At 38.6% G+C, this 288,358-nt stretch overlaps 1 protein-coding gene across 2 annotated transcripts; it reads right to left on the bottom strand.

Annotated features, from left to right (window-relative positions):
- Positions 1 to 54,361: 54,361 nt before the first annotated feature.
- MAN2A1 (mannosidase alpha class 2A member 1) lies at positions 54,362 to 224,674 on the bottom strand. 2 transcript variants are annotated; one of them, XM_008521233.2, is made up of 22 exons: positions 223,486 to 224,674; positions 195,997 to 196,251; positions 193,550 to 193,694; positions 174,550 to 174,721; positions 155,545 to 155,672; positions 148,361 to 148,534; positions 145,411 to 145,597; positions 141,380 to 141,557; positions 135,397 to 135,596; positions 132,142 to 132,324; positions 127,960 to 128,068; positions 126,603 to 126,670; positions 97,988 to 98,153; positions 96,445 to 96,663; positions 95,579 to 95,701; positions 92,074 to 92,188; positions 77,689 to 77,822; positions 74,756 to 74,897; positions 73,043 to 73,176; positions 67,669 to 67,863; positions 58,727 to 58,837; positions 54,362 to 57,099 (listed from the first exon to the last, which is right to left on the bottom strand). In XM_008521233.2, exons 1-22 carry the CDS (start codon positions 223,618 to 223,620, stop codon positions 56,947 to 56,949), a joined length of 3,426 nt encoding a protein of 1,141 aa, XP_008519455.2. In that variant the 5' UTR covers positions 223,621 to 224,674; the 3' UTR covers positions 54,362 to 56,946. The 2 variants fall into 2 exon arrangements, 1 of the variants encoding a protein (XP_008519455.2); XR_011525210.1 differs by lacking the exon at positions 73,043 to 73,176 and having other exon boundaries at positions 223,486 to 224,639.
- Between the last annotated feature and the right edge of the window lie 63,684 nt (positions 224,675 to 288,358).

Here is a 288,358-nt window from a genome sequence, read left to right on the forward strand (position 1 = left end):
ACAGGGAACTCCCAGCCTGACCTCTTCTTCCAATTAATGCTGCTCATTAGCATTTTCATGAGGTGATGCATTTGTCTTCTGAATATGGTAATAATCGCAGAGTTCTTCCTTGTCTTGGGAGAATTTATTCACCAAAAGTGTCTGCTCCAGGAACCAATTAGGAGAGTGCTGTCTTAAAGAATTTTACTGTGGTTTGAACATCAGGATTAACTTCAGTGTAGGTCATGTTTATGTGCTGCATAAACAAAGAAGTTATTGATATTCTAGAACTAGATGATTACAGTAACAACTCATGTTTAGATTCATGAAACTAGAGGAGACCTTTTAGAGATCACTGAATCCTGCTTCCTTATTTTGCAGCTGAGATGAAGTCACTTTCCCCAGACCACCCTACCCTGTCCTTGTTAGACTTAAGAGCAGAGGCACAAAAGTAAATTTTGGGTCAGAAAAGATTAATGGAACACAGCACATGATTTTCTTCTTTTTTCAGTTTTATCAGTGTGTGAGCATCTTTCACAGCTCTAAGCTGTTGTCTCGGGGACTGGGTGTGCCAGGATGCTCACTACAGCTGCTCTGTAGTGGGCCATTCGGGACCCTCTGTTGATTCCTTTCCGGCTGTCCAGCTGCCATCTGTCAGTGCGGCCATTGTTATTTCTCATGAGAATCAGCTATAATTTGAGAAGAGTTGCCACTTGTCAGGGAGAAACCATATCACCAAGATTATTACATTGGAAAGCATAATTTTGTTCAAAATTTACTCAGTAAACTCTAGCTGGAGGGCCAGAAGGCAATTGCATATTTATATGCACGAGCTTTATGCCACCTATTGTTCTTACTTCTCAGAAACATGGTGGCAAAAGGAGCGGCCTCTGTAAATAGACTGCTTTGATTATCAGCTATATGGTCTTAGGTCAACATCTCCAAGCCTTGGTTTCCTCAAAGGTGAAATGGAGACTCTAAAAATAGTACCTACAACATAGGATTATTACAAAATGCAAACGAGATCAACCAAGTAAAGCACTAGTACATGTAGGCATTAAATAAAGCAAAAGAAGAACCTCAAGGCTGGGGAATAGACAGACACTCATGTAGGATAAAAGGTCATCAAGGGAGATGCCATGCTCTCAGGAGATTAACCTTCATAAGGAAAGACAGCCGATTATGTGTTCTAGATATTCCACTCTGAGGACAGACCTCTGAGGGATTTCTGCTCCCTCTCCTGCTCCTCTCCTATTCACCCTCATGACATCACGCACTCACAGCTACCCCTTTTTGCCCACACAATCCATTCAGCAAAAACCTGGATAGAGCAGAAAATGACTGATCTCCCATGTTTGAGGCTGGACACAGGAAATGGCAGAAACATGAGGGATGAGGAGCAGAGGGGGTAAAAGCACTGAGAAACTGTAGGGAGTGGCATAAGGAAGAAGGAAGGAAGGATATCCAGGCACATGACATCCCCAAGAATCTAGAGTGCAACTTGTGGGCAAATTGAATAGATTAAGGAATCCATTTTTGCTTCCCTGGCCAAGTGGGGGGCAAGGAGGGAAAACATGTTGTTTTTCCCCATCCTACCTCCACTCTCTAGCAAATACTTGGATTTCTCCATTTGAAAGGAGGGAGGTAGAGTGAAACAAGTACAGTATTTGGCAACCTTAATAATAGTAACAGCTGACAAAGACAAGAATTATCAAAGGATGATAAAAGAATTAGGTGAAAGTTTGATGGGCAACCGGATATTTATACAGTTTCCAAATGCTAATTACAAAGAAAAAAGTGGTAACTTTACAGCAGATACCCCATAACCACACAATCCAAGCTGACATCACCAATAATGAGACAAACTGACATTGCATGCCTCTTCATATGATGCATTAAGATGGACACAATATTACTTATGTAGTATTCCTGCCAAAAATGCGTAACCTGAAAGTAATCATGAGGAAAGAGTAAAACACAAATCGAGGGGCATATTACAAAATAACTGGCCAGGTACTCTCTCAAAATGTCCATGTCATGAAAGACAACTACAGGCTGAGGAACCACTCCAGATTAAAAGAAACCGAAGAGCACAATGAGTGAGCCTGGATTTGATCCTGGATCAAGAAAAGTGATATAAGAGATATTATTTGAGATAAGATCTAAATATGAACTATATAATACAGAATATTATTATATCAATGTTGAGTTTCCTGAATCTGATCACTATACTCTGAGTATGTAAAAGAATATTCTTGGTTTTAAGAGATACGTATAAAAGTACTTAAGTATAAAAGTCAAGCATCTCAAATCATTTAGCAAGTTTAATAAGAAGGAAGAGGAGGAGAAGGAGAAGATGCATGTGTATGGTGGGGAGGGGTGTGTAGAAAGAGAAAAAGCAGTGATTGGAAAATGTTAACACTGGAAAATCTAGTAGAGCTTATGTGGAAGTTCATTACATTATACTTGCATCTTTCCGTAAGCTTGAAATTTTTTCAAAATAAAACATTATCTAAAAACAGAGAGCAAGAGCTATGCATAAGACAAACCACAAGCAGATTGCAAGATGGATTTGCCATTGAAGGCACTATCCCCTTCCATGAGGAGCACACTGGCCTGGGTCGCATTTCCTCTGGGGGTGCTTGGCTAGGCTCCCATATTGTTGCATTCTCCAAGGGTGTGACCACTAATCATTGTGATTTCATTGCAAAGATAGATGGCTCATTTGGTGTGACCTTAATTCTTTTCCAATTTACTGAGTTTTTTTTAGTAGAACTCCTCTTATGCTACCTACCAATCAGGAAAAATAGTTGACTGGTTAATTGTAAAAAGCTTATGAAAGGAGCAAGCCATTTTCAAATATTAGACTTACATGGCTGAAATATTTCTTTTCCCTTGAAACTTTGTGTACCTTCTTTGAGTAGGCGTTTGCCAATTGGAGTTACACATTGTCTTTCTTGCATCAAGCACACTCAGACAAGCCATACATCACCAATTATTTCCAGATTTAGTTTCTTTAAAGGTGAAAGCACATTTCTTCTACATGTTTACTTCTTTTCAATCATTTACAGGTGTTTCGCCTACTATTTAACATAGACTTTTTAAGCACTTGACTTTATTGAGTTCCTCTGGAGGTTTCAACTTATTTTTCATAGAAAAAAAACCTCTTTCCTTACATGTATCATCAGTTTATGTAATATTTAATTAAATTCTATAATTACAATGTTAAGGACAACTAGATGAAAGAGATTTGGAAGCAAACACAATTGGCTCTTGGTAAGCATATAGGCATACCCCTAACCAAGGGAGCAGAGGAAGGGCATAATGCTGACGGGCTGACCAGCTATATGTGTTCAGGGTGCCATTAGCTTCATTCACCACGTGTTAGGGAAGAAATGGAAGAGCATCGGTTAATTCCACAGGCAGTTGGGTGTTGGTTAAGTAGAGGTCATTATGAGATCTATATTTACTTATATTTCAGCCAACAAAAAAAATTTCACTACCCTCCCAGGGTAAAAATATCCCTTCTGATGATGAATATCAATTCTCTGTGAAATGTACCACCTACCAGAGAAACTAAAATTAGGAGTGGTGATTTGGTTAACATACAGCAACTCAGCACCTCCTATGCACCAGACATTGATCCGGGCGCTGGGGTACAGACGGATTCCTCTGTGGAGTTTCCATCCTAGCGGGTCTAGCTCTGGGCCAGGCCCTGCTTCTCTGCCCCAGCAGAATCTGCAGAAAATGTCTGCTTGACTAATAAGCAAGGAATTAATTCAAGGCTGTCCTTTTTCTCTTCTGAGAGACGGGAAGAATGAAAAAGAGGGAGTTTTTTCACACTTTGTCGAGTTAAATGATGTTATCATTTGCCACATGTACAAGTTGTTTATGGTACAGTCAATTGATCATGACGCCAGAAACCAAGTGATAGATGGGACATGGCTGTAGCAGCAGCAGAAAAACAAGGAGAAATAGACATAATGAACATGCAGAGGCACATTGATGCAATTTTGTGTCTTCTTTTATTTAAGCAATTGTCTAAAGTCGAGATGATTTCTTTAATTAATCAGAGAGCCAAGCCCTTTTAGTTTTCAGTGTTTATCTCTGCCTTCAAATTACTTTTAAAAAGACCGCTGCTGCTTTTAGTAGAACGGACTTCTCCTTTAAAGTGAGGAAGCGCTGGGAAGATTCCTGAAATACTTGGGTTAAAGAGAAGAGCTGTAGGTTCAAGTGTTGAACTCTGCATTGCCTACCCCACTAAATGGTTCTGCCCATCTCCTTGCCTCTAATCTGTATCTAGTCCCTTCCTTCCTTGGCTCTCATCCCCACCAGGCAGGCCATCCCCTCTGCATACACACCCATCTCTAGACCCAACTCGTACAAGTCAACCTGCCAAGAATGGCCTCCTCCTTGCACTCCATGAATTAAATCCTATACTTTGCTAAATACTCAAATCAAGGCTCCCTTCCTCTAAGCGATTTCCTGTCCGTAGTCCTGTTTCATGGATACATGAAAGTACATTTCATGAATACTCTTTAGCAATGACCAAGTTTAAACTCCTTTGTTTTATCAGTGAGAAAACTGAACGTGGGAGAGAGTGAGCTGCACAGCCACTGTCATGGTAGAACTTGAGCAAAACCCAAGGTTTCTTCTTCCCCAGCTAAGGGCTCTTTCCACTACATCACACTCTCCTATTTTTATTACTGCAGCACTTATTCATACAGCCTCTGCAGAACTGCCCTGCACTTGCTTTCCATCAGAGTCGGTCTGATTCAGGTATGTAGAGCTTCCCCACCCAATTAGCATGCAGGTTGCTTGAGGGCAGGACTGTGCCTTTCATGTCCTCAGCATCCACAGAGTGAGAAGACACTGACAAAAGGACCAGTGAATTTAATTAGCTAAATCTCAGATGAGACAGCATCAGATCCTTCCTCACAGCAACCTCCCAGTCCCCCAATAATCTCAGCCAGCACATGTCTTCTGATTGCATTTCCAGGCACCCCCTGCGCTTTTGATTAACTTCTGTATTTTTCAGCTGTTGCATTGCCAAAGCATCCATTTTGTTTCCCCAGGTGGGATATAGAACTGTAGGTAACAGGCAGTTAATAAGCTTAACAGGTAGGGACAGAGGCTCATTAATGGTTGCTCTGTGATTTGTAGCATGCTCCCCCAGCACCTAAATCTTGAAATAAATATATTCAGAAACTCCGTTATCCCGGAAGAGGACATGGATCATTTTTCTTTCATTAACAATGGAGCCGCTACAGCAACATTTTTATTTATATGCACATTCCCAACCTAAAAGCTTGTCCCTTTAAACCTGCTTGCACTAAATTTTGATCAGCGTTTGACGAAACTTATGGATTGGAGACAACCTGGTAACCATCTGTGCCCAATGCATATTAAAGAAAACGTAAATTCACAAAAGGCTCCCCGGCATATATCAGTTTATCCACCCTGGGAAGACAGAGGATGATTAGATAATCTGGGACCAGATCTCTGGATTCAGGAGGGCCATGTTAATGAGGAACTTTGCTTAAGTACACAATAGGGAGACGCCTTCAAAAAAGGAAATTTCTAGATAAAGGGTGAATCCAGCTTTCTTCTCTCTACCTGGTTATTTTTTTGATGTGGGAGACGCTTTTGGAGGTCTCTACCAAGCCATAAGACCACATACACACACACACACACACACACACACACACACACACACACACACAATCTCTGAGCCCTAAAGAATTTGAGTCCAGGCAGCCGTGTTAATATTCTCCGACCTTCTCTCCACTACCACTCCTTCATTCTCCCTCCTCCCCTGCTGCCCTATGACCACAGCCTTGGAGCTGCTCTAGCCCCAGTCTGCTAGGCATACGCTATGATCAGAACTGAGGCAATCACCACATCTCTCCCTCTGAACCTTTCTGACTGCTCTGACTTAGTCTTAACTAATGAGATTCCTTTCTGGACTTGGGAATTGGCCCTGAGAAGACCAGCTCTACTGTTTACCTGAACTGAGGGCTTTGTAAAATTGGAAGCTAAGAGGTGGCCATCTTTTGCCATCTGCTTGAAGAAATAGCAAAAGTTGGTGCAGTGAGAGAGAAGTAAAGCAGATACACAGTGACAAATGGAGAGCCAGATCCTGGCAGTTCCCAGAGAAAGACAGAGAGAGAAAGAAATTGTGCTGCTTTCTGAACATTTTCCAGGTGCTGGGCCCAGCCAGCCCTGGGCCCAATCCTAGCCACATACTCTTCCCTCGGGTTTCAGGCAATAGCTCCATTTTCTTAGCATCAGTCCTCCCTTCTGCTTGGTTTGTGTGCAGTCAAAAAGAGCTTTGAGGAAGACCCCTAGCCAAGTGAGGGCAGGACCCAGTCCAGGCTTTAGGGCCAGGCCTCAGCAAAGCCATGCTGGGCTAGGAGCCTGCCCACTGCTTGGCCTGACCAATGCCTGGCCTATTTCAGAACCAGATCCTCTTGCTGGCTCTGAAGGAATCTTTTCAACAGCTCTGTCCTTGCCAGAAGCACATGGAGCTAGAAAACAAAGCACCAGGGATGAAGGAGGGAGCCTCTGACTGAAGCAAGAGCAGAACCAGGGATAGCTTTTGACAACTGCATCACTCCCTGGCTGATCTCAAACTGTCACCTACTGGGGCTCTACTGAAGTGTCCCTGAGTTCTGCCCTGGGGCCGGGGACAAAGAAGGAAGCTCCCCACAACGACTAGTTGGTCACACCCAAAAGCTGCAAATTTGAGTGCCTGCGGGGGGAACATAATGCTCCTGCCACAAAGCCACAAGGAAAGACAGATGGGTAGCTCCCTTCCTCTCCACCACACTGAAGGCCTGTTCTTTCTTCCAAAGATATTTTGTACACTTTTCCAATTTTATTAAAACTCAATACCCAACCTGGTCAAAGTTCTGTCTTAGCTCTAACACATGTCCCAGGTAACTGATCACTGGACTGAAATCACAGAATTTCACCTCCCCCAGACAAAGCAGAAGCGTGTCCACCCACAGCTCCCTCAGAGGCACCCCCATTCCCCACCTGCCCCAACTTTCCTCCACCATCCTTCCCTGATAAGCCTCTCCATTCATTCTGTAGACTGCCTGAGCCAGAGGGAGTAATTTAGTACCACACAGGACACCTTACCCTTGGAGTGCTAAATACAAGTTAAGACTTGTGATTCTTTTCAGCTCTAATCATGGACTAATTTCTCTGATAAAGCTACTCCAGATTTCTATTCAGCTCAGACCCTTGGCATCAGGCCTTGGAGTTGTTCCGGGCTGTGTGGCATATCCTGTGATCTGAGCTCAGGCAGTCACCACATCCCTCCACCACTGAACCTTTTAACCTGCTTTGTTTTGATTATTTTAAAATCCTGCCAAACCCATTAGGGCTAATGCTCAGCTGAAAGCAGCCGCGACCTCCTGTCAGCGCTTGGCACTGCGGAGCCATCGGTGACAAGGAGGAAGCTCACCATAGTCTCTGAAAGAGGCTGGCACCCTCTGCTTCCAAAGGGAGGAGGAGGGCCACAGTGAAAAAAGCAGCTCCCACCTAAACCTCTGAAGTCAAACGTCCCCTCCCCCCACAGCTCAGGCCTCAGCTCTTTGAAGGATATGAGCAGCTGCAGAAGCAACAGCAGCCTCATGATTCAAAAAGTCCCACCAGCAGCTCTCCGAGTTTGTAATCAAAACAAAAGCGCACCTGTGTTTTGGCAAGCTTCAAAGGGGTTATGATTGGGAGCGACTGCAAAGTGGTTATGAGAGAAGGCTCAGAGCCTCTGACTGCACACATCCACCACAGCGTTCTGGCACCACGGCTGCTCGGCGACCTTGAGAGGTCACCTAGTGGATCCTGGACATGTGAGAGAGTCAGAGTTGACTTACTCTGAACAAGGGCGCTCTCAGGCACGCAGTCCACAGTTCAAGATCCTCACAGCCTGTCCTTTCGTGGCTTAGATTTGTACCACTTTTCTTTAACATTGAATAAAAACTTTCTGTAGCATCCCCTTTGCTCTTGGCTCCTAGAATGTCCCTCCATCCCCCCTACTCAAATCTGGCACATTCTCTATGACCCAGTTTTAGTTGCTTTTTCCCGAAGGCTTTCTTAGCTACCTACCACAGCCCTCAAGGCTCTTCCTACAACACTTTCAGATGGTTGCACATAATTCTGCTGTTATTTCAGACTCCTTTCTGCTGTTCTCAAATATTATGCCTGTGTTAATATTCTGTTCCTCAATATCATAAGCTCCTGGAGCTCAGATCACTTTAGCATACACTCGGATTGCCTGATTGATTGGAAGGAAAAAATTAATAAAACAGTGACAATGCACATCCCAGGGCGAGGTTTCCCAGCCACCCTTCCTTAGCATTCGTACTCTGAGTCAAGAGAACACAGCACTTGGTAATTTCCAAAGGTCAGAAAAAGGTGATCATGTTCAGCCAACAAAGATCTGGTGAGCCATGTGCATCTGGATGTCTCTGCTGTCTATTTCTGTGTCATCCTCTCCTCAGCGAGGGAGTCAGCGATGCAAATGGTGGTGGATTCCAATCCATAATTGTAGCCTCTTCCCTTTAATCCCAAGTGTGGAGCAGTTCTGCGTCCCTGCCTTGGCAGCTAAAGGGCTTATTCAGCCCCCAGCAACTGCAAGAGGTGTTCATAGGACCATGAGCTTCCTATAACTGCACGGAAGGACCACAAATGGCCAGTAACCACCAGGAATGACCACAAGGACTCTTCCTGTTTGCTTCACCTTGAGTGTCCTTGGAGGGCCAGGCCTGGTTGAGACAGGAGTTGTAGAAATTGGAAATGAGACTTTACAATGAAACTCTAAGGAAAGCTAGCTCTGTGTACCCTCACTGGTAAAAGCTCTAAACAGAAAGACAGCAATCCCCATCCCCACCACACTCTCCAGGACCCTCATAGGCAGGCCCATGGCTATGGCCTGCCAATAGTTCTACCTTCCGTATGCCCCAGGAAGTAAGGGGCAGGCGCCCTCATGGGCCTTGGAGACCCTGATCACTCTCAGTGGTGGAGGAGGAAGAGAAAGGAAGAAAATCCATGCAAAGTCAGGTTCTAGCAGAGTCCAAATAGAAGAATTTAAATTTTTTAAAAAGTCAATTTAGAAAGATCTAGGAATTGGTCATTGGGTAATTTCTCTACATCCAATCTGTCATGGACAATAAATGTTTTGGTTCAAGTGTTTCTAGATTGAAGTATGAGGTGAAGGAAATATTATATCTTTTCTTTTGTCCTGAGGAAGAGAAACCAATTCCCAGGGGCAGCATTGTTGAGGAAGAAGAACTTAAGCATTAAAAAAAAAAAAAATAGGTAGAAAAAATAGAAATGAATACATTCAGAAATGCCTCTGAGACTTCAGATAACATCCTTGTGTGTACCTGCGACAGAGCTACACCTGGTCTAAGAGGCCAAGCCTGGCCTTAGCCTCGTTTTTCTTGGACGTATCGTGTCTTCTACTCACCACTTCCCCCACATACCACAGTCCAGGACTTTTGCTGACCGCTCAGCTCCTCACCACTCACACACCAGCCCAGCAGCTCCGTGGCTGTCAGGAGAATTGCCTGTTATCGGGCTTATGTGAGATTAAATTTAGTCATTATCTTGGAAGAGAGTTATCTCATGTTGACAAAATCCCTCAGAGTTCACTGTAGAGAACTTTAATTTCCACATTCAAATGAGATTTGAATTTGATCAGGCATCAATTAAACGCTGCGCATTCCACAGCGATCTAACTTCTGAAGAAGAGGTGCTGCCTGCTCTGGGCTTGCTCAGCTCTATGGTTTTGTTTCCTCTTAAAATCATCATCTGAGGTTATAGGTCAGACTCGGAAATAATGGGCAATACATTTACAATAATACATGTGGGTTTGATTACTGCTTTTAAAAAGAGCCATAACAGTCTAAATTACAGGCTCACTTTCCTGGGTCAGCTCAGTCTCAAGGAGGACAACACCATATGGCAGCTAAGAGCAACGAGACAGGCTTGAGTCCAAATCTTACTCCACCACTGTAGCTGTGTCAAATCAGGCAAGTTAACTAACCTCTCCCAGCTCAGTTTCCTCATCTATAACATGGGAAATAACAATGAGACAATAAATATAAAAAGTATCACACATGGGGCCAGCCTGGTGGCACAACGGTTAAGTGTGCACGTTCCGCTTCAGCAGCCCAGGTTTCGCTGGTTCAGATCCCAGGTGTGGACGTGGCACAGCTTGTCAAGCCATGCTGTGGTAGGCATCCCACATGTAAAGTAGAGGAAGATGGGCATGGATGTTAGCTCAGGGCCGGTCTTTCTCAGCAAAAAGAGGAGGATTGGTAGTGGATGTTAGCTCAGGGCTAATCTTCCTAAAAAAACAAAAAATCATCGCACAAGGCCTGATATAGAATAACACTCAAAAAATGACAGCTGCTATTTATCAGTACCTCTCTTAGGGTATTAACCATTTTCTGAATTTAATTATTTGTTTATTTATTCAATCATCAAATATTTTATGAGCACCTACCAAGCCATGGGGGAAGACGCTGGGGATAGAGAAATAAAAATATGTGGCCTCTGCTCTCAAAGAGCTTATAGCTTTGGGGTGAGACATATTTCTTAGCAAGCTTATGAGACTGTGTATACAAAGTGTTATGAGAACATTGGAGAAAGAGTATCCAAATTTGACTGAAGAAATCAAGGAAGGCTTTATAGTGGAGGCAGCTCTTGAGATCAGATTTGAAGGATAAGCATCTGTTGGGGACACAGATGCAGAGAGGCTACTCCCTTCAGAGGAAATAGCTTGTGCTGAGTCTCAGAGGCTTGGGAGACACTCCAAGCTGATCCATCATGCCTGGCGAGGAGAGGTAAAAGAAAAGGTGAAGGAGAAAGCAAAGAGCTGGATGATGAAAGACTGTTGTAGGCTCTCTGTAAGGAAGAAATGATTGTAACAGTTTTCCCCATTGAAGATAAGGCCCAGCTCTTGTTCATTTGTACCCAGCACAGAGACCTGCCATGATGGTTAATTTTATGTGCCAACTTGACTGGGCCACAAGATGCCCAGATATCTGGTTAAATGTTATTTTAATGTGTCTATGAAGGTAGTTCTAGAATAGATTAGCATTTTAATTGGTGGAGTGAGTAAAACAGATTGCTCTCCCTAATGTAGGTAGGCATCAACCAACACATTGAGGGGCCAAACAGAACAAAAAGGGAGAGGAAAGTTGAATTCACTCTCTCCCTGACTGCTTGAGCTAAGACATCAGTCTTCTCAGAGCAGGACTTACACCATAAGGCACTCCTGGTTCTCAGACCTTTGGATTCAGACTGAAATTTGCACCACTGGCTTTCCTGGGTCTCCAGTTTGCAGATAGTAGATCGTGGGATTTCTCAGCCTTCATAATCATGTGAACCAATTCCTTATAACAAATCCCAAATATATCCTCCATTAGCTCTGGTCCTCTGAAGAACCGTATCTGCACATAGCAGATGCTCAATAAATGTTACTTGAAAGACAAATTAATGAATGGAATATTTTAGGATTACCAACTCACTTTCAGGAATCAGATGAAATCTTGAGAGAGAAGGGATTAAAAAGGAAGAAATGGAAGTTCCCACATAAATCTGGCCCAAAGACTCTGTATTTTCCATAGGAAAAACCCCAAGACCCCTTTAATCATCTTGCACATGTTAAATCATAGGACATACCTGAACACACTTTTCCAGCTCTGTGATTGTTGTATGATCAGTTTATACTCAGGTGACATTGGCTGTCTCTAAACATCCTTGTTTCCACCCCCAAAGCAGGCAGCACTTAATGTAGGGTTTGGGTATCAGTCAATATCTCTGGTAGAACAATCCAAGAGCCTTTCAAAACAAAGGATTTAAACATACGGTTCCTCGAGTCTGCAAGCACATCTCGGGGGAGCCATGAAGGGCTGGGCAGATAGGGTGGGGAATGGAGGAGATCCACCTTCTGCCAGCTTCCTCTAGGGAAAGGAGAATAGCATGGACCCGGGTGCTGGCCCACATCCTCTGAGCACTGCACGTCTTTATGAATCATTTTGCTCTACATTCACCATGCACGTTCCTATGGGCAGAAATGTTATCTAAATGTGTGCTCTGTACTTTGCTTATTGTTGGCACTCAAATAAATATTGAATAATGATAAAAACTGTGCATTCATAAGCACCATTTGGTTGGATGATAAAGGGGTAAATATACATGCCACACAGAAGGGGCCTTGAGAAACACCAGTTTTCAGGATTCATCCACATACTCCCTGGCTTTTCAAGATTACACAGTGAATACAGTAAACCAGAGACGTGAACAACACGGTTTCCATATTCATTGTTTTCAGTAAGCACTGAAACTTAGCTTTAGGATCTAGGTGAAGGGGCAGGTGAGGTGGGTGGTTCTGAGAGTTCAGGGGAGCATGACCCTGTTAATTACGAGGGAGAAGGGCCAGACTGCTTTGCTCAGTGGAATGTCCCGTGAAGAGTTTGTCAAGCTCTCTTGCCAGAAAAAGAGCAATTTGGATGCTGTTTCCATTGATTTTATATTGCGTTCTCTCTAAGTTCTTCTGTGAAGAGGATTCTGAACAGAAATCAACCTCCAAGGGAAAAGTAGCAGCATTGGTAATAAATGGTGTTTCTTCTTCTTTTTTTTAAACTTCATTTATACTCCGTCCTTTCTCTGACCTTTCGGCCTGAGTGAGAAGGAGAGAGCTACAGACAGAAGAAACGCATTTTGAAACTGGGAATCCTTTTTTGTTCACATGAAAGAGTTAAGTCTGCTTCTCTCAGGCTGAACCGATCTCCCTGCCTGTGCTCGGCTAAGACAACCAGTCTGCTTCTCTCTGTGAAACGACCATTTTCGCCACTCAGTGACACTCCTTTTTCCTCTGAAATGTCTCCCTGGCAATGTTAGCATGCATGTGAACCCTTATTCTCACATGTTGGTCAAGAACACGCTTGTTAATTAGATTCCATGGTGGCTTGGGTGAGTGGTCAAAATCACTTCACATTCGTCTCATTAACAACTTCACACTTGGAGTCAGGTTTCCTGCAAGTCACAGCTGCCAGGGGAGGGTGACCCGGGAAGAACCAGAAAGGGTCCACTACCCTATCCAAGGATATCTGCACTATCCAGGAGCTACAGGGCCAGAAATGTTGCCATTTTCAATTTGTTCCTTGCCATTAGCCTAACTCTTTCAGGAAGTTCTGTATTCAGCAAACATATATTAAGCATCCTTCACGCACAGGCATTGTCGGAGACACAGCGATACAATAGCCTGCTATATAGAGGCTACATGGAAGACGGATATGTATTGATAACCATAATCTAGGATAAAAAGTATAAATATCTTAAGAGAGTTTCAGATAAAATGCTGTGTAAATTCAAAAGAGGAAGTTACTGATCACTTCTGACTCAGAGGATCATTTGGCATTTGAGCTGTGCCTTAAAGGGCAGGTATGATTTGGACCTATCTGGAAGGCATTCTAGAGGCAATGAAATTTGCAAGCTTTTTTCCTAATTTTTGAATAGTAAATATTCTAAAATAAATACCTGATTTTGTTTTTCAGATAAATTTTCTCTGTGGCAAGAGAGATCTGGGACCAGCCAGTGTTTCATCAAGTACCACACCAAGCACTTCAGAAAAAAGGGCAGCAAAGCAGTGGGAGAGCACAAGCCAGACCAGTGAACTTTCCGGATTCACGTTTTTCTTGCACCAGACAAAACTTTGATGTAAGTGATAGGAGCTGATGTTTCTCAGTAACTCCTTTGGGAGATATACAGTTGTCCTCCCATGTCCACAGTTTTGCTTTCTGTGATTTCAGTTATTCATGGTCAACCACAGCCTGAAAATATTAAATGGAAAATTCCAGAAATAAATGATTCATAAGTTTTAAATTGTGTGCCATTCTGAGTAGTGGGATGACTCTTGGGTGTCCTGCTCTCTCCTAACCAGGGCGCAAATCATTCCTTTGTCCGGCAGATCCACACTGGTATACACTACCCATCCGTTAGCCACTTGGTAGCCACCTCAGTTATCAGATCACTGTCGTGGTATTTCAGTACTTGTGTTCAAGTAACCCTTATTTTAGTTAATAATGGTCCCAAAGCACAAGAGTAGTGACGCTGGCAATTCAGATATGCCAAAGAGAAGCCATAAAGTGCTTTCTTTAATTGAAAAGGTGAAAGTTCTTTGCTTAATAGGGAAAAAAAATTCATTTGCCAAGGTTGCTAAGATCTACTTTTATTACAGTGTATTGTTATAATTGCTCTATTTTATTATTAATTATTATTGCTAATCTCTTACTCTGCCTAATTTACAAATTAAACTTTATCGTAGGTATGTATGTATAGGAAAAAACATAGTATATACAGGGTTCAGTACTGTTTGTGGTTTCAAGCATCCACTGGGGTCTTGGAATGTATCTCCCAAGGATAAGAAGGGGGTACTGGATGACCAATGGAGATATGGGCCCCAGAAGAGCAGGGGGTCCAAAGCCCTGCCTATGGCTGGGTGTGGGGGCTTGGGGAGGGACTGCCTTCAGGCTGGAGGGATGTATGGGAAAGGTGGGCCGGCTGTGGCGAACAGTCCAGCTTTCTAGAGTTGTCAATACAAAGACAGCAGGGGTGATGTCACAGAGAGCCTGGGGCACAAGGTCGAATCTAGCAGTTCCTTGAGATACTGAGACTGATTACAGCACCTTTTTTAAAATTTTTTTTATTTCTAGTTGTGATCAAATATACATAAAATTTACCATCTTAACCATTTTTAAGTATACAGTTCAATAGTGTTAAGCTCATTCAGAGTTTTTTACAGCCAATCTCCAGAATCTATTCATTTTGTAAAACTGAAACTTTATACCTATTAAACAACAACTCCCCATTTCCCCCACCCCTAGCCCCTGGAAACCACCATCCTACTTTCTGTCTCTTAAATTTGACTACTCTAAGTACCTCAAATAAGAGGAATCATACACGTTTTGTCCTTTTTGTGACTGGCTTATTTCACTTAGCATAACGTCAAGTTTCATCCATGCTGTAGCATGTGTCAGAATTTCCTTTCTTTTTAAGGCTGAGTAACATTCCATTGTATGTGTATACCACACTTTGTTTAACCATTCACTCATGAATGGACTCTTGGGTTGCTCTACTTTTTGGCTACTGTGAATAATGCTGCAATGAATGTGGGTATACAGACATCTCTCCAAGACCCTGCCTTCAATTATTTTAGGTACCTATCCAGAAGTGGAACTAGTGGATCATATGCTAATTCTATTTTTAATTTTTTGAGGAACAACCATACTGTTTTCCACAGCAACTGCACCATTTGACATTGCCACCAACAGTGCACAAGGGTTCCAATTTCTCTATTGTTATTTTGTTATTTTCTGGTTTTTTGAAAGTAGCCATCCTAATGAGTATGAGGTGGCACAGAGGCTTATAATATTGTGTTCAATGGACAAGCCTGCCCGTACAAGGAGGGAGCTATCAGACATCAGAGTTGGTACAGTTTCAGTCACCTAAAATAACAGTGCCCCTCAGCAAGGCTGCAAAATAAGGTAGAGGGAGACTCCACAGAGAAGGGTTGCCTGCCTGGGTCAGGCCCACTGGGCTCATTCTGAAGTTCCTGAGATGTGCATGTGCCACCCACAGCCTGAAGCTACTGTCCTGCAACTCAATGGACCAGTTTCAGCAGGTAAGGCCTGTGTTTGGCCCCATGGTGGAAGGGGAACATATTGCTCAAAGAAGCAGTTGTTAGGTGGTGAAGCGGAAATGCTTAACCCCTCCTCTGAGGTCTGATATCCAAGCAGCAGGCAGTGTCACAGGCATTGCTGAAGGAATCCCAACCAACGTGTGGCCAGACGAGAGACTGAAGGAGCAGCTGGTTCTATCCTGAGCCTAAAACAGTACATAGGTCATAGAACCAGAACTTTCTTAGTGACATTGGATAATGCAATTAGCCCATCATATTGTACCACAAACTCTTGTAGGGAGGAGGGTACTGAATATTTTTTTACAACAATGCCGTGCGTGTTTTTGAAGGGGACAAACTGGTGTTGAACTGCTTTTCTGGCCCATTTAGAGAAATCCCCAGGATTCTGGTAAAAGCTTCAACAGAAGCATGACTCCTTTGGATTTAGCTGGGCCCCTTTTTTGCTGGCATCTCTAACCCTGACATCACACCGAAATTTCCCGAAAGGCCACTGTTCTTTTAAATAGGCCACCATATCTCAGCCCACGTGACCTCTGTCTACCAGCGGTCAGTGACCAGATGCTAGGTTCCATCAGTGTAATCTGAAAACATATGCATCCAAGCAATTCTTCCCCTGGTTCAAAATGATATTTTGGGACACAATCTGCTATTTAAAACAGCTGTTGTTGATTTACTTGGGGCACATGCTGATTTCACGTCAAACAGAATGTCATGCAAACTTCTCCAAGGAGTCCTAGGGAATAAAAGAAGAGCACAGACCATAAGAAGAGCATTTATAAATGTTTGCCTATATTTGATATCCCCTGTATAAAATTTTTCAGACGCTCTGAGAAACAATGTGCCTACCTGACTTCGGGTTTCCTGTTTCATCATCCATGGGCCTATGCTGATGTGACCCAAAGAGAAAAAGGAAAAAAAATTTCCTATTGACGGTGAAGCACTAGCTACACTGATGAAGACTTTGATAAATACTGAAACAATAATGGGGAAAAAAATAGGACAGTTCTCTATTTTCAAGGAGGCATGTTACCTCCTCAAGAATTCATTTTCTGTTCCACTTTCCTTTTGTCCCCTAATCGCAATAAATTTTCGCCATCTTTATCTTTCCTGAAATTAAACCAAGTTTATTTGGCTTAACAGAGGTTTCCTGTGCACGTAGGTTTGTTGAGGACAAGGAGCACATCAGACTGCGAGCACTTTGAGGACGCAGAAGGGATCTTTAGCTTCCTATCAGAAAGCCTGGCAGATATGGGCACTTAATAAATCCCTAAATAATTGATTAAGTTGAATGCAGAGTGTGGTGAGTGCCCCAGAAAGAATTATCTGAGGAACTCCCCAAGTGGAAGTTTGCCTCTCCTTTACCACTATGCCCTCCCTCTTACAGAAGGCTATCTACTCCTGTGGCTCAGCGCCATGATCATCTCCCTCGCCTTGCCATTGACCGTTAGTAGCCTCCCACCTTCCAGCCACAGGGCCTCTCTGCTCTGCCTTCAGGTATCATATTGGTCTGTGCCCCAGGCTCTCAGTTCTTCTTTCTTCAAAGTGCTGGGACCAACCCATGACCTGGCTTAATCTTTTGCCAACCCACTCTCCTCCATTCTCAAGTCTAATTGCTTCAACCCACAGATACCATACTGACACATGTGTGTTTCAGGAAGGTGACCAAAAAAGAAGAACCCAGTTTTTTTATAGTTTCACCAAAAAGCCAATTCCAAAGCACATCCAGGTGGTCAATTTCCCTTGTGATCTGTGATACACTGACACTTCTAGGACTCCTTAGGGAGGAAAAAAACACAGGAGTTAGAAAGATTCAGCCACTAAATAAACACTGCTATTCAACATCACTACGACAATAAAGAATAGCACAGTGGAGTTAGCCAATATGGCAGGCATCTTCTGACACCATAAGGGAGACCTGGTCTCCTTATGCATCAAAAGTTAAACATACCAAGGCAATTTTGAAAGAAATTGAAAAGGTGTGGTGAATTAATAAGACGCCCCTCAAAAATCCACTATGGAGCATGTCTTAGTGTTTGGGCTTTTCTAACAAAATACTGGGTAGCTTATAAACAACAGAAATTTATTTCTCACAATTCTGGAGGCTGGGAAGTCTAAGATCCAGGCTCTGGCATGGTCACATTCTGGTGAAAGCCCTCTCCCTGGTTCATAGCCAGCACCATCTCGTTACATCCTCACGTGGTGGAAGGGGTGAGGGAGTCTGGGGAGTCTCTTTTATAAGAGCGCTAACCCCATTCACGAAGCCTCCATCCTCACGACCTAATCACCTCCCGAAGGTCCAACTCCTAATACCCTCACTTTTGGGGGTTAGGATTTCAACATCCAAATTTGTGGGGTACACAAACACTGAGGCCCTAGAAGAGCACCTGCTACACGCTAGGTTTATTCTCGGTGGTGAAGATCCAAGAGTAAATTTAAAAGTCCTTGCCTTTCAGGAGCTTACATTTATTTGGGAAGAGAGAGAAAAGCAAATAAAAATAGAATGTAAAAGATATAACTTCAGATACTACTAAATGCTCTGAAGAAAATATACTCTGGTTGAGAGACAGTGGTGAGACAGTGGGGCCTAAGGACTCTTTTAGATATGATGGATGGTCGGGGAAAGATCCTTCATGCAAACTCTTTCAAAGATCTGGAAGAGACACTTCAGACAGAGGGAAGAGTAATTGCAAAGATCCTGAGAAGGAAATAAGCCTGGCAAGTTCATGGAACCTAGGAAAGCCCACACGACCAGAACAGAATATGTAATGGGGACCAAAATAGGAAATTAGATTAGAGAGGCAGCTGGAAGCCATATTATGTGGGATTTGTTGCCCATGGTAAAGAATTTGGGTTTTATCATAGGTATGACAGGAACATATTGGAAGATTTTGAGTGAGAAGTGACAGGATCTGACTTAGGTTTTAAAAAGATCACTGAGGCTGCAGTGCAGAGATTGGATCTGGGGAAGTCGCAAGCAGAAGAAAAAGATCTATAAGGATGCTTTTGCACTAGTCCAAATGAGAGACGATGGTGATACAATAGGATGGTAGTCTTGAAATTGAGGAGTAGTTAGGTTTAAGGTGTAATTTGAAAAACAGGCAGGATTTGCTGATGGATAGGATCTAGGCTATGAAGAAAGCAAAAGATTAAAAGGTGTCTCCTGTAGTTTTGACCTGAATAACTGAGTAGATTTACTGGACATGCTAAGTTTGAGAAATTTGTTCGACATTGGAGGTGCCTACAAGGCACCTTGATGTGAGTTTGGAGTTCAGAAGAGGGTTGAGGCTGGAGACATAGGATACTCGTAATGTTTAAAGACATGAAACTAGATGGAATCATGTAAGGATATAGACAAGGCAGATCTGAGACGTGAGCCCCAGAGCACCCCAAAATAGTGGTCAGAAAGAAAAGGAGGAACCAGCAGAGAAGCGTGAGAAGTAGTTGAGGATATAGAATGAATATCGGGCAATTGTGATGGCCTAGAAGCCAAGTGAAGAGTGTTTGGAAAACAAGAAGAGAAAATTTATATCAAATGATGTTAAGAGAGTTCACAAAAGATGAGGGCTGTAAGGTGATCACACAATTTGGCAACATGGAGCTGACTGATGAACTTAACAGAATGGTTTCAAAGGAGTGTAAGGATAACACCTACGGGAATGAATTAAAAAGAGATTCAAAGATGAGCAAGTACAAGCAGAGAATAGACAACTCTATTGGCTGGTTTTTCATCAAGCTTAGCAGTGAAAGTAGGTAATAGGTGGAGGAAGACATGAGACTTGGGGGTCAAGGAAGATTTGTCTTCAGGGTTTGTTTTAAGATGGCAAACATTAAGCATGTTTGTACATCTATGGGAATAATCCACTGTAGAGGAGAAAACTGATGAAAGATGCTATGGACAGAATTTTTGTGTCCCCCCAAAATTTGCATGTTGTCTAATTCCTAATCCCCAGTGGGATGGCAACTGGGAGAAGGGCCTTTAGGAGGTGATTAAAGCATGAGGGTGGAGCCCTCATGAATGGGATTAGTGCTCTTACAAGAAAACGCAGAACAGACATGATTTCTCTCCACCATGTGAGGATATAGCAAGAAGGCCGCCATCTGTGAACCAGGAAGACAGCTCTCAGCAGGAATTAAATTTCAGAAAATAAATGTCTATTGTTTAAGCCACTCAGTCTGCAGTATTCTTGTTATAGCAACCTGAACTGGCTAAGACAGTGAAGAATTGCCAGAGTTTATAAGTAAAAGAGGATAAGCTCCAGTGCCTAAATGGACAGAGGAGTTGGCTTTGATAGTACAAATTTTGGTAATCTAAGTGCTTTTCTTCCAGGATAAATATACTAACTGCTCTCATTTGTCTCTCCTTTAATAAAGACAATCCTGTGGGTTCTATATAAAAGATAGGTATTATTTCTTTCGCTTTCCACATACCAGGAAACTGAGAAAATACAGTTAAGCAACTTGCCTGAAGTCAAATAGGTAATATCAGTATCAGAGCAGGACTCACACTCTGGGCTTCTGATGTCCCATCCATGGTTCTTTCTGCTTTTCCACACAGCACGTGTGTCAGTGATAGGCAGTGGAAATCCCATTCTCAGGGGGCCAGTTCAAAGTCACTGGTTTAGTATCTTGTGGAAATTAAGTAAGGCAAACTTTTGACAAATTCATTCAAAATGAGTGTTTTCAACTTTGATCTGCAGCTGTCTTTTCCCCACCAGCCTAGCCCAGAGATTCAAAGCTGACAGATGGTTGTTACGACTTATCAAGGGAGCATTCCTATCCCTTCTCTTCTGCCAGTCCTTCCAGATGCATTTCTTCTCACATGGCAGTCTTATCAAGGGTATAGTTCATTCTGCTAGCAAATAGCCAAGGGAGGGACTAGAAACATATTAGACAGCAGAGGGAAGATGGTCTTGAATTATAATTTGCTGAGCCTAATGCTCAAATTAACAGTTAACAATTGTTCTGGGTTGGGCACAGTCCTGTAATGGTCAGATCAAGGCACAGTCTACAGTATTTAAATCTGGGCATTTGCAATTCTTCTCCCCTTCATATAAATTAGGAAGTTGGAGCCTTTCTCTCTTAAACAGATTTTTCTTTTTCCTTTTTTTTCTTTTTCCATCTCTACCACCACCTAACTTGCCCTTTAAAAATATGCTCAGGTTCTTCCCAGGATAAAACCAGAGTGAGCGACAAAGAGGATATGAATCTGAAAGGTGGTCTTTGCTGTTTTGCCACATCTGCTTGAAATTCCACAGCTGGCACTGAGTCCTAGAGATTACCGGAATGACTAATGAGTCACACAGCTCCCAGTCTTAAATGTGCTTGTGAAAATGTTCAGGGATTTGACCACGACTTTTCAACATCAAGAATGAGAAGTGTGAGAGCTCCCACATATCAGCTAGCTCATCTCTTGCCCGGTCTGGATTTTTCCCTTCTGGATAAGATTCTAGCAGATGCTTTAGCTAGTCTTGTTTTAAATATCTTAAATGATGGCACTCCCTCCCCTTTCCACTGAAAGGGTATTTCACAGTCCAGTGGATCTTATCACCAGACTGTGTTTTCCAGAAAGTTGCCTGAAATTCATCTTTTGTTAATTTCTTAACATAACTCACATTCATTCACTCTGGCAACTCACCTGTAAGCAGCCTCTCTCCCTCATTAGCAATTAAGCAAGTAAATCTACAAATGAGAGATCATCAGCCAATCGCTTCCCTCTATTCCTTTTCCTGCTGGATAAATCCAGCATGCTGAGATGCCCTGGGCACTGAATACCCAGTGGTTTTCTGTGCTTTTTACTCTGTCTCTTCAATTATCACCTCACCACTCTCAGCAATGCATGGACTGTTCCCATCTACCAGGCTTGGCAGGGGACTCAGTCAGGGACTCAGATATCAACACAGTGCAGTTATTGGCACCGATTCCCTCCCTGGCCTTGACCCCACAAGGATTCTTAACAAATTTCACAGTCACGGATTGCAGAGTGGGGACAGTCAGCAGAAGGTACACACTGCAAAGATGGTCAGGGTAGAAGACTCCTTCCATCTCCCTCAAGGGCTTCCACATTTCCCACTGCCAGAGGTCTTGTCCTTTCTCGGGCCAGCTCCTCTCTACTCGGACTCGCTGGTGCTCTTCTTTCAGCTCATCCTCCTCAGTCTAGTCACTACATTTGGCCCCTTTGCTCTTTACTTTCACATTTTCACTGAACCTACATTTCCCCCCTGCACATCACCCCCAACCCCCAAATATAGTAATCACTTTCATCTTTTTCTCCTTTGATAGAGTCAATCCTGTGGGCTATATAAGACAGATAATATTTCTTTCACCTTTTCACGTACTGGGAAACTGAGACAACGCGGTCAAATGTCTTGTCTGAAGTCAAGCAGCTGCGACCAGCATCAGAGCAGGACTCACCCTGAGCCTCTGCTGCCCCATCCATGTTCTTCCTACTTTTTCACACAACACGTGTCACTGACACTCAGTGGAAATAGGCTTTGCTATGGACTCCTCTGTTTTTCTAGGAAGCTGTTTCTAACCTAAATATACTTATTTTACGTGCCATAAAGAATCAACCTTTTAACTTGTCTTTTTATAAGAATTGTATGTGTTGGATGCTATTTTAAATGATTAAAAACAAAGGAACAGTTTCTCGCCAAGTTAAATTTTTTCCCTTTGTGTTTAGGCCAAAAGTGTTTCACTGTCTAAAAATGCTTAAGTACATTCTATGATGATTGAAAAGTAGCTTAATAGAATTTACATTTTGAATCCAAGAAAATTCTGTTAGACTGAGGACTTATAAAGACAACTTTTAATTTGCTCAGTTCTTGCTTGAATGAAACACCCACCCAGACACAATCAAACGAAAATCTTCTTTTGTCTTCGTGAACTGAAGTCACTTGAGTTGTTCTGGGTTAGAATCCACAGGACTAGAATGAAAGAAAAAAAGCAGGAACTGGAAAGGGAACACGATCAGGAGGATCTGACTAACATACCTGCGTACTGCTTACTTGCTTACTAAATCGCTTTGAATTTCCACACAGTATGGTCACACTGTATTTTAAGACTTTTCGCTTCACTACTCTGGTTTAATTTCTAAAAAAAACACAGGGTTTCACAGTTATGGCCAACTGCTTATCCCAGGCAAATTAAATTAAGCCCCTGGCATGCAACTAAAAGTTTGTTTCGCCTAATTGAGCAGCTAATGGGTATGGATGAATTTGAGGTACAGATAAAAATATTGTTTTCAAAGAGCCATTCTGATTAGCATGCTCTGAAGTGGGCAAACAAAAATATTTATGCAGCCATTTTTATAAGCATGTTCAAATCTATTCGTTAAGCTCCAGGGAAAATTTCACAGGGCACTGTCCTGTCTTTACATGATGTGATCTGCTCCTTGCTAAAAGAGGGCTCCTTGTTAAAACCCTTCACCACAGACCTTCTGACATTCTGCTATACCAATACGCAGCCATCTTTAGGAATGCCACTTTCTCATTTCCAGCTTACGTCTTCGTTCAAAGATTGAGTGAGTCTCCACTCCAATGCAATTCCATTGTTTCATCTAATAAATGGCCTCATCTAATAATTGGCCCTAGTGCCACTAAAGCAACTGTTAGTGGGTTGGAGGAATGAAGAAATCAATTGTTGAGGAGAATTCTCTGAAATATTAACGTTCTGGAACTCGTTGCATCAATTCTCTAGCATTTTGCTGTGTTTGCTTTTATGGTATTGAATGTCAGGGCAGATGGCCATTTCTCCCCATGAATCTCCTACTTCAATATTGGGTCCTTTTAAAATAAGCTTTCATTAACAGCAAAGCAAAATACATGTTTTATTTCCCAAATGTTACAATCATACAAGAAATGAAAAAAAATGCAATGCTGATCCAGTTCACATGCCATTTTAAAGTCAGTTAAACAAAACTTTAAAGATGGCTGTTTTAAATGACAGCTATCATTTAAATGACAGCTATCAGATTTACTCAAACTCCATCTATTATTCCTGTGCATATACAAGCTCCTGAGGCTTTTATGTTTGTTTGTTTCTTTTAATTTTGGTTGTCTTTTTAGATCTACTGTCCATTTATAGTGAAAGAATGGAGGAAATACTATGGGTAGAGACTAGGATCCTCAAGGCACCCAGATTATGTCCCAAAAGCTACATTCCTTCCCTGAAAACTGAAGTCAGCTTGTTATGGGGACACTTCTACAAATCCTTGCCTCTGTGGTCTTCTATTCACTTGCTTTGTTTGGTCCACAGGTGAACTTCTCACATTACATTGATAAGGGGAAGTAAACCTTACTGTTTCTGTTACTTCCTGAACCTTCAGAGAGCTCCTACTAGAAGTATTCTGTATTCAAGTAATCGGGTTTTCATACCTGTATACACAACTGATTGTCAGAGACACAAAAATGACCATCTTAATATAATTTGGCTCAACTTTTGCTGAGCTAGGAGCATAACATCTAGCAGAGACTTTCAAGTTTCAGATCTGTAATGAAATTTGGTTGAATTGTATCTCCCACAACCATCCCAAATTCATATGTTGAGGTCCTAATCCATAGTACCTCAGAAGGTGACCGTATTTGGAGAGAGGTCTTATAGAGATAAGAAAATTAAAATGAGGACATTAGTGTGGGCCCTAATCAGATATGACTGGTGTCCTTATAAAAAGTGGAAACTTGGAGACAGATACATATATAGAGAGAGAGAGGGAGGACAGTCTGAAGACACAGGGAGAAGACAGCCATCAATAAGCCAAGAAGGGCCTGGGACAGATCGTTCCTTCACAGCCCTCAGAAGGAACCAAACCTGTTGACATCTTGGTTTTAGACCCCTAGCCTCCAGAACCGTGAGACAATCAATTTCTGTTGCTGAATAATGCAGACTGACCTGAAAAGGCTTCCACATCTACCAGTGGAAATCCCTCACTCTCGGCTATTAATCAATCTTTAACAAAGAAATTCTATTTCTATACTAGTCATCCACCTGCCTCACAGTAAATTCATTCTTATTCCTGGCTCGAGTAAGGAAATTCCACTTTTGTTTGCCCCTTTAAAGCTGTAGAATGTTTTCTCCTACAAAGTGACATTAGCCCAGCAAGTCATCTCTCTCCACATTGAGATGCAGATTCCAATTACATTCTCTTCTGGGTGCAAAAGTAACAAATGCTAATTGCACATCATTTTATTGTTCACTTACTACATCAAAATGCATAGCAAATATAAGTTTACCTTTTTGTAACACATGTACACCGTTGAGTCTTATGCACATACCTGTATACACACATGTATCAATCTACTTTCCCCCTTTCCACAAATTCTAGCTATGTACCCTGAAGCGGTCCACCCTGGAGGTCACAGATAGAGCTCTCACCTAGAATGGGAAGGAAGAGAGGTAGGAACTTAACTGGTATTTACCATCTACTATATGTATGTAAAGTTGACATATATTATCTTAATTAGTACAACAACCCTCTGAGGTATGAATTATTATTTGTACAGATAGAAAGAAAATAAACTCAGAGTGGTAATGGTCACTCACATTTGAGTGTCTTGGCCAGGACAGACACCTTCCTTTTTCCCCAAGTCTTCATTGCAATCCCACCCATGCACATATATCCAGGCTTCCTCCTCCAACAGTGGAAACTTCTGAAAGGTCCAGAAAAGGAAGCACTGTTCAGGTCTCATGACCACAGCAGAATTTCCTCCTTGAAAGTTTCCATGATAGGGCCATTGACTGGGGCCAGGAGCACCTGGAGGCGGGAGAGCTCTTCTCCCTACCTGTCAGGACTTGGCTTACACGCCATCCATCTCACAGGCCCAGAGAGTGTTTAATGAAGCCGATTTGGATCAGTGGCGATCAGGGCTTAGGCCATTCTCCAAGACCTCTAAAATGGCTGGGAAACATGCTCATTTTTGGCAAGGAGTCTAGTGCTTTTTGTGGCTTTATTTTTAAATAAACCTCGCTAACATTGTTTTAGTTGCCTGTACTATTGAAAGCTCTTTCAATTATTCACATCAATTCCATCAGAACTTATCAAGCACCTATTCTGTGCCAGGCACAGCAGAAGTATGAAGAGATCAGTAAGACACTGCTCTAGGAACTTGAGGAACTAGGAGCATGCAAAAAACCCACAAATAATGCTAAGAGGCAAAGACGAGAGCTAAAAAGGAGGACAGGTAAAAGAGCTACAGGAATTCAGACAAAGGAGATATCACTTCTGGGTGGGAAAAATCAGAAAAGACATCATGGATAAGGAGCTAGCATTTGATACAGACGTTTAGGAATTGATTCATTCAGCCAGTCAGTCAACAAATATTTTATGAACATCTACCATGTGTCAGGCATATGCTAAGAATTGGAGATACAAGAGGGACATAATCCCTGCCCTCAAGGCGTCTGCATTCTAGTGATGACTTAGACAATGAGCAAGTAAACAAATTCAGTAATTATAGCTTTTTATGGATACTAAGAATTGAATGAGCAGAATGCACTGGTAGTATTAACCAGGGCCGGTGGTGCCGGTGGTGGGGCAGGGTATCTACTTTGGCAAAGTGTTCAGGGAATTTCTTGCTAAGGAAGTAATTTTTAGTAGAGATCTGAGGAATGAGGAAGAACTAGCCATTTGTAAAGCAGGGGTGGAATGTTCAAGATACTGTGAGCAATAAGCGAAAAGTTCCTAAAAAGGAAAAGAATTTGAGATTATCAAGAAAGACTCAAAAGGTCACTGTGGCTGGAGAATGGGAACAATGGGCAGGCCAGTTTGAGAATAGGCTGGAGAAGTCAGTGGAGTTCAGGTCTTGCAAGGTATTTGATGCTGGGAAGGTGTCTGAATTTTCTCCTATTGCAGCAGGATCTTTGAAGGATTTAAAGCTGGGCAGTGGCACGAGGTCAATTTGTATTTTGAAAAGAAAAGTCAAGTCAGAATGCCATGTGGAGAAAGGGCTAGAGCTGGCAGGTGAATTAGGAGACTACAGCATTGGTCCATTTGCAACAAAGTGTTTTACACAAGAGTGAAGCTGGGAGATACAAAGGTAGATATATCTGAGATCTATTTAGGGAGAAGAAATAAGAATTGACCAGATTGAGGTGGAGCAGAGCATTTAAGTAGACAAAACAACACAAGCAAATATTCAGAGAAGAAAAATGGTGGCTCTGTGTGGGCTTCAATGAGACTAGAATAGCATAATTCTTCCTTGCAACAGAATGCTAAGGCATGGAATAGCACTATGCCCACTCCTTAATTCCAGCTTTATTTCCCACCCCCCCAACCTCCGCTCTCCACACATGACTCGTTATAATAAAAAAAGTAAAGGTTGCTGGAGTTCATAGACACCTAAAGCAAACACTGAGGTCAACATTCCCCAAAATGTATTGTGTCTAATACTTGCTACAGGAGATGCTGCTTGAAAAACAGGAGGCTTTGTAGTCAAATACATTTAGAAAACGACTATCACATCCTCTTCCTAGAGAATTACAAGCACACTGACATACCAAAGACTTTAAGATGTCCTTCAACACAGAAACCTATTTAGCTTTGTTGTTAACTCATTTTTTTCCAAACTAATAGGACTTAGGGTCCCTATTCCACAGAACAGCCCTAAGGATCCTGTGGAATCACTGACCTAGCCCACAGGACCATTTGCATAATTTGCAGGGCCCAGTGCAAAATGAAAATGCTCGGCCCCTTATTCAAAAACTGTTAGAATTTCAAGAGAGTGACAGGATAGCACTAACCCAATTATGGGGCCATTCTAAGCATGGAGTTCTGAGGGACCACACAGAGCTAGCACAACCACAGACCCAGCCTTGAAGGCCCATTATCTTCAAGTTACAGAAGAAGAAACAAACCCAGAAACATGAAGTGGACTCCCCATGATCTCACATTAGGTCAGTTGTGCACCAGATCTGTCCCCTGGACCTTGTGATCAATTACAATATTCCAGATTGGCTTTTACAAGGTGAACCAGACATTTTGGGAGATGGTTCTTACTGCTACATTTGTTAATTGATGTCACTCCCCAGGGTCCAACTCTGGCACAGGTTACCTCTAACTTGCTGCTGAAGCTAATTCCACTGTTCTCTCTACTCATCACTCTGGTTTATTGCAACCAGTCACAGAACCTATTTACCACTCTATCAGCAGTGCAGGGGACAAGATATGGCTTTAAAAATATTGTGAAATGGACTGGCCCAGTGGCATAGCAGTATGTTTGTGCACTTTGCTTTGGCAGCCCAGGGTTCATGAGTTCCAAACCCCGGGCGTGGACTTACACCCCACTTGTCAAGCCATGCCATGGTGGCTTCCCACATACAAAACAGAGGAAGATTGGCACAGATGTTAGCTCAGGGACAATCTTCCTCACACACAAAAAAATCATGACTGATTAGAGGCAAGTAAGAAAGTAAGGTTAGGAGAGGGGAGGAGAAGACCATGATTATCTGACTCTTGCCCTGTTCCTGGGAAGGAACCAGGTATTTCCTATCTATATTCCATAAAACATTTAACAGAGCATTTTGTACGTAATAGGTGCACAAAAAAGAAAATGCCCTTTCTCCCTTAAAGTTAGGGAAGCTAAAGAAGTCAATGTGGAAACAGAATGAGCAAATTGTGAGGAAAGTCCAGTGCCCTGTGAAACTAAAGTGGGTGATGCCTAGTTCTCCAAGAATAAAATAAGGGAGGACTTTAAAGGAGAGGATAAGAATGAGCTCTGGAATAGGCTCCCCACATGTTTCAGAGACAGGAAGGAGAGAATGCGAGTAGATAGAACATAGGCCTTCAAAGGAATAGAGGCTTAGAGAGGAAATGGAGAGTGCAGAGGGTTTCTACTGTTTTGTCTGCTGTATTAGCGTTCTCCACAGAAACAGAACCAATAGGATATATATACATATATAAACGTAAAGAAATTTATTATAAGGAATTGGCTCACATCGTTAAGAAGGTTGACAAGTCCCATGATTTGCCAGAAGAGTTGACAAGCTGGAGATCCAGGTGAGTTGATGGTGTAGTTCTGAGTCTAAAGGCCTGAGAACCAGGAGACACAATGGTGCAAGTTGCAATCTGAAGACAAGCAGGCTGAAGACCCAGGAAGAGCTGGTGTTTCAGTTCAAGTCTGAAGACAGGGAAAACCCACGTCCCAGTTCAAAGGCATCTAGGCAAAGAGAAGTCTCTCTTACTAGGAGGAAAGTCAACCTTTTTGTTCTATTCAGGCCTTCAACAGATTGGATTATGCTCCCCTACATTATGCTTTACTCAGTCTACCAATTTAAATGGTAATCTCATCCAAAAACACCCTCACAGAAACACCCAGAAAAATGTTTGACCAAATATCTGGATACTCTGTGACCCAGTCAGGTTGACACAGAAAATTAATCATTACACCTGCCCAACAGCCATTCCTTCCTATTTTAACTTTATGACTCAACTTTTCTTTAGGGAATTACCCATTGTCCACACTCAATCTGTATAGTTGGGCCAGGGCTGACCTGAACTCTGAAGTTCTAGAAATGGGCGATGAGAGCATTCCAACCCCCTGGATAGAGTGACTGATTCTGAGACAGACCAAGGAATCTCAGATCCCAAACCTGGGCTATAAACTGTTAGTAAAGAGAAAAATAAAATGAAAAGAGAAGATTTCTGCTTGGGTTAATATGCTGGTGGTATATAGGGCAGGAACTGCTGGGGACCATTATGTAGAAAGGATCTACCTAAGAATGATGCCAACATGGAAGAACAGAGTTGAGACATGAGGAGAGAGAAAAGAGAGAGAAAGAGAAACTGAGTTCTGGTGACATGGTTTGGTTTGAGCCGCTGACTTAACTTTACCTGGACTTTTTAGTTGTATGATTTACATGAGGTAGTTACTTGAGTTTCATTTTGTGCTTCAGTTGATTTAAGGTAAGTCCTTTTCTTTTGAAAGCAATGAGTCCTGACAGATGCTGTGAGCACATTATGCTCAGAGAATAAGCCAAGGGAATGGGCCTCCCTTATCTAAGGAGCAGTGACCAAGCAGCTGGCAGCGCTGCTTTCCAAATGGTCCTTTTGAACTAAGTTACAGTATCGCTGGCAGATGAGTGAGCTGGACTTAGCTCCTGAGGCTGAAGCTAAGTCTATCAACTACTAATGTCACTCTATTAACTGGAAATGGTTCTGTTCCTGAAATTGCATCGCTTTGACAATAAAAATCATCTGGTGTCATTTAATATTAGCATATATAGTGTACTGTCAGGCTGGGATTAGGGAGAGTGAGCATAGCGCTTAAAATCCCATTCCTATTACTCTGAGCCATGGGAACAGAATTTGGAACCCTGGACGGTTCCAGGGATAAGTTAGAAGTACAAGCTGGGGCTCTCTTGACATTAGCAAGATGGTGGAACAGGAAGCCCTGAACTCTCCTCCCTTCCACAGACACAATGATTCAACAGCAACACATGGATGAATACCCTTTCTGAGAAATCCAGAGACTAGTTGAGAGATTCCTGCACCTAGGGCAAGTGCAAATCCAGTCACATCAAAACCAGTGGGAAAAACAGAGAACCTCCTCTCGCCATAATCTCCACCCGTGGAATAGGACCATATGATCAGGAGGGAGGATCCAGCTCCAAGTTCCTCCCTCGGGAGCAAAGGAGTTGGAACTGGTGTCCCAACTTTTCTAAGTGCTACCCAAGGGATTGGCTTTTATCATGCCTATGTCAGAGAGTTGACAGGACCCAGCATTTGCTAGTCCCCTGGGATTACAGAGAACAAAGCAATAGTTTGAACTGGTGTGCGACACTCACCATAGCTCCTCCCTTCAGCTCAGCACAGAGTGAAAGGGCAACAACCCCCAGCTCCCAGCTTCTCCCTGAGGAGGGAAAGAGTTGAATCCCACATCTAATGTTCCAACTTTCCCTAGTGCTGCCTAAGGAACTGGCTTCAGTCTCGCCTATCTCAGAGTGCTGATGGGACCTGACACACATTTTACCCCTGTGGGCTACAGAGAAGTGACAGTTTGATCTAGCACACAACTAGTCACCACAGCCCCTCCTCCCAACTCAACACAGAGCAGAGGCAAAAATCCCTGATCCCAGCTTCTCTCTGAGGATGGAAAGAGTTGCACAGAGCATTCAACAATCCAACTTTTGGGTTGGCTACCCTAGGAAGTGGCTTCAGTCTCACTTGTTTTGGAGTACTGATAGGACCTGGCATACACTAGAAGACTGTGAGCTGCTAAGATCAAAGAAAATAGGTTAAATTAGCACACAAAAGTTGAGAGGCCTCCAGAATCTCTGGCTGGACATATTGGTGAGAGTATTCTCCAGTACAAGGTCAGTCCATGAAGATGGAGACAAGTGATTGTTTTATGTAATGCATAGACACCAACACACAGAGTCAAAGAAAGTAAAGAAACAAGGAAACATGTTCCAAAGAAAGGAACAAGATAAATCTCAAGAAACTAACCATAATGAAATGGAGATATATGATTTACCTGATAGAGAATTCAAAATAACCAGGATAATGATGCTTACTGAGATCAGGAGAACAATGCATGAAAAAAGTGAGAATTTCAACGAAGAAATAGAAAATATTTTAAAAGTACTAAATAGAAATCAGGTTGCTGAAGAACCCGCTACTTAAACTAAAAAATATACAAGCCAGACAAAGACACCACAAGAAGAGAAAACTAAAGGCCAATATCCTTGATGAACATAGATGCAAAAATGTTCAATAAAATGCTAGCAAACCAAATTCAACAGCACATTAAAGGAATCAAAGACCATGATCAAGTGATATTTATCCCAGGGATGCAAGGATGGTTCAACATAAAAAATCAATTAATGTGATATACCACATTAAGAGAATGAAGGACAAAAATCACATAATCATCTCAACAGATGCAGAAAAAATGTTGGGTAAAATTCAACTCCCTTTCATGATAAAAATGCTCAACAAACTGGGTACAGAAGGAATGTACCTCAACATAATAAAAGCCATATATGAAAAGCCCACAGCTAATACCATACTTAATGGTGAAAAACTAAAAGCCTTTCTACTAATATTAAGAATTATGCAAGGATGCCCATTCTTGCCACTTCTATTCAACATAGCACTGGAAGTCCTAGACAGAGCAATTAGGCAAGAAAATGAAATAAAAGGCATACAAATCAGAAAGAAATAAGTAAGTGCCCCTGTTTGCAAACGGCATGATATTATCTATAAAAAACCCTAAAGATTCCACAAAGAATTATTAAAACTAATAAGCAAACACAGTGAAGTTTCAGGATACAAAAATCAACATATAAAAATCAGTTACCTTTCTATACACTAATAATAAACTGCTTGAAAAGGAGATTAGGAAAACAATCTCATTTACTATAGCATCAAAAGAATAAAATACTTATGAATAAACTTAACTAAAGAAATGAAAGACTTGTACATTGAAAACTACATAGCATTGATGAAAGAAGTTAAAGAAGACAGAAACAAGTGGAAAGACATCCTATGTTCATGGACTGGAAAACTTAATATTGTTAAAATGCCCATACTATTCAAAGCAGTCTACAGATTCAATGCAATCCCTATCAGAATCCCAATGACATTTTTTTACATAAATAGAAAAAACAATTCTAAAATTCATATGGAACCACAAAGGACTAAATAGCCAAAACAATCTTGATGAAGGAGAACAAAGCTGGAGGTATCATACTTCCTGATTTCAAAATACATTACAAAGCTACAATAATTAAAAGAGTATGGTACTGGCATAAAGGCAAGCATACAGCCCAATAGAAAAAAATAGAGCCCAGAAATAAATCTATGCATATATGGTCAACTAATCTTTGCCAAAGGTGCCAACAGTGCATAATGGGGAAAGGATCGTCTCTTCAACAAATGGTGCTGGGAAAACTGGAATAGTCACATGCAAAAGAATAAAATTGGACCCTAATCTTACACCATACATAGAGATCAACTCAAAATGCATTAAAGACTTAAACATAAGAACTGAAAGTGTAAAACTCCTAGAAGTCTACACAGGGGAAACGCTTCATGACATTGGTCTTGCCAATGAGTTCATGGATCTGAAACCAAAAGCACAGGCAACAAAAGTGAAACTAGACAAGTGGGACTACATCAAACTAAACAGGTTCTGCAGCTGGAGTAAATCAACAGAGTAAAAAGGCAACCTATGGAATGAGAGAAAAGATATCTGATAAGGGGTTAATTACCAAAATATATAGGGAACCCATAGAACTCAATAGCAAAAAACAAAAACAAAAACTGAAAACTTGATTAAAAAATGGGCAAATGACTTGAATAGATCTGAGTCCAAAGAAGACATACAGACGGGCAACAGGTACACAAAAAGATGCTCAACATCACTAATCATCAGGGAAAGGTAAATCAAAACCACAATGAGATATTACCTCACACTCATTAGGATGGTTCTTATCAAAAAGACAAAAGCATGTTTTGGTGAGGATGTGGAGAAACTGAACCCTTGTAAAGTGTCAGTGGGAATGCAAAATGGTGCAGACAACATGTAAAACAATATGGAGTTTCCTCGAAAAATTAAAATTGGAACTACCATATGATCCAGCAATCCCACTTCTGGGTATTTATCCAAAAGAATTGAGATCAGGATATCAGGAAGAGATAGCACTTCCGTGTTCACTGTTGCAGTATTCATATGAGCCAAAATGTGGAAACAATCTAAATAGCCAAGTATGGATAAATGAATTTTAAAGTGTGATATATATATACAAGGGAATATTATTCAGCCTTAAAAAAAACTTGGATGTGACATATGTGACAACTTGGATGAGCCTTAAGGACATTATGCTAAGTGAAATAAGCCAGTCACAGAAAGACAAATCTTGTATGATTCCACTTATACATCTAAAATAGTCAAATTTATAGAAGCAAAGCATAGAGTGGTGGCTCCTGTGGCTGAGGGGAGGAGGAAATGGAGAGTTGTTAATCAATGGGTATAAAATTTCACTTATGCAAGATGAATAAGTTCTGGAGATCTGCTGTACAACATTGTGCCTATGGTTAACAAGGCTGTGTTGCACACTTTAAAATATGTTAAGAGAGTAAATCTCATGTTAAGTGCTCTTACTACAAAAAGAATAAGATAAAATAGAAATTTAAACTCAAAACCAGCATAGGATGGGAAGCTGGAGGCATTTGCACATCAGTGCTAACTTCAGACAAATCCATGTTGAGTATTAGATTGTTTCCTTCTCTCCCTCTCTCCTTTGCCTCCCTTTTTCCTTCTTTTTTTCACAATTTTTGAGCCCTCTACTGTTCCAAGCACTATGCCAGTCACAAAGATTACAAAAACAAGCACTAAAGAAGTTGACAGGCTGAGACTGGGAAGGTCATGGTAGTGGGGAGAAGGCAAAGCGTGCATCACTGTTATACCACAGTACAAAGAGCGTTGTAACACTGACACAAAAATACCTTGGAAACACAAGAAGAGAGTGACTCATTCACCATTCGTAGGGATGTAGTCAAGGTATTTATCCAAAGAACACGAAATCAATAATTCAAAAAGATACGTGCACCCTTATGTTCATCTCAGTGCTATTCACAATAGCAAAGACGTGGAAGCAGCCTAGGTGCCCATCAACAGAAGAATGGATAACGACCATGTATATAAAGACATATAATGAAATAATGGGTAGTAGGAATGTAAGTAATTTTTAAAGCAGCTTTCTTTTTTTTTCTCGGTTGTCTACAATAAGTATATGTTAACTTTACAGGCAACACTAACAGTTTTTAAATGGACAGGAATTAAAAAAAGAAAAAAGAAATTTCATTTCCTTTGTATACTTCACTGATCTTCAGCGAGAAAGAGGAAAAGGGGAAAAATACATTGAAGAGGTATGTATTTAAGCATCCTATTCCTAAAGCAACCACAGAAAAGATGGTCCCTCCAACTTGCATCTCTATTCAGGCGGGCAGCCATGGAACGGGGCCTTACACAGCCTGCATACAGCCATGTCTCCTGTGGCTGCCTCACGGAGAGGGTAGAGTCCCCAAAAACATTGTCTTTGCAGAGGCTCAATTCCCTTGTCTTCTTGCAGCCATTTCCAGCCTGGCCAACCTCACAGAATGAAGGCGGGTCAGAAGTTATATCTAACCTTGGATTGACATCAGACTAGATACTGAGGAGCTGGATGAATGTGAGCCTGGCTAACAGAGACGCTGCATTGATCCGCACAGGGAAAAAAGCCTGTGCTTTGGCATCTTATGAGTCAGGTTCCGCCTCCTCCCTGTCTCCTAGTTGAGTGGCCATAGCAAAACTCCTTAACCTCCTTGAGTCTCAGTTTCTTCCACTATAAAACAGAGATTAAAATCTCATCCTCATAGCGCTGTGAGCAGGGCCTCTATCCAGGCAGCACACACTGGTACAGCTGTATGGATTGTTAAATACTGAAATTCTGCTGTACAAGCTGGTAAATAACCACCACCCAACCCGCTCAGTGTTCCTCACGGTCCCTACTCATGCTTCTCCATATTCTTCCAACTAAAGACATGGAGGGGCCACCAGGTCCCTGCTCCAGCACTATTCCAGGGTGCCACTTGAATCATCCATGCAGGTGCCTTATTAGTTGTTAAATATTTACCTCTAAAAAGATAAGGACTTGAGGAGAGGTTGAAAGAGCAGTGAACAGTGTGACCCAAAAGCAACTCTCTTGGTGTTTAGGCACTGCTCACCCTGAGCCCAGAGGAGTGGACAAGTTCATCGGGCCTCGTTATGTAGTCACCAGAAGTGACCTTCCTTAACCTCATTACTTGCATATGAAGAATAGAACTAGCTTTTAACAATAAAATTAGTTTTTCTGAAGAGGCAATACTTGGCCTTAGATTTTAATAGATCATCTGAGAGTTTTTGACACTGATAAAGTTTAAGAGTTGAACTTCTGGCCTATCTTGCCTCAGGGCTGGGCTGCCAACTCTTCAGAAAACAGAAGCTCTAAGAAAAAAACCATGAATTTATGATTCTGGTCTTTTCTTGAGGGCATTTTGTCTAATCCTTAGAAAAGACGGCCTAACATGGTCTGCTTACAGATATTTCATGGGAGTGATCACTAATTCTGGTAGACACCCCTCATAAGGGACAATCAACACTCTTACCTTTCCCCAAAACATTTTTTTTGTTCTTTTATGAGATAATTTTGAGAAACCTCTGGATGCAGATAATCTAACATAAATTTGTTAAGAAAAAATAGTCTAGATTTTCTAGAAATATGCACATTAATGATGCTGAAATGAATACAATTTACACAAGAATTACTTCATTCTTGTTCTTGATTAATGTCCTACAAAAAATAACATGTAATACTAAACTGGGCAGCTTCCAGGGGCATTGTTATTTGGTTGGAGTGAGAATTATTCTAATCTGAGCACATTTAAATCGGATAGAATTTAGATACTTTTTCCACGTGCTAGGTTTCCTATTTAAAATGCAACTGTCTTAACACTCTTATGTTCTATTCATTCTCACATTCTCAGTCCTTGCGAAGTCCTGGGGAAAAGAGAACAATCCAAATTCTTGTGCCCATGTCTTTTTTTGGACACAATTTGCACACCTGCTATACCAATTTGGAATACTGATACCCAAAAGGCTTCAGCCCCTAAAGACAATCTCATGAACTATTATTGAGTGTTTTTTCTCCAGGATCAGAAAACCTTCCGAACCTCATAACCAGGCTTTGGATGAGGGCAACTTGCACTTTTCACAGGTGTTCTTGTCTATGACAAAGGACAAATTAATTCTCCAAAAAGACTCATCTGCCAGCTTTTTTCTGACGACTTCTATTTCAAGGTCTTCTCTCTCCAATTATCCTCCCCAAATGGACTGTTTAATGCATAACTAATCTCAAACTTGCTCTTTTCTCTGACTGAAGAGAAAATTGCACTTCATTTTGTTGAGCTATGGTGCTTATGTTGCACATTGATCAATGAGTGATATTTTAGAATTCTACATGGCAGCTGTTCAGAGTCTCCTCATTGACAATATTAGATTGGGAATTGCTAATGGTGACTATATAAACCCTCATTAATATGCAGTTTAATAAAAATTGCTCTAAATATTTAGCTTCTTAAATTCAAGTTATTTCCAAAGTATTATATTAGTCTAACATGAACAAGAAACATTATTTTTTAGAATGTAGTGGAAAGTTGAAAGCATTTATAACATTTATCATGTGGTCAAATAAATTATTGATAACAATGCAATGCAATGTGTTGATTTTAACATCATCTTAGCTGTGCATCTACATCATTTTAATCTATTTCTATTATTTTCTTTTCAGTGGTAAATAAAATACTTAAGAAAAAATTTTAGTCTGAAAAAAAATGGCCATGCTTGCTTTGTGCTGTTTTACCAGAGTCATTTTTTAAAATTTGCTTTTGTTTATTTTTCTACTGCAAGTAAAAAAGTGGAACAAAGTACATATGTATAAGTTGAAATACAACTGCCAAACAGAGTTCACAAAATGATTTCTTTCAATGCTTGATACCACCCTAAACAACAGCATCTCTTCTGTCCCTACAAGCAGGCAGAGTTCTCTCGAAGAGAGCAGGAACCTGTGGAGGGACTGGATGACAATACTGAGGGGAGCAAGAGCCCAGGGTACTGGAAAACCCTCCCTAACTTCCCTTACCAAGAAGCCCTTACCTATTTATAGGAGCTTGAATTGTATTGACAGTAGGAACAAAAGCTAAAAATCCTTAGGTTTGGGGACGGGGAGGAATTATCAAATTGGGAAGAATCACAAAACCAAAGAATGAATAATGGTATGAAATAGGTGCTGTGGGTTGACTTTGCAGAAGGAGGAGGCACTTAGCTGGAAGAGGAGAAGACAAAGTCGCAGATCAAAGAAAACTCAGAGGTGGATGAGCAATCAGAGGCTATGTACACACCATCCCACCGCCCCATCGTACAGATCTGTCTCCAGCTGAACACAACAGGAAGGTAAAATTGGACTTGGTCTCGGTTCAGGCTGAGGCTCTAAGACAATAGGTGGAAACTGCTCCCAGATTCCAAAATGATGCACAAGACTACCTCTGCAAGACTTGTAATGGACATGGTCCAAATCCAGTTGTGTCTTTCTCAAAAGAAGGGTATTAAATGGTTGAAATTAAATACCTGGAAAATAGCAATTAGAGAAAAAAAAATTTCTTTAGAGAGATTTGTCACAGTGCTAAGTCTTATCCCTTCCTGCACCCCATACCCTCCCCGAGCCTGATTGGGAGAAATATCGATGTTACTTTCTCCTGCCTTCAAGTCTAATGAGAGGGCTTAAAGTAAGACAAGTAGAAGCTGCAGTGTGATCGCTGATAACAGACTAGTATGTGACTTGTGCCTGAGAAATCTAAAAGTTAACTGTATGCTTGAGGCTGCATGCCTACCAGTGGCTAAAGGAAAAATGGGCTGTGTTTTGGTAAGATATCGCATTCAAAGATGGAGATGCACTACAAGATACCCAAGGGGCTGCAAGAGGAAGCCAAAGCGAATAGCAAGAGCATATGCCCACATCAAGGGAAGGGTTGGTGAGAGATTCCCAGCAATGGGTATTCCCAAAGAACCCTGGAAAGTGCCCCAGGACAAAGTCAACTTTAAGTGTCTAAATGTCTATGTTTATTTATTTATTTTCCTAAAGATTGGCACCTGAGCTAACATCTATTGCCAATATGTTTTTCTTCTTCTTTCCCCCAAAGCCCTCCAGTACATAGCTGTATATTCTAGTTGTAGGTCCTTCTGGTTGTGCTATGTGGGACGCTGCCTCAGCATGGCCTGATGAGAGGTGCCATGTCTGCGTCCAGGATCCGAACTGATGAAAGCCTGGGCCACTGAAGCGGAGCACACAAAATTAACCACTTGGCCACGGGGCTGGTTTCTAAATGACTATGTTTAAATGGTGTAGATTTATGTCAGTCAACAAAGACCTTCTCCAGCTTTTTGCCTCTTCTCCCTCCCTCTCATCTTGTCAGGGATTGCGGAGGAAGGTAGAAAAGAGCTGGCAGAGTAATGAAGCCAATCACACCCCACTCACCTTCTCATTTTGGGCCCTTACAGGCTGAAGCTGGAGGAGAGAAGAGAGTTAATTTTGAATAACGTTTAGAGTTTTGACTGGACATCTAGTTGACTGAATTGAGACTCCTCTGGAGATTAAAGGATATTTTATTTTCTAAGGAAAACCAATGGTACCTACTCCCAATTTCATCTGGGGACAGAAAAGAACCAGCCCTTGGAATGAATTTTCTGTCACAGTTGTAAAAGAAAAAAAATAAGCTACTTTATGATTGTTCCTTAAAAGCCCTGTTTGTTCAACACAATGGTAACATAAAATGCACTTAAACATATAAACAGGTAGGTGAAAGTAGGCTGTAGAACAACTCTAGAAACGAGAAAGCATTCCATGGAAGAAAAGTAAAATTAGGAAAACTGAAAATCTGCTAGAGATTCAAAGACAAAAATCTGCATTGCATTTAAGAAAATAGAGGAATGGAACTAAAGTGGCCTCTGATAACAGCAACTGGTTCACAGCAGCTGTGTCTTTTAAAAGAAATTGTCTCTGCACTGAAAGCCTAACTTCTCTTCTCAGGCAAAATGAAATAAGAGCAATCTACTGGTGGAATAAGCATTCCTCAGTGAACCCTTCAAATAAGAAGGGGTGACATTTGTGGATGGATGACTGGTCTTGGTTCTGGGGCCACATGTACCTCCCACATAATGCAGGAAATCGATTTCCCAATACAAAGCAGTCATGGCTGAGTTTGGGTAATAAGGCAGTTCTTCCAGAACCTCACCACTGGAATGTTTTGACCATCAAAATTCTTGTGTCACTGGACTGAGAATGCAATTCCCAGCTAAAAGAGTTTACTGACCCAGTCACATCCATATGAACAATAGCTTAAAGAGAGCCATGGTGTGGAGTGTAGGAAAGAAATGAGCATTATGAGACTACAAGCCAAGATCAATCAGCCTGGTATATCTCATACAATCACTCCTACCATCTTTCCATCCTCTTTCTCCATACTGTGTATAGAAACTGACTCCTTCCATTAATGAACTACCGACAAGCATTATTAGACAACAACCTGGCTCGTCTACTAACCATTGGAGTGATCAAGCCCAAGTCAATCACTCTTCCCCTGTTTTCTCATCTGCTAAATGAGGAGCTGAACTACATCCGTGGTGTAGGGGTCATAAAGCAAATCTGTTATTTAAAATGCAGATCCTGAGCCCATCACTAGAAATTTATGATTCAGGAGATAAAGGGTAGAATCTGCATTTGAGCACATTTAAGATGATTCTGATGTAGATGATCCAGAGAAACATTAAAATACATGACTTCTAAGGTCTCTTGCAATTTAACCCTCTCCTGCTCTACTCTATCACAAATATTTATCGAGCATTTACAGAATGCATTTATAGGAACTAGCATGCTCAATTAATGTATTTGTATTTGAAATCCATATTCACTGAGTACTACGATTGGGTAACAAAGCTTCCAGTCGTCTAGCACATCACAGCATTCTTCTGGCTGCACATGGTAGGCTCATTTTTTCGCTGGTATTGGCTTAACTAGATGGTTTGACTAAAAGATCACCATTAACCACGAGATGCTATGATTCTTATTCTATTTCTTCCATATCATTAGGTATACTATCAGGAGTTGCTAATTTTTCTCTGTTATTTGGCTAAACACACATTCATGCTCCCAGAAGGTCTCCAAGAAGTTCTCCATGTGGTTAAGAATACCGTTGTAGAGAGTTCAAAAGTTACACACTCTGAGTAAAAATAAACTTTCTTGATTCTCTATTTGCTATCTAAATATGCCGCAGTCTTAGATTGTTCAGAATTTGATCTCCTCATCCTGCTCAAGATGGCATCTGGACATAAAAGTAGCTTGTGTGTGACACATCCAGTAAATGAAATGTCCTTAGGGTCATGTACAGCCCTCTGGATTCTTGGTGGTCTCTGATACATTGTAGCTTGTTTGTTCTGGGGCGCAGGTAGCAGTGGCGGCATCCACTGAAGTGTGCTTTTCCTTACGTTGTTCCTTCAAAGGCCATGCTGGCATCCTCTGCTGAAGTCATAGCTCTAGTTGAAGGTCATACTTGTGAAATCTTCTTTCTAATCCTAGGCCTCTTCTGGTCCTCTGCTTCTTTCATTTCCCATCCCAGCCAGGGATATAGCATACAGTAGGATATAAAGAAATGGAGTAATATCTAAAGCTTAGCCCTCTAGACACCTCCCTCAGCCATTTCTAAAATCCTGTCTGGCACCATGTTAGATGTAGTATCATGCCAACTGTGGGGATGCTCTCAAATATATGCTAGGATAAGCCCACTCTTCTGGAACGTATTTCTACTGCAAACTCCAACGAAGTTCAACCCAAAGGGGTCCAGACAGCTGAGATATTGCTGTGTGGTAACTTATATTTCTTCTTTCTCTGCCCAGCCACCTCCTCTCAGACATAGGAAGGGCTTTCCCTGTTCCTCTCAGGTAGAAATGTCATATATCAGTCCTCTCTACACGACGGCTTACAGTAAAATTCAGTGAGCCAGATTCCCTAGGCTTAGCATTTGATTTGTAAAAGGAAGTTTGCCAAATTTAAACAATCTTTTTTTCTCTCTCAACAAAGCCTGAATTTCAACACTATGGTCTCACTGTAAATTTTTCAAAATACGGTTTTCCACTCATAGCCAAGACATGACTTCTCTGTTCCAAACTCCTGTGAAATGATGAAGTCCATTGATTTAATAAGTGTAGAGCCACATAGCAACATGATTTCCGGGAATGCAAAAATGTCAGTTTAATGTTTGCAAAAATATTATTCCTATGAAAATAATTATCTAAACAGATCTGCCTTTTGGAAACTGGAAGCTAAGAAAATAATTTATGCAAGTGCAACCTTTTCATCTAGGGCCATAGACGGTTAACTGCTTAAGACCGAATATTGCTGAGTTTCTTTACTGTTGGGTCTCTTGCAGATGCTAGGATCACAAAAGCATAGGGAGTACGGGACTCTAGAGATCATTACAGAGAAATTTGGTACAATGAGAGATGACTTCTCTTAGGAAACCAATAAGATTAGTAGTGTCCATTCTTTCACAACTTGGCCCCTATCTAGCACTCCAGCCTTATTTGTCACTCTTCCCCCATGTCAACTTCTCTTCCAACAAAGTCAGCCAACCTATGGACCTTCTGACCCACCAACTGCATTCCTATGTCTGTGTCTTTGCTCACACAGTCCCCTCAGTGGGAATGCCCTTAGGTTAAGGCTTTAATGAGTAGTGAGTAAACCCCTGAGGATTAAGTGAGTATCAAAAATCTTGCCTCCTGCTTATATTTCCATCAAACAGGGGAATTTTGTGTTGTTACAAGAATGGAAGTACCATATTTAGTTAGATTCATTTTGCCAAAAAAAAAAAAAAATTGGACCATAGCGGTATCTTACTTTGAGGGAAGAAGAGATTATGTTCAATTTCTATTTGCTAGAATTTATCTATTCTTTTCAAAAGGACTTCTGAGTGGGAGCCATAAAGCTGAGTCTGGTTCAGAAGAGAGGGAAAAAATGGGAGAATAAACACTGAGCAGGAAGCAGGGAGAACACAGTTGTTACCATAGTGATGAACATCCAGTCCGGATGGTGCTGTTGCCGGCTTGTGCTAGTGTGTGGGAGCAAACCACCCTCCTTCTGGACTAGTGTAGCTGAGAACAGAAAAGTCTGAGATGACCAATTTAACTCTCTACTTGAGAGCTTGAATTGTATCTCTGTACATATGGCCATGTTTATTAAGCACCCACTAAGTGGTTGGCAATGTGCTGGGTATATTAGAAGATTTAATGTACGTAAACCCAGAAAGTTAGGGACTAACATCCCTATTTTAAACATGAAGCAAGTAAGGGGGCTGGCCCGTGGTTAAGTTCACGCACTCTGCTGCAGGCGGCCCAGTGTTTCGTTGGTTCGAATCCTGGGCGCGGACATGGCACTGCTCATCAAACCAGGCTGAGGCAGAGTCCCACATGCCACAACTAGAATGACCCACAACGAAGAATATATAGCTATGTACCTGGGGGCTTTGAGGAGAAAAAGGAAAAAAATAAAATCTTTAAAAAAAAATATGAAGCAAGTAAGGTGTCAAGAGGGTAAATAATTTGTTATTTAATGACCTAGCTAGCAAAAGTGCAGGGACAAGATTTAAGTTCAGATCCTTAATCTAATTAAATTTAGTTTTAGTGTAAACTTATTTCCACCAAGTCACAATTATGCCTGTCAAGTGACATGGCAGGAAAATCATATCCCTTTTAATAATGCAAACGTGAGAATCCATGGTGGTTACCCCAAGTTTTGACATTTTATAGTTTTCCCTGTCTTGCAAGTTTTCTAGGAAAATAACTCATTGTTAAAGTTTTCTTTCCTTTATTTTTAAACTGAATTGGTTTTCTGATAACAGCTTAATTAATTGATTAAGAAGGGATCCCAAATGACAGCTTTCAATGTATTTTGCATTAATGTGACAGTGCCAACAATTTACTCACTGTAAACATTGTCTGGTAGACAGACAAAGTCTTGGAGTTATCTCATACATTCTTTTTCTTTCAAAACAGAAGTACCTCTGAATTTTCAACATATTACTAGTAAACACAATAAACAGTATGGAGAAATTAAAGGCCCCTATAGTTCTATTCCTATTCTCACCCTGACTCTAAAATAATAACTGATGGTGTTTGTCTTTTTTGAACGTCTATGCATTTAAAATTGTGGATTCACATTCCAGCTGTGCCACTTATTAGCTGCGAGACTAGGCAAATTAAGATCTTAGTCTTCAATTTCTTATCTGTAAAATAAGGATAATAATACCACCTACCACATCTGAATATTATATGGAATAAGTGAGATAATGAGACAAATTATGCCAAGTCCTTAGCACAGTAGTTTGCACATGTAGCATTTCATAAATGCTTGCATACATATGTATATCTCTCTTTATATGTTGTTTACATAAATGGATCATGCTATACATATTGAGTTATAATTCTCACTTTAAAAAAGTCATTAGACACATTCCCATGTCTATGTGTAAGAGTCCACCCTATCAGTTGCTGCATAATACTCTCTAATATGCTATGTCCTCACACGGCCTTTCCGCAGTGTGAGGCTGTGGCGCGAGAGAGCAAGCTCTCTGGTGTCTCTTTTTATAGGAGCACTAATTTCATCATGGGGGATCTACTCTCATTACCTTATCCAACACTAATCACATCCCAAAGGCCCCCAGCTCCAAAGACATCACATTGGGGGGTAGGGCTTCATCATAGGAATTTTGAGGGGACACAAGAATTCCATCCATAATACATTGAAAAGAGGAACAGACTTTTAAATTGTAAATGTTGATTAGCATCATCAGATTTTCTACAATTTACACTCCTACCAAAGTGTATGACAGTGCCCAACTCCTTACATTTCATCATTAGTTTTTATTGTAACTCATTTTATTCCTTGATAATCTGATGGAAAAAACATGATATCTAATTTTGATTTGCCTATCTTTGATTATTCATGAGGCTAAACATTTTTTCCTATGTTTATTGGTGAACTACATTTCTTCATTTGGGAATCTCCAGTACAAATCCTTGGTCAATTTTTCTATGTTAGTATTTTTCTCATTGATTTCCATGAGTTCTTTATACATTACAGATGTTAACTCTCATCCGTCAATACTCATCCCATTATACTTTCCTATGGCATCCAGACTTGACCTTCATAATACTCATTATACTCAAAAGTACTTGTTCAATGTGGGTTCCTCACTCACTAGACCACAAGTTCCACAAGGTCAGGCCTGTGCTTGTCTTATTCACTGTTTTGTTCTCAGCACTGACTACAGTGGCTGGCCCCTAGTTGGTGCTCCAAAACTGTTGACTATGTTAATGAATTACACTTATATTGCAAATATTTACCACTGTATATTGCTTTGTGTAAGATTTTTCTTTTAAATCTCTTTGTGGCATCTGTGTACACAGTATTTTTAATTTTTATAATTGACGGCCTATTTTTGTTTACAGCTCTGAAGTTCATGCCATGCATAAAAAGGTCTTCTTCACTCCCAAATGATTAAAATAGTCTCCTGTATTTTTTCTACTATATTCATAGTCTTAATTTTTGCAATAGAATCTCTAATCTTCAAATTATTTTTGCATACATTTGAGGTAGATACACAAGTTAATTTTTCCCCAAGTAAAGACCATACTATTTATTAAATAATCTACTCTTCACCACCAACATGATATGCAATCTTTATCACACTCTATAGTATCATACATAGTATAGATACATATGTTATATTTGAATGTTTTTTAATGTGATAGGGCAAATTTCTACTTTTCTTCTTTAGAACGTTTTTTTTGCTAGTCTCATGCAAGGACACTTCCAGGTAAATATGGCGTCAATTTGTCAAATCTCTTTTGAGACCAGTCATTACCTACAGAGTAAACCAGTGACCAGGGCATTGGATCAGAAAAAATCATCTTTCAATCTGGCTTTCTCATTAGCTCCTGGCTTTAAGATGCACAGCTTTAAAAGATCCATAATTATACCTGTCTGACTGCTTCACGGAGTTATTGTGAGACTCGAGAGAGAAAATTGATCTGCATATCAGAAGTGCCCTAAAAATTAGAAGTTCCTGAGAAGTGAAAATTATTCATATTCTCTATTATTGACAAGTATCCAGTGATTTCATCTTGAGAAGACTTTACTCAAATTGGAACTAGATGAGTAACATTCTGCAGTAAATGGTGGCAAATCACTGAAAACATCTTCCTGTTTTTATTCCAAGTTGTACTCTACACTGCCGGTGGATAAGTAATCCTACAAAATGAATCAAATGCTGAAGGGGTTCTTGTCAACTCTGTGCCTGTTTCATTTTGGCACAGTGCTGTGTCTGTCACAAATCAACATAATCCCGCAGCCCTTCATTCTGACAGGATCCCAGGGACGACTGGGGAAAGCCCTGGCGTGCTTCTCCAGAAGGGCAGTGGATGGATTGGATAAGTGTATTCTGAGCACTATATTAGTTTCCTGAGGCTGCTGTAACAAATTACCACAAACTGGGTGGCTTCAAACAGCAGAAACGTATTCTCTCACAGTTCTGGAGGCCAGAACTCTGAAATCAAGGTGTCAGCAGGGTCACGCTCCCTCTGGAGGATCTAGAGAAGCCTTACTTGACTCTTCCAGCTCTGGTAGTAGCTGGCATTCCTTGACTTGAGGCTGCATCACTCCAGTCTCTGCCTCCATGGTCACATTGCCTCCTCTTTGTTGTGTTTTCTGTTCTGTCTCTTATGAGGATATTTGTCATTAGGTTTAGGGCCCACCCAGATGACCCAGGATGACCTCATCTCAAATTCTTTAATTATATCTGCAAAGGCCCTTTTTCTACATAAGGTAACATGAGCAGGTTCCAGGGGTTAGATCATGGACATATCTTTTTGGGGCCCACCATCCAACCCACTACCAATGCCTGTATCTTAAGAGGAGGTCAGGCTCAGGACGTGCACTGCTTCATCAACTGGAGTCCCAACAGGCCACAGCTGCTATTAGTCAAATGGAAGTTGTGACATTTTGCTGTTCCTAAAATATACATATTGCTTCTCTCAGACTCAAATTTGACTGAGATTGAATTCAAAGAATATGTACATTTAATTATCTCCTTCTTGCTCCCACTCCAAATCTTCATACTCTAAAGAGAAAATAGTCAAGACAGGATCACCAAACCAACACGTTTCTTGCTTCAAACCACCATGATGCATCATGGAACAAGATAAAGGCCCCATCAGCAGCCTTCTCATCAAGTCCTCTTTGCATAAGACAGTAGCTCAGGCACTTCTCACAAGGCAGCTTATATTTTTTCCTAAGGAGTCCTTTCCCTTAATCTTTCTGGATAAAGTGACATCAGAACTGATTTTTAACCAGAGACACCAAAGACTAAGATTTCTTGAAATCTGAAGTGATTTCCTGTCTTAGTCCTTCAATGGAAGAATCTCCTGTTCCATAGCTCCTTGCACTGATCTGAAGCTCATGGCACGTAGGAGCTGCTGGCGCTGATTCACAGGCTGAAACTCAGTGGTTTTCAAATAATCCTTTTAGAATTTTTCCCATTACCCTTCAAATTCAGTCTTCAATCTCCTTAGGGAAAGCTTCAGACTTAGGTTGTTTCAGTGGAAGGAAACACTGGCATTCTCGAAAACAAAACAAATAAAAATAAGTTTTTGCATTAAACAGATAATTCTATTCCCATCCTCAAACACCTATCTACCCAAAGTGGCCATAACCAACACATGGAGAAATAGGGCTTTACAAGGTTATTGGCAAGAGCTGTGAGGGTTGCCATGGAGAACCTGTACAAATGCATTTTATTTGATCTGCTGAAACAGCATTTTGCAAACCAGAAAAAGTATTTAGGAAACTTTCCAATTTGGAAACTTGGCAGTGTAGCTTTCATTAGTAGCTCAGGAAAAAGATTTCTTAGGAGGTGGAGTGACTTTTTCAAGGTCCCGTGGCTACTTTTTGACAGAATTGAGACCAGAATCCAGATTTCCAGGCTCCCAGTCTAGGGCTCTTTCCACTAGTGTTGCCACATTTTCCACTATCTTTTATAATTAAAAATATAACCTGAAGTGACAACTCCAGGGATTCCACATCAAGTGGACTCTGCAGTCAGACAGGCAAGCGATCTATTTTTTCTCTAGAGGACCATTAGTAAATATTTTCAGCTTTGTGGGCCAATGGTCTCTGTTGCAACTATTCCACTTTGCCTTTGTTGTCATACAGCAGCCACAGAAAGTATGTAAACAAATGGTAGGACTGTGTTCCAATAAAACTTTATTTACAAAAACAGGTGGGGGGCTAGCTTTGGCCTGTGGACTATAATTCTCAGACCCCCAGATAGACCGAGGTTGGAGTTCAATTTCGTTAACCTTCACTTTCCTGTTCTATAAAATGAGTATAATAATAGTCCAGTCTTTACTGGGTGGCTGTGAGGATAAAATGACCTAAGCATGCCATGTGTTTACAGTACCTGGAACATAACACTCAGTAAATGTTCCCAATTATTATTATCATTACCATTATTTTACTTCTGGGCATGTCTTCTGAAAAAGGAAGAGAAACAAAGGAATAAACACTTAGGGATCTTTCTTGCTCCCTTGCCCCAGACAAATCAAGATCTTCCCACTGCCACGAGGCCCCTGCTGCTTTACAAACATTATCAGGTAGCTGATTGTCACAATCACACAGATGGCAACGTCAAATTCTGAGCTCCCAGGGCTCCACACGCCCCGACAGACAGTCTGCCTTTTATTTGGAATCCTGGCAAGTCCTGAACTCCTGCAGCCTCCTGCCTCCGTGACACCAGGTGCCCAGATAGGTAGTGCTCTTTTTAAATATTGAACAGCTTTCATTTTCATTGTTTATTTCTAGAGATTTTAATGAAGCCAGGTGCACAGTTTTGGAGACCAGTCATTTTTGCTGGTGCCACCCTGGCCTTTGTGTTCCCTTCTAATTTGAAATTTTGTCCTCTAAAGAGCTCCTCTTTTCCTGCACTTGTTAAAGCTACAGGAAGTGCACTACACTTTGTTGAAACCTCACTCATCTCTCTCATGCAAACAGGGTGGGATTCAGGATAAGGTGGCTAGTCTTTCACCGTATGTAGGTTTTACTGAATTATAAAACCTCATCGCGATTACCCTTCAACTACACAGGCCCAAGAGATTGCATTATGACAAGGTTCCACTAAACTTTAAAATATTAGACCCTTCTAAAGCTAAAAGTATTTTAATAATGTGTCTCATTAATTCTTTAAACTCTTATCTGGGTGACAAATATTCCTGAGTTTATGGTTGACAAATTAAACCCTAGAGACAATCCTGAAGGAGATTGACGGTGGACTAATGAAAGGAGCTAGTTACTTCAATACTCCGTAAAATTGTTCCATCCAAGCTTAGATAGACACTATTATTTCACTAACAGAATTGCTGCAGAGTTCTGGAGTCAACAGGCTCATATATAAGAAATTTACATTTCATAATTGCCTAATCAAGCATCACACAGCTACAATGAAGAGAATCACAAATTTAGAGGTATGTGTCCTTTTCTTCACAATTATTGGCAATTATGTGTAGTTATATTAAGGTTTCCTGAAAACCACACATTTCTTTTTTTCTGAGGAAGATTCACTGTGAGCTAACATTTGTGCCAGTCTTCCTCTACTTCTTATGTGGGTCATGGCCACAGCATGGCTGACGAGTGGTATAGGTCCATGCCTGGGATCTAAACCTGTGAACCTGCGTCACCAAAGTGGAGTGCATGGAACTTAACGATTACACCACAGGTCCGGTCCCATACACACGTTTCTTTGCTTTTACGTCTTTACGTTTATTTACAAATCAACATTAATGTGCACACCACCAAATATCCATTTTCTCCTGTTGGGTCCAAAGTCTAGATACAGATTCTGGGGAGCCTTTAAATTTGACAAAAACATTTCTAGTCTAACTTGCAATGATTTCCCTTCACAAAACTTCCACCAGACATGAAATTTCTTGTTTTTGTGCTGTTGGTGTCGTGCCACCCTTCTCTCCCACATTGACTTGGTGATACATCATATCCTTCCAGGCTCAGCTCAAATTCTCCCACCTCCTCACCGTCCCTCCTCATCACTCCAGACGGAAGCAAAGTCTCCATCCTCTGTACTCCGAGTATCTATCAATTGTGCCGCCGATGCTAACATGGGCCTCTTGCTCTCTGATCTTACGGCACCTTCACTCCGTGCAAGACTTCTCTCCTTTACTTGACAGGAGGGCGGGATTAATAAAATCCTACTTTCCCAGAGCCTAGCACAGGTACCCTGCCCAAATGACAACTTTGGCTAATGCTCATTGAAAGCTCAATGCAAAATCTAAAAGTGATTACCTTCAGGTTCTATTAAAGGGAGCCCCATAAATTCAACGAGGATGAATTTGTAGATTTTACCTAGGAAACACATTTTAACTTCAAAGTAATCTTATTAATTGCACTAAAAAATCCATTTAGGAAGACAAAATAATCACGAGTCAAATGTTTTTCTTGAAAACTCACTTCCATACAGCCAGCCTGAATGATTTCAATCTTGCATGTGGTGAGGAAATCCATCCCAAGAAAGACAAGTGCTCTGATCTTCTGCTTCGGGGGGAGTTTCGGACTAAAACAAAGGCCTCGCGCCAGCTTTATATTATGCTTTGAAAGCCAACCAACGAGAGCTCCACTTGGTTTAGTAAAAGAGTTTCACATACCCAGACCTTAGAGACACATCTTGCTTGTTAGCATTGCCATTTAGATTTGGGACTGGAAAATGAGCCCTAAGGCTAAGCTTGTGAATAAAAAAATTGGAAGCTATATAGAGCATGGGAGCCAAGAACACTAGGCTCCATGTAAAGCCCTTAAAATACGCCCTTTTAAATAGCACTGTTCCAATTTCCCTCCTTCGCCTGTTTGGAGATTCTGTAATTCACTTATAGTTCTTCAAAGATATATATTTGGAAAAATCTTAAAATATTTAAAGACTTAGCTGACACACTTCAAAGAAGCTAGCCCCCACTGACTCATTGTTCCCCCCCGGCCCCTCAGTCTTCTTCCCCTCTGCCTCTAGACTTTGCTTGACCTTTGGAAGGTTCATCTCGCTACACAGGAGCCAGCCCCCATTCTCCACATTTGAACTGAAATGCTCTCCGAGTGTACAGGCCAAAGGAACTCTGAAATCTTCAGGAATTTTGCTAGTACACACATCCTTGATTCACTTTACATTTTTTAAAACCCTTCTTTTCACCTTATATATGAAAAAAATCTCCACACAATATAATTAAGTGTAGCTTTATTAAACATTTTGAGCAAAATGTGCACAGTGGTGGGAGCAGTAGGAACAAAGTAAGAGGCTGTGTTCTGAGGAACTGACTTTATGACCAAGGTTTAGTCGGGCAAGAACACACGCACCCATTTGGCCAAGTATCTAAACAAGAAAGCGTAGTGCTGAGGCAGCGGTGAGGAACATCAGTTCAAATACTTGCAGCTCTTTGTAACCTAACACCAAACTCAAAATGGCGTCAACAGGAAAGTGACTTACTATTTCATCTAACAAGGTTGAAGTTGGTTCATTCAGTAGCTCAACATCATCAGGGACCCAGGCTCTGCTGTTTTTACTTCGTTCTCCAGTTGACTTTTGTCTTCAGGCTTATTTCTGCAGAGTTGCAAAATGGCTGCAGCACCTCCAGCATCAACACTTACACAATACTGCCTTTGAACACTGTGGCGTGAGGGGAAGATGCTCTCCCCCTTTGAGGAGGGAGAAGGCCTCTTCTGGAAGCCTCCAACTGACTTCCCAGAATAGTTCATTGGTCAAAATTGTGTCACGTGTCAATTCCTAAATCAATCATTCAGCCTGGAGAAGGAAATTATCATAACTAATTTAGATGAATAAAAATTCACCTTCTGAGGCTCATAACTGTCTGATATATGAGTAAAATCAGGGTTTTAATAGCAAAGATGGTGGCACAGGGGCAGTGGCTGCTTGATAAGTGACTACAGTATTTTCCATAGGGAGGTCATATCCTTTAGGGGGATTAAGAATATGGTTTGAAACATTTATAATTTAATTTCTGGTAATGAGACCTTCCTGAGGGTTTATAAGCAGGAAAGTAACACGAAAAGACAAAAAACAAGATGTAAGGGACTTTGCAGCTTTCTATTCTGAAAATTCAATTTTTATTTCTCCACATTTACTGGTTATAAACATTTTCATTAATTTATTGAACAAATATTTTCTGAAGCCCTGCTGTTCTGAGGGTGAGGGTACAATGCTGAACAAATGGCTGGGGGTCTTGCCCTCAGTAGAGCTTACATTTTAGTAGAGAAGGCAAACCTACGTAAGTTCAAGTTTGGCTCTGTTAAGAAGAAAAGCAGCAAGACAATAAAATCCTCAGTGAAGGGGGCGAGTATAAACTCGCTGTCCAGGGAGATTCTTGAGAAGATGACACTTGAACCAAACCAGAATAACAAGGAGGCTGCCCTGGGAGGATGTGAGGGCAGAAGCTTCAAAGCAGAGGCAACAGTGCAAACTCTGAAGCGGAATAATCTTTGCATGTTAGAGACCCACAAAAACCCTAGACAACAGTGAGGAAGAGGGAGAGTGGCAGAAGCAAGGCTGATCTGGGTCAGGAAAGGACTTCTTAAACAACACATCAAACACACCCCATAAGGCTGAGGTAGGTGGAAGGGACCAACCAGGCCACATAGGGCTTTCAGGCCATTGCAAAAGTTCGTACGTTATTCCAAGTGTAATGGGAAACACAAAATTTTCAAGGAAGCAGCTTTTTGAATTTCACTTTTTGGCTTCTGCGTGAAAAAAAGAAACTTAAAAGGGGCAGGACTGGCAGTAGGCAGAGCTGTTAGGGAGCAAAGGCAGCAGTCCAGGTACAAGAAGGTGGCTTGGAATTGTGTGGCAGTGGGACAAGTAGACAGATTTTATGGAATATTTTCTAGGAGAAGAGATTCTAGGCCAGTGCTTCAGTGTGCCTGTGAATCCTCTGGCGATCTTGTTAAAATGTAGATTACGATTCAGCAGGTCTAGGGTGGGGCCTGAGATGCTGCATTTCTAACACATTTCCAGGTAATGCCAATGTTTCTTGTTTGAAGGCCACACCAAGTAGCAGGGTTCTAGCACAACGTCACTTTAACTTACACTTTGAGTCGTCTTTCCTATTAGTATCTTATACATACCGTGTGCTCCAGACCAGTGCTGTCTGATACAGTAGCCACACGTTGCTATTGAAATTCAAACTAGAATAAGACATTCAGTTCCTTAGTTGCATTAACCACATTTCAAATGTTCAGGAGCCACATGTGGCTAGCGGTTGCCATTTTGGACAGCACATGTATAAATAACCTTTCCCTTATTACAGAAAGTCTTATTGAACAGTGATGGTCCAGGCAGAAGAAACTATTTCTGGTTCTCTAGGCTTACTGTTACCATGTCTTTGCTCATTCTGGTCTTTTCTAGGGGGAACACACATATTGTCTCTACCTGCTAAAAGCAAATCTTTTGAGAAGTATTTCAAGTCTACCTCTTCTAGAAACTAGATGTGCTTTCTACTTCCTTTAAATCTACACATTTGTTTTATTGCTGTAATGTATGTCTACTCTATTTTGCCTGTCTAGTACTCAAAGCATCCTAGAATCCACTTCCCTTTTCTCTGGTTGTAGAATCTCATTTTCTATGGGGGTAGGGGGGAGAAGAGGACTATTTCTCATCCATTTTGTCCATATGATTCAGCTGAACCTAACTACCCCTAGCTACAGCCATAAGGATCTGAGCCAGATGACAGCCAGTGACATCAATCCCAGGACATTTGCTGAAAAATTAGATAAAGGTGTTCTCTTTCCAGAGGTTACTAAACTGTCTGGATGTTAGTCTGGGTCTACTGGTAGTCATCTTGCCATCAAATGTGCAGTCCTTGCCTGGGAATGAGAACAACTCAGAGGAAAGCAAAAGCAAGGGATACAGACAGATCCTGGATGACATCATCTCCTACTTGGCTACAGCTATATTTGGAGCGCTCTCTATCTACCCTTGAATGTTAGTTACTGGCGACAATAAATTTCCTATTTTTGCTTAAGTTGATGGAGTCTTGTCTATTACCACCCCTCTTCAGGCGTCTGTGTTCTGCTTTGACATATGGAAGCAGCGTGGTCCTTGCTAGTTCTTCCCGTCTCCCTTTCAAGCCACCTCTTCAACCATTCACAGTCACAGTCACTTTTAGTTGGTTTCATATCACAAGTTTGTAGGAGGCATGTGAACATATGCCCATGTAAATTAAATTCTTCTTTACCAGTTTAAATATTCAAATTATTTTGACATGTTGATAATCAAATGTTATGGAGCCAAGGACAATTTTCATTATCTGCTGATAATTTTTATTAATATTTCTCTAGGTTCTTACAGCTTGTTATCTATATATATCTATATATATATACACGCATATAAAAAACAACTTGATTAATCTCTTTACTGCCTAAGTAAGTCACCCATAACAAGTCCAAACTTCCTAGTATGTATCATTTGCCTGGCTAACCTACATGTACCTCCAGGATATTTATCCTTCACTCTCCCCAACCTCTCGACTTTGAAGGAACTCCGCTAAAGCCACTAAGCTGTGTGCTGGTCCAGGCCAGCGGGCTGGTGGACCTCCAGTGCCTCCAGACCCCACTCTTCCAACCTGCCTTATCTCAGTATCAGCTCACATGGACCCTCTTAGCTTCATGTCTTGGCTTACTCTCCTCATCTTTGTCCTGGAACATACGGAATCTGACCACAATCTGTCCCTCCTAATCGGCTCAGAAGGCCCCCTGGGCACTGTGTTGCTGGGAAGGTTCCTAGACTCCAACCTCAAAGGTGACTGACCCCAGATGCGAAACTCACCACTTGCCCTCTAAAGCTATCCTTTCTAACTACATTGGGCTGAAGAAGGAGCAATTTATTCACAAATGCCCTCACTACTCCACCCCACCCCTCAAACTGTTTTAATATCTCTTGTGTACAAAATAGGATTTAAGAACTACTCTAGAGGACCAAACACAAGATGAGATTTATCTTTTATTAGAGATCATATATTACATATTCCCAAAAAGATATAAAATCTTCCAAGAGAAAATATCAAAACCTATTGATTTCAAGGTAAGCAACATAATCAAAATGAAAGCAAAGATTTTTTCTCCAGACAAAGGAATGTGAAAACATTTCTGCACAAGTACAACAAAGACATGGGAAGGTAATTACAATGTTTTACAACACGTTTTACAGCATTTTATTTTAATCAGTATTTGCAGAAAACAAGGATGCTGAGTTCTCAAACGCTGCAGTTAGAAGCCCAAATTAAAATTTAAAAAAATTAAGAGAAAGTAATGAACTACTTGGTCAACCGAACATCTGCGATAATAAATGTAATAAAACCTAAGCCAACAGATATGTCACCAAGATCACAACTGAAGTATATGGTTTTAGTGTGTGCCAGAGACACTAAATTATTTAATCAGTTCTTGACCATAACCCAAAACAAAAGCATCCTCTCTTCATTTCCCTGACGATTTATTCTAAAAACAAAAAGCAGAAACTTGCTGGTTAAAGAGAATTTCTGCTTTACCTCTGAGCAGCTGGTGGCAACACACACTGAATAAGACCCCAACTGACATGGGACAGATCCATCTCAAACAACTGGAAGTGGCAAAACCGCTGTTATTGCATCAAGAGTTTTTATTTCAACTGATCAGAATTTCCAGAACGATTAAGCACACCCACTTAACCACAGGACACAGTGAACTCCCATAGGAAGGTTTTATATTTAAGATGCAATGAAAATATTGACCTTATTCCTGGGACTTGCTTCAGGCAATCCTAACATCCGTAGGTGTCCACAAAAAGGAAGTCTTTTTTTTTTTAAATTGTTTATCCCCCACAAAAGAGGAAGGAAACTTACAGTACGTGATTATTGCATGAAATTACTCCATTGTAATATCTTTACTAACTCTGGTATGTTTCCTTAATTATTAAAGGCGAAAGAAGTTTATGAATTTAACATAACTTAACAATAATCTTAGGAGCTGCATCTTGATTGTAAATCCAGATGATAAGCAGACTACATGGTCAAACAGAAATTAGGTTTTAATTTATCTATAAAGATGTTGGAATGACAGGAGGTAAATGGAAGTTTAAAGTCAGATAATACTAAGTCTATTAACACAAAGAGAATTTTCATACTCAAAGAGTTCTATGCTAAACTGAATGTTCTAAATGATGCTAATGTTGCTTTTATTTATGTCAAGTTAAAAACGATCCCAAATAAGTTTTATCAAAAGTATTGTAACGGCACACAGGCTTAAAACTTCACTTTGAGTTTAGCACATACAAAAGTTTGGAATTAATTGAACAAACATATTCTTTAATGAGGAGCCACATATAAGTGGGTTTCAAAACAGAGTCTATTTTAAAGCATTCTCTCTTTATTATGGTTAACTCCTGTGAAATGGAAACAGTATGTGGATTTTGTAAGTTACAAAATCCTTGCTTCAAGTTGCAGTCTCCTTGGCAGCAGCATATTTTAATTAACAATATTTTTCTTCCTTGTTTTGTTTTCTGACATCTCAGTACATTCAAATAGTCAAAATGTTTAGAGTAACATCACCACAAATTTAATGAAACAGATCCGAATGTGGCCAGCACTGTCAGGCAAAAATTGTACAATTTATGCATCATAGAAAGAACCCAGCCCCTGCCGCCCCCACAGCTTACCCCCTTCCCCAAACACTAATATGGACACCAAAAGATTTAACAAGACTTATAAAAAAATAAGGCACATTTATTTTGATATGGTAATTTTAAAATAGAAAACCCCTTCTCAGAACATCTGTATTCAAATGAGCTGTGTAAAAAGACACCTTGTGGTACCTAAAATAGGTTACGGTACCTATGGAATTGCTTCTTCTAGTTTAGTGACAATGGAATAAATTGCACCTATCCCACATTGTCAAGTAATGAAAATATGCCTCTTATTCGACTATTGAATGATCCAAAATCCCATATTTCTGGAAATACTTACAAAGGGTGGGAAGGAAGGGGTCAAGTGGTACATTAGAAAAAGGTGTAAAATCACCCATGTAGATCATAAGGTTGATGGATTGCACTTTTCCACATATTTCAATACATAAAATTTCTCTAATGTGTATGAACGATTGCAACCATTTTGGCCATTAGCTATTACCCACCAGCTTTTTATTCCATTTTGGTAAAAATCGATATTTTTGTAAAACTAACAAAGGATCAGCAACGTGAACACTTATGACAATCTCTTCACAACCCCCAACACAGATATAATTAGTCAGAATTTAACCTGAGATACAATCTGTTGAGAGGTTGTCTTTAGACATTTCTTCGTTTGTTGCATCAATTCATACCGATGGTGGTAGTTCATGGAAGGAACTTAAGGGGAAAAAAAAGGTTTATAGCATGGCTTTTTTTTTTTCTTACTATATGGGTAAAAAAAAAAAAAAAAAATCACAGAATTCGTGTTCTCACAGTAGCCAGAAGCTAAAATAATGTGCTTCTTTATTGCACGTCAAACCAAGAAGTGTACAAAAGCCAACACTTTCCAATCCAACCGTGAAAGCCTGCTTCACCTCAACCTGATTCGGAATGTGCTGATTTCCATGGGACTCAAGTTGATCTCACTTATATTTCGGGCATCTGGACGTGAGTGCATCAAGGATAATGATGAAGGTACGAGACTTGCAACAGTAAACTTGTTAAAAAGTTTCTGTACCAATATCTAAAAAGTAAATGATAAAAAATTTGCATATTTAGATCAACTTTGAAGAAAGATTAGTAATGCATCTATATATTCCGTGAAAAATAGTATGAGAAAGAGTAAAACAGTATGTTTGAAGCTCCCTTTTAAGGAAAAAACATGGGGTGGGGAGGGAGATTAAATGTACCTATGCATGTGTGAATTTACAGACTACGTCCGGATGGAGACATAAGCAGCTGGTAACGAGGCAAGAGTGACTTGCTCTGCCTTCCTTTTCTGTATTGCTTGAGAACTTATGTGCAGGGGCCATTTTTTCAATAAAAGAAAAGACATCTAATGACCAACAAGCTTGAAAAACATCCATATCCTCTTTCAGTCGACACTTCGGCTCTAATAGCAGTGGTTCTCAACCATTTTTTCCTGTTCCGAAAGAGCTGAGAGACAGGACATGGGGCCCCACAAGGAAGGCTCATCATGTCAGTGAGCCCCATTTGCAAGGTGGGGAGTTGTTTGGAAAATACTATCCTCACCCCTGCCATCTTATCCTAATGTCTCTCTGCCTTGTACAACCACCTTAAGACTCAATGCTTTAGTGTCTGAATAAAATGCCCACAACCAAGCACACTCAGATCATCAACAGTAAGGTACAGTGCAAATACAATTAAAAAAATAACAAAGATATCAGTGCTTTCTTGGCACCGACTCTGTGCAGGGTGAGGGTAAAAAAAAAAAAATGGAGACAGTTATCTAAGTAGATTTAGGCCCCCTACCATATTTTCTTTTCTCTTCTTTTCAGATCCCACATATATGCTAATTTGTAGGGCTGGAACTGAATCACGTGAGTCTGGTCTACAGAGTGTCTATGAGGTTTTGGAGAAGAGCTGGGTCAGCTGAGCTGCCTGGTGGGGCAGACCTGTCTATGTGGTAGAACCAACCCAACTGTCTTCTCTGAGTAACGGCCTACTCAAAGCCAGAGACCAAAGACTAGAGGTTTGTTTCCTTCCAAGGAAAGGCTTGATGGAACTGTCAGCAAGACCAGCTCGAAGAGAAATAAAGAATGGGCAGCCAGCAAGCAGTGGCCTGCCTGAGGATCTTTTGGCCTGCAGTGTGGACTCATATGCAAATACGGCTTCATCAGAAGGTCTAGCCCTGCATTTTCCCCACGGGAAACATCTGACAGGCAGCCTTGGTGGCTGTGGGTCAATTATGCCCCTGGCCACAGTCTCACTGCTCCCTGTGGCTTCCCTATTGCTACCCCAACCCATTTTAGTTATTCTAAAACTTGCCTTGGCCCCTGGAGGACTTAGGCTTGCCATTCCTGAACTAGATCGTACACGAACATGTTGGGAGGAGGAAATATGGGGCGGGGAGAGAAGGTGCTCTGTAAGTTGGAAATGGAAGGCCTAAGAATGGATGAGAGCACTGTCTTCAAATGGGCACATGTTCTGGCTATGCGTTTGTCGACAAGGAGGGGAGACTGAAGGTTGAGAAAGTGCTTTCTTAAGAAGGGGAGACAAGTTCGTTTACAGCTGAAGAGAATGAATCAGCAAAGAGGCACTGAAACATTATGTTACGTCAGGATTATTTGCAGAAAGTAAGGATTTCAAAGCACACGAACTTGACAACCAAAAATAACCTCTCAGCTCACCTTTCCCTGGGTTGTGGAACAGAGCAGCCCCGTGTCTCTGCTAGAGAAGCGGCAATCAAACACCTTTCTGTGGAGGATCAAAGCTGCCTCATCCGAAGGCTTGTCATTCTCCTGCAAACGAGAGAGCGCCAACACGTCACAGCCCCATTAAAGCAAATACTGACACTACTGCACATTCCACTGCCTTGATGTCAGCATCCCTAAAACGAAAATGCTCATTTTATTTAACGGTGAAGTCAGGCAAATCCGTTTCCCCTCAGGTTCTGTGGTCACTGTGCACGTACACCTACCATACACCGCTCCCCTCCCCCAAGGAGTCAGGATATTATGTGCTAAGGGTCCTTGTGAAGTCACTCATGCCCTAGTTTCCTCCCTAGTCCTTAAAGACTTGGCTTTCCTTTTGCCTATATATTACATCCTGTTTCATCAGAGTTTCTCCAAATACAGCATTTCATTTTTATTTATTTCTATCATGTACATCAGTTGAATAAAGTATACCTGAATTTAGTCCTCATCTGGTCATTGAATGATGTATCATCCATTTTAAAACTGAAACGTGCTTCTTTACTGAATACTAATTTTTGCTAATTGCATTAACATTTTTAATCTTTAATGTATTGGTTCATTATTTTTATATAAGAGACATTTAAATTGAATTAGTTATGCTTATCACTTGCTAAGCCAACCACGTTTATTAGCTTGATGTATCGCTTAAATTCACATTACAGAAGCTATTCTTCTTGTGCAGGCAAAAAGAAAAATATGAAAGAAGACAAGTCAGCCACAGGGATCAGTACACACTTTCTTGCAATAAAATTTTCTGCATCCATTTAAGTAACGATGCTATGAATGGTTCAGGTCTTTGAGTATTTTAAATTATAATTTTACTCAATAAATTTTATGTTTTCTAAACTGAGGAGATGTTTACGATAATAAGCAAAATAAATTTAAAAATTGCTGGAAAAATTAAGAAGCGTACAGTTATTCAAAGGAGAGCCGTATGCTGCTTGGCACTGACACTGTGATGGAATCGATCCCTTTTTCTCTTCTGTGGCCACAGATATGAATACGCCAGGTTCTCCAACATCCTCACTAGGGAGTAAGATTTCTTAATGTGCTATAGGGACATCTTTTCTGAATAGCTGCCAGCATTCCCACCACTGATTTGATTTTAATGTGCCTGAACAATTTAAAGCTGTCCTCAGCTCAGATTCTTGGCTGGAATAACCTGTTTTATGACATTTCACACTGGTATTTTGCAGTGGTACTGCTAAGATTTTGTTTGAAGGGAGAGAAAAAAGTCATGTAAGGAATTCTGAGTCATTGCAGGACCACATGATACAAGTGGCAAGTTTAAATCTATGATAAAGATTTCTAATGAAATTTCAAAAAATTTCACACAGTCCCAAAATAGCAAGAAACTAGCATACAAGAAAATCCTTCATTTATCATATACATAAAATCTCCAAGAGAATAACAAGAGAACTCTGTCACATGCCAATTGTGAAACCTTGGAATAGTCATTTATTCTTCTTAAGCATCAGTTTCCCCATCTGTGAAATGGAGGTAATGCATATCTACCTCCTTCGTGGAGTCACAGGGTGGGTTAACTCACTGAAAGTACAATGTAAAGTAGCCCAGGTTATAGGACAGAATGTGCTAGTGCAGAAGCTGTCGAAATGAGTGGTTCAGAACCTGAGCTGGGAGGGAGACAGCCTGAGATCTGGATCCTGGCCCTGCAATTTACTAGCTGCTGAGTTCAGTAAAACCAGGTTTGTCTTTACCATAAAATGGAGGTGAAATGAAATGAAATAGCATTAACAAGGACTTAGACCAGTGTCTGGAGCATAGGAAGCCCTCTGTATATGTCAGCTACATTGTTTCTATCAATAAGATCCATCAAATAAATAATTGTGATTATTTTGATAATAGTTACAAACCAAACAATATTCTCATTTAACTTCTTATTCATAAATTTCCTTTATAGACATCATAACTTTGTAGCTGAGGAATCAGGAAACCCCCAAATTATATGTCTACAATTATACATCAAAATCATACCAGATTATATACAAAAAACATAATATAACAATCATAAAGTCCTGAGTAAACTTCACAGATTAGACGGCCTCTTAACTAGAGTTTTAAAAGCATTATCACTGTTACCCTGAAGCATCTGGGCTTTTTAACTCATTAGACCATCCTTAGAAAAACCATTGATAGCAGGCATTGCTAAAATTCCTGCAACACGTTTGCTCCTGGAATAATGAACGTGTAAGGCCTTTAGCAGACTGAAGGCAACAAAAAAAAGCAGGAAGAGAAACACCTTCGGAATTCTGCCATTGAATTTGATAAGAGACTTAAACAAATAACACAAAAGTAGAGATTAAAGTCATAAAAATTAATTTTCACTGACGGAATACAAGTTATACTTTCTCTAAACAATAAAATTGAATCACTTCCGTGAGGATGAGAACACCAACTGAAATAGCAATCATCTTGTCCAAGTTTTTAAAAATCAAATATTCATGAAAGTATCAGCTTTCAAGCAAAAATACCTGAGGCAAAGCAGCAGTTTTTCAGCTTCAAAGTCTGTCTAGACATTTTATTTCCAAGAAAACTGTTTTTCAAAGTAGAGAAACTGTGAATTTAACTTGAATATGCATGCAAGAAAACAGATACCTTCAAGTAGTCACATTGAATGCTCTAAGACAGTAAACAGATTTTTAAAGGCCTGTTTTTACATTCAATAACGCATTACTAATACCTAGACCTCAGAAAAGAAGGGGAGGGTGTGGGGAAGAAAATTTACAAGTTTTGAAATTACACCAAGCACTGTGCTAGGTGGGCTTCAAATTAAGTGCTTTTGTAAAACAGTTCGGACCACAATTGAGGCTGAATCCCTCCAGGAAGGCTTGGGTGTTCTAAAGTTGCACAGGGAAAACCCACTGCAGAACTTATTTCAGGGGATAAACCAACATCCAGCTAACGGGGCCTATGAGGCTTCTCCATGACTGGGCGGAGTGTGGGGAAGACGATCTGGCTTGCAGAACCATGCCATCAGGCTTAGAGAAAGCTGGATTGGAGCCAGGGTTTGGTTGCACCAGGCACCAGTTAGGTGATTTTGAACCCCTTTGAGGATGGAGGGCCAACCATAGTGAAAATAACAGTAACTGCAGTTAACACTTATTGAGCACTTGCTGTGTGCCAGACCCTGTGCAGAATGCTTTTCACAGATTAGCTCATTTCATCTTACAACAACTGTGAAGTAGTTGAGGTGGTATACAAGTTAGCATTATTATATTTAAATGTAGAGGAACACCCCCCTATCACAAAGCATTCTCTCTCATACTCAAAAAGCAATTACCGCTAATGACTCTACATTAACCCTTCATGATCTTTTCCCACCAGTGGTTGGCATATCCTTCTATGGGTGCCCCATTATTACTGAGTAGACAAGACAAAAATAGCAATGTATTCCCCAACATTTTGAGTACTTTCACTCCCTTTTGTTCCCATGCATGAGGCAGTAGTTTTGGGTAGGGATCTGGAGTCAGACGCCAGAGTGTGCCTCCCAGCACCACCACTTACTCGCTGTGTGACCTGGGAGAGTTACCTACTGTCCTAGGTCAGTTAGTTTCCTCTTCTGTCATGGGGTACAAATATTGCCAACTTTCACAGCGTTGTTGTGAGAGCTAAATAAGACTCACGTAAAGCACTCGGCAAAATGCCTGGCATAGAGACAATTTTAGATATGTTGTTTTGAAATATCTGAGGAATTGGTAATAAAAAAGTATATAAGGAATACAAGTCAAAAGGACATCAACATTGACTTTGGTGATAAACTTCAACTTTCTCCAATTTATAAAAAAGCACCGATACTTTTACTTCATTATTAGTAACAATCATGACTGAAAACTGCTTGTGACTGAATATCCCAGTTGAGAACCTTTATGTGTGAGGCACTTAGCCCTTACTACGTGCCAGATGCTGTTCTAAATGCTTGACAAACACTGACTCATTTAATCCTCAGAACATCTCTAAGGTGGGTACTATTATCATCGCCACGTTCCTAATAAGGAAATTGGGACTCGGAGAATTAAGTGACTTGCTCTAAGTCACTCAGCCAGCAAGTAGAGGAATGCACTCAAACCCAGGGGGTCTGACCCCAAAGTCTGTGCTTTCACAGTTGCAGTCTCCTGCTCTTGTTCTAGAATGGATTGGTGCTCACAGATATCTAGCTAGGAGGGGAAAGAGGAGGACTACTTGTGATGTAATATAACAAAAGGCTATAATCTAAAGGAGATCAACACTCTGATTTGAGGCTGGATAAACGGAGTATTCAATCAATGTTTTCAAGCAGGCCTAAAACTATGATTTATCAAAACATATATCAATTCAGAAGTAGGGTTTAGAAAATTGTGATTTCTATCCATCCACAACCTGTTCATCCATCCATTCATCCCATTTTAAATAAAACTTAAGGCCATTCGGAAAATTACATATGCATATGACAGTCTTTCCTAAGAAAAGCAATAGGCAAATGTCCTTCTACTTAAGTGGATGAGAACTCAAAATGTGAGAGTTGTGATATTACTGTTTCACACCTAAAGAAACTTGCCTTGCTCATTAGTAATGTGAGGTTCAGAAATTAGTAAACTTCTGGAAACCGTAGTAAACATTACATACACTTTTTCTGAAGAAGAAGAAGAAGAAAGGGACCATAGCTTTGACCAGATTCTCCAAGAGGAATGTGACCCCACCCTCCTCACAGGATGTGTGAGGTGTGCAGATAGATTAAGGTATGGCTAAATACCTGGTAGGAAAATTTCTCCAACCTTATTCAGATTCTTTGAAAATGCCTAACACCGCTAATCTTTCAGTGCATTCTGGCAGCTGGAAAGGTTAGAACTGTACACTGTGTTGAAAGTCCTGAGACAGGAAATAACCAGTAGAAATTCATTTTCTAGGGTACCCATTAAAATGTCCCATGACATTTACCCTATTTTGATCAACAATATAACATGACAGAAGGAAAGGGGAAGGTGAATGGTTATTCTTAGATATGTGCAACAAAGCAAATTTCTTCCACAATTTTCACCTTTCCAGAACCTAGGGAGATCAATAAAGCACCAATCAATTCTTATAAGAAATGCAAAAAAAGGAAAAACTTTAAACTGCCTCTTATAAGAAAAGAAGGGAAGGTGTAAACAAGTGGGAAGAGAAAATCTTACTTAACAAGCAGGGCTGATGTTGAAATGACTGGTTAACTATTTGCAAGAAATGGTTAAGCACAAATAAAAAGAAATTCCAATTCTATAGAGAATAAAAAGTTAAATATAATATATAGACATAGAGGTAGATATAAAGATATACATATATAAATTAAATAAAAATATATCTGAACATAAAAGCAGTGGAAATAATCTGAAAAAAAAAATAGTTGAACTACATATCATTGTTCAAAACACCAAGGCAGAATGACTCCACGAAGCCTAGCTGAACGGCTTAATCAAGCTCCAACTCGTCCCTGGAATGTCAACATTGCAGGGTGAACCTATCATTCTAGCCTACAGAACCCCAACCCACGATCCATCCTCCCATGAGATTCTCCCAGCATCCTCTCTACCAAGATTCCCTTCTCCCTTAATCAACACCCTTTCCTGATGACACGGCTTTCCCATTCAGTGCACCTGAGTGGTGCTCCTGTTCCCCAGTGTTCAAACTTTTACAGAAGCTTCTTTTTAATATTTCAAACTCTTGGCAGCGCAAGAAAAGGGGGTGATAAAGATAAGATAATTGGAGGCTGGGCCTAGAGGAGGAGAAGGCTAGTTAAATTCCTAGACAGTGGCTGGAACCTGGTAGGGCCATACAGCATGAAAAGGTCAGGCAGAAAGAGAGAAGTGCCCTATCAGTCCAAGGTGGTCCTCAGACAGATTTATCACGGAAATACTGTGAAGCGGTGGTTAAGAAAATGCTTACTTACATATAGGCCAATGTAGACCTCTGGTCTTGCTTGGAACCTGACTTCTATGTTGACATTATTTCAATGGAAAAAATGCATAGCAATCTCCAAATAAATAACTCATTATCTCCAAATAAATAACTCATTACTGTATGCTGTGAGCTACCAGTACACAAAAACAAGAACACAATCCAAAATATTTAGGTTTGGCTTCTGGATTTATTCATTGAGTCATTTTTGTCTTTCTTTTAGTCTAACCATGGAATTACACTTGACACCTTTTAAGTACCAAGCTTTCTTTGAATCAATACCTACGTCAGCTTCCTTCAATGATTATTTTCCTATTATCCGAGGTTAGGGGACAGAGAGCAATCTTTTAAAGAAGCGATTTTGAACGGATCCATCAATACCTTTGGATTACTAGTGGGCTTTAAACAACCGTTGGAAATACTTGCTAAGAGTCAAAGACTAATATAGGGACTGGCACCAATTGATAGGAGGATGCAAAACAGCCCCAAATATTTCGTTCTGATCATGTGCTAGCATGGTAGTTATCATTAGGTATTAACATTTCAGTCTTTATTCTTCTGGCCAAATATCTACATTGTTAAATTATTTTCTATTCCCTCTGCTAAAACCCCAGTTTGCACCTGAGTTGGCATGTACTGTAAGCATCATTAGGATAACAACCTATGTGTACCAAGCACTTCTGTTTTCAAAGGACTTTCACAGCATTATTTCATCTGTGTCTCACATCAGACCTAAAGCAGTTCTACCTGATGTCAGCCTCATTTTATAAACAGTAGCTGAGTCAGCAGTCACTCTGGCAGGAGGTGAATGAAGGTGGTCCACCGGTCCAAACGTGAGAAGAACAATGGGAAGCCAGGAGGCAGCAGTGAGTGGAGCCCAGACTGTAGAGGGCCTGAGTGCTCAAGGGTCTCAACCCATTTAGTAGGCAATGGTATTTTTAACCTGTGACCTGATCAGACTTGTATCACAGGAAGACAGCCAACAGCAGGAAGAATGACAGGAACAGGTAACCACAAAAAAGAAGTGACCTGGAAAATAAGGGCTAGCCTTGGATTGTAGAGGATAAAACCTTATACTCACTGACTCTACTCAGCTGGAGTTGCTTTGAGAAAACAATTCCTTTTAAACGATTTTGGGCAAGAGTCATCTAGAAGTGAAGCTAGGGAACAGCGGCCACCATGCTCCCCAGAAGTTCTCAGATGCTTCAGGTGGCTAATATCCTCTACCACCTATGCCTGGAGGTGACAACCTGAGGCCCAGAGTCTTTGGTGCCCTACGCTCTATCCTTTCGTCACCTTTAGCTAATGAATTAATGACAGGTTACCTCAGGAAGGCTGTCCTTCTCTAGTGTGTTCTTTCCATGAGTTGAAAAGTAGACCCACAAAAGACCACAGCAGAATCCTAGAAGGAACACTCACAAGATTCACTCAATCAAAAAACTGTTACTGAGCCCCCACTATGTGCAGGCCCTGTTCTAGGCAGGTGGGTACAGCAAGGAATCAAAGAAAAGCCCAGCTCGCATGCAGCTTCCATTCTGACTACATCTCACGTCTCTGGGCCTTCACACCTGCTCTTAACTCTGCTGGACCACCCCACCCCAAAAATCTGCATGCGTCTCTTATTCCCTAATCTCCTTCAGATTTGGACTCCATTATCCCCTTTTCTGCAAGACCCTCTCCAACCACCCTATTCACACTTGCATGGCCTTCTAAAATTGTCCCCCTTCTTTTCCCTCCATAACACTTATCACCATCTCACATATTATGTTTCTCCTAATTTTTCTTCTTTAATTATTTTTCCACTCCTACTAGAATCTACGCATCAGAAAAGCAGGGGCTTTTGTCTATTTTGTTCACAACTGTATCCTTAGTGCCTTTAGCAGTAACTGGCACATAGCAGACATGAAATAAACCCTGCAAGTTCACCCACATGATCAAACAAGGCTTGTCTTTGACACACAGAGGTATAGACACAGGCCTCTGGCATTCACTTGTATTCATTATTATGAGCCATATGTATTTTCCTACATAGGCATAAGTTCCCTATCTGGGACATAGTTTTAAAAGTCCTAAAAGCCCAAATTTGTAGGCATTTATCCATATTTTATTTGGTTTGCTTTAGTTCTTTGTTCCTAAACTAAACATTTTTCTCCTCTTATATTGTCTTCAAACATGAACATTTTCCTCTTTTCATACTCAGGCCTTTTATTGTAAGATATTTCCCACAGAATCCATAACCACTTACTATTTCCAGCCAAGAGTATGTCAATTCACAATATCAAAACAGCTCTACTAAACATAAAAATGATGTCAAATACCTAATATTTATTCTTTTCAAATGTAATCTCTAACTTTAAATGTAGGCATATATGTAAACTAAGGCAGTCTAACTGAATTAAAATTCCATACCTAATAAAGCATGGCCTACTTTTCTTCTAATATGTCTTTCTATTTCTCCTGCATATTTCTCAATGCAAAGGTTTGAGCTGCGGTGATTTTTAGGAGAAAGATACAAACAAATGTACAAAGCCTCTGATACAGAAATAACTAAACACTACGCTTTCTATTTATCTCCTGAGAAACGCTGGCTAACAATGAGAAATGAGTGGAAAATGCCAGTAGAGCTGATCTTAAGGAAGGCCTGGTTCTCTCACCTACTAATTATGTGACCTCACGCCACTTTGGCTTCTTTATCTGTAAAAAGAAGATGATATTCCCGACCAGCTTACCACACAGAACTTTTGTGAGAATAAAACAAGTTAGTGCAGGGATATGTTCTAAATGATAGAGCGATAGTCAAAGGAGAAGTACAATGATTTTGCCTAAAGGTGAAGTCCTCTTAATCGTTCCTCGAATAACAGTAAAACTAACAGTATGTTTTTCTTCCCACCTCCTCATACCAAATACATTACAAAAAGTAATTTTTTACAGATATATTTGGGATATACCTGTGACTCTATAGTCCTAAGATTAACCAGATGAATGTCACAAGGCAAAGACGACAGTAACGGAGAGAATTCACCAAGCAGCTGAAGAGTGGGCACAGGGATCTTTTCTGTCATTGAAAAGACAGGATGATTCAGGAAAGATGAAGTTATGTGGCTAAGGAGGGAAGGATAACTGACTGACTTCTTTTCTTCTTCCTATCAAGAAAAAACAAACACGCTTTGAGTTACACATTTGCAGTTCTCATAATATTAACTGAATTATCTGACAGGGTTTAAATAGAAAATATAAAAATATGTAAATACTTTGATGTTATATTTTATAAACAACAATCTTAGAAAATGCACAGATTATCAAGTTTAGTTCTAAGCAATGCAAAAAAATAAAGTGTCCACTTCACTTATATATTTTGAAATATCTCTTTTCTAGTGCTTTAATACTAAAAGTCCTGACATTTTCCCCAAACATTTTAGGACAAGGTATAACATTTTATGGAGACTCTTTCTCAATCTACCACAAAACCCTTAGTGTAGATGGGTTGGGATGTTCATATATCTTGCACATCAAATGTTATCTCTTGTCTCTCAGGTTTTACCCATCATATTCTCATGGCTTCATTTATATACTTAACCAGACCATAAAATCATGTATTGATCCAAAGCTATGTTCTATAAATGTTACCCAATGATAGGATTTTTGTAAAAACTCTCAAAATAAGTAACATTTTTAAATAACACAGGTGGTATATTTAGATCATCTGAGTGTTTTCTCTAAATTTGGTAAGTGATTGTCAGTTGCTTCCCTCTATTTTATTCCAAAAACAGGACCTGTTACATATGTTACAGAATAGTTACCACACATTTACACGGCACGCAATTATTCAGCATAATTTAAAAATACTTTAGTCTTTGCCATGGTATATACTTACAGACAGGCATTTCAGCATGTTCAAACATTAAATAAGTCTACTAGGGCTGGGGATACACATATGGCGGATGACATACACAATTAATTAAATCAATGACTAAGTAGAACCTTAACCAGCAATGCCTAAGGTGTAAAAGCAAACACAGAAAAGCATTAAGGAGAGAAAATAATTTATGTAGAAAGGTCTTTTGATCACCAGTGAGATTTGGAGCAAATTTAATTTCGTATCTTATTTTTTAAAATGACTTTCACTGATATCTTCTGATTTTGCATCCTTTTTGTAATATAGAGCTCAAATAAAAGGCTTGGCTACTTATCTGTGTGAAAAGACAGAATTTATAGAAGGTACAGAGCTTAAAATTCAGAATGTCAGATTAGCATTGAACAGAGGGTGTTAGCAAAGAGTGATGAGCATCTTGCCAGCAGCAAACTGTAGATGTCATTACAATTCAGATCATGGCAAGAGGAAAAAAACCTTAAAGGCAGTATAGGGACACTGTAATATTAAGATACTGACAAAAAATATTAGGTCTGAAAGAGTTGTAAAAAAAAATCCATCTATTTCTCATTCTTTTCTTAAGGAAAGATTAAATAAAGCATATAAAATAATATTCTCCAACAATATTGAAATTTAATGCAGCTTGTAGAATAACATGAATAGAGAAGGAACATTTTCAAGAAGACACTTTAAATGTACTCCAAGATCAAAGGCCTTCATAATCTAGGTCAGGATTGCTGACAAAATCACTTCTGACTAACAAAAGATAGATTCTAACAGAAAGAAAAACACCTGCCTTATCAGATTCGGGAGGCATTAAGTCCATTCCAGGTCCAGAAACATTCAGAAAAAGCCCTCTGGCTTTGTTCTATGCCCTTTGAGGAACCCCTGGACACTTTAGTGAGTAGGTGGGATACTTCCTGACAGATTATCTGTACCTTGGAAGCAGTAGTGTGCATATTTACCATTCCTCAAACCAAAATTGGTTCTCCCAACCCTCAGTGCTTCCCCCAAACTGACCATACCTCACACCTCCCAGTGATTACCACCCATGTCCTTGTTTTCACTGCCTCTCTGCAGAACACTCGAGAACAGGATTCACTTCCATTTAGTCAGCCAGGATTACTCCCATGAGGCTCTGGTAGGCTCAAGGCTTCCCACTAAAATGCTTCCTATCCAGGGAACATCTTCCCACCTCAGTTTCTACTATCAATAATTTAGACATTAGAGTCTAAGTTGAAAATAAAAACGCTTTCTAGAAAATTTTATATGATAAAAAGTTTTACATGATAAAAATTTTACATCTAAAAAGTTACATGATGTGTAACATTTAATCAAATGTCTTTATAATAAATCTCACTAAAAATTAAAATGTATTTTCTCTTCTCTAGTTCATTTTTTATTTAAAAGAAACTATTGATTTAAGTCCAAGAATCTACAGTTGAGAAAAAGAAAAATTTAACCAACATAGGATTATAAAAACATTGGATCAAATTTAAATCAATTTCTATCCAAGGAGTTTTGAATGGGAATACACAAATTATTTAACTTCTAAGTGAAAGCTTTATAGATCTGACATGAAAATTCTTATTGCCATAGTTAAAAGAAGTTTTGTAAATTAGTGTCTATATATATAGAGAAAAATCATAAAAGGCAAAAACATTTTCAGGAGGAGCAAAAGACAATAGCTGCCAACACTCAGACAATAATTTTCCTATGCAGTTTTAGTCCTAAAACTAAGCCATCTTGTCAGCAATTGATTTAAACCATGAGTCCCAAGAACTAGTATATATCTTGACGTCCAAAATGGATATAAAAATCTTTTTCCTACAAGATTCTAGATACTGGAAGAATTCCTCCCTTTAATTAGATGTTGCCATTTCATTCAATCAACTAGTATTTTATTTATAGAATGCCTACCACAGGCAAGGAGGCCCTGTGGGGCACATGAAAATGAAGTAGACAAGTCCCTAGAATGTAGTAGGGGAAAGAGAACACTCATATGATGACAAGGTGGTAAGCAATTATTACGGTAAACACAGTGGCGCTATCTGCTATCACAGCTCATTCACTTATGCATTTGTGTAGTCATTTATACAACATATACAGAGTGCTTCCTCTGCTAGAAACAATCCTAGAAGTAGAGAGAGACATAGTCTCTACTCTCAAGGAGTTTATGGTCCAAAGGAAGAGAAAGACAATGATCAAATAATCACACACATGCATGAAAGAGAGATGCATGGTTCTGAGGGTACATAGAAGAAAGGGGTTTGATCTGGTGAAGCAGAAGCAGTTGATGATGTGAGCTCTGATCTGAACTATTACCAAGAGTCACCTAGGCAAAGAGGATGAAACAGCATGCACAAAGGTGCTGGGGGGTAGGGTGCATGGGAAGTACTTAGGACCAAAAGAAACCCAATGGGCCCAGAACAGAAATAGTGAGAGTCACGCTAGATGAGGATGGGGGACAGGTAGGGCCCACATCATGAGGGGCTCTATAGGCCATGGTGAGGATTTTGGCTTTTATGTTGAGAGCAATGAGAATACATCAGAGTAACAGGGGACAATGAGGTTAGATTTGGTTTGAAAAACACTCTGCTTACTGGGTTAAGAACAGATACGGTAGAAAGAGGAGAGAAAAGTAGATGTGTATAGGCTAGATTCAGGAAACATATGATGTTAGTTTAGACTGGGATGGTCAAAGTAAACACGTTTATAGATTTGAAATATTTAGGCAATGAGATAGCCAAGCACTGGTGATCACTGTTGTGAGAAAGGACCGGTGAGGGAAAAGCGCCTATCGGAGATGACTCCAAGGTGTCTGGCACCAGTTGGAAGGTGGTGCTAGTCACCAAGAGAGATAACACTGGAAAAGGGCCAGGTTTGGGAGGAAGGGAGATCACGAGAGTGATTTTGGATATGTCCAGCTTGAGATGCTCTTAAAAACGCAGAAAGAAACATCAGGAAGCAACTAGATAGATGGGTATGGTGAAGCCAAAGCTGGGGATATGAATTTGTGGGTTCCATCTGCACAGAGGCAGTCACTGAAGCCATGGGAGTAGGAAAGATTACAGAGGGAACATATATAGTGAGAAAAGGAGACGGCCTGTGGCCAAGCCTTGAGGGCTCTGATATTTAATGACTAAATAAAGAACTATAAGAGAGGGAGAGAAAGAACTCCCCTGGACGTAAGAGGAAAACCAAGGAAGTATGGCGCCACAGAAGCCCTGGCTAGGCAGTGTTGTAAAAAGTGTCAACGGTCAGTGCTGAATGCTGCTGAGAGATGAAGTAAGATGATGATCTAGAACATACACTGGATCTAGTGACTTTGGTAAGAGTGTATGATGGAGGCTAAAGTCAGACTGAAGGAACTGAGTGTGAGAGGAAAGCGATGAAATAAACTCATCTCATAAGCCCTGGCTCAAGAGGGTAGGGGAGACAGGAGTAGCGTAGGGGAAACCAAATGGGAGTCTGAGAGAAAGCTGTTTCCTGTCTTTATTTTTAATGGAAAAAAAATGAAGAGTGTTTAAAAGCCAATAGAAAGAATTTCCTAGGGAAATGTTGACTATGAAGACAGGGAGGGGGAAAAAGGGAGGACGACTAGTAACTGGAACCTGAGGAGGTGACTGGGGTAAGTTTCAAAGACAAGTGGAGGGACTGGCCTCAGACAACAGGAAGGTAAACACCTCTGCTGTGACGTGAGGGAAGACGGAAGGGATAGGAGTAGATGCTGGTATCTAGAACAGACAGCCCCGTCGAAGGGCTGTTCCCTCCATAAAGTGGATGGTGAAGTCACCGGTTGAAAAAAAACGATTTGAAATGGTCAGTGCAGAAAGAGGCAGAGCGGAGTAAGAGAAAAAGGGCCATGTCAAGGGCCATCTGCCGTGAGTGATCAGTAATTTATGGAGGACTCTGAGGATAACGTTTTTGCCATCAGATGAAGCATAATTGTCAAGTTGGTTCACGTCCGATGGAGCCTTTGCCACACTGTTTAACATGGAATGCTGGATTTTTGCTTTGAGGAATGAAAATTGAACAAGAAGATAGACAAGTAAATCCATTGTCAATTGATGGGTCCAACACTAGAAAAAGTACACTATAGTTTCAAATAAATTTTACTAATCAAACTTAATCTCCTAAGTACGTGCTAAGCTCTACTCTTTAACCGAACTCTTATTTCTTCCAAAATAGTTTTACGAAATTTTGCCCAAACTGATTCTTTAGCATTATTTTATACCTACATAATAAGCAAAACTAAAATGACTCAAATGCAAATCTTGCACTATATATATAACAGAACTTCTCTTTCTAGTGAATATAGGCTAAATCTATTATAAAGATATCTCAATACTGGAAATTGTAAAAAAATTAAAAGGTGAAAAGTCATAATTTCAAATTTAGGTGGCAAAGAACAATCAACATCAGAACATGCAAGTTATTTTTTTTCCTACCATATTCACAACAGTTCTTTTTTCTAGTAGTATTCGAAATAAATTAGCTGTAATCTTGTTATCATGGACACCTTGATCAAGCCCTCGATTATCATCTTGCATGAGTCTTCGATCCATGATAACTTCGATCTGACCTAACAAACAAACAAAACAACTGGCCAGAGTTATTTAATACAAACATTCACTGAGGATCATGTAAGTACAAGGCATGGTCTTGACTGAAGTTTCTCCTCCAGTCAGGGAGAGAGAGCTATACAACCCACTGTACCATGGCCTTTCTCTCCATAATAGCTCAAAGCAGCTAGTACAAATTCATAAAACAAGACTGTATTTCTCCTTTCTTCATTAATGTGTAGTAAAATCTGATTAAAAATTTTAAAATAGGACAAAACATCAAAATTGTTTTTATGTTTGTAGCTATCCAAACACTAGGGCATTTGGGTGTCTGTAGTGGGGCCAAGAGAGCTTTATTTCTCACCTCATCTTTATCAGGGAAGTAAGATAATCCTAGATAGGTCATGACTGCTAGAGTCCTACTGTCTGGTCCCCGATTTAGAGGCCAACTTTGAGAATTCAAGGCAGGGCTTAAAAATGGGTGGCTCAAGAGTCACCCCTGGCACAAAGATGTTTTATGTTTTGAGCTTTTTAAAGTTATGTCAACATTTACAAATTAGAAAATTTCCATAAAATTCCAGACTTCTGGGCTCTGTTCAAAAACAGAAAAATTTGGCAACACTGGGCCCCTTTCCCCATGGCAACAATGAACTGGCACTAAGTAGTGGCTGCCCCACTGTACATGGGGAACCTGCTCTCCAGTCTGCTCAAGTCCCACCACTCCCTACTGGATCCCTGACATGAGGCCGTTAGTATTTATATAACTGTATTCATGTCTTTATGGCATGACCTCATAATTCTGTCTAATGAAAGCCACAAAGAAAAATGACAAGTAGTATGGTTTTTTGTGTGCAGAGGTACAGAATGTATTTATACGCCTAATACAAAAAGAGGGTGTGTGATGAAGGATACACCAGGCATCTGCACTTATCTGCCTGGCTCCTTAAGACATTTGTCTTATTAGATACTCTTAGTATGTAAGGAAAGAAGAGCAATTGATGACATGTAAATGATAATTAAAAATATGTATTATAGAGGAGAAAAGCCGCCCAACATAAGGTTTTACAAAATTTAATCAGCATCTACTATCTATTTTCTCTTCCTCTCTATCTTGTTCTCTCTTTTGGAATCTTTAAAGTCGTGTCTGTCACCTCTTTATCACACACCTGTATCATCTCTACTCCCTTTCTTCTTTTGAGTAGTAGTGTCCTAGAAGGTCGTGATTCAGAGAAGGACCTAAGTTTGAACTGTAACCTCCCACCTTTCAAACTTAGGCAAGGTACCTAATCTTTCAGAGTCTGAGTTTCCATAGCCATTCAATCATGACAATGACAGAGACTTCTGCAAACAATGCGCTATCAGAAGAAGTAAATTATCTTTAAAAACAATCAGTTTCTAGGGTCCCCGTTCTTCATGTGAGGACAGAGGAAATTCATCATTTTATGTTACTCTCACAAAACTCAAAATTACCAACAGTTTGGGTCTCAAAAGAAGAAAGCTAGTGACTGGAGATGACAATTAATACATACGACCAACAGAAAAATTACACACTCAGAACTGAAACTTAAAAGAGGAAAAAAGAGTCTAAACAATACATACCACTTTCCAAACTTGAAACACCTAAAGACTGAGCAGAGAGCAGTGTCAAGCGATACTTGGCATCCTGGATATATGCCATTGTAGTCATTGGATAGACATTTGCTTGAAGAGGCAATTTGCTCATGGTCCTTCTAGGTTGAATCTATAAGACCAAACAATTCTCTTTAAAAAAAAATCAAGTGATATTTACACATGTACTTAAAAAAATTAGTATTGACTATAGATGACTTTTCTTCCAACGAGTAACAGGTACAGCTTGCTTTCTTGTCCAAGGGAAGAACTAATTTAAAAATTAAAACATTCTTCAAAACACTATGACGAAAAATCATGAGAATCCTAGAAAACAGTTTGTAAGTGAGAAAGGTAGAACTTGTCCAGATTTTTAAAAGAGGCATTCCTATTTAAATTCAAAATAAAAATCCTTACCAAAAGTCTTCTGGCTCTCCAATATTTGCATAAAACAAATTATAAAGGTATTAGGTATTCATTTTTCATCTAAATCTAACATCCTGCTTGTGTAATGAATGCTAAGCATAATAGCTCTCTATCCCCTTTCAAGAAATATCTCTTATCATGCTTGAATCAGTTTTAATAAATACCACAGATCTCTCCATCAAATCCTCTAATATATTACATTATAATAATCAAATGTATATTCATATTTAAAAACTATTCCATGTTTACTCTTGTTTACTTTCAACGTAGATAGTTTCAAATTCCTGTTTTTCTTGGTCTAGCATCTGAACGCATGAAATACAACTCTAACTTTATTTTTTGAGAGAGACTGACAACGCACTAAGCTAGTCTGGGTCAAGGAGACTCACTCAAACCTCAAGAGGAGACATCAAACAGAGACCCTGTTATCAGGAATCTTTCTTATATCACATAAAAATGCCATCTCTTCTTTTAAACTCATGCAAATTTGACACGTAATTCAAGAAAAGGAGAAATACAAAGTTAACATAATAGTCGACATATACTGAGTGCCCATTAACACCAGGTATGTAGTGGGTATTTCACAAACAAGATCTTCAACCTTTACAACAATCCTGCAGTTATGTCCTTCAACTTAATGGTTGTATTGACTAGTGTCTTTCCCAAATTCACGTTCACTCAGAACCGGTGAAAGTGATTTTATTTTGAAATAGGGTCTCTGCAGATATAATTAAGTTATTTTGGATTAGGGTGGGCTTTAATCCAATAACTGGTGTCCTTGTAAGAAGAAGGAAATTTGGATACAGAGAGACACAGATAGAGACACAAGGAGAACATGTGACAGGAAAGGCAGAGATCAGGGTGATATGCCTACAAGGCCAAGGAGTGCCAAGGGTTGCCTGGAACCACCAGAAGATGGAAGAGGCAATTTTCCGGGAGCCTTTGGAGGGAGTGTGGCCCTTATGCTACCTTGATTTCAGACTTCTAGTGTCCTGCACTGTGAGACAATAAACTTCTGTTGTGTTAAGCCACTCAGTTTGTGGTAATTTGTATCACAGCCTTAGAATATTAATAAACTGGTGAAGAAATAACTGTAAAATGTTCAAAAAAGAAGAAAGAAAAGTTAGTTTGAAAGACTTCTCCATTTCTCCTTTCCAATCCTGACTCTCTCACTCCAATTAACTGACATACTTATAAAAAGGACACTTAAAACCATCACAACTGTGTTGCTGTTACCTCACTCCCCACCTGTGGGCTTAGATTTCTATCAAGTATTACTTTTTCCAAGGCTTAAGAACTGGCCTACTTCAAAAGCAGAAATATTTAGAGTTTAGACTTAAGAATATTTTCTTATTTATTCAAATACTCAATCCTTGAAATTCACATTTTTATTCATTCTTACTAAGTATTTCTCATTCATGCCTACACTCACACATATAAGTAATTGCTTCTGTAAGATTTTAAGAAAAGCTTTTCTTTTGTACACAGGAAAATGAATCACCATAAAGTCGGGGCTTCATTTGAAAACCAAACAGCTGTAGTAGAATTAACATGTTAATTCAAAATGTCTGGTGCAATTTTTATGCTTTTGGGAAACGTTTAAATTTAACTTTTGCAGGAAATCGTAGAAGACAAAATTATCACAATCCTTTCCACTCATCCCAGTTGAAAATCAGACAAAGTTAAAGCATTTGTTGTGAAATTATTTCTATTCATAGCCAGAAATTTCAAAAATGCAAATGTCTCAAAATCATGCTAATGCTTTTAATAGTATTATTTCAAAGGTGTGTTGTCACACACAAACACTTCGAATGCAGAGATTTAGGCAACAACCAAAACCACTCATTAAACTAGAGAAGTGACAATCTGAAAAATTTTTATGAATCAATTTTCTCATTACTATTTCAAACTATTTTGTGAAAATTTTTATTAAATATATACCTATCCATATTTCTAAATAGATATGTCTATATTTGTATGTCTATGTACACATGTGTATGCATATAAGTACACAAACATACACACATATTGATAAAGAGAGGGGAGGAGTTTTCTTGAAATTTAAAAGAACCCACTATTAGATCATACATTTAGAAATATACATAGAATAAACTATACACGCATAGAACAATTCCTTATGAGGAAAAAAAGATATAATCCGTCAATTCCTAACTATGTTTCCTTTCTATTAGACAAATTCACATATATTTTTACATTAAGGCATTTAACAGGCCTAATGGTCACCAAAGCTTCCTTTGAAAAAATAAATCCTTACAAATAGATGTTTTACAAAACAGTACCTCAAATATTTGTTCTAACTTTGGAAAATCTTACGAATGCAGAACCTATAAATGTCTGTTAAAATTCAGTTTTATTTTAGAAATAATTTGCCACCATAAGCATATTTTTCAAAGGATCCAAAATTAACTGGCCCATTACCATACATAAAAGTTACACACTAATATAACCATTACTCAGACATTTTAAAGGAAAATTACCTGGTATCCATTTAGGTCAGTATAAAATCTATTTTGGCTGTCTATGCTAGAGGAAATTCTCATTGCAATCTCACGGTTATATACTCTTCGGATGTCCACAATATTGGAAACTTCCACAGACTGTCCTTCTATTCCTAAATTTAAAAGAATACATATATTAGTAGAAAGAAATTAATTGCCCCACTTTTCTAAAATATACTATACATAACTCCTTCCAAAGTTACATATATTTTCCTGTTTTCTACTTTCTATCTTTACCATCTCTTATACGCTAAATGATGTCACAATTCACCTTTTCTTTTTTTTAAGTAGAAGATAGTAGATAACCTTTATTCAGGAGCACATATAACTTGACAGAAGGATGAAGAGCTAGGGGTGAGATAGTAGATGAAGTATAACATGCAAATGATTCTCCAATGAGTTCTAGAGGGGGAAGAGGACATTAAATGAGAAAAGGTCAGCCCCACTACAGGCCAGTCCATCTCTGGTATACACTGCCATTTCCAGCAGAGCCATTCAAGCCTACTTTTTCACCATTTTCTCCTTCCACGCTGGAAATTAGAGCAGTGAAATTTATAGTCTGTTGGTTCAAGAGACAGTGTATTATTGCCCATGATCTACATCTAGGAAAAAGACAGGAGATCCAATGAGATGTTTATGGCTGAAACTGGTATTACCATATTAGTATTTCGGAGTATAATCTGGAGAGTTCCCCGGAAGTTAAATCAATTTTAATTGAGTTTGGTATCTCTTAGGATCGCTTATTGTGGAGTGATTCATTTTGCCCTTTGCTATATAAAGCACAGGACAGCTTGAAAAAGTCCCAGACGTATCAAACATTTTTTTTTTGGATAACCCTAAAGTGTTTACTAATTTCTGTCTGTCATGCTACCCTAACTATATCTTCAGGTCCTCAGTGAAGCCTTGGGTCTATTTCAGAGACTGAGAGAGGAGTTACGAAGAAACCCAACACTCAATACAGATCGAGTGTGTGTAAGAGATACTATAGGATCTTTTGAGAAAGAGAGCAGTTAGGAAAGCTGTCAAAAGAAGAAAGACTGGCCCTATCCTATTTCATACAGCTGAAGATTTTTGAGGGTCCAAGAACCTCGGGGACTTACCTGCAGTTGTTATTTATTACCCACCTCTCCCTACTCTTCACACAATCTGTCACTCTGTGCTGATAACCAGAATACGCTTTAGATAAACAGGGCTGTATAAAGAAAAAATGGGGAGGGGAAGAATAGAGAGTAGGGAAGACTTTTTGTAGGAGCCAAGAAGAATCCCCAGAGCTTAGAAGGTGAAAGCAAATAGTTAAAGAAAGGAAGTTTGAATCTGTGGAATTTGTGGAAAAGAATGTAAATGCAGCTGGTCTAGGCACTACAAGTGTACGTGAAAAGGACACTGGAAATTGTAAAAGTAACAAAATGGTGACAATACTACATAGGCCAAAGCCACCATAACAGAATTTTCAGAATGCTCATGGAAGTTCTTTTCTGGTATATGCTGCTCTTCCAATTCAGCAACCTCTATCAGAGCTGACTTCAGTTCCTTACTTGTTAATAAAGCTATGATGAGAATGATCCCCATGGGTGGGGGAAGGGAGTACCTTTTTTTCCCTACTTTATGGCCATAGTCAGAACCACTAACCTCTGCCTGCTAAATACACACATATATTTCCTTCAGAGAATTACCAGAAGAACCTGCCAAGATAGCTGATCCAAATATTTCCACTACTATTAGGAAGTTAAAAAAAATCACATACACTGATAATAGAACAACAGTATCTTCTTTGAACGAGGAAATGTTGCTTTAAATGCAAACTTTCCTTTCAGTATGCTTACGATAGCCAGAATATTTTTCTAAAACCAAATGAAATGTATATGGAATTTTAAGACAAGCTTCTACAGATGAACTAAAGATGCCTCAGAACACAAAATGTAGCATTAGGGATGAGAGTAGTCACAGAGCATTAGGGAGAATAGCAGTAAACTCTAATCTATTGGAACCATTTGTAGGGTGTTTAACACTACTTTAAGTTTTCTCCTCTCTAGTTTGGATATTCTCTCAGGGTCAACAGAATACACGAAGTGAAATAAAGTCTTAATAAAGGAGAGCATCATAATTTCAAGTCATTTAGCTCTGGAACTCATTTACAAAAAACATACTTCAAGAAAAAATTAATAATTTCACGTTACCTTTAGCAACAATAAATTATTTCTGTTGAGAAACTCATCTTTCCCAAGCTCAGTATTATGCTCAGATCCTGTTGTGGCAACAAATCCTTAAAGCTCCTTAAAAGGAACCTCTATGTCCATTCACAATTCAGCAAGACATAAATTTAAATTCTGTCTCAGGACAGTCCTTTTAAAATAAGATCAACCTTAATGTGCTTACTATGAACAAACAAAATAAAACCTGTAATGGTAACAAAAGCAAGGAGGTACCCCTGAGTTCTCAAAGAGAATGTATTACTTTTTGAAGAAGAATGTGTGTGAGGGCGATAGAGGATTGCTAACTTGTCCGATGCTGGGTCAAGAATTCCCAAGGTGTGCTGTTTCCAAAGAAGCTCTCGGGGCTGAGGGGAGAACTCCCTGGGAAGCAGGGTACAGCCCAATGCTCCCTGCAGTCTGCTGGATCTTTGCAGTACGTGGCAGCAAAAGGTACTTTAACAAAGTGGTTCCACCTGTGCCTGGATGGCCAGAGCTTTCTAAGCTCCTCTGGTTTTTCTTCAATCCTGGGAAAGAAAATAGCTCCTACTTTACAAGAGCAGTCCATGGGGGCGGTGGGAGGTGATGCTATTTCCAGATTTCAACAAGAGAAATAAGTGTCCTCTTGCTGCCGACACCTCACACTCTGTCCCCTTGGAGAGAATGGAGATTATCTATCCTTATTGACACATGCAATGCAAGGTAAAATTGAGCCAGTCCACAGGTGAAAAGCTGTAATAGAAGCCAAATAGTCTTTCAAAAACTTGGAGCTTTATTTTTCCTCTCTAGAGCCTGTTAGCTTCTCTTACATACTCCTTACATTCCAGTTTTTACAATGGTTTGGGCATGTGGTAGGTGCTGAATCGAGATTAAACATAATTGGTGAGGATGTGAGAGGCTGTCCCTCATCATACAGAAGTTAGGTGACATGGGAGGAAAGCAGACTGGGCTGTGGATAAGGCTCAAATAGATGGAAAGATGAAGGAGCAAGTACTTTCATTTTGAGCAAATACATGTATGTTAGGATGTAAGCTCAAGGATAGGGACCAGGTCTTATTTATCTTTATTCCCAGCACATAACAGGACAAGTGTCTGCTGAATGAAGGGTGGCAGCTCTATGGGGGAATGACAACAGCCAACAATTACTGAGTTCTTACTATGTACCATATGCTTACTATATGCTTTACATATAACAACTCATTCAATCCTGACCTAAGCCTAGGAGGAAATTACTTGCCCCAGGCAAAGGCTGGCAGAACCAGGACTAAATCTCTCACCATCATGCTTCACTGGCAGACCAACTCCGGGAGAAAGTCGAAGTTACTTTGGGACCAAGGATTGAAAGAAGCTTTGCAGTAACTCTAAGTAGAGAGACACTCCAGATTATTTTTAAAAAAGAGAGAGGGCACTGATCTGGGATCTGATGTGCTGTAAGAGCTACTTCACTGAGTGAAATAAAATTAAGGGACAAGGCTTGCCAGAACCCCAAACTTCTTTAAAAACAACCCAAAAATCTCTCTAAAATGCCACAGTCACTAGAAGCCAATAAAGTAATATATATTAACTATTAAAGACACATACCCTATTGTCTCACTTATCTCCCTAAAATGAGCACTAATCACAAGCACAAGCAGGTTCACTGTACAGCAGTGCCAAGAGTAAGAAGAGGGGAAAACACACTAGCTGTCCATCAACAGGCAAATGAATAATAAAATCAGGTACACCCACATTACAGAATGCTGTGTAGCAAAGAAAAGAATGAGGTAGCTCTCTGTCCTGGCAGAGAAAGACCTGATGAAAAAGCCACAGCATTTGTGTAGTATGGTAAACTTTACGCTGGAAACAGACAGAAACATAATACTATACATTTCTACAGGTGTGTGTGTGAGTGAGAGAGCAGGGATATGTATTATCTCTCTTGAGTAGTGGATAGAGGCCAGGCACAGATTCCAGGGGGTTTTCCTTATATTTGTAATGTACAAAATTTTTGTCAAAAGAGTGTGTGTGTGTGTGTGTGTGTGTGTGTGTAATTTGCATTTGTATACACAAAAATAATTTTAAGCATTTTTAAAAGAAGAATATTTTCTAAGAAGTTTAGGAAAAAATAAAACTAAGTAGGCAAGGGGTCAGGGTCAGGAGGCATCACCCTCTTAACTTTGCTGCTTAGCACCAGTCTTAAGGAAACCAAGAAGCATACGCCTTCAAGTGGAGAGAAAAACTGGAGGGTATCTCCTCCATGTCTGAAAGAAGAGGTGGAGGAAACATCCAGGAGGGTATAAATGACTCTGAGTGATGCAGATGGAAAGCCTGGGGTCATGGCTCTGAGCAGCAACTGATGGCCTCTGGAGAATCCTAGGTGTCATTTCCTCTGTACAATTTACTCTCATCACCTGTCAGATCACTATAAAATCTATCTGGAACAGCCTAATTCAACCCTTAACTGCGGAATTTCAGAGGGCCCAACCCTCTCCACCTCTCTAGATCACCTTATTCCAGCAATTCTGAAATGCAAAGTATACTTTTCCAAGGAATGTACCTGATAAATCAGACACCACTCTCACCACACTCAAATGGTTACAGGAGTGAGAGGCAGCAGCTTGGGAGAAAGAGCAAAAGAGAGCCTCCTCACTCATACCCCAGCAAGAATCCAATATCCTATTATAGTGGCACTCAGTGTGTGATTAGGACAAGTTATTAGATCACGATGGAATAATAGTAACTGGCCCACACCCACCCTGGAAAATTAAAAGTGATGGTGAGAATCCTAAGAGAGGTGTTTAAGTCTTCAAACAAATGTTTAATTGAAATTTGACATAGATATGAAATCATATAAAATAAATCCTCAGAAAACCTATCTGAGATTCAAAGCAAGGTCTTCAGTGAGTGTCCTTAAAATGCAGGCTCTCAGGCAATAATGGAAGCTTGCTATCTAATTGTTGTCCTCATCCCCTTCCCTTGAATCTGTGTCTAAACAGAGAGGGTGACTGAGCCATCAATGCATAGCAAATGTAGGACAATAACAGCTGTCATGAAAAGCAGGGCTTCTAATTTTGAATATCTTCCCTGAAATTTTAGGAGTATTTTGTTTTGTATTTAAATCGTCAAAAATATAAAAATACCTTTCCCATTATGTGTACTCACTTTTGCAGCATTTGTTTTTGTGAACTTATCCAACTTAACTAGGATTTGACACTTACAGTTATTAATTAACATGCACTTAGTTCAATACATACACTTAAATGACAATTCTCACAATATTAAATTTAGTAGGTGTACGATGGTTGCATCTGTACTGAACATGTACAGACTTTTTTTTTCTTGTCATTATTCTCTAAACAATACAACAGCTATTTATATACCATTTACATTGTACTAGGTATTATAAGTAATCTGGAGATTTAAAATATAAGAAGATGTGCACAGGTTATATGCAAATACTATGCCATTTCATATAAACTATTTGAGCATCCATGCATTTTGGTTTTAAGTGGGGGAACAGGGTGTCCTGGAACCAATCTCCCTTGGATACTGAGGGACGACTGTATTATCATGACTATATTTTTTAAAAACTGTACTCACATCTGAAAGTACAAAGAATAAAAATGGCAATAATTCCCACAACCAGATGACCTTTTTCTCCATGTTAACTTATTCAACTTATCATCTGTTATAAGATCTAATTTATCCTCTAAGTTGCTTACTGATTTACAGGTCTGTAAATTTCACATTGATTATTTCTACACAAGTTAAAAAATTAACATCTTTCATGAAAACAAATTTTAGTAAATTTCATTCCAAGTCCCGGATTTAAGAAAATGCTGATGAACTACTTTGTTTTATTTATAAAGCACTAAATAAACAACAACCACTACTTACTGATCAATTTATTATGAGCTAGACACCAGTCTATATATTTTATGCTTTTCATTTCAGTAATTCTCACAATGACACAAAAGTAAATACATAATAGGAAAGGTATAGCATTTTGAGCATATGGATTACAAATTTTGGTAAAAGACTATACCAATTAAGCACAATATACTTGAAGAAGGCTAATAACTGAAAAATATACATCAAAACTGGGAAGAAATCTTTTTTTCCCCTAATAAACACTGATTTTACGAAACAACAGATCTTTTGAAAGCTCTGCTTTGGAGGGAACATAACATCTACATCAGTAACATTTTCTTAAATCCAAACCAGACAAGGTCTAACTAAAGCCCTCCCCTGGGAGGTGAATAAAACAGCTCACGACTCCAGAGCTTTCTGTCACCTTCCCTGCAATACAGGCTTGTGGTGGTCTGGGACAGGGGAGGGAAAAGTGCAGGACTAATCATGGTGGTCTGTCTGCATTCCCTCCACACTGACAGTCCTTCTCAACTACTGCTACTACTTTCTGTTCTGGCAAACACGTTCTTTTCTAAGGTGCCTGTAGGCAGGAAACTCAGATTCTATACATTCTCATTCCGCAAGCTGATCTGCCTGAAACAGACCTGCCATGGAGGCATGTGGGTCTTCCTTTTCTTTTTATACCACACTTTGTCCCCCTCCCAACTTAGAAAAAAAAGCAGCAGCATACCCTAACCCCCCCAACTCCAGTGGGGGCTGAACAAAGACAATTTGAAATACTGGTGTCTGACTGAACTTTAATGACTGGGGAACAAATATTTTTGTAAAAGACATGGTTTCCAATTGTCGGCTTTCAACAAAATTGAACACGTACCTAATCAAGTTGTCAAGCAGTAGATCACTAAACGTAATTGAATAAAATAAATGTTTGACAATAGATCACTCTGATTTACGGAACATAACTCAGAAGGAGTTCAAGAAATTGAATGACATTCCTATAACAAAACTTCAATTCTCACCTATTTAAGAACATTCCTTTGCCTTACATTTATAAAAATAAAAAGTAAGAATAAAATCGACGCTGAAACCAACCTCAAATAAGTAATATTCAGCAATGGATACGTGAACATTTAGAGATACTAAGGGTGTAATCCCATCTCGTTGAGAGAAATGTTTCCATTAAAGTTTATAAAATAAATGATCGAAATGGTAATACAAATAGATTGTTTTGATCAATTGTATACTATTAATAATTTCTATAACTCAATCCAGAAGAAACTTAATACTTCGAGTTTTAGCATCACAGAATTTTAAAATTTAAATTTATATACATATATCTTTCCAAAGGGTAATGAAAAGTTGACCAATAAGAAGACTCTCAAATATAAAATTATTACATTAAGATAAAATTCCATAGGGGAAATAGAATGGAAATAGTTCAAGGAGAAAATAACGACGTGAAATTTGACTGTTAAAGAAGAGCTCATTCAGGTTTTTAAAAAGTGCATAATTTAGTATTAAATGACTATCCATTGGATATGCTTATTTTAAAATGGCAATATTTACAATATACTAAAAATTACATCCTTTGCAATTATTTAAGTGTACAAAGAAAAACTAGATGTCAACTTAAAAATATGTAATGGACACAGAGTTCTTCAAATTCTTATAGGAACAAGGGAATTTGATCTAACAACCCCTCTTCATGCTTTGTGATAGTCTTTTCCTCCATTCTGCCCCTTGAAGTGACATTTCTCCAAGACCTGTTAATCTCAACAAGTCACTTCCTTTATCAGATCTCCCCAACTGCCCAGCCCTACGAGTCTTCTCTCTCAGAAATACTTATCATCTAACTCATCTGGCTCGCACATCCTCTTAAGGAGACACAACACTTAGCATGTGCTAGGCTTTACATATATTAACTCAGTTAGGAGGCAGACTCTATTACTGTCATCATTTTCAGGATGATGAAACCAAAGTCAGACAGGTAATAACTTGCACAAGGTCAAATAGCTAGTAAGGGCAGTGCCGGGACGGAAGCTGGGAATGAAATGCAGGTGGGCTGACTCCAGAGTCTGAACAGATAACCATCACAGGTCCCCTGGTGTTTCCCATCCCTGTGTCCTTCAACTGAGTTTAGAACAACACACATTTGTGGGGGATGCCATTTCCCTGCTAAGAAGCTACACCTTCAACACAACAGCTGCTGTCAAACAGCCCCCAAGATAACCTCTGAGTTCTGAATTTGTGTAACCAGAATGTGCTTATAGGCTCTTAAAATAACCTTTTTCATGCCTGTTGGGAATAATCAGATTCGACACATAGCTACTTTTTAAAAGTTCCAATTAACAGGAAAAAAATCCTTAGCAGTCAATTGCATACTATGATATTCCAAAAATGTTTTAATTACCTAAGTCTGCCTAGCCATAACTAACTTAATGCTTTTTACTCTTAAATCAAACTAAATATGGAATGTAGTCCTGGGGAAAAAAAATGAGAGATTGATTGCAAACCATTTTAATATCCTCATGAATCTTTTTATGGAAATAAAAACAACTTCAGTGAAGCTCTGAGACCTTGTTGACAGGTGGGAGGTCTCAAGGGATGGGAGCCCCAGATTCAAGCGCCTTAGACGATGAATTTAGAAACAGGGAGTCAAGCACCAGAGAGACTTTATGTGATGCTAAGTTTCGTGAAGACTTAGATGGTTATACTGAATTGACCACTTAGTCTTTTTTATGGTTTAAGAAATCAAGTCTCTAAGAAATTAAAGGACAAACTCAAAGTCATTCTAGTTTACTGAGAGGTTAAATTAGGGATTCAGATCTCTCATTCCCAATATGATGCTCTTATATGTTTAACTACATGAAGTTCATTTTGGCTTTCTAAAAAGGGTCATGTTATGAACCCATTTAGATTATATACTCAAAATAGGAAAAAATGAAGTAATCTCTCTTTGATTGCTAGATATGCCCTCGCAAACTATCAATCAGCCAAATGAATGTCTTTTCTCCCATACTTTTAGATGCCAGTTCATTACATTTTATCTCCAGGCTTCTTGTTTTCTTTTAGCAAGACCCATTACATATGTTGGTGGAAAACAGGCAAAAGTATTGCATTTAAGACATTTCTCCTAAGGGTTGAAACATGGTTTACACACTAATACTCATTCACTTAGAAACATTTGCCTAGCAGAACACAGTCCTGGGGTGGGGGTGGCGGGACCTTGAAGGTATATATTATAACAGACCTGAAACCTGAACCTTCTGCCAGTAAAAATGTACATGACACATTGGTAACCCATAGCAACCTAATTCTTCAAAGTAGCTGCTGATGTCAGAAAACTAGGGCACCAAAGTCTAATAATTACAGCTCTGAAGACAAATGAAGCCACAGCTAGCAAATGTCATTTATTGATCATTACATCACTGCAACATATGTATTTTCTGTGATGGTACAATATCAAATATAACACATGGGGATACAGAGGCTTCTGCTTGTATCCTATTCTATCTTCTAATCCAAGATTAAGGACAAAAGCTAAAGTAGCCTACTTGGCAACACTCAAAGCTTCAATCTAATGAAAGATGATTACACTATAAGAAAAATTAATCCCCACTTTTCCCACATTTTCCTTCAGAAAAATGTTATTTTCTACAAACTAAGTAATTTTTAGAAATCATAAAATAGTTCCAAAAGGGCATTTCATTAAATTATGGTTGCTATAAAACGGATTTCTTATTTAACCTGATAAAAGGCAAAACATTATGTTTCATTAGAAATCTCTAAAGCCACTCTGATCTTTCGGAGCTTTTAAAGCTAGTGAGCACAAGATTTCCTGTATTTTAATAGTTCTAGAACTCTTTTGAATGTAATGTCTGAACAATATGAAAGGAAAAACACAGTGTTTTCTAACAGCTTAAAGGATGTTAAGAGAGAGACCTTAAACTGCACCTCTTATTATTTTCAGAATCTGGAGAGAACACAAATAGAGAAACTAAAGTCAAATATCAAAGCAAGAACAAGACCAGAAGTGGTGTTGGACCCAGGCCTCTCAACTCTGTTTCAGAATCAATAATGACCACACAGTTTACATAACTTGGGAAGTGTTGTTTGATCTTCGTTCTTGATTTTGTTTTCTCCTGAAGCTTAATTTTGGAGAAAAGTTACTTTGGGGAGAAAAGAGTCAAACAGTAACTGAAAAAGAGATTAAAAAATTTAAGGATATTTTGTCAGGTCTGCAATACTTTAGTTTTTTAAAAGAATGTTTTGAGTAAACTGAATTTGAAAGGAGGTTTATATAAACAGACACTCAATAAAGACAGACAATCCATAATATTAACTAATTTTCTGTTTCTTTACCCTTGTTCCTGAGAGATAATAAAATCTTTCGTATAATCAACTGGTTTAGCAAACTAATATAATTACAGTATGTAATCGTAAAGTACTAATCATCTCTCTCCCCCAACCCCTACTTCTTTCTGGATTATAATTTGGTACTACCAATACATAGGCTCTATTCATTAATACTCATTCAAATAATAGCATCTGGTCAGTGTAAGGGAGGCAAGATTAGCATTATTCAAAAATAGTTTAATGAGTTCAATTTGAGAACAGATATTTTTGTTATTTTAAGAAATATTAAATAAAAGCCAATCTACAAAAGCTTGGAAGTTAGCTAAAGTTTTCTTTGGACCTAAGACGAAAAGTTACATTCTGTCTGTGCACTTTGATCAATCACCCAGATGCCTGATTTACAGGAGGCCAAAGTTTAAAACATCAAAGAGTTTTTAAGTATTTCTCAGAACAGATTCTTTGGAGCAGCATAACCAAAGCCCTTTCAGGTAGTTTGAACACCTAGCGTCATACACCCTGAAAACTTTATATCTCTGTCCTAGGTCTCCATTAGTGATTTAATTAAAACTTCAAAGAGCCAGGATCCAGACAACCTGAGCCCTCATCAATGGTGTATGAAAGAAAAGGACAGATGGAAGTGGGTCATAAGGGCTACTGAGAAAAGACTCCGTCTCCACAATTGGGTTTATTTTTTCCAGGTGGGAGATTTGTTGAGAAGGGCTGACATACAAACATGGGAGAACATACAGTTTGGAGAAAGCCTTTCAGGTGATTTGGTGTCTCCATCTCCTACCAACTACTTTCATGTTAGAAAAAAAATAAATGCTCCAGGCTTGAGAGAGCAAAAAGAAAGACTGATATGTCACTTTGAAAAGTTTCAGGTTCAATCCAGGAAAGCACAGTGAAATTCATCTGGAGAAGCACTCTGACTTAACTTCGTATTATAGCTAACTTACTTATCTGTCATTTCTCACAAACTTTTGAAGGTTTCTGGTTTCAAACTACAGAAATCTAATATCAGGAAAAAAATGCTTCAGCCCAAGTTTATTCCACCCACTGAAACATCCAGAAGGCACTCTGAAGTCTGCATACTTATTTTTTTATTATTTTTATTAAGCTAATACTTTTTTCTTTTGAGGAAGATTATTCCTGAGCTAACATCTGCCACCAATCCTCCTCTTTTTTGCTGAGGAAGATTGGCCCTGAGCTAACATCCGTGCCCATCTTCCTCTACTTTATATGTGGGATGCCTGCCACAGCATGGCTTGACAAGCGGTGCATAGGTCTGCATTCAGGATCCAAACCAGTGAACCCTGGGCCACCAAAGTGGAACATGCAAACTTAACCGCTGTGCCACTGGGATGGCTCCAAGCTAATTCTCCTAAGTGTCCTGTTCAGAACAATCTCTCTTCCTTATCTGACTAACTAGAGTCAACACTCCATCTTGGAGGACCAAGAGTCAGTTAAATCTCGGTGGCCTCATCTCCAGTCAGGGACAGGCAGAGAGGACGAGAGGAGAAAAGAGAAGCATTTACTTCTTTTTTTTTTTTTTTAAAGATTGGCACCTGAGCTAATGCCTGTTGCCAATCTTTTTTCTCTTTCTTCTTCATCTCCCCAAAGTCCCCCAGTACATAGTTGTATATTCTAGTTGTAGGTTTTCCGGTTCTGCCATGTGGGATGCCGCCACAGCATGGTTTGATGAGTTGTGCTAGGTCTATGCCCAGGATCCAAACTGGCAAAACCCTGGGCCGCTGAAGTGAAGCACATGAACTTAACCACTCAGCCACTGGGCCAGGCCCTAGCATTTACTTCTGATGAGTGGGTGTTTGTTGGAATAAGTAAATAGGCAAGTCAGAGCCTATTAATCTCCAAATCGACCACTGAGGAATGACAGCAAGCTAACATACAGAGACAGCAAGGTAAGCTTACAGCCACCGCAACAGAAGAGGGCCCTCTAATTTATAGAAACCATGCTCTGATATGAGATCCAGATCCCCTGGACAACCCAAGAAAAATCAGAAGCTGCTGTACTGGTGACAGAAGCAAATAATAGCAAAAACAATTAAGCAATTACACTTTATTGAGAAGCTGGATTTTTCTGATGAGCAGCTTCAGCATTTACTCTGAGACACCGCCTATCCCCAAATATAACTGATGAAAAACAGTGGTAAACCAAGCTTGATGACACAGGTCTGTGCCAAAGTGTGTGCCATGTTGTACTCAAGGAAGAACTTTTCCATCAAAAAAATAATAGTTTTAAGCAAAGTTAAAAGTACTTAAGTGCGCCTCCTGTGTGATACTGTTATTTTCTACTCATAAAATGCAACCTTTTCCCACAGCTGAAAATGTAATTTTAGATTTCTCAGAGATGTTAAACAATGGCTTATACAGGAGTACAAAGGGATGGTCAGAAATATTCTTTCTGACTTACTAGAGGTATTAAGAAACTCAACAAAAGATTACTTCAGAACTACAAACTTTCTTGTAGGTAGCAAAGTAACTGCAGATAATTGTAGAAGTCACATTTAGGACACAAAGTTAACGTCTAGTATGATTTTTCCCACCTTCCAAAAAATCTTTTACTTCTTGATTTAACCTATGAATCATGGGTTATTCTGAAAACATATTACATCATTACCCAAGAAGTTGCATGAGAAAGTTTGTCCACATCTGAAATTCTAACAAAAGGTAAACATTAATGAAATGTGCAGTTAAAAAAAGTTAATTAAAAGCAAAATTAAATTTAGATACTGAACTTCAGCTAAGAAATTCCCTGAACACAGTATCCCTTCCTTCCTCACAATGTCTAAAAAGTAAAGAGTGCCTGTCCATCCATTTTATCATTAGTTTGTGAAGTGCTTTATTTGCTACCTGTATGAAAATTCAGGCAAAGAATATTTTTCCTCTTCTAATTTTTTTCAGCTCAGAAAAATTTAAAGCAAACAGCAAGAAAAATTTAAAGTGGTGTTTTCATGAGGTCCTTTTCTAAGAGTTGATACCATGGTAAATGGTCTGGTTACTAGGATTAAATTTGTGGTTGGAAAAGTACTCCATTCTAAAAACGCTGAATTTAAAATCAGTCAACATAACTGCACAATTCTGAGTGTTTGGGAACCACAGCTCTACCCAGACCCTATGGAAGGACCAGTGCCATTGCCCATGGTTAAGTTCCTAAAGGATCAAAGGCTGTCACTCAGTTAATAAAGATGTTGCTCCATACTGTCCTAAAAGCAATAAACAACTGCCTGATTTTATACTCTAACAGCTAACGAGTTGTAAACAAACAGAACTAGTTTAGAACATTTTTCTTTTAAAGTTCAATTCCAGTGATAACATGCTATTGCAATACATTCTATATTTAGGGCAGACTGTGTGTGTCCGTGTATCAGAGGTAGTCAGTGATCCACTAACAGGAAGCCACATTTGACATAATTCCCATTTTATAAAATAAAAAATACCACACTGTTTTTAGCTCCTAGAAGTAAAGTTTCCAGTTAGTAACCTCATGACAAAGACAAATATTGCAGTGGGAAAGAGAAGATATACAGAAAAAAAGAACATGGATATGTAAGGAATTAAATATTTTACCTTTTTTTTGTTTTTCTGAGGAAGATTCCCCTGAGCTAACATCCATGCCAATCTTCCTCTACTTTTAGTGTGGGAGCTGCCAGCACAGCATGGCTGCTAACAGAATGGTGTAGGTCTGCACCAGGGATCCAACCCTGGGCCACCGAAACGGAACACGCCAAACTTAACCACTAAGCCAAGGGGCTGACCCCATGTTTTACCATTTTTGATTGTCAAAGAGTAAATATATTTTAAATCATACAATACACATGATGTCAAGTTTAGACAGATTATGATATCATCTCCAAAATCCAATTAGTAATTTACTAAAAACGACAAGAAAAGCAAGATCTCAAGAACCAGTATACATATGTTTCACAACTGTGTTTCTCTGTTGTCTTACCCTGTATGTTGTACAGTCGGACTCTATGGGTAACATGTTCAAAAAAGCAAGTCACGTCTGAATAAAATCTTCCACGTTGCACTCTGACACGGGGCAGTGTTGTGTAAGCATAAGGCTGAGGAGGAAATGACATTTTTAAGAAAAATATTTTGGCTTTTAATTTTTCTGAGAAATGTTTGTTATAGTTTCCAAAATGACAAACACACATCATCTGATATTTGCGATTTTAAGTGAAACCAAACCTTTACACACATGCTATAAAAATTGAACATAAGATTTTTCATTAGACAAAAATGGCTGAAAATAGAAAATAAAAATGTTCACAACTTGATTGGACTGGATGATCTACAAACATTTCCCCACAGCTATAAAAATTTCTAATTAAAATCCTCCTATATTGTCCATATGTCACTTATTAGAAACAGTAATCATTCTACAGCAGTGACATTTTCCCCAGCAAACCTTTATTGTAACCATGGCCCCCTAATGTTCAGGAGTCGGGGCAGGTGGCAAGGATGACCACAGGGAGTCATCTAAGCAAACAGGAAGCAGGATCCAGAAACACGGTTCAATCACAGTTAGGTTTACTATGTTATAAAACACCCTGCCCTTTTACTGGAAAGAACCAGCTGAATAGAAAGCAAATCTACAAACTTGAAAAAACTAAGGCAATCACTGGTTTAGTTTTCATTAGTTAGAATCTAGGTAAAGAAAAATGGAATCAAACGTATAACTTATGTGACATAGGAACAAATTGAAAGCATTTATGAAGAATTATATTTTCTTAAGTATTACGCACCTTAAAAAGCTCAACAATAGCATAAAAAGCTAGGCTTGCAATATGAACTACTTAAGTAGCATAAGATTTTCAGAACCGTGTAATTTTCTTCCAAATTTACCTCTTTGGTTAGAGAAAAATTTTCTAAAATTATCCTAATATTTTATAGTTGGTATACCAAGTTCTCGTACCTAATTACTGTATAGCTAGGAAGTTAACGGAGGGGGATGAAACCTGGAATGGTGATTTCTGGACTCTGGCCTTTTTCTGATATATCCAGTTGCCTGTTCCCCTGATGTTCTTTTATTTCCTCTTTCTAAACATATAATAATTCTCTTTATCTTTCTATCTACATTAGAGCTATTTAAAGATACAATTTTAAGTAAAGTCGTTCCTATCGCCCATGCAAAATACTCCCTAGCACAATTACTTTTGTTTTAAGCACAAGCACAATCAACCAAAAGGGAACCCCTGTTCCAGGACAAAAGCTATGTTAAGTGAGAAAAAGCGAACATAGCTCATACTCAGGATCCGCTGCCTGTCCTGGAATGCCTCCTACGAGCTATAGTTTATCTTTAATTTCTCATTGATTTAAAACAACGAAAACAAAAAACTAGAGTCCTTAGTGTGGCCAACACAATCCCTTTTTAAAATCTCTGAGTTTGGTTAGCAGGCTTTTCTAAATTGTAAAACAAAAGTAACTTTTTCAAGAGACAGGTCCCTAGGCAACAACATATAGAGAATATTTAACTTATCTTGAAGAGAGGAAAGGCTGTATCAGTATAAAAGCAAAGGAAGAAACTCTAAAGAAAAAAAATACAGAATTGACCCTGCAAAAATTAAAAATCACTCTAACAGAAAAAGTAATAAATTAAATGACACATTAAGGGAAAATTTTGCAATATATATGGAAAAGGATTCATTTTTACATTCCATAAAGAGTAGCTACAGATTAATGTCATAACAATAGAAAAATGGATAAAGAACTTAAATAGGAAAATCATGAAAGAAATATGAGATAAATCAATTTATAAAAAAGTTTAACCTCAATAATAATCACAAAAATCTTAATAGTAAAATATTTTTCACCTATTATTATAAGTAAAGCTTTTAATATGTCTAATGCTCAGTGCTTGGAATGGTATATTAGAGAGCTACTCTCAAAAAATGCTGGTGCGAGTGAGTATTTATGCAGTCTTTCTAATGGGAAAATAAGGAGTACATCCCAAAAGGCCCAATTCACTGACACAAAATAACTCTTCTAGAAAGTTATTCCTTGGAAATAATCAGCATTATATGAAAAGAACAGTACAAGGAAAGCCTATCACAATGTTACAGTAGTAAAGTATTGGGAGAAAATTTAAATATGCAACAATAGGAAATTCTTTTTTTCCACAAATATATATACACACATATATTTTTGTGTGTGAGAACATTTAAGTTCTACTCTCTTAGCAAATTTCAATTATACAATACAGTGTTATCAACTCTATATAGTTACCATGTTATACATTAGATCCTCAGACCTTATTCATCTCATAGCTGAAAGTTTTTAAACACAACAGTGTACATTAAAGTTGTGTTTTCAAAGAACATATCATCAGATTGCAAGCACCGTCACAACAAAAAAAAATCAAACAAGTACATGCAGAAGACAAAGCTTGAAAACGAAGGAAAAAGGGATATACATAGAATAAAAGACAATAAAAAATCCATCAAAATGCTGACAATGATTTTCACAGGCTTGTGGAATAGTTGATAAATTTTATTGTTTTCTTCGCAGTTTTCTCCATTTTTAAAATGTGCCAGAATTTGTGTATTCTACCTTTATACTCGAGTGTAAGGAAAACTTTTTTTCCCCCGAGGAAGATTCACCCTGAGCTAACACCTGTTGCCAATCTCCCTCTTTGTTTTGCTTAAGGAAGATTAGCCCTGAGCTAACATTTGTGTCAATCTTCCTCTATGTTGTATGTGGGATGCCACCACAGCATGGCTGCTGATGAGTGATGTAGGTCTGTGCCCAGGACGCAAACCCAGGCTGCTGAAGTGGAGAGTGTCGAACTTAATCACTAAGCCACAGGGCTGGCCTCCAAAATTTGGGGGTTTTTGTTGTTGTTGTTGAGGAAGATTAGCCCTGAGTAACATCTGCCACCAATCCTCTTCTTTTTTGCTGAGGAAGATTAACCCTTAGCTAACATCTGTGCCCATCTTCCTCTACTTTATATGTGGGATGCCTGCCACAGCATGGCTTGACAAGCAGTGCACAGGTCTGTGCCTGGGATCTGAACAGGTGAACCCTGGGCCACCAAAGCGGAGCGCGCAAACTTAACTACTACGCCACCAGGCCAGCCCCCAAAATTTTGTTTTTTAAAGTGCTTAATGTTAAGGAGAAAAATGGCCCAGTGGCAATCTATTTTCCCACATGGCTGGATATTTTGTGTCTAAATACATGCTGTGCCACATACGTACATAATACCACAAACACACACTAACCCTAAATCAAATCCAGCTTCTTTCCGTGGAGAGCATGTGTTTGTGCTGATTTCCAACTCTGAAAAATTATTTATCTAACATTCAACTACAAATTGCTAAGTGTCAAGAAGGAGATATAATAGTGGAGCCACTTATCGGGTCCTAATAGATGACAAAACAATGAGATGCACTTATTTTTTTCCTCTTTACTCTTTCAATAAGTGCTTATTCACTGCTCAGCTCACCAGTACTTACCTTGGCTTCTCCATCAGGTAAGAAGAGGTAGGCACCACTTTTGTCCCTTTTACTCGAAGTTCCATACCATGAAAACTGCACTTGTACTTTATGATGTCTACCATCTTCTTTATTTATCATTTTCTAAGCATAAAAAAAAAAATTAAGGCAACTCACTATTAAGATATTGACAATGTTGCATCTGGTTCTATGCATATGTCAATTTAAAAAAAAACTACCTGGGGATAGTTTGAAAACTGCTACTGTTCAGCCTCTAATATTCACAATTCTTGGATGAACATCCACATTTTATACTTATCCTTAGGATTTGAAACCTTCACATCAGGAACAAAAAGTCTGAACACAGTTCATCAAGGAAGAAAGAGATACACAAATTAAGAAATCTTCACTGGTGTTTCTAAAACTTTCTGTAGTAAACAAGCAGGTTTATTTTTTATGTCCAATATGCATGGACCAATATTTTTGTAAAGTACAATAAAAGTGAATTACTAGAAAAATTATATTTAAAATGATATACCAAAGATATACTCAAATTTTTTATTTCTCGATTCAATAGGCATAAATGTGCTGTGTCAAATTGCTTTCAAAGTTTCCATAAACATTTCCATAAACATTTCTCAGCAGCCATGGCTTCCATCCTTATCTTGAGGACCGGTAACAAACACTTCACAGAGCAGCAGTACCCACAGAACACAATGGTGAGGAGGAAGTGGTCACTGCGGACCACAAAAAGGTACATAGAGCTCATCCATCCTTTCTCCCAGAGCACTTGTGTCGACTTTTTCTCCTCTGCATAAGTAATATTATGTAATATTGTAATAAAAGTGATAAGGCTTCTATGAATTTCAGAACTAACCAGAACATACCTCCATAAGCCCCGACTGACCAAACTGAAGCTTAATAAAGGAGTTTTCAAGAGTTATATCTTCTTCAGTACTTTTTATATTCTCCATTTTGAAAATTCCTTTATCTTCTATGTTACCATTATACAGGGCATATTCAGCTAAATGTGAATGTGAGCTTCTTGATTCTGAAATTGTATATACTTTTAGTCCCAATGGTGGCATCTGTGCTAGAAAAGAGATCTTTAAAAAATAGAGGAAGGAATTTATTAAAGAAAAATGTAATCTACTGAAGGAAAACCATTTACACTCCTAGTGAAAACAACAAATTACCCTATTTTTTGAAAAGAGAATATAATACCATTCTATAAATATGTTTTGATAACATAGGATAGAATATCCACATCTCAGTTTATCCACGGAAGCTAACTTCAAGTCAGTAGGATTATCAAAGGCACTAATGTTTTCATCCAATATATGAAATTACGTGACCATCCTCAATTGTCCTACAGTGCTCTTAATAGATGCTCAGAGCGGGAAATTCTGGATGAAGGTTAGGACTTACTATGAACTACAATTTTTCCTAATAATCATGGATCTTTTTACAATACTATGATATGTCAGTACATTAAAAATAAAAATGGTAAACGTAATAATATAAATATTAAGCACACTGGTTCAGTCAACACCAGCCATCAAATGCCTGGGGTCTAGCAGAGACTAAAGGAGGCACAGACGATGCACACACTGGAAGAGACGACCCCTGCCTCCCAGGAGCTACTGCTCCAGTTTCCACATGGGGTGTTTCCTGTAAAATCTGACCAAAACTTGCATTATACTTTTCCTTTCTATGTAAAGGATTATGGGTTTAGAAGAGTAACCAGCAATGGCTTTTAACAAGCAGAAGTAATTCTCTTCTAGAGTTCCTAACTTATGGCTGTGCCTTCAGAAGTACAGTTTAAACTACACTCCAGACTCTAAAAGTTCAACCTTTCTAGTCATTTGGGGGTTCAGTTTAATATTGCTTCTTTTAAGAAATTTTCCCCCAAAATGTCTATTACATGAACCCAGATTTCCCATAATTATATCTCAGGAAAAAAAATCTTATTCTAGGAAGTTTTTCATGTCACCTTTGCAATGGAAAGTTGAAAGTATCCAAAGTTATTTAGAAGGGTGGTATTTATCTCAATTCCAATACGTGTAATTGTCATTAAATTGTGTTAGACAAAAAAATTCAAAATTTTATGAGTAATGATTACTTCATTAGTTCAGGAAAAAGTTACAATATATACATACCTACAAAGGTACACAATATACATACTAATAGCATGCTAATAACAACATGCAATATACATACTAACAAAGATATTAATATTTTGGGAAACAGAATCTATTTTCATTTAGCGTCATTTACCTGGTCAGTTAAATCTTCTGGTATTTACAACTTTAACCACTTCACATATACCAACTTGACAGCTCAAGGAGACATGTATACATATATATATAAACTATACTGCCCATGCTTTTCTTTTATGATGCCTCTTTAAGTTCTAGGGTAAGAACCTACCTCGTAGGCTGTCTTTGAAATATTATCCGCTGTATCCCACACTGCACTCATCTGAATCTCCACAGGCTTTCCTGAAGCAGAAGACAGCAGCACTGTGGGGGAACTCACACAGATGGAGACCATCGATTTTCGGTCTTGTTCTGAAGGATTATAGATCACAAGATACCTGCAAAAACAGCTGCTTTACTATTGGGATCTCAAAACCTTTTTAGTTCTTTAACACTGTTTTTAAGATCTCAGCTCATAGATGGTCATAGAGTCAACATGTCGAGAAGAATTAGAAGCAATAGTCTGGTAAAACTTTTGGAGAACAGGCAATTTCATCGCAACAAATACCACACAGTACAAAGGGTAATGAAATAATTATCCACTTTCTAAGAATAAATGTTATACAAATGGAAGTTATTAATAGAACTGTAATAAAAATATTTCCATCTCCTAGAAAGTGATCTATATACATATGGTTTAACTGATCTGTCTAAAAGAATCAGACCTATACAACTAATATCCAGATTCCGGTCTAAGCTCGCTGAATAAAAAAACACATAAATTATCTGTTTGCAATTTAGCCATAATTAATTTCCATTAAAATTCTGACATTCATTTTAGACCACTAAAACACAGTGAAAATGTATAGCTATCCATGTAGAATCACATAATTCATACATTTATTTTATATACAGAAGGCTCTTATTATCCAAGACAGCTGGTTCTAGAAAAAAGGCCATTTGACGTGAATCCCCTTAAAATAGGGGCTAAAATTTTATAATAAATACTGACGGGAAAAAAAAAGATTTGGGACTTAGCTAGAACAAGGAAAATAAAAACTACTAAAACAAGTTTAGGCAATATTTGCGACTGTATGCAACTCTAAGAATGAACAAAAAAATGAATGAACTAGAGTTTTGGGCAGAATTTTTCTAACAATATTTTACACTAGCACATTATGATATCCTTCATGTAACATTTAATCTTTACAAGATGGTTTTAAACATAACTATATTTGTAAAAAATAGTCAAGGACTTTATCATTTTTCCTAAAGTACTCTCGTAATTCTTTGATATTCAAATAATTCTCAATCGAAGAACTTAACATCCTTGGTTTTCTCATTAGCATAACTCTGCCAGATCCTCATTGTTTCATGCCTTCGCCTGTGAGTAGAAATGTTCTAGACCATCATGTCACATACTTTGCAAGATTTATGATTTCACTTTATAATCAATTTGTATCACATTATCTTCAATTAAATCAAAGAGTACTTCAGAGGATGTTCGACTAATAATATAACTTACTGACTCATTAGTGAATATTTTCACAATCTGAAGTATTTTGTTTTCCTATACAATTTTTTCACTGTGAGAACACAGAACTGAATGGTCAGATAGCAATTGCTGCTCCCCCTGAGCCACAGTAGCTATATCAGACATGGGCGAAGCAAGCTGGCATCGTTTATTTAGTGCATCAGGAAGCCTAGTAGTGGTCTTCTATCCTACATATGTGTCCTGTATATTTCAACTGTATTACAAACCATTCATTAAGAAATAAAATTAATACATACAGTGGCCAAAACTAAAGCCAAGGACAATAGGAAAACACGAAGAAAAAGAAAGAATGTAGCATAAAACCTACAAAACATCTGACTTACAAACCGCTTATCAGAAGCAGCACTTATGATTGAAACAATATTCTGAGACACCAAAGGTAACAATATGAAAATAAGAATGTCTCTAATTCCTATTAGGCTTATAGTATGCCTCAGGATCACAAGACCTAACATCACTTACAGGCATTGAGATTCCTTATGTATACGAGAGAAGAGAAGCTAGAGCCATGTTCTCAAAAACATATTCATAAAGGGTACTGAAGCCGCCGAGTACTAAATAAACTCCATTTTATCCACAGAAGTCATTTTCAACCAGACTGAGGGTAACACACCCTTGAGAGGTGTGCTCAACAGACTTACTTAAGAGATGTGTCAACCTACTTGCGCACTCCCAGTGCCCTCTACCAGAGCTTATACTTCACCTGACTGTTGTCCCACCACAAACACACCTAGAGAATCACAACTGCCAGGATTCAGTTACAGACAGGATTGCACTATATTCCTAATGTGCCCTGGGGAGGAAAAACAGTTGAGAATCACTCATCCTCAGCACCAAAGATGTCCAACCCAGCATTCTAGAAATGAGTGATTTACTACTGAAATCTCATGTTCCCAAAGGCTTAGAGTGAGCACGTGAAGAAATGTGGAAGACATGGTCTGAAGATTTAGGCCAGTCTCCTAGTTCTGCAGAAGCCCTGGGGGACATCCCACTAGCAAGTTCTTTGGACACTCCACTACACAGAGCTAATCACAAAGGCTCTGATAATAACATGTAACATGTGCCCAAGCAATCAATTAGGTAATAAGCATCCAGAACACTGATTCCTTGCCGTGGGGGAAAAAAATGACTCACGTTTAAAGCAAATAATAATTTTAACCATACATTTGGTTTTATACAATATTAAACACTTTTTATAATAAGCTGTGAACTAGGTTCTGTTTTGTTTCATTTTAGTAGCTAATTAGTATTTGACCATAATGATGTTTCTACTGTACTGAATGATTATGTAATTATCATGCCAGGAATCTATTCAAAAAACTACATGTGTAGAGTATATGAGTACAATGTTGCTCTAAGAAAATAATTTTTTAACATAATTAGAGATTCAGAGCATGTTCTTCAAGTGCATCACAGCACAAATGTGTCTGACATACACACAAACCCCTATGTACATTTTAAGTACAGTACAGAGAAAGCTGATCATATATAAATTATATTTCCTTTGGAAATAAGTACATTACCACAAATTAACTAAATTTTCACTGCCATCATCATGTTTGGTAGGCAAACATTTGTTATACTGCCAGTATCCCCAAACACGAGCTCTTCTAAAACTGTCACTTGTGAAGGGAACCAATGGTTTCAGTACGACATCATTTTATCATACTCACTTATTGAACATTAATATTTGATGCACACCAACAAAAGAAAAGAGTGATATTTATGTTCTGAAAATGCGGATAGTTAATTTCTACTTTACCTTGGAAGTAACTATATAGGAAGCTCAGAACTTTTTTCCCCCAATTTCCTACACATTTGCATTAGCTTCCTACCTATCGTCTTGTCACAAAGTCATAGCCAACCTCCTCGTTCTCATGACACTAAACACCCACAGCTTGGGGTTACGGGCAATTATTTCAACTCTCTATGTACAAGAACAACTCTCATCTCATGAAGACAAAGCACTCATATGCTCCCTGTCAATCAAATTAGAGGGCAGAAGATGATCTACTTTGGCTGGGATAAAAAGGAACGGAGAAAAATGAAGCATAATTGTACGATTATGTTAAACTGGGAATCACTTTATGGAAGAACTAGAATCCCACTATAAACACGGTTCTGAAAATTCTGAGGATGAATATATTTAGAATTCCTTCACACCTTTTGTAGAAATGATTTATGTCATGTTAAGAAAGACAACTGTGGTAATCCAAGTTCTCTCTTTGAGGTAATTCTGATCAGTACCCACTATAAACAACAGAATAGGACCACATGGGTTTCCTTCCAGGACTGGATGAAGGGCAAAGCGGAAGGAATAGGCCCTTGGTCAGAATGAGCTTCCTGTATGCCAGGCCAAGTCTTCAGGCCTGTATGGGCAACCTACAAGGCACATCCTTTCATCCTTTCCACTGGACAGATAAGGAAACTGAGGATCAGAAAGGTTAAGTATGTCGCCAAAACTCACCCAGCTACAAGTGTCACATCAGGGCTTAGAACTCAATCTCACCCCTAAAGCCATCTTCTTAACCACTTCACTCACAGGCCACGTGTATAGGAAACTTTTTGACAAGTGTTGTTTCCTGTAGAGACTCCCTTAGTTCCAAATTCATACATGAAAAACTTTCTTCTCATGGATGCCAAAGATCTCCACAGAGCCTCTCTCTTGAAGAAGCTCAGATTGAACAAAAAGCTACTTACATCTCATGTATATTATATTTACAAAAGAAAATTTATAAATTGGAAGATTGAAACAGAAACAATCTCGTGATACATATTAAGGAGATCATCTTATGACCTCATTGCATGAGGTAAGCTAGAACAATATTCAAGGAAACATTTAAAAATCACTGCATACTTTTATGACGGTGAAAGGAAGACAAAAATGAAAAATATTTGTAAGTCCCCTGTAAGTGTAGTTTAAAACCTGTCAAGCAGACACTAGGTTATATGAAAAATAATTCTAACTTCATGTGCCTGGAATAGAATAACATTCAATAAATAGTTGATGAGTGAGCAATGCATAAAAATCCCACCAGGAGAATGTACCATTTGTAAATAATACCTATTAGAATGGGGCTTTATAGTTTTATCAGATTACTTTTATTTTGATATTTCAATTCCTCAAAAAGTACCTTTAAGGTCAACAAGACATATAATTAATCCCTTTGCAAAGATAGAGGAAATGACAGATCCAAGATCAGAGAGATAGGTAAAAACAAAGATTAGAGCTGAGGTTGGCTGATTCTTAATGACAGTATATTAAAAAAATCATTTCAAAAAAGAATATATTCATCTTCTCTAAGTAACCTCGTTAGTGGAGCACAATCTAAAGAAGAGTATTAACCTATATATAGTATTCTAAATATATATATAGTATAACCTATATATAGTTTTCATGGAAATATATGGATTTATATGTTTATGAAAATTGCAATTTCCAGATTTGGAGTCCTTTTGATATAGTCCACCTAGCTTTTTAGGTTTCAAACATAATTCTTACCATATTAGCCAGGAGAAAAACAAAGTCAAGATACTAAAAACATAGGGAGGCTTTTGGAGGTCTTCAATAATCACACTCAGTTTTGTGATTCCTGGGCTTTGCAGCCAGACATGTTCAAGCTCAAAGCCCTACCACGGCACTTGGAATTTGGGAGGCTTTGGACAAGTTATTTCATTTCTCCAAGCCTTAATATCATCATCAGAAAATCAGGAGACAAGATTGTTGTTTGGATTAAATGATAAAATGTTTGGAAAATCACATAGCTCAGACCTGGCACAAAGTATAATCTCAATAGCAATTAATTTCTCTCCTTTCTCTTATAAGACCCTCCTTGTGTCCTGACCAGGGACTCTGGTACATAAATCACACCAGATGGTGGAATGAATGTTTTAATTAACCCAGGTCACTGAGCTGCCTTAAATGCCTTTTTGTCTGTGTGTAAGGAAGATTGGCCCTGAGCTAATATCTGTGCCAATCTTCCTCTACTTTGCACATGGGATGCTGCCACAGCATGGCTTGATGAGTGGTGTGTAGGTCCACACCAGAGATCCAAACCCACGAACACTAGGCTGTAGAAGCAGAGTGCACGAACTTAATCACTACGCCGCTGGGCCAGTCGCCTTAAATGTCTTTTTTTGTGTAGGCACATATAAATCTAAATGAAAGAAATTAACAAAACCACACATGTGATAACACAGAGACCCTGAAACAAGAATTCAGATAACATGGGGGGATAAATGCACAGGTACATAGAATATTCACATGTACAAAAAATTACACGTGGATGGCTAAATTAAAAAGTAAAAAGAAAAGGACAGAGAAAAGGACACCTCCTGGCATGTGTCATTATAAACTTTTGAACATGATTACACAGTCCCTGTCCGGGAAGTACCTATAGTCTAGAAGGGGAGAGAGACAGACAGTAACTGTTAAGTTCAATATATAGGATAGGTAATATGACAAAGGTATGCACAGAGTGTCCTGTGACACACACAAAAAAATGGCATTTAGGATGATTAAGAATTAATTAGGAGAGAATTCAAAATAGAAAACTAATTTTACATGAAATGAGCAGAACGTATATACAGAAAATGATAAAACTTTATTGAGGGACACAAAAGTGAATAAATGGAGAGACATACTTTTCTAGGTGAGAGAACTAAAATAGTGCAAAAAGACAACACTCCCAAAATTAATTCATAAATCTTATGCAATGTCAACTAAAATCCCATTGAAATCCTTTTGTTAGGAAAAAGGCGAGGGAAGAAAAAAGATCCTAACCTGGGAAAAACAATTCAATAATATATCTATAGTAATAGATGGACAAGACAAATGGTTAAACAGATGCATTAAAACAATATGCCAACACTCATTCTAGATGAATTAAAAATTTAAAACATAAAAAATTAGTAGAAAAAATAAATACATAATTTGTGGTATAAAAAAATCTGTCTAACCATAACAGAAAACTATAGTAAAGGAAAAGGATGGTAAATTTGATAACCAAAAGTAAAACTTTTTCCAACTTAAAAAAATAAGATTAAAGAATAAAAATAAAAGGAAATCAAATTCAGGAAATTTGTAAAGTCCTCTTACAAATCAACAGAAACATAAACAAAGTAGAAAAAAGTGAGCATTTTTCTTTTATCAAATTGAAGTTGAAAAATAAATGATGCTCCTACTTCCAGGAGAGATGGAGTAGCCGGTGACAGACAAGAGCTCCCACTTCTATTGGTCATCTAGAAAAACCAATAAAATACAGGATCAGCTGCTGGAAAGCAACAGAGAACTGCTGAGGAGAGGAAAGTACTTCAGAGAAGTGAGCTGTCTCTAGCCATTTTCGCCTGGGGCATGCCAATTCTCAGCTGGGAGAGGCTGAATTCCATGCAAAACCCAGTACAAAGCCTAAAGGAGGCTCACTTTGGGGACAAAGAGGCCAAAAGGGCATCCGGTGAAGACTCGGGGGGCTTCAAGTATACATTTGGTTTTCTCACCAGGACATGTGCCAAATACCAGGGGCTGCACAGAAAGAGAGGCTTAAAACTTAAACCAAAAGCTTCTGAAAAACAGAGCAGAGGCATCTCAGAAGATTTCAGAACCCACAGGAAGCAGGGCTTAGAGAATATACTAGTTAGAAACTTGGCAAGCTAGATGAACAAGACATTGAGTGAATTAGCCTCAATTTAGCATAGTCCTTAACTGGAGTATCTAGAAGAAGATATTTTCTGGAGCCTCTATAAATTTTATACACAACGTCTAGCACTTAACATAAATTTCCAAGATGTCCCAAAAGACAGAGCCACAAGACCAAACACCAAGAAGAAAAAGACAAAAGAAGAACCAGAACCACACATAAACCATACACTGGAGTTAACTGATAAGACTTTAAAATAATGACTAACATGTCCAAGGAAAGAGGAAACATGAATAAAGTAGACTAAAAGATGAAGAGTTTCACCACAGAAAGTGAATACATTAAGAAAAAAAACAAATGAAATTCCAAAAGGATAAATATTTGAAATTAAGAACTCAGTGGATGTGTTTAACAACAGAATAGACTCAGCAGAAGTCAATAAAAAATACCTAAACTGAAATTAAAAAAACAAAAAGGAATGGGCAATACAGAAAAGAGTGTTAGGAACATGGGCCACATGGTGAAAAGGTCAACACGTGGAAGAAGATGTATGTGGACAGAGATAAGAGAGAAAACAGTAGAACACAAATATTTGAACAGCTGAGAATTTTCTAAAACTAATCAAAGAGATTAACCCACAGAAACAAAAAGTTCTGTGAGCCCCAGATGGAGGAAAAACACACCATGGTGTATCATGTTAATTCCTCCCACCTCTCTGACACCCAAAAGGCAAAATCTTAGAAGCAGCGAGTGAAAAAAAGATAATACTGTCACAGGCACAACAATAAGATCACTGGCTGACATATCAACAGAAATGAATGAAGCCAAGAGATAATGGAGTTACGTATTTAAAGTGGTGAGGAAAAAATAAAAACACCGAGAATCTACAAATCCATATCCAGAAAAGTTTTCTTTAAAAAATGATAAAGATAGCAAACAAAAACTGAGAGAAGTGGTTACCTACCAGCAGACTTGCACTAAAAGAAATGCCAAGTCTTTCTGGCAGAAGGAAAATAATCTCAGAGGGAAACATGGAACTGTAGGGAAAAGTGAAGAGCACAAAGGGGGATTAAATTTATGAGAAAACATAAATGAATATCAACTGTACAAAATAACACAAAAGTAATCACTTGAATTAGACTATATTAAGTCATCTGTGCTTCTCTATGGAAAACACTAAAGTATCCAAATAAAAATATTCAAAAGATTATATTTAATAGCTAATCAACATACTGACTGAATTGAGGGAACACGATAGTTAATAAAAAGTATACTCATGGGCTGGAATATTAATAGTCATTAAATACTTATGAGGATTTTTTTTTTCTTGGTGAGGAAGATTACCCATGAGCTAATATTCATGCCAATCTTCTCTAATTTGTATGTGGGATGCCTCACAGCATGGCCTATGAGCAGAACAGCTCTACACCTGGGATCTGAACCTGTGAACCCATGCCACCAAAGTGGAGCACATGGAACTTTAACCACTTGGCCACAGGGCCAGACCCTGAAGAATCTTTTTAAATACAGGATATAAGAAATACAGATATAAGAAAAAGGATGCTATCTTTAGGACATACAGGCCATCAATACCACTAGAATCTACATAGTAAAGTGCACCTCTAACATGCCAATATATTAAGCTAGACAGGGGGATAAACCTCAAGTCACAGTGACGGGTAGGGTGTCGTTTAAGTCATTACAAGGACCTTAGATCCTCTTATTATACAGGTTATGGAGAGTGACTGGAAGGTTTAACATGGTCAGATTTTCATTTTTAATAGATACTTCTAGTTGCCAAGTAGAGGAAAGATTTAAGGAGTCAAGACTCAAAGAAGGAAGACCAAGTAGATAGCTACACCAGTCCAGGTGATTAAATCAACCAGAGGGAGGAAAGGTGAAGACCTAAGTTAGAAGAGTGGTAGAAACACAAAAAGAACAAATTCAAGAAACAGGTGGGATATCGTATCAGTAAGATTTTCTGAATTCCTTGGAGAAGGATGGGTGGTAAAACAGAAGAGACAGTCTTCTACAACTCCTGGTCTCCAGTTAGGGTGGGATAGATATGGTGGTAGCATCAACCAAGACTGACCACCTAGGAACGGATAGTGGGAGGAGGCTTCAAGATAAAGGGGATAAATCCAGACTGACACTTCGCAAATTTGAGGTGCCTGAGGAACATCCACAGATATTCATCCAGATGCTCCTAAATTAATGAACTGAAACTCAGAATCCATGTTTCCAGTGGAAATATAAAAATCAGGTTTCTAAGTATGGTAGGCAGAACAATGCCCCCCCTCCCCACGATGTCCACATCCTAATCTCCAGAACCTAGGAATATGTCACTTTACATGGTAAAAGGGACTTTGCAGATGTGATTAAGGATCTTGGGATGAGGAGATATCCTGGATTATCCAGGTGGGCCCAATCTACTCACAAGGGTCCTTATAAGAGAGATACCGGAAGGTCCAACAGAGAAGACAGTCATGTGACAACAGAAGGAAGGGTCTGGAGTATGTGTGGAAGGGGCCACAGGCGAAGGAATGCAGGTGGCCTCTAGAAGATGAAAAGCGCAAAGAAACAAATTCTTCCCTCAAAGCCTCCAGAAGGAGCCACTCCTGCCAACAATATTACACTATTCCTCTTGAAAATGAGGACTAAGCTCTGGTTTCACATCACAAAGACTGAAGACTTTTTGCCACCAAATACATAAAAGAAAATCTTCAGTCCTGGAAAAGGAGGCAGGGGTAGGGCTGGGCAAAGAGCAGTGAGAAGAGCTTCGGGTCCTCGGAACTGGGCCCAAGCAAAGATTGAAATGAAGTACGTCAAGCCCTCTGACTCCCTTTCCTTTAGAGAACTCCCTCCCACTTCCTCATGTGCTGGCTACCAGGCCTGATGTGCCCAAACTCTCAACGTCCCAGTTCAAGAGACCACAGCTAAAAGCAGAGAAAGCAAATGAAAAAACCCCCAAACCTGTACTCTCTAAAAAGTGAATGATTGGGGCTGGCCCCGTGGCCGAGTGGTTAAGTTTGCGCGCTCTGCTGCAGGCGGCCCAGTGTTTCGTTGGTTCGAATCCTGGGCGCGGACATGACACTGCTCATCAAACCACGCTGAGGCAGCGTCCCACATACCACAACTAGAAGGACCCACAACGAAGAATATACAACTATGTACCGGGGGGCTTTGGGGAGAAAAAGGAAAAAAATAAAATCTAAAAAAACAAACAAACAAACAAAAAAAAGTGAATGATTGATAGTCCTTACACTGACCAAAGTGGTTATTCTTAACCTTCAAAAATTCTATTTTCTAATCTTTGTTTCTTTTCTTTTTTTAAAGACTGGCACCTGGGCTAACAACTGTTGCCAATCTTTTCTTTCTTTTTTTTTTTTTCCTGCTTTATCTCCCCAAACCCCCCTGTACATAGTTGTATATCCTAGTTGCAGGTCCTTCTAGTTGTGGGATGTGGGACGCCACCTCAACATGGCCTGACAAGCGGTGCCATGTCCGCGCCCAGGATCCGAACCCCGGGCTGCCGCAGCAGAGCGCAAAAACTTAACCACTCAGCCACAGAGCTGGCCCCTATTTTATAATCTTTGAATACATTATGCAGACTCCACTCACTGGAGAAATGTACATGTGCACAAAATTTTTCATACAGGTTCTAAGGCCTTCCAGTTTAAAAACTTTCTATTACTATAAAGTAGGGCTTTTTTTTTTTTTTTTTTTTGAGGAAGATTAGACCTGAGCTAACTACTGCCAATCCTCCTCTTTTTGCTGAGGAAGACTGGCCCTGAGCTAACATCCATGCCCATCTTCCTCTACTTTATATGTGGGATGCCTACCACAGCATGGCTTTTTGCCAAGCAGTGCCATGTCTGCACCCAGGATCTGAACCGGTGAACCCCGAGAATCGGAATGTGCAAACTTAACTGCTGCGCCATGGGGCTGGCCCCAAAGCAGGCCTTCTTAAACAGGTAAACATTTAACTGTTTCCCCTTAAAAATCTCTCTAGAAACTATAGAATAACAATCTCACTTATCTTCAACTACCAGATATTAGGATTTTTATTTGCAAAGGAAAAAATAAAAAATGATGTTTTCTGAAGCTTCCAGTTGATTAAGTAACAAGGTTGGCCTCATCTTAGAAGAAAAAGATTCAACACTGAGGAACAGAACACCTTTTCTCTCCGCAATAAAGATTAGGATTTTATTTGAATATAATAGTGTATAAATGTTACCTCTCCTTCATAATACATGAAAGTTTATTTCACCTTTCTTTTTAAATGTTTGGGAGAAATAACTTAAAATTCATGGACAAAAATATTAAGAATCTATTATCCATTGGAGAGTCACTTGTCCCAGGACAAAATTCAAAAAGAAAGTAAACGAGTGCCCTGCATCTGTGATTGAATCTGAGGGAAGGCTGCCCCTGACGAAGCACTGTGTGATACAGCCCCTAACACTGCTCAACTGAGTATGCAATTTCTGACAACACTGTACTATCCTCGAATCTAAGAATTCCATAATACTAACACAAGTTCCTAGTTTAGATGTGAAGTACAGATTATTAAGTAAATATTCTAGAAAGCTATTTTAGAAAATATTACTTTGAGTAAAGAATATTTGTTTAGAAGACTAATACACAAAGCAGTAAGTTAAAAATAAAATTGTATCTTAGAATATTTTTTTCCATTTTTTGATTCAAAGTAAATTTGACTTGGCAGGTGGTAGAGAGTTTTTCAGATGCAATGGTAAGAAAAACAACAAAAATAATAACAATAATACCAAAAGCTAGCACTTAAGGAGCCTTTAGAATACCACATAGCATATAGTATGTGCTTTACTTGAATTAAGTCCTTTCAGCTTCTTAACCAACTTATGAAGTCCTAAAATCATGCCCATTTTACAGATGTGTAGGGTGGTTCAGAACCCTGCTCATGGTTACACAGCCATTTAAGTGGGAGAGCCAGGATTCAAACTCAAGCAGTCCGACTCCACGGCATCTTGGAGGTAAGGAAGGCGGCTCCGCTCTTCTCCAGTGGGTAAGACACTCAAGGGGTATGTGCTAGAAGCACAGATGCAGTATCTGCAGCACTCAGCCTCATCAGAGCCCCATCTCCCCAAGGTTCTCCGAATCCTGCTCCATCAGAGAGCTCTATATCCACCCCAGCAAAGAGCCTTCACTCTGAATGCCTCCAACCACCGGCAATGGCTGGACTGGGGTAAAGGGGACTTCTCTGAGGTGATTCTGAAGGTGAGGCGACTTCCCTTAGCTACTATAATGACAACACAAGCTTTTTTATTCGGTAAGTTCTTACTTTTTGTAAGGAATGATGGGAAGAGAATTGCTATATAATTGCTATATAATAGAATTGCTATATAATAATATTAGTGGTATTTCAGAAAATAGTTTCTGATATATTATATATATCATATATATATTATATAATATATATTATTATATAATAATATTAGTGGTATTTCAGAAAATAGTTTCTTATGTTCCAGTTATAGAACAAAATTGATTATTTTCCAGAGTTGAGTTTTCTACCCCAAAACTTCCTTTCCTGGTGTTTATCCAAATGGCTGCTTTATAAATGATTTATGTTTTGTTTGTTTGTTTTTGGGGGTTTTTTGGGGTACGGAAGACTGGCCCAGAGCTGATCTGTTGCCAATCTCCGTCTTTTTGCTCGAGGAAGATTGTCACTGACCAAACATCTGTGCCAATCTTCCTCTGCTTTGTATGTGGGATGCCGCCACTGCATGGTTTGATGAGTGGTGTGTAGGTCCACACCTGGGATCCAAACATGCAACCCCTGGGCTGCTGAAGTAGAGCACGCAAACTTCACCACCATGCTACTGGGCTGGCCGTTGATGTGTTGATTTACGTTTTAACAGACAAGAAAACCAAATGTCAGTTGGATGTGACCTTGGGGATCCCTACCTTCAGCCCTCTTTCCCAAGACATCTAGCAAATGGACTCAAGTTTCAAAAACAGGAAGCTGGTTGGTGACAGTGGTGGAGCTGGGATGAGTCCCCTGACTCAGTCCAGGGCTCCCTTCACAAAACTGTGCTCTTTCCAGGCATCTGACAGTGAGATCCGCTCAAAGCTCAATGGTATGGAAACAAAAGAGTTAGTATCATAAATGCTATCAGAATTTATAGCTGCAAATGCAACTCAATACTATAAATTAAAATGGTAACTCTCAAAAGTACTATATATTTCAGGGCTCTCCCACAATGACAAAGCATTTCTAATAGCATAAATAGAACCAAAGTAGGATCAAAATAATTTTATATCTTTTATAAACAAAATAGGACTGAAAAATCTTACAACTATATCTAGTATATAACAGAAAATAGCAAGTCAATAAACAAGATAAATATTCCTTTCCAACTATTCTAAAACTTTTGATACTACAGCAATAAAAAGAAACAGACACAAAAATTGTACTTAATTTGGTCGACCCCAAGAGTCTTGTCACCAATTAAGTTGCTTTCATTCTGAAAGAGTTTTGCCTAAAACAAAAATACCATCTGTTTTACCTAAAACATTAAGATGTTCTATTTTCTTGTCAATTCAGAAATCACATCTGTAGCCATTTTCTGAAAAGACAGCAAAAGATATTATATTTATGGGTGACTGCATAAGGAATGATGTTCAATCAAAATGTAATTTTCATCTACTGGAAGAAAATTTCATTTCTCCACTGACTATAACGCTGTAACTTTGGAGGAACACATGGTACATAAACAGGCTGATTTTCACAAATAAAAAGACCTTAAAAGTTAATGCAATAAAATAAGGTTGTTTTGTTGCTAAAGAGAGAAATAGTGAATACATTTGTATTCACTTTGTACATCTTTGTAGACAACTGATATCTATCTTGTGTGGGTTTTCAAGTGAGGAAAGGAAAAAACAACTTTTTATTGGTGCTACATCTCTACATGTTAGTGAGTCATCACATAAAAGGTAGAAATATGAAAACAACAAAACACAAACCACCTTCTCTTTTCAAAACACTTTTAGACACAATATTGCTCCCAGGAAAGACACTCTACTCTACAATCCAATGAACCAATTGAAGAAGATACAAAACACGAGAGAAAACATCACTCACAGTGAAGGCAAACACGATGTCACAGGGGATAAATATGAACATGTTTCGAAGAAAAACATACAAGCTATCCAACTACCTATAACACTTGAAGTAGATATTAAGTACCTACAAAAAAATCTGAAACTCAGCTATGTTTTAGTTTGAAAAGTAGCCCAGTTTCACACAAATTTTCTTGCCTAAAATAATAAAATAAAATAATGCTACTCTCCAGATAAGGATGAAATAAATAAGTCCAAAGGCTCTATTTAAAATTTTTCTTTTACCACAAAGTTGTGAAGTGTTCTGAAGTCCAAGATGGGCTTGAAGCCCTCCCTGACTTTTTCAGGATCAGGATACCTTCACTAAAATCCTTTTCCTTGTTCCTCTTGTAGTGCACGCTTTATTAATCTGCATGTAGAAGGAAAAAAAATCTGGTTCAGAAGAATGGAAGACTTTGAAATATGCCACATCACTTCAGTCTATGCTCTGAACTGCTCTGAGTTAATCAGGTTTACGTTAGCAATTTCAGAAGACATGATGGACACTGGGAGGAAAAAAAGAGAGACAGCAGAGGACTAAGTGTGCAAGAAACTAGAAAAAATAAACTAAGGAATTTCTCACATATAATTGTCAATTCCCCACACCCCAATACAAATCACTTTTAAAAAATCACTCATATACCAGATATTTAATTTACTTTAACACTGTCATAGTGCATTATGTAACTCCAACTAACAGGGGAAAAACTTTGGCGCTATGGCAATAAGAGAAGAGAATCATTCAAAATTTGCATTATCTGGCAGACACACCAAAATTAATGCCAGCTCTTCTTTGACACTACCTCATCTCCTTTCCAAAGTTTTTCTTAGGTTCTGTAAAGTTATGCATTTCCAAACATCTTAACTGGAAATTACTATAATCCTTCCTAGATTACAGGTGGTAGTCTCCACGCTAACTTTGCCTTCATATTGTAAGGTATCAAAATATCTCATCATAATCCCACATATACAGGCACATATATTTCCTCCCCATCTTCTGCACTTCCTGATTATGATCCTTGATGGGGTAATTGTAAGACATTGTAAGCAACAAGCAAAATCGTTTTAATTTCATTAGACAAACCATACAACTGAAACACTCAGTGTAAACTTAATTCACTGTATAATAATCTGACAACAATAAACTAGGACCACACAGCTAGTTAAGAAAGTTTGATTTAAAGTATAAACAATAAAAAAGCAATTAAAACATAGACTAACCAGGCAATTTAGCAGGTGTTCACTGAATACATAACTACTTTGCCATTGCTTTCAAGAAATAAAACTTAAAACTATCACTTAAAATGCAGTCTGTTCAACCACTTCCACAAATAAAATTTAAATCTAATAAAATCTAAAATGACTTTGTACCTAGGAACAAAATCATAGCAGACTAACTATAAAGGCATGGGAAGGAAGATTCTTTTAGAGTTCAAGTGAAATTGATGAAAAGAATGATTTATGATACCATGCCTTGAAAGTACTAAGGAGACAAACTCCACAATATAAATCGGTATGTCAGACTGATAGTGGCCTACTGACAAACATTTTCTTCAAACTTCTAAATGAGAGTAAAATGTATAAATAGTTAATACACAATTATATTATTTTAAGTAGTCTATCATAAACTTTAAACTGCCTAATGCAAGAATTGTAAAAAGTATTATTTCAGGAGATGCAAGAATGGAAGAAGAAATTTAAAAAAAAAATCTGATAATGAGGAAGCCTGAAGTACAGTCAAGAAGCTAGAGAACTCAGTTGAGTCAAGGAAAGGACTCTTGCAAAGAAAAAGTCAACACCTAAATCCCTCCACGCTTAGGGCATGTGATACAGAAGGGTGAAGTCAGCACTGCTCCACTCACCAAGATTTCTTGAGAGACAGATATTTGCCAAAAGACTTTTGAAAGAGATGGGGATCAGGACAGAGAGGAAAAGCTGACACACCCAAGCGTGATGCTAATAACAATCTGATGCCAGTCAGAAGAGTCAAGTGGTTTTTGCTGTACTGTGTCTTTATTAGAGAACTTGCTAATTACTTTAAATGATTTCACAATTCTTCCAAACCATTACTCTACAGGTCTACAATCTCTATATCTGCAAGATCCAAAAAGCTCTGAAAAATCAAGATTTCTTCAAAACTCACTTGGTGGCAAAACCTAAACTGAATTGACATGAAGCTACATATAACTGTTTACCCCACTTGATCTGAATATTCAGAAAATTTAAAGTATTTGATGAGTCCTACCCCATAAAGTATTATGTAATATGCCATATATACATATTAACTTTCCTAAAATTAAAAAGTTCTGAATTCACAAATATATCTAGCTCTGAAGATTTGAGATAAAGGATTGAGGACCTGTATTTAGCAGCAGGCTATGTGGTAGAGTCTAAGTGACAGACTACTCATAGAAGACACCCCGCCTGTGTAGGTCCTGAGCAAGAAAGAACCAAGAAATGAAGGGGAGAGAAAACATGAACACGTCGCAGCATAGTGCTGCTTAAGGCATGGACGTAAAATAACACTTGTCATTGAATGACTGACTGCCTGAACCAAGGAATAAGTATATTTTAACATGGTTCTAAATAGGTCACCAAGAAATAGTAAATGTTTAAGAATATTATATTTTCTTAATATGAGAACACTCTAAATCCCAATACAACATATTGCTCTTATTCTATGAGATTTTACTTTATATCTTCCTCAATTCTTAATTTTGCAATATCCAGTTATGTTTTGGAATAAACAGAAAATCTCTGTTTCTTTAGTATTATGAGTGCTTGGATATGATTTTTCTACCTAACTGAAAGGAAATCTTGAGAACAGGTTTTTAAGACGCTTCTAGCACCCAAGACTGATTTATTTGGTACAGATCTGTTTCAACCATGTACAGAATACGATTGCAGTCTGAGGAAGAGCAGGCAGGGAAGAGTAGCCAATGATCAGAAAATATGGTAGCTGCTCGGGGGTCTAGCTGATGACCCTAATGAGTAGATGCTGCTAGTTGCCTACACAATAGCCATTCTCACATTCTCCTTTATCGACAAAAACCCAATTTTACTCGGGATGACAACAGTACTAAGCTTTAAAAAAACTAATCAAAACAAACAAAAGCCTTGATATGCCCATGCTTGGGGTGGCCATGTGACATACTTCTGGCCAATGAAATGTAATTAGAATTCAATAGGGGAGCTTCCTGGAAAGCTATTACATCCCCAACTTAATAAAAGTCAGCAGACTCAACTGGCAGAAGTTTTATTCTTGGCTCCTCTTTTGTGGCTGGGACACAGATCCAATGTCTGGAGAAGCAGGCACAATCTTGAAACAACAGCCACAGGCTAAGGACAACAGAGCTAAAAGGTAAAAGAGGTCTGGTCCTTTGATGACTCCATGGAACACATCATGAGTCCTGGACTACGTACCTTGAAACTTGTTCATAAGAAAAATTAACTGCTTCATTGTGAAGCCAATGTACTAAGGTTTTTGTTATGTGCCGTTGAATGCAATGCAAAGTAAAGTACCATACACACAAGAAATATTGGGTAACACAGGGAAGCCAAAAAGTACCAAAAACTTAATATTAATCTTAAAAGGAGAGAACGTTGAATACAAGATGATTCTCCCAAAGCAAAAAATGTTCTCATAAAGATTCATCACTATTGACATACTTTTCCTTAAAGGGTTGCTTATTTTTAAGTATGTCCTTAACTGCCTATCAAATATTACACATAACTTTTTCTCGTAATTTTCACTCTCTCCATCTCAATTTTCAGTTATCAATTCAGCAAACACCTCCTATGTGCTAAGCATTTCTTCCTTATTTCACTCAACTATTCATAAGTTCTTTAATTCAAACAAGTCATTTTCATTTTCTCCATGGAACTTGAAAGGCAAATTTCATAAAAACTTAAGTTAAAACCTCAGAATTTTGATTTTATTACAAAAAGAAATGCTAACATCATATTTTTTAGCTTTATATAGAATTTTATGAACACAGAATATCTGATCAAATCATTGATGCTTATCATTGATGAACATTTAAATCTTAAAGCATTTGTTCATATGATAAATAAAGTTGAGAGACATAGCCTTGTCCACAGTCCTCTTCATCTCCAAATACGATTGTTTTCTGCAAGATAGATTTCTTCCAGTGCAATGCCCAGTTCAAATGCTCCTGGCACATATCAGTAGGTCACTTTCCTGAAAGATTGCTAGGTGTCATGTTAGAATGATGAACAAGACCCAGCCCATGCCTTCACAGGGTTTATAGCAAGTCCCTTCAGAGGAAGGTTAAATAGGAGGCAAGTGGGACAATAGTGGGTACACACGCAGTCCCACGAGAGCATACAGGAGGGACACCTAGCCCTGACTTAAGGATTTCAGGGAAAGGTTCCAGAGGAAGTAACAACTAAGCTGAGTCCTAAAAGATAATCAAGAATCAACCAGGGAAATTGTGTGTATGTGTGTGTTTGGGAATGGGGTGCCTGGGAGGTTTTCTATTCCCCCCAGGCAGCAAAGGTCTGGAAGTGAGAGAGAATATGGCATATCAGAGAACTGATAGTTGAAGGGCTGAAGTACACAGTGCATGCTGGGGTGCTGTGAAAGATGATGCTACAGAAACCAAAATGCAGACACATAGGTCAAGTTATGGAGTCTGTGAGTTTATCCTTGGATAAATGGAGAAAAGAAGGGTTTTCAGCAGAGAAGTTACAATATCATTGCTAATATTTGTTGAGTGCCCACTAAGTGCTAGATTTTATATGATTAAGTTCATACACATGATCTTATTTAATTCCTCCAACAAATGTATGAGGCAGGGACACCTGTCACAGGGTTGTTGGCATCACTCAGGGGAGAGAGAGTAGCAGCCTGAAGAAGGGTAGTGGCATCGAGGATGAGGAGAAGTGGACAAAACAGAGAGACAGTTAAGAAGTAGAACAAAAAGAACTGGTGCTTGTTTGGATACAAGGTGAAACAGAAGGGACAAAGATAATCAGGGTAATCCTATAATTTACTGTCCAAACAAACACACTTTTGAGCGCAAAGAGGGACACTAATGAAAAACTGGAATACACGATCACGCTAAGATTGAAGCCCAGGCTTCTGGCCTGGGAAACTAGATGACGATAATAAAGCTTTATTAAAGAGCTTAGGACCACCACAGAACAGGTTTGAATGGAAAGAAGTTCAGTTTTAAATACACTGAGATGGAGGTACCAGTGGGCGGTTCCAATGGAGGTATTCATCTGGCCTGCGGGCGTGTGGGTCTAGAACTCCAGAGATTTTTCTCAGCAGAGATATATTTTGGAAGTCAACAGTATACTGACAATTAATAAAGGCAATGGAGTAAGTAATATCACTCTCACTAGAAGCTTCTGTCTTTAAATCTTCCTGAGGCAAAACAATTGTTTATTTAAGATCTCCTATATGCTCCTGACTTTCCTTTTTCAGACGGTAACATTATCTGAAGCTACAGACCTACATTACTGTTAGTAAACTATCTTTACACTATAAGAGCTCTGCCAAAACTGGAAGGACATTTCTACTTTCAGTTTGGTAATCAAATTTACAATAATGATTTGGATTCGCACTGTCTAATTATTTCCAATGCGTTCTTAATTTTGATTCATATATTAGTCAGCTGAGTTTACTTCATTAAGAAAACTTTTAGAAAGAAAAGAGTATCTGTGGTATATTTTATAACTGTTTTCATATTTGAAAATAACTTGCTGTTGCCTTCACACATGAAAGATAACTCGGAGTACAAGATGATTTCAAAACTCGACAGTCTTCTTGTTACAGAGAAGAAACCTAAGTCAGTCTAGCCTTTGTTCCATATTATACACTATCTGTCTTTCTGCCTGGGTACTTTTACAATACGTCTTTTTCCTTTTAATTGAACTAAGTTACCAAGACGTACTAGGGGTGACTCTCTTTTCATTTATATTACCCAGAACTTAGCCTTTTTCATCTATAAAGCAAGGCCTTCTCAGCTTAGAAAACTTTTCATCAATTATATCTTTGATCATTGCCTCTGCTCCAGTTTTTTCCTAGAGAAAATCTATAATTCTTCTGTTGGAATCTTGTCCTCCATAACTATCATCTTGTTTCTTATGGTTTCCACTCGTCTTTCTTTTCTCTGTATTCTTGAAAAGCACCTCATGGGTTTCTTTTCTTTTTCATGTCACTGAAACTCTTTCACAATGGCCGCTTCACTCCGCAGTATCACTAATGAAGATGTTCTGTTAACCCCCCAACCAGTCTTTCCTTACCTCATGCCTCCTCTTTTCCATGTCATCATGTCATTTTAGTTTTTTGGTTTCTGTTTCATACTCCTTAGAGATCCTGACTGTTCTTGAGAATCTCAAAGAGGATTTTTAAAAATTTTTTTTCTGGTTGTTGTAATGAATCCCTTTAAGATCTAAGGTGTGCTTCTGCGTCTTCATGTTATCCTTATTTTTTGTTGTTCTGTGGAGGTTTCTCATAGGTGTCCTCCGATAACTTTTCACTAACTTACCCTCATAGAAGTAGACACCCACCCAGACCCTGTGTGTGCCAAAGGTACCCTTGGTCTTTATTTTGGTATTGGTTGAAGTCCCCCTCTTAGCTAGTTAGTTTATTTGACAAGTATGTGTTGATCATCTATAATGTGCCAGGTATTTGCCAGAGGGTGCAAAAGCACACAAGTTCCCTGTCCTCATAGAGCTAACATTTCAGCAAAGGAGATGGAAAACAAAAGGTAAATAAAATAACCAGTTTGTTAATAATGCCTGAAGGATGCAAAGAAGATGCAGTGATGGAGAAAAGAGTGGAAAATAAGTTCACATGCATTGATGTAGCCTGACTGCAAGTTCCCAAAAGGCTGCCGTCCAAGGTGGCTGTGCCTGTAGTGTTCTATACCAGCTCTGGTGCTCAAAATGAACAGTTTCTTTCTACAACAAAGAAGATCGTGGCATTCTTCTGGCCCATGCCATCATCAACAGCAATTTCCTAGAGCAGACACTTCCCCTAATGAAGGCTCTACCATCAGTTCCCCATTTGTCCCTGCCTATTTTATGTCTGGCAGATTCAGTCTCCAAATTAGTTGTAAAATACAGACACAGTGGAAGCCCTGTTATCAGTGTGATTAAGGCTGGCAATAGACCTGTTAACTGAAAGAGTTAAAGTTGACTTGAAAGTAAAAGCTAAAGTAGGACATCTTTAAGAAATACATATATATTTATTTATTCTTAATACTTTACCATAAAACATACAAATATGTATCCATTTACTAATCTACTAATGTAAAAGCAAAGCTTCTGCTTTGACTATGGGACCACTAATTGGAGTCCTATGTCATATTTTCTGCGTAACAATACATGTGATAAATCATCTATAGTGTTTAGCTTAGGTTTCTCTAAACTAGACCAAGAAGTTCAACACTTAAAAGAATATTAAGCAATCTGAATACAAACTGCTTCTACATCTTTATGATTTCTTCCCAAATCTTTTGTAGACATCTTGCCAATATTTATCAGTGATTCACCTTTGTTGAAAATTTCCAAAGCACTCAACTTCATATAAAAAAATCTTTTTTGCATAATTCATCAGTTTAATAAAAATCAAATTATGAGAGAAAAATACCAAGAATAACTCATATGGGAATAAATAATTGATTCATGATAATCACACAACTCAACTGAAATACTGGAGGGAGAGAAGTATGCCATTCTCCATAGCTAGCAGCCTGTTAGTGACAAGATCAGGGTACCACAGGCACAGAAAAGGAATGGAGAATATCAGTTGATCCAGTTCGCCAATTAAGTGGAGACTGATTAATAGAATTCTTAGACAGAGAGGATGAAAAGAAAAGAATAGTTACCTATTTCATTAGCAATCTTAAAAAACAGCACGCTACCTGTATTAAAATGTGAGCCCACTTTTCTAGTTGGTAAAGTAGAAGAATTTCAAAACCTTAGGGGTAGACATTTTGAAAAGGAAAAGGAATCAATCTCCATACTTGCTTTAGAGACCTGCATGTTGCTTTTATTTCTGTTTACCATTGGCTGGTGAATAATTGCATTTCTCAGTCCAGTCAATCAGCTTTATAGTTTGTGGATATCTCAGATTGTGGCAATAGGCTATAAGACCAAGGTTTTGGTATTCCTCTGATTGTTCATCATTTTCTATGTTTTCATGAGTTTTAATAGGAAACTGAGAGTCAGGCTCAGGGTTCCTAGTCAGCCATCACATAAAATAGAAGTGTCAACTTATTTTTAATATATAGGTGTTATTTCATGAAAGTCAATGTGAGGTTGCAACAGTATTTCAGGAATTAATACTCATAATTCCTGATATAAAATAAATAGAAATGTCAGGAGTAAGGAGAATATTGTGGGAAGGTGGAGTCTTTCCTCCTATTCCCTCCCCCAAAGCCATTATATTTCTCTGAAAAATTAGGCAAAATGGAAGCCTATGAATGACTGATTTAGAATGGCAAACACCAGATAAGATTATTTTATGTTGCTACCCAGACAATGATTACTCTAAAACCAGTTCCAACCACTAGGCAAAGAAGTTTTAACATAAAATTAACTAATGTATCATACTGAAAGTATCTTCAGTTCCCTAAGAAACTTTTCGTTATTTAAATAATGTACTATATTCTACTTAGTCTTTTGGGTAAAACATCCTTTCTAAAAATGTCCCAGATTACAGATATGCTGAAACATGCTTCTGGTTAATCAGAGAACAGGTCAATCTATATCTTGAAAAAGTCAAAGATAACACAGTATAACTCAGATGGAATGTAGATGAAAATACAGAAACACCTTTCAAAAGCAACTAATACTTCAACAGAAAAGCATCTCAGAGATGAGTTTAGGAACTCATCCTTCAAGTCTAGTAATGAGTATTAATTCATAAACACACTATGCTATTAATACCCAGATAGACCTATACTAAAACTAGAATAGTTCAGTTTTTTATTTTTAAGAGTCTCTAGTGCCGCCAGTTAAGAATTTTCCCATTAAAAGAAAAGTTCTAATGTAGCTTTAAAAGGAAAGGACATTTCAGCTGCTCTCAAATAATAGAATCTGGGGAGGGCCAAGAATATCAAATCCCAGTCAAATCATGTATTCTCTTATTACCTCGAATTCCCTTGGGATAATTTTAAGATGTGAGCCAGCATTTTCAAGAAGTGAAAGTCTCAAGCTTCCTGACTTTGTACCTTTATTTTTTCGCTAACCAATATGAAGACATTTCTATACTAGTTTTTCCAGTACATGACAAGATTTGAGCTTAAACCATACAATCCATGAGCAACAAGCACAGTTCTTACACCAATCATCACTGCTAACACTTCGCCATCTCTCTCAAAGAAAAACAGCCAAGCACAAGGCAAGCTCCATCTTGACATTGACAGCCCTCTCATCAGACTCCAGTTTCTCAGACTTGAACCACCTTGGCTCAAGTCGTGGAATCTCAATTCAGTTCTTGAGCTACAAACACTTCTACCAAGCTTAGATTACAATAAAAAATACTGCCAGAATCTGAGTGGTTAGAACTCTGTTTTCCTAGAAATTTCATTTCCAAACAATAAAAAGAAGCCTGTGAGCTTGGTTTCTTCATTTAAAACTTATGTTTAAACAACTGGTAGAGCTACAGATACCTTCTTACGTACATTTTGATTTGGTATAAAAATATGTTGATGACATGATGACCAACAAAAAAATGATCTAAAGCCTTGAATCCCAATACACTAATAGATAATTATTCCCAGAAAGAACTGTTTCTGATAACAATAGTAAAAATAAAAAATGTAGAATGAGGCAAATCTATGTCAACACCAACAACAAAACGTCTAACGTATAAAACTGATCTGATAAGGCCAACTCATTCAGGTATTTGGGAATATCTTTTGAACTCATTTATTCTGAAGAGCCCCCCAAGAATGCAATCTCAACAAACTTAATTGTATAAGAACGAGATGATGCTGAGATGAAACCTAAAACTTTTCAAGCCTCATTGCATGAAACTAAAATCTCAAATGAGCAGTTGTTCAAATGCTGAGCAAATTCTAAGCTTTATTGAATTACTGTTTAATTTATTTTTACTTGTAGTAGTATTTAGTGTATTAGGAAGCCCTCTGGCATCAAATTTTCAAATATTAGATGAAAGAAGTATTTTGGGAAAATATATACCAAGACACCACATTTTCACATAGAATGTGAACTGTGTTTTATGTATATTTAGTGTGTGAAGTTTAATATTCTCTTCAACCAATAATTAAATGTATTTCAACAAATCTTTATTGAATTCTCACTATGTTGAATATAATACCACAAGCATGGTGGGGGAAATAAATGAAAGAAATAGTTCCTACCCTCAAGGAGTTTACAATCTAGCAGGACTAACTTCAAATAATCATACTGGCAGAAATAAGCCAATACCAATTCCCAGCCATACGAGTGAACCATATTGGAAGTGATTTAGATGAAAATTTGGGGCCAATATGATAATGCGATGAGACTGTGGGCATCTTGGGAGGAGGGTGGAACATTTTGGACGTGGAAGGTATGTGAATTGTGGTAGCCAGCAGGTGAACTATGGTAGACAGTCTCCAGAGATGACTGCCTTCATTCCCTTTGCTTCCCGCACATGCTCCTCACATCAAGCAACAGAGAATAATCCCTCTCCCCTTGAATCTTGGCTGACCTTAGTGACTTGCCTGATTAACAGAATGTAGTGGAAATGACCTTCTAGAACTTCTGAGGCTATGTCCTAAGAAGTCCTGCTGTTTCCACCCAGGTAACTTTCTCAGAGTTCTGCTTTGGATAGATTCCTCTGATAACTACATGAATAAATTAGGGGCACAGTGAAATTGAAGATAAAAGGGCAAGAAGCCATTGCAGTAGTTCAAGCAAAACATAAAGGATGGCTCAAAACCAGAAAGTAATAGGAAAAGAGGAGATGATTGATGTTAGAGATGAGAAAGGCAAAATCCAAAAGACTCCACTTGATGAAACTTAAGGAATAAGAAAAGGCAGAAGTCAAAGTGGTTCTGGGGTTTCAGCACCTAGACAACTAAAAAGAGAATGATGCTATTAATCAAGACTGGGATCCAAAAGAAAAGCACCTATAGAGAAAACCAGAGGAAATTACTTTAGTGGTGTTGGGAGGCCACCCACAGAGAACCATTCAACAAGTACATGGCAATGGGGGTATCAAGTGTCTTTTCTGGAATTAAGTACTTTTTATATCCAGCTGATATTCTGAAGTCACCCAAGCCCAGAAGACACTGACTTTCTTTGTGTCTCCACAGTTAATGGTTTCTTTTCAAATTAATCCCTTCTTTTTCCAGCCAAAAGAGATGTAGGACTCCTTACCAATAAACACCTTGCTAAAAATTATAAGCACTGAAGGGTAAATTTGCAATAGCCGTTTGAATAAATTACTCTCAAACTAAAAACGTTTCTACTTGAAAGATTAAATTTTCAGAATTATAGAAGCTATCTCAATGTAATTTTGATAATATACTTGGCATTCAGAATTCTCCACCTTATAAACAAGTTCCTTTACACCTTGTCAAACCACGTGGCTTCCTGGCCTGTGCTATGGCAACATTTATGCCCACTCTGCACAGACGGAACACTGAAAGAAGACTGAAATCTCTGCTTGTCTGCCTTTCACTTTGCAGCCTGGGTGTCCTAAAAGCTCCTCATCCTCTAAGTCTCTGCATTAACTTTCTTTACAATCACTTTCCTTAGGCAATTATGAACGCAGAGAGAAACAGAAACATCGTTTAAGGATTATTTAAGGCTAGAAAATTTATGACTTGTTCAGGGTACCCTAACTTTTAACTCTTAAGTGTACCCGCTTCTGTATAAAGACTATGAATGCATACACTACACAGCTCGCATAACCTTGTGAACTAAATTAGGAACATCGACATGTACTACTTCACTGTCAGCAGATTACAGACTACTTTTTAAATACTCACAAACTAAACTGTTAGGTTCTAACAATAATTAACATTATTAACAGCATGATCAAATTCATTTACATTTACTATTTAAATTGTATAGGTTTAGATCAGTGTTTCTCAACCTTTTTTACATTAGAAACTCCTTAAAGACTCCTTTTAGACATTTTTTCCTCATCATTCCTCCACAGAATTTTAATACTACACATGAAATGTATGTCTGTTATGTACTAGTATGTATCTGTGTTTTATATATTAAAAAGAGTAAGTTTTTTTGACCCGCCCCAAGAACCAATTTTTACCCTCCTGGGGAGGATATCTCCCACACTGAGAATGCATGTTTTATTTAAATTAATAATTTGTTGCTCAAATAAGAATTACCCTTATAACTAATCAAAATAATGCTAAGCCTTAGAGTATCATAGAAGACCCATGAAGAACACGAGAAAGAATCTCAGCCACATCTCCGAAACTTTCAATTTAAAGTAAAGACAGCTCAGTATCTGCTAAATAAAACTATCAATGAATTCTTCCATTTTAAAGGCCACCATCATTCCTCCATCCTCCCCTGGTTTTACTGAGAGATCAGTAACTCAGATAATTTGTAACTAACAGATAAAATATAGATCTTAAAACCAAAAATATAAGTAGTTCTATTCATGAGGCTCTAAAGTACAAAACGGATCGTAAAGGTAAAAATAAGAATCTGATAATCATATGTATTCCCAATTCACCTAACTGTGGAAATGGTAGCACTGATATTTGGTAAAAAGGAACTGTGAAGAAATAATATTAAGATGAAAAACACTATGTAAATACAAACTGTTAAAAGGAAATATCAAAAAGCGATCATTTTACTAATAGCCTATTTAAAATAGACTATTTATGTTTATCTATAATTAAAATGACTTAATTTAAAGCTCAAAATATATTTCTCCTTAATGAATACAACTATATCTCCTAACTTTCTTCCTCCAGTATAAGGAAGGCTAAATTATCACTTACTGCTGACTAAGGTAAGGACAGTAGGAGGAAGAGAAACCACAGGGCACATCTCTTCCTCTGACCCATCATGGCCCCATCCCCTCTGCACCTCACCCACCCTAAGATGCACCCACAGGAAGACTATTTTGGGGTAGGCATGGGACATGAATTACTTGTAGCAAGCATAAGCCATTCATACAGTCAGCAAAAACAAAGATCTTCCCCCCACCAAAATAGAAAAAGGTAAAAAAAAGTTAAAAGATAAGAGGATTATGCCTAAGCCAAACAGATTTACTAACACCACAGTCTACGAGGGACATGATATTTAAGAAAAAGCCAAATAACCCTGCAGTCTATCTTGGACATGATATTTAAGAAACAGCCATATAACCCCACATGCATTGAAACGTCACTTATTTTAAGACAAAGAAAACATTTGGTGATTGCAGTATCATTATTCTTTCATCCTAATTACGGCTTGGCAATATGAAAGCCTTTGACTTCAGCAAGACTTTAAAAACTTTCTTTTCAAGTTAATCCCTTCTTTTTTGGCCAAAAGAAAGAGACGTAGAATTTCTTTACTATTACTTTAGTGATACTTTACTATTGCTAAAAAAATACTTTTCTTGTTCTAAAGTATGAGCTGTATACGTTTTAAGTCTCTACTTACTGAAGAAATTTAGTCAGCTAAGGCTTGAAATCTTAACTTTACTAGCAACTGTACATTTTCTGTAATACTTTAATTCCACTTATTTTAAAATAATTTTAATAAAATACACCTAGTTAAAACCACAAATTACTCCTTACAATTATTCTTTTATCCTGCAATTTGGAAGAGATGATAAGAAATTTCTCAATTTAGACAGTAAAAAGTTATATTAAAAAAATACACTGCGTATCTGGGAGTACACTGGATACTAACTGACTGATATTTGATCGTTAAAAACAGGTAACTTGGTTAAATAATTGCCAATAAAAACATAAAACATTTCTTTGCAAATCTGAGACAGCCACCAATTAAATGTCCCATTTTTAGGTTAACTGAACACTTTTCTCATTTACCTTAACATAAATCAATAGTGCTAAAATGAGGCAGGTCAACCAGCACAATGACAGCTATCTAGTAAATAATTTACAGTAAAAGCACTTATCTTCTGACAATAATTAAGTTCCCTTCTTCATTTAAAAATTTAGGATCAGGGATTAATGAAAGCAAGTAAACAAAAAGTTAATCAAGAAAAAATGTACTCTGAAAGTAATCAATATTATAAATATAAGGCAATTTTTTATCATAAAGTTACATATTTACCATCTCACATCAAATATCTGTAAGTAATACTGTTATAATAGTTTATTCGGCCATCAGTGCACCAAGGCCTGTGTTAGCTATTAGCACTGAACATGACACACTCATGAGAGAAAATTCATTTCTTCAGAAAAATGTTTTAAATTAATAAATTGATTAAATGAAATACTGCCTCAAAATATATGCTGGTTACAGAATAAAATCATAAAAATCAAAAAAGTCAAGGCAGAAAAGTGGTAAAAGTTTATGAGAAATCATGTATTTACCTTGGCTCCGCACTCAGCTTTATTACACTTTTTCGTGGCAAAGAACTTTGTGATTTTTGTGTTAAATCCTATAAAAAATAACAAAAATTATTAATTTACTTTTAAAACTAGTTTCAAAATTATTTACGTAATAATACCTTGCAAAAATCATGAAAAGGGCACCACAGGAAAAAAAATCCTTTTTCCAGCTATATAAAGTCCATCAAAGTTCAAAATAGATAATTCTTGTGTGTGTGCATGTGTATACATGTATTTACACTCCAAGTGCAGATACGCTACAGGGACTAGAGTCCATAATGGGTAGTTCCTCTTATGAACCAAATAAATCAGGGTTCTAGAAATAATTCTGCAAAAAGTTTTACTACTTTACTTTTATATGATGTTTCATATCCTTAAGAAATGTATGTCCATTTATTGTATTTTTTACTCTAATATGAAAACGTCTAATCATAGTCTGATTATAAGCAGCAGTCTATAGAAATATTGAAGCTGTATCTCTGACTCCAGATGTGTAAATTCAAATTACATGTAAAATTTCAAAGCCTATCATTCACAATAGATTCCAATGATAAGTAAATTACAATTTTAAAATATCTGAGTTGCCAAGTGGAAGTGTGAAGAGGATGGTAATCAACCATTTTTTTCAACTGTTCTTTCTTGCTGCAGAACAGCGTGTTCTTCCTTACAGAGCAGTCTGCTCTACTACCTCATCTGATCCTATTAGCGACATAAGCCATGGAGATATTATCGTCCCATTTTACAGATAAATGAATGAGGGCTCAGAGATGTGAAGCCACTGTTTCAAGGCGCACACAATCAGGTGCAGAGGTTGAGCTAACAGCTAATCTCCTAACTCCTCCATCACTGCCCTACTGTTACACGTATCTCAGCACCGCCCACAGCATGGACTCATCCTGAAAACAGAAAGCAATTTAGGATCATTCAAACTGAAGGTTAGCAAGAATACATTAAGAATTTACAGAAGTTTAAATATCAAGGGGCTTCTCATTAAAGCCAAGCAAAATAACTAAGTATAATGTCCAGTTACCTTACAATATCATCTAAATAGTGTTCTAAAAGCTTCTACATTCCACATACCCTGAAATAAATTCAGTGTTTTATTTTTCATGCTTAGATTTAGTCAGAACAAAAGACACACTATAAATCAAACAGATACACTTAAGAGGAAAGAAGAACACACAGGTAATTTATATAAACGGATACAAATTCTTTCAAATAATATAAAAAGAAATAACTATATTTCAATGTTTCTGTTCATTAAGCTTATCATCCCCTTTTCCAATCCAAGAACAAAAGAATCACATTTTTATGATGAATATAGAAGATATCAACTAACCATTTCTAGGACGGTATCAGTAGAGTCATATGAGTATTTGTCCTTCAAGATAAGTAGTAGTGCAGAATTCCCAATTATCTTCCTCAAATTAATGAATGAATGAAAGAGTCTGTGAAAAACAAAAATTTTACTAGACTGAGAAGTAATTCAAACATCTGTACACAATATTCTTAGTTTCTGTAATAATGCTGAAACCACCATTACCTTCGTCCTGTATTCTAAGTGAAACCTATAATGAATCTATAATGAATTGACTTTTTTTTTTTTGCCCATAACTATGTACTTAGAAAAAAGTGGTTTATCAGAAGATATCATTGATAAAGATTCATTTAAAACAGAAAACTTTCTGGACACACCTGAAACACATACACTTATTCAAACTATTTATACTTTCTCTGAATATTATTCCAAATACTAAGAATGTCCAGCATAATCACTTTGTTAGCTTTAAGGCATTCCACCAAAAAGTAAAGATTTGATACTTTACTTTAGAAAAGTCTTTAACAAGCATTGAAACAACAACAGAAGACATGAGATCAGCTTGTTCACAAGAAAATTCAATCAGTATAAACACTTCAAAGAATTCAAATTCCCAAGAATTCAAACAGCTATTTCATTGAATTTAATTTCATTTTCTTGTTGAAGAGAGTAAGAAAAACGAAAGTTTTTCACAGGTCTGGATAAGGAAATCGTCTGTCCTTGCTACTTTTCTTGGTCATCGAAACTGTTAACTGTATTCAAATTGTATTTTTATGTCTGAGGAACCAAAGGGATGTTTATGAATCAAGTGATTCAAGATCAATTCGTGGATATAATCTTGGTACATTATCAGCTATTGCTGAAGTACTACGCATGCGAAAAGAATTTGCTTAAAGTTTTCTTCAAGCTCAATCTTGTTTCTTTAAAGCTTTATAGAGCAGGAAGGCATCCCTAAGTAAACTCATATTGGAGAAATTTGTAGACAAACATTGCTAACCATGTTTTCAATTAACCACCAGACTGAAACTACTATGTTTACAGAGTGACTATATTATTTTGCCCAACACAGAAAGCAATTTTGGATTTGTGCATTAAAAACATTTTGGTTGGCATGCAACAACAAAAAATTAGTAAAAGAATTAGAAATCACTTGTTTTTGCAGAGCATAATCTTCAAAGATGTATATGATCATGATCAATAAATTATTAATTAAATAAACTGACATAGTAAATCTATAAACATAGTGTTAAAATCTTATGAACTTGAATTCAGGTCATCCTCCAGCTAAATTTCTCAGTCTATTCAAATGTTTCCCTAGATAATAACTAGTGTTCTCATCAGACTAAAAGACCATAGGAATGAATACAATCCAGTTATGGAAACAAATCCCTCAATCTAAGTTTATTTTTATTATCTACATTGCTATCTGTATTAGGTCTTCTGAACCTACAGAATAAAAGTCATGCTCTCCAACAGCTAAAACCTTATATGTATTATAGCGTATTAAAGAGTCCTAATTAAACTGAGCGAATGCACGAATCAATGTTCACACCCCAAAGGCACACATGCAGTCTACTAATGAGATGAACACGAAAGACTAGCACAGCATTCCCCAAAAGCTATCTCAAGATATAGAAAGCTGTTTTGTTTAAAACTAAACTAAACACAGTAAGTGCGTTTGGGAAATACTGGGTAAAACAAAATTTTAAATGTTTCAACATTTCATCAATGTGAGATTTCTCAGAGCCTCTAATTTCCTAACATGTCCTTATCCTGTTATTATGGAACAGTTCAGGGAAGATCACTTAGGAATCAGAATCTTCTAGTTTGTTATCATTGCTGCTGTTTCAAGATGTCATTACGTTTGTCATTCAATAGTTGGATCTACATGTTGGGACCCTCACACTCACCCTTTGTTAATTTTTCTCCTACCTACCTTAATTAAAAGTTAATTAGAACTGGCAAAATTCTAAATCTTTCTGTAACTGATCTTATTCTCATCCACACAGCCCCGTTATCCACTTTTAAGCTGAATATCCATTACAAACACTGTCCCAGTCTAATTCATTTTTTTCTGCTATGATTAGAATTTCCAAATATGGCATGATGCATTCCCACTCTTCAGTTTATAATTACACAAACATTCAATCTACTGTTGAGAGCATGACTCTAAGAGTCACCCTTAGATGGAAAGAGAAAGCTAGAAGGGCCTGGAGTGCTGATGGCATTGTGAAGCTGTCATATCTGAACCAGTGGCCTGCAGACTTCTTCCATATGGCATAAAAATAAGCAGGATAGGATTTATCCTGTTTTGGGTCACTGTTACTAGCAACCAAATGCAACCCCTAATTCATACACTTGTACACAGGAACATTTATGCCAACATCTGAATAAACAGTAGTCAATAGTCCAAGAAAAGAGAACACCCAATGCTAACTGCCTCTGTTTATAATTCTCTAACTTGCGTCTTGAAATTTCCTACTTAAAATGTCTATGCTAATGACTTGATAATTGTTTATTACTTTTCAATGAAGTGTGAAGTGCTCACAAAGCAAATTTACAAATGTCCAGTACAATTTGAGAATTATTGTCTTTTTTCTCTAAGATGCAATTTTGTACAGGGATGTTTTTACAAGCTAAAAGGAATACAAACATCTGTAGAAATTAATGACAGGCCTTCTGGAAAGATTATGAGACAGAAAACGTTCTGTAGCAAAAATTCAATGACCTGTATCCAAATCTCCTTCAATATGGCAGCCAGAGAGGGAGAGCAAGTAGGTAGTGTAGGAGAATGACTTTTGTATTTTCTCTTAGGAGCTCTGCTCTGCTCTGATTCTAAGCAGCCTCACTTTAAACTCTCAATAAACTAAGAAGACAGGAGCAAGTGAGAAGAAAAAATGGAGCTATTACTTTCAAAAATGCTTTCTGTGGGAGAAATACCAACATCATTATCATTCAATGAGTGTTTTCCACTTTAAGTCCAGCTCAATTTCAACAGATGGATGTCAAATACATTTGCCACAAGAATATTTGGAAGATATTCAAGATACTACCTTGAATATATTTTTTAAGGACTCAGGTCAGTTAACGAAACCTCAAGAATATTTTTTCCCTAATTTCTAGAAAGGCAGTCAAAATATTGTAACTAAAAATTTAATTAACACTTATTACAACTGGTAATATCAGTTGCGAATCAATTTTTTAATGTTGACTTTACGTGCTGTGTACACTTTCAGAAGAAAATATTTATAAAAAGAGATTCATTTTTAAATCTATAAGAAAACCACAGCATATTTTTAATAATTCTAAAATACTATCAAAGCACACCATTGTTCTTAGGGAGAAAAATATGGAAGAAACAATAATCTAAACTATAGTAAAAGAACAGTCAAAACTCCTTCCCCACTGTAGGAATCTTCTTTGCACTGATCCTAATGAATGGTAATCTGAACTCTGGCATGACATGGAAGTCCCACTATGGCAAAGTGTAAGCTTCTCCATTATGGGGAAGCACTATTTTCAAAGTCCTCTGCTATTCTGAGCCAAAACCTGTACTCATTGTTCCCAATTCTGCAATCCGAAAATAACTGAGCTTCTGCCCTTTCATTCATCTGACAAGTCTTCAAAGAGCTGAAGATGGCTTTGATATCATACGCAGGCCATCTCTTCTCATCCTAATTTCTCATATTATCCATGTATGACAACGTTCCTAGGTTCTACTTCCTGGCTCTGCTTCTACACTAATACTTTTTTGTCAATGTCCCTCTAAAAAAAAAAAAAGAGGTATCCAAGAACAACTGGCTATGAAATAAGATGAAATTAAACTGCTATACAATGAAGTAGGGCTCTTTAGCTCCCTGGATTATAACCATGATTTATTTGATACCAAATCCTTAGTCAAGAAGGCAATCCCAATTACCACACTGTACTTAAGAGAAAATAGGATCAGTTCTATAATAATGTTTTACTACTCCACTTGCAGAAATGCACTGCAATAAAAAGTTGAGACAGCTAGTACTTTGTCAACAGATTTCTTGAAAAACGCTTTGAACATTGGTGGTGTTTTTCTACAGCAAAATTTATGAGAGATATCATTACTAATGTGGTCTGATATACATTAACAACTTCATCAAAAGATACAAGCTTACAACTTGAAATTTAAAAAGATGTTGTTTTAAGATCACTTTTCAATAATTATATTACCTGGTACCATAATCCACAACCACCCAATCCTTTGCGGTTCCTGTGATAGCATCATGATGTTGAAACAGTCCCAAATTCCTTCTGGCTTCTGTCAGCGCCATATAATAGGATGATGAAAGAAATTTACTTATCTTGTATTTCTGAGCTTGTTGCAGGGCGAAATAGTAAAGAATTTCAGCAGCCCTAATTGCATAAAACAGTTATTAATTTTTATTTCAAGATATTTTCGTTTACTATTTAAAATATTGACATTGATACATTTTCAAATTTGGTTTTTAAAAAAATCCACAATTTCAGTACAAACAATTTATAAGAAAGATATTGATAACAAACATTTCTATAAAACTACCACGGTATCCATCTAATATATCTAAATTCTTCATCATCAAAGAACATCACATCTATGCTGATATAAGGGGCCCTTGTTCGAGATGGTCCTAGAAGGAAGCCAGTACCTACTGGCAAGCAAGATGGGTTTACTTATGTATAACCCAGTGAAAAAATACCTCAACACAGTAGTAAGAACTAGACAAATGTTTCTGTCCTTTCTTCTCTCCAAAAGCAGTGCAGACATATACCATGGACATCACCAGAAAGCCATTTACTCTCATACATGTACTTTTAAGAGGAGAGGTGGCAGAAAATGCATGGTCACATGAGTAGACTAAATGTAAAGGAGAAGCAAAAAATGATGGCCCCCTGGCTGAGTGACAAGGGTTAGTCTAGGTACTGAATGATAACAGACAATTATAGAGAATTTAACAACATAAACTGAAAGATGATAAAACATATGCTGTCTTTTCTCATTTATTTTAAAGCAAAGAAAAAACACTTTAGTCTAAGAATAGCTTTTGAGCAAGAATAAAGGGGTTTATGATTTTCACCTTTTTTCATCAGAGGATATGGTTCAAGATAGGTTTCTAAAAAAGCTCTTTAAAAAAAGACAAGGCTTGACGGAATAAAAAATAAAAGAAGGTTCTTTATGCCAAACATGTTAAGGACAACAGGGAGAAAATCAAAGCAGCTTGAAAATGTATCAAGATATCAGGAAAAAGGAGAAATTCAAAGTGTATTTATAAGAAAAAAAAAGAATTCCTTAAATTGCTGAAATAATTAAATACTAAATAATCTCCACCTTTAAATTCTAACCCTTCCGAAATTCATGGCATGAGAACTGCTAAATTTGAATTAAGGAAATTGTGTGTATTTGTTCACATACATCCATAGCAAATATCCTAGTTTTAAAAAGAGTGCTCATACACCTAAATACCTCAAAATGTAGAAAAGTGAATTTTAAGAATATTTTCTTCTTTATACTTTTCTATTTTACCCATATTTTTTACAAATGGGCATTAGGATGAAATATCACTATTCTGAGACAATAAACTTATGTTCAAATAAATTGATTACATTTTGAAATTGATAATTATTATATGGTGTTTTGTTGGTTTATTTTAAAGCAGTCGAATTTTCAAAATTTATTACCAGCAATAACTATTTCACCTTAAATAAGTTGAATAAAGTAACATTGAACCAACATTCAGCTCTGCCACTAAAAAATACCTGACCCTTAAAAGTCATGCAGGGGTCCAAAAGAATCTCTACAGTATTTAGTACTTGCTCTGTTTTTATTAGTGACACTTTAGAATAACGTAATAGATAATTAATTAACATTCTATTAGGTAAGAATGCATAAAACTCTATAATATATAAATACCATTTTATTATAAATACAATACTATGTGTTTATTTGGCATATTTGTGAATATCCCCCAAAAAAACCAGTCAAAGGTTAGGCTTTTGAAAAGATGATAACAGCACAACAGTAAAAATAAGAACACATCCTACTATATCAAAGCCCAACTCTTGAAGAAATTCATGATTTTTATCAAAAGGATTTCTGAAATGTACTCAATTTCCACTGGTACACAGAAAAGGGTAAGTACAACTTTTTCTTTTTTCGGTTAGGAAGATTGTTGCTAACATCTGTTGGCAATCTTTCTCTTTTTGCTTAAGGAAGATTGTCACTGAGCTAACATCTGTGCCAATCTTCCTCTGTTTTGTATGTGGGACACTGCCACAGCGTGGATTGATGAGCAGTGTCTAAGTCCGCGTCTGGGATCCGAACCCACAAACTCCGAGATGCCAAAGCGGAGCACATGAACTTAATCACTACGCCACCAGGCCAGCCCCACAACTTATTTTTAATACTGAGATTCACCATGAAAAGTAATCATCATGAAAATTAATCATCAAGAATTCATGATTTGAACTGAATTGAAAATAAATTCATAATGAAAAGAAATTACTCTCCCAGGCTACACACACTTGGAAAAGGCCTCAGGAGTCCCTAAAACAAAAAGCAATCACACTCTGTTACTTAGAACTGTACTCTCCACCGTGATAGCTGCTAGCCACACATGGCTATTTACAGTTAAATTAATTAAAATTAAATGAAATTAAGAGTTCAGTTCCTTAGTCGCACTCGTCACATTTCAAGGTCTCAATATTACATGCGGCCAGTGGCTATCATATAACACAGTGTAGAAATAGAAATAGAATATTTCTATCACTGCAGAAAGTTCTATTGGACAGTGATTGAAAGCTCTACTGGATAATGCCAGTTTAGCCTGATTTTATGTCTTCTATTGACTTTTCTGTCTTATCCATGTCAGTTTACTTTTTTAACCAAGCACTCTGCCCCCATCAGTTCTCAGCTCTTTCAAATTTTATTCTTTAAGTAGAAAAGCATGCCTATAAAAATGTGTTTCAAATAAATAAATAAGAACTGAGATGGAGCCTCTAAAGTTCTCCCACATTAGTTTAGCTTTAGAGCATGTACTTTGAGGCCCACGCTTTGGCTGCTGAGAGGCCCTCTTTGCTCCTTTTGACCCTTGCCCCTGTTTCCAACAATTCAGCTTGCTTGAATAACAACCTGCAGACACACAGGACGATGTCACTGAATAATATCATGAGGTGCAAATAATACACGTGTTAATTAGAAAAATAGAAAACACAGAATACAACTCCCAGAAAATCTAATTACATAATTGCCTTTCCTTCCAGAACAAAAACCCACGTAATAATTTTATTATGCTTTGGAGACATATTTCTGATTGCATTAAGATTTCACAATCACATTAAGCACATCCTAATACTGCATAAATGTTGTAGATTATGCAGAACTCTACAAAAACGCTATGATAACATAAAAAAAGTGCATAAATAAACATAGCTATCTAAAGATAAATGTACCTTAAGTAAGATTCCAATATCCTATCCATTCGTTTGTAAAAGGGTCTTGATGTAAAGTAGCCACTCCAGTAATGATCATCTCGGTCGGCATAGGTGAAAAAATCTCCACTCAGAACAGGGAACATTGATTGGCTATTCTGACGGGTTGCATCTTCTTTATCCACTGCATCAAAATAATCTGATAATGTCCCAAACTGTATCTGGTAAAAAAAAAAAAAAAAAAAAAAAGTTACATTTGAATTATTTATCTCTACCTTAAAATTTCTCCTAGCACCGAAAGGAAAATTTACTAATAAATATTTAAGATGCTGCCTCCAAGTTAAGATGAATATATAGCTTAGATTTTACAAAACTCAAAAGCAGGGGAAAAAATACTCAGTGACTCTTTCTTGACTTGCATCAAGTACCAAATTAAACTAAGAGAAAACGTGTACATTTAAGCTCTTCTTAGAAGAAGAGCTATTTAAATCTACAGATTTGTGGATCTGAAAACTCCTACACATCTCTAGAATTTCAAAGAGGGCAAGGATCAGGGCATGGAATAATACAGACTTGAATGAAGGACAGAGGAAGCAGCAATAATCAAAGACATTTTGAGCAAAATGTTCTAGAAATCTGGAAGAACAGTTTTGTTAGTCATTAAGTATTTTCATGTATCATATGCACATACCCTCCCTTGGCCTCTCCTTCCCTCTAGTTTAAGTTCTTACAAGAGAGAAAGGAGAGACTTTAAGAATAGCAGGTCATTAAAAAAAAATGGACTTTCTCTACCAGCAGGTAACACTGAATAGAAGAAAAACACAAAGAGAGACAAGAATTGCAAGGTTGACTGCTCAAATGAAAGGTCTTTCTGACTAATGATTTAAATTCCCAGTACATAAATCCACCTTTATGAGCCTAAACTAGTCTATAAATCAAAAGAAGAAAGAAACATTATACCAGACCCTGTAAACAGATATTAAAAGGCAGCGTTGTTAGATAGAAACAGATAATTCAATAGGGAATGTGTTCCCTTTAATAGTAAGACACTAATTTTGTATTTTCCTACCTTATATATACATACGTAAACATACACATTCACACACACAAAGATATTGAAGGCCATTTGGATTCAACATGTCAGAAAAATAACTAAAAGCAGTTAAAAACAGTTAGCAGCACTCTAGCAGAGTGTTTAAGAGCAGCCAGAACCTGGATCCAGATGGCATGGGTTTGACTTCTCTCTCTACCACCTACTAACTTGTGGTTTTGAGCATACTATATAATGTCTATGTGTCTTTCTGTGTTATAGCCAATAAGGTTCTAAGTAAAATGCTTAGAAACACAACCGGTAAATAATGGGGTAAGTTTTAACTATTATTTCTCCATTGCAAAGGTAAAAAAAATTTCAACTGGAAACAACAATGGTATTAGCAAGACAAATATGCTATTATAATCTAATTAAGATACGATAAATTTTGTAACAGCAAAATAGATGATTATTTCTAAATCCTGTTTACACTAAAGAAAAGCAATTTTCAACTATATTATCTACTCTTATGCTGGCTTCACTAAATACATGTGTCTTGGGCAAGTTAATCTATGTGTGCCTCAGCTTCCTCATCTATAATGGGAATAATTATAGTACCTACCAGAAAATGTTCAGAGAATTAAACAAAGTAAAGCACTTTAAAAAGTTAAAGCAAATAATAAGCACTCATACATTTTAGCTAACATTGTATTATTATTCATTTATTGCATTACAAAGAAGCAGAATATAAGCATATGTGTAACCATACAAGAAATGAGGGTCACAAATATAAGGAAAAATGGCATTAACTTCAGACCCAATAGGTACGGATGGGCTCAGGGAAGTATACATAGTATAGTGGCAAAATAGTGAACGATCTAAATATTTTTTAGTCTCACTTTGCTGATCTATATAAGAGATTTCTATTAGATAAAAAAATCCCTTTCAGTTTCAGATTTTAGGGAACTATGGCATGCTACAGAGTTGATATTAACAATCAGTATACCCTTTAAATATATTTCAATTAATTTTTGGTATTAACCAGGATGAAAATACTTCCTTCTTGGCAACTTCCCAGAGCAAAGTTTATGTAAGAAGCCTAGTGGGCTTTCTCACAAACTTAATTCAATCTTAAAGGATTCAAATATAATCCTGTATCTATGTTAGAGTAGTTTCAAAAGAAATTATTTCAAGTAAATTCTTTGTCATGGAGTCTCTTGGTAGTTCAAATAAACTAAATATTTGGGATACCTAAAAAAAGAAACCCCAAAATTTAAATGGTTTTTACATTAAAAGGCAACTAATTAAATCTTAAACATAACAATCTTAAAGATAATCTTAAACTCCTCTATCAGGACAACACATAGGAAAAATTACACAAATTGTTAAATCAGTGGTGATCAATGGCAAACTGGCTGTCTTGGCTAATCCAATGTGAAGTTTTTAGCCATCTAAACTCAATTACTCACTTTCATTAAAAGAAAATAATAATAAACTTATGCTTACAGCTTAGACAAAGTAACTTTAAACATCCCAGAGAATATATATAATTAGATAAACTATACAGAGAAAAAAAAATTTGAAGATATCTGAGGGCAATCAAAGCAGCCAGGACTTGAGGGACAAACATTCTAGAAAGAAAGGAAATGCATCAAGGTTATGGGATACAAGGTTAAAAAACAAATGTCAATTGTACTTTTATATACAGAATATATCATGTTCATGGATTAAATGGCCTAATATTTGAAAAGAAATTAATTGTACTCAAATTGATCCATGGATTCAATGCAATCCCCCAAAAAAATCTCAGCTTTTGGTGGTGGGGGCAGGCAGGGTGTGTGTAGAAATTTACCAGTTGATCCTAAGCAAATGCAGAACTACAAAGAATTAAGAATAACCAATGTAATCTTGAGAAGCAGAACAAAATTAGAGGACTTATACTATCAAATATTAAGTTCTATCATAAAGCTGTAGTAATTAAGACAGCATGAGATTAGTCAAATAGACAAAACTGAATGGAGAGTCTAGACACCGATCCACACAAATACAGTCTCACTCAAAATTAATGACAAAGATGGCACTGCAGTGCAATGGGCAAACTATGGTCTTTTCAATAAAGGCTGCTGGATATCCATATGGGCAAAAATGAATTTTGATCTCTATTGTCACATGATTCACAACCATCAATTCCAAACAGACTGTAGATCTAAATGTTGAGTACAACAATAAAGCTTCTGGAGGGCAGCTTCATAAGAAATGCATTTTCATGACCATGGGGTAAACAAAAACTTCTTCAACAGAACATAACAAGCACTAACCATAAAGGAAAATATTGTTACATTAGATTTAATTAAAATTAAAAATTTCTGTTCATCAAAAGACAGCATTAAGAGAAAACACAGGCTACAAAGTGAAAGACAACATTTGTGTAACTTTTAACGGAAAAAAGACTCAGTCTAAAATAAATAAAAGAACTATTAATGGTAAGACAGACAACTCAATTTAATAAAAACTCATCAAAAGACTTAAACAGGCACTTCACAAAAGAGGATACCCAAATAGCCACAAACTTACAAAGAGGCTCAACCTCATTAACTACCAGGGAAACACAAAATAAAACCATCAAATCTATCACAAAGGATAAAATTTTCTTTTTAAATGATAACACAAAATGTGAGTAAGAAAATGGAGCCCCTGAAATGCTCATACAATGCAACAATTAGTGCATCTATTTTGGAACATTGTTTGGCAATATCCACTAAAGTTGATTATGTGTATATCCAATGACCAAAAATCCTATCCCATTTTAGACCCATATAAACTTATACACATGTATACCAAGACATGCACAAAATGTTCAAAGTAGCTTTATTTCTAATAGACAAAAAAATGGAAACGACCTAAATGTTCACCAAGAATAGAATGGGTAAGTTGTGGTATATTTATCAAATGGATACTCAAGATACACACAGCATTAAAAATGAATGAACCACTGCTACATCCAACATAGATGATTCTCACAAACGTAACATGGAGCAAAAAAAGCCAGACACAAGATAACACACACTTAAGATTTCTTTCTTATAAATTTAAAAACAGTCAATACTAATCATGGTGATAGAAGTGAAAATAGTGGTTACTTTTGCAGGAGTTAGTAACGATTCGGAGGACATCTGAGGGACTCTTCCAGAGTGCTATAAATGTTCTACGTCTTGATCGGGTTGATAGCTACATGGGGGCTCTTAAACTTGATAAAAATCTCTGTACAACTATGATTTGTGCCCTTTTCCTATGTGCGTGATACTTCAATTTTTAAAATTACTTCAAAAAGTTGTTCTAGTGGGCAAACAAGGAAGAAATAGGTAAAATAGTAAAATCAGGATTTAATTCTTCAGAATCAGGCAGTAATGTCTTCTATGGACCTCAAACCGTTCTCCAGGAAGATGTATTTAGAGATAAGACACCCACATATACACGCACGCCCTCCTCTAATCAAGGTTTCATGTATGAGCTTCATCTTTGAGATTATAGAAATGATTTAAACACAGTCCTGATGCTCAGAGCTCACACCGTGGTAGAAATTCAATGGTAACTATCTTAAATAAATGACATTTTATTTATTTATCTATTTGATATTATTCAAGTTTACTTAATAAACTTGAATTCTCATTACATAAAATATGATCCATCATCAGCTTTCTAATTTCCTACACAGTAACATCCCTTCCTTTCTACAGTATTTTCACAGATCTTCTACTGTCTTAAAGGTTACCATGTGAATATAGTAAACATGTTGGATAATTAATTTTCTCATATAGGGTCTAATATATGACTCTTGTGTGAATCTTGACTCATACAAAGTATCTGTTTAAAAAATGCTTGTATGAAATCAGGAAAATTTGAATCTATCTGGATATACGATACTATTGAATTACTGTTAATTTTTTAGATGTGATAATGTTATCAACATTATATTTTTAGGGGCTGGCCCTGTGGCTGAGTGGTTAAGTTCACATGCTCCGCTGCAGGCGGCCCAGTGTTTCGTTGGTTCGAATCCTGGGTGTGGGCATGGCACTGCTCATCAAACCACACTGAGGCAGCGTCCCACATACCACAACTAGAAGGACCCACAACGAAGAATATACAAATATGTACTGGGGGGCTTTGGGGAGAAAAATGAAAAAAAAATAAAATCTAAAAAAAAAAAGATTATATTTTTAAATAGAGTCCTTTATCATTTAGAGATACATACTGGAATGGTTACAGATGAAACTACATGACATCTGAGATTGGCTCCAAAATAATCCTAGGGAGATGGATGAGATGACAGGGGGGTACAGCTGAAGCAAGAGTGACTTTAAGTTGATGAATGTTGAAGCTGAGTCATGGATATGGGGAGAAGCAGGATATTTGTGTTATTCTCAAAACTTTAGGGCACATTTTCTGTTATTCTCAAAACTCTAGGGTACTTTTTAAATTTTCCATGGGGAAAATAAAAAACTACAGGCAAATGATTAATTTTAGAAGTTTTCTCATCTAAGAAAAATGCTAGTACCTTCTCTGGACACAGGACATTTGTTTGCAAAATTCATGACATGTTCATCTGCACCTGCTAGTCACACTACTAAATCACAAGGATGCCATTGTCAGAGAGAAGCAAACTTTCAACGCTGGTAGAAAAACAGGACATCACTGAAAAATGAACATCACAACCTAGTAGGTGCATGTTTCAACGACATAAAAGTAACGCCTCTTTAATCCTTAAGGAGTGGTAAGAAAGGGACAACTTTAGAAATGCAACTAGAGTATAAGATAATTTTCCCCTTAATAAGTTACATTTTTACTTAAGAACTACATATTCTAAGAAATACTGGGATGCAGGACAAAGAAACTAAAGATATTGTGTTTTAGCCTCATTTAAAAATGAAGGCTCAACTTCGAATACAGTATCATAACTAAATATTTTCTCATTACCTTAATATTATATTTAGATTGAGAATTCATATAATCAAAAAGTAGCTGATAATTCTTGAACTGGTAATCCCATTCTGAGTGTTCACGGTAGCGGAAATCATCTCCTAGTGGGACCAGGAGAACTGTAGTACGGAAAAGCTTTGACTTCTTTCGGTACTGATCTAGAAGCAGCCTAGACCTACAGAAGAAAAGGGGAAAATATGAATAGTATTAAGAAAAAGACAATGGGACAACTCATTAAAAAGTGTATTATATTAATAGAAACTATTGCATATTTTACCTGTATTCTAGATTAGCAATTTATTTATAAGGCACATTTTTTTAAACTACTGTACTATTTACATTATCCATTTAAAATACTCCTAAATTCTTATCAAAGGGAAAATTCATAGCTTTCCAATGGATTATCCTTAGAGAAATAAAGTCACATACCAACTGTGGCACATAATTACTGGGGGTATCAATGCCCTCCTAAAAGTCAGCACCAGAGATTAGATCCCAGGTTGCCCATGTTTTAATTTAGCCCAAGAAAACAATACGGATTTCTCATCTAAATCAACTTTGAAGCTTGCTTCGACTTAATACCTCTTTCTCTAATTTAATCTAAAACTGCCTGATTAAACATAAAAAAGTATAATATTTGGAACCAAACCAATTATAGAACCATATTTCCTTTTCTAAAGGAAGAAAATCAACTCATTTAACACCTGCCATCAATAATCTGAGTATTTGTGTCATGGTGTTCTTCTCAATACTGATCAAAAGATAAAGCTTAGGAGGTGAATGACCTATTTTGGTCTTTACCTCTCTTGGCTCTAACCTATGACTCAAAAGGTCAGCTAAACACAATGTGTTCAGATGCTTTTACATTTCATATTCTAGTTTTCTGCAGAAAACCCTTTGGGAAATGCTGAACTGGGGCACCATTTGAGGAAGTTTGAGAATACCCTAAGAGGAAGGGCTTGTGAAAATTAAATAAAACAAGCAGAAGAACCAGAGAAGTTCTCCATGTTTATAAGGCCAAAGCTTAAGAAATCAGTGCTAAATGACCAAAATGCCTTTTACCTAGTCTTCCAACGTTCACTTCAAGGATTATTCAGAAGTAAATTCCAATTCACAACAAAAAACTTATGAAAGAAACTCAAAGAACACCAATGATAGAAAGAGGTATTTTATAGAAACTATGAAAAAACATTTAACTAAATTTAGAATCTCATAAGATCTTTTTAGTCTCTGAAACTGCTTTGCAAATATTAAATAATTAGCAAAAATTTAATAACTTGGTTAGTAAAATATAACCACAATATTCTTACGTAACATATAACAGTTTTCCAAGATTGGCTTTCAGTAGAGTACTGAATTTTTACTAGTAATTTACTAATATTCCACATGTACCAAAAACAATTTTACATTATTACTTAGAACTAAAAAACATACGAGATTAATCACATAGAAAGATAAATAAGACCAAAAGAAATAAGAGGAGAAAAACCAAATGTATAAATCACGGATATACGATATACTATGATTGAGCATCCAACTAGATCCTACAAGCAATGACCATAACAAAGGAAAAAAGGATATGTGATTTAAATGCATCCCAAGGTTTACTACTAAATATACCATATCTTGCACATATATGTGTAAAACACATAAGAGGAAAGAAATCATAAACATTAATTAAATTATAAACATAAACATTTTCTATTCACCTTCTATCCTAACTCCCAAGCTCCTGCTCAGAAATTGTTAACACTGGGAAAGCCAAGGGACCAACCTATGCCACCTGGCCAGTAGTGGATACTCACTAACTATACAGGAAACTAATGAGGAATGAATTGACCAACATCACATCTGAGGACGTGCAACTGCAATTTGCTCCTCACTTATTCTACCAGGTAAAAAATGTCAACTTAACTAAAACAAAACAAAACAAAAATTCCCTGAAACATCAAATCATCTGACATGTAAATCATCATCATACGTAAAATACAGACCAAAAACTGAACTTGACGGAGAATGGTATTTCTTTATTTAAAAAGTAAAGGAAGCTACTGAACTGAAAGTATCAAACACGTTACCTGTATATGACAGTTAAATCTCATTTTCTTTAGGGTTTAAAAAAAAATCAAGTGCCATCAAGCTGGAATGCCTGTGTTTAATCTCATCACAGAGTCAAAAGGAAGGTGATACCTGGATGTGAAGTAACCAGTAGAGTTAAGATTTCAAGACTCGTGAGAAGTTTTTAAAAAATCTATGTTAAGGGGCCACTCCCATGGCCTAGTGCTTAGTTTGGCGCACTCTGCTTTGGCGGCCCAGGTTCAGTTCCCAGGCGCAGACCTACACCACTCATTGGTGGCTATGCTGTGGTAATGATCCACATACAAAATAGAGGAAGACTGGCACAGATGTTAGCTCAGAGAGAATCTTCCTCAAGCAAAAAGAGGAAGATTGGCAACAGATGTTAGCTCACAGCAAATAAATCTTCCTCAGCAAAAAAAACCCCAATAAACTACATTAAGTATTATATAGATTCATTTACTTGTATGCCCCCAGGTACCTGGAAATCACTTTCAGAATCACTGGAACTGACTAAGCACAATGCATGCTCCTTGGGGAGCAATCTTTGAAGGGTTAGAGGACACAACAAAAGGATTACACAAAATGGTTCTTGGGTACTCTCAGTAGCACCCAAAAGTGAAAAGGAGGGGCCTCACAATACCTGTGGATGCACTGGGACTCCTCAACTGAAGCATCTGGCTACCCTTCCAGAAGTTCCCTATCCCTGACCACCTGCCCTGGGAGGAGTAGTGTAAATACCTGATTCAGGGACAAACAGCTGTTTTCCCAAGTAGACAGGTAAGGTTACCTCTTCCCCCTCACCTCTTCATTTTCACTACATCTTTTGCTACATAATATACTGGATTATTCTCTTATGGCTAACTAGCCTAACCCTGGAAAGCAGTGTTCCTCACTGATTCTCATTGCTGCAGGAACCAAGAAAATGAAACCAGGTTGATCCCTAATCTTGAACAGTTTTTCAAAACGACTATGAAAGTCCGATTTTGATAGAAGGGATCCAAGGCTTCAAGAAAGCTACCATGCTCAAATACTTCTGTGTCTGCCACAGTGAGACGCTGACACTGGAATATTTTCTTTATGAACACAAGGACTCACTCAAGACCCAATCTCACCTTCCTCCTCATGCACATTTTTTTTAAAGGCAATTTTTTAAAATAAATAGATTTGATAAAGCACAGTGCAAAGATCTTACTTTATTTAAAAGGCTATCTTATTTTTCTAGAAGAAGTGAGTGGTTTATATTAAAATACAATGTTCTATTTTAATGCATTATACACCACTAATTTTTAAGTGAAGAAATTAAACTTTAAAAGCACTCAAATTAGAACTATGGGTAACTTTGTTTAAGGAGATTAGCACAATTTTCTTCTTAAAAAAAAAATGATTCATTCCTTTGATTTTTATTTAAACATCTTTAAGTATAAATATTCCTAATTAAAGTTTTCTGTAAGCAAAAAACATCAGAAAGATGCAAAGATGTGTATTCATCAGAGCTGGGCAGCATTCACTATTATCGAAATTGTTATTAAGGGAACAGATAATTACACTCTTTATGTGTTCCATTTCAATAAATGTGTTTTTGCAGTTGGGTTGCTTTTCTTACCAATTTATACAATAGAGACCAGAAGTTTTACTACCAACAAAAGTACACAAAATCAATCAAACACAGTAGAAGGCTTTTATAATGAGGGCAAAAGAGATGGTAATAACAGTGTATTATAGGTTATCCATTGTATATTGATCTACTATTGTTCACTTTCCATTAAGTTATAACACATAAGAGGCATAGTCAGGCTCTGGTATTTTTAATTTGCTTTAGATCTGGTTTGAATGAATACCTCGAACAAAGATAATGTTGGCTACTGAAGCCCATTATTCAACCTTTCAGCAACAAGCAACTAATGGTTGCTTGTTCAAGATGCTGTCTTATGAAATGCATATTTTCATACCTGCTTTGGATATTTCCATTAAATATTGTTTCTGGGGGGACTCCCCAGGGACAACCAAGTATGCCTCCAGGAAGCCGTTTAAAATCAAACTGGCAGCATATTTTAGGATCAGGTCCACAAGTGTGAGGGATGTCATAGCTGTAGAAGGGCATCATGTGGCAAAAAATATCTGTGGCAGATCCCAGATCTAAAATAAAGAGCCAACAGACAAACCTGTATTTATAAATTTTGTTCCCAAAACTGTTCAAAATGCCAGTACTTTATATATATATAATGCAAACTCTACCTTAAACCAACAACCCCTTAAAACTACTAATAATACATAAATCCCAACAGCTTTTAATGACCGCCAGACTGAAAAAAGATGCTCCTATCTAGGTCTCTACCAACCTCTGCTATCTACACTTGGTTGAGACAGAAAAGCCCTGTTATGAACCAGTATCTGCTGGAAGGATACAAATTGAGCAGAAGCAAAAGTTATAACCGGCTCATCCGTGTCCATCCCTGGCTGCCAGCTCCTGCCCCATCTGTTCCCACCTCAGCTAACAGGACACACTGAGAGAGACCATTGCATTCACTGCAGAGGCTGGGTAAGAAGAAGAGAGAAAGAAAGCAAAAGGCAGAACTGGAAGAACAAAGGACCAAAGGCGGGGCTTGTGAAAATCCCCTGCAAATTCCTGTCTACTTGCAGTGAGGAAAAGGAAGGGCAACCAGCAGAGTTCATGGAGTCCCCTGGACGTTCACCAATAAACAGCCAGGGGGTCTCTTCACCAAGAAGGGAGCACAGGAAAAGTAAAAGGAATTTTCAAGACCAAAAAGAAGAATAAAAACAAAGCAAACAAAAAAGATATGGAAAACAAGTATTGATTCCTGATGCAGACTTGTTTTTAACTAAAACTTCAATGTTAGTATGTGTTGATACTACTGCCCTTGCCCTTGAGAGGTCTGAAGCCAACACTAAGTGAGATTGGAGGACTTAACTAGTAGTTAAAAGTGGTTATTTTGTATAATATACTTTGTAAAATATACGTTGTAAAATCCTGACCTGTAAATACCTCTCTCCCTTTATTTATGCAAGGATTTCAAATTTTGGGGAATGGGTATGCATTGCTTTTATAATAAAGACAGACAAAAGGGCAAACAAAAGAGCAACATTTACACTTAAGAAAATGAAAATATTTGCTTCATTAAGAACCAGAATACACAAAGAACCAGAATACACAAAGAACTTAATTCTAAAACATAATTTCAAAGCAACATGTCCAAATCTATCAAATGTTTAAAATATTCCAGTTTTTACCTCATACTCCATTTAGTTAAAATAATTACCAGTTCTTTTCCAAATTTTAAAGCTGTTATAATCTGTATATTTCTGTGCTGTCAGTTTCAATGAATCACATTCACAAACGTGACAACACAGATACGGGTCACTAATGCGTGCTATCTGTACTGAGGTTGTCACACGTCCCAGAACTGATGCCAAATTCCTTCTCCTTTCTCCTACGCATCAAGGACCATACTCAACCCCACTGCTTCTCCTCACACCGTACTATTTAGCAGCTCATTTACACATTTCAGTTTATCTGGGGCATTTAGTGTTGTCTTTTATCAAATTAGACTTAATTTTCTTATAGACAAGGATGTTTTCTATATTTCTTCCTAGCGCAGTATTAAGTACATAAAAATACTCAGTAATTTCTCGCTGACTGATATTTATGGGCAATTTGAATGTAGGCAATTGTTTAAGTAGGGCTTCTTCAAATTAATAGTCATTTTTTTAAATCAATATACTCCTTTTCATTTGATCAAACTATACAGGGTACCATCCCGTACAAGTTCTTGTTTTCCCTACAGGTTTAATTTTCCAGAATAAAAATTATATAGCTAATTTCTTTCCTTATTGAAAAAACAGCAGTACATACAAGAAAGTTACTGTCTAGATTTACAAGTGACTTTTCCAAAACACTCAAGAGGGTCTGGATTACACAGGAAAGCAAGTATGACGTAATACAGTAGTTTCTGTACATTGTTTTAGCAACAGAATCCTTTTTTCAGATGAAATCTTGCTGAGAACTCAATACTGGGATGGCAGTGTATGCCGGGGGGTTAGGTGTCTGGGCTTCAGAACTGCATGGAACTGAACTCATACCTCAGCTTTGTATCCACCACCTGCCAAGACTTTTGGCAAACGGCTTCACATATCTAAGCCTCCCTTTCTCTACCATTTAAAAGGGCTAGTAATAAAACATAATTTAAAGGAGAATTATAAAGATTCAATGAGAGAGTGGATATGAAGCATATAACATAATGCATGGCTCATAATAAGGACTCAATAAATAAAAAATAAGGTGTTCTGAATTAAATGGGGGTTGCAAAAGGCAAAGACTCCCAAAAGGACTAAATCTCATCTCCTTTCCCCCCGCAAAGAGCTGGAAAAGTATGTCCTTGGAACATCCAGATGCCCACAGAACACAGTGTAAACTGCAATATAGGTAATATGAGGGCTGTTGTAGAAGGACAGGATTAAAGTTTTAAAAGGCAGTTCTTACTAGATGCAGAGACAGGAAAGATGGAAGGAAGAAACACTGGCTGCATATGAGATAAATGACTGAATATCAGTTCTAATGCACATTTAACTTTGTGATAAAACAGGTGCTTTTAAAAATAGAAGCGAAAGCATTATTTGCAGAACACTGATTCTTTATATTTTACTTCCTTTAGGCATAAAAAAGAATCTACAATATTCTATAGATAAATATCTTTACCAATGCTTAAAAGAATCTTGACACAAATACAAGGGAAAAATAATTATAAGAATGTGTTATCTTTAGGCAACCTGATTTTCAAGACTGACACTCTGAATAAAACCCGTAACAGCATGAGTTCATAACCCTTGTGAAATACCATCTAGATCAAGTGAGAGCTTCAACTTTCATCAAACCCTACATACCCCAATTCTGTCTCCAAAAAAACTCCAGCGTTTTACCCAATGCGAAATGTTTTTTAACTGCATAATGAACTCTCTGGATAAGCATGTGAGAAAATCCAGCACGTTTTAGAAGATAAGCCATAGTTGGTGAATGTCCAAAAGGATCAATAGCCCAACCGGACCGAGGTTTCACTCCTGTTGATAAAGAAAATAAGAGTTATCTTTTTTAACAGATAAACAAAATAAAAAGAAGTCATAACACATTCAGACCCACCAGAGTCCTATGGTCTGCTGGCTTCTAAGATAAAGGAGCTGCCCAGCATCACCCTTTAGGGAGCACTCCCACGAGGACTCCCTCATGGGAAGATTCTGCCACTGCCATGTCCTCTCAGACAGGGGAATCACATGGAAGTTAATCAGTTGAAGCTGAAATAAGCACTCTGCCATCCTGTAGATATTAGAAAGCTACTGGCATTCAATGGAGCTGGAGAAAGGAACAGACCAAGTCCCGGCCCTCTAGGATCTCCAGTCCTGTCTTTTGTAGAGCTAGATAACTCACTCACTGTTATGTAATAAAGAAAAGTAATCTAACTCATTTCAACTTGTACTCACCAACCCCAACATTTACAGATTTTTAGACTGTCTTTTACAACTCACAAAAGGCCCAAATCATATTATGCAGTAGCAGAACTGGCCAAAATAACTACACTGTATTTCATTAAATCAAGATATTTTGATGCTGATGCTTTCTCTCTACATAGACGGGGTCAATGGAATTTTTCACACCTTATTCACACCAATTATAAGAGCCATCAACTAAAGATATATCTCAATTTCACAGAGGATAAAATGTAAAAAATAAAAAATGGATATGTTCGAATTAAGGAAGTAAGATTATTCATCTGGCATTACACAAATCTTATCTTTTATCTATTCAGGACTCTCAAAGAAGGCTTCTATATATAAACTGTAAATCGGCATAAGTAATAATATTATGCACATTTTTTTCACTCAAACATCTGTTTAGCACCTTCCATATACCTAAGACTATGAGAGGCCCTAGAATTACAAAAACGAGTTAATCTTAATTCCCACTCTAGTTGCAGAGACTATCGTGCAAATAGGTGTAACACAGAGTAACAAAAAAGACAGCAAAGGGAAGAACTCTGTAGAACAATACTGAAGATTAACACAGAGATGGGAAGGCAGCAAAGGAGACTGAGAAGGAAAGGTCAGAACTCTCAAAGGACCAAGAGTATGTGTCAAAACTCAAAGAACTGACCACACAAGACTTGTGCATTTCACATATGTAATTTACCTCCAAAAATTGTAAAGAAATTTTGAACTCTATTTAGTAATTTTGTTTTTTGTGGTGGTATTGGTTTAACAATTCTGAAACTACCTCTCATGTATTCCAAGGACAAGGGAGCCAGGTTTTATACTATTAATAAAAGGAACTAAAAAATATATAAATGTGGGAGAGTGGAATGTACTCTATGATAGTGAATTGAAATAGGAGATATCGATATTAACTTATGGTTTTATATACACACACACATCTCCTAGCTCAGAGCGCCAAGAGGGCCTATATGCAATAACACCTCAGTACCAATGAGCACATCTTATCTCCCAGACCTTGACCTCTAAACACCATGCTCTATTAAAAATAACCTTAAAGAAATGGCTTATTCTAAGGCTGAGGTCAGGAAAGCACAAAAATAAGCCTGGCACATATTCTTGGGCCATAAAGTAAAGAAATGACCAAAGAATAATGAGAACATATTAAAATAACTCAGGAGACAGCTTGAAGGGGCTTCCAGTGGTCAAATTTGGGACAACTGGAGCAGCAAAATAAATGACAGTACTAGATTATAACCCATTGAATAAAATAAGCATTCATGAGCCCATAAAGGAACAGGAAATAAAAAAGAAAGCTCTTCTCTTTTAGAGAATGCCAACTAACAATTATAGAAGGAATGATGAAGTTAGAAAATCATCAATGGATCCTAAAATTAAAACATGAGAGTTTCATGAGGAACAAAACATTTACCTATTCTCAATGTATCTCCCACAAATTACTTATTAATTAGAAAGGGGTAAAATGTAACAGAAGAGTGAAGAAACTTAACAGACACAACTTAAGCAACTGATCAAGGCTAGCATCACCAATATTGGAAGAGAGAGACATCAAGGATGCATTGAAGACAGCAGAACATCACTGCAGTGATACTCTATCAAATTAAATAGGTTAGATTACATTAATACATGGGTGGGTAGATAGACAGATAGATAGATAGACAGACAGATAGATAGATAGGAAGAACAGATAACCTGAAGCTAATCAGGAGGGAAGAGACAAACTCAAATTGAGACACTTTCTACAACAGAGGTCTGCACTGCTCAAAAATAGCAAGGTCAAGAAATCAAAGAAAGCGTGAGGAACTATTCCAGATGAAAGGTGACTAGAGAGACATGACAACTAAATGCAATACATGACCCTGGGTGCGATCCTGGACTGAGAAGAAAAAAAGCAGCTTTTATAAAAAAAACTATTGAGACAACTGATAAAATCTGAATATAGCCTGTAAACTAGACTGTAGTATTTGTATCACTGCTAATATTCATGATTTGGTAACTATCTTCCAGTTATATAAGAATATGCCCTTATTTCTTAGGAAATATACAATGAAGTATTGAGAGACAAAGAGACGAGATGCCTCCAACTTACTCTCAAATGGTTCAGAAAAATATGCATATAAGTCTAAGCACCGGATATACAGGAGTCTTTCCCAAGAACTATCATGAAGTTTGAAATTATATCAAAATTAAGTTACAAAATAAAAAAGGAGTATGTGTTGTCCCAAATAACAAGTGCAGAATAAGTTTACAAACGAGTAAAAATCAACACCAAATCTACAGTTATGTCTGAGATTTTAGCATTACTGGTGATCTTTTCAGTATCAAAACCACTTGATCCACAGGAGTAGCAATCTAGCTGCAACGGATTAAAGAATCTCTGAATGGTAATGTTGTAGAAAAGAGACAATGTAAACTACATTTCTTAAAACTTTGATATGAAAGAAGGTGAAAGCTAGGGAGAGACCTAGAGAAGGAACCTAGGATCCCACTAGGGTTTTCCTTGGTGTAAGTAAATATTTTTTAAAAGGGAGGTAAGGGGCAAATTTAAGGAAAAGTGCAGTATAAGAAAAACCCAAAATTTTATAGAGAGAGCACATTTGCCAATAAAATCAGAAAAGGTCATGGAAAAGATTTTTTGCCATCATGCAAGAATTAAGATTATCAAAATATGTAAAAGTAAAAACTGTTAGGAAAAATTACGGGAAACAATCATCAAAAAGAATAAATACACCACTCAATTTCTGACAAACCTAAGAGGCTTAAAAATTAGAACATGATAATATGAACAATATAATTAATAAAATTGGATTATTCCAAGTACATTTAACATTAACGCTTAAGAGGAATCAGAGAACAGTTACAAAAATGGATATTATGGGCAAAAGATAACCTTAAAAACTCAAACCAAGTTTATAATAGTCAAATTTGTATAAAGTTCATAAAAGTAGAAATTAACAACCAAAGACTAAAAAATTTAAAAAGCATCCCATAATCAAATGTAAAAATAAAGTCTTCAAAATAACATCTTGTTCTAAACTGTTTAGGAAATAAAACTGAGAACACTATTCTAATTTAAAAGATGCAGCCAAAGCCACAACAAGAAAAATCTTCATATTCTCAAGTGTGGTCATTATCTAAATATAAGAGGTGAAATCAAGAAAATGAAAAGACAACTCACAGAATGGAAAAATATATTTGCAAATCATTATCCAACAAGGAAATTGCATCAAGAATATATAAAGAACTCAGAAGTTAACAATAAAAAAAACAAAGAACCCAATCTTTTTTTTCTTTTTTTTTTCCCGAGGAAGATTAGCCCTGAGCTAACATCTGCCAATCCTCCTCCCTTTTCTGAGGAAGACTGGACCTGAGCTAACATCCATGCCCATCTTCCTCTACTTTCTATGTGGGACGCCTACCACAGCATGGTTTGCCAAGCAGTGCCATGTCTGCACTCGGGATCCGAACCAGTGAACCCTGGGCCACTGAAGCGAAACGTGTGCACTTAACCCCTGCACCACCCGGCCGGCCCCCAAAGAACCCAATCTTAAACGCAGGCATATAGATATCTCTCCAAAGAATAAATAACTCTCCAAAGAAGATATATAAATAGCCAATATACACATGAAAAGATACTTAAGATCATTTGTCTTTAGGGAAATACAAATCAAAGCCATAATGAGAAACCATTTCACACACACTTGTACGGCTAAAATAAAAAAGCCAGACAATAAAAAATGTTGTTGAAGATGTGGAGAAATTAGAACCCTCGTATATTGCTGGTGCAAATGTAAAATAGTACAGCCATTGTGGAAAACAATTAGGCAGTTCCTCAAAAGGCTGAACAGAGAGTTACCATATGACCCAGCAATTCCACTCCTAGGTATATACCCAAAAGAAATGAATATATGCCTACACAAAAACTTACACAATTGTGTATAGCAGCATTATTCATAGTAGCTAAAAAGGGGACCAACCTGAATGTCCATCAACTGAAGAAAGGATAAACAAATATGATATATCCATACAACAGAATATTATTCAGCCTATAAAATGGAATGAAGCACTGATTCATGCCATGACGTGGAATAACCTTGGAAACATCATGCCAAGTGAAAGAAGCCAGTCACCAAAGGCTACATTGTATGATTCTATTTATGTGAAATGTCCAGAATACTCAAATCCATATATACAAAAAGCAGATTAGTAGTGGCCAGAGCCTGGAGCAGAGAATGGAGGAGCCAGAAAGGGGTATGACTTAATGGGTAAGAGGTTTCTTTTGAGGATGTTGAAAAAGTTCTAAAAATAGATGGTGGTAACGGTCGCACAACTCTGTGACTATACTAAAAACTACTAAACTGCACACTTTCAGTGGTGAATTTTATGATATGTGAAACAATACAGTTGTAAGAAAAAAATTTATGCTGAGCAAAGAAGTCAGATCCAAAAGAGTTAATCCACAAATATAAAGTTCTCATATATAAAAATCCACATATATAAATTATAAAGGCAAAAATAATCTACAGTGATAGAAATCAGAGAGCAGTTGGCTGCAGGGGGAGAACTGAGGAGGATGAGGGAACTTTCCGGGGTGATGAAAATGTGGGTTAAATGAGTATATACACTTGTCAAAACTCAAACTCTATAGTTAAGACTTAGATGTTGCTCTGCATGTAAATTACACATCAATAAAAGCTAAACGTAAGAAATCCTCAAAAACTGAGGTTTATAAAATGAATATTCTTGGCTTAGAACATAGTTATATATTTGAGAAAAGTGGCACTCCTTGGGGTCCCAAAGTCCACCTCCAGGTTTGGTGATTTCTTAAGAAAACTTACAGGACTTGGCGTCAGTCACACCCACAGCTACAATTTAGCACAGTGAAAGGATAGAAAGAAAAATCAGTAAAGGGAAAAGGAGCATAGGGCAGAGTCCACAGGAAACCAGGCACAAGCTTCTAAGAGTCGTCTCCCTGTGGAGTCCCACAGGACGCATTTAATTCCTCCAGCACCGAACTGTGACAACACATGAAATGCTGTCAGCCAGGAAGCTCATTAGAGACACAGTGTCCAAGGTTTTTACTGGGGGTTGTTCATGTGGGCATCCTCTGCCTAGTACAGACTAAGATTCCAGATTCCGAGAAGGAAAACAGTGTTTAGCAGAAACTCATTGCTTTTACAAACAGTTTAAACAGAGAGAGCTACTCATTTCTCATTTCAGAAATCCAAATCCTTTCTAAGGAGAGCAGTTTCAGACCTGCTATGTTAAACTCGTTTCTACACAGGCATGATATCTGCAACTTATTCTAATGATAACAATCACAATAACAACAATATGGAAAGAGGGGAAAAGAAAAAAGCAAACGTGCCAAAATGTTAATAACAGGTGAATGTGGTTGAGGTGTCTGTGGGAGTTCTTCATAGTATACTTACAACTTTAAGTTTGAAATTATTCCAAAATAAAAGTAAAGAAAAAATTAATGGAGAGGTTGTCCCTAACAGAATATTTTAAAATAATAAAATATCTAGAAATAACTTCAATAAAAAACATATAGACTTACCGTACAGAAAACTACAAAATTGTACTGAGAGATACGAAATATTTGAAAAGAACTACATACTGTGTTGCAGAACGCAAATATTAGATATTGCAAAGATTTTGATTAGTCAGTCTCACAATCCTATGAGTTACATGACTGTCTGATTTTATCAGTCCAGTATCCTTTTTCCCACTTCTTGTGGTAAGAGGATCCTTCTTCCTCATGGAGGACCCATTCACATGGTTTGAGTCAGAACCATGCGCTCCACAAAGCCTACTACCTCATGACCATTTCCACCAAACTCATCAGGCCTCAGTGATTTCAGTGCCTCCATCTCTGGCCTTAGTTAACTGGCTTGGCTCACAGATTAAGTGCTGAACCCAAATTGGGCCAATTAGGTAAGGTATTAAGGAACACTCCTTCTCCTGGTTGTTAGACTAGGAACATGAGAGTACCAGTTGTCTAGAGCCATCTTACTCACCATGAGGTAAGAGCCAGGAGAAGACTGAAGACATGCAAAACTAGGCAGAGCCAAAAGAGACAGTGCCCAGACAACAAAATTTGAGCCCCCTGGATCCAACCTTACCTGAAGCTACTACCATCTCTCTGGAATTCTTGATGACAAAATTAATATCTTTCTTTCTTAATTTTCTTTTTTTTTTTGCTTAAGCTAGTAAATAGGTTTTTGCCTCTTATGATCAGGAGTCTTACCTAATACATAAGTAAAATCCCACTAAGATATTTTTAGGAAAAAATTATGCTACAATTAATCAAAAAACAGATAAAAATAATAGATAAAATAATAGATGAAACAAGGTAGATGACCCTAAAAGTGACCGTATTATATCTACGCAACTGAGTTTATGATTAAAGAAGCATCATAAATTAGTGAAGGATAAATTATTCAACAAAAACCAGTATTGAGAAAATTAGTTATTTAAAAAAATAAAATAGAGCCTCATCTCACATTCCCCAAAATTAACTGCCCAAAATAGTCCCTGTGAAAGAGAAAGACATCAATACGTACCTAGATTTTTTTCCAGCCACTGATGTCCTTCAATTAGTTGGTCAATTAAGGCAAAATAATGTGCAGCAGCCTCATCAGGCATAACCCAGCCACCTGTCACAATTTCCAACTGACCATTTTCTAGTAACCTAGGGAGAAAATAATACAAGTGTTCACATTAACATATATAAGAAAAGTTCAAATAAAAAATTAAAATAGCATAAACATTAGGTACAGCCTTTAAATATAACCAGTATTTGTATCAGCTGTTAAAAAATTTTTTAAACCAGTAAATGAAATTCAGGTTTGGGATCCTGGTGATCAAGCATCCTTAGTAAAGCGTCTGAGGTGACCCCTCCCTCCCCAGGCATAGCTAGGCAGGTCACTTTGGAAGTTTCTTTTTGAGGTATAGCACAATTTCAACGATTCCTGGTGTCAGGAGCCACATCTGATTTATTTCTGAATCTTGCAGAGCACCAAGCAAAGTGCTTTCCTCAAAGTATATCCCTGATGGGTGTTTACTGGAGTACTGTCACTTTAAGCACAGTATTTGTTTCAATACACCTATATTGAAAAGTCAACATTTATTTTAGTTCTTCTGACACTAATAAGTTAATCACACAAACTACACAAAAGCAGTAATAATAAAGGTAAAGCTAGTAAATATTACATGCCTCTGGGAATATAGAAAACATTATAGAGCACTTTGCTCCAAATTCAATTAAAATGTAGGCTATACAGTCTATTTTTCATTATTGAATAAAAGGCTCTAATATCATCATTATGTGTCCATTGGGTACTCCTTTGCCATAGTACCAAGGTAACTAGATCCCCAGCCCAGGAAAATTGAATTGTTACAAGAAAATACCTTCCTTTGAGAAGAAAAAAAAATCATTATTAAAAATCTGAAGACCCACCGGAGGAAGTATAAAAGTCAAGAATTTCAGCAAACATCTTAAATGTCACAGACTTTTGAGTTTGCAACAAGACAGTTTAGAAAATGGTGTAAAATTTCAGAAAGAAAAGCAGCTTTAATAAGGATACACATCACCGGATGCCTACAGCTAACAGCCAAGGACCAAGTCAAATTTAGTTGAAGCAGACCACAGGCATAAAGGATAGATAAGTATTTTCCCACAAAGCACATAACAGAAGCCACAGCATTAACACAACACTTGGTTTATTCAAATCTATTCATGATCATATAACCGGTGACAGAGTGCATAATGGACACAATTTCTAAAAATGAATGAATGAATGAGTAATTCCTTGCATAAAATGAAAAGGTACTAATTAAGTTTGTATTGCCATGGGGATCCCCAACTAATATAATTTCACATGAAGAATATGATGGCTCAATACAGTGTCTAAAGAAACCTGTGTCCCAACAAACCTCAGATTCTCACAGGTCCAAATCAAGAACTTATAAAACCGGAAATTTCTAAAAATTGCATTTCTTTAAGAACACAACTAAGTCCAAGGCTATTTTGTCCCACTCTTCCTGTCAATGGGACTCTGTTGACAGTTCGGTCTTCTTCTCTTTCTGGTGACTGCCTGCTTCAGCCCCATTCTGCAGACCACAGACGAGACCTGCCTGATGCCTTATGACCAGTAGTCGGGGGCCTGAGATAGCACAGATTTGGGATTTATCCTCTGACCACCAAATATAGAAACTAGACTTCTTTATCTCAGTATCCCAATAAACAGATCTTTTAGAAAATTTCAGAAATAAATTGGTCAAAACAAATTCTTTGCTGCTCTTGAAGAGACAATAGGAACTACAGATTAAGAATCCAAAAATTAAAATTATAAAAATCACTCCAATGATGAAATTTTTCATTTCTATCAGTCAGTTTTATTTCGGTACATAATCCCCATCCCTTAGGCATGAATGGACTCCAAGAAACAGTCAACTGAGTGAAGAATCATAAATACAGTAGTCCCTCCTTATCCAAAGTTTCGCTTTCTGCAGTTTCAGTTACCTGCAGTTAACCACAGTCTGGAAAATATTAAATGGAAAACTACGGAAATAAACCATTCATAAGTTTTAAATTGTGCACTGTTCTGAATAGTATTATGAAATCTTGTGCCATCCCTCTCGGTTCCACCCAGGACGTGAATTCATCCCTTTGTCCAGCATATCCACACTGTATATACTACCTACCCACCTAGTAGTCACTTATTAGCTGTCTTGGTTATCAGATCGACTGCCGCAGTATCCTGCAGTGCCTGGGTTCAAGTAACCCTTATTTTACGTAATAACAGCCCCAAAGAGCAAGAGTAGTGATACTGGCAATTCAGATATGCCAAAGAGAAGCTGTAAGGCGCCTCCTTTAAGTGAAAAGAACACAGCATATATAGAGTTCAGTACTATCCACAGTTTCAGGCATCAGTGGGGGTCTTGGAACATATCCCCATGGATGGGGGGGGGGAGGGCCAGTGAACTACGTATTTGTGAATAATCTACCCCTTCCCCCTCCCCACGACGTCTGAGATGCTACTGTGATGTGTACTGAGGTCTTACCTGCACAAATGATTACTTTAAAGACTATACTGTCTATTAATTTGGGGGAGGCATGAGAAGCCTCCCACTCATTAAAATGTTTTCCAGAATTTTCTTACCTATTTATTTTCTCCTCTCCTATCTTTCCCAATCTGTCTGGACCCAGATGCCCTATTGTCTCAGCTCAAACATAACTTATCCAGAGAAGTCTCTCTTACCACCCAACCTAAATCATCACTCCCACTGTACCCCCACACTCTATCACTCAATAGCATTTATCACAAACCAAAACTCACGACACATCTCCCCTCTCTCCCTCCTCACCCTGCCACCATTAGAAGGTGAGCTCCAAGACAGCAGAGACGAGGACACGCTGTTGTGGTCACTTTTCCAGGCCCAGCCCTGAGAAGCTTGATGGGCATATAACAGGCACTCCAATGGTTGTTAGATCAATGAGGAATGAATGAATGAGCCTCTCAGTTTAAAATTAGTTATTACATAAAGTTTTTATATTAGATGAAGCTCGCAGACATATGCAAAATAAATTGGACAGGGAAGGGTCAGCTGGAAAGCAGTTTGAATAATCTAGGCATGAGGCGATATGATCTAGAATATAGTGGTGGTAGGAAACATGGGAGAGGAGGAAGACAGAGGAGATATTTCATGAAAAAGTTATCAGTGGGAATCAGGAAATGACTGGAAATAGAAGAAAGGATTAAAGCACATATGGCTTGGGGTTTGAATTCCAGGTGTCTAGTGGGGTGGTGGTGTTAATACACACACAGTGCAGTTCAGAAGGGAAGTCACTTTGAAGTAATAAATATAAATTTGGACAGGGCTATTTGATATGACAGTGAGACACCCAGAAGGAGCTAACTGAAAAATAAGTTTAGGAAAAGAGGCTGATATAAAAAACTAAGTTTTACGGGCTGGCCCCATGGCCAAGTGGGTAAGAGTTCCATGCACTCCGCTTCGGCAGCCCGGGGTTTACAGGCTCAGATCCCGGGTGCAGACGTATTCCACTCATCAGCCATGCTGTGGAACCACCCCACATACAAAGTAGAGGAAGACTAGCACAGATGTTAGCTCAGGGCCAATCTTCCTCACATGCACAAAAGAACATATATATATATATATTAAGTTTGGGGGACTGAAACTAAGAGGAAATAGAAAAGGATGGGAAGTCTGGAGAAAACAATCAAAACAGTCAAGGATCAAGAAAAGGAAAGTGTAAGAGGAAATAGAGGCAATAAGAAATGTTAAAGATAAAAACAATAAATCTGTGAATATAGCCTGAAACATTCCAGAAAAGAGTAATGAGAAGCAACCTGCACTTCCATTTGGTATAAGGCGTTTTTACAGTTTAAAAAAGCTGCTATTTAACTGTGACTTACTCAGAAATAAACACATCAGTGGGTCAGAATATAAAGTTGAGAAATTCTTAAAATTTTATATTATTGAAATAGTCATTAAATTAGTGGGGAAGAATGGATTATAGTTTTTTTTAAAAAGCTCCAATCAGAGTAATTTAAAAGAAGCTCTTAAGAAACCCAAGATATTATGTCATGGAAACCAAAGGACTGATATTTTGAAATAGCACGCTCACATGGGTATTTAAGAAAACTGCATGGGTAGGTCACAACAGGCATAAGTGATGTCATAATAGCAGACTAGAAAGAACACAGATTTTACTTGTTCTTAGCATAGTTTCTCTAATCAGGCAGAACAAAAACCTAAAGGAAGAAAACAGAAAATATGATTTAAAATATGAAGCAATGTGACAATGACTAGACACCTGGGCAAATAATCAGGTCAGTGAGCACTCCTATTTCAATGAACTTCTTGCTTTTCCTAGTCCGCACATAAGAAGGGTAAAAACAAGATTATAAACCAGAAGATTCTTACAGGTAGGAAGGTTTGCTTTGACATAAAATATTCACTGTATTACGCAAAAACACTTGCCACTTGATGAATTAAACCAAGAAACTCCCCATACACACAGACAGAAACTGTAGAAGTGCACAAATTTGCCATGTATATCCCTGGAATTCTAGAACATACGAAGTCAGCACTTAAGAAGCACCTGATAAATGAAAGAATAACAAAAAGGCCCAAAGAAACACGAGGAAAATGCGACCTAATGATGGAAAAGCACAGCAATGATCGTCAACATATATTAACAGGTAAGAAAAGTAGGAGTGACAGTCTTAGAAAATACTCAGAAAAATATAAGCAATAACAGAAGAGCTATGTTAGCCTACAGAAAAGTACCATATTTAAAACTGCTATTGTCAGCAAAATGATGAAAATAAAATTAAGACAGACTGCAACTGTACATTCAAAACTTTAATAATTCTTTAAAAAAAATCAAGTAATGGGAAATACCTGTAACTATAGAAAAAGTAACTTAGAACAAATACAGGTACTTTCAAGTATTTCCATTTATTCAGTACTCAACAAGCATCAATTGAGCTATTTCTCTGCGATAGACAGGGGAACATAAAATCAAAAACAATGTGCCCACCCCTTAGTGTCGATTGCTTAGCTTCTGCCAAGAGACTCTGGTTTCTGGAAAAAATTTTTTGCATGTATACTTTTCCTAATAAACAAGAGATCTAGAAGCAAAAGAAAAAAGAGAAGGAAAGAGAGGAGTATATACATGCAGCAAATCCAGAACACAGGAAACTAGACACTGACTTTCAAAATTAACACCACTCCTGTTTCACTTTTTAAAATTGCTGACTTGTAACCTCTGGTTAAGACATTACGTACTTCCATGTTTCTACTATTTCATTGCTTGTGCATTTGGTATAAAAAGCTTAAGAAAACAACTGATCAAAACTAAGCTGAGTATATATGTCACAGCTCACTTTGCCTAAAATGCAGAATTTACACTTAAGAATTTACTTTGCCAAGCACAAGAAGCTGCAAATCATTTTCTCTGAGTGCCACTTCTCCCCTCTGTAGACTCATCACACATTTGGAATTTAGTCACACACAGAAAGACAGACTCAAAGAGCTTTTTTCCCTAATGGGGAAATTGTTACAGAAAACTTAGTAACAAATAATGCATCATTTAGCGAGCTTTAAAGAATCACAAATTAATTTCACATGAGAAAAAGAGTTGAATTTGTAATCATACATCTGGGGAAATAGGAAATAATACAAGATGATATACAGGGTTTCATTCTCAAAAAATTAGTTAACGGAAAATTCAAAAAGACAGAGGCTCCTAATGAACCAATTAATAGCCTAAAATCATTTGCTTATCAGATTATCTGACTCATATGCCTTTCAGGGGAAATATCTAATACGAGGGTAAAAATAAAATTCGTTTTAAAACCCGTCACATAATAATTGAGGAAACTCATCACATGCTTCTGAATATTGTTGATGCCTATCTTTAAAGATTTAGCATATGAGGGACAGATAGAAAATTAGGGACAGATCTCATCATCTCTTCCTCAATTCTTTCCAAACATACTCCTTCTTGCAGTTCACTGTCCATGCTGTCTCTCTGCCTGGAATGTTTTACCTCCCAATATTTGCCTGCTAGTTCTTGCAGATCCATTAGGAGCCTTCCCTGGCCACCATCTCCCATCCAAACCCCACCTAAATCGGTATTTCATAAAACCCAAAACTTCTTTCATAGCACTTATCACAAAATTTAATTTCACATTTGTATGTTGTCTCGTTTACTGTCTCTCTCAGTAGACTGTAAGCTTCATGAGGGCAGGAATCACATGGTTCTTTCTCTCCATTTAACATTCACTGTTCCTATTAGAAAAGAATAACAATAACCCAAAGGAAAAGCCGAAGCAGGATATGAAGCAGATATTTCAGAAACAATTGGCTCCTGAAAATGAAATGTTGGCTCACCCATAAGGAAATTCAAATGAAAACTTCAATGAGATGCCACTTTTACCTATCAAATTGGAAAGATCAAAAAGTTGTATAACATACTGCGATGTCAAGGGTGTATGAAAATAGGTATTGTCACCTATTCCTGGTAATAACTATCCAATTGAAAAATGCCTATATACTTTTATCCATGCTCATTCAAATTAAGTCAGAAAACCTGTCAAAGTATAAAAATAAACAAAAGCATTGTATACGCTAAAGATAGAACATATACCCTATGTATTCGTAAAAGATCAGAAATAAAACTACATGGTCATCAATTGGAAGAAATGGTCCACTCATTAAATAGACTTTTATACAGTCTTTAAAAAGAAAGGGGCTCCTCTTTGCTGAAACGTTCTCCAAGATATATGAAATTTAAAAAGCATGGTACAAGACCCATTAAGAGGGTTAATTATCAAAAAAATAGCAAATAGGTGTTGATGAGGATGTGGAGTAACTGGAAATCTTGTGCTTTGTTGGTGGCGATGTGAAATGGTGCAGCTGCTATGGAGAATATGGGAGTTCTGCAAAAAACTAAACCTAGAATTACTATATGATTCAGCAATTCCACTTCTGGGTATATACGCAAAAGAACTGAAAGCAAGGACTCAAAACGATATGTGTACACCCCTATTCATAGCAGCATTATTCACAATAGCAAAAAGGTAGAAACAATTCAAAGGTCTATTGATGGATGAATGGATAAACAAAACATGGCACATTCACGCAATGGAATATTATTCTGCCTTGAAAAGGAGAACACTGACACATGCTTCAACATGGATGAACTTTGACAACACTATGCTAAGTGAAATAAGCCAGACATGACAAGACAAATATTGTATGATTACATTTATATGAACATTTTTATTAATTAAATTTTTTATGTTCTAGAGTAGTCAAACTTATATAGAGAAACAGTAGAATGATGGTTGCCAGGGGCAGGGGTGAAAGGGAATGGGGAGCTATTGTTTAACAGGTACAGAGTTTCAGTTTTGAAGACGAAAAAGTCTTGGAGATGGATGATGATTATGGTTGCATAACGTGAATGTACTTAATGCCACTGAATGGTACACACAAAATTGTTAAAACAGTAAATTTTATGTTATGAGTATTTTACCACAATAAAAAAACAGACTCACTCAAAAAAAAAATCAGCACAATGTGCATATATATATATTTTCCTGTATATCTATAAAATAAACAAGACTCTGGCCATGGCTGCCTCCTGTGAGAAGAACTAGAAGATAAGGAGACAGGAGTGGTTGTTTAGTACCTTACCTTTCCTTGTGTACTCTTCATATATTTGGGCTGATATTAAAATACAAATTAAATGAAAACTTTTTTCTAAACTATATATTGCATTATATATAAGCATTGAAAACTAATAAAACCATAGCATAAAAGTCAAGAAATTTTACTTAAGAATATTTCTCATATTAGATGGTTCAATTAATAGTTTCTGTTGTTTTATTATAAGCAGAGGATCTATTTTAAATATTTCACTGTATACTAAATAATACCTCATTTTCCCAAAATAAAATTAATAAAATGCTCACTCAAAATAAAGTGGAAAATACATAAGAGGTTAAAGAATAAAATTTAAAAATTTACCCAATATCTTACTATAAATGCATAAGGGGCTATGGTAGGCACAGTTTTTTTTAACCAACTTATTTTACTTAATACTATACCACAAATATCTTTCCATGTTAATAGACATACATCATTATGTCTGTGGTTGTACCGTATTTTTTAAAGCATTTTTAATTGAGATATAACAACATACAATATACATGTGTTCAGTCAGATAAATTTTGACAACTGCTTATATTCTTGTAATAACTACTCAAAACAAGATATAGACTATTTCCATCAACTCAGAGAGTTCCCTCATGCCCCTTTCCAGTCAGTTCCTACCTCATCCCCTCAAAAGAAAGAAAGACAATCTAACTTTATGATTTCTATCGCAATAGATTGGTTTAGCTACTCTTAGACTTTACAAAATGGAATCACACAACATTTACTCTTCAGTGTCAGGCTTCTTTTGCTTAACATGTTTGTTAGATTCATTCCTATTACTGTCCATTTCAGTAACTTATTATTTTTCATTGCTTAGTAGTATTCCATTGTACGAATATGCCACAATTTTTTAATCCATTATCTTGTTGACATTTGAACTGTTTCCCGTTTGAAGTTATGAAAGATTCTGCTATGAAAATGTCTACACAAGTCTTTTTGTGTCTTGGCTAAATTCCTAGGAGGGAGCTCTTGGGTCACATGATGTATGTTTAACCTTGGAAAACTGTCTGGTGGCTTTTCAGAAAGTGGTTGCCCCATTTTACATTCCCACTAGCAATATACGAGAGTTCCAGTTGCTGCACATTCTTGCCAACCCTTGGTGTTGTCAGTCTTCTTTATTTTAGCAATTCTAAAGGGTTTGGAATAGTATCTTGCAGTGGTTTAAATTTGCATCTCCCTGATAACCATCCATTATCCCACCCCTGCATGCACACCCTCCCCCACACCGTTGCAGCCTAATTAAACCTCTTTCAGGTGTTTGAACATGCCATGCTCTTGCTAATCTCTGGCCTATAATCACAATTCTCATCTCATAACCTGGAATTCCTTCCTCACCCTCTGCTACTCCCTTCTTAACTGGCTAGTTCTAAATACCTTTCATGTTTCAGCTTGAACAGTGACTACTTCAGGAAGTCTTCCAAGACCCCCTTCTTGCTTCCACAGAAGGAATGTTTTATTGTGATATTGCGTTTAATTACGTGTCTTCCCTGCTCTAGCCTGAGGGCTGGGGCCAGGTCAGTCTTGCTCACCTCCTGTATCCCTGGAGTCTAGAACAGTAAATACTTGTTGAATGGAAGATGGAATAAATAAGGGAAGGTCTCAGAGATGAGGTAATATTTCAGCTGACCGCTGAAAAATGAGCAGGATTGAAATTACCCAGTGCGCAGACGGAAAAAATATTCTAAGCTCAAAGGCAAATTCTTAAGAAGCAGGAAATAGCATGTGGCTGAGGATACCCATGTGACTCAGCATGGCTCAGAGTAAGGTGTGAGGCAGGGTGGACAAGTAGGGAGGAATCAGAGAGCAAATGCCTGGATGTGCCAGGCAAAGGAGACTGGTCTGTACCTTTTGACACTGAAGTGTCACTGATGCATTTTAAAGCCAAGAAGCAAAGCGGGCAGATTCACCTAACTCTGCTGGGGAAATGGAAGACACCTGGAAGTGGCAGAGCTGGGAACAGGAAGACCAGCTGGAGGTTTACATAGTGCAGGAAACAAGAGTAATGGGGATGGAGCTGGGGGCCAGAGTGCAGAGATACCAAAGAATTAGAACTGACAAGGCTTAGGGACTGACTGGATGTGGCTCAAATGGCAGACGGAAAGGCAGAGCATACAATGGTTAAGGGCACTGGTTCTGGGGCAAAGTCGCCTGGCTCTGGTCCTCACACCACATTTACTAGCTGGGGGACCTTTGGCATGTTCCTTAACACCTCTGCCTCAGTTTCCCCAACAGTAGAATGAGGATAATAAAGGATTTTAATTCATAGGAATGGTATAGAACTGACGGAATAAATACATGTAAGAGCTTAGAACATGCCTAGTACACAGTAAGCACTTAATAAGTGTTAGTTGTTACTATTACCATTAACTAGGGAAGAAGAAAGAACCTGAGGTTGGAGCTTTAGGTCTGGAAGCAGACAAATCTGGTAACTAAAACAACAGTGTGGATGAACAGGCAAAATCAAGAGGAGAACCCAGGGGTGCTCCCTACGCCCTAGGTGAGAACCGGGACATTAGGAAAGAGCAGAAGTGGAAATCAGAGGTGATGAAAAAAAGGAAAGCTCAGCAATGCAGGAACAGAACTAGGAGGGAAAGAGCTCTGGGCACAGAATACAGGAGAGCAAAGAATTTCAAGGAGAATCGAGTGGTCAGCGTCAGTGCTGCAAAGAAATCCTTCCAGAGGACTAAGGAGGTAACCAACGGACAGAGCGGCTGAGAAGTCCCTCGTCGCTTCCACCAGTATCTGTGGCGCAAAGACGAAGGGAGCAGGTGAAGTGAAGGAGAAGTTTGGAAGTAAAGCAAAGCCACCTCATTGGAGACGAACTGGGACCAGAGGGAGTGGGGATGGAATATATGCTAAGATAAATGTACCCCACTGCTTCAACTATTAGAACTGCTGTTATTTTAGACACTGGTGCATTGCTTTGATTCCTTTGATGAAATGCTATGTATCTTTAGGCTTCAAACTCAATCCAAATCTGCAATTTACTCTGAACATCATAAAACACATTGTAACTTCTCATTGCTCTGCAAATTTTACAGCAGCCTTTGGTCAAATAACATAAAATCTGACCTGTATAAAATGTATAATAAATTAACCTATATAAAAACTTTAAAGGTACATTTTCCTAGTGAAACTCAAAATGCACGACAGTAAGTTTGGATCTGTATTATTTAAGAAAGTAATCTCAAACATTCCTCTGATTTCAATAAGCGAACAGAGACGGTTAAGAGGATAGGGTCGGAGGCTCACTGAAATATAAACCTAGGAAAAAAGATGTGAGAGAATGGTAGAAACATGAGATAAAGACTCTGCAGTCTTGGCAAAGTAATAAAACCCAGCAATGTGGTGAAGATACAGTATCTTTACTAAGTGATGGTACCTTTCCTCCCAGCCCACACTTGGAGCCATATTTCATATGAGAAGGTCAACACAGAGAAGCTGGTCAAGACTTTGGCGATCACACAAACTGTTCTAGGTTACAACCACTCAGTGGGCTTCTCCACTGAACCCTGGTCTCCATAGCAGGAGCTGATGCCAATGTAAAAATGGTTCCAATGTCTCAGAGCCCAGAGAGGAAAAATGAATATGCAACATGTTGGGTGCTAGTCAAAGGAAACGCTAAGGCTAACATTTCAGCTGCTTGACTCTGAATAAGGGTTCACATTTTGATGTATTATAAACATCAGGCAGTATTTAACTGCAGTTAGCCAAAAAATATTCAAATATGAAGCCTAAAAAGTAAAAAGAATGTTAATGCACCAGTCATTTTCAAAACAAAACAAGTGTAGACAGAAAATGTGCCGATTTAGCGGAAGGCAGTTTCTTTTAAATCCACTGGATATGTGTTACAAGCAGGTACCATGACTATAATTGATTAAATTACTTTGAATCACAAAAAAATTAAAAAGCTAGATGTTATTTGCATGGATCTCCCTTTACTTAACTAGATTTTCATTTTTAAAAGCTCACAAAGCTGAATACTGCTGCCACGAGGGGCAAGAATCAAACAAGTCACTGATAGAATAGATTATGGCGATCATTTGAGTTATGTTTCTGTTAAGTTACCGCCATCACTTGGTATTCTCCAGGGACAATAAAAGCTTACGTGGAACTCTACTGGAATTAACAGGTTCTGCTCTGCAACAGCTAGCTTGCAAATTTAGATACAGACATTTAATCCATAGACTCATCTTGAAAAAGGGAAAAACAAGCCACTGCATAAGCATTACATTAGCAGTCAAAAAAATTCTATCAGCAATGCCACTTAGTACAAGTTCAGAATTTTAAATAATGTAAGCAAACGTATATATCTATTAAGTTTTTCCCAAAAACATTCATTTAGGCAAGGAACACCAAGAATGTGATGTTTAAGAAGGAAAAAAAAAATGTCATTACCCTAGTTCCATGGATAAATGTAATAAATGAATAAAAGTGAAGGGTTATAGCTAGAAAGGAGAGAACTTTAGCAAAGCTTGAGCAGAAGCAAAACTCATTTGCCCTAATATGGCTATAAAACAATTTTTTCTTCAAGTAAAATGACATTATCAAGGATCAGGCCTATACTCCAAAATATTTCCCATTGCCCAAATAGCAGCTTTCAAAAGGACTTTGAGTAAGACAATGGATCAAATACTAGATTCTAATTTGCCTTCCCACCCCTCAACATCTTACAATTCTCTATCCTTAATATTGGGTTGAATCACACGAAATTGCCACTTTGGGAGATCAAAAGTAATCAAATATCAGCAATTTCACATGGTCCAACCTAAGTAAAATGGCCAACAGAATAGGGGAAAAAAAAGGGAGAGGGAAAAACTTGCATCCAGGTAGAATCAGGAGAAGGAGGCCATCCGCATGCCATAAAATTGTTGGCATTTCTTACAGCTACTGTGCAGGTGAAACTATAAGAATTCAACAAGTACGGAGCTGCAACGGCCTTGTCTGAAAATCAGCAAGGAGTCTCAAGTCGCAAATAGAGAAGATTCTGAGAGACTCTGGCTACAGCCCTCAATTTGGAGGGCCAAGGGCTGAAGCAAAGCTGAGTCTTAGGACAGACACTAATGGCAGTCCCATCCTTCACCCCAAAGGGCACCCATCCTACAGGAGCCTCTGCACTCCCAGACTCCAGCTGCTGCAGAGGGCGGCTCCCTACGCAGCCGCACTGGGAGGGAGCCAAGCACGGCATCGTCACCTTGCCAAAAGCGGCAGGCAGCCAGCCTAGTTTCCTTCTGAGGTGGCTGGGCTCTTTCCTACACTCCGGGAAACAGCACCTTCAGACAGGCCACAGCTCTCACTAGTTTACAGGCCACAAAGGAAAGCTAGATGCAGAAAGCCAGCCCCAGCTGAGCAGCCTCACCCGATAAAGAGCAGACACTCATGGATCTCAACCTTCCCACAGCCCCAGCTCCTCTCTCCCCCTTGGCCAGTCCCATTCATAACCTGAGCATCTTCCCCAGCTCCTGGGTCTCCGGTGCTCATGCAAATTTCAGAATCAGGCTCTCCAACAAAGCATCTGAGAAGAAATATATCAGACAGCTTTCTTGTTTGCAGGTAACACTCTTGACTCTGGAGAGGAAATGTACTGGAAGACTCTCCAAGGCACGCAGAATTGAGGACAGGCTAAAAGTCCGGACTTAATAAGGGCTGTAAGAAAATGAGGACCATGCTATGGGAACCACAGGGACCACGTCACAGGACAGGAAAAGTCTTGTGAATGCACCAGTGCTGTGAGCGATGACCTGCAACCTTCCCTCCACATCTGTTTCCCTTCCTTCCATCTGTCCACCATTGCTTCACTCTAAAGATTCCAAACCCTAGGAAATAATATATTGATTAGCTGAGCTCAGGTCGTAGCTGGCCTGTCTGACCCAGGCCAGGAAGATGGAGGATCTGACTTCTTTGTGTGACACAACATTTCCCACAAAGAAAGCAGGTTGGAATGGATGCTGGCAAGCCAGTATCCCACAGCAGGGAAACAAAGTATTCAGTTAGAAAAGGAATGGATTCGAGGCAAGTTATACTCTCTGTTTTGGGACAAATTCCAGGTGTAGATACATCCGTTATTGCTCAAAGATGAAGAAAAGGGGAACATACTTGGACTTATGGACAACAATATAAAAAACACAAAACTAAAGGGTAATTTAAAAAACACAGTTAAAACCAATCATTGAAAGCCAGAAAAGAACAAGTTCCATACCACAGAGAACTAAGTCTGAGGAGGAAAAAACCCTTGAGAAAAACCTCCCCAAATGCAGTAAATATAACCAAGATGTTAAAATAAAAATGCAGAGGCAAAAGAGAGACTAGAGACTCAATAACTAGATAATTAAATTCTAAAACAAATGAAATAAAGACAGCAATTAATCAGTAAGAGCAGAAAACATAAGCTGAAGAAATGCTTGAATTGATAGATGGAAACTTGTTATACCTAAATATATGGTGAAAATATAGAATTTTATGGATAAAATTTTTTAAAATCCTAAAAACATCTGAGCAGAGGGGGTAAAAGGTTATCTTCACTGAAGCATTATATAAGGAAGCTTTTTTAAGATAGAAAATATAAACTTTATAGTTAAATTCTCCTATTAAAAGATGAAGACTCTACTCTCAGGATGACTTTAGAACTAAAAACTATATTCAGTGTCCAAGAGAAATATTCAAAGTGGCAAATAAAAGTTAAAATAATAAGAGTTGCTAATATTTATTAAGGACTTAAAGTATGCCAGGCATTGTGCTAAGTACGTTATTTGTATTTATCCAATCTGCATAAAAACCAAATAAGGTAGGTTCTGATATTATCCCCACTTGACAAATGAAGCAAATAAAGCACAGAGAGGTTAAGTAACTTGCCCAAAGTCACACAGCAGACAGAGTTGCCAGGATTTCAACCCATGCAGCCTGGATCCAGTGTCCAGCCAGTTGAACTATCACTCTAAATTAACTGTCCTTAAAGTAAAAAAGGCAGCACAGTTAGGCAAATCCAAACAAATGAACAACAACAATAGAGTGTCCGTGATAGTACTTTTAGTCATTAAAAGGAGAAAAGACGGTAATTTCTCAATGATGAAAGATACAATTTATAATCAAGAAAAAGAAATACCCAGCCCAGGGGTACCCAAACTTTGCAGTCCCTCCTCCATAAAAGATGTTCAGGAAGCAGCTGTAGAAGGAATGAATAAATGAATGAATGAGCTAATAAGGAAGTAGACAAAGATCAGGCATGAATCCTTATGTACTGAATTTAAAAAATGATAAAACACCTAAAAATAAAAGGAAGCAGACAGGGGGACAGTAGCAAAAAATAGGTACAATTAGTTCTGCTATAAAGGCTTGTTTCAAAAACAAAAATTTGTCCCAAAGTGACTAATTATATTAGGGAGAAAATTTTGCACTGCTCATGTGAAATTTCGCCCCTGAGAAACAGCAGATGAAGGCAGAAAACTGCACCCAGGTGAACTGAGCCAGTTAGGAACACACAAGACACAGGCACACACCTCGAAGATCTACCAGCTACCTCAGTTCACTGCCTGTGCGCACAGCAGGTCTCGTGAGCCACTCCCATCCACACACGCTGGAAGACTTTTTGTCAGATTTCCAATAACCCCCCTTCCACCATTTTGCAACAACTCGCGATCTGCAGCCTTTCTGACGCCTGCTTCCAAAAGCAAACTTTAGGTCTTTTTCAAGGTAAACTGACATATGTATTGTAGCATTTATGTCTTTATTAACCATTTAACCTGTGTCAAACGGTACTAGGATCTTTACAAGGTTCCCATCTTTTTCACGTGCGTCACTAATGAAGTTATTGAATGCTGTGCCCTAATCTCATTTCTTCCATAAACTTTGTTTTTTATTGAACAATTCTGCATAATACAGTGGTTTTTAGGAAGATGTATGCAGCATTACAGCAGAATTGACTATACACATAGGAAAACAGAAATTGTAAAATACTGAATTAGCAGACACCCATCAAACTCTGTGTGCTACAAATACCTTCTTTTTAAGGACCAGCAGAAGGTTCATTCAGTGATCACATATTAAGTTACAAAGAAAACCTGAAAAAATTCTGAAGAATAAAAATTGCACAGTCCATACTCTCCGACTATAAAACATTAAAACTAGCTTTTCACATCTAAAGTATAACTGGGAAAAAAAAGCACTTGGATACTGAAAATTTTCCTAACATACTCAAGTCAAAGAGTAAAACAATAAGTACATTTACAGAATGTTTAGGAAAAAATCCAATAATGAAAAAATAACATAAAAATGTGAAAGCTAGTTAGAGCAGTGCTAAAAGGCAAATACATCGATGGAGACACGCTCCTTATTAAAATAAATGCACTGGCCCATTTAGCATCACTAAGAGTAAGCAGAAGGAATTAGTCAAGATAAAAGCAGAAAGGTCGAGAGTAAAAACCAGTAAAATATAAACAGTTTTTTGGGGGTGAGAGGGGGTGCAAAAACCAACAAAAATAATAAAAGCTTCAGAAGATCTAATCAAGATGAAGAAAAAAATCAGATTCCCAAAAGGAATAAGAAAGCAAAAAAACCCCACAATTGTGACAAAATCTGAACAATTTAAGTTAAATCTCCATAAAATTATAATTTAAGAAAATGTGGGAGCCGGCCCTGTGGCTGAGTGGTTAAGTTCACACGCTCCGCTTTGGCCACCCACGGTTTCACAGGTTCGGATCCTGGGCGCAGACATGGCACCGCCCATCAGGCCATGTTGAGGTGGCATCCCACATGCCACAACTAGAAGGACCCACAGCTAAAAAAAATACTCAACTATGTACCAGGGGAATTTGGGAAGAAAAAGTAGGAAAAAGAAAAAAAAGATTGGCAACAGTTGTTAGCTCAGGTGCCAATCTTTAAAAAAAGAAAATGCGAAACATTATTTGTACTTAAGGAGTAACGTCAGATCTAGACAGATAAAAAATATTTTTTTAATCTTTAAACTTTGTTAAAAAATTAATATAAGACAAACATCAGTTCCACAGGGTTTTACAGGACAGTTCTTAATTTTTAAAAGGTTGCAAACTAGGAGGCAGCTCAATCTAAACCAAGGATTCTGTTTGGCTCTATGTGTGTGCCAATCTAAATTAGATGCTAACACTTCCATTTAAAAAGTCAAGATATTTTACGTAACATTTTAGAATTCCAGCTTGTCTTGAATAATTGGAGGAATACTCTGACAACTCAGGTTCCTATGGCCACACCTGGCTGGAGTGGAAGGGTGGTACCCCTTTGGGTGTGGCAGTTACTCTTGGTTCATCCCACTACCCCCAGAGCCGGCAGCTATGGCAGGTTCCTGGCCAGTCTTGTAAGCATGCTATCCAGAAGTGTGCTGGCAGGAAAGAAAAAGGTCTGATGGATAATGATGGAAAACCAATTCTGCCCAAATTACCTTTAAATGTTTGTGTCAGTTTCCATCAAAATTCTGTTTTCTTGATAGGATAGGAAGAATTTAACAAAGTAATTCTAAAGCTTTTTGGGAAAATTAAGCGGTCATTCATTAAAAGGATTTTTCGATAAAGGAAGAGAAGGAGAGATTTAAACTGTCAGTTAATGAAGCATATCATTAAGCTGCAACAATTATAGTCAAACAGAAAAGTCCATGAAAAAGGTCAGAAAGCTCAGAAATCAATGCATATTTAAATACAATAAAGATGACACTTCAGATCAGTGGAAAAAGACAGACTACTTTAATCTTAGGGATGCAGCACAGCACAGCGTGTGAGGGAACAGCCTGTGGGGCTGGACAGGCTGTACTGGATGGCTGACCAGCATGGCACATCCCAGCTGGGTGACCCTGGATGACTTAGAGTCCTTATCTGTAAAATGAGGATAGTCACTGTACCTACTTCACAGGATTGTTGCGAGGATTATCAGTTACCACTGTAAAGTGCTTAGAACAGTTAAGTACTGAATATGTGACATTAAATAAATAAAAGAAAGTGATTCATGCTAAGATAATCCCTGAACTTCTGGGAGCAGGGGGGAAGGAGACATGGGGAACAAAATCTCCCACCATGCCACATTAAAAAAATACATTTCAGGATTTAAAAAAGTGAACAGGGGCCGGCCCCATGGCAGAGGGGTTAAAGTTCTGGGCACTCTGCTTTGGAAGCCGGGTTTGCAGGTTCAGATCCTGGGTGCAGACCTACTCCACTCATCAGCCATTCCGTGGAGGCACCAGAAATACAAAGTGGAGGAAGAGTGACACAGATGTTAGCTCAGGGCAAATCTTCCACACCGAAAAAAAAATGAACAATAAAAAATGAAACTAAGGGGGGCCAGCCCCATGACCAAGTGGTTAAGTTTGTGCACTCTGCTTCGGCAGCCCAGGGTTTTGCCAGTTCGGATCCTGGGCACGGACATGGCACTGCTCATCAAGCCCTGCTGAGGAGGCATACCACATGCCACAACTAGAAGGCCCCACAACTAAAAAAATATATACAACTATGTACCGGGGGCCTTTGGGGAGAAAAAAGAAAAATAAAAAAAATGAAATGGGGAAAAAGGACTATTTATCTGATCTCTAGATTAGGGAAAACCTTTTAAAATATGACTGTAAGGTCAATATCAAGAAAACAGATTAATACATTTGACTACATAAAAATGTTAAAAGTCTGGGGGCCAGGCCCATGGCATAGTGGTTAAGTTCAGCATGTTTCACTTCATTGGCTCAGTTCATGGGTTTGGATTTCAGGTGCATGTTAAAAGTCTATATAGCAAGCACCAATAATTAAGCAGAAAATAAAAATTTGAGAAAAATAAGGGTTGATGTGTATAAATCTTCTTACAAATCAGTAAGAAAAAGTACACAGTCAAGCAATTCACAAAAACCTTTGTATACACGAGAAAACATGCAACATTATCACTAATCAAAAATGTAAGTTAAAATATTTTTCAACCATCAAATTGGTCAAAGTTTTAGAAAAAATTATATTGTTGGCCAATAGGCAGAAAAATTGGTACATTTCTACATGGAAGACTGAAGAATACACTGAAATAACCTTTCCAGGGGTCACTTTGACTATATACTTCAAAAAACCTTTAAAATATTAAGCCCTTTTGACTTAGTAATTCCATTTCTAGGACAAAGTTAGAACATAAGAATTTCAATGGGAAAGTTTAAAGTCACTTTTTCAGAGATCAACCACAATCAAGTAAGTAAAAAAGAATGTGAAGAAACATCTTAAGTTTCAAACATAAAGCTAAGAATTTTCACTTTCTAAAAATTCAACATTTCTTTCACTGTGAAATTAATGTTTAATTTTACCAAATTTCAAAAAAATAATTTAAAAACAAACCTTTTAACAGCATCCTTCTTCTGACTATCTATAGTATCCCACCACCTTGAAAAGTAAGAGATCTCGGGCCATATAAATGTCCTCCGTGAGTCTTCACTCAGCTTGACGACCATGTTATTAAGAATAAACCGAGTCTTCTCTCTAAAGTAGTCCTCAAAAGTCTTCAACCAACCTGAATCAAGACACAAGCACACCACAAAGGTCTGATTCATATGTCTGATTTCCACTTAGTCACATTCTATTGTATTACCTTTGGAAACCCTTAGATGTTTCATTCATATAAAGACATATTTAAAAATTTAACAAACGTTTTCAATTAATGAAATTCCATTTGAATGGACAAAAGACTCAAAAATCACTAACACTGAAATGAGAAAAATAAGAAAGATGACCTAAGGTCAAATAGCATTTATTTAATATTTAGCAATGACAGTATCTAATTCAATTATTTATAATTTATCTCTAATTTAAGGAATTTTTTTTCATTTTAAAAATCTGAACATTGTTAACACTTTGGCAGTACTATTCTCACAGTATGAGATCAAATTCTCATCCTCTCATGCCACATCTAAAGGTCCACCCCCTCAGCCATTAAGCAAGTTAAACTAAGAAAAAGAAAACCACAAGTATAAACCATATCTAAAAGCCAGCAGCAGAGCAAGAAGGTAATTACAGCACAATTATGAACATTGAAAAGTAGAATTCCACCAAAAATAGGCATTAGTTTCCAAAGCCCGTTGATTATTCCAGTCTTTGGAAGCACAAATTGACAATAATCAAATAACAAACGTGTCTACACCCATGTAAAGTTTTTTCAAAAGAGAATTGTAGATGCTGACAACTTCGTTCTCTAACTTTTTCTACTACTTCCCAAACATCCTGGAAATTTTATCTAAAGACACTTGTAATTTGGTTATAAGAAACATTTTTAATGAGACTTGTAGGTCCAAACATCACCCCATCTGGCAGAGTACTAAAGCAACATGATGACTGGCTGAGGCAAAAACGTGCACAGCCGCCAGTTCCACCTACTGGTGGGAGGCAAAGTAGACCCTCTGGAGAATAACTTCTCATCTATGCAATCTTACAGGGAAGGGAGTTTGTATACATCCAGGCTGAACTGCTCTATTGTTTCCATATATGAAACATATGAGAGGACTAAAATATAAGAGGTCCAACTGGCTATTTCTTCTGTCCGTCTATGATTAAGTATAATTTAATGTATACTAGATCTGCTGACAAAAATCTGGTAGGGCACAGAAGACAATATAACTACTGTGACAATGCAAATATGAGCTTCTGAAAAGGGAACTGCCATGGTGACTGTATTTCTCCCTTTTGCTTTAACTGAAATCTCTCATTCGTTCTATGCTTATTCACTAAGCACCTACAAGGTGATAGGTATGAATCTATGAACCAGACAGGAATACAGTGTAAAATATTCTTTATGGGACTTTCTTGATCTGGGGCACATTTAAGCTGGTGTGTCACCAAGGAATGCTATCTGGATAAGGCAAGTTTTCCATGTTAAATAAAAAGCCTGCACCTATAGAAAACTCAAAGATATCTCATGAAATAGTGCTTTGCAAAGACTCCCACCTTGCTTTACAAAGGTACAAACCTGGATCCCTGCCTCAGAGCAGAGCCAGGACACACATTTGGATTCCCAGGGACAAGCAAAGAAAATCCAACCTACCCTTTAATGAGGATGCCCTATCTCGCTGCTGACCATGCCAATACCCCTGAGATTAAGAAAGCATCAAGGAGAGTACAGTCACCATCAGGGGGAATGAACTTGCCCAGGACTCTCTCCCCTCCAACATACCATGAAAAGGGGCATCCATACTCCCACAGAGGACATCCTAACACAACATAAAAACATTGAAGACACAGGCAGCCATGAGATGGAGAGCAAAGGGGCTGGAGTCCCCCTCGGAGGAGCTGGAACAGGGTAAGAGATAACTTCGCTCCCTCCCATAAAGACTGTGATCCCAGATGGTGGGAGGCTCCATGAGGGAAGGAACAGGGGAGGGGAAGTTCGTTCATGGGAACATCAAGGACCCCCAAGGGCCAGCAGAGGCTGGAGGGAAGACCTCTACTGGGGTGAGAGCGTTCACGGGGGGTGACCTCATCAAGCCAACACCCCAGGAGACTAGACAGGGAGAGTAGAGCAAGAAAGCCCGGACAGCACACAGGAGAAAGCGTCCCTCCCACAACCCACCTCACACCTGCTCCACTGCCTAGAATCTCGGCTGAAGGCAGGGGGCTCAGAATATGCAGCTCTTGACCCCCACCCAGCGGCGATAGGCAGTAACTGCAACCAAATAACATCAGGATGCATAAGATCCAACCCACCTCCTCTAGCAATATTAAACACTGTATCAAATCTCCAGATCAGAGAGAAAACAACAAGTACCCAGAATTCAGTCCTGAGGACACAGAAATACGTAATCTAAATGACAATGAATTCAAGATAGCTATCACCAAAAAACTGAATGAGGTAAAAGAGAATGTAGAGAAACAATTCAACGAGTTCAGGAGCTACTTCACAAAAGAGATTGAAACTATAAAGAAGAACCAATCAGAAATATTAGAGATGAAAGACACAATGGAAGAGATAAAATAAAATATGGCTTCCCTGAACACTCGAGAGGACATAACAGAGGAGCATATCAACATAATTGAAGATAGACATGTTGAAATGCTCCAGACAGAGGAAAGAGAACTAAGACTAAAAAGAAATGAAGAAAGTCTCCGAGAAATATCCAACTCAATTAGGAAATGCAACATAAGAATTATAGGTATTCAAGAAGGAGAAGAGAAGGAAAATGGAGCAGAAAGTGTGTTCAAAGAAATAACAGCAGAGAACTTCCCAAACCCAGGGAAAGAGAGGGAAATCTGTATGGAAGATGCTTCCAGATCTCCTAGATATGTCAATGTAAAAAGACCTACTGCAAGGTATATAGTAGTAAAACTCGCAAAAATGAATGACAAAGAAAGAATACTAAGGGCAGCAAGGCTTAAGAAAATAACCTACAAAGGAACCTCTATCAGGCTTTCAGTGGATTTCTCTGCAGAAACCTTACAAGCTAGGAGAGAATGTAATGACAAATTCAAATATTTAAAAGACAAAAATTTTCAGCCAAGAATATTCTATCCAGCAAAAATATCCTTCAGATATGAGGGAAAAATAAAAACTTTCCCAGACAAACAAAAGCTAAGGGAGTTTGTAGCCACGAGACACCCCCTACAAGAAATCCTCAAGAAGTCCCTCATATCTGAAAAAAAATAAGAGAGAAAGGGGTCACAAAACACAGAGTAAAGAGATAAACAGGTAGACAGAATCAGAAGAAGAAGCAAATACTGAAGTATAGCATTAAGCTAAAGGGAAGGAAAACACCAAAAACAAAGATAATCCAATTATTTAACCACAAACTCACAACACAAGTTGGAATAAGAGATGGGAAAAACAACTTAGGAGGGGAGGAGGAAAGAGACTGAATCAGTTTAGATTAAGGCAGTAAGAGGCCATCAATAAATGGACTATCTTATACATGAGATTCTGAATACAAACCTCAGGGTAGCCACTAAACAAATAAGCAGAACAGAGACACAAAGAATAAATAAGGAGAAAACAAAGGAACACATCATAAAAAACTACATAATTCAATGGGCAGACTAAAACATACAGGATGAGAAACAAAGGAAATGCAGGAAAATAGGAAAACAAGTGATGAAATGACAGCATTAAGCCCTGATACATCAATAATCACCCTAAACATAAATGGATTGAATTTTCCAATAAAAAGACACAGAGTGGCAAGATGGATTAAAGAACAAGACCCAAAAATATGCTGCCTCCAGGAAACATATCTCAGCTGCAATGACAAACACAGGCTCAGAGTGAAGGGATGGAAGATGATACTCCAAGCTAATGGCAAACAAAAGAAAGCAGGTGTCACACTACTTCTATCAGACAAAGTAGACTTCAAGATAAGACAAAGAGAGACAAAGAGGGGCAGTATATAATGAAAAAGGGACACTCCATCAAGCAGAAATAACACTTATAAATATCTATGCACCCAAAAGAGGAGCACAAAAATTCATAAAGCAACTACTAATAATCCTAAAAGAAGACATTAATAATAACATAATAATAGTAGGGGACCTCAACATTCCACTCACATCAATGGATAGATCATCCAGACAGAAAATCAACAAGGAAACAGTGGAATTAAGTGAAAAGCTAAACCAGCTGGACTTAGTAGACATATACAGAACACTCCATCCAAAAACAGCAGAATACACATTCTTCTCAAGTGCACATGGAACATTCTCAAGGATAGACCATATGTTGGGAAACAAGGCAAGTTTCAATAAATTTAAGAAAATTGAAATAATAACAAGCATCTTTTCTGATCATAATGCTTTAAAGCTAGAAATTAATTACAAGAAAAAAGCTGAGAAAGGAACAAAGATGTGGAGACTAAACAACATGCTACTGAACAAGCAATGGATCATTGCAGAAATTAAAGGAGAAATCCAAAAATATCTGGAGACAAGTGAAAATGGTAACATACCATACCAACTCATATGGGATGCAGCAAAAGCTGTATTAAGAGGGAAATTCATTGCAATACAGGCATATCTTAATGAACAAGAAAAATCCCAAATAAGCAATCTCAAATTACACCTAACTGAATTAGAAAAGGAAGAACAAAGCCCAAAGTCAGCAGAAGGAGAGAAATAATAAAAATCAGAACAGAAATAAAAGCTATCGAAACAAAAAAGGAAGTAGAAAGAATCAATAAAACAAAGAGCTGATTCTTTGAGGAGATCAGTAAAATTGACAAACCCCTAGCCAGACTGACAAAGAAAAAAAGAGAGAAAGCTCAGATAAACAAAATTAGAAATGAAAGAGGAGAAATAACATGAGACACCACAAAAATACAACAGATTATAAGAGAATACTATGAAAAATGAAATGCCAAGAAAAGGGATAATCTACAGGAAATGGATAAATTCTTAGACTCTAACAACTTCCCAGAACTGAATCAAGAAAAAAGAGATAGGGGGCTGGCCCTGTGGTGGAGTAGTTAAGTTCACACGCTCCACTGCAGGCAGCCCAGTGTTTCGTTGGTTCGAATCCTGGGCGCAGACATGGCACTGCTCATCAAACCACGCTGAGGCAGCGTCCCATATGCCACAACTAGAAGGACCCACAACAAAGAATATACAACTATGTACCCGGGGGGCTTTGGGGAGAAAAAGGAAAAAATAAAAAATCTTTAAAAAAAAAAATTTAAAAAAAAGAAAAAACAGATAATCTGAATAGACCAATCACAAGGAAAGATATTGAAACTAATCAAAAGTATCCCAAAGAATAAAACCCCAGGACCAGATGGCTTCCCTGGGGAATTCTACTAAACTTTTAGAGAGAATTTAGTATCTATCCTTCTCAAGCTATTCCAAAAACTAGGGAAGATGGAACACTTCCTAAGACATTCTACAAGGTCAACGTCACTCTGATACCAAAGCCTGACAGGGACAACACAAAAAAGGAAAACTACAGGCCAACACTGCTGATGAACATAGATGCAAAGATCCTCAACAAAATTTTGGCAATCCAAATTCAGCAATTCATCAAAAGGATCATACATCACGATCAAGTAGGATTTATACCAGGGACTCAGGGATGGTTCAACATCTGCAAATCAATCAACATGATCCACCGCATCAACAAATTGAGAAATAAACACCACATGATCATCTCAATAGATGCAGAGAAAGCATCTGACAAGATCCAACAGCCATTTATAATAAAAACTCTTAACAAAATGGGGATAGAAGGAAATTACCTCAACATAATAAAGGCCATATATGACAAACCCACAGCCAACATCATACTCAATGGGCAAAAACTGAAAGCCATCCCCCTGAGAACAGGAATAAGACAAAGATGCCACTATCACCACTCTTATTCAACATAGTACTGGAGGTTTTCGCCAGAGCAATTAGGCAAGAAAAAGGAATAAAAAGAATCCAACCAGGGAGTGAAAAGTGAAACTCTCATTCTTTGCAGACAACACGATCTTATTTAAAGAAAACCCCAAAGAATCCATCAGAAAAATAACAAATAATTAACAACTACAGTAAAGTTGCAGGGTACAAAATCAACTTTCAAAAATCAGTTGCTTTTCTATACTCCAATAACGAACTTACAGAAAGAGAACTCAAGAATACAATTCCATTTACAATTGCAACTAAAAGAATAAGGTAGCTAAGAATAAATTTAACCAAGGAGGTGAAGGACTTATACAATGAAAACTATAAGACATTACTGTAAGAAACTGATAATGACATAAAGTGACGGAAAGAGATTCCATGCACATGGATTGGAAGAATAAACATAGTTAAAATGTCCATACGTACGCAATCTACAGATTCAATGCAATCCCAATGAGATTCTTCATGGAAATAGAACAAAGAATCCTAAAACTCACATGGGGCAAGCAAAGACCCCAAACTGCTAAGGCAATCCTAAGGAAAAAGAACAAAGCTGGAGGCATCAGAATCCCTGACTTCAAAATGTACTACAAAGCCATAGTGATCAAATTGGCATGGTACTGGTACAAAAACAGACACACAGATCAACGGAACAGAACTGAACGCCCAGAAATAAAACCGCACATCTATGGACAGCTAATCTTCGACAAAGGTGCCGAGAACATACAATGGAGAAAAGATACTCTCTTCAATAAATGGTGTTGGAAGAACTAGACAGCCACATGCCAAAGAATGAACGTAGACCATTATCTCAGGCCATACACAAAAAAAACTCAAAATGGATCAAAGACTTGAAAATAAATCCTGAAATCATAAAACTCCTGGGAGATAATATAGGTAGTACAATCTTTGATATGGAACTAAAAAGGATCCTTTCGGATACGATGTCTTCTCAGACAAGGGAAACAAAAGAAAAAATAAGCAAGTGGGAGTTCATCAGACTAAACAGCTTCTGCAAGGCAAAAGAAACTAGAATCAATACAAAGAGACAACCCACCGAATTGGGAAAAATATTTGCAACTCACATATCTGACAAGGGGTTAATCTCCACATAATATATAAGGAACTCACAAAACTGAACAATAAAAAACAAACAACCTGATCAAAAAATGGGCAGAGGGGGCTGGCCCCGTGACCGAGTGGTTAAGTTCGCGTGCTCCGCTGCAGGCGGCCCAGTGTTTCGTTAGTTTGAATCCTGGGCGCGGACATGGCACTGCTCATCTAAGCCACACTGAGGCAGCATCCCACATGCCACAACTAGAAGGACCCACAACGAAGAATATACAACTATGTACCGGGGGGCTTTGGGGAAAAAAGGAAAAAAATAAAATCTTTAAAAAAAAAAAATGGGCAGAGGATATGAACAGACTTTTTCCAAAGAAGATATACAGATGGCCAATAAACACAGGAAAAGATGTTCAACATCACTAATCATCAGAGAAATGCAAATCAAAACTACAGTAAGATACTACCTTATGCCTGTTAAAATGGCTATAATCACTAACACTAAAAATAACAAATTTTAGAGAGGATATGGAGAGAAGGGAACCCTCATACACTGCTGGTGGGAATGCAAACTGGTGCAGCCACTATAGAAAATAGTATGGAGATTCCTCAAAAAACTAAAAATAGAACTACCACATGACCCAGCTATCCCACGATTGGGTATCTACCCAAACAACTTGAAATCAACAATCCAAAGTAACATATGCACCCCTATGTACATTGCAGCACTATTCACAACAGCCAAGACATGGAAACAATCCAAGAGCCCACTGACTGATGATTGGATAAAGAAGATGTGGTATATATATACAATGGAACACTACTCAGCCATAAAAAAAGGCAAATTCATCACATTTGCAACAGCATGGAAGGACCTGGAGGGAATTATGCTAAATGAAATAAGCCAGACTGAGAAAGACAAACACCACGTGATTTCACAAATATGTGGAATATGAACAAACACATGGACAACGAAAACAGTTCAGCGGTTACCAGGGGAAGGGGGTTGGGGGGCGGGCACAGGGGGTGAAGGGAAGCACTTGTGTGGTGACAGTCAAGAAATAATGTACAAGGGCTGGCCCTGTGGCCGAGTGGTTAAGTTCGTGTGCTCCGCTGTAGGCGGCCCAGTGTTTCGTTGGTTCGAATCCTGGGCGCAGACATGGCACTGCTCATCAAACCATGCTAAGGCAGCATCCCACATGCCACAACTAGAAGGACCCACAAGGAAGAATATACAACTATGTACCCGGGGGGCTTTGGGGAGAAAAAGGAAAAAAATAAAATCCTTAAAAAAAAAAAAACAAGAAATAATGTACAACTGAAATCTTCCATTGATGTAAACTATTATGAACTCAATAAAATAATTAAAAAACAAACAAACAAAAAAAACATCAAGCGCTCCGACCAGAGCCCAGGATTTAACATAGCAGTTGACAAGTATTAGCTGCTATTATCAACATCATCATCATATTCAGTCTTTATTTGCCCCGTCCTCATCTCTACAATCAAACCAGATAAAAGGGGAAATAAAAGATATTTCTAACATCTGATTTTGAAGAGTATACAATTTATTTAAAATATTTAAATAAACTGATCCACATCTTAAACATATTGGTTACCCAAAATTTCAGTTTGCATTGAATTCATTCTATGTCCCAGTTATGGGCTGAATTCTGTCCTCTCAAAATTCATATGTTGAAGTCCTAACTCCCAGTACCTCAGAATGTGACTGTATTGGAGACAGGGCCTTCCAAGAGGTAACTACCAATAAAATGAGGTCATGAGGGTGGGCTCTAATCCAATGTGTGTCCTTATAAGAAGAGGCAATTAGGGCACAGGCACACACAGAGGGAAGACCACATGAAGACACTCGGAGAAGATGGCCATCAACAAGCCAAGAGGCCTTCAGAGGAAACCAACCGTGCTGACATCTTCTTTTTTTAAAGATTGGTACCTGAGCTAATAACTGCTGCCCATCTTTTTTTTTTTTCCTTTTCTGCATTTTCTCCCCAAATCCCCCTAGTACACAGTCGTATATTTTTGTTATAGCATGTGGGACACGGCCTCAGCGTGGTCTGATGAGTGGTGCCATGTCCGCGCCCAGGATCCAAACCAGCGAAACCCTGGGCCGCCGAAGTAGAGCGCGTGAACTTAACCACTCGGCCACAGGGCTGGCCCCGCTGCTGACATCTTGATTTCAGATTACTAGCCTCCAGAATTGGGAGGAAATAAATTTTTGTTGTTTAAGCTATCTAGTCTGTGGTACTTTGTTATGGCAGCCCTAGCAAAAGTTAGTCTTATTACCATTCAAAAAGTAAAGATTGTACTATGGGGAGAATTTATTTTACCAAGTAGCATCATAATATTTAATTTAATATACATCTACCTCCATATTGCAAGATTGAGCTGAAATCAAATATGTAAGTAACATTTATTTCTGTACCATGCTATTATTACATATGTGCCATAAGGATAATGTAAATTATTTAAACGGCTCCGTCAGAATTATTGTCTTTAAGACATCACATATACCTTTTACCTAAATTTTAACAAAGGTCAAAATGAATCTAATTATTTGGCTATTAACTCAATTAAAGAAAAGAACTATGATCAGTGGAATGTCTCCAAAATTAATTTATTATTAAAACTCTAGTAATCTAGCATAAAAAGCAAATTTAGAAGAAACAGTCTTTATGAAGATTAATTAGTAAAAGGTTTTCTTCAAGTACAATTGCTTTTTTCATCAATTATACTTTGTTATGAACTAAGACCACTTCAAAGAATAGTTTATCACAGGAGTTTTCATAGAGGAATCACAGTGATGGATTAATCCACTTTGCCTTCAACACTACATTCGCCCTTCAACAATCATGCAGAAAATATGTCAAAGATATTTACATGAGCCAAAATACAAGCTCAGAGATGTCAACTTAAAAGCCTTCCATAAAACTCATCTATAATAGGTACTCATATCACCGCAATATAGCACAATTAATGAAGAATGAACTGAAAGATAGCCTCTTTCAGCTTTCAACATTGAGTAATATAACAGCAAATTAGCTTTTATTGCTCTTATACAATAGAGTAATCAAGTATTCCCTTTACAATGAATGGGCTTTTTCTTTCTCTAAATTACTGTAAAACTACAACTGTATATTAACATGAGACCAATCGGAAAGATAGTATTTTACAAAAAGTTGTATGAGATGAATTTTTGTGACATAAAATTATATTCCTACTTCTAGATTTAATAATCTTAGGACACTGAGTTGCAAACTGATTTACTTAAGTGGTCAATTCCCAGCCTTTTTCTTTCCTTTGAATACACTTGGAAATTAACCAGGACTAGATTAGCATTAAGAATACCTTTCAATTTATTCTTTCTCTCTCTAACTCTCACCCATAAAACAGCTAACTGCTATTTTAAATAAGTGGGGAAATATTTAAAACAAAGAGTACATAAGTAGAAGTCCTATAAAGCAGGCATTATTCCAAATTTGATATCACTATTTTATCACAGAAAAAATTTTAAGTCCTAAAATATAAAACTAATAAAGTTGAAAACTCTACTGCTTATTTTTAACATGCATGAACAATTAAGCACCTAGTAACTGTTCACTGACGAAATAATTTATTTTTTTAAATTTGGACTCAATCTAGCTTTGAAGTCTAAAGACTTTGTGGAGAGCTCATCTTCCTAAGGAACACTTAGTTTTATTTGATTCAGGGGCATACACAGCACCAACTTAGACCTGGGCAATCGTCACCTACCCTGAGCTCTGGACTCTCAAGGGATCTCCCTATTCTTCCTCTGACCACATCCCTTCCACACGATAAATCCACAGGGCAAAGAACTTGCCCCCCCAGAGCCTGTCCTGCCCTGCCCTTCTGAGTTCCAGGGCCCAGAAATCTGTGTCCAAACAGCCTAGAGCCGGCTTCCAGAGCCTACCGTGCCTTCTCCAGGTCCTTCCCTGTCAGGGCAGTTGCCCTTGCAGCCCTAGCCTGAGCAGTGGCCAGGGAGCTGCAGTTTGTAGGCGTGTGGGCAGAGTGCGAAGGTGTCTGCAAGCAAGGCCCCTCCTGGTTTAGGACAGGGCCAGGTCTGGGAGAAGAGGGGACTGCACTGCCCCATAGCCTGGCTCTCCCCACATACATCACCACACTCCAGTGGGGCAATGGAGCTGGGGCAATCTAAACCCACACTTGGCCTTCCAGATCACTAAGCTATTTCTCAAGGCAGGAGGAAACGTATTACTTTGATTTGTAACTTTTAAATGTTTAGAAATAGGCTCTGAGAGCCTCCGTGTACTTTTGCCCCAGGTCCTGCAAATTTTAGAAGCCAGCCTGGATACCTACAACCGAACTTCAAATCAGTCAATTCTCATGAACCAACTCAGTATGAAACCTACAACAGCACGAGTTCACTAAGTACTCAACAGATGAATGAAACGTATGGCCAAAAGGACTGAAAAAAAGGTATGTGGAGTATAAAGGCAAATTTATTACTTCAACTAGAAATGAAACCAAACGTGAAAGTTACCACACACTATTAGCTCTAATATGTTCACTGTCTGTTCTGATGCTAATCTAATAAGTTTTGACCAATATCTTTAAGTCTCTGTTTTATATTTTAAAAGGTTTTGCAAGTCCTAAGATGATTTAAAACACATCCCGAAGAAGGCATGCCCCTCAAATCATTGTTACACCATTATGGTTTAACTGGTATAATAATGATTTTTTAATGAGTACATTAATTCTACTCAAAAGTTAAATAGGTACCAACTGTTAAGAAAACATAAAAAGATTGAGTCAAAAATAATTATATCCAGATAATAAACATTTAAAAAACGCAAGCTAAGCTTCAAGTTATTTCCATGTTAACATAATATTCTCAAATTTAAAATACAAATAGGGCTCATAAAAAAAGAAAGCTTTACTTTAATAATTAAGTTGTTCTCTACCAACAAATGATCAACAGGTTTCCTCCATCACTTATCAAATCCTTCAATACCCAACAGCAACATCCAGTCTCACACTTAAGGGGTCACACACAATCTTAACTGGTATTGTCACAGCTCAAATATCCTGCTGATTAATTTTAATTCCAACATTTCCATTATAAATTAAGCTTGTTTTTCCTTCCTGATAAACTGTTAAAGAGTTTTAATTAACGTTCTGTTCTGGTTTATCCATTTAAACACAAACCAAGCATCTAATGAAAGTAAAGCAATAAAGCTAAGCTAAATGAAAATAGATTCTACAGTGAAAATATAAACAAAATGCTGTGAGAATAAAGAAAGGGTAAATTCCTACCAGAAGGACAGAAGAGAGATTCTGAGATTATTCATCATCTGCATAGAGAGAAAAGTTCCAAATAGACAGAAGAGCATATGGAAAAGACACTAAGCCATGAAGGTATGCCTCAATTTCAAGAAACAGAAGGCAGCTGGGTATGGCTGCACTGCAGCTTCCATGGTGCAAGAACGGTGAGAAATAAAAATAGACGTGGGGATCAGATCACTGAAAAGCTTCTAAACAATCCTTGTTTCTTACTCCAAACTTCGGAGGAAGGAAGTTAAAGGTTTCTGATCTGTGCTTTCAAAAATAACTGTACTGTGAGTGTAAAGTATAGACTAACAAGCTAAAGTAGAAGAGAAACAGGAAATGAGGTTGCTGCAATAATTCTGCTAAAAAATGGTTACAGACTGCAGTGGGAACAGACAGAGGAAAGAAGAGGCCAAGGAAGCAAAATGAAGAGAACTCAGTAACTAACTAAAGTTTCCAGGACAGAGTAGAGGGAGAGTCAAAGATGAAGCCGAGGATTTCCAAAGACCTATGAGTTTTTGGAAACCTACAGACCTGCTGATTCCTCTAAATGCTTCTGAACTCAGGTTTCCAAAATAACCTGATCTTTTCTCCAGGTGCTTCAGTGTCATCTAATAGTTTTCAAAGCATATCAGCTTCACTTCCATTAAGCTGTTTGAGATATAGCACTTTTTGAACCCTTGTAAGATGCTGTCACCAGAAATTCTATCCCACACCACTAGAATCCATCTGCATTACTGTTAGGACAGTGGGGTTTTGTTCATCCTGCAGCTATTTAATGTCCAACTGTGACCCCTTACTCTACTGCTTTTCTAAGTGCCCTTTAAAAGACCTGCATACCTTGATACCTGATACCTGCAAATGTGAGATCAACCTCCAAAACAATTTCTAAATCTATCCTAGAGTTATTTCCCTCCCTTGTTAAGATTCCATCCATGAGCATCTACTCACACCAAATGAGGACACTTCAGGCCTACGAGGTCTCCCCCAAACAGAGCTTGGTTGTTTGCAATAATGAAGAGTGTCCCTACTATGAGAGACATCGTTATAAATAAAAGAAAGACCGACTTCATTTCAGGAGCTACCCTTAGGATATGTGAGAAGGCTACTTAGCTTTATGATCAGGCAAATATTGGGCAAATCATCAACGTTTCTGGAAGAAACCATTTTAAAAGCTGGAAAATACTGCTTCTAAATCACTTTCTAATTGTAAAATATGTAGGAATGAGGAAAACCACTCACCATCTCATGTACTAATGTAGTATTTAAGAACACAGACATCCATTTCAATAAGGATAGACCAGAAGAAAAAAGGGATAGGAAACAACGCAGCAAGGTGTTTACTTTTGCAAGATCGTTAAAAAAAAATGTTTTATATGATTAATAATACTAAAGTAGACGACATTTAGCTTGAAAACACCTAAAAGACTTTCCTCCTAGATGCTCTGCCTGTGATTTCAGGAGCATTACCTGCAGGAGGGAATTAATGGTCACAAGTCCTAATTCCAGAGCCAGAGGACTTGGGTTCAAATTCAGCCCTATCATGGACACACTACTTATCCTCTCTTCTGTTTTCTCATTTGTGAAATAAGGGTAATATCAGGCCTTTGTCATAAAGTTGCCAAGAGCAGTAATGGATATTTGAGACCCATATATACTAAAAAAAATTATTCATTGTTTATCAGAAATTTCTATTTAACTGAGCAGTTTATTTTGATTTTTTTTATTCAGCTAAATGCAGCAACCCTATTAACCCAAAGCTCAGATAAATTTGTTGAATTAGCTAAAGCCCATAAAGCAAGAAAAGAAATAGAAATCTTTAGAACTAAATATAAATAAAGTATCTCAAGAGGCAATATGGTAAATGGAAAGAACATGGATCTTAGAACCAGGCAATCTGAGCTTCAATTCATCATCCTCTGCCAACTTATAACTGACTGACCTTGAACAAATTACTCTACCTCGCCTGGTAAATGGGCTTAATTTACCACTTTTCAGGGTTGGCAGAATGCATTACATGAAGTAACCCATACTTGACACTCCCCTGATGCAGGACAGGAACGAACGCCAGTTCTCTGTTCTTCCTCACACTATCAGCTTCAGAAACTCAAATTTCCCATCAGAGTAGCCAAAACAAAAGAACTCACTTTAACCCACAATAACTAAACACAACAAAGTGCTCCCCAAACTATGCCCACACACAGACCTCTCCCGCTCCTGACCATCTCATCCCACTTGGCAGGTGCCTCTGGCAGCCAGCATTCTAATTCCCCACCGCCCATCACCTGCATGGGCATTCCCCAAGTATGGCTGACCAGAGCTGTTCTCGTCTGATTGTGCTTAATAGTATTTGAACAGAAAAGTTTAAAAACAACATAACACTGTGATTTCCTCACAAGTTTTTGCTCCTTTTCACAAACTTTTTAAGAATAAGGATACATAAACTCATTTCAAATTATCATATAACATTAAATGCATAAATCTGTTCTTTTAATTTTCAAAAAAAAAATCTTAATCACTCATTTGAGTCAATAAAAATTCTTAAAAAGAATTGCAAATACACAACAGAAAATTATTTTCCAGTGTGACTCTTGGGCCTAGATCTTCCTTCTATTTTGGAGTCATACCACATGGGGATTATTTTCTAATGTTCATTTTACAAATTGCTTAACTAACACTATGCTGTCCAACTTTCCATTTAGTATACCTTATCTTCTCTGTACACACTGTGATTTCTTTGAAGGAAAATTAACTAAATATTTCAGTAGGTTAACTAGCGGGAAGCAAAGAATTAAGATTGTAGATACAAAGGTGCTGTAATTGTATTTTAATCAGCTTATTAAATACAACATGAACATGTATCAATCAACTAACATTTAATTTCATGGTCTATGATTCAAAACTTTTCAAAAGCATAACAGTACAAAATTATCAGCATTTACTTAACAATTCCTTTCCAATTTTGTTTTAACTCATGAAAACCATATAAAATATTGTATGACAATTGTTACATGTCATTAGGGACTGGAAGAAGACATAATTAGGAATTTTATTAAAATACAAACATAATTTGAAATTTATCTTTCTTATGAGATATTACCAACTTGGTCCAGAAGGAAACACAGCTCCTATACAGAAACACAGCAACATAATTCTTTAAGTTAGGGGACTTAAATACAGGAAGATGGGAATTAAGTATTTAAATACTTAAATATAGGAATCTTTTAAAAATCTATTTCAAATATCTCTGTCCCTAACAGACAAAATTCCACTGCTGAAACAAACTACTGAGCTAAAGCTTAAGTTGGTGCTGCAGAAAATGCAAACAAATCTCTTATCAATCTCATTTAGAAAGTAAATTGCCTAATTGTGCATTCATTTAAGAGTCTTACACAAAGACTTCCCATTACAGAGTCACATTTTGACTTGCAATGTATGTGCACATACGTATCTCTTTTCCTCCTTTGAAAGAGTGGTTTTTCATGATCTGAATGATTCAGTTTTTCACAGAATAATTTAGTTTATCTAAATTCTACTTTTGTTAAGCAGCAGTGAAAATTATTAAAAGTCAGCGGGTTCTTTTCTCTAGCACTTTGCTTGACAGCAAAAATCGCTTTAGTTTTAAAAGGTCTGTTTCTGACCATTATTTTTTCCTCACGTGGAGAAGGACCTGAGGGTAAGGGTCATTAACATCTTTTACTAAGACAAAAAGATTCTACTGTGGTTGCTAGGATACCAACAGACAGATTCATTTATTGTGGTCTGAACAGTTATCAGGGATGTCTTCTCTCAAAACAACATACTAACCACAGCAGGAACCATAAGGCAAACAAACAAAATCTAAAAGGCAGAGGCAATTCCTGCCCTTGAAGAGCTTAATGTCTGCTATTGTTGGTATTTAAAATGATAAAGTGCATTTCTAAATAATATATTTTTTAAAGGACTAGAAATAAGGAGACAACAGGAAGGAGGAAGTGTAGGCCAAGGTCAAATATTTCATCTGAGTCTGCAGAGTTAGATTCATTCCTTCATTAACTTATTTAACTGAACCACAATGAGTCTGTACTATGTGCTGGGTACTGTTCTAGGCATTAGCAACCCGGTGGTTAATAAGACAAAGTTGAGCCTTCACTGAGCTTACATTCTAGTGAGGAGACCAAGCAAAAGTGTTGTAAATATTTACGTCTGTGCGTATGTGCAAGCATGGAGGTGTGTTTGTACTGTATGAGAAAGCTGTAGAGGGGCATGATGACAGGTCAGAGAAGGCCTTACATATATTTATCAATTACTATATGCGAAGAGTTGGGCTAGGCAATGAGGATTGAGTTTAACAGGAGAGACATGTTCTCTGCTACTCGCATTTACTCTGGTGGGAGATCCAGGTAAACTAACAGGGAAGTGATCTGGTGCCACTTACTACCTGTGTAACCTTGGCAAGTTGGTAACACCTTCATCATGAATAGCGGCACTAACCTTCAAGGGTTATTGTGAGCATTAGATGTTTATAAAACATTTGGCACACTGCCTGGTAAACCACAAATGTTATTATTACAGTTAAGTGCCTGTGTTACAGAATAACAAGAAACAAGACTAGTAGAAATTGAGGATGGCAGAAAAGGGGAAAGGATAATAAAGGTCTTCAAAAAATCAAAAAGGGAGGAGAGAAGGGTTCACATGAGGAAGACTTGTAAAATACACTGCAAAGTGTATTTATAAACCTACAAGGAATAGTATAAAATGGAACCACATCACACACCCAATTAAGTGACCAGAATTAAACTACACATGATTGGCACAGAAAAGAGAAGGAGAGAACAGTTTAAATACTGCAAGTGGCCCTGCCACTATTTCACTCAGTGAGGGAATATTTCAGAATGAATGAGATTTGTAGAAAAAGATAGCTGCGGTCCTACAGGCAGACTCAGATCCCACCTGTGAAGTGTGAGCACCTCACCTCACTGAGTGTGAGTCAACACATAAACAAGATATGTGTTTTTCATATGAATTCCCCAAAATGCAAATGTACTATTTAATCTGGTGCTCAAGTGAATAAATAGCAAAAGCAATTTTGATTAGATGTGATTTTCATCACCTTTTGTACTTATTTTATAACTAACTCCTGCTTAAGATGCTACTCCACCTCTATGATCTCCCTTTTACAGATACACAAATAAGCATGCCCAAGGACCCCTGGGCAGCACACAGCAGAGCCAGGATACCTGCCTCATTCAGCCTGGCTCCCAATCACTGCAGTCTTTCCACAATGCCCAGCCATCCTCGAGTCTGGGTTTGAAGGGACAGGCTAAGATTAAGAAGGAAGATGATGCAAAATATCTAAGAGGAAAAGTTAATAAGACAAATAAGTACTTGCAGGAAAAGATAAACACATTAAGACTAAAGAGAGAGAAACCAAGTCAGAAGCTGATGTGTGGAAACTGTTCACCAATTTCCAGAGCAATATTGATTTCATATATTTTATACCTCTGTGCATTCTAAATATTTAAGTATTTTGGAAATTCAAACATTTCAACATGCAGGCTATCTCCCCAAATACCTCTCACACCCAAAAGCAGCACATATACACATAACTTCACCAAATCAGGTGTCCAGACAAAGTAACAAGTTCTGCTGCTTTAGAAACAGAAAGAAAGGAATACATGCCAATAAACTAGTGGGAAAGAATATAAGTAGGAGATAGCAATGTAGGGACTAAAGAAAAAGCCTTCAAAGCACTAGGTGAGTAGTGGTGCCTCTGACAGAAATGATGAAATTGAGAATCTGAGAAAACAAATAGAAGGGTAAGTAAGTGCTTCAAAAGAAGTATTTGGAAGAACATTCCAAAAAACATCCTGCAATCAAATTCATTGGGCATTTACTCTGTGCCCAATATACTAACAAGTATACACATTGAAATCATATTTCCCATTATAATTTTAGCAATTTCCCCTTACCTTGGGGGAAAGATCTCTGGCCCCAATAAATAACAGAAGTCATAATATGAAATAACAACAACAATAACGATAGCAGTTACTGTCGGGCCATGCACCATGCCTTTCCATTTCACCCTATGAAGTGGATACATTATTCTGATGCCACCAGGCAAAAGCCTTAGTCTTGGATCAAGTAACTTGCCTAAAGTTGTCTAACACTGCTGGGGTTGGGACTCACACCCCTGTCTGCCGGACACCACGGCTCTTAACCACTTTACACTGCTTCTCCATTTTAAAGATTCAAACTTTCCCATGAGCACTCTGCCTTTTTAAATGTAGAGTTTACGGACACAGAATAATTCTTCCATACAATATTTTACAAGAAGCAATTAAAATGCAGTCAGTACCTTAAATGCAGACAACTTTTTGTCCCCGAAAGCTAAGACCTTCTCGTGTCTATTACTTTCATACTGCACAAGTACTATTCTTGAATGGCACATAAATTGATAAAATGAGAACTCAAAATATAATGACATATAAAAGGAATATGTTATTGTTAAAAGTCAGAGAATAATGTCTCAAAAATTTGAGAAGTGGGCTCTACCACATTCTCATGAAAATACTCTGTGCATACAGGGGCTTAGTAACGTCTAGTTTTTTTGAAATGCAAACTTTACCTGGGTCATTATGGGAATGAGGCACCACAAAGACCTGAAGAGGCTTGGTATCCCATTCATTATTTTGATAGGTAATGTCAAATCCTTGCTTCCAAACTCCACCATCTGGATTGTCAAAAGGTATTAGACTGTAAACATCCAACATCTAAAAATATAAAAGAAAAAAAAAAAGAGTAAGTTTAACTATGTATAACCATTATTAATTTAAACTAATGTTTGAAAATATTTGCTCAAAACTACTCATTGCTGTACTCTGCATATATATTTCACAAGATAAAATTATTTTTGTAGGCATTAACTGAAGAGTTTAAAGCAGAAATCATTTAATCACCATCCAAAGGCTTAAAATGCTACTTGTGTTATATAACTATACTGATAATCCCCTCCCCAATCTGCTTCTCATAAAAAACAATCTCATTCAATTCCTTCTTCCCCTGCTTTACTTCCAATACAATGTAATAGAAATTGGTAGGAACTGTACAGCAAACAAAAAACTTTCTGATAGAATTTGATTATGACCAAATATTTCAGTATTTTCAAACACAGTACTGTAAATTATTTTTTACTTTATCTGAGATGCCTTTATTTTATAATCAATCTCATACATTTTAAAATCTGTATCTGAATGGAAATGCACCTATAGCTATTCTTTCATTCAGCATATGCTACGTTTATCTTTTTTATTTTAAGAATAACACTACACTAGGGTCAACTAGGCGTAATCAATGAAAAACGGAAGAATTTTGTTTAAATTGAGATTTAGCTTTTAAGTGTTCAAATGTTTTCTAAGTTTCCATTGGAGTACTCCTTCTAGATAATAATTTACTTGGACACAAAGGAAAAAATATTGCCAAAAAAAGAACAATTTTATTCCTCTTACTCTCTATAATACTAAATATAAAAAAGAACACAACTGCCCTTCAGTAAAATTTAAATTATGTAAAAATCACATCCTAATGTATACATGGGTTATAACAAATTTTTTAAAGATATCAAGCAAATTATATACAAGTGAATCCAAAGAACTTTATGTATCTCTCACTCAGGAATTTATGACTTTAAACATAAAATAAAATACTGAGTCAACAAATCCTTGGGAACCAGCTGGACAGAAGGATGTGTTCGCAGTTTCTGCTATTCCTTCCAATTCTTTCTTTGGCCCTGCAGCTCTCCCAGCGCCCTGCTGCCTCACTCTACCTGCCCTCCATGGCTGCTGGGCAGCTTCTCTCTATCCAGCCCAGATTCAGACAAAAAAAAAATTCTGTTGTTCCCCTTTAAAAGATACCTAATTAAAACCTAAACATAGCCAAGCCTCACAGAAACAGCTATCCCTTCAAAGCCCAGGATTCTGATCCTATGTGAACCTGGCCACACACTAGCTGATGAGGTCACAGGCACAAGGCCAGACCAGCCCCACTGTCCCCAGCTTCCGACTTGGCCTGTGAGGCGTGCTTCAAGATCATATCATGTTCTCTGTCCCTAGGAGTCGGTGAAAACTTCTACTCTGAAGCAAAGCCAGAGCCAACTCATTTTACTCTACTTTAAAATATTCACCCATTGGGGTTCTCTCACCAAGTTCCAGTTTCTCGTCTCAAGTACAAGGTTAAACACAGCTCTCTGCTAATTTGCAGAACAGAGCAAATATGAGTGACACACCCCAAGTTTAAGAAACACAGAAGTCCTTTGTGCCCTAGTTTTCAACTCCATAACCCCCTAAGATAGTGCTATCAGAGAGAAACATAATGCAAGCCAAATACACAATCTTAAATTTTCTAGTAAAATGAAATAGCTGAAATTAATTTTAATGACATATTTTGTTTAACCCAATATATTCAAAATATTACCATCTCAAGATGTAATCAATATAAAAATGAATATTTCGCACTGTTTTTTGATACTAAGTTTTCAACACTCTGTGTGTATATTATACTTAGAGCACATCTCAATTCAAACCAGCCACATTTCAAGTGCTTAGGAGCGACATGTGGACAGTGGCTTCCATAATGGACAGCAAAGCTCTAGAATATTTCCCCTCCCTCTCACAAAGAGATATTCAGCAAAAAAGAATAAAACTCTGCATTGTGTGAAACCTATAATTTTTACAAATATACAATAAGAGTAGGGCTTTTCTTGTAATCTCCAAAGAAAGGTAAGAAAATCTCTTTGGCCAAATTTAAAGCTGGAAAGGTCTTCACCTACTATAGAAAATAAGACCTAAGAAGCATACAAAAAAGGCCATATTCATAAAGTATGAAATAACAAGAAAAATGGCAGAAACACAGAATTGTGGAATTTTATCACTGAAAAGAACATTAATGATCAAGTGACTAATCAAATCACTTTACAAAACAGAAACTAGGATCCAGAGAGTTTAAGTGATTTACTAAGAACAGATACCAGATCAAAAACAACAAAGCCCAGTAATTATTAACGAATGTATACATTACCTGCACATCTGATTTCTGACTTCCACTTTGTGAAGCAAACAGACAATCTTCAGGGTTGACTTCAAGTGACAGTTTTGATGGCAGAAGAGGTGAGCCAGCACCTTGGCCGAAACCACCTCGTGAACTTTTCGGACCATCCTCCACAGACTCACTCAAATTGATAACCGAGTCTCTAATATTTGAGATGATCTCATTATTCTCAGCTAGCAAACGCTCCAAATGGTCTATTTTTTCTTGCAACATTGAGAGTTGGCCCTACAATAAAAAAGAAAAAGGCAGCCATATGAAACTCTAATATAGCTCTGCTGAGGCACACACATTTTTTTTTAAATTATGTGCCTGCCCAAGAGGGCAGCCACTCACCCTTCACTTTCCACTTTTATAAGTGGGATCACAGAAAGCATGAATAGCTGGCAGGGTTGAAACACCAATTTACAGCAGAAAATCTTCTCCATGGCTGAAATCTTTGTTTAATCATATTTTAGAATGCGCCACAAAAAGACCAAAAATATTTGTATTTTGGGATATATTTCCTATTACACTAAACCCAGCCCTAAAAGTCCTTTGAGTCTCCAAAATCACTAAATACACAGCATATTATATCCAGGTTTGAAATTTTAATTTAAGTATAATTGATTCTAGTTACTCATAAGGGTCAAAAGGTATGAACCTGGGAGCTGACCCATGGCGCAGCAGTTAAGTTCGCATGTTTCGCTTTGGCAGCCCAGGGTTCACTGGTTCGGATCCCGGTTGTGGACATGGCACCACTTGGCAAGCCATGATGTGGCAGGCGTCCCACATACAAAGTAGAGAAAGATGGGTACAGATGTTAGCTCAGGACCAGTCTTCCTCAGCAAAAAGAGGAGGATTGGCAGCAGATGTTAGCTCAGGGCTAATCTTCCTCAAAAAAATAATAAAATTAAAAATTAAAAAATTAAAAAAAGGTATGAACCTTAAAAAGATCATTCCATCTTAACTGGTAGTACGAGTGGACAATCGTAAATAAGAACTCTCATCTAAAGAAAAATCAATTAATCAACTCTTAATTAGCCATATGCATGAAAAAGACTGGTGGAACATCTCCTAAGTAACCACACTGTTAAGTCAGTTAGACTGCTTCTACTATACTGTGTGACTTAGGTTTCTGAATTGACCCTCACATTAAGAGGCCTGCCGTCTCTCTAAAATAAACCTTGTTTTACAGAATAATACCTCAGCTTATGAAAGCAAGAACAATCTTTGTCTTGTTCACTCCTATACCCCGCGTTCCAAATACACAGTAAATACTTATATATTTGTCAAATGGTCCTCTTATTTCTGGAACTCAACAATAATTCTCTAGTCAACACCCACTGTGCTAGGTATAATGCTACATGCTGGGAAGGCAGATACGCATAAGATATAAGTTCCTGTCTGAACACACAAGGTGACATTGTAACTAGCAATAGCCTACCCCCGTGCCCCAAAAAGTCCACATTAAGGTTTAATAATTAAACCTTAAAATATAAAATATATAAAATAATTATATGCATAGTGAACAAATAACTCTGAACGACCAGAAACAAAAATTCTATCACCAGTAAATAATAGGAACACAAAAGGGAAAAGAGAAAACACCTAAATGTCCAAAAGTAAAGGACTGGTCCTATGGTATATCTAATACCATGGAATTGTTTTCAGTCACTGAAATTTTAGAATTATAAATTTTTAAAAAATAGAGATATATGGGGGCCGGCCCAGCAGTGTAGTGGTTAAGTTCCCAGGCTCCACTTTGGTGGCCTGGGGTTCATGGGTTCAGATACCAGGTACAGACCTGCACATCACTCATCAAGTCATGCTGTGGCAGCATCCCACATACAAAATAGAGGAAGACTGGCACAGATGTTAGCTCAAGGCCAATCTTCCTCAAGCAAAAAGAGGAAGACTGACAACAGATGTTAGCTCAGGGCCAATCTTCCTCACCAAAAAAAAGAAGAAGAGAAAAGAAAAATATATGAGAAAGTACTTTCAGGAAATACAGTGGAGAAAAAGCAGTACAAAAATAGTATGTATGAGAAAAAATAGTATGTTTGACATGATCTCCTTTTGAAAAAATACATATGGAAAGCCATAATTGAGATGGTAAAGACCGATTATGGGTATTTATATTCCTCTTTAGTTTGTTATGAATAGTTGTTGGTTTTGTAATGGGGAGGTCAACAGAAACAAGGAATCTACTCCTACTGGCCAGGTCAAGGGGAGAGAAGTCAACAGACTGCTATCTACCAAGAGATGGCCATTTCAACAAACTGTGTGAAAACTGACAGTAGTCTGAAGGGACTAGGGAAGATATTTTGGAATAAGAAAAAAAGTAGCCAAAATTAGAAGCAAATCAGCAGCAAATTATCTTGGGAAGTGTTGGGGAGAGACAACACTGAGGATGAATACCCAAAGCCCTGTTGGAGAGAAGAGGAGCACAAGACGGCCATGTAGCTCCTCAGACCTGAAAGATGCACTCACAGGCCTCTCTTCTTGGACACATGTGACAGAAATTGCCCCCTGCATGTCAAAACTATAGTCCTTTAAGGCAACTGTCACCTCTAGAATGATGAGGTATGTTCTCCACAGGGCAGAACTCTGAAGCCTGTTTATCAATGTATACAGAAACAGGAAGTGCAAGGTTTTAGCACAGAACTTATCCTGCAAGACAAGCCCCATTTCCCCTAATGAAAAGCAAGAAAGAGAACATGGATCTGTTCACAACTAGAAATGGCAAAGCAAAGGAAACTGATGGATCAGTGCAACACTAGTTCAGGGCTCAAAGAAAAGCTAGTTGAACCATGCAGATTCCAGGTCAGCAAAGCTGTGGAGCAGGATTACACTATAAATCCTTCTTGATGAGCTCACATCGATGTTGGCTGAGTGGTTCTCAGTGGAAAGACCAAAGTGGATCCCCTGGCATAACCCAAAGTTCACACAAAGAAGCTAAAACGATTTGAGAGTCAGGTGCACAGCTGACTAACCTGTATTTATTTTCCTAAACAGACATGCCATCAAAGGCTGTCTGAAATAAGGGAAAAACTTTTCTTCACTCATTATCACAACACCACAGACTGCAGCTCTTTGAAATCACTTCTGATGAGTTCTGTTGAACATTTTCAATACTGAAGATACAAGTATACTTCGGAGATGCTTGCAATTTCTACTGCAGCAGGTAACAGTAAATCAAGTTCCTCGGATCTCAAGCAGAATTAGAACATGTTGACTCATCTTGCCTGTAGTAAAGCTGCACACTTCCATAAAAGAAAACCTTAGCTTAGTCTAAAATACCACCATCCTAGAGCTTTTAAAGATGCCACATGTTTTATCGGACACTTACAGTGTATAAATCAATTACATGGGCACCTGCATTTCTCCAGATCTCTCTATACTTTCAGGAAAAGATAATTTTGAAGCCATGCACACAGCAAAGCTGCCTATAGCTCAACAAACACACAGTGAGAAAGCGGCTTCCTTATGGGAATATTCTTACTATGGCCCTGGTTCCATAACCCATGGATGAGAGTATTATTCAAAGTAAACATTACAAGAGATGGATGTTTCATAAAAAAGGATCCTGCAGGCACTAAAGTGACTTTCAATCTCATTGAAGCTTTAAAGATACAATTAATGATCAGTACCTGGAATTCTGTGCTGAATTAAGTCCATGGAGAAAATTGCAGCCTAGAGATACGTCAGCATAATGGTCTAATGAAAATCATTTTTTAAACTATATTATGCAGTGGAATAAAGTCTCCCTCCAAACAGCTGAAGTTTTTGAAATACACACACCTCATAAGCAAATTCTAGACACACGACAGAGGAGAGTGGTATAACCTTAAAAGGATGTACTCGTGGTCTGCATTAAAGTAACAGAAATCATAGATAATGTTTCAATTATGCTGACAAGTCAAAGAATACTGATGGTAATATTGAAAAAGACAATTTTCTGTAGGGCAAGAAAATCACTTGTGAGAAAACCACTTTATTCTTTGATTTGCTAATCAGTGCTATAGGGAGGCCACGGTACTGCACTGCTGAATGGGGAAGGAGGTCATGATATTTGATTTACTCTGCTTTTGATGAAAGAGAAAAATTGAGCAAAAAAAATCATTGATATCAAAGACTTTTGAGAGAGAAAATTTAGAGCCTACCACAAGGCAAAATAGGATCAGTACCACTCAGCCCTATGAACAAAATCAATCAATGTACATCTACAGATAAATGTGAGAACTTACTATGTAATTATTTGCCCAGGTAAAACACTAGCCACTGGGATTGGTATCACTATGATCACTGACGCATAGCTGAAACTGCACATCTTATTCTTCCTTCCTGTTACAATTGAAAAAACGTGTGCCTTCCCTCTCCCCACTTCAAAGGCAAACACTCTGCTGGTGAGCTCCAATCCCATTCTCTCTCAACTGCTCAAAGGCTGTACTCTTGTGGTTAAACCCTCTCAACACTGCTTCATCAAACTCTCCTAAAAGTAACTCATTCTCAATAGTATAACATACCATGTTCTATTAGGTCAAACTATACGAAACTGCCATTCTCGGAAGTCAAAAATAGTCAAATGTCACCAATTTGCTAGGTTCAACTTAACATTATATCCTATCTAAAAAAATAAATCAAACGTCAGTGCTTCCCTCAGCCCCACGTTGCCTTCCAGGGCCCCATCCCCCTCACAGACATACAGGGATTATCAACAGTCTATACTTATTATCCCCTTTCCTTACAAATTCCCCTTTGCTCCTCTGCCCAACACTGCACCAAAACTGCCCTTGGAAAGTCCCCAGAGGCTCCCATGTTGTCAAGCCCAATGGGCAAACACTACCCTCATCCTTAAATTTATCACCTCAAGGAGCATTTGGCACAGAGGACCACTCCTTCCTCCCGGAAATATTTTCTTCATTCATTCCCAGCACAATATACTCTTGGTTTCCACCTGCCAACTATTTATCAATTTCCTTCTCTCCCCAATATCTAAATGATGGAGGGCCTCAAGGTTAGCTCCTAAGCCCTCTACCTTCTCTATACTGTCTTAAATTCTCTCATCCACTCTATGGTTTAAGTTCCATTTTTTGTACTGTTATCTCCCATATTTATATCTCCAACTGAAATCTCTTCTCTGAAAAACAGACCCATATACCCAAATGACTACCTGACTTTTCAACTTGGGTTTCAAACTTAAGTCCAAAAAACACCTTTCCAAAAAAGCCTTCTGAAGTCTTTAGGTCTTCAGTAAGTAGCTTTAGTCTCCAGATAGTTGGTCACTCTCAAAATCTTGGTGGCATAACTGATTCTTCCTCCTTCCTCACTCTACTTACACATCCAACCTATGTCTGAGCGCTTTTTATCCTACCTCCAAAATACAAGTATCGCTGATTAAGTATTTTGGAGGTACTCTCTCCCTTTCAACTGCTACCATACTGGTCCAACCCACCAACAACCTCTCCTAGGCTAGTACAGGAGCCTCTTAACCGACTTCCCATATCCACATCTTTCAACCATGCCCTACTCAGATGCTGCACCTTTCTTACAATCCAGTGCTGGTTTACTGCACTTAAAATAAAAACACCTTACACTACAATCAGTAAGGACCTGCATATCTATCTCCCCTCCCCTTTCTCTCTCTCCTCAACTTAGGTTCACCCTGATCTTATCTCAGTTCTAAGCCAGCTCCTCCCCACCCCATCTCAAGACCTTGGTAGATGTTCTCTCTTTACACAATGCTTCAACTCTCACCTCAAATGTCCCCTCTGCATAGCTTTCCCCAGCTATCCTATCTAAAAATAGGTCTCCTCATGCTATACTCCATGTCAACCTATTTTTTGTTTCTTCCACAGCATTTTTATCTATTTTATTCATGTACTGCTTCCCCATCTTCATCATAAATGAATCTCTAAACTGAGAACAGGCACTATAGCTGTTTTACTCACCATTGTACCCCAATGCCTAGCACAATGCCTGGCACACAATTAAGATTGCATATATTTACCAGGGGGAAAGAAAGGACATAAACAAAAACTGTGTGTAACAGTTTTTCTAAAACAAGGAAGTATTAAATGTTTTTTTGGCACATAAATCTACACCAAAATAAAATAAACAATTTTTAAGAAAGAAAATCCAGAAAATATCTTTACTATAACCCAAAAAGTAGGTAAGAAAAGAATGAGAAGGAAAGTCCTAAATAAAAGGTGATCTTCATGGATTGTTTGGGAAATCATGTAGAAACTGACCCATGTTTGGCCACAGGGTGATAATAATGACCTCATGAGTAGAGTAAAACATGTGGCTCCTTTTCTAGGGCAAAGACTATGGATTCTGTACCGTCCAATCAAAGGTTTTCAACTTTCACTACCATCAATAACGATGGCTCAATGGGCTATGATTCTCAACTGGTGTGGAGGATGGAGGGAGTTTGGAAAAAGAACCCTGAATCGATGCCAGACTCCTTCCTATCATGGCCATGATATAAGATCTTTAGTCAACCAAATCAAATTTCCAGTTAAGAGAATTGTACAGGAAATACTATTACATGTTTGTAATGTAACCACCAATGGCAGCATTCAAGAGAAACAAAACTTCACCCCAATGCGTGTATGTACGTATCTGAAACTCCAGATCTACACCACCTTTCATACATACTTTTTTTCTACTCTGCAAATCTAGTTTTGTTAAATTAAGCATATCCATCACATCCATATTTTTGATCCAACTGCATCACATCAAGATTTTTCTGAACTTGGATTCCGTCATTGAACCTGCCCACCATATACCAAGTACACTTGGGTGAACAGGCTCTAACGGTGACCATCAGAATTATCCAAAAGGCTGCTCAAAATTACAAATCCTAGGGATCCATCCTGGAATCTCAGGAAGGGCCCCAGAAACTGCAATGTTTATGCTCCACAGGTGATTCCAGTGATAAGCCAGGTTTGGGATCTATGTCTCTAACTTCATGCAGCCAATGAAATATCTAAGAGGAAACAGCTGAGAATAAGCCATTTGGCAATCACACCTGTATTCTTCTATAGGGTGACATGAATTCACAAACCTGTACCCTTTGAAAATCTGTTTAACTAGATAATAATTCTCCTAATTACCTTTGTACCAGATTTCTCCATCTCTTGTTCTAGGATATTATACCTCACCACATTTTTATTTATTTTTTTGAGGAAGATTAGCCCTGAGCTAACATCTGCCGCCAATCCTCCTCTTTTTGCTGGGGAAGACTGGCCCTGAGCTAACATCCATGCCCATCTTCCTCTACTTTATATGTGGGACGCCTGCCACAGTGTGGCTTTACAAGCGGTACAAAGGTTCACACCCGGGATCTGAACTGGAGAACCCCGGGCTGCTGAAGCAGAATGTGCGAACCCAACTGCTGCGCCACCAGGTCAGCCCCCTCACTACATTTTTATTTTTAATAACAGCAAATAATGATTACCTTTCTTTTTTAACAATTCCCTTTACCAGATAAAAGTAAAGGCAATTTAGCTGAATGGTTAAGCACATGGGCTTTGGGTCAAACAACTTGGGTTCTAAACCTTGCTCTGGCACTTATTAGCACTGTGATCTTGAGGAAGTAACAACTTCTCTGGGCTTCAGTTTCCTTCTGGGCAAAATGCAGTACTAATACCCATTGCTTAGAATGGTTGTAAAAGAACTTAGCACAGAACCTGCCACCAAGTAAGCACTCAAGAAGACAGTACTGCTGCTGCTGCTGCTGCTGCTATAATAAAAGTATGGCTTTCTAAAACCACTTTGAAGGGTACAATAATCACGATTAACAGCAGACTCTAAAGTCAAGAGAAGAGAGTGACATCAAGCAAAATGGCAGCATGGGAGACCCCCAGCCTCCATCCTCCCACAAACATCAACAATTAGACAGCTTTCCATGAACGAAACAGCTCTAGGAGAGTTCTGGAGTCTGCTTATGAAACTTTCAGCAACACAGTGGAACAAAAAACCTCAGAGTAACTGCACAAAAAAGGAAGGAAGACAGCTTCATTTTGCCTGTGTCATCCCATCTCCTAAACAGAAATTGCTCAAAGCCAAGAGGAAATTCCCCAGCTAGAAAAGAGTTCCTTTTCTGAGAAAGAAGAGCGGGGTAAGCAACGCTTCCCTAGCCTTTTGGAGCACTGTACAAAGAGATGTACAGAGCTTGGAACAAGAAAGAAAAGCAGAGGCTACCAAGAGCAGTCATGCAGAGAAAGTGAGCATGGTTTACAGTGCCCTGCTCTACAGATAAACTCAGCAGCTTTTACCACTGCAGAAGGAACCAACGGCCACCACAGCTGCCACAGGACCCCTGCAGATTTCTTTAGTTTTCACCCTACATATATTCACATTCGCTGATGCCAGCCACCTGTGTCTCTCCCAACCCCCTCCCTCCCCAGCCCCTCTGGAGCCCAGAAATCACACTAGCAGTCAGTTCAGGCCTCTATGGATGCAGGAGTGCAAGACTCCAGCCTATACTTCCACTACCATGGGGCTAGCCTCTCCAGTTATGCACTTGCATGCTGCCCACCTGACGCCTGTCACCAGCCTCCACTGCCTATGCACATCCAGGAAGAAACTGTGTAGCCGTGGGAGAGCACACCTACAGCCAGGGCCCCTGCAGCTGCTTGTGGGCCTGAAGGCCCAGTCTCTGTCACTGGCTTGCACCATCACATGCACCTGCAGCTAGACCCTCCAGCTTTGCACCTGCAATCCCCCAGCCCAATCACAGTCACCAGCCTCCACTACTATGTACTTACGGTGAGACTGAGCACTCGTGGTAGTACACATCAACAACCAGAGCCCCTGCAACTATCATTGCACCTGCAGTTAGCCCCAGCCCTTGCTGCCTGCCTTAGCGCCCACCACTATATGTATGTGGCAACCAGCTCCTGCCACAACACAGGCACCTGAAGCTGACCCCCACAGCCAAGTGTAGGCACATCATAGGCTCTGGCCACCACCACTGTCTGCCCTGTCCACTGGAACTAGAGGCACCACTGAGAACTCAAATAGTTCTTGCAACCACTGCAGACACCCTACATCATTCACAAAGAAGCACACAGTTGTCTTGTGGACCCCAGAAGCCTGAGCTGAAGAGACATCACACTGCCCCCAGACCTGATGCAGTCACATGCCCCTGCACTTGGGGCCCTGCACCACTAGACCTGGGGTCACAGCATGCTCCAGCACGCCCCCACCAACAGGTGAAAGGCTTCCCTTACCAAAGTCAGTCCATAAAGTCTGGAAGAAGTGACTGCTTCTTCAAATGCACAAACACTATGCAAGGCTGTAGGGATCACAACGAATCAGGAAAACATGACTCTACCACAGGAATACAATAAACCTCCAGTAACTGGCCTCAGAGAAATGGAGATAGAGGAATTTCCAGACAAATTCTTGAAAATAATTGTTCTAAAGATGCTCAGAGAGTTACAAGAGGACATAGATAAACAATTTAACAATATCAGGAAAATAACAGAAGAACAAAACGATAAGTTCAAAAAAGAAATGGAAACATAAATAAGAACCAAATAGAAATCTTAGAACCAAAGAATAAAATGACAAAACTGAAACAGTCAATAGAGAGCTTTAATGAAAGATTTGACTAAGCAGAAGAATGAATAAGTGAGCTCAAAGACAGATCAATTGAAATAATCCAACCAGAAGAGAAAAAAGAAAAGGAATGAAAAAGAGTAAAGAAAGCCTACATGATCTATGGGATACCAACAAGAGAGCCAATTTGCAAATTTTAGAGTTCTAGAAGGAGAAGAGAAGGAGAAGGGGACAGAAAGTTTATTTAAAGAAATAATGGCTGGAGCCAGCCCTCATGGCCTAGCTGTTAAAGTTGAGTCACTCTGCTTCGGTGGCCTGGGTTCGGTTCTCGGGCACAGAACTACACCACTCATCTGTCAGTAGCCCTGTTGTGGCAGCGGCTCACATAGAGGAACAAGAAGAACTTACACCTATACAGAACTATGTACTGGGGCTTTGGGGGTGCCGGGAGGAGGTAGTTAGCTTAGAGTGAATCTTCCCTTGCCCCCACCAAAAACATACCCTGGAAATAATGGCTGAGAACTTCTCCAATCTGAGGAGAGATTTGGATATGCAAGTTTATGAAGCCCACAGATCACCAAACCAAATCAACTTACAGAGATCCTCTCCAAGACACTTTATAATAAAAATGTCAAAAATCAAAGACAAAAAAAGAATCTTAAAAGCTGTAAAAGAAAAAAAAGCTTGTAACATACAAGGGAATCTCATTACGCTATGGCAGATTTCTCAGCAGAAACCTCATAGGGCAGGAAAGAATGGGGTGACATATTCAAAGCACTGATAGAATAAAACTGCCAACCAAGAATACTTTACCTGGCAAAGCTGTCCTTCAAAAACAAAGGAGAGAGAAAAACTGTCCCAGACAAACAAAAACTAAGGGAAGTCATTACAAGACCTGTCTTACAAGAAATGCTGACAGAAGTTCTTCAAGCTGAAATGAAAACATGCTAATTAGAAACATGAAAATATACAAAACATTCATAAAGGTAAGTATATAGTCAAATTCAGAATACTCTAATACCATGATATGGTGTTACCACCCAACTCTAGTAAAAAGGTTAAAGGACAAGAGTATTAAAAATAACTACTGCTATAATAATTTGTTAATGGATATATAACATAAAAAGAGGTAAATTGTGACATCAAAAACATAAAAGAGAGGAGGAGTAAAAGAGTAAAATTTTCATATGCAATCAAAGTTAAGTTGTTAACATTATAAAATAGACTGTTATATCTATAAAATGTTTTATGTAAGTCTCATGGTAACTGCAAAGCAAAAAGCTACAGAATATTCACAAAACATAAAGAGAAGAGATTCACAGCATATCACTACAAAAAGCCATCAAGTCACAAAGGAAAGCAGCAAGAGAGGAAGGAAGGAACAAAGGAATTGTAAAATTGCTAGACAACAATTAATTAGATGGCATTAGTAACTCCTTATCTATCAATAATTATGCTAAATGTAAATGGACTAAATTCTCCAATCAAACAACACAGAGTGCTAGACCTAATTATATGCTGCCTACAAGAGACTCACTTCGCTTTAAGGATATAGACTCAAAGTGAAGGGATGGAAAAAGATATTCCATGCAAATGGAAATCAGAACAGAATCGGGGTAAAAATATTTATATCACACAAAATAAACTTTAAGCCAAAAAAGGTAAAAAGATATAGAAGCCGTTATATACTGATAAAGGGGTCAATTCATCAATAAGATGTAACAATCATAAATATATATGTGCCCAACATTGGAGCACCTAAATATATTAAGCAAATATTAACAAAACTGAAGGGAGAATTAGACAATACAATAATAGTAGGGGACTTCAGTATCCCACTTTCAACAATAGATAGATCATCCAGACAGAAAACCAACAAGGAAACATTGGATTTGAGCCATACTTTAGAACAAATGGAGTTAAAAGACATATAGAGAACATTTCATCCAACAGTAGCAGAATATACACTCTTCCCAAGCATACAAAGAACATTTTCCAGGATAGATTATGTGATAGGTCACAAAACAAGTCTTAGCGAATTTATAAGACTGAAATCATATGAAGTATCTTTTCCCACCACAATGGAATGAAACTAGAAATCAATTAACAGGAGAAACGCTGGAAAATTCACAAATATGTAGAAATTAACACACTCCTGTATAACCAATGGATCAAAAAAGAAATCAAAAATATCTTTACACAAATGAAAATGGAAACACAGCATACCAGAAACTACAGGATGCTGCAAAAGTAGTTCTAAGATGAAAGTTTACACCAATAAATGCCTACACTAAGGAAAAAGAAAGGTCTCAAATAAACAACCTAATTTTACACCTCAAGAAACCAGAAAAAGAACAACTAAGCCCAAAGTCAGGAGAAGTTAGGAATTAATAAAGATTAGAGTAGAAATAAAAGGAAAGATATCCTGTATTCATGGATCAGGAGAGTTAACGCTGTCCACAAAAATTAATATTAAACATAAAAATGTCCATATTACCCAAAGATATCTATAGATTTAATGCAATCTTTATCAAAATCCCAATGGCATTTTTTAACAGAAATAGAAAAAACAATCCTAAAATTTGTATAGAATCCCCAAAGACCCTAAATAGCCAAAGCAATCCTGAAAAAGAACAACAAACCTGGAGGCATCACACTTCTCGATTTTAAACTGTACTACAAAGCTACAGTAATCAACACAGTACGATACTGACATAAAAAGACACACACACCAATGGAACGGAATCAAGAGCCCAGAAATAAATCTTTGCATATATGGTCAACTAATATTTGACAAGGGAGTCAAAAATACTCAATGGAGAAAGGATATTCTCTTCAATAAATGCTATTAATAAAACTGAATAACCACATGCAGAAGAATGAATTAGACACCTACTTTATACCACTCACAAAAATTAGCTTGAAATGGATTAAAGACTTAAATATAAGAACTGAAACCATGAAACTCCTAGAAGAAAACATTAGGAAAAAGTTCCTTGACACTGGTCTGGGCAATGATTTTTTGAATATGATACCAAGAGCACAAGCAACAAAAGCAAAAATTAGTAAGTGGGACTACATCAAACTAAAAGGCTTCTGCACAGCAGAAGAATCAACAAAAAGCAAATAGAACCTATGGAATGAGAGAAAATATTTGCAAATCATGTATCTGATAAGGGGTTAACACCCAAAATATATAAAGAACTCATACAACTCAATAGTAAAAAAACAAACAATCCAATTAAAAAATGAGCATAGGAACTGAACAGACATTTTACCAAAGAAGATATACAAATGGCCAACAGGTACATGAAAAGATATTCAACATCCCTAATCATCAGAGAAATGCAAAACAAAACCACAAGGAGATCTCACTTCACACCTGTTAGAATGGCTGTCATCAAAAAGACAAGAGACAACAAGTGTTGGGGAGGATGCGGAGAAAAGGGAATCCTGTGCCCTCTTGGTGGAAATGTAAGTTGGTGTAGCCAGTATAAAAAATAGTTGGAGTCTCCTCAAAAAATTAAAAATACCACTACCATATGATCCAGCAAGCCTACTTCTGGGTATATTTCCAAAGGAAATAAAAACAGGATCTCAAAAGAGATATGTGTATTCCCATGTTCGTGGCAGAATTATTCACAACAGCCAAAACGTTGAAACAACCTAAGTGTCTCGGGCTGGCTCTGTGGCCGAGTGGTTAAGTTCGTGCTCTCCGCTGCCGCGGCCCAGGGTTTGGATCTTGGGCGCGGACATGGCACCACTCGTCAGGCCATGTTGAGGTGGCGTCCCACATCCCACAACTAGAAGGACCTGCAACTAAGATATACAACTATGTACAGGGGTGTTTGGAGAGATAAAGCAGAAAAAAAAGAAAAGATTGGCAACAGTTGTTAGCCCAGGTGCCAATCTTTAAAAAAAAAAAAAAAAGAAAGAAAAAGAAACAACCTAAGTGTCTAAACAAATGAATGGATAAGGAAAATATATAGGGCCAGCCCTGGTGGCTTAGTGGTTAAGTTTGGCGTGCTCCACTTTGGTGGCCCAGGTTTGGATCCTGGGCGCAGACCTACACCACTCGTCTGTTAGCAGCCATGCTGCGGCAGTAGCTCACATAAAGAAGAAAAAAAGAGCAAGACTGGCAAGAGATGTTAGCTCAGGGCAAATCTTCCTCATAAAAAAAAGGAAATCTTCCATTTGTAACAACATAGATGGATGTTGAGGGCATTATGCTAAGTGAAATCAATCAGAGAAAGACATATACTGCATCCTATCACTTATATGTGGAATTTTAAAAAGGTGAACTCATAGAAACATAGAGCAGAATGGTAGTTACCAGGGGCTGGGTGGGGGGAGAAGTGGAGATGTTAATCAAAGGGTAGAAACTTCCAGTTAAAAGATGAGTAAGTTCTGGGGATCTAACATACAGTATGGTGATTACAGTTTATAATACTGTTATTACATACTTGAAAGTTGCTAAGAGAGTAAATCTGAAACGTCCTCACCATAAAAAAGAAATGGTAATTATGTGACATGGTGGAGGTGTTAGCTAATAAGATGGTGGTAATCATTTTGTAATATCTAAGTGTATCAAATCAACACGTTATATACCTTAAATTTCCACAATGTTATATGTGAATTATATCTCAATAACGCTGGAAAATAAAGAAATAAAGCCAAGCCAAATCTGAATTATGGATGCACTATTAATGGCTATGTAACCCTGGTAAAGTTACATAATTTCTCTGTGTCTCAGTTTCCTCATATGTAAAATGGGGATAATTAATATAGGTGGTTATGAGTGTTAAATTAGCATATGCAAATCAGTTTAAACAGCACTTGGTGTGGTAGGCAGAATAATGGCTCCCCAATGATGTCCACGTCCTAACCTCTGAAACCTATAAATCTCTTACCTCACACAGCAAGAGACTTTGCCAATGTGAATAACTTAAGGATTTTGAGATGGCGAGCTTGTCCTAGAATATTCAGGGAGGCCCGGTGTAATCACATGGGTCCTTATAAGGGAGAGAAGGATACAGGAGAGTCAGAGCCAGAGGAGCTATGAAGACGAAAGAGGAGGTCAGAGCGATGCCATGCTGGAAGGGAGCCTTTCGAAAGCAGCAGCCTCTAGAAGCTGGATAAAGGCAAGGAAACGAATTCTTCCCTAAAGCCTCCAGAAGGAAGGCGGCCCTGCCAACATCGTAGTTTTAGTCCAAAAAGACCTGTTTCAGACTTCTAACCTGCAAAACTGTAAGACAATATATTTTTCTTGTCTAAAGTCACTAAGTTTGTTGTGATTTGTTACAGCAGCAACAGGAAATTAATATACCTGGCAAAGCGTTGACCCTATATAAATGAAGCTTAGAAAGTATCCTTACACTGCAGTCCCTGGTAGAGGAAATCTGCCCAAATTCCCAGCAGAAGAGCTGCAGAGCTGCTATGAACCTAAAGAGCCCAGGCAACGGAGCAATGGAGGGTGAGATCACATGACTTTATAAGCTGTTTTCCCACAGGCATGTTTTAGTCTAAAAAGGCTACACACCTATCTATGAATAAAGGAAGTTGGAAAAGACTTTATGGTTAAAAATACCGTTCAGGGAAAAAAAATCAGCATCTTCATCTTCGACAGTTTTTGGATAAAAAGTGTTTTAAAGCTATTCTGGAGCTACGGTGAGGCAAGTGGAATAAGAGACTGCCACAGTTTACCAGGTAAACGCCGTGGTGACTTGGACCAGGGCAGCAGTGGTGGAAGAATGTGAAAGCATTTGACAGGACAGATGAAGTAGGAAAGGGACAGACAGGCAAAAAAGAAAAATGGCTTCTCTTTTTGCTTAGGCAACTGGAAGGATGATGTCTTTTGCTGGGGCAACTGGTGGGTGATACTTGAGGGAAACAAGGAATGCTGGGGAAAGAGCAGAGTGAGGGCCAAAGGTTCTGTTCTGGAACTATTAGCACAACAGTGGTGTCAGGTAGACATGTGGGTCTGAAAGTCAAGAGAATATATAAATTTGAGTGGTCAGTATAAAAATGAATTAAAGCAGTGGGAACGAATGGATTACCTAGAGAGAGAGCACAGATCCGCCTTTTATAATTGTAAAAGGCTCACCAGGTGATTCTCACACATCCTCAGTTAAGAACCACTGCATTAAAGATAAATATAGGAACAGTGATTTGCTAAAAGAGAGTCGGTATTTCCAGCCAGAATGTCACCGTTACTGCAGTAGTTCCGAGTCAGCCGCTATTCAACTCCATAGAAAATCCTATTTAGTCAGATCTCAGGCACTTAACAGGAAAGCATCTTGGTTTGATAAAATGACAAGCAACCTCTCAAGGAACCACTCCACCCCTTAAGAGGCGTAGTGCTTAGGCCAAAAAGAGCGTGATCTGGGGCTGTGGCCACATTTATGTATGTAACTCTACTTCACCATCAATAAGCCACAAACCACAGTTACAAATGACCTTTTAATGGTATTTCCCAGACCTGGAGCTTATGCCTGAATCTCTTCCAAGGCATTGTCTTTGTGCTTCCACTTGTCCATTCAAAGAAATAAATGCCCTCACCATGTGAGCATAAAGAATATCTAATTACATAATACCTTGCCAAAACACAGGAGCAATGCAGTCTTTGCCCTGGCAAATCACTATTCATAAATCTCACACCTGCCTAGGTGTGACGGTAACAGAGGCTACTCCGATGCAGGTATATGACAAAGAGAACCAAGTGACTGCAAAAGAAGAGCTGAGGCTCCAAGCTCATCCCTTGCCCCAGTAGGGTACCCACAGGACTGGTGGCCCCACCTGGGTAACTGCAGCTGCCAGAATCACTGTAGAGAATCCCAGCCCTGACCTGGAATAACAACAGGCCACACCAGTTTTCCCTACCTTTAAACCCCCTACCTCCTACCAATTCCAAAAGTGTGGTCAGGACTCCAGTTGCTGGCACTTTCTCCAGGCTCCAGGACACAGCTCCATATCCACCCTATGAGTTTCCAGATGTAAATTTAGATTAGAACCATATGGCCCCCACCTGCACCAGCCGAGTGCAGCTGCACAGAAACCACGTCCTGTTGAGGTAACATTTTAGGCACCAAGCTAGTTCACAAAGCAAGATTCTGCAAACCAAGTATCTTTTTAAAAATGATTATTAGAAGAAGGGCTTGTAAGCAGGGCAAAATGTGTGGATTATAAAAAATAATTTTCATACAATGCAGCTTTATTATTTTCAGATACATTTAATAACTGCAAGTAAGTGGCACTAAGCAAATTAAGTGTTGACTAACAGAATTCCTTAAGTCAGTGTTTCCCAAACTATTCTATGGAATACCACTTTTCTTTATATTTTCTGCAAAAAAAATTCTTTTAAAAACACACTGATTGTTCTGCTAAAACATGTTTTTAATGCATTTCTATTTTTATACATAGCACTCTGAGATAATATGTCAAAAGTGTATCCCACTCAAGAACATGCATGAAAGTTCATGGGATACATTTGAGGCTGTAGCATAGCACTTCCCAGGGAACCAGGGTTATGATGTCATGTCATCGGCTCAATGATTGCTGGTCTATGTTAGTAATCTGTCTTACATGTGTTGACATATGCTTACCTTTGTACACAAGGATTATTATGTACTATCCATTTATACTACCTAAACTCATTCCCCATGGATGAATGGGATATACTGTATCTGCTGATAATAGTTCCATCAACATATTATAATTTTACACAAGTAATTTTGAGAAACACAATTTTAATGCAAAAAAGAGAATAATTGAGAATAATGGAAAAAGCAAATCAATCTAAACAGTATTAGCTCTTAAAATAAATGCAATTGACATGTCTAAGCTGGTTTTTCATGCAGAAATAGTTTGGAGGAGCCTCTGAAGGCAGGGTTGTATTAAACAGATAATCAGCCTGCCTTCAATCTTATTTATACTAGTCACTTTCTGAATAAGCTCCTTCTATTCTTTACTGACAGAAGACAGGTATTTAGCAAACCCTGTCTGAATGATTATAAATTCTGAATTTCCTAGCTATTTTTTTTTTGCAAGGACCGAAGATTCTAAAGTTTCACAAATCCTTTCCTACAGAATTTCTTTATAAAAATCCATCTGAACCAGTAGATCTACAAGGGGAAGGTGGGGCATGGTGAATGCCACAGAAACAACAAACATAAGAGTAAGGCACAACGTAATACACAAGAATATAAGAAAAGCAAATTTCTAAATACCATACCATCAGTTTTCAAAGATGAGTTAAGGATACAAATTTCTTGGGTTCTTCTCAAGTCTTTTTTTTTCCTTTTAAACAATTATCGGTTAAATCTTCTCCCTAAAAGTCACAAGAAATATCTTGCATCTCAAGTTTTGCCCTCAATTGGCCCTACAATTTTCAAGAGGTGGCCCTGGGACAAAGACAGTTCTTACTTCTTCAGTTTGTTGGGGGTCAGCCAATAATCAAATGGGAAGGGCTGTTCTTTAAGATAAGAGGCTGTTTGGAGGTATTCTCAGAAATTTCTCTGATCTTCAGAACAACATGGAGCTATGAGGCCCTAATTGAGGTGTTGCTTTTTTATCTTTAATCAACATCTCTCCTTCTCCACCACCTCTCCCCAACACTAATACACAGTTATCTATTTTCTGTTCTAACAATCTAGAAAAACTAATTTAGCCCCATAATTTGAGCTAACAATGAGAAAGATCTTTTTTAGTTTCCTACTGAAATGTTTCTTTGAAATCCTTCCTTATGATAGTCTTATCTTTTCTTAGGTATGCTGATCAATGAGCTGGTTTCTGATAATTTGAATACAGGCTGCTTCATTTTATTAACATCTGCTACACAATCATCTTAATATAAGAAGCGTAGCTTTTGGCTATAAGAAATGTTCTTGGCTCTCTGCTGTCTTCTCACAAAGCACAGTCCCCAGCGAGCTCACTCATTCTCGACTAAGCTGATGACAACCAGATCAGCATCTCCCTTCTCTGATCTCCCACTCTGGCACTCCAGCCCACTTGGCTATTTCCACTAACCTCCACCTCATCATAAATGAAACCACACTTGACTTCCCAAACCAGCTTATTTTTCAAACGATCCCCTTCTGCAAACAGTACAAGCAGTCTCCAAACGCCCCAAAGAAAAAAGGTGGGAGAAATTTTTTCACTCAAGCCACCCATCATTACCCTTTATCAAATCTGTTAGAAAGCCCTGATGCTGCTTTTTACAGAATGTCTCAACATTTTTCCTCCTCCTCTTGATTCAAGCCAATTCAATACTGGTTCAGGGATTTACTGCCTTATGTCTGTATTACCTCAAACAGATTCTCAGCTCCTTCCTGCTTCTGAGTCTTCCTACACACTGCTACCAGAATAATCTAGATTGAATATTCTCTTAGCTCCCTTCCAGGTCTAAAATTTTCTATGAAATTAATTCTCCAACACTGCTTTTCTCAAGCAGCTTTCTGGTAGCCTCCGTAACATCGAATGGTTCACTATCATCGAACTCATAACTCCTCAGACTGGCTCTCAGGGCAATTCACAATCTGATTCCAGACTACCCACCCTGTCTTCCCAACTACTCTTTACAAGCACCAAAGATTCTAAATGCAATCTCCTTACCTCTTCTCATGAGGCCAAGCTCCTTCATGACTCCAGTCAGGCCTTCAGAAGCATTGTACTTCACACTAGGAATGTCCTTTCTCCCTTCAAAGTCCCACCAAATCAGAAACGCCTAGCTTCTTTCCCATGTCCTATGGTCAGCTTGACCTAGGCCATTACCAGAATTTAGTTCTGTTTCTGAATTCCCTTTAAGGCGTTTGCCCTTATATCAAAAATATAAATTCAGATCACGGACTCGTGTTTAATTCTTAGCTTCCGTATCCCCAGAACCTACAACAGTGCCTGGTATATAGTAGGTACCCCTTAAATCTCTGGTCGTTGGCAATAATTAGTATTTATTGAGCATTTACCATGTACTAGGCACTGTTCTAACTTCTTTAACTCTTTTAACGAATAATTAAATAACACTCAACTGTCTCTAATTGTCTCACAAATGGCAATTGTGTCCCCTCAAATAACTAAGAGCAAGTAACATATCTAACATGTCTATCATAATTGCCATAGTACCTAACAGTAAGTTCTCAAATATATGCTGGGTATAGTACAACAGAAAGGCCACTGAATTATAGACCAGGATGCATGTCCCAGGTATGCTATGACTGGTGACAGGATCTGGGGCAAACGGCTAAAGTCCAGTTTATGTGGCTCAGTGTCCTTATCTGGAAAATCAAAGACTAAATTACCTGACCTGGAAGAACCCTCCCTATTATTACTAAAATTCTATATTTGACTTTTTCATATTAATGACTTTTCTGGGGTACTCACTGGATTCTAAAAACACAGATTGAGGACTTTTTTAATTAGAAAATAATTCTGAGAATGATATCCTCTAATGCTCTAGAGGTAAAAATACTACCACAAAGGCCAGGACCCATACATTCCACATTCTTCCACACCTGTGGTATGAAGAAACAGAAGGGAACTGCTGCAAAGTACATCTTCAGCCCCAAAGTACAGCCTCATCCTGAAGGGGAAGAGCTTCCCATCACAAAACTAAACACTGTCAGTGGAGGAAACATGTATTTAAGAGAAAAAAATCATTGGCAAATTCTCCGGCTCTCCAGACTCCTGATTCAGAACAACGAGGTTCACTGGTGGGATAGGGTCACATCTAGGGCCTGCTCTGCCCTTGGAAAAAGCATTTAATTTCTCTGGACTTCCAAAGCCGTCTACCAGCAAAGGAAAACAGTGGGAAATCCATTTTACATGTGAAAAATGCACAAATGAATAGATTTAAAAATGGAAAAAAATTCTTAAAAACTGCAATACGACTCAATGAGAATTACACCCATTTTATTCAGACTAGGTATATGGCAATTTAACAATGATAGCAAAATCTCTGAGGACACAAATGGGACGGTGGCCTGTGAAATAAGGAATGACGAAAGTCACAAATAATCTTTAATAAGCATGAAGAAGGAACAAAATTGGCAGGAATTAACTATTCTTTGCTAAGCAGAGAAGCAGTCCAGTGTCCCTAAGGACATCCTGGTAGTTCTCCGCCTCCAAGCTGAGTAGTCTTCAAGGTCCCAGAGAGGACTGCCAAGTTCTGGCCCAGATCTACAGTTTATGAAGAAGATACTTGGACCCAGTCTCTCCCTCTACAGTACTTACTAACCCAAGCAGTCAGATTAGGTTCAGAATTCAGCCCATCTGTGAATTACAGCAAATCCAAAATACAATAAAGTCAAGATTTTCAACCTTGAGACTATGGATCAATTTTGCATAGTTCATGCCCCAGAACCCTGGGTCCCAGAGCAGTTCTGTACTGAGAAACCTTCAAGTGATAGAAAGGAAACAAATTAAACATGTCAAGCATGACCACACTCTAGCATAGAAGTTCCCCAAGGATACTTGGAAATCTATGAAACATGTAGATATCATTAGTTTTAAACCACACTCTCAAAACACAAACTAAGTTTGCCTAATACTTATCTAATAACCAGTTTATGAGAATTTTGTTTGTTCTTAATGATCCCACCTCTGCCTCATCAGATCTAACCACACTATTTGCCTCCAATGCTAATACAGAAATAGAGATTAAACTAGGAATTGGCAAACTTTTTCTGTAGAGGGCCAAACAGTAAATATTTTAGGCTTTTTGGACCAGTTCCTGTTGCAACTACTCAATTGTGCCCTTGTAGTACAAAAGCAGCCAGAGTGACTATGTCATGAGATATTTAACCACTTAACAACATAAGAACCATTCTTAGTTTGTGGCCCTACAAAAAAAGGTGGCTGGCTGGATTTGGCCCACAGTGAGCTGACAGGCAGAGTCCAAGACCAGAGGCCTTGGGGACAAAAAGCGAAGGAAGGAGGCTATTTGAAACGAACTTTATTCTTTTCCATCCCTACATCCATCCCCCATCTTAAAAAAGGTTATTTAGAGCAAAATGAAATGAACAGGAGGGAGTCCCCATCCACTTTATTTTCCAGTTTCTTTCCCTGCTTTTTCTCATCTCAAGAAGCAACACAAAATGCAGTAACTGGAATCATCAGAATTAACAGAAATAAATATACTGAAGAAAGTAAATAGCTTGCCTGAGAAAATTTCAGACATCTCAAATTATTTTTGCATATGACTTTTATACCACCTTATTACTAATCAATGCATCTTATCTTCCTGTGCTAAAAGGCACCTGGAATAAATCTAGACTACTGCCAACTTCTAACTGAGCTTGCAGAAAGTAAAAGATGATCTACTTACTATCACCTGACCATAATTATTTTCTCAGAATACTAAGTATATCCAATTTTTTAAAATTAATTTTCATCATCATAATCTGTTTTTTCTTTGACTTGCATATGAACATAATCTATCTTTGTATTTTTTGTAACATACTGCAATTGAGAATCCTAAAAACATAAGTGAATTTTAGGCATCCAGAGAAAGGATTCATTTCTATGATCAAAAAATGCTACTTATCCTTTTGAATATTAGAATTAAGCCTTTTGATCACTCCTTACCAAAATGCAAAATGCTAACAAACTGCAATGGGTATGACGAATAGGCCTTTGGCTAGAATGCAGCCAAAGTGGTTTTCAACAGGGTCGACTTTTCCCCCAGAGGACATTTAGCAATCTCTGGAGACATTTTTGGTTGCTACAATGGGGGGAAAAGGAGGGAGAAAGGTGTTTCTGGCATGTACTGGGTAGAGACCAGGGATGCTGCTAAACATCCTACAACGCAGAGGACAGCCCCCACACCAAAGAATTATCCAGGCCGAAATGTCAATAGCAACAAGGTAGCGAAACCCGGGGCTAGAGGCAGCCAAAGACAGAGCATGTACAGTTTTAAACTAAAGTGCTTCTAGGTTGATCTTTTCTTTAGAAAACGATAGATTTACAAATTTAGCATAAAATATTTACTGGATACCTACTATGCACCTGTCTGCACAGAAGTACAAACAACATAACCCTAAATATACTATCTCACAGAAAAGCTACATTATGACTTCAAGAGACTGCATTCATTTAAATCAAACGATCACTTCACCCCATCACAAGGCAAATTTAGCATTACTCAAGCACGAGGTCTGAACTCCAATTCAGTACAATCAACTCTCAAAGTTGTTTGAACCTAAACATGGTTTCAACCTTAAAATTAGCAATTTGGCTTGAAATCTATAAATGAAACAGAAACCTGTTTTAGCTAAAATGCTTTACTTCCTCTCCTGATGAACCTACTATCAAAACTATGAAAAGAAGCAAAACTCCCTCTTTTAGACTAGTTCCTCCTCTCCTTCGTTCTATGAGTAATATAGATGCCCATGTTACCAGGAACTTGACCACCAAGATAGAAGGGGCCAAAAGCCCACTGAGGCCTTTACAACCCAACAACCAGAGATCATACCCCAAGTGTTGAACATCCTCCCATTTTCTTAAAGACGCAAGATGTTGTTCCCTCTCTATGGAAGTCAGGGAACAACAAGGGAAAATTAAGACTGCTGGGCTCAAGAAGCTGAGAATAAAGCAGGGAAAAACAGCAGCTACTCAACCACTCCTTCTAGGAAAATTGCAACACTTCTTCCCATCTGTCAAAAAAGGCCAAAGTTTTAACAGCTATCACAAAAACAATAGCTGACTCAAAGTAAAAACAACAAATAAAAGTGGTAATTTTAGTCAATGTTTTGCTCACAGCCCAGACATCCCTTAACGCTAATTAATGAGTCACAAAAAAAAAATCTCCTTCAGATAAAGAGGATTGCAACATCTCCCCAACAAAAGTATTTGTTTAGGCCCTAATAATAGTGTTGATCTGGGAACAACACACTCAATTCAATTAAAAAAACAACAAACGTAAGCTTTCAGACCAGGTGAAGTCCTGAGTGTCTGTGCCAATCGATGTATAGGAAATAAGCCTGGGTCTTAGTGAAATAAGCTGGGCAGGAGTCCTGTAGGACTGCTGGACTCAGGAGGGAGTGGAGGAGACCAGAGGCTTTCACGTCCTTGCAATCCTCCTAAATGCCTGATTGCCACCTCTGTCAAAGTTCCATCATTTCCCAAAAGCCACAGATCTCAAACATTATACTCCAAGAAATGAAACAAACTCCCTTATACACACCTGTGGAAACCCCAGCAACAAGTGCTATAGTTTATAAATAGAGTACACTGGAGTGTGAAGAAGCAGGCAAGATCTTATTTTTCTATCATTCTTAACATGCACAGATTTCAGAAAGCAAGAGAAAAAACAATTCGGGGATTGAGGTCAATTTTCATTAAAGATCAACTATGTTGGACTCCTTAAAAAGTAACAGAGATGTAAAGCATTTCACCATATTTTTCTACATGTATTAACCTTTCACAATAAAAGCTAAAAAAAAACAGAAGGCATAAAAGTCCCCCACCTCTCAATGTCTTTCAATCAAATACTTATTTAAAGACATTCTCACTTACTCACTTGATAAGTGTTATCTGGGCATAAAGTTAAAGTCTGAACTTCACTGTCATATTTTCCATCAGTTTCAATCTCTGAAGAGACCTTCAAGAGTTAACAGTAATCCCTATGGTCATATGCTATACTAGCTATTTAAAGACGGATCATTCATCATACAAAACCTGACTCATTAATTTAATTCTCCAGATGCAAACATAAGACATTAATAAGACATCCTATTGTATACAATGTAGATAGTAAGCAACTTGTGAAATCAGCTTGAAGAAGTGATACAGAATTTCAGGAAGACTTTAATAATGTTTCTCCTTTCCATCTGTTGAAATTCTTACAAGCTACCTCAAAGCATCTTCAGGGCTTTAGGCCCTGGCCAGCCTCTCATTTAGAGTGGAACTGTTATTAACTTTTCTAGCTGAGATTTATTAACCCTAAAATATACACACAAGCTAAAACAGACAAGGCCACCTGTTGCCTCCAGGCTCAAAGGAATTCCTCCCAGAAGCACAGGGGAAAGCCTTCTAAAGGCGATCTCAGAGGCAGGCAGCTGCTCCAGGGTGAGAGAAACTGGAGCCCCCGAGTTGGACCCACTTCCACCCTAAAGTCTGGCCAAGTGGTGGAAAACCGAGTTGTGGGAGAAGAGATAAAGAATGAAAGCCAGAATAACTTCTAGCAAATAGACTGCTCTCCATCTTGGAATGTTTTAGAACTTATCTTGCTTACAAGATAGACCATATCCCTTTCTGAAGGTTCCATATTAACTGAAAGAAACTAAAATGGACAATTCAGAGGAAATCAATCCCTTTCTAGATAAATTATTCTACTAGACACCAAAAAATGATATACAGTGACTGACTAGCTTGGTTCTATTAAAACTAAGGAATTCAGTACCCAAACACACCAAAGAAATACAGTATAATGCAACCTAGTTTTGCTATATTTGGTGTTCTCCTCAAAATAAGGTTTTCATGGGAGTTAGAAGTAGTGAGAAAAATAAAATTCAACTCAAATGCTGGATGCTGTGCTGCATAATGGTTTTCACTACAATGTTTAGCTCTAAAGTGAGCTAGAAGACATTCTGGGACAGGTATAAATCTCAAGCATTAAATGTTTCAGAAAAAGGAACACATTCATTAGAGGTTGATAATAAAAGTTCCTTAAAAAAAAGAAAAGTCATAAGCTAAGGAGCCACAGAGCAATATGCTCTATCTTCTACAACAGATCTTTCTACAAAGACGACTCAGGCCTAAATAGTAGGCAAAAAATTACTAAGAGGCAGTACAGCGTAGTGGCTCACAGCCTAGACTCCAAAGGCCACCTGCTCAAATCTTAGCTGTTAGCTGTGTAACTTCAGGCAAATTAATCTCTCTGTGCCTCAGTTTCCTCACCTACTGGGTGGTGGTTTCAGAAACTGACTTTATTTGTGTAATACATAGGCTGACATAGAAAAGTTAGGCTTACAGAGCGTTTAATCCCGTCCACCTGCTTGGGGATTCAGTGGCTTCCCAAGACTAAATTAGCAAAGGATGCCTTCATCTTCCTGACGGCAAATCCAGTACTGACAATCTGAGAAAAGCAACCTTAGGTAAAAGAGCTCCGCCTTCCAAACCCTCTCCCCTTGCACAAAAACAGAATACACACAGGGCCTTCTCTTCCAGCAGCCACTGTCAATTTCCATCAAATGCTTACACTCTAAGCAGAACTTCAGCCCCTTGACAAGGACTAGGGCTGGATATTAAAATACTGAAATTAACTCTGCCTAAAATTTACCAGTAACTGAATGAATCACTTCTTTAGAAATAGTAAAATGTCAAGGTTGCCAGAGAACTCCAGCCCCAGATGTTTGCATAAATCATGTCCAAGTGATCACCAAGCCATAGCCAAAGGACATTATTCAAGATAACACTTTAAGTAAAATATATCAGCTTTTATGATTTTTCCTGTAATGGAGAAAATTCTGACAATGGAGTTACTGGCAAAAAGAAATCACAGCAAGTTTAGGCCTCAAATTATACAACAGATGAAACCAGGCTTAGACCTTAGAACTCGTTTTGCTCTGGCTTCACAGAGTTTATTTTTTTCAACTGTTTTATCCAATCTCATCAACGAGCACTGGACAAACTCTAAACTCAACATTTAAAGATATCCCATACAGCTTATATCACCGTATTTCTCTCTATCATACTACCCAGGAGAAGCGAAGGCTTTTAAAATTTGATGCATCTGTTTGCAACAAGATTTTTAATACCTCCACAGGAAAATATTTTGAGTGCTCTATATTAATGAAAGCTACCAAGGGGTCTTTTTTTCACTTCCATAATAATTCAAGTAAAGTTTGTAGTTTAATTTGAATTAAACTCAAGCCATTTGCTGTAGCATATCACAAGAACAAATGGCGAGGATATTCTGTTTATTTAAACTGTCACAAAAGAAAACACATTAAAACGTCAGCTTGTTCAAGTCCTACATTTCTTTATCCCTAAGTCAAGTAATCGTTAGATCGGCCTGTGAGGATTCTGAGTTCTTCGGGTTCATTCATTACAGAGGATACTACACAACACCCAGTTTTACTAAAATTTCTGAAGTGTACCGGTCGCTGGAAAATAACTTGAAACTGAAATTGCACACAGGGCGCGGTATCCTTCCAAACAAAACCGATCGTGTCCTTTTGCTTATTTTTAGTAACTTTAAATAAAAGACTTAAGACGGGTCGTTTTCCCAACTCGTTTGACAATTTGGCCACTAGGCGCAAGACTGAGCGCCCCACAGCTTCCGGCCAGAGTATAACACGCGCTTCCCCGTTAGGCTCCCACGTCTGCTCCAAACAAACCCGATGTAAAAGCTGACGAATGACGACACCAAAATCAACCCAACAGATTCACATCTAAGTGGACTGCAACACAAAATAAACTTTTGTTTATCTCTCAAGAAACAGTGAGGGGGAAAAAACCGCTCAGATGGAGTCTGTTTGATCCATTTCCGCGACTGGGTGCGCGCAGTCGGTCTGTGCAGCTTAACCCTGTGCGGGCCGAGGGGCTACCCACGCTGGCCAAGGAGCGCCTCATGCTGCGCCCGGTCCCCGGCCAGCAGGTGCCCAAGGCCACCCAGACAGGCCCGGGGGCGAGTGCGGGGACATGGCCACTTCCCCTGAGCACGACCCAGCCACCGCAAGCCGCCCGGCACTTTGTTAACTCGGCGCGCCCAGGAGGAGGAGGCTCCGGGGTCGCGGTCACCGCCGTTGGAGCGCCGCAGAGCCCGGGCTGGAGGCGGCTCAGACGCTCCTCCAGTTCGGCCTCGCCCTCCCCCGGCGCGGGGCCGCGGCGGGAGAGAGAGGTCGCCGAGCGGCGGGTAACGACGGGCCCTCAAGCCTACCCTCTCGGAGCCCCGCGCCCGGCTCTCCCCGTCCTTACCTGGGGAAAGGAGCCCTCGCGGCGCGGGCTCTTGGGATAGTCTAAGTGACCCCGGTCCAGCATCAGGTAGAGCGAGAAGATCACCACACAGAAGATCGCGCTGCCGAACACAGTGAACTGACGGCTTAACTTCATTTTTCCTCGAGAGACTGGGGGCCAGGACACTGTCCTCACCCGGAGGACGAGGCGGGCTGTGGACTCCTGGAAGCGGCCGCCGAAGGCTCCCTGCTCCCGGGCTCCTGTTTTCCGCGCTCTCGGCGGCGGGTGAGGATCCGGGCCGCACTCTGCACCTTGTCTCCGGCGCCACTAGGCGACCTCGGCCTTCGCCCGGGCCGCCGCCCTCCCTGGGGCCGGGCGTCCCTCCTGAGGCGGGACCCGCCTGCAGCCCGGAAGGGGCCCCGCAAACTTGATCTCGAGCTCTGCGCCGCTACCAGGCAGGGTGCGCGGGGCAGGCAGAGGAGAGGTCGCTGCCTGGACTTCCTGCCACCGCCGCCCGACCGAGTCGGCAGGAAAAGTTTTCTCGACGAGGGCAGGCGTGTCCTCCTCACCGAGGAGGCGCGGGCTCGGCGGCTCCGGGGCTGGCGGCGCCAAGCTCCGTCCGAGGAGCCGAGGGGAGAGGAATCAGGTCGGGAGGAGCCGAGCCCCACAACTTAGGGCCGGGACGGCCGGGCCCGCCCCCGCAGCGCTGCCCCCGCCTCCCTCGACTGAGCCCCTTCCTGCCGCCGCTGAGGCCGGGTCGGGGTGCACCCTGGGCGCGAGGATGCACTGATCGGGCTGGAGTTTCCTCCGAGCGCGCGTCCGCCCGCCGGCCTCTCCAGCCCCCGGCCGCCTCTTTCTCTCCCTTTCGGACCGGGGCTGCGCGGGCAGGGCGCAGGGGGCGGGCGACGACGGCGCGAGGAGGAGGAAAAGGAGAGCAAGGGGAGGACCGTCCCCGGAGAGAAGCCCGCTCCAGCTGCAGCCGCGAGTCCCCCTCCCTCGTTCCCGCCCCGCAAACGTGGAGATGGCGGCGGCGGCGGCGGCTGCGAAAGGAAGCGCCGGTTCTCCAGCGCTACTCGGCGCTCGTGCACCGCCTGCCACGAGCAGGAGGAGACAGCGGCAGCACGGCAGCCGCTGGGTCAATAGGCGCCCGCAGCCTCGGAGCCGAGCAGGCGGCTGGCCCCGCCCCCTCCCGACGCACCGGGATGAAGGGGCGGGCTCCCCGGCGGCCAATCACAGCGCGTCGCCCGCCGGGCCCGCCCTCCTTGCGCCCCAGGCGGTGGGAAGACCTCAGGAGGTTTTGTGACCTGGAAGGCAGCGTTGCTGGAATTGAGGCCCTCAAAGGCCCGGCGCCAGCAGCCCACGTTCCACAGGGGCTGAGCTTTCTCCCCACTTCTTTTTCACTGCCTAAGTTTCTGTTCTTGAGGACTGGGGCGTATAGTGCCTTGGTGGGAAACTTGGTGAGGAGCCTTAGGAAAGGAATGAGGAGAAGGGGGCTGCGAATTCTCTTCGGACTCATCTTTTCCTCCGTTGCTTTTGGTGACTTCCAGGTGAAACCTCGGGGAAGGGAGCCCACCAAAGGACCCTCCAGGCAGGTGTAGACATTTGGCTGCAAAATCTGTGAGAGGAACCTGAGAAGTGATGCTTGTGCCAGTTGATTTATTGTACTCAACTCCAAATTCACCCTTTTTGACTGCACTATGAAAATGGATCTGGGCCTTTTTAAGTAAGTTTTCCTTTGCGAGCTGGGGCTGAAGCTTTGTCAGTAGAGGGCACTGAAGAGACATTACAGGAAGAAAAGGGGTTCGCTTTCTGGTTTTCGTGTATTGGTAGGTAGGCTCTTTCAGTATACCTGGCTTTCTCCAGTGCCAAGCTCCTATGGGGGGCCAGCAGTTTCCTCCCACATCCCCAACTCTAGTGGCTTTGTAGTGGAAGGCCCTTATGGTAAGACACTACCCCATGAATAGCTTTCCAGGCACCCAACAGACAAGATTGGTAGCAAGTTCCAGAGGGCAGATTTTCAATAAGTTCTGCAGATGTGGTATCACAGTGACTTCTCTGCCATTCAGTGAGGCAGGCTGTGCCTTCTCCAATAAGGTCTGGCTCTTACTCGCTCTAGAGAGGGTGGGGGAGCTCTTCATTAGCTCTTTATAGCTCCTATATCTATATTCTCCAAGATTTTCTTCTCACTGATGAGTCCTTCATTACTCTAATCCCTTGTTATAATTAATAATAATTTTTTTAAGCTTTACCTGTTCCAGGAGTAGTCCCAAAAGATACACCTGCGAAGATGGGATTAGGAGTTTGGTTCTCTTGGGCCTTTGGGCTTGGACTCAGTGCTGAGCTCCTTGCCAAAGGGAAATACGATGCTAGTAATTCATGGCTCACAGGGCATCCCAGTTCATCAGTCAGTCACCTGTGGCTGATTGTGATGAAGTACCAGCTGACGCACATACCTTGGGGGCCCAAGTGGCAACTGCATTTGACTGTATGACTGTAAGGTGACTCTAAGAACTATGGTGTGAGATGGATTCTTTTGAGTTCCTTTGATTGCTTACAAAGAGAAATGACAAGTACAGTTCAGTCTTATGGGATGAGAACCAGAGAGCTTCCATAATAATTCTAAAAGAAGGTCTTATTTATTGTAGTATCAAAAGTGATATTTCTGAAAATCAAACACAAAATTTTAATTTTCAGTTTATTGAATTATACCTACTGTTGAATTCACAGATTTGCCACGTTTCTCATGTAAAAGTTAGAGTGTTGATTGTTAAATAATAGGATATCAAAACTTTGAATGGGTTGGACCCAGAAACACAATCTAGAACCTCCAAGTCACTCTGAGCCTCTCTTACCATTGGAAGTAGGTTGCCCTCCTGTGCCTGAGGAGGTAGGCTTCCTCTCCTTGAAAACCTGTGACAACCTAACCTGGGGCAGATGCCTTGAGAGGGAATTCACATTCTCCTCAAAACCCACCACAATTACCCTCTATGGCCACTATACCTGTAACTAAGGTCTTATCTCAGCATGCTCTTGGGGGGGATAGGTGCACACTATCATGGAGGAAGGAATAACTTACACACCAAAATAACTATAAGACTTTGCTAATATATAGTCAGAAGCCTGGAGAACATGTGTGGGAGTGGATTCTATGGGTGTTAGACCATGGAACATGGAATGTAACACTATATTGAGCCAAATTTATTACTATAGTGTTAGTTATATGTGTTAGCTCATGCAGCTTGAGGTGGTTCTAACAGCTTACTTGGTTGATTGATGGAAACTTGGACTCAGTGGTGGCCTACAGTTTGTGAGATTGAAATGATGGAGCTTCCCTGACATGATGTGGAAGAGGGAATCCAAAGGTTTAAGGAAAGGTTATACTGAACTTATATGCAACCTTCATACCATTCCCCAACTGTGTTCCATGCAAAGGCCCAGAAGATACTCTCTTAACTGAAGAATTAAGGAATACATTAGTGAGAAGAAGAAAAGCATCTTTGAAAATCTCTGTGGATGTTCCCCTCTGTAGGCCATGTGTGACTATAAAGGGTGCTGCTATTGAGATGGGCTCCCTGATTTCAGTAGGGTCACAGGATCCTAGAATAGCAGAGTCCAAGCAGCACTTAACCACCAAAGATAATGTGGGTACATCTACCTTAAAGGACAGCAAGTGTGTACATGCAATCAGACTGCCTTAGCCCACAGAGATGCCCTAGGAACAAAATTTATATGTAGCCTAATAGACTATCGCTTGATATTTATAACAGGAAAAGCTCTAGGTTAGGTAGCCAAGATCTGACAGTGAACAGTCACAGCCTCTTACTCAGTTTTTGGACATAAATCAATTCACAGACCCAGAATCCCTTGATTGAAGAAGAGTCTCTGTCCCCTTTAGGAAGGACCTTGCACCATTGCCACAGTGCACATTGCAGATGTTTCTCCAAGCCTTCACCAAAGAGATGTGTGGCCATTTACTAGAGTGACAGTGCACTGGAGAAAAGGAAATATGCAGATCTTTTGAAGTGTTCTAGACATGGACTCTGAATTGATGTTGATTCCTGGGGACACAAAACACCACTGTGACCCTCCAACTAAAGCTGAAGCTAATCTTGGTCAGTAGATAGATGAAGTTTTAACTCATGTCCAACTCACAGTTGATCCTGTTAGTTCATTTGATCCACACACCAACTGTACGATTATTTTCTCAGTTCTAGAACTGGATTAGACATACTTAGCAGCTGACAGTATCCCCACATTGCCTTTCTTACCCAAGGGGTAAGGCCCATTAAAGTAGGAACAGCTAAATGGAAGCTCCTAGAACTTTCACTCTCTTCCAAGATAATAAACTAGAAGCAATTATGCCACCATAAAAGACTTGAAAGAAACAAGGTGGTGATATCTATCACATTTCCATTTAACTCACCAGTTTGGCCCGTGCAGAAGTCATATGGATCTTAGAGAATGAATGTGACAATTATAAACTTAATCTTGAGGTAATTCCAATTGCAGCTACTGTCCCCGATGCAGTATTTTTATTGGAACAAATCAGCACAGCACCTGACAGTTGGTATACAGCTATTGACTTGGCTAATACCATATTCTCTATACTTATTTATAGAAACCACTGGAAGCAGTTTGCTTTTACCTACAGGGCCAACAGTATGCCATCACAGTATTGCCTCAGTGGTACATCAGTTCTCCTTAAATATAGTCTACAGAGATGTTGATCGTCTTCACATTCCACAAAACATCACACTGGTTCATATTTGTGGTTCATAATGACATTCTGCTGATTGGTTCTGATGAGCAGGTAGTAGTAAGTATTTTAGATGCCTTGGTAAGACACTTTTGGACTAGAGGGCAGGAGATGATAATCACGAATATGCAGTGACCACTCTAAAGTGGTCCCGGCAAGACCCACACCTCAGGGGTAGGAGAAGTCCTAGGATGGTACAAGCTATATAAGGGAGAAGCCACTGAGAGATGAATCCAAGTAAATGGTGTGGGTTATAAATAATGGGGATTGGAAAAAAGTGAAGTGAGAGCTGCAGAGACTGTCCAGACAAATCATGTGGCATGGAAGGAAAGCAACAACCCAGCCGGTAGGAAAGGAATACCATAAACCCTGGAAAGTCAGGAGTTGGGGGAAGAATCATTAACCTTTCTTGGCACTTACCTGTAGGACACCTGGCCTGGTCGCTTATCTCAGAATGCTTTGGTAACCATGAATATCCATTCTTAACTTAGATCCTAGATCCTTAGATCTTTGGACTTAGATCCTTATTCCTTGGATCTTAAACTAGGGACTATTGACCTTCTGGGTGGATGACCTCCACCTGAGATGACAGAACAAGCTTAGTTTTCTAGATATTAATATAGATCCCCTAGCCTGATACTATTGTCAGTCCTTTGTGGTCTCTCTATACCATCTAAGAAGAAAACAAATTCTCTTATGTGCTTTCCATAGACCTTAGCCACTGCTCTGCATTTCTCTGCTGTGTCTATCACTCTCTCCTGACCTTACTGACAAAAATTTAAGCTGTTCCTTTGAACACTGAAGAATCAAACCTTGACCCCCATGTCAGCAAAATGGTTTTGCTGAAGTCACTACAAACCTATCAGCAGACCTTAGTTCACCAGGAGTGGTCCATACAGTAAGGGCTAGGCTGGTTGGCTATGATGGCCAGATCGTCCTCTGCAGAAGCACATCAGCCTGCTTTGCAGGAATTATTTAGTTCTAATAAAGGAGTTTGTCCGTCACAAAGGACACAAAATTGACTCACCCTTTTTGTAATAAATGATGCTTACACTCCTAATACAGTTTATGCCCCCAGTAGGGTACTACTTCTTATGTGGACATTAGACCTCTACTTGCCTAACAAACACAAACCACTCTAAACTCTCGAATGTGAGTGGTTATAGACAAGCATATTGTCCTGGACCTCCTGCTTCCAGTAAAGGTAGAATATAATCAAATACCAACAAGTGCTGCACTTGGATTGATGAATCAGAGAAGGTGGAACAATCTATCTCTCACCTTAGAGAGAAAGCAGTATGGCTTTCTAAGGTCAATCTCAACAGCACCCGAGACATACTTGGCTGGCTTGGCTCTGGATGGGGAGCCTGTTTACAATTTATCCTTCAAGTTGGCCTGATCATCCTGCTAGAAGTCACTCTCATCTGATGTGGCCTAAGACAAAAAAGAAAAGATTTGGTCCAGGCTTCTACAATTAATCAGTACAGTTGGTTACATCATCTAAAGGATGACCTAAACTCCTGAAAATAATTGTTACTTGGACACATCAAAGGCCAGGGGTAGTGTTATTGGGAGACAGCTCTGCCACTACATGACCTTACATGTCTTCACATAAGCCAGACAGGAAAGTCTGACCAGAGTCTTGGTGGAGTGCCCTGCAATTCCTCCTGGAGCAAGGGGAGATGAGCTGCTTATGAGGAAGTGCCAAGAAGAAGCTTGCAGGACTGCCATAAAACCATTTCTCAACCATCTCCCTGGTTTCAGTTGAGCACAGGACTTTCCATTTCATTCAACCCCCCCTTCAAATACAGCTTCAAGCTTCTGTCCCAGTCTAGAAACTGCCTGGCTATAGTTTACAGTGGCTTCTCGATAACAGATCAACCCATCATTCCTGTCTCTATCTTCGGGGCCCTCAAGTTCAGTGTTGACCTGTGGGACTAGGGATGTGGGGAAGTGACACCTTGTTTATGTTGCTTTTGCTGTGTAAATAATAAATTGTCTGAATCCAGTTGAGCCTGTTGTCATCTTGCTGGCTGAATCTCTGGAGGTGTGGCAAGCCAGCCTAGTAGCTTCTGTAGTGATCCTTGTGGTTCCGTTAGCCACCACACTGCTTCTTAGGGGCTGCTTGACCCCTTGTTACTTAGAAGGGTAGGGTCTTTATAACCCGAAGGGTGAATAAACCATCCTACTCAGGGGAAAACACTCATGCAGAAAAATAGGGGTGTGCAGAAACAAGACTTTGACATATTGGCGCAACCAAAGGCTGCAGGGATAGAGCAAGTGGAGAGAGAGTTGAAGACAGGAAAAAAGAAGAGTTAACTGAAAGATCAAGGTGGTAGAGAAGAAAATAGAGTCATGGGGATCGATAGCTCTTGTGGAGAGAATCACTCTGGAAAGGAAGAAGACCCCTCCCCCCCACTGAGACCGAAGAAATCAGCCTTCTCCCTGTCCTTTCCTGTCACGGAGCCCCCATTATCTTCTTGTCTATCTCTTACCAGGTCTCCTTACTAATCTTGCCCTACTGTCACCACTTTCTCAATACTCCATGTTTGTGACATTTTTAAAATGTCAATCACGTGTTCTTGCTTATAATCCCTGAGTAGTTTCTCAGCACCTTCAAGTTTGATTCTAATCACATTAGTATGGACCCTAACTCCCTCCAAGTTTGACCTCTGCCTTTCTATCTAGACTTGTCTCCTACCACTCTTCACATATAATATTCTCTCTGGTTACACTGAACAACTTGCTTTCTCCCTGATGAGCCAAGCAGACAGGGCCACTATGTATGGTTGTACAGACCACATGTTGAACATCTCTAAGAGGTGCCATACATATTGCTGATATTGTCAATTTGTGTAGTCATTAGAACTATTTTGTGCAAGATGGCAGTGGAGTGTCTTGTTCTAATAAAATTAATATAATGTGACAATTTTGTGACATACAGAGGTAAAGTACCTTGAAGAAAGGGCCAGTTTTATAAAAACTTGAATACAGGTGCATGTCACATCCTTGGTATAAGTCCTTATGTTTGGAATGTCCTTCACCTGCCTTGTCCACCACCAACAACTCCTACTCATTCCACACAACAAAGTTCAAACACCATATGACTTCAAATATTACGAGATATTTCTTATAACTACTTATATCATGGCCTGGAAATATTTGTGTTCTTATCCCTCCTCTGAATGGTCTAGTGTTGGCTTTTTAATATTCATCTTTATTCATTTTATCCTGAATGAGCACATGAAGTGTTCTGGATCAGAGGCAGACTTCTTATTATCTCACAGCAAATAGGAACTGCATGCTCCCCTCTCCCAGCTTGCCCCAGGCCTTACCCATAGGGCGATGTAATGAAAGCCAATGGAAATTGTTTTGCAGGAGTGGCCAGACAAGTCTATAGGCAAGAATAAGGAAAGATGATTTTTCTCTGCTTGTAAATGTGCAGGTGGCAGATGTCCCCCAACTCTCCTGAAAGGATCTTCTCCTTAGTCCAGCTTGTCTCCAAGCTCCAGGGCCTCATTTCTAGATTAATTTAAGTAGCAAGAAAGATGACACTTCAGTCTCTCTAACACATCCAGAACTAAGCTAGGCGCCTATCCCAGGATATAATCTTTTGCTTTGCAGAGGATAAGAGACATTTCATTCACCCTTTGGATCAGAGTAATTAGCTCTGTCATTGGGGAAAGCAACAGCTACAGAGGTGATCTTTATGGTATGAGAAAATGTATGTAGGAAAAGTGAAAGGAAACGTTCTTTATAGTGCATGTATTTCTGTGGCTTAGGAGGCCAGAGCTTTTTATACAAACACTAAAAAATGCAGGGAAGTTTTATTTTCCCACATGTAGAAAGTGCATGAGGGCAAGGCCCATATCATAAGAATTCAATCTGGTTCCTTCTTCAGGACACACAGCCTTTGTGATTTGGAGAACATTATATAATTATCTCCAAAGCTCCATTTTCCAATATACCTCATTGGGATAGTAATAGCTATTTTTAAGCATTGCTGTAGGATTACAAGAGGTGACAACTGACATGTTAGGAGAGCATTTCCAAGATACCCTCCATTTTCTCTGGGAAAGGGGAAGATGGGCTCTATGAAGGGCTGAATAGGGTAGAGAATGTTTGAAATAGCTGCTATGGGAAATGGATGAGACTCCACATGGATCACTGGACAGCACTGATTTGTCATAGAGCAAGTATACAATTTTCTCTCCATGACACTGAAGTATGGCGTGAGAGTCCAAGGAAAGTGGGCTGTGAGGATGAGCCAGGAAAGATCTCTTTCTACTAGGATGCAGGAACAATGGCCGTGCAAGGAGTGGTCAGGGCTAGGAGTATATCATACTCTGTCCTTTTCTCTACCCACATAAATATATTTTTGCAGTGGAGATTTATTAAAATGAGCGCTCAAGGTAATCTTGATCAGGAAAAGAACCTAAGGTGAGGTTTCTGGAAGGCGTGAGGTATGGTGCCATGCTTCTAGTGATGAGCGGATCTGTACCTTTACAAGAGCCTCATGTTATACTTGGTAACAACTGGAAAATCTGTCTCTTCCTTTGTCAACTGCTCCTCTAAGTCTGATCTTCAATTGCCTAAATACGTAATATCTAAAGTGAAAGGTTGGAAGGGGATAAGGGACCAAATTCTAAGAACTTTAGAAAATTTTACAATTATGATTGCATAAAACTGTAAAGGATGGAGGGTTCAATCATTTTCTCCCTTTGCCTGTTGGGAAAAGCAATTGGCCAAGGACTCTGAGCATCTCTACACATTATTTCTGTGGATGCCAAGAATGCTAGGCCTTGACTAGTCTTTTATTGGGTCATTTCTCAGGGTTGCATTTGCAGCGAGCAACCTTGAGCAAGCAAGTAATACCTTCTCCCAAACAAACAGCAGTCTTGCTTACCAAACACTGTAAAAGCAGTAAATTCCCTAAGGTCAGTATTCCTTGGTTGTGACAGAAATTCAATGAGTATGTGGCACCCCCCAGACCCTCCTGTTAGAACCTGTGGGATTTGGGGGACATGGGAAACTAGCATCAACATCACACTCTTGCTGCTTTGACATGTTCCTTTGTTTCTAATCCAGGCATCTCATGTCTTCTGCTGGAAGATCCTGAAACTACTCACCTACTTAAGAGAATCTCCACATTGTTGGCATAATCTTCACCTCTCTGTTCCTTTCCTCCCATGAAAGGAAGTTGAGAGAAAGGATGAGTCAAGTAACATAAGAAACTACTGAGAAGGTAAGAGAAAGAGAGCTGAAGGGAGTGCCTTTTCCTCATAGTCCTTCTTACTATTTGAAATTATTTATTGACTTATTTTGTGTCTGTCTCTCCAATAGAATGGAAGCTCCTGGAAGTCAGAGACCTTTTGATTCACCAGTGTATCTTAGTAAGTAAAGTAGTGTCTAGCAATATCGAGGCTTAATAAATATTTGTTGAATGAATTAATGATTATCTGGGCCCTGAACGACCAGGTGGATTTAATTGGTAGTACTCATAATGGGTTTCCCTGGCTCATAATAGAAGTCTGTTTGCTCTTGAGCTGCATTTAAAACTATTCCTCTTGTCTTTTTGAATCAGCACTAAATCTTTGTATTCCTATAAGGTTTCTTTTTAAGTCCTTTAAAGAGAATTTCCCAAAAAAATTATTTTACTAATCATCTCAATCACTAAAGGAAGTCCGTTATGGGGACAGAAAGAAGTGAACACTATATCAGTGAGTGACCAGTCTATGCTAGGTGCTTTACTTGTATTGCTTCATTTAATTCTCAAAACTCTGCAAGATTAGTATATTAATGTCTATTTTATATATAAGAGAACTTAGATACAGAGAGCTTAGATAACTTGCTTTAGGACACATAGCCACTAAATGGTACAGCTTATGTTTTCTGGCTTCAAAACTCCTTCTCTCTCTGCTACAGCATTCTATATAGCTATGATACTTTATACCTTGTGTTACAGTGAATAGCTTTTCCAAATAACATTTAGGATATGTATCAGTCAGGATTAAGTGTAAAGAAATAGAAAAAATTCTAGGTATTTTAAGTAGGAAGGTATTTAATAGAGGCTTACAAGAATCCTTGTCAGGATTGGAGAAGTGAGTTATAGACTAAGCCTCCAAGAATGAATGATTCCAGTACCATACAGAGTTTACCTCTCAATGGAGCTATTATTGCTGAGGAATACTGGAATACTGGGCTCAATAACATAACCCTATGATAGAAGGTGGAGTCAAAAAGCTACTGCTGTCACAACTGCCACAACTGCTCATTGTCTTCCAGGAGGCTGGATTAATGGACCATGGAACACTGCTGCAGAAAAATGTTTCTATGACCTTAATTATAAGAGAAATACAACCAAAAGTGGTCAGGAGGATGCCCCAACTTCTCTTATGTTTTCTAAATCTTGCATGAGTATATCTAATTGACAGACCTAGTTCATATCCATTGCTGTAAGTGCAAACAAGTCTAGAAAATGTTTTAAGCTTCTAGTCTCTGCCTTATGAAAGCTGCTGTAAGAGGAGGGTGGCATGGATATTGAGCAAGCCAACATGCAGTACTTACCATGGGCAGTATTGGGAGAAACACAAATACTTATATAGAGAGAATGGGTTAAAACTCTGTCCAGGAAAACTTATACTACGTGATTACTTGTTTGAACTCCAAGCTCTTGACATTTAAAATCTTTATGGCTATGATTTATCCTGAGGAAAATATCCTCTATGCACGTGATAATTAAGGCCAATAATATATCTAAATGTGCACATATCAGACATGAGGAAATTATTTGTGATGTAGGATCATCACTTTAATTTTTCTATAGGCCTTTGTTTACTGACATTGTTATTGGCATTATTTGGGGGAAGAGGAGGCTTATTTCCAGCAGGCCCCAGGCCTTTCTCTGGATTCTCTTTGGCTCTCATTCTCATATGCCAACACAGTTCTCAAATAGGAAGGGCTTAACAATTTAGTGCTATAAAGCTTCAGAGACACTTAGCGCATCCTAACATTTTACATGGAGGGCCCAGAGAAGTAAAAAGATTTGCCCAAGATCTCATGGAGACTGCACCAGAAGCCAAGTTCTCTGGCTCCCTGTCCAAAGCTTTTTTCATCACCACAAACCAAGCCTTAGATTGTGTGCTTCCTAAATACAGAGTTATATCGTGTGTGTGTGTATGTGATTCCATTTACATCAACTTCAATAACAGGGAAAACCAAGCTGTATTTTGGGGGACTCATACTTGCGTGTTAAGGTATGAAGCAAAGCAAGGAAGTGTTAACCATCAAAGTCTGGTTAGTGGTGGAGGCCAGGAATTGTTACTGGGAAAATGCACATGGGGACTTCTGTGATGATGGCAATGGCTCAGGAAACTCACAGATTTGTAGGACTTAAGCTTTCTTTTTAAAATACTTTTGAAACCCAATGTAATGTATTTGACTTTCTTGTCTTTAATAACATTTAGTTTTAGTACTTATTATATGATAGAACCAGGCTAAGTGCTTCCCACGTGTTATTTATCTTAACTCTTACAAGAACACTCTAATAGAGGCTCTATTTTTATCCTCATTCTAGAGATAAGGAAACTGAGGCACTGTCTTTACTAACTTGCCCAAATCCACACAGTTAGGTAGCAGAGCTGGTATTTGATCCATCTGGCTCCAGTGTCTGGTGCTTAACCACTCTGCTGTGCTAGCCACCAGAAACTTAGTGGGTGAGTAAATTATGAACCTTTCTTTTTATTATTATTTTATAGTCATAAAAGTTATAGTTATGAAAGCCATAATAATAAGAGAAAAAAGCAGGATGCAAAATTACACACACATGCATATAATTATGATTACATCTAGTTAAAAAGATATATGCATAGGTATAAAAGACTAAAATATAAAACTCTGGTAAGTTAGGATGTGAAAATGTGGTGATTTTTTTCTCTCTTCTCTGTTTTCCAAATTTATCTTAAAGTGGCCATATTAAATTTACAATAGGAAAATGTGCTCTAAAATAAGCTTCCCATTTACCTGAAACATAAAGTTTCATTTCCACACTCTTCTCCCCTATAGCTTTGTATAATCTTTAGAAACCTCTTCTGCTCAATGAGTGACTTCATTACTAAATTGATGGCACCGGATCATTCTAGCTATGCAAATCACAAACCCACAGCCAGCTGAGGAAAAGGCGGATAAAAGATTACATTAAAAATTAAAGGAACGTGTGGAGATAATGTGCTTACAATTATTTCTACGTATTTAATATTTATGCAATTACAAAGCCAGTCATGGCAAATCTTAAACCTTACTCATATTCCTTTTGCCCTCTGATATTTTTGACCTTGAACTGAGACTGCCAAATAATATATAAAAAAAGGCCATGGGAGAAGCATTTCCTTCGGCCTATAAATGATAAATGCTTTTTTCTTAGAAAGTGATCTCATTTCTTCCTAGCCTTTGTTTATTTTCAATGCCTTGTATTTTTTTGCTCTGTTATATTCTGATCACCCTTGAAAGCACTGGGCTTTCAGTCTGCCACAGTTTGGTTGTGTTGTTTTCTGGTGCTGCTGCTGTGATGTGTTTTCTGTCAGAGGAAATTTACAGGCACATTAGCCTACTTGACAGGCACAATGAGCCACAAGGCTCTCCTAAGGAGAAGCTTCCTCGCGCTGTAGTGAGGTTTTCTCTCTCTCCACCCCACCCTCCCTCTTACACCTTAATACGCCACCATGATTCAGATACAAATCCCAACGGCTTTCACTTATGAGTATTGCTTTGGATCCTGAATTTAACTCTCTGGTTCCTGGTAACAGCATTTTGTTGGTTCTGCAGTAATTAATTCATATTTCTGCAACAATCTGACTACAGCAGTTTGTGGATAAAGCCAATGACTTCACTTACAGCCATATAGATAGCAAGTAAGGAATGGGTGGGAAACTTTTTTTTCCTATGGTGAGTCATTGACATGAAGAGGGGAAAACAGCTTCCAAGAATTATATAAATGAAAGCAATATAATTAAATTTTTTAGAGGGTGTTTAGAGAGAAAATTCTGAAACACTTAATTTACTTTTCTCAGTGTGTCATAGGAAAATGGTCAACAAGAATCAATAAAACTTATTAAAACTTCAAAAACATAAAATGAGACATAACTGAAAGGGTAAACTGTTTTCTTGGCATATTCCAAATAAATTAGAGTATTTCCCTACAGCCATTGGGGAACTGAAGGCCTTGCATTTTCAGTTTCATGTATATTATGCTACCCCTCGGCGAGTAAATTTGCTAAGACATAGCAGTTCTGGTACATTCAGATTCTGACTTGATTCTAAGCTCTCTCTTCAATTTAAAATCTTCCAGGCCTTTTTAGTAATTTTTGAAGGGTGATTTTATTTTGAGAGCATTCCTTTTGTCCTTGGTATGTTTGAACCATAAGCATGTAACTGTGTAACCCACAGAAATTTAGAAGAACAATCCAAAATCACATATAAGTTTCTTGCTTGATTGTCTGGCAAGAAACAAAAATATTTACCAAGTCAATCCATAATATTACTCTGAGCTGCTCTATTTGTTGAATGAATAAATAAATGAATGAACCTTGTATTATCTGGAAACTAGGAATAGGTGATTTCCTGGTGGACTCACTCTTTAAAGAATTAGCTAGGAACATTCTTAGTTTGGCCCTGTCTTAGTTTAGGCTGCTATAACAAAAGCTATAGAGTAAGTGGCTTATAAACAACAGAAATTTATTGCTCACACATCTGGAGGCCAGAAATCTGGGTGCCAGATGATCAAGGTGCCAGCATGGTTGGGTGAGGGCCCTCTTCTGGGTCGCAAACTCTTTGTTGTGTCCTTACATGGCAGGTGGAGCTAAAGAGCTCTGTGAGGGTCTCTTTTATAAGGTCACGAATCCCATTCGTGAGGGCTCCATCCTGATTACCTAAGCACCTCCCAAAGGCCCCACCCCCTAATACTATCACCTTTGGGAATTAGGATTTCAGCGTATGAGTTTTGGGTAGACACAGACATTCAGACCATAGGAGGCCCCCTTCCCCTTTTGTTCTTTCTGCTTGGGGCCAAGCTCTCCAAAGAGTTTTAGAATGGCCAACTATGGCTGTGTTCTCACCTGTCACCTCTGTCCCTCCCCATCCTTAAGAGGACAAATAAGACTTTTTCATTTCTGGCAGCCTGGTGGTCCTTGCAGAGTCTGACTCATTCCTCAGGCTCCCTAAGTGTGAAAGCAGATTCCTACCTTTAGAGTGGTCCTTCCTTAGTCTGGTTTTCTGCAATGACAGGGATTTCCCTCTCTGCCTTTTGCTCCTTGGTAATGACAGGAAGGATGTGGTGAGGGACTTAGTTTTCCATGTTGTCAGGATGACTAGACATCCCTCCAGCTAGTCCACAGCAAAGGCAAAGGCACCATTAATCCTCCCCATCGTCTGGAAAATACAGAAAACCTGAAGAACAGGAATTATTTACCATCATACAAAGAAAACCGAGACACCAATCAGTGGACTTTTGTATACAGCCATTCTTTATCTAAAGGTCTTTAGAAACAGAATTCATTAATCTAGGGTGATTTGAATAAGATTCTTTCTGAAACAGGAGGCTAATTTAGATAACACCTCAAGGTGTCTTTAAACTCATGTTTTTGTTTGTTTTGTAATTCTCAGGGTCATAAAACAAGGGATAAATTTTCACTAACAATATAAATGTATGTCCACATCCCAAACCAGTGGGAGATTTTCTCTAATTTTAACACAGAACTATCTTAACAAATAATCATTAGACATCTACTACGTGCCAGGCAGGTCCTGCTGTAGATGCTGGAAATACAACATAACGTGGACATTAAACCTTCAATGTGCAGACTGCATACAGATGCTGAGAATTCTTTGGGTCCTCTGATGAATCCATTCAGATTTTCTGTACCCACTCATACTTTAAACTGTACTCAAATAAGCTCTTTAAATCATGGGTTTCACTTGCCTCCTTGATCCTAAGACTAAATCAAAGACACTGAATTCCAGCTCCTTCATCCCCAACCCCAGCCTAGTAGAGGCATTTTTACTGGGATGAGTATATTCAGAAGTAGGATTTTATCATCTCCCCAAAGTCCTGAGGACTTTTTTCTTTCAGTACTGAGAACTCTTTACTGAAAGTCAGTGCCCAAGTGGATGAACTGCCAAAAAGGAGCCTAAAACATGGAAACATTTGCCAGTCTGGATGTCTGCACTCATAGCTATCTGGGGAGCTGCTGCAAGATGGATGGAGAGGGAAAATTACCCACCTGGAAGCCTGGCTGTCTAGAGAAAATCCAAACCCAGAAGCTTTTCTCCTAAGAATCCCTATGACATTTTATTCTTTAAATAAATCTTTTCTTCCTCTCCTTAGGTGAGAGATTGACATTTTAAGATCAATCATGCCTCTGCTTTGCAGGGTTGGTAGACGTAGAACAGGATAAATGGAAATTAAGTAAAATTTCCATATTTTTTTGAATAAAAATGCTCAAAATAGCTATATTCTAACTCAATATAAAAAAGCTCTTCCCCCAGTGGTCATTCTCATTACTATGGTTATCTCAAGACCTTTTGATGTCAAAATTTTACCCTATTTTCCCTAAAAGAACCATTCTGAACGTACACCTGCTGTTTGAATAGCAGCAGAAAGCAAAGGAATCTCATGCTATGTTTTTCTCCATCACAGACAAGGATGTTTTAGTACTTTGGATGTAGTCACAGATTACCAGCTTTTCCAGCTCTTCCCCATCTTGAGATAAACTTCAGCTTGTTACTGTAGGCTGTAGTTGAATTCTTTCTTCCTGTTTTTATATTATTCAGTAGCCCCTCTTCTTGTTCATAATGGTCTTGTTAGCAATTGGCTAGCCTCTCCAAAGACCAGATTTGTTCAGTGTTTTTAATTAATTTAAAGTGATTTCTTAAAAATATTAAGGTTCTCAAGCCATTCAGTTATTCAATACACATTTATTGTGGGCCTACTATGTGCCAGGCATTGGAGTAGGTGCTGGGTACCATAGAATTCCAGGGAGCATGCTGTGGTCGAAGGAGCACTAGATGAGGGTCAGGAGGTGCCATTATAGGACCAGCCTTACCCCTGACTAGTGTGTAGGGTGGGCAGAGCCATCAGCCTCTGGGGTTCCAGTTTTCTCACATGCAAAATAAGAGGTGGAAAGAGCCGCTCTTCCTTTAGAATGTAACATTCTGTGATTGCTGCCGGTTTGTTTAACTCACTGCAGTGGAAACCCAGTGGCCTCACAAAGGTGAATGCTTTTATGTCTTCCCAAAGGGTCCTAATTCTAATCCAAGGAGCAGTTGCAGTGCTAAGATGAATGCCTTTCAAAGACCCAAGAAGACATTTAAAGAATGGGTTTTTCACTTTACTCTATATTTGAGCATGTTCTCCCCTAAAAATGCCTGCCTACTTTTCAGTTCCTAGATACTGTAGGGAGTAATCTTCAGGTGTGGAGGGTCATTTAGAATTCCAAGCACCATTGTCTGATCTCCTCAGGATAATAATAAATCAGTTATGAAAACAAATGATGAGTCTAGATAATTCTGGACACACAATAGTGACAGTTTATTAGGGCATGTTAAAATGCCTAATTCTATGGCATTTCAGTAGTTCCAACAGTTTTCAAAGCATCTGAGACTCCCTATTATTACTATTTATTTGTGAGTATTGACAATAAAACAAATGCCTGCTGTTTGTATAATACTGTATTGTTGCTTATTTGCAAGCCACTAGATGTTCGTCTAATATCATGTGAGAATTGCTTTTTCCTTCTTTCTCACTGTACAAAATGTATCTTATAAAATGTTTTTTAGAATGCATCTCAATTTGCGAAATATGCAACAGTTTGGTATTGGGACCAGGCAGATTATTTGAAATTCAGCATGATTCCCAATTTCTAACACTAAAAAAGGGGGAAAAGATAAAGGAAACCTCATATTGCTTTTTAGATGTCATCTTCTTCATTTGTGGTAAGACAAATTTCTTTCATCAAAAAAATATAGTAACTTACCATACATCATTGATCAGAGGGAGAACAGTTTCTTGTTTCCATTTCTTAATAAAAGACCCCACATATATGTCATAAAAAACTTTTTTTAAATGAAGAACAGGTAGTAAGGTATGAGTTATATTGAGTAGCTCTATTTCTCTGACTTCCTAATAACATTTCATGGCTTTCTCTTTTTTCTTTCCTTCCTCTCACTATAAATATCAGAGCTGATGACTGACTTTTACTGCTTCCTTTCATGCAAACTCCTCAGGCTTGCAAATCAGCTACTGATTCTGGGAACAATCTCCTTGTCTCCCGCCCTTACTCACCACAGTTTCCTGATGGGGCTAAGGAGCCACAAAGAATACACAAACATTATGCAGCACATTGATTTGAATAGCAAAACTCAAAGGTTGGATTTTAGACTCATTGCTTCAGCTTGCTTCATCCCCCTTGGTGGGTGGTACAAGGCACCTGCCCAATAAACATTTTCCTTATTGAAAGGATGGCAAAAGGGTGGCAAGGACAGGTGACACAAATGGGGAAGGAGAATAGAAACGTTTGCAGCGAAGCCTTCCTGCAAGCAAGAATTCTACTCCCTCCCTCAAACATTGCTTCTCTTTAAAATAACATCTAAAGATACTTCATCTTTCTAAAATAAGTCACCTTCCCTAATAATGGTCCAGTTTAACATTCTGTTTCACTTGTCCTCTAACCTTCTCCTAGCACCTCACACTCACATTCTTATCTGCCTGATCAAAACTTATGAAGCAGAGTTAGTGGATATATTGGGGGGAGAGGTGTATGTGTGTGTGTATATATCTAAATACCATGTTGACTTAGAAACGTGGAAGAATGGAATAATTAACCATAGCGATTAACATTTTTGAGACCATACTATGTACTAGACACTAAGCCCTTTTTTACACTCATGCTCTCTCTCTCATAAGCATACCCATTCTCCTTGAACAATGTGAGGTAGGAAACTATTATCAGCTCCATTATATAGATAAGAAAACTGAGACACACAGATGTTAAGTGACTTGCCCAAGGTCACACAGCTAGAAGGTATTAGAGTAGGCGTGCTAACCCAGGCACTTCACTCCTCTGCCTAAAACTGAGATGCTCTACATCACCCAACAGGGGACACAATGTATGTGTTATTGGGGAACTTGGTTCCAAACATTGACTAAACTTGAGTGTTACTGCCAAACTTCTAGATTTTGTGATAACTGTATCCCTCCAAAAAGTGAAACTTCCTAGAGTTGCAGTTCCTGGAAACAAATTTAAGCCTCGGGCTTTTGAACTGTGCTGGCCAATATGATAGCATATGTGGCTACTTAAATTAGATTAATGTAAGCCCCTCAGTTGCACCAGCCACATTTCAAATGCTCAAGAGCTGTAGGGGCTAGTGTTTGCTCTGGTAGCCAGCACAGCTATGGGACATGCCTACCATAATAGCAGTGCTGTTCCAGGAGACAGATAACTGAGGAGATATAGAAGAAGGGTAAATGATCCTTGAATCCCTTCCAGAAAAGGAACTGACGTGTTTCCAAGGAAGGACATTTATTGAATGCCTACTCTCAGCCAGGTCCTGTGCTAGGTGCTGAGGGTACAATGATCCGTACAGATCAATGAGCGAGATATGATCTCTGCCCTTCTCAGAACTCACAGTATCTGCCCAAGCCAGTCACCAGAGTGAGCACTGCTGTGATAAGGGAGGTTTAACATGCGAGGAGGCGTAGAAGACCTAGAAGACGCAACATCTAACCCCGGCTTCAGGGCAGGGGTCAGGCAGTTTCCTGGAGAAAGAGGAATCTAAACTAAGGCTTCGATTGTGAGAAGATCTGTGAAATAAATATAAGAGGAAAAATACTCCAGACTGAAGGAAGAGCCTGTGTGAAGACGCACAAGGGGAGAGATCATGCCATGCTTTGAAGGACTTTAAAGAAGTCAGTAAAATTACTTTCTCCATTCTGTTTCTTAGAATCAGAGCTTGGGTAATTTTTGTTTGTTTTATTGCATTTCGTCCAAGTACTCAGCACAGAGGGAAGGCAGTAGAGAAGGAAAAAGCAGAGGATAGTTCAGAGTAGATATGCAGGAGCCGGAAGTGTCTGGTAGCTACCCCTCACCTCCCCACCAAATGCTCCAATGTGAAGAATGTACATGGACAGCAGCTTTGGAATGATAACAACAATATGGAAGGCAGTTTAGATGAAGGGGATATGCCAGATACCATGCTTGGCAGTTTACTAGCATTATTTTACCCACTCTTCACCATAAGCCTAGCTATTTCCCTACATTTGTATTTACATAATTAGACATAGTAGAGCAACCCATGAGACGAACAAGATGAACTCATGAGCTCTTTATCTATCTGCTGAAACAGCAGGTTACACAGTCTCCCCAGTGATTGCTTCTTCTCTGACCCAGGCTAATACTACCTAAAATGACTAGCCAGAGGGATGGTTTAACTGACATAAAGGCATAAAGAGTGGAACTAAGAAAACTTGTGCTGCAGAGAAATTAGTTTTCACCCATCTAAAAGTAAAGTATAACCCCAAAAAGAAACAAGTAGCTAGGGAGTACCAAACTAGGAACACTTGAATTTGTCGTCTTAGCCAGCAGTGATCAGACTGATTCAAAACATTTACGACTTACAGTGAGATAGTTCAAGCCAACTTTCTTCACGAACTTTCCTCTAAGATTGCCTCAATCTGTCGGAAACTGTTTTATGACTCAACCCAGCTAAAATTTAAGCAGCGCATATCTTCTGATAAAACGCTTCATTCACATCAAGCAGTAATTAAATGTGCAGGGCATGAAATAAGCAGCAAGTTTGGCTTCAGAGCCATCTTGCAATCTGTAAGCAATCCAAGAAAGGCCATATGCCTTTAAATCTAGATGACTGCATACGTATCCAAGAGAAAGTTAACTGCCATTTCTGCAGAAGAGTCATCAAAAGATGAGAAAAGACAGATTTATGTAGCTTGTCTGATAAGTGTATATTGATATATATATGTCCACTGAGACTTGGTAAACTGCCGTTAACTTTCACTTTGGGTTCTTGATTCAGTTCTACTGGAGAATACATTCAAACTGACAACTCAAAACACCGTTATTCTTAAGTATCTCATTGCAAGGGACTAGGGTAGCTATTTGGACAGACAGAGGTTTTGTCTGTCTAGCAAGGGTCACCACCTATCTCCTTTTGATGCCTTAAAGAAATTCTTCCCTGACTCCACGCTGGGGTTGTCCACCACTGTGCCACCCTGACTCCTGAACGGCTCGCTATGGTCTGGGTTGGTTCAATCATGAACACATGCTATAGTAAGGCAAATCTGAATCTTCCTTGGGATTGCTCTACAGACATGGGAAGGAGAAATCTTCCACCCATGGTCTTGCTAAGCTAGGAGGATGTGAGAGTGGGGCTGCTGCCGGTCATCTTGCCACTGTATGAAGAGACTATGAGAACAATCAAGCAGGGAAAAGCAGAACTGGTGGATGGAGACAATCAGAGTCCTCACCACATTGTTTGGGCCCCTGGCTTCTGTCATGTCTGATGTCACTTCATGAGCATTGAATGAGCTAAGCAGTGTCCAGCAACACAGGAGGTGTTCAATAAATGTTATTTTCCACCTCTTTTCCTCCTTCTTTGACTGTGGCAGCTGCCAGACAAAGATTCAAACCGTCTTTGGCAGCCAGCACTTGTTTCTGGCTTTTAGAGGAAAGCTAGTAAGACAGAATGGAAAATGATGAGCACAAATTCAGTGCCCCAGAGCAGTGCAAGCTCCCTCTGCATCTTCCAGCCAACTCTTTGGAAGCAGCCATTCTTTGCTCAGTGCACTCTCACAGCTCAGACAACCACCCAGCCATAATCAAGCTGGTACAAAAAATGACACTTTATTCTCTGGAGGAGGAAGGAGATGAGTTGGTTAAACCCTAAAGTGGAATCTACTACAGGAAGCAGGCTATGTAAGCACCTCAGTGGGCATGTAGTTTTCCAATGGTCAATTGTATGAAGGTGTCAATCTGTTTGTTTGGCTGTTTGTGAGTGGCACCATTCTATATAGAAAGCAGGCAATCCAGAGTGTTAAGAATATAGAACTTGTCAACTTAACTGTGTTTAACCTCATAAAAACCAGATAGCATGGTGGTAATTAGTGCTAAAAATTATTAGTGATTTTAAATTCAGTTACAATATGGCAAGTAAAACCATTGCTACTGAATAGTGTTTGTAAAATATGCATCCTCTCACCCCTGCACAGTTGTACAGATAAACCATTTGCTTGCACAATAAATGCTGGTGGTTGATAATCAAATTGAGTTGTTTATGTGATACAATCTGTGTAGTAGGAAAATCTTAAAGGTAATTTCTGAGACCTTATGTTTATGATATTTTCAGACTCAATAAGCAATATCATAAAAATCATAGATCTTACAGACAAAAGAAACCAAGGCTCAGAAAGGTTTAATGAGTTGTTAAATGGCAAGGCAGGGACCTAAAGCCACCTCTTCTGGTTTTATCTCTCTCTCATACCCTGCTCTCTCATAGACAATAGCACAGGACATTAGAGTTGGGAAGGATCCTTTAAATCATCTAGTCCACTCTGCTCATTTACAGGTAAGGAAATGGGGCCCAGAAAAATGAGCTTCTTACTGATGGTCAGAAAGGAATAGGCTAAAATTTGTTGACTTATGGACCAGTGCTCACTCCTTGTTGCTGTGGATAAACATGCTGTATCAAACTTAGTTGTAACCACAAGTCATTCCACCACTTAATTTCTGTCAAAGGCCAAACAAACTAACAAGCACCCAATCATTGTGAGGGAAATCTGGCCATGTATGATGTCTGGCAATGAAATTTTTGAGAGAAATGGAGTCTCTTAGTCAAGTACGTGCATGGTGAAGTATAAATAAACAACTGAACTGAAAGACTGTAATCTGCCAGGTGTGTTGTGGTATTTTATTTTTCTCACAGTCACTGAGATCTAGAGACTGCAGCTATTTCTGACACTGAAACCTCCACTGGCTTCAGCGAGAACACCCTTAAATGGCCTAAAGCATCAAGTCTCTTCTCAGTTCTTGGTTTCTAATTTATTCTGGTACAGTAGAGGGGGTCAAGCATAGAGTATTTGTGTTGTTGTAGTTTAAAGTTCACTGCTTCCTGAATTCCTGTAGGATATATGTATACCAGGTGGAGTCTACATAGCTGTAAATAAGTCTCAGTCTCTCTCTTCCTCTCTCCCTGAAAATTAGAGGAGTTAAGTCATTCTATCTAAGGAAGAGGGGGAAGGTGAGAAGCAAGCTTCTGAGCTGCCTGTCCGCCTACAGAAGAACATTAACATTGTTAATCAGCATTACAGGCTTTGCTTTGCTTCCCAGGGAAATGGTTGGTAGAGATATAAAATATTTTAATCCTTTCCAAGCAGTGTTGTCCTTGGTGATAGCCAGGAAGGAGGGATTTTTTGTTTTCATTTATACCTTTTCCCAACCTTGTACGGTTTACAGCTGCTAACAATAAGAACTAAACTAACGTCAAATCAAGTTAATCAGGAGTTATCAACTGCTTGCTCTGCCCAACATTGTTCTAAGCCCTACAGGAGAGACAAAAAATATTTTCCTTGCCCTTGAAGAGTTCACCATCTTCTTAGAACAACAATATTTAATAACAAAAACAATAAAATGTTTCTGTCCCTTGGGTATAGTGAATTCTGGTAAGAGCTGACCTTCATGCAGTAGGGCATGACTCACGGAAGTAGTCAGAAGGCCAAGGAGGGAAAGAAGGTAGTTCTGAACACTGGAGGGCAGCCCAAGGATAAACACTAGGTCTGTCTCACATGAATGCATGAATGGAGTCATCTCCATTTTTTTTTTCTTGCTTGCTTTGGCTTCCTGCAGCCCAAACTCTTAAGGCTGCAGTATAATGGGTCCCTCACCCAACTCTCTACTCCTTGGTCTGTATGTGATCTGTTTTGTGGCTCAGAAAGTGGTGCTCTCAAAGACTCAGAGAGATGGTGTGAAAGAGCCCCTTCGTTCCTTGCTTATAGCATCATTGGCCTCAGATCCAGGGACTGACTGTTATGGGTCTGGGCAGGTACCTTCCTCTGAGCCTGAGTCATTACCCTTAGATCAAACCTGGAGTCTTGACTATCTCATTACTAAGAAGAAGAATGTGGTTTTTGTTGTTGTCATTATCGTTGTTTTCCGTATTTTTTTTCTTTTTCCTAGCCCACACCTTTGTCTTAGAGGCAAATAATGCCCTCGATGGGTCCACCCTGTTTGTTCTTCAGTTATATTCTGATTTATCTGAGTCTTGGGTAAACAAAGCTGAGGCAGCAACCACAATCCTTGAACAAAGAATAATAGTCAATCAATCCATTAATCGCTGTTGGAGCAAAGTAGATATGCTTGCCAGCTGTCTGTTCTAAACTGCTTATTTCAGGCTCTGTTACTGTTACTAGCAAGGACTTTGGACACCAACCTAAAATGCTGAGAGTTCCCAAATAAGTTACTTAACTTCTCAGAGTCTCTGCGTCCTTATTTCTAAAGAAAGACAATAATAATCATACCTCCTAAGGCTCTCTGGAGGATTAAATGAGGTACTGCAAGCTAGGTGCTAAATACTGTGCTTGGCCCATGGGTGAATAAGCAATGTTGGATTTTGTTTTTATTATTCCTAACACTGATCTGGATGCTCTTTTCAGTTCAAATTTACTGTGTCGAAAAATGTTGGGGGTGAGTCAGAGGAAGGCCACAATGTGCTCAGTAAAAGAAGAGGAAACGCTGAATTCAGGCACAGACCTGTAACAGATGAACTCTAATGGAAATTTTTATTGTTCTATCAGCAGCGTAATAATACCAAATGATAAAAATGGCAGCAAAGCACCTACTACTCCCACACCCTAACAAATCAATTCTTATTTTTCTATGTTCTTTTTTGATTTTGTCCATCATCAAATGTAATTTTGCAGTTATAGCAGTTTGGATACATTCAAAAAGTAAATAAATCCCCTTATGCACAATTATCGACTGCCTACTAAGTACCAGGCACTATTTGAAGGTACGGGGAGCACAAAGAAGAAAACACCTTGAAAATTTACAGTCAGTTTAAATAAAATATTGGGTTTTGTTTTGATAGGGTACTTTTTTTTCCACAGCATGAGGATTTTCACATGTTGCTGCAGAGGAATAGAGGAATAGTTAAGAAACAGAAGATAATGCATTTTTCAGAGCTCATGGTAAAATAGAGAAGTGACTGGAGAATACCTGACCAATCCATGTTTAATAGCTGGGCCCATTCCAAGAGGCATAGGAATATCCTGCATTAGGAATCATTTATTTTATAGAAAAGGTAAAGATGAGAATAATATAAAAGAAAAGAATGGGGGCCGGCCTGGTGGTGTAGTGGTTAAGTTTGTATACTGCACTTTGGCGGTGCAGGGTTTGTGGGTTCTGATCCCAGGCGCAGACCTACACACCGCCAATCAGGCCATACTGTGGCAGCACCCCACGTACAAAGTAGAGGAAGATTGGCACAGATGTTAGCTCAAGGACAATCTTCCTCACCGAAAACAAGAAAAGAATGAAAGGAGTGCATGTAACACATGTATCATGGGCTATGTGCCATAGTGATGACTTAGAAATAAATAGAAATAAAGAAACAATAAAAATATGAAAAAGGGACTGTTTATGAAATTGAAGCCATTAAGGAAATGAGAGAGAAGAAAAAAGAAAACTCAGAAACTTAAAAAGTTGTTTGTTTTGACTATTAACTTAGTGCTGATAGATACCACAAAATGGGAGGTGTCAAGTAAAAAAAAGAGAAATCTACCCATGAATAGAAAAGTAAGAAATCAATTGCAATCTTTTAAAAAAAATTGTTAAACACTCAAAAGCAACAACAACAAAAAACTCTACAAAAATATAGGAGATAATTGGGAAGCACTTGGCACATGTGTAGGAGAATTTTTGAATCCTCTTTTTCACTTTGAATTTTCTTGCTGCTATGATTGCATTTCCTATGAGAACCACACAAACGATTAAGCAATGTGCACAGGCTCAACCAAGATCTTACTGATCCACTATCTTTCTGGTAAGCATTGATTGTCTTCAAAAAGAAAATTATATATTTGACCATCAAAATAATCAACTTTCTTAAATCTTAGCAAACTCTCACCCAGAAATGAAAGTGTGAGTGAATTTTACTGACAAAAGTAATGCTTCTAGGAAGGTTATTGCTTTAGTTAACTGGTTTCCAGAATACTGCTAGAGTTGCAGAATATGAATCATTGTTGGGACAGGGGCTGGCATAGGTTGGATATTGGTGAATTTCAAGTCTGTCCTCTGGTCAGTTGATGTCCATTACTCAATAATAGAATGGACAATTTAATTGATGTCGCTCATTTTATTAAAAGTAATCTAGCAAAAAACACACCTCAAAATGTCTTAAATGTTCATGAATTGAAGACTAAAAATTAGGTACATCCAATGCAATGGAATACTAGTCAGTGATTAAAATAACATATACACACAAAAATGTATTTAAATATTTTACAGAAATCCCATGAACAATAAGAAATATATATAAAGATACTCAAGATATGGAAAGATATTCAAGATAGCTATTAAGTAAAAAATTCTAGTTACATAATGGCGTCATAGGCATATCTTTTTTAAGAGAAGTTACATGTGTATATAATTAGTTCTGGAAGGATACACAGAATCTCAAAGAAAAAATTGATAACTTAATAAAGGGAAATGATTATTTGGTCAAAAAAACTGAGATAAATAATTTTCAATGGAAATAAATTTATCTCATGATTCTAAAATAAAATAACCAGAAAATAAATACTAAACAATACATTAAACACATTAGTTGCCACGTGTTAAGAGCACTAAATTACAAACAAAACTGTGAAGCTAAGGGTTACCTTTCAGTCCATTGCTTTAATTTTCAAAAATAAAATATATAAATGAAACTTTTCTCAAAGAATTTTATAAGTTTCCTCATGAATATGCATCTTAAAGACAGAAGGCCTCTTCCCTTCTTCCTAACCACACTCACACACGCACACAGCTCTGCCATGCACTGTCAACATATGTTCACTACTGAAGGGAAATTTAATTCATGACCCACCTAAAATATCAACATCTAAATGTAGAGATTCTTTTCATTGCAATAGCTGTTGCAACCATATCTTTTTGTGATAAAGAAAAACTCAAAGAGATATATACATTTTTGGAGTGTGTCAAATGGTAATTTAACATGTGGAACTTGCAAAGGATAGACTTTGGGGTAAGAAGAGTTGCTTCCTTGCTTTACCAATTCTGGGCCAAATCATGCCTTTTATTATCAGATGTGTCTACTGCCTCACTCCTTTCAGTATTCATGTTAATATCACAGGGGATTCTTGTAATGCCAAACTTTGTAACGACAATGGAAAGGGCAAAATAAGAGTGTCTGAATCCACACTGGGAATTGAATATACAGGATTATAAATAGATATGCAAATACTACATGGTATGGTTCTACAGTAAACCCAAATCCTTCTCATTAAAGGGTTGATGAAGCCTTGACCCTGGTCCCGTTTGGATCCTCACTTTCTTTCATGCATTCCACTGATCCTCATACATGTCCTTTAATGGTTAAGGAGCTATTATTATTGATGATGATTCTTGTTACCATTTATTTGGAACCTAGTATATGTCAAGCATGTACTAACTACATTGCATGTATTTTCCAAATTCTTATAACTACACAAGGCGCATGATTAATAGTTGTCAAAGCTAAGATGAAAACTCTGGTATACCATTTAGGGTTCTGGGTTGCAAACTATAGATTCTGGTTAACATAAAGCAGAACGGTATTTTATTGGAAGGATATCAGAGAGATCAGAACCTCCATGTGTATCCTTCCAGAAATTATATATATGTATTTTTTCCCTTTAAAAAGGGTATTATCAGGAGCTCAGCCCAAGTCATGCCACTTGTTCATAATAGAAAAAAAAGGAGACAGTGAATGGCTATCAAGGAGAATGGCTGAATAAATTACGAGGGAATTAATGGAATATAATGCAGCTGTTAATTAAGATGAATAGAGCTCTCCCTGGTACCTTGGATAGATTTCCACAAGGGAATTGCTGAGTAGGAAAAGCAAGATATGCAGAAAAGTTTTTGTAATAAAATCCCATTTTTGTAAAATGTGACAAAACCTACATATTTGTATATACATATATGAATATGTGTGTGTTCACATATGAATATATGATATGGAGAAAATCATAGAAGAATATATTCTAGGCTGTCACCAGAAGTGATTGGCTCGGGTGAGAGTAGGAGGCAGGATGAGGATTGATGGAATAAAATAAAAAGGGAAAAAGAAAAAAAACTGATAAAACACACCATGTGCATATGATTACATTGCTGCATTTATCTGAAGTTGTGTCTATGTGTGGTACCTGTAGTAAATCACAATTTTTTAAATGCCAGAGGAAGAGTCTGGTTAGGGTTCTGTCACTGCTTCTGCTGCCACAATCAACATGAGCTCTGTGCCTCTGTGCCTTCTCTGCATCCTTTGCTCCAGAAAGAAAGCAGCTAAGGATGGAAAGCATCTGCCTGGGTCTGGGCTAGTGTACTGGTTAGCTCAGCTGCATACCAAATTACTACAGGCTGGGTGGCTTAAACAACAGAAATTTGCTTCTCACAGTTCTGGAGGCTCGAAGTCCAAGATCAAGGTTTGGCCAAGTCAGGTTCCAGTGAGACCTCTCTTCCTGGGTTCCAGATGGCCACCATCTCACCATGTCCTTACATGACCTCTTCTTTGTGTGCCAACAAAGAGAACACACTCTTCTCTCTCTTCCTGTTCTTATAAAGCCACCAGTACTATTAGATTAGAGCCCCACCCTTATCATCTAATTTAACCTTATTTACTTCCTAAAGATCCTATCTCAAAATACAATTACAGTGGGGCTAGGGCTTCATAATGTGAATTTGGGGGGCACGTAATTCAGTCCATAGTGGTGAATCAGCTTCTTTATTTTTTCTTCCTTCATGGGAGTCTAGGTCCTGACTTCCGATAGTCTCATACACACAGAGGCAGATTCTCCAAACACCTAAAGGTGGTTTGGCTGGATGGCTAAAGACACTTGACAAATATGCAGATGTCTGACTCCAAAACCTATGCATACTTTTCACTATTCCAGGTTGTTTTACTGGCACAGAAATTCAGTCTCTCTGTTTCAATGATGTATGTTCAGGCTTTAGGTATAGGGTCTTTAGCAGGTATATTTCTATTGCATTAGCTACTGCTGTTCCTAATTTGCTATTGTATAGATCCAAACTTAATCTGCAGCATAATTGCTTTTAGGTATTGTGGGGAGGGGTGAGAGATGTCTTTTATATTTCTGAGCTTTCTCTCTTTGCTGTGCTGTGACAGTGAGAAGGATTATTCAGACCACTCTAGCTTTTGGAGAGAAAATATTAATTCATACTTGAAAAAGATTCTCCTTCTGAGCAAGAATTATTGGCTATAATACTTTTTCTTATGTCATACATCAAATACCTCCTGGCTCCGGTCACTTGTAATTTTACTATTTAATTATTTCATATCCATCTTAATGGATTAAGCCACTGTACCTAGAAATTACTGTTTTTCAGGACCCCTTGGTAGGCCCCAAATCCAAAATGACTCCTCATGTCTTGTCCAAACACAATTTCCATGAGGCTGAGACCCATGCAGGTATTAAGAATGCATAAAAATTCTTGAATCTTGAAATTCTATTGAACATATGCAACAGATGTTACATAATGGATACTAAAATTCAAAACCGTGTTTAACAAAAATGCCTCTGACAAAAGTCAGCCAGAAAGTACAATAGAATATAAATACTATGCTACCATTTGTGTAAGAAAGAAGGGAAATAAGAAAACATTCATGTATCTCCTTATCGTTACAAAAAGAGACGTAAGAAGGTATTTGAACTGAATTCTCTCTCACCAAAATTCATATGTTGAAGCCTTGACCCCACAGTACCTAAAATGTGGCCATATTTGGAGATAGGACCTTTAGGGAAGTAATTAAGTTAAAATGAGGCCATTAGGGTGGGCCCTAATCCAATCTGACTGGAGTCCTTATAGGAAGAAGCAATGAGTACATACAGAGAGACACCAGGAGCAATTGAGCACAGAGGGGTGGGTGCCCATACGAAGAGGCAGCAAGAGAGTGGCAAGCAGAGAGGCCTCATAGGAAAACAACACTGATGGCACCTTGATCTTGGACTTGCAGCCTCCGGAACTGTGAGAAAATACTTTTCTGTTGTTTAAGCCACCCAGTCTGTGGTATTTTGTTAGGGCAGCCCTAGAAGCTAACCCAGAAGGATAAACCAGAGAACAATGAAGTTGCTTACTTATAATGGGGAGGGGAAATGGAGTGGGAGGGATACGAGAAGAAGTTTCACTTTTCTCATTACAGTATAGCTTTTTGCATAGTTTTGACTTTTAGAAGGATGTTAATGTTCTATAAATTGAAAACAAAATTAATTCAACCATAGCAGAAAGGGAGAAAAAATTAAAATGTCAAGCAAACTACAACAAACAAATGCAATTATATTTCAAATATATGCCATAACTATACTAAAGGGGGGAAATTCTAATCCAAGTAATTTATAAACTCTGTATTTAACTATATACCCCCAGACTTTGTTGGAGGATGGGATGGGGAGAGTACTGAAAGCAAATCCTCACCTCTCTTTATTAGTTTTATTTGTTTTGTAGTAATATGGGCAAAGTAATGTGGAACCATTTTAGAGTCATTATAGAATTAAGCAAGTAAATAGATGTATTGATGTTGTTGAGAGCCAGGGTTCTTCCTACGAAAGAAGAGATCCACAAATATAGAACTGAGAAAGACAGGAAAGAACCCCATGGTGATGAATTAGAATTGGAGGCATCAGTGTGAGTTCATGATTTCTAAAATATGTGTATTTGCGTGCCTAGGCATATCTAAGTGCATGTGTATATGCATATATGTATACAAATGTGTATCTGATTATGTCTACATACATGCATATATTTCCTTGCCCTGGCCACTGAAAGCACCTGGAAATAAAGAGACCACAGTAGCAATGAGCACACCTAGCAAGCCTATTTTGGTGTCTAATATACTTTTACAAAAAGGAACCAGGGCTTCTTAGAGAAATGGCTGCTTCCAAGACTGATGCAGCATAGAAAAAAGAGGAGCCTACAATATTTTGCTGTGCCAGAAATAAAAGAAGTGATAAAAAAAAAATGATGGAAGCCAGCTTGAAGGGGCTGATACTGGCCAAATCAGGGACAATTTTAGTGCCAAAATAACTGAGTACAGTAATGAATTATAAACCAATTATAAGATAGGAATCCATATATTCGTACAGATAATACATAGATAAATCTATAGAGGAGAAGGAGGGTGGAAGGCTGAGAGTCAAATGGCAAATGTAGAGGGAGGGCTAGCCTTGGATAAATACCAATTTGCAAAGCTTCGTCCAGGCAAGAGTCACCAATGGATTCTAAATAAAGGGGTAATTTTGATGGAGAGCAGGATATTTTTATGGTCTTCAAACAATCCCCGTAGGTTGTTTATTAGTTATTGTTGAAATATAATAACTATATAGTGAACAAATGCGTAGTACAACACCTTCACCATGTAAACAAAATTAACATCACCAATGAGGGATATCACGTGCTTCCAGATGTGATACCTTGAAAAGGACACAACATTGCTCTTGTGATATTCTGGCCAGTAGTGTATAACCTGAATTAAATAACGAGGAAATATCAGACAGCTAGAAATAAGGCATATTGTTGTATATTTTTGTATATTTCAAAAAAAAAAAATCAATAACATGAAAGACAAAGAAAGCCTGTGAAAATATTCCAATGAAAGACTGATAACTAAATGCAATATTTGATCCTAGACTGGATCTCATACTGGAGGGAAAGAAATGCTATAAACATGTTGTGTTAATGGACAAAATTGACATATAGATAGTGGACTAGATAAAAGTATTGTTTCATTGTTATCTTTACTGAAGTTGACAAACTATATTGTGATTATTTATGTAAAAGAAAATCCCTAACATTATGAAATGTACACTAAAATATTTAGGGGTAAAGAGCATGATGCATACATGTTACTCTCAAATGGTTCACAGAAAAATATTATATATATATATATATATAACACACTGTACATAGATAGGTGACAGAATGCACAAATAATAAAGCAAATGGGATAAAATATTAACAATGGTGAATCTGGACAAAGTGAATATTGGTATTTTCCATAATCTTGTTCTTGCATCTTTGTTTAAGTTTGAAATTATTTCCAAATAAAAAGGATATTTTTGTTTGTTTGTTTGCTGGGACCTGTTTGTGTCTCTTGTATGTCTGGAAAAGATGCTCTAAGAAAAGGGCTTTTTCATCTGGAAAGGTTCCTGTCTGGGAATCAGTGTTCTTTTAGTGAACTGTTCCCTTGTCTTTCAGATGACACTGATCTGTGCACAAGATGGCAGAAATTAGGAAAGCAGCTAAGGAAGCTAGTTATGAGTACTATTTTGATTCGGGAGAAGATATTTTTTCTTACACTGATGAATTGTTAGCTCAAGAATGACCAAAATTTTAACAGGAAGAATATAAGATTGTGAGTTATAGCAAATTTATTTATAGCTTTAACATTTTACGTTAAATAAATGACAGTATGTAAGAGGAAACTAACTAGTTCACTTTCCGTAGAACAGGTATAGTATCTCAAGAAGAAAAAAAACAAGAATTACAATGCTTCTTCAGAAACAATTGCTGTCCTCTAGTCCTTTCCCCTTTGAGTTATCTGAGGAATTAATTCAGTTCTCTACTCCATTTTGCTTGTGCACAGTCTGCTCTGCTTGTGTCTCCCTGTTTCTCCTCCCTGTGGGTTAGCAATAATGCAGAGATTCTCTGAACGCCAGGAACAGCAAACCTCCCCACCTACTCATATACCTGGATTTGTTTTCTTTCAGTTATAGGGCCATTTCATTGCAATTATTTTAAGCCACTAATTTGTAATTGAACTAGTCCCAAATGAAGTGCTATTCTTTAAGATAGTTCTGTTAGAATTTTTAAAATAGTCGTATTCAGATACTTAAAATTGATTGGAATGCTACAAACCCCTAAAGACTACAACATCTAAAAGCATTTTATAAAATACGTATACTCTCACTATATACTTTAGAATTTATTTTACTTTTAAACTTTTTTTATTATAGAAGTGTTCACACATGTACAAAAGTAGAGAGCATTATATAATGATCCCCATGCACCTATCACATAGCTTTAACAATTATGGACATATGGGCACTCTGATTTTGCCTATAACCCCACTTTTTCATACCCCATCCCCACTGGATTATTTTTGAGGGAAATCTCAGATATTATATCATTTCATTTGTAAATACTTCAGCATGTGTCTATTTGGAAAAATACTGTTATTACATTGAATAATTTAGTAATAATTTAAGGCAATTCTAAATAAAAATCTTATTTTCAAATAATTATTCTTTTTCTTCTCTTTATGACATTTCTTCTTGATCTTTCTCTTTGATCTCTAACTCTCTTTGTACAATATTGAGACAAACAAAGAAAGAGGCATTGCTCAAAGCCCAAGAAACCTTCTCCAGATTATAAATAGCCTACAGAGTTATGCTTGTAATCTAAAGCTACATAGCATTAACATTTTAAAAACCTCTTTATTTACAATAAAACAGATACAGAAAGCTAGATAAATGTATGGCTTAATGAATTATTACAAGGCTAACATCCTAGTAACCACCTCCCAGGTCATCTCAAAAGCCTCTCCATGTGAATTGTCTCAACCTCACCCATTCCGTCCCCTAAGAGCAACGACTACCTGACCTTTATAATTGTCCCCTGCCTGCTTTGCTTTATAGTTTTATCACCCAAGAGTGCAAACCTAGACCCTGTAGTTTAGCCTTGCCCATTTTTTTTTAACTTGGTATATGTTTTTGAAGCCGTATGTCGTTTAAGATAGGCCGCATGCTTACCCCACTTAATTTTCACTACCTTCCCCTAATGAAAAGTTATTGTTTTGTTGCTTTAAACATTCTTTTCTTCAGTGTATCATTACTATAACTAAAATATATTCAACTAAACCCACACAAAAATTAAAAGCAAACACTTTTTTCCTGATGTAAGCAGACAAATTAGACCAAAATACTTTGATCTAGATTGAGGTGGGAGGCACAAAGCACATTTTTATAATCGCAGCCAACACTAGAAAGCCCAACAGTAGGTGTTTTATTGTATTTTGAATAACTTCTGGTGGAAAGTTTCCTCTTAGTTGTCATGACAATATTCACATTCTTTACAATGAGGAAGCAATTAGAGAGTAGTTGGGAGATTAAAAGGAAAAAAAAGATAAAAACTTCTAGACAAAGGTATTGATTTAGGATAATTAGGGTGAAACAGAGACTAATACATTTTGATCAGTTCTGGGTAGAACATTTTTTGAAAATTCTTCCACCTGCACTTTTATTGATTAGGGAAAAAATATGGTCTCAAAATGACAGTTATGTCATTGAAGAAAAATATGACAAAGCGCATACATTAAAATATGAATTCCCATTTTGTATTCTATCTTTTCACTAAGTCTACTATGCTTGCACATCATAAGGTAAAAGTTCAGAAGCATAGCTTATGCTGCAAAAAGGGTATCCATTTCAGAAATGGTGTCAGCAAAAGCTTTCTTCCAATAAGAAAGTAAAATAAATAATTGTGGGATATTTTTCTTCACTTATATTTCATAGTCAGACTTACATTAGAAAGAAAGTAGAAAAAAATCTCTAACATTAACATATTTGATAATGAAGATGACAATAACATTACTGTTTATAACTTGATTCTTGTTAATTCTTTTGTATGTTGGTGAAAGTAATAGATCCTAAATTTCATTCTTTTGTTTCCCTTCAACTTTCTTTCTGGCTTTAAATCTAACCTATTAGAAAAATAATCACATGCCATCGATTATCCACTAGCTATAATATCAATCATTAATGTGAAAAGTGATTTTTCCCTCCTTTAAAGTGGTTTTATGAGACCTGAAAGAATAAGTCAGATTTAAAAAAGGCTTGAAGGTGCTAATAAAATGCAACATTGTTAACTTTTGGTCATATTTATTACCCAAGAGAATGTTAACTGGGGAAATAGCCACATTACTATTATTATGCATTTACATCAAGTAGTTTTTATGTTAAGGTTAACATAATATTTTTTCCACCAATATTAGATATGGCAATGAAGGTTCAACTGAATAAATATCTGTCCTTGTGAAATTGTGAGGTGTTTGTTAAACTATGCTCTAAATTTAATTCTCCCTAAATCATATCACTTATTTTTCCTTAAAAACTTGATTAGAAATCATTGTTTATCTATGGGATCTTGATATTACCTTAAGCTCTTGTAGAGCCTAGCAAAGACGTGAACTCTGTCCTAAGTTTTATATTTCAAATTTCTTTAAGCGGAAAAAATGACTTCAAGATCTGGTCACCATTTCTCAGCTGTCAAAAATGTCTTTTCTTTCTGGTGGTAGAGAAATATCACATTACACTGCTTTGTTTCAAGGTCATCTGTCAAGAGTCTCAATTTACCTGCAAGTCTTGATGGATCTTAAACATGAATAAGTGGCTCATTCCTACCTTGCAATATAAAACTGAATCTGTTCTTGTGTCATCTAATAAGACCTTGAGTGCTTTTTTAGCAGTGTTAGCAGTAAACACTCAAAAGCATCACATCTAGTTCTCTTTTCTTTCTCTCTTGAGACAAGACAAAGATATCTCCTCCTAAGGAATGGAAACTCTGTTATCATCTCTTTGTCAAACAGTTCACCTCATAATGAAGCAATAACCTTTCTATATACAGAATCTTTTAAAAAGATGTCTTATGTCTCTGTTGTGAAAGAGAAACTATCCTTGCCTAGTCGGTCCATAAAGCATCACTTTTGTGTGCTTCTTCCCTATTTCCATGGAATTTAAAGCATTCTTTTACATTGATATACTAAACAGCCATCTGGACTATACAGTAGTGGGCAGTTTATTAAAGGGAAGTTTTAAATAGGAAACTGTAAGAGCCAATTTTATTCTTTATAGTGCAAGTGTAAGAACATCAAATGTCAATGAATGTATTTTTGTGTGATCCTGGGTACCTCTATGCTGTTGTGTGGAACATAAGCTCAATGATTCTTTGTGAAGTTATAATCCTCGTGTCCATGCCCAGGTAGCCTACATAGGCTGCAATCTGACTGGATAAGTTATTTAATGCATTTTCCATGATTAACGTTAATGCTAATCATTGTAACATTTTGTCAAGGCATTCTGTTTTAAGTAGGCTGGCTCTTTCCTTCACATCTCCTCCTGTGCCATTATCTTTTATTTAACAGAGGGTCAGAAAATTTATTTATTTATTTATTCAGCCATCAGAAATATTTATGGAGAACATCTATGTGCAAGGCACTCTTCTTAATGTTAGAGAATATTCAAATAAGTTTAAGAAAAGACTCTCGCTTTCAAGGACCCTAGGCTGTGTGGAGACAGTAAGACATGCTCTCACAAACCCACAATAGAGAGCAATGCTATTTGAGTGGTAAAGGGAAGGGAAATATGTATTGATCATCTAAGTGCATTCACGTATGATCTCATATAATTCTTAGAGCAATCTTCCCCCAAGGGTATTATTATCAGTCCTTGTTTTTTTTTGTTTAGATAAAAAGTGAAGAAACTTGCTGAAGGTCAAGGGGTTTTAAAGTGGATCTGTCTGAGTCCAAAGCCCATATTCATTCTAACAGGAACACAGTCTTACACTTTCAGCAGAGGAAAAGGTCACTTCAAGGTTTGGTTGAATAGGAGAGAGGATGTTCCAGGGATAAGGCACAGGGAAGGAAGTTGGGTGGAAAGGGAAATATTTGCTTGGGGAACAACAAAGAGTAGTGCTGATAAGCAGTGGAAAATGAGGCTAGAATTAGCAGCTGTGGACCTGAGAGTAAGGCCATTTAGTGGCAGACTGTGGAGGCTGTACTTTATCCTGCAACCAATAGGACCACTGGAAAATTCTGATCAAGGGCATGGGATGATCAGTGTCATCTTTTAGAAAAACATTCTGCCAGTAGGGTACAGAGGGAAGAAATATAAGCTATTCTGTCATTCCCAGTGCAAGCCACACTTCAGGTTTCTCGGTTGGCACCGGAAGCTGCCAGTCATGCTCTTTGTGGTCTGTGGTGGACATGTTCATCCCTTCCTGTGTAAGACTCACAATTTCTTCTTAGTTCTAAGTGTGTCATGGAATAATGCTTCTGTGGCTGACAAGAAAGGGGAGCAGGGCAAGAAAAAGGGGACATCCAAACTCATTATACTGTAATGAAGATAAGAATTTTACTCCCTGATCAAAAGAACAGAATAAGCAACTTTTTTGTACCTTTTGATATCTCACAATAAGGCAAATGTCCTTTCTGGGGTGATAAATGAGAGAAGAGATGCTGGTGTCATTGCTACTTCATAAATACCCTTCAGAAACTCATAGTAATACAAATTTTAGGTGGGGAAGGGAAAGGGGTCACAGCCAGCTTAGAAGGGAATTGCATTATTGAAGCTTCAGTAGCATACTATTAGAAGTTGAGGGTAGGAATTGAGTGCTAGGAGACGCAGATATGCACAGATATTACAGGAGTGCCCAAACTCTGCACCCAAACCATTCTTAATTTTCCTATATTAAAGGGTAATGTTTCTCTCTGCTGATTGCACATTAAAATCGTCTGAAGTTTTGAAAACTATACCCATATCCAGGCCCCATCACCAAGAGGTCCTGAATTAATTTCTCTGGGACATTTTTTTTTCCTATTTTAAAAACTAGGTTAAATTTACATAGGGTAGCACATACAGATTTTTGGTCTATAGTCTGATGAGTGCATCCAGTTCTTAAAATTAAGATGCCATAAACTTCAGAGATGCACAGTCATTGACCTTCAAGTGGCAAGTTGAGCATCTACAGGACTAGAAGAAGTTCAGACTTGGCATAAATAGGCATGATTATTAAAATTACCTTTAAAATATATTTTGAGCTACATTGACAGAGTTTAAGCAAGGGTCACAATATATAATTTTTTTAATTTTCTTTTTTGATTGTATGTGCTGGAACATTGGATTAATTATGCACATCAGTGAACTCTGGGAAGACCATGCATCATGAGACCAGAAGAGTTTTTCCTTTTGTGATTCATCCCCTCCACTGATATGTCCTGAAGGCCTGTTATGGAGGACTAGGATTGTATAAGAGTGAGTGCAGGGGGCTGCTCTCAGTGGTGTGATCTAGGCCCCAAAGCTTTAATAGAGATCCTTAGTTAGTCCTGTCATATACAGAGGGAATAGCAGAGGGAGCAGCACAGGGAATTCTGCCAGCACCAGTGTGTCTAAAGGAAAAAGACTTGCCTTGTGCCATGTTTCCAAGAGTAGGATCCTCTGCATGGAAAATTACCAAAGAATACCAAAAAGGCAAACCCAGAGAGCATTAAGGAAGGAAAAATGGAACCAGGAATTTAAGGCATTGTTTGGTTTTTTAATCACAATTAAAATTGCCTCTGAAACATTGATAAGAGGGAGGACTGGGAATTTTATCAGTATGAAGGAGTGATTTTGGTAAACATGTAAGCAACTAAACAGGCAAGATATAACTTTATTGCTTGATGTTCATTTCTGGCATTCTTTCTGGGAGAACTGATGACAGATTAAAACCTAACTTCCAGAACAAGTTTTTGGAAGCTCAGATCTTAAATTCTTATTGGTTATTGACAATAAGCAAAAAACTCTTCATAAAGCTGAGAAACCACACATGATCTCCATTCCAACTAGCATTAGACCTAGAAAAATATTTAGTCTTAATTTGAACATTCTAATTTCAGAGGTGTGCTAAAAGTGAGTGAATAAATCATGTATAAGTTTAGTTAGCTAAAAATAAGATTTTAGTATTTGGAAATATAAGCATAGCATGAAACAACATCATTGAGTCATCATTTCCCCTGAGTACCCCCATATGTAAATGGGTGCTGAGAGGAACAGCTGTTGAGAGTTTCCTATATGCCAGGCCAGGCTCTGAGAAAAGTTTATTACAAAGCTTATCTCATTTGATTCTCACAACACTTTCATAGTGTTGGTCTTGTTACTATCATTCCTGTTTCACAGGTGAAGGAACTGAGAAGTTAAATAACTTATCCAAAGTCACCCACCTAACAAGGGCAGGACTAGAACCCAGGCAGTCTGATTTCAGACCCAGAGAGATGTTCAGATTTGATACATCAAATCCCACAATAATGTTCAATGTACAACATCAAAAGTACAGTCCAAGGGGCCAGTCCCAGTGGCCTAGTAGTTAAGTTCAGCACACTCTGCTTCAGCGGCCTGGGTTCCCAGGCATGGACCTACACTGTTCTGTTAGTGGCCATGGTGTGCTGGCAGCCCACATACTAAAAAAATAGAGGAAGATTGTCACGGATGTTAGCATAGGGTGAATCTTCCACAGGGAAAAAAAAAACCAAAAAATAGTCCAGGGCCCCTGCTGGAGCCTGTTCAGAGGAAGGATAGAAAAGGCAGGGAGTTGAAATCCTACTTCCCTTCTCCTCCCTGCCAGGCCTTAGTCAGTCCTCACAAGAAGCATCAAACAATCAGGTAGTTTTCTTTTCTTCTCCAGCCTCTCTCTTCCCTTCAAGCAGTAGATTCAAAGTGACCAGAAGGAGAGTCACAGTAGCAGACAGGGGTAGTGGTTGAGGAGGCTCTCCTCTGCCTATCATTCTGTGAAGCTGAGGACGTTTCAGAGCATTGTCAGCAGCAGGCCCTGGGTAGGCAGCTGAGTCCAGCCTAGGTAAGTGATTCTGAGGAGGCCCCTCTATCTGTGAGTATCCCTACCACAGTTTGTCATTGTGCCCTTAAATCTCTTTACTCAACCTTTGAACCAAAGAAATGTATCTAGAGAAAAAATAGTGAGAACTAAGTCCTAAGTGATACTCACCAACTACAGGCCGCTGTTCTAAGCACTTTGCATACACAGCTCCCTTCACCCTCTTTCCAGTCCTGTGAGGTAGCTACAGAGGTGACCAGCTCACCCCCATTTGCTTGGAAGTTCTTGGTTTGTGCACTGAAAGTCTTGCATCCCAGGAACATCCTTAGTCCCGGGGAAACTGGGATGGTTGGCCAGTACCCAGGTAGGTACTATTACAAATGAAAAACAACAAAGAAGTTAGGTGACTTGCTCAAGATGACAGACTCACCAAGTAACAGAGTCAGGATTTGAAGCCAGGTGATCTGGCTCCAGAGCCCTCACTCTTAACCGATATGATATAAATGACTCTTTCTTGAGAAAAGGGGACCATTAGTGATGGACTAATAGCACTGATAACAATATAATCCCAAGACGTTTGAGCTGGGAAATTGGAAAAGGGAAGAGACATTGGGACACTGTTCCAGGCAGGCCCTTGGTTTACATGATTTCATTTAATCTTCACAACAACCCTGTTAGGTATCATTATTCCCATTTTATGAATGAAGAAACAGGGGCTCAGGAAAGTTAACAGTCTTCTTAAGGTCACAGAAGTAGGAAGAGCAGAGATGGATTTCAAATCTAATTCTTGTTGTCTCTGAAATCAATGGTTATTTTATTGAATCTGACTACCTCTAACAAAAATTTACATTTATGGAGCACTTTACAGTTTACAAAGCCTTGTCACATGTACCAATTTCTCTGATCCTCATGAACTCACTGAGGTGGGCGTAGCCAGTAACAACATTCTCACCGACACGTGAAGACACCAAAGATCTGAGGGGTGACATGTTTTCCAAGGTCACACAGATATTATGTGGCCAAACTGAGACTAGAAGCCAGGTTTTCTGAAAAATTAATGTTATGGAGTGAATGTTTCCCCTAAATTCATTTGTTGAAATCTAATCTCCAATGTGATGGAGTAGGAGATGGGGCCTCTAGGAGGTGCTTAGGTCATAAGGGAGGAGCCCTCATGAGTAGGATTAGTGCCTTCGTAAAAGAGACCCCAGAGAGGTCTCTCGCCCCTTCCACCATGTGAAGACACAGTGAGAAGACAGCAGTCTATGAACCAGGAAATGAGGTCTCATAAGACACTGAATCTAGTGGTGCCTTTATCTTATACTTACCAGCCGCCGGAACTGTGAGAAATAAATGTCCATTGTTTATAAGTCATTTAATCTGTGGTAATTTGTTATAGCAGCCCAAATGGACTAAGACAGTTAATGTTCTTTTATTCTTTAAATGTTTCTTTATTCTTTAATGTTCTCTATAAAAATCTCTATATAAATCTCTATATTCTTTAATGTTCTTTTATTCTTTCTTCCTAACTTTTTAAAGAATCTATTCTGTGGGACATCCATGAACCTATGTGACAAAAAGAAATGGGTGATGTAATAGGTGTAAGGTAGGGGGTGGAGCAAATGTGAGCTCCAGTTCCAGGAATAAAAATGACAGAATCAATAGACTAGGAGGCAATTATTGTAGGAACTTCTAAATAGGTAGTCAAAGAGGGGCCAGGAGGGAATAGGCTAGACTTTTTTGACATTTGAACAAAAACCAGAACAAACTGTACATCTGTGTAAAAAAATTTCTCCTGTCTCCAACTCATTCATTCATTCATTTAACAAGTACTTAGTGAATACCTAGCAGCGCCAAGCAAGGAGGATACAAGAGTGAACAATACAGATACAGGGCACCTGGACACGTGGAGCTCATCGTATCGTGGGGGAATACCACCACTGCTTATTAATCATGCCAATCCTGGCTCTTTCCACACCAGCTGGGGGTGGGGGACAGCCAATTTGTAAGCAGTTGCTTGCTAATTCATGGTGTAAGTACTCCTACCTATGGCTGATTGTAAACTGCCACAGTGATGTCAATTGGCTCACAAAATTCCTGAAAATGTAACAGTAAGCTCTCCAGGCCCAGCACACTGCTGAAACTACCCCCACCTCACCCACCCTACCCTCGTATAGTTAACAGTAAGAATTATTATTTCTTACAAATTCCAAAGGGTTCCAGAACTAGGAGTGTGTTTCTAGCACTAGGACGGTACCATCAAAGTTGGGAAACTATAGGGTAGCTTGGGTTTTCACCTAGAGTGACATAAGTGAAGACAGGGAAATCCAGTAATACTGATATCTGCAAGGCATATCTGTGGAGCTCTCCAGGAAGAAAAGCTGGAGCACATTCAGAGCCTGCTAATGATCTAGAAGTGTACCCCCATTCTAGGACATGGACAATTTCGTAAGTCTGACTCCCTCACAGCTTAGCCTTTATCCTTTCAGGCCCATTTTCTCATGGAAGATCCTTACCTGAGAGATATAGCACTGTGATCCATGAACACGGGTCAGTAGTTTGCTCTGGTCTGCATTTTGCTGAGAATATGGCCTTAAAATTAACTGTTAATAAGTGGTTTGGACAGAGATCAGGAACTGGGTTCAGGGGGCAAGAAACCTGCTGGGAGAGAACATAGGTGAGAACCCAGAAAGCAGAGTGGGGAAAACACCAAAGCTTCATGAATCCTTCATAATTTTGCCTGGGGCTGGTGAGATATGTGCATTTTGAGCTATCAACAGATATAAAGTGTTAAGGATAATAAAAGCAGGTCAAAAAATAAAGCAAGGTAACTTGGAAGGATTTCTTACCTCCTATGTTTTCTAATAACCTCACAGAAGACATTTGACAGCAAATAAGAGTTTACAGCTGTTATGGCTCCCATAGAGATTAAAGGCTAGTCTTGGCAATACTCTGTAGTACTTAGCAGCATATGTGAAATTACTCACGGAAATGCTTCTCATTTTGTGCATTTTATTTATTTTTTATTTTTTTAACCACGGTATGAGACTGAATTCTTTCTAGCTGCAGTGAAGTGAACCACCAGATTGCCTTTCAGTGATAGTACAAAACTTTCTGGCCACCTAAGGAAGAAAAAACATTATAAGAGATGTTTGGTATAACATCAAAGTTCCTGAAGACCTGCTCAATTGGAAATTATTTATGTAATGCTTGAAGGCTTTTGGTAATCAGAAAATGCTGCAAATTTATAATGAGAAATTGGTCAAATGAGTTGGTTGTGATGATATATTTAATTATTTCATTAATGCAGAATGTATAAACATGACTCAGTACTTTAAGACTTCGACTTGATAAATAATGGCCAAAAAAAAAAAAAAGACCAGCAACGTGGATGTGATTGGATTTAACCTGGTCACCTCATGGATGATCCCCCATCTGTAACAGAAATTGCTCTTCACACAGGTGAAAAGATGGTGGTGAAGGAGGGAAAGAGCAGTTTCACTGTGACGTTAATGGTATTAACATTTCATTACAATAGTTTGTCACCATCTACTTGCCAGTAGCATCCACATAAAATGTTCACCTGGATAAATGGTACAACTAACATATAACGCACAGGCTCTTCTGAAACAATACATTGTAGGAAATTTGGGGCAAACTGTGATGGTTTCTAAAATAATTTCTCAAATAAATTAATTTGGACAAAATGTATGTGAATATACTTCAATGCATAACCCTATTTTCTAATTCTTACTTATAGGACCTACTTCCTTTTCTTTTTCCTCTTCCTATTCTTGGGAATTACAATTTGACAATATAACAAGTAGATATCAAGATTTAGTAGGTGCTTCTTTTAGAAGCTAGATTTTTCTTTTCTTTATATATTTATTGCCACACCATCCCCAACTCCTATCCCAAATGACACTGAGTTTCAATACTCAAGGAATCTAAGTTCCTAATTAACATTAGGGGGAAAAAACCCTACACTAAAGAATCAGAGACCCACAAAAAAATACAGCTCAAACAAGTTAACTCTACTGTCTAACTATTTTCCTATTTTTTTACTTTCTTTAAATTATAAAATTAATATAAAACCAATATTAAAGAAAATTTTGGAAAAATAAGAAAATCAACTGTGATCCTGGATACCAGTGTAATTATTTTGAATGGTGCATTTGCTGTTGCATTCTTCAGCCTGAGGCATACACATGTTACATAGTTGCAATTGAAACATATACCCAAATTTGTATTACTTTGATTATTTTCATGAATGTCTTTTAGTGGTTGGTTGTTGTTTTGTTCATTGTCAAATATCCACTAAGTACCTCAAACAGCACCTGGCACATAGTATTTGTAATAAATAAATACTTTAATAAAGGGTAGCAGAAATATCAAAGTGCCCAGATGCTCTTTAAAAGGCAGGAGGGACTATGTTTTATGCTAAACTGGATCCCCTCTGATTCCAGGTAAAGCAGAGTAGCAGTTGTTGTTGGGGAGACAAAGTATGTGTTAATGAATCCCTCCATCCTTTTCACTTTCTTCTGAGATGTTTCAAGTCTCTCCTCTGGAAGGATGCCCCAGCCTCAGGCCTGACATGAGCTTCGGGTTCTGCCACTGTGGCCGTGTGCTTGTTATTGAAGACTATGCATGCCATTGATCTCCATGGCTCCAAGGGGACAAGGAAGACACGTTCTTCATTTGCAACTAGTGTTTGCTTTCCTCTGATAGTGAGATTAAGCAGTCCATACTCCTGGCAGCTGAACAGGACAGTTGATGGGAGAGGCAGGTCATGGTGAGGACCAGCTGGGCTGAGAGAAATCCGTCCCATTTCAATGGGGTATTGCATGGAATACAAAGATGAGCTTCACGTGAATGGGTCACATTTTCTCAGTGCCAATGTAACTCTCTGCTTCAAGGTGGTCTCTTGTGGAGGCTGCCTAAATTCCAGCCCCTGCATTGCAAGGTGTATGAGTACTAGAATCACGTGCACAAGAACAGCCCTGTACACTTTCTCCTCTTGCCTGGCCCACAGATAGGGATGTGCGTAGTAAGAGAGTCAGTAAACTGTTCTGATAACTTTGTATTGAACAGAATAGCTCAGGAGCATCTCAAATACCACCTTAATGGACTGACCAAGTTAACGTAGTCTCTCTTGGTTATTTAGTGGAAAGAGCCTGGAATTTGGATTTAGACAAATTCTAGCTTGCCACGTAATACATTGGTTGTATGACACAAATGAATTTCTTAGTACCAGAGTGCCCCATCTTGGAAAATGGGGAGAAAAATGCCAACATTGCGGGGGTTTGCCAGTATTAAATAAGATTGTAGATGTCAGGGGCTGGCCCCGTGGCCGAGTGGTTAAGTTCGCGCGCTCCGCAGCAGGTGGCCCAGTGTTTCGCTAGTTCGAATCCTGGGCGCGGACATGGCACTGCTCATCAGACCACGCTGAGGCAGCATCCCACATGCCACAACTAGAAGAACCCACAACGAAGAATACACAACTATGTACCGGGGGGCTTTGGGGAGAAAAAGGAAAAAATAAAATCTTTAAAAAAATAAAAATAAAAAGATTGTAGATGTCATCCTTTGAAGTAATGTTAATAGCATGTAGTAGGCCCTCAATCAATCTGAGCTTCCCCTCCTTTCCAGAGATCAGCTAAGGCCCTGGGACAGTCTGGTCCTTAAGCACAGCCCTTTGCTTTATTAGGGACAGTGGTCTTCTAGTTTTAAAATAGTCATAGAAAATAGAAGTCTATAGCCATTTCAGAAATTTTAAAAGTTTGCTAGAAGTCCCTAATGGCCACTGTCACTTTTTAATTATATGAGATCAATTTGGAGACTTGACTGTCCTTACCGCCCTGTGTGCAGCCGATCTAACAGAACGCTGGGCTCAACCAGAAGACAGATCTGAGGCCTTACACGGTAACTTACACACAGAGCAACCTGACAGAAAATCCTGCAGAGCTCAGATTTCCACTGATAGAATTCAACCCAAGACATAAATTACACGGTGCTTACAAGGCAAATGAAACACAATCTATCAAGATAGAATCACCAAGCTTGCACCTCATAGCCAAAATGGATGTGATTGAAACAAGTTTTTTTGCAGATTCTTATTTCAGATTCTGACATTTTCCTACAGTTTGTTTAAAAGTTTTCTTAAGTAACTGAAAAGTAATTGTATTTTTTGGCAACATAGAATCCCTAGGAAAGCACTTAAAATGCAGCAGCTACTGGCATAGGAAGAGGAGACTTTGCTTGATTATAGATATTCTGGCAGAGATTTCAAAGTATTTTTGTACACTGAAGAATTGCAACTGAATTATCTTTCTCTATGCAAATAGCACCTTCTTTGCCTTCAACACAAAATGCAGATAATTTACCAGTCTACCAAAAATTCTTGACCAGACTAGTTTTCTCAGAATAAATAATATGAGGCTTTGAGAAAATGAGTGAGCACAGTTGATGAGCAAACTGTTTGATCTTTTCCTGTCTGATAGGTGAAAAATCATTATCTCCTTGTATCAACTACCCTGCCAGGTGTGAACAGGTCCTCAGCTCTCCTCTCCAGCATCCCTGTAAGTCTCCATGGGAGGCAGGTGCTAGACTTGGCAACCAGCATCCTGGCAGCTGATGTGGGGTTCCTTATCATGTCTGCAGCTACTCTGTGGGGCACTCATTATCCACACTGCCTTCAAGCAGTGGTCCAGATGGTCATCCCACTGCTATGTGGGTTAGGGGAGGGCTGGGGATGGTTCAGCAGTGGCTGGGTGTGTGGTGTCGGACCTGTGGTGTGTCAGGGCCATAAAAGGGAGGCTCAGGTGGGGAAATGTACCTACTTCAGACTGTTTTCTCTCCTCCCACCAGCATGTATTCATCTAATCCCTACAGAATTATAGGGCAACCACACCTGCAGAAACTGCTGTACCTTTCTTATGTGCTACAGGTGAAATAAGAGAAGATGAACAAGGAGATACTCTGCCCTGGGGCAAGGCTGGCCTCAGGTTACTCCTTCCCATTACCAGAGCACAAGGCAGGTAGAAGACAATATTCTATAGAATTCATTTGCAAAAGCATCATTTATTGAATTTCCTGTATTAAAATAATTTCTCTGTTCTACTAGACATGAGATTTACTATGTTCTCATTCCATGACATCTCAATTTTTTTCTTTTCTGAATTATTCTAAATTTTACTATGATTAATTGTGGCCTTCATCAGATGACACATCTTAGCATCCATTCTTTTGGGCTGACTAGAAACTGTTTTCTCCTCCGTGCTGCGTAAGCATTTATCAATAAATTTGAGAAATTGACTTAGCCTTTATTAATTCATTCAATGAACATAACTTCATTCCAGGCATTATGCTAGGGTTAAGGAGAAATTAAGAAAAATAAAATATTGTCCCTGTTCTCAGTTGCTTATAGTCTGGGACTGTATTTCCCAAACTGTCTTGCAGAGAAAACATATTCCTGTAGTTAGTTCCTAGTTGCTTCTCTCTCTAATCAAATATATTTGGAAAATGCTATACATAGGGTACATCAGCATTAAAAGCTCTGGGTGTTTGCTGATGAAGAATCCTGTTTAATTTTATTTCGCTCAGATAAATTTAGACATACCTTTTGTGTAACACCTGTTAACAGTCCAAAAAACTAGCATTTCTCAAACAAACAATGAAAAATGCTTTTCTGAACATCTTTCCTATTCTACTGGAGGAAGAATTCAAGGAAAACCTTAAGATCTTAGATTTCCCAAATAGGTTATTGAATTCAGAGCATTTTAAGGAGAGAATGTGTCTTCTATATTTGAAAGAGTTGTATGTAAGTTAAAGTTATGCATTATTATCACTTCTTATATAATTGAATTTTAAAATTCTGAAATCCTACAAGAAAAGTTTAAAGGATTGTCGTAACAGACCACCTTTCCATGAAACTATCACTGTGCTCCACTCGTTTCCTCCTAATTTTGTAGGTCTCCAAGCGAGGTAAGGTATCTAGGGTTTTGTTGTAATTAACAAGATCTCAGGAAAATCGTATGGTTGGTTGGCCAGCATGGGTTGGAAACAGGAGTTCTCATCCTTTTTCGGGGGGCCGGGGGCTTACTGTTTTCTAATACCCTGACCTCATTGAGGGATTCCTGATAGCATCTGGCTCTGTCACTTTCCTGCTTGAAATACTCTTGAGCAGCTGCCCCTCACAGCAGGGTGGCTGCAAGCGACTGGCTAGGGATCCCTGTTGTAAATGACAGCTGCAGGGTGATTTTGGTCATGGCTGCCAAGAGGCAGAAGTTGAGTGAAAACATTATAGAATTTTAATTATTCACAGTGGCAGTGTGTTCATGGCCAAACAAAGAGGGCACCAGTTGAATACAGAAAAAAGAAACATTGGATCTACTTTCTCAAAAGCTTCGCTGATGTCCTTTCATGGCCAGAAAGTAGAAGAAGCAAAACAAAACTAAAGACACATTGAATATTTCAGCCCCAGCTTATTCTGCCTAGTTTATCCATCTTTGGCCTGAGAAACTGAATAATAGCAATGCTGTTACTGCTAATAACATCTACCATTTATGGAGCTCTTACCAGATACCAGACACCACTGTCTATAACCATTATCTGAATTTTTCCTCCCAACACACTTATGAAGTAGCTGCCTTTTTACAGATGAAAAGACTGAGATGCTGGGAGATGTATAACTTGCCCAAGGTCACATAGCTAGTAGCTTGTGAGACAGAAACTCAAACGCAGAACAACTCACACGGGGCTAACTGGAAAGTCCATACCATTGACTTAAAGAGCAAGAATAGTGGCTGTCATTTAAATAGAGATGGCTCTTCCCAGCACTCTGGTCAGATCACAGCACTAGTACAAGGTGGTATTTCCAAGCAAAGGTGAACAACAGGAAATGAACTTAGTGATTGAATTCCATTTGTGGCTCCTAAATTTCAGTGTGAACTGTGCCTGCTTTCCCCTTTAGTAAATAAAGTTAAGATATTAAGTGACCTTCATGGACATGAAAATAACTACCCAGCATATCCGAACTTCATAGCTTCCTTTAGACTAAGGGGGCTTGGTTATCGTTTGTTTCTGTATCTTGAGCACCATCTAGTCCCCTGACTGCACTGACTGAAATGAGGATCAGTCCATCTCTAGCTACCCTGCAGAGGGACAGGTTTTGGGGAGTGGAATATACACGAGAATTGGTCCTCAAGTTTGTGAAATACAGTCATTTGGGAGACAAAGCTTGGAAACATCATGATTCCCATGGAAATGGTAAACCCTGTGAGGGAAATGCAATTCAGGTTCCCATCCATGTTGAAAGTGTCATTATTAGTGCCAAGAGGTGGATTTCTTAGGAATGCTTTTCTCTGTCAACACGCCATAGGATTTTCTTTATGGCTGCTCAGAGATTTTCTTTTCCTCTCTTTTAGAGATTAAAAAGGGATATTATTTTTAAAGAGCTCAGTTCCAGTGTGAGAAGTACAGTGACACCCTGTTCTCTTTCACATGGCTGTCAGAGCAAAGAGAGCTGGGAGGCCATTCTATTCATCTCCCAGCCACTAGAGATGAGTTGATGGAGGTATGAGAAGGTCTTTCGAAGACCTTGTGACTGAGAGATCAGAAATTACTTCTCTGAGATTGTGAGGTGAGGGGCTTGGTCCGGAAGTAATTGTATTTTTCTCATCCTCACAGTTCTCACAATTCATCCTTATTTCTTCATTGCCAAGTTTTGACATAGAAGTTTCTTTTTCGATAAGCCTGAATGCTCAGGGATGTTGCTCACCATTCTCACAGCAGCCAGTGCTAAGGTTTTGGTCAGTGTTTGAGATAAACTTTTATTAGAGTGTTTCCATTAAGATGCTTCAAGGCCATTACATCAACGAATGAGACACATCTATCTTGTTCTGATTTAATTGCAGAAAGGAAGGTTGGTTTTATATGCTATAAAGCTGCTTTCAGGGAAGACAGAGCTTCATGTCTATAGTTACAGAGTTTCATTTTGTTGAAACCTTCAGTTTCTCTTAACACGGCTGAAATTATAATGGCGTTTCACTTTATGAGACTCCTGAAATGGTGGCTACAGTCACTGCCTGGTTTACCAAATTGACAATGACATGTACAATATGAAGTGCTAGGAGCGAGCTCAACTGGCTTCACAGCAGCAGTTCACAGGATTTGCACGCTCTGCCTTAGGAGATTGCTTCATAAAGGTTCATGCTGCTGCCAAGAGGATTTCTCTCCCCTCCTTGACCAAGTTGCTTTTCTCCTTAACAACAGCTCCCTAGAGCTCACCGTCACCCTGGTTCTACATCAGTGTTAAGTCCTTGACCAAGATGCTCTGATTAACTAACCACCTCTAATTGCTCTTCTTAAGGCTTTCTTCACTCTCCTAGCCCAGGTCAGCTTAGTGTTGGCCATTTGACAAAGAATAGACCCAGGTAAAGAGAAGTCAGTGTCCTTACTTCTTCCTGCATTCAGCCAGTGTGTTTATCACTTCTAGTTCTATCCATGCCCTGTAGACTCTGAGAGGCTGAGCCGAGGCAGCCGCTGCTGCCACCACTACATCCACCTTGAGCACCATAATGCTCCCTGACTGCGCTAATTGAAATGAGATCAATCAGTCCATCCCTAGGCCATTGGTTTGCTGGAACAGATTGATCCTTTTTTTTTTTTTTTCAAAAGGAATTTTTCACTTGAAAACCAAGTGAAGAGCAGACAAGTACCAAAGCACAGAACCTGACAAGTTTAAGACCTTTGTCCGGCCTTTTCTGCTTCAGAATTAGTGTTTCCTATTGGACTGACCACAGAGATCTGTTTCTTTGGATAATGTGAAAAGATGATTGCCGTACATCAAGGTAATTGGTGCCACTCATTTCCCAAGTTTCTCTTAGACAGTGCATTCCTAAGACAAGCCCAGGAGAAGCCCTTTTCAAATCCATCATTAATCATAAAATACAAATTGTACATTCTACAAATATATTGGATGTCATTTCAATCTAGGTATTGAACTAGGGGTCCTTCTCTCCCATCTCCCCCAAACATGAACCTTCACATCTTACTTAACTGGGGTCCTCTGGCACTTCAGAGTTAGCTCTGGCCCACCCTGTGTAGCAACAGAAACCCAAGCTCTTTCATAAGATATTCTTTGGTATCAAACCTGGCTCTAACTCTCTCCTATTTTACTCCAAATGATTGGTCCTAATAATAGAAGAACTTCTAGAGATGTCTATGTCACTTCTTCATTCCTGTAAATAATCAAGGAGCTTCATCATATATACACTGCCTATGTGTGTTCACATGTTGTGTGATGTCCTGCCGAGATTTTCCACTCCTTAAAGACAAGGACTGTCTGTGTTTAACAGTCTAGAGCTATGATGTATGTATCTGGCCACTTAGAAATCACCATTTAATGATAATGATGTGGAATTCAAGAATTGGAAGGTACCTTGGCCATAACTTCAGAATAACAAGTTAGTTCCTTTTAGGCACAATAGGTTGACTCTAGGAAGTTAAGATATTTGGAGATGATACTATTTTGAAAAGGAAACATCCAAAGGGCTGCTAATGGGAATCAGTGTGAGAATCTATCCCTCTTATAAAATTCCATAATATTTGTACCTTTTTATGGCAAATATTACTTTCTATTTTAAATTATAGCTGTAGGTCAGACATAAGATCCCCGAGGGCAGGATTCCTATTGCAATCATCTTGATATATTCCTCATATTCAAGTAAGCACCATGTCTTGAAAGTACTAAATACTCAATGAACTTCTACTGAATTAATGGAGTTGGGGTGGGCTGTGGAACCATAATGGAAGGGACACTGGTGGAACTAGCTTTTAATGATATGCTATCTGTGTAGTTGGTTTGGGCACCCTTTCTATACGGCAAGAGCCCTTTACTGCACTCTCCTGCTGTCTTCACCTCCTCCCTGATCTCCATCTGAAGGATCAATTCCTATAGAAAAATCTCATGCATGTTATTTTCAACCTTTAAACTATTAAATGCGTGTGGTGTAGAACTAATCCTCACTTTCTACTTTTGTTTCTTTCTCTTTATCCCTCTCCTTTTGTTCTTTCTTTCCCCATCTCTCTTTCCACCCTGATCTCTTTCTCTTTCTGAAACCCTTCCTCCCACACTGATTCACTTTCTTTCTACGGAGATGAACATCAAAGAGATGAGAAAGAGATAGAATGGATAAATACATATATGGGGCATCATGGAATATGCAACACAATTACTGATCCTGTCTTTATTTTGTGTATACTTTAATGCTTGTTTCATACGATATTTATTTAGGTGATTTCTTTTTAAAGAGCAGATCATTTTCATAACAGACTTTCCAGTTGAGTGATTAAATGCAGTATAAAATGACAAAACAGTTATAGAATATTCAATATATTCCTGGGTAATTGAAACAATTTTACACTTAGTTTCTTCTTTCCCTTCACAAGCATGCATTAAGTACCAACTGTATGTCTGGCAACATGTAGGACACTGGGCATACAAAGCTGTTAAGACACTATCCTTGCCCTTAATGAGTTCTACCGAGTAGACGGGTGATGAAATGCCAAAATCTCACCTCAAAAAAGTCCAGGACAATATTAGCTCTTTGGTCAAACTTTCTAGGAAATTTTCTTGTTTATAGGAAAGTACTGCACGACTCTTCCTTTCCAGAATTTCACCATTCCTCATTCCAAGATGAATGAGAGAGAGAGGCCAGCTCTCCACCTCCAATGCCATTTCAAACTTATCACTGTTAATACAGTACCTAATTGCTATTATTATTTTTACTAATCACACAGAGAATGGAAATAATGATTTCATTGGGCAGTTTCTGCTCTGCTGCTGCAATTTCACCTAACTGTTTGCTTAGCTCACTTGTCCTCAATCCTCACAGAGCATCAGAATCACCTGGGCAGCTTCTAAATCCACCCACCCCCCAGAGATTCTAACTGAATTGTCTGGGACTTAGAGAGGGTTCAATCTCTCCAGGTGATTTTAATGTGCAGATTGTGCTGAAAAATGCTGATTGAATTGGTTGGCTATTAATTAGCCTGATCATCCCTCTCCAAAAAAATTAATCAAAAACAGAAATAATAATAATTAAAGGAATTTAAATAGAAGGAGTTGGGGTGGTAGAATTCAAACTTTATTCCCTAAGGGGAGGAAACAAATTAGTGCTTTGGGAAACAGAGTTATTCCTGGCACAAATTCTGAAATTCTCATGCTTGATGACAAAGTAAAGGCAATTCTTTTTTTAAAAGAAACTTTATTGAGGCTTTACTGAGATATGATTGACTTGCAAAAAGCCATACGTATTTAATGTATACAACTTGATGTGTTTGGAGATACATGTACATCCTTGAAACCGTCACTACAATGAAGGCTGTTCTTTAAGAGATTGCAGTGCTGTGGTTTTAGTGTGTAGCCCTGAGGTCTTCAAATGATGCAGAGACAGAACTCAGAATGCAATACTAGGGGAGTAAACAGGTAGGATTATCCCTGCACCTCATCGCACCTCAGACCTTGAGGATATTACCTTCAAACAGCTCTTTCTAGAAGCTGGAATTAGCTGCACCAAGTTCTGCTCTCTAAAGAGGGCTTGGATGAAATCATCTTGTCACTGCTAATTCATTGGCTTTGGAAACCATGTAGGTGAGTAGGGGATAAGGATGAAAATAAGGCATATTCTCATCTATGTAAAAGGGCAGGAGAATTTGAAATCCTAGTCAAGATATTTAGTAGGAAGCAGTTCTGAATTCCTTGTATCACTTGAACCAGTGCTTAAGACCCCATTTTCGACACTGGAGCATAAACTAAGTTTGGGCCTCAAAAGTATTCAGGCCCACACTAAGCAGAGTATAAGAAAACTATTTGTCATACATATCATAACTCTCTATGTAAAGAGCCCCTTCAAACCAATAAAAAAGTAAAAACACAATAGATATACAGTCAAAGGTCATGTGCAGGCAGTTCACAAAAAAAAGACATACAAATAAATGGCTCTTTAGAAAAGATGGAAAATGCTTAACTTCACTTATAATAAGGAAAATGCAAATAAAAATTAATCTGATATATCATTTTTTAAATCTATCAGATTGGTAAAAATCTAAAAATTTTCAGACTGTGGGGAAACATGAACTCTTATGCATTACTGATGGGAGTGTAAGCTGACATACCTCTATGGAAGACAGTTTGTCAATATCTAACAAAGTTACGGTGCACATAGCATTTGATTCAGCAATTTGCCTTCTAGAAATTTAACCTGCAGGAATATACAAGGTTACTGCTATAGAATTATTTGTAAGATCAAAATTTGGATAAACCTAAATGTCTTTATAGTAGCACCAATATATGGTACGTCCATAAAACAACACCATGAAGCCATTAAAAAGCATAGGGGACTATTTAACCTACTGATTAGGGGTGATCTTCAGATATATTATTAAGGAAATAAAACAAGGTATATATGTGATATGTTGCCCTTTGGTTCTTTCTGAATTTTCAATCACGTGAATGTATATAACACTCAAAAAATAAATGAAGGGCTGGCCCTGTGGCTGAGTGGTTAAGTTCATGCGCTCTGTTTCGGTGGCCCAGAATTTTGCTGGTTCAGATCCTGGGTGCAGACCTAGCACCGCTCATCAAGCCATGCTGAGGCAGCATCCCACATGCTACAACTAGAAGGACCCACAACTAAAATATACAACTATGTACTAGGGGGCTTTGGGGAGAAGAAGGAAAAATAAAAAAATATATATATATATGGTTCTTTCAGACATTAGTCGGCCATCTTCAAAAAAATAAATAAATAAATGAAAAAATAATCTTTCACATTATTGTTGCCAGTTGTCAAAAATAGTCACAATAACAAGCAAGTAAGAACCCTGCATGAAATCCCATCTTAAGGCAAAATGGCCCCCTTGCACATTTACCAACTATGTGGAAATATTAATTATTGACCTCTTCTGACATTGGAGAATGTGAGCAAAGACAATGATTGGAGTTTGGCTGCTCTAGTTAATGAGAAACTCATCCCTCCCCGTCGGCCAGGATTGAACACATTGTCTTCCTGAAAAGTTTTCCCACATGCCCCAACTTCTCACTCCTTTCCCCTAACTCCTGATTCTTCTAGTCTTAGCCTACACATCTATTCCTCCAGAGAGTATTTCCTGACCCCTTCCCCAAGCGTGCTTGGTTGGATTTCCCTTCCATGTGCTCCCAAGTGTCCCTTATTAATCTTCAGAGTGGTTCTTATCTTTCAGTATTGCAGTCACCTGTTAACTTGTCTTTCTCCCCCAAGACTCTAAGTTCCCTGTGGGGCAAGGACTGAGTCTTACTCACTGCTATATCCTTACCCTGCCTACCTGCCTGTCACAGAAACTGCCCAGTAATTTGCATTCAATAAATATTTATTGAATGAAAGAATGAGGAACAGTTTTGTCATCAAAGATCACTCCTAAATCAGGATAAGAAAATCATGTTCTTAGCATAAACTCTTATATTCGATTTGGAGAACAGGGAGAATAGGTGGGGAGACACTGAATTTCTCAAAAAATAAAATAAGCCCTGTAAAGCTATTGTAATGTAAGTTTATTTAAAGATCACTCTTGGGACTGGCTGGGTGGAGTAGTGGTTAAGTTCATGTGCTCTGCTTTGGCAGCCTGGAGTTCACAGGTTAGGCTCCTAGGTGCGGACCTACACACTGCTCATCAGGCCATGCTGTGGTGGCATCTCACATACAAAAGAGAGGAAGACTGGCACAGATGTTAGCTCAGGGCCAATCTTCCTCACCAAAAAAATTAAAAATTTAAAAAATTTAAAAATAAAGATAACTCTAAACACATCTTTCTTTTATGTCTTAAAAAATGTTATCACTTGTCTTGATTCAGGCACTTGCATTTCTCTGTTTCTAGGGGGAAGAATATGGACTGATATCTGCTTATACTCTCCCCACTTCCCAGGATAACCTAGACAGGTAACCAGGAGCCCTGTCTCTGAGCTGACAGTTGGAGTATTATCCTCACCATTTTTGGATCCTTTCTGTTCAAATAAATGGACCATTAATTTGAAGCATGGTATTTTTGGAAGTTAAATAAATCTATGGAACAGCACTTAAAATTAACGTTCAGAATTATTATCAGAGGACCTGTTTTCCTCCATCCGAAGTTTATGCATCAACAGACCAATTGCAAGTCATGAAAGGGCATGGAGCCAGTTTCTCATCCTTTCAAACTTTAGTGCTAACAATAATACTTGAATTTTATGTTCATATACACATAGACACTGCCCAATTTGGCTGCTGTTCCCTAAAAAGCTGGTGAGGCATTCCTGACCAATGACTCTAGGCATGGTCAGAAAAGAAGAGAGGCCTGGGCAGATAGAAGCTATAGTACTCAGAGCAAAAAATAACATTCATAAACCCTTTCTGACATCTACTTTTATAAGTAACCCAAATGTATTAGGGAGGGGAAGGACATTTTGTGGATGAATCCTTTGCCATACTGAGAACATCTTCCCATCCTAAGAACAGAGTAACTTCAAAAGCCCTATAGTTTGGTGCTTCAATTTAAGAGTGGGATTTACTTCACTCTCATTGTCTGAAATTTCTGTTCCCTTAGAAGGGAACTTTTCAAACTAACTTAACTGTCCTTTCTTGGTTGACTCATTTCTTTGCAATGGAAATGCAGTGGAAAAGATTTGGGATGTCTTTATTAATACCAAATACTCAAAACTATGTTTTTTTCAACCAACTTTACTTTCTCCAACCCTCCTCCTTACTTTCAACCAACTTGCAGTATTGCCTTTAGCAACTGCCAGAGGGTAAATGTGGGACAAATGAAGAAAATGCCTCCCTCTTTCCTCTGCCCTAACTCATCCCTCAGGAGAGAATGGCTTATGCCCTCTAGACCTCGGCCAGCAGAACTGTACCTTCTTCTTTCCTCACTACCACTGCAGGCATTTCTATGTTCCCTAGGAGTTGAATAAGTATTTCAGAACAAGCAGTGTGACGGTTGAAGCTTGGAGTAGAGCCCATTATGAATTGAAAAGAATTCCCAGCTGCATTTTCACTAGTCCCCAATCCCAGCTGGAGTGATGCGCAGGAGACTTTGTTTCTTAAGTCCTGGATATTTGTGTCCATAGTCACATCAGTGCATATGAACTCATGACTTTGAAATTTGGGAAGCCCTGAACCTTAGAGATGAATTAATTTTCTTTGTGAGACAGACCTGCACATCTACAGATACAGGGTAAAAGCATCATATTTCTCTGTTTATTAAATTGTAAAGATTCTCAGCATAATGTTAAACTTTAGGGGCATCAAAAGAAATCAAAAGCGTAACTTGTCATGTCAAAGCAGATAAGGGCATGGAAAGAAAAAAAGAATTTGAAGTGGGTCAAAGAGTATCAGCATACATTGAAAAAAAGAGCAATGAGATTTGAAGTTGATTCAAGGTTCCTTCTCTCTGGCCTGGAATAACATAAAGTGTGCATTTCCTCCTTACTGGGGGAACTGATTCTCATAAATATATGCTAAATTTCCCTTTGTGATTATACATAAACAAGGGGAAGCTAATTATACTACAATGAAAAGGAGAATTTGGAAGTGAGGTATAGAAAGAAAGCAAAGCTCTTCTAAACAAATTAGAAAATTAAAACTTTGGGTGTCTATCACTTTCCAGTGGATTAACAGCCAGTGAAGCTCAGGAGCATAATCTGAAGGCAAAGTCAGAGTTAAAGGAACGTGGTCTCCAACTTTCTTTGACAGTGTTTATCTGCTAACCAGTAAGGTCCATCATTTGCCACTTTGGCCACAAGGTGTAATCTGTCAAAATAAAAACATCCGACCCAATATATATTCCCAATTGTCATTCAAGCATGATGCCATTTGTATCTTGACCTGTAGTCCTCATCATTTGGCACTATAACCCATATTGGGTTTCTGAGTGCCTGATCGAATGACCTCTGATTTCTCTATCAAGCTTTAAATGTCAATTTTCCCCAGACCCTGGGCTTAATTTTTGCTTTCTTTGTTTACCAGCTCACCTAAAGTCATCATTATCTGTCAATTTAGGAGCTTTTGAAACATTGTCTTTATGGGATCATTCACATCCTCTTTGAAAATCCCAAAACACAGCAAAGGCTAAAATGACCAAATGTCTAAATGTCCTCAAAAACCCTAGGCAGGATGGAGGAGGAAGAAAGCAGTTTGGGAAAGGCGTTGCTGTGCTTAGAAAGACAGGGACGTTGTTTCAGCCTTAATTGCCAGCAATTTTCTCTGCATTCATTATGCTCATTCACAAGCTTCGTATTATTTTGGTGTCATTATTATGCGGATGGCCTTGTTTTTATCTTTTAGAATACAAGAAAGGGACAAAAAGAATTTCATCACAAGCCTGTCAGGCAAACTGTTCTCAGAGGAAGAGAGTGGTTGAATCTGTATCAGCATAACTATTAGTTACACACAATTTCCTTAGAGCCAAAATACCAGTGTCCAGGGTGTGACTTGCTGTCCCCTTGTCCTCAATATCGACATTAGGGTTAAATTTGGAGTTTGATTCCTGAGTCTGTTTTGGACCACACCTTCTTGGCAGCAGCATTTTTATGATGTAAGGAAAACGCAGATGACTAGGATTTAGAGCTTTGGTCAAGGTCGAAAGGGGCACCTCCACGTGACAGGCTTCCTTTGAAGAGCCCAGGGCACCAGCAGAATCAAAGCTATTTGTTAAGGCATGTAAGGAAGCCAGGAGCATCTATTAAGTGCTGTTTGTAGAGAATTTAGAGAATTAAAATGAAATGGAAGATATGGCCCCTTCCTTTTAAGACCGTGAAATCTAATGGAAGGAATAAAATACACAGGCAAGAAAATGGGACAGTTACAAATGAAAATAAATAGGAACACTTACAGGATAGCAGCAGAAACATGCGAAGACGGTCACTGCTAATTGGACGTGTACAAAGATAAATATGCTTGTGTGCTAAAACAGCCTGGAATGGCTGGAAAAAACATCTGAAAAATATGATTTTTAAAAAGATATTTCATCCTAACTTGATGACCCACTCCCTCTCCAGGCTCTGAATCCTATGTACCTACTTCTGCTCTGTTGTTGAGAATGACCAGACCCTATACCAGAAAACACAATAGGAGAGGGGGCAGATGCTTAGAATGGGGGTGGAGAAAAGGTTAAAAGAATGTAAAGGAGGGGCTCCATGGAGAATGTGCCAGAAATTGATAGGGTGGACATGTGCAGTCTCCAAAAGGCTAGAAATGTGTCCTCATGCCTACAGACAGGGCAAAGGAACGAGTTGGCCAGACTAGAGACCCCTACCACATGTTGGATTCTGTCCAGTAGATTACATTACTTGAATCTAAGGTAAAGAATTTATAATAATTTTAGGGATCCTTTGTCACATTTGCCTGGCTGGGGGATAGGATAAACCACTCTGTTGTTATAGACCCTCCCACACCTATTCCTGGTCTATAGACACACTCAATTCTTCCAGATTAGAAGTTGGAGGAAGACAAGCCATGAAGGATTAACCAATCCACTGTCCAGTAAAGAAGGCCATCTGACCATCCCATGTGCTTCCCTCCTTGGATGAGGTGGAAAGCCCAGATTACAGAGCTGTGGGCATATGTAAGTGTAAGGTGTCTGACAGAGGGAGAAGTTGGCCAGATAAGGGATGCTTGCAGGGCACAGGGAGCACAACTTAACAAATTTACCTTTCGTTACCTTTTCTGGTGTATTGCTCCAGTACCTTTCTACATAGTTTGCATAACAAGCTGGCTTTCAATGAACAAACAGCAGATTATGATAAAACCATGCAATTTTTATTTGCATTGGAATTGCTTCCTAAACATGATGCTTCATCCAGGGCACAATCCCCCAGGTATAAGTTTCAAACGTGGAGGAGGAAGGCCTGATTCCTCACGCTATGGGTCTCCTTCTTCCCAAGGCTTCACTGTGAAGTGATATTCTTTGTCCTAGACTCTAGGTGAGAAAGTGATATAAAATATCTGTGAACCCTCTCCAACAAGTTTCCATACAAACCTTGCCTGATAAACCTTCACTGCCTTGCACTGGACTAGATAAGAATTCTGATTATGGCAAAAAACAAAAACAAAAAACATTATTTCCTAAAAGTATCATCCAATTTATCTCCAAATAAATACCTCAAAGAGACTTCAGGGACAGAGTTCTTCCTCTCCCATTGCCTTTTTGTACAAATCAATTATTTTAAACCACAAACATAGATAAAATTAAAAATAAAATATAATCAGAAAAAGTGTGCTGAATTAATTGTACATCCTTGAAAAGATGCACATATCAATACTCCTTCTTATAAATTATTACTTTAAAAATTATCTTTATGTTTTCTTTCATAGTGTTTTCATTTCAGAAAGCAACTTTTAATTAATAATCTTTCCTTTGCTAGGGATATCGTAGGATAAAGAACTTATACTAGCAATAAATGAGTGTTTTGCAACTTGTGCTTTGGCAAAAATGAAACATTACAGATGACATCAGGAATAATGAATTGCAAAACAGTAGTGGGAGAAATCCTGGAGATTTTTCATGGGAGAGTTAGAATTACTGCAAACTTCCCTCTTTATCACTAGCAGCCTTCAACCCACTGTGTGAGTGAGAGCTTTGCGAACCAGTGAGGGCCCTACATCACCGTGCAAAGAACTGTGTGTGCAGAGTAGGTGTCAGGAAGTAGCCCAGAATCCATGTAATTTTCTTCGCAATTAAAATTTCTTGCTAACAGTTTATAAGTGGATTCACAAGAGGTTAATTCTACAGAGAACAGGAGGGAAATAACTATTGAAAACAGGACAATCACAATTCACCACAGGAACATTTGCCAACATAAAATTTTGGCCCAAGGTACTAATATTGAGCTGTGGATTGCAGTCTTTAGTATGACTGTTGCCGTCTACAATTAATTGAAAGGAAATAATTTCCTAATTAGGATTGCCACCCATCTAGAGCCTGAGGTTAAAAAGTAGGAAAGAAAAAAAAAAAACCTCTGCACACTAATTTCATGATCTTTTCTATTTTTAATGCTCAGCCAGCTTAAAGTGGCTCTAAGAAATGAGATCTATAGCCTACAAATTTAAGTATGGCATTAATTCCCTTTTTAAAAATTGGATTATTGATTCTCTAAACATTTGGTTGCTAACTAGCACTTGTCCCTGAGATTGAGTCATTATATGATACTGAGGTGGTATCAAAATTAGGAAGAACTGAATTTCACTCCAAGTTTTTTTCAAGTACCTAAATATGGAGTACTTATCATTTGGGGCCCTATCTGTTCTTCGTCCCTTGGGAATAGGTAAAGGATGAGGTGGAAAGAACACAGGCCTTGGTAGAAGAGGGTAGAGGATTCAGATCCACCCCTGACTGGCTCTAAGGCCTTGGGCAAATCACTTAATCCATCTAAGCCTCTGCTTCCACGTTCATACAAAGGGGAAAGAAGTATCCTATATATCTATCTTAAAGGTCATAATGAAGGGTAAGTGATATAACACGTGTAAAACTGACTAACAGAGGGTAACAGATCACTTGGTTGCCGACATTTGTACTCAAAAAATTGGATTTCTGTTGCCTGCAGATGAGCTCTGGCTGGTAAGGTCCCTGCCACCAAAGAACAGTGAGCCAGCAGGGAATCTTTTCACTCCAAATAATAGCAAATACAACTTTGAGTGGCTTACACAAGAAAGGGAATTCATCAGTTCACATCTCTGAAAGTCTGGGGATAAGGTTGATTTCGGGCATGGCTTAATCCAAAGACTCAACTCATGTCTTTGAGCTCATTTCTCTGTGTCTTAGGCACCGTTGCCCTCTGTGCTGGCCTCACCCTCTGACCGGCTTCCCTTGAGGCAGCAAGATGGCTGCAGACCAAAGCCTCATATCTACATACCACCATATCCCGTGGAATAATAACAACAATGACAACAATGGAAGCAACAGCGGCTACTATATGTTGATCTGTGTGTCAGGTGCCTTTCTTTTCTTTGTTTTCTTGTATATATTTAAGATGTACAAGTTGGTGATTTGATGTATGTATACTTTGTAAAATATTCACTACAATTAAGTATGTGTGTATATATACTCCCTACTATAATCTCATGCCTATTTTACATAGGAAGAAACAGAGACGAAGAGAGGTTAAGTAATATCTCCAAGGTCTTTTAGCTAGCTGGCCATGTAGTTGGGACTCCAACCCAGTCTGGAGCTAAATTTTGTGCTTGTACTTTCTTTGCAGAACTCCCCCTTCCCAAGAAGCCCCAGCTAAAAGCTACTGAGGGCTCATTGACTCTGACTGGGTTACATGCCTCTTCTTGAACCAATTACTGTGGGCTGCTGGGGACATGATATGCTGATTGTCTTAAAGTGATTCAGACCCATTCTTGAACTGGGAGTTTGGTCAGCCATTGACAGCACCTGTCTGAGGAGGGTGCAGGAGTACTTGCCAAAAGGGACTGTTAAGAGGGGATGGATGCTAGGCAGCAAACATCAAATTTTCCCTAAAGGGGTATGGATGTAAACCATAGTTGGAGCCTCCCAATAAGCTTACAATTTCAAAAGAAAGCAAAACGGGTGTGTAGGGCCACCATGTGAGGCACCCAACCACTTCCTTACAGCACTACAGCAGGTTCTTCATTGTCTACATGGCATCAGGGTGCTTGCAGGTGAGCTCTGGCTGGTAAGGCCCCATTCCTGTCTTCTCCTGCCCTGAATTGCACCTTACCTATTTTCATCCATCCATACATTCATTCAACAGATACCAGAGCACCTACCTTGTGCCATGCATTGAAGGCACTGGGAGTTCTGGAGTGTACAAGATGGGCACAGTTGCTGCTCACACAGAGCTCACAGACCAGTGGAGGAGCCACTGTTGCAATTACTGTAGAACAAGCAGGTATAATAGGGAGCTGTGGTTAAGAAAGTGCAGGGTGAGGTACAAGTCCATAACAGATCTAGCCCAAGCTTGGGGTCAGGGGAGGTTTCCTGGAAGAAATGACACCTAATTTGAGACTCAAAGGAAAAGAAGGAGTTGGCTAAACAAAGGTGGATGGAGATGGGACCACAGACATTCTGTCCTGTGAATACTCTAGCTGGCTCTTTTCTGTGAGTCCTATAGCAATGGCCTCTCCCAGTCCCCATTGTCCTCAAAGCCTCCATCAGCATTCTTCTAAAGAAATAAAAAATACGAGGTTAATCGAATTGATTTACATATGCTGTGCATTGGGTAAGGCTGTTCATTATTAAATCATGTTCCTGAAGCTACAGGGTTCCACATCTCAGGGGCTCAGGGAGTGAAGGTGTGAGTTGGAGATGGAGGATCTGTCCCTTGTGAAGGGCAAAGAAGCTGAACAGGGAGATTCTTGGATCTCCTTTCCCTGATTCAACCAGACCAGCTCTGCTTTTATGCTTTATATAGTGGACAATATAGGTATATATTATTGGTGGGCAAGGTGCTACTGCTTAAAAATAAAGTTTGAATAGTTCCGAGATAAAATATTAGACAGAGATTCTTAAATTTTTTGTTTCAAAACATTTCTCTGTACTTCAGAGACCAGGTCCTTAACTGGGAGGATAACCATCATCATGACACAGTCTCCGTAAGAAAGTTCTGATTTGGCTTATGTATTTCACATTACAATGCCTGTTCCAGGAACGCAGCCCCCTCTATAACTATCTCGTTGTGGCAAGTAAGACGAGAGGTCCCAACATATGTAATCAGATTTCAGTGAGGAAAAGGTGAACTTTTGCTGGAGGTTATCAGTGATGCTTTCACAGAAAGGGTGACCTCTGAACTGGGTTTTGCTGGATTTCCATAGTTATAGATAGGCAAGAGGAGGACTTTCCTTATGAAAGGAAAAAATGGAGAAAAACATGGCAGCAGGAACACGAAGGCATGTTTAGAGAACAGTAAGAATAATAATTTGGCTGGAATCTGAGTATTGTATGGAGGAGTTATGTGAAATTAGATTAAATAGCTAGTTGGGTCAACATGGTAGAGGGCCAAGAATGACAAATAATTCACTTTCCCTCCTTAGGGCCTTTGCACTTGCTGTTCTCCTTGCTTGGAATGCCCTCCCCCAAGATCTCCAGATGATCAGGTCCTGCTCATTATTCAGGTCTTCAATCAAAGTCATTTCTTCCAAAATGTCTACCTTATACAACTTGTTAAAGTAGTTCCCTCTTTACCCAGCAACTCACTCTCATTACTACATCTCCTTTCCCTCATACCACTGAATTATCTTGTTCTTTTGCTTACTTGTTTACTGCCTGTCTTCCCAGTAGAAGGCAAAGGCCATGAAAGCTGGAATCTTTTCTATCTTGCTCGCTGCTGAATCCCTAACATCGTGCAAGTGCATGGCACATAGTAGGTGCTCGATGAATATTTGTTCGATGAATGATTGGATGAGCTGTTCTGTAGTCAGTAGATAATGAGGAGCCATAAGAATTTTTGAGTAAAGGAATGAAACAATCCCAGCAGCATTCAAGAAAAGTTAATTTGATAGCAGATTTTAGGATGGAATGAGGCCATGTGAGATTAGGGGCAGGGGGATCAATTAGGAGGCAGTTTTAATGGTATAAATAAGGATAAAATCCTGACCTTTGGCAGTGGCAAATGAGCATGGAAATATGGGATAGATGAGAGAAGTGTGATGATCAAAGGCATGTGACTTGAGGGCTGATTGGTTATGAAGTGTGAGGGACAGCTGGGAATTAAGGGAATATTGATGACTGACTTAGAGAGACTGGGAAAAGGAGGTAGTTTGGGCAGAGTGTAATTGGAAGCATCCTGAACTTTAAGTGATTCAACAGGTGGAAATGAAGTAGGAAGTCATGTAGGCAATGTGTGCCCTTGCCTGGAAGGAGGATCTAGGGGAGGAAATAAAGATTTGGGAGTTAACAGCTTAGAAGTGGTAGTTGACCCTGTGATAGTGAATAAGCTCTTTGAGGGAAAGTAGAGAAAGAAAACAGCAGAGAGCTGAGAATAGCAGCATGGTGAGGAGCTGTATTTCAAGGATAAGAGAAAGGAAAGCAGACAGCAGGAAATGGGGATAGGAAGGGGTATGATTCGAGAAGGAAAAAGTGAATTAGGAAGAGAGCATTTCAAGGTGGTCACAGGATGCCAAAAGATGGAGGATGAGGATGATGCAGGCTGAGGACAGGAACCTCTCACTTCTGTTCCTGCGATGGGAAG

The sequence above is a fragment of the Equus przewalskii genome, chromosome 13, assembly GCF_037783145.1.
Source record: "Equus przewalskii isolate Varuska chromosome 13, EquPr2, whole genome shotgun sequence".
NCBI classification, from domain to species: domain Eukaryota; kingdom Metazoa; phylum Chordata; class Mammalia; order Perissodactyla; family Equidae; genus Equus; species Equus przewalskii.

What these genes read in the sequence shown, in the direction of transcription:
- MAN2A1 (XM_008521233.2), bottom strand. Translation starts at nt 223,620, where the DNA reads ATGAAGTTAAGCCGTCAGTTCACTGTGTTCGGCAGCGCGATCTTCTGT. An exon ending in GCGAGGGCTCCTTTCCCCAG is followed by an intron (nt 196,252 to 223,485) that starts GTAAGGACGGGG and finishes TTTTTATTGTAG; the next exon opens with GGCCAACTCTCAATGTTGCA. An exon ending in GTGGCTGGAAAAAAATCTAG is followed by an intron (nt 148,535 to 155,544) that starts GTACGTATTGAT and finishes CTTTATCAACAG; the next exon opens with GAGTGAAACCTCGGTCCGGT.